Source organism: Pezoporus flaviventris, unplaced genomic scaffold, assembly GCF_033815535.1.
Source record: "Pezoporus flaviventris isolate CSIRO_AGI_PZ_B2104156 unplaced genomic scaffold, CSIRO_AGI_Pfla_v1 ptg000009l, whole genome shotgun sequence".
NCBI lineage: Eukaryota > Metazoa > Chordata > Aves > Psittaciformes > Psittacidae > Pezoporus > Pezoporus flaviventris.
The window spans coordinates 2,185,362-2,429,154 of record NW_026892557.1 but is presented as its reverse complement, the minus strand read 5'-3'; the positions used below and the strand labels follow the sequence as shown (position 1 = coordinate 2,429,154).

Below are 243,793 nucleotides of genomic sequence, written 5' to 3'. Positions count from 1 at the left end.
TACAACCTCCACAAATGCAGGCAGAGCTTCCCCATATGCTGAGACAGCTGCAGAGAACTTCTGGCTGCTCTCCCGATGGCCTGCCTTCACCTGGAGGCCCCTGTACATCAGCACAGAACGTGCACATGATGGAATGTTTAATTAATGCTGGTTTATTACAAGCAGTGAGACACTTCATAGCGGCCCTGTGTCAAACCCTTGAGTTCTACAAACCATTTCAGTTCTATACCACAAGACACTTGGACATTTATCAAATCATGGAAGCGGTTGCAAATATACATCTTCTCACTCTGCAAAATCAGAATCATTGTACTCTTCTTGAGAAGTAACAGGGTGGCACCAGGAGCCAAGTAAAAAAATGCACTGGCACAAGGGCACAATGGCATCTGTGTATGTACTGGAAGATAAACCTTCAGAATTCCCAAAGGTATAGCTCCAGAAACTGTTGAAACACTTAAGACTCTCCAGCCTTCCTTCCAACGTTTGTTGTCCTTCCCAACACATCAGCTAGAATGGAAGTTTCTCCTTATCTCCCAGTATGTTTCATTAATGGCCATGTATCTATGCTGTGTTAATAAAGTCCTAAAAACGATCCTTGTTTACCTTCATGCTTCCCCACACTCAAAACAATGGCTAGAGGAACATCTGCAACACAAAAAAGACCTTGCTGGCAGATACACTGGCCATCCTGCAGTTCTGCCCACTGGAAGATATAGTGCGGGGTGGACCCTTTCACAGAACACCCATAAGAGCACCCAGAGAATTCATGTATTTCAAAATGGACATTTTGACTATTAAATAATTCCCTTTGTTAATCCTCTCGCCTACTTCCAGTGAATTGCCACAGACACTCTCTTGGTGATAAACAAACCCCTCAGTATTATGAAGTTCTTGGGGAAACTGGGCAGTGTGTTCCTCTACTCCTTTGCTTTTGCCCTACTCATGCTTCTTGAAATACCACTCCTGATATAGTAATGCTACTGTATAAAAAGCATTAAGCTGTGGAAGAACAGCCCAGAGAAGCCAAGCGAACAAAGAACAGGTGACATTTAGATGACAATAAAGCAATCCAAATTAAGAGGCAGGAAAACCCCCCACGAAGCTGTGGCTGAGGATTTTGAAGCATACAATCAACCATGTTATCAAACCAAGAATACTGGGTTCCTTTGTCATCGCCTAGACGCTGTCATTTGGGTCCATTCAAACAAGCTGCAGTGCCAGAGAAATTTCCATCTCACAGATTTGACTAATAGTCTGTTCCAGCAAAACCAAGACCCCAGGCAAACTGAAATACAACTCCACTGACATCATGCACAACTATTTTTCCAAGGCCAGTGCATCAATTTATTCTGTAATTTCTCTCCCATACACATGTTCCCTGGTGCAGGAAACTCAGCCTCGCAGCTACAGAGCGACACAGGAGCGCTCATAAGCTAAGCAATGACTCTGCAGAGCACGCTTCTTTGTGGTGACATTGCCACAGGTAAGGACGTTGGACAAATATTTAAAGAGCTAACAAATAATGAAATGGAACTGCAACAGCATGCAGAAAGTGGAAAGACACAAAAGTCATTCAGAGTAAAATAACTGCTAACAAGACCGATTGCTTGCATCTGGGTCTTTCACATTGACAACTGTACTTGCGAGTTAGTTACCCTAAGTATGCCTTGGTTTAAGGGAATGCACACTACTTCATTCACATTAATGATCACTAAAGTTATGCACGCTTACACTGAAGCTGGATTTGATTTACTGCCCTAAAATACATACTCTTTCAAAACCTGAGAGATGTGAAAGCAATGGAATTACCAGATCCTGTCCTGGACCTGATTTCTACTGGCTCAGTGTCCTCCATTCACCAAGCGCGGGTTTTTGTAGCGCCTGTCCCCTTTTCTGCGGGGCAATGCAAGAAGAACCTAACCCAGCCAGCCAGAAAGTGGATCTGAACAATGTGCATTGAGAAGACTCATTTCTCTCACTTGTGAGACCCCAGGAAGACACACTAAGGTTGCGTCAGGAACCCGCACTCATCACCATTCAATGTTACATGTGTCAGGTGCCATTTCAGAATGCAGCTCTGCAAAATGCCTGAGTTTATGCAGGTCAATGTGTGGGTTGTTCGGTTTTTTCCTTTTCTTAGATTCCTCCAATTGTTTTTCTTTTAGCCAGAAGCTAGGGATTAGGAAAAGGGCAGAGAATTGCATATTTATATATAGAAGCAGCTGAATTTGCAGAGCCACATTACCCCTTCTTGATGAGCATCTGTAAAGAACAAATTCAGCCTGGCTCAATCATCCACTTGGGATCTGTCGTTTGCATTATGTTGGTTTTATCTTTTGTTCCAGTTTGGTTTTGCAAAGTCAACACTATGAAAAAAAATTCAGGCTTAATTACCTTGCATTAAAGATGGAAACAAGCACAACAGCAGTTTGCAAAGGACGACTTGTACATGCACGGCACCCAAAGGCTCTCCCTTCCAACATCAGACACTGAGCCTGATACACTCAGGGTGAGACTACCCTGGAATAAGACCAAATAGAAACAGCAGCAAGGCTTTCTCAGGCTTACTGTCACATACAGCAACAAGGGAGGGTCAACACCGACTGAGACACATGGAAGAACACCTGTCGGAGCAAAATGGACGAACTGAGCACACAGAACGTGTCTTTTGGGTGCCTCAGAGGCCAAAGGATACGTGACAGAAGCACAGAGGGACACGGCTCCTCTGGGGACCAAGGGACACCCTCAGGAGCTGAGGGGAAGATGGCGCCCGTTGGCACCAAGGAACTCCGGCAGAAGCAGCCGTAACCTACAGTCTGCAGTGCCCTCCAGAGGCAAACAGGCTGCGCCGAGGGGAAAAGCTGTGCTCCAGAACCCCCTCCCGCCACCTTTCAGCCACGCTGTTCCCTGTCGCAGCATGGAAGAGCCCTTACCTGCCCGCCTCCATGCCTGAGGTACCCCCGGGCACCTTCTGGAACCTTCCGGGCCAGCCCTCACAGGAGGCGCGGCCCCGCCCTCAGCCCCTCCCGCCTCCCCTTACACGGGCGCCGCTGACACGGAGCCGCTCCAGGCCTTGTGTATTTTATATATATATATATATATATTTGTGTGTGTATAAATGGATTAAAAATAGCCATTACTTTAAAATCAAAAACAAAACCAAAGAAAAACTGCACAAAAAAATGTATTTTCTACCTAAAACTCATCACTACAGCCCTATCAAAAGCCAGTAATTAATAAGAACATTAACAAGTTATTAATAAGGTGAACTGTCTACAATTGGAATGAAAAATCAGTAGGTTTTTCCTTCTTCCTCCAGGGCTTTATGTGAAGATGCCGCAACAGCGCCTGCTGTTAAGCTTTTGTCGTATTACTAGCTGTATGTGAGGAAAGGATGAGGGCAAGAAGCAGAACTAAAGTGCATCAGTACAAGACATTCTGGGATGTGCTGTTCTTGCTTTCTAATTGCCATAAGCAGCCAGAAGACAGAGTTTTACACGGTTTTAGGCACTGCAATGCACAGGAATGTCCCCAAGGAACAGAACTTCAACAACAAACAGTGCAAGAGCTACTTCTTCTCGTGTTCCAAGAACAGAAGGTGACATTCTGGGGCAAAACACCCACATTCATCTTTTCTCCTTGCACCTACATGAATGCAGGCTGTAAAAAGCCAAGCACAGCATGGGAAGGACTGAAACCCAACAGCTTAAGTTCCTTGTTACAGCTGACGTGACATTAAAGCCATGCAATAGATGGACTCCTGCCTTTACTCTTGCAATGGCAAGACAGCCATTAGCACACCACCACTACTGCAACAGAGCTATAGTGCGATTAATGCAGTGATAAAAACCCTTCACCATTCACCATTTTCCGTCTCATTCACCTCAAAAAGGGAGGGCAGCCTGAGCCCATCCAAGTTCTACATTAAGTACAGGGAATTAAAATTACCCAGAAGAAATGTCAAATACCATAGCACATGGTCAAGACAGCCTCAGAAAGGGCACTTTGAGCAGCTATTTCCAGTAGACAAGATCCGACCTTCCCCTTATATAAAATGCCACAGGGTATAAATAGAGCAGCCTCTTCAAACAGGGAGCTCCAAACTCCTGTGCAATCTGTCATGAATACTTGGCCCTCTGCTTCAAGCACACTCAAACAACAGGGCACTCTCTTCTCCCTGCACTCATTAGCCTGAACTGGAGTCAAAATACCTCTCTACTACTGACAAATCATAGATTAAAGCAGAGCCAGATCAAGAATGCAGCCTTCCCCTCTCCTTTTGGTCCAAAGGTTTAGATACTCACCACCTCTCTCCGTGGCATCCCACTGCCCTAAATGTTGGTGATGCAGATTATCACAAACTGCCAATACAGAACACTCAAAGAGCTACACATATACATTATAATCTCTGCCAGATGGAAGACACGGAGCCACTGCAAATGTACACAAACACGTAACTCCATGCAATTTGAAAGCAAATTTCAGCTTTTCGGCAGGCAGTGATTAGACAATGAATTATTGTGCATCTTCCTCTCTGCAATTACCCCGTTGGAAAATGCATCTCTTGCCAGCTCAGTATTGGTTGTTAGTGGCACAAAATAACATCTCTTAGAAAACAACATGCTTAAAGAACTAGGCTCCATGTGTGTATATAGTGTACTGTATCTCATTTCAAGTCCTCAGGCCTCATTCCCCCTTTGCCTGTCTTCTCAGCACCTCTGGTTCACAAGCAAATGTAAAAGATGTTGAACTAGGGGAACTGTCCTCTCTAGTTTACAAATTCTCATCCTTCTACTCATCTTTGGCTGATGCAATGATAAAAGCTTATGCACACACTTCATCTTAGCTACTTGCTTGTGCTCAGGCAGATCACTGGCTACAATATATGACCATTGTACACAGAAAGCCCCTGAAGTCATGACAACCAGAACATCCTTACGCATTCAGTCTTATCAATGTGACTGCTTTACCTGGGGGAAAAATACGACAAAGTTATACAGCACAGCCCTAGAGCACAGATGTGCCTCAGGGAGGCAGAATATACTCTAACACTGGACACGATGTTGCTGTTTGGTGTGCTGTCTATTAAAAATAAAGTGACCTCAATGTAGTTAAAAATAAAGCCAAGAAAGACAAACCAGCGTTGTAACAGACAAGATGGCCATCCCATATCATCCCAGAGGAAGATAACCCTTTGCCCACTTGACAACAATCACGAGACACATTTGGCTTGCAGGCAAACCCTGGCTGCTGTAGTGTAGCTTGGTTTTATTTATGTCCACAAATATTTCAAAAAAATTACAAAATACTCAAATGGAGAGAACACAGAAGTCACGATTTCTGGGTTTCTACTCTGTTTACACTGTGTTATCCCATCGCAAACTACTCATATATACATTAAGCTTCAAGATATATATAAATGTAGCAGTCAGAATGTACACTCTGCTTTAACGGTGCAGTGAAACAAGCTCAACCATGACGACATAGAACAAGAGAGACGTTTCAAAAACACTAAAGCAAAATGAAGAAAATCAACTTTCCAAACAGAGGGAAAACAAGAAGAAGAGAGATTTCTTAAAGAAAAGCAAAAGGTCTGGGTTGTTTTAACAGGGCATCGAACACCGAGATGGCTTCAAACACCACTGCATGTAAAGCTGTAGTTAATCATCGGTCTGAAGTGGAAGCATTTCAGTGCTTATTTGCTGACTGAATGTGAACAAAAAAAAAAACAAAACCCTCCTATAAATTATCAGGATGCTTTTCTGGGGAAAACACAAGTTAAAAATCAATGAATAGCTTTTGAACAGACTGCAAACTTCAGCTGAAAAAAACAATACAGACAGAGAGAGGACCATGGAAGGCAATCAGCTTGGGTTTTTTTCCTTAAGAACGACTAGGGCTAAAAATAATAGCAAAAGAGAAGGACCAGAAGAAATGGCTGAACTCCCCCAGGCTCCCAAATTACCCATGTTAAAACCAAGGAGGGGTGATTTACCTGAAATGGGCCTAATTAGATCTTTAAAGTAAGCTGAGGCACTCTCTCTGCTGTGCAGACTGATCTTAGCAACTACTCCACTGTGTGCAGAAGAAAACCATTTCACCTGATCGCTGCAGACCTTAACTGAAGGCATTGACTGAAGACGTTACCATCCTCGATTCTAGACTGACCTCATGGTTTCCAGCTCTCAAGATACACTAGCTGTTCCTCCTAATGCCTTCACACACACTTCAAACATAGATGGAAATGATTTAACGCTACTGCAGTTCTTTAGCACTGAGAAATCTGGAATGAGGACAGAAAAAAAGGAAGATCAACATCAGCTGAAACAGTCCTCCCCTCTCTCCTATACGCTCTTGCCTCAAGTGGACCAGGAACACCCTGACTCATGTTTTTAACTGGTAAATTGATGTTAGTAACTGTCCAGCAGTAATCTTTGGGCACTGACTCTGGTTTGAGATGCATGAGGCAGATAAAGCACTGCGCATGCCATGCCTTCCATCAGGAGGTATGATTAACTACAAGTTTATCAAGCATGGCTCAGTATAGTCTTATGACACAACCATCACACTGAACAGTCTACAACAGCAGAGAGAGAGCACTCATGACTTAAAAAGAGAGAACGGGGGGGAAGTTATGCACCAGGAGATAAAAACTGGCCAGCAGATTCAGATGTCCATTGGTTGCATCACCCTCTGCTCTGGCAAAGAAAATGCATGGCAAAACAGGGAGATAAAAAAATGAATCTGTCTAGACAGTAAGCAGAGCTGTCTCCAGAATAATGCTCGCTGGCCTTCTGTGCATTCCTCTCCTCCCCTCCACATGGGAACTAGCCAACAGGAGTTACTCTGCACAGACCTGTTGTGTTGGGAGTCAGTAAATGTTACTGTCCACGGTTAATCCCAAAGCAGGAAGTTCCTGAGATACAGAACACTGGTGACAGTTAAAAAGTTTTTTTGCTTACAAACCCAAAACTAAAACAGTCCAAGAGAATTATTAACTGCTCTTTGCAGAACAACTTTAACAACACGAGTGGAGTTGCCTCGTCCACTTTTCTTAAGAACATATCAAACAGAAGAGGCCAGAAAAAGCACATCCTCCAAAAGGATGCACATGCATACAAAATTCTGGCTGTACTCGTTTGAGCCATGGAACATGTTTAAAAAGAGATTTTGGAACAGATTATTCCTTTCAATTTTTCCCTACATTCTAAAACCAATGTAGTTAGATTAAGTTTCAAAAGGTAACAGGAAAGAAATGTATTATGGCCACACTGAAAATGAACCCTTGAAGGAGGCATCAAAAAGGGTAAGCGAGCTCCAAGGGACATCTGTACTGCTCAGAAACCCAACTCCACAGAAATCAGCTGCAGAACAGAGAGATGTAACACAAACAGAAAACCTCCAAACAACCAAACCAACCAAGAAACCAAGAACAGAAACAGTCATTTGCAACATTATCCCTGCAACTCTCTTTAATGCTTATTGTTGACAGCAAACCAAATTTCAAGCTTTGACCCATGTGAAATTATTGATTTCCCTTTAATTAAAGGGATAATTATATATATAATTTTTTTTATTAAAAAATCAACTCTGTATTCTGTCAATACCAGGTAGGAATTCACAATTTGTGATGTTACTGAAAATCAAGATAAATGCTTCTGGAGTTTGCGTTTTGTTTCGTTTCTCCCCTCTACCCAAAAAAAGGTTATTTACAGACTTAAAAAGCCATGCTGCAGAACTGAGCTCTCTTGAAAATTATGAAGATTTCCTACAATGTATTAAAATAAAAGTAATTCTTTTATTATTATTATAGCACTTGGATTCAGAGCTTGTTATGTCACCTACTTGCAATCCTTGTTTTTATTAAAATAGCTATAGATGCATTGAGTGTCTCTTCACGCACAGTGACTTGTGTTGTGAACCTGATTCTAGCACCTACTCAAAACAAACTAGTAAGAAACAAAGTAAAACCCCCAAAAAAACCAAGATTGCAGGAAGTTCTCTGAATATTCCACACAGTCCTGTATTTTCAATAGGCTTCTGAATACGTTGTCATGCAGGGAGACCCACACCAGTCTTGAGAAATCTTCTCTACAAATGAAACACTATGTTGATTAGTCTCTACTTGTTGGGTGGTTGTTTCTGGTTTAAATATATAAAGAAATCTTTATAAGATATTCTTTGTTTCCTTTTGTAGCTCTTATTGTGTGTAAAAATGTTCCACTCCTTCCCAAGGACCGGGGTTTCCACAGCCAGCATTACAAATAAATAATTTATTACAACTGTTTGTCGCCTTCTTTCTTCAGTCGACTGAAAAGAGAGAGAAAACTCATTTTAACAAAACGAAGGAGGTGTCAGACACTTCAGAGACAGCTTTGGCTTCCTGCTCACCTCACCCGCGGCCCTGAAGGGAACAGAGGTTGCAAGAGGACTTGTGAGCTTTCAGCACAAAACGAGAGCCATTGTAACAGCAGCGATAAGGCTGGCTGCGGCGGGAGGAAGCGCTGACCTTTTGCTACTGCAGCACTCCTTACATGTGAGCAAGATCACTAGTGCCAGCTCATCAGGCTTCAGCTTTATCTGCAGCCGCAGAGATGACAGTCAGCTTCAGGCTGACTGCCTGCCCCCATGGCACAAAGCCAGCAGGCAATTTCAGACAGCAGAAGCAAGGGATGAAACATCAGAGTAAAGCAGCGCAAGGCAGGTGTTTAATATGCTGCTTCCTACGTATCCTTGCTACCCACAGACATGTGGAATGACCCTCGCTAGGTGCTAGTCGCTTTTTCTTCTTAGCTGACACATTCTCAGTGGCCACTGCCAAACAGGAGTCAAGAAGAGAGCACCACTATCGACACCATAGAGCATTCCAGGGAGAACAACTCATGATTCATCTAGGCATTCTCAGCTGGTAATGCAGCATCCGTATTATGCACACATTTAAACTTCCTACTCCCCTTAGTAATTTCTTAAGTTGCACTGAATTCCTCCCCTCTTCTCATTCATAAAGCTTTACCTACCCTCCTCCACCATTCTCAAGGAAAAGAAACGTGGAAGCAGCAATCGTAATAAGTATCACACTAAAAACCCCAACCAAACTTAGCTCTGCAACTAATGGACTCAACTAATCCCCATCCTGTGCCAGTAATTCGGACCTAGCTTCCCATCTGCTCCATCACCTACACCCAAATTAGGTCTTAGTACAGCTTCACCACCTTCCATGACTGCACCAGGACAGGAACTCAACACACAGTAAGAAAGGCATTAATTCAGGGAGCAGAAACATGCAATGTGGAGATAGACAAAGGAAGCTGTAGCACCCCTGTGTCTCCAAAAGCTTCCATTAGACCTCTCACCTGTAATAATCTTCCTGACTTGGTAGATGACCACCATGCATGTGAGGATGCCCATGCAACCACTGCTGCTCCATTGCCAGTCTTTGCAGCTCTGCTGACTGGGCATGCATGGCCTGCAGCTGGTGGGCTGCCGACATAGGAGGTGGAATGGCACCAGGCAGATCTCGTGGATAAGGAGTACCTAAGAGACAGTTGCCCACATTTAGACACTTGTTTGCTATGAAGTCTGCGAAGAGTTGTCCCATGAAGCTTTTTTGTTAGACAAACCAACCAACCCTTGGCTGTAACCTAAGTTACAGCTCAACTCCAGCAACTCCCCTCCCAAGCAACGTGAAGACCCAGAAGACAGTTCAGATCAAGAGCCAACCCTTATAAAGAACCATACAATGCTCTCACCAAAGACTGGATGTCGGAGCATTTCATGCTCATGAGGTGGCTGCCCTAGCAATGGGTTGGGGATGGTCCCAGGTGGGTAGGGGAAACGTGCCAAATGGGGTCCAGCAGCTAAAGGATCCACCAGCGGGTGAACAGGTCCTGCTGAACCTTTAAAAGAAGGAAAGAAGGCAATCAAATCAACTGCTTTGGGAGATAAAACCCTGTTACACTTGGCCTAACTGGCATATAATTAACAGAAGTTTAGCTCCACCCAATTTGAAACCCACTTTTCTATCTTCAAGTGATATTTGTTTACTGAAGTGCCTCAACTGTTAAGGCAACAACCCAGGGCTTTCAATTTCTACAAGAAATCCACCAAGCAGTAACTAAGATGGTCAACATTTAGAAAACCTTACACTAGAACTCTGTTTCTCCTTTACACACTCACAATTGAGGGATCACTGGTGACATTTAGTACAGAAACACTTTAGCATCCCTCTGACTTTGCCAGTACTACCCCACAGCCTATAAAGCTGGCCACAACCTGTTTGCAAAAGGTGACATTGTCACCACCCAGCTCATGTGAAACCTCTGCATGTGAAGCTGTTGGTGGGTTGCAGAGGAACCACAAATGAAAGGAACCCAAGACAGGTAACACAATTCTCCCTCAGGTGCTGTCTGGTCCAGAACACAGACGTGTGACCATTTCACACCCTGCTCATCCCCATTCCAAGGAGACATACCAATTATGCACCTTAAGGCCTTACCCACCTGCAGAGTTACTCTGGAGCAAGAACTACTTGGAGATACTCAGGAGATCCTAACTCAGTTTTAACCTGGCATCCAAGATTAAAACCAGATTACTTTGCAAATACACGTAAGACGGATTTGACAATGAATTGACTTGGCTTTGCCTGCACCAGTTTCTTACTAGACTGGGAGTGAGAATGTACTAGCCATGTTTTTGTCTAGACCAAGTACCTAGACTTACCTTTACAGAGGTGATGACTTACCTGACATCAGTATCCTTGTATAGGCACCATCTATGACAAGTTTCTCCCACTATCAATGGAATATGCAAACCTGCCTCAAACTGAACCAGTCTGCAATCAGCCTCAGCCAATGTTCACAGCTGACAGCTTTAAGAATGCTGATACTCAGCACCCTCATCTACCTATAACCCCCCAGCCCCTCACCAACCTTACAAGACTCTGCTGATTTCCTCGCTATACAATTTGGCATCTGCAACAGCACTCGAATTCCTTCCAAATTCCAAGCAGCAGACATTCCAGCTACATTTAATGCATAGTGCTCCAAGGCGAAGTGTGCTGTATTTGCTTGCACGAACACTACCTTTGTAACCAGCTGCAACTAGAAGCTGCACTTTAAGTACTTGGACCTCTTTTTTTCCCCTTCCTTGGCAGCTACTGCAGCTGGTGCCTTGCTTGCTGTGTCCTCTGCAGTCTGTCACCAGAAAAATCCTGCTTAGTGCCTTATCTTCCAGACTTCCAGAGGCAGAACCACGTAACTTGGTTTAGAAATGAGCAAGGCATCAAGTCCTTTTTGAGACTATTAAATATTTGGGGAAAAAGAATTCCACACATAAGAATACATGGCAGCTAAACCATAAATTTAGATGGTTCTTATGAGAACTGTGACAGCAAATTTCAGCTCAACTAAAGCCAGATGGTTGGCATGTCAAACGGCTCAAGAGATGAAGTCCCTCTCTCCTAGTTATTTTTTCAGCTCCTCTATGAAAACACCAGCTTCAGCTCCTTTCCAGCTAGAACTCTTAACAAGCATTAGCAGTGTTACTAATTCCAGCACGGTGATGATCACTGTACTGTTATCATCATTTACTTTATCACTGTCACTGGTTCATCCTCCAAAAAATAATCTGTATTTCAGTTATCAAAACCTTATACAGTACAGAAGGCATGCTGTATACATTAAAACAGGGATCTGCTGCTTGAATTCGAATCACAGTCTGCCTGTTTCAGACAGACCACTGCTTACAGTTCATGAGAGAGGCTTCCCAGTTACCTGCCCAGCCCAATTCCCTGGGCTCACCTTGATGTAAGGGATCCTGCTGATGTAGATGTAAATGCGAGTGTATGTGTGAGTGTTGGTGATGGTGAGGTGTGACGTTGAACATCTGGAGCCGGGCCAGGGGGTCGTTTGTCAGCGACGCCATCCGCTCCGCGTGTATCCTCTCTGCTGCCAGTCTGTCGGGGTAGCTCATTTCAGGCCGTAACTGGGGGCCTGCCAGTGCAAGTCTCTCTCTTTCAAGGGGGTTCAAACCCGGATGGAAGGAAGCAAACGGGTGAGGTCCTGCTGTTGGTGGGATAGTCAGTGCACCGTGCCTGGCAAAATGCTCCATGGGGTTAGTAGCTGGGTGCAGTGCATCCAGCTCTGGGGGCTTCACCTCAAAGCCAGGTTTCATCCTCTCTCTCAACTCCCTTTCCCGGATTTCTCGCTCCCGGATTTCCCGCTCTCGCAGCTCTCGCTCCCGAATGGTGGGATCCACGTTGTAGAGGCCGGGCATATGGTAGGCCAGAAGTGGATCAGTGGGGTTCAGGGGGACAAAGAAGGGATGGTTGCGGTTTGTTGGTGACATGACGTGAGGACGGGCATATTCACTTAGTGTTCGTAAAGCAGGTGTGTCCGGACCAATGTAAGGTGGTACAGCAGCTATGGTCGTCGGTGGAGGTTCAAATGAAGGTCTCATGTGTGCTGGCCCGCTGAGCTGAGACTCTCCAAGTCGGCCTTCATGGGAGGAGCTGGATACCTTCTGCTGCACAGAAAGGGGGAGAACAATTTTAGTTCAACACACTTGGCTTAGAACCAGAGCAGGCACAAACTGCCCTTCTGCTTCAGACTCTGAAGAGGAAGCTCCGTGACTCCTGCAATTGTGTGATCCACTGCCATTTGGGGAAAAACTGGATTCTGTCTAGCCTGTAGGCCAGGAGATAACTACTTTGTAGTGGCAGCAGTGTGTTCTGCCTCTCCACACTCATTTGTAACCCAAAACAGACTAAACCCAAAGAAACTCCTCTCCACAATGTGCAACGCAACAAAGTCCACTCCTTTCACATCAGGACTTTGCATCCTGCTCTCCCCTCCTGTACAAGGGCAGCAGAGCACTTTGGCGAAGGGCAGTAAGCACAGCTTACCCACACAATTGCCAAAGGACCCCTATCCCCAGAATAAAGTCCTTATACATGACACATTCCTTAATGGACAGATGCTATATCCTGACTTTTATAATCTTACAGAAATACACAGCTATGATTCAGATCTCTGAAATGCACAATGGAACAGACTTTAACATCTTCTTTTCCAGCATCAAGAATGTATTACCGGCCTACCAGTTGTGTGGGCCCAGAAGTAATCATTCCTTTCCAACAGGCCACGCAATGATGGATTAGTTTTATTGGCTCTTTATGCCAAGACCAGAGTTTGGGTCTCCCCATAAAAAAAGCTAATGAAGTTTGCTTCCAATTCAAAACCCCTTCAGATCTGCTTTTTTCCAGCAGACAGCACCTGGGAGCCTGCACAGCAGTATAAGGCACACAGTGGCATCCGCTGTGCCTGCACAGGGTGCTTTTCTACTGCAAGCAAACGTGAGTACTTGGGCTAGTTATCCCCAGCAGCACTGGCTTTCTGCACATCAGAAACAGACCGTGAGCAGAAGCTCTCCAGTTCCTTTAAAGAGAAGGAAGTAACAGGCGGGGCAGGAGATGCTCGTAGCAGGTTGCCTTTCACCTAAGACACAAGGCTCCCGCACTCACAAATACCTGCTTGCACGTGCATTAAAGTGCTTCTGGGGATGTGCATTCTGTAGTCACCATCCAGGTCAGATCCCACCAACTCCCTTAAAGAGCTACAAATGAACCTACCGCAGCTCTTTCCGCTTCTCTTTCCCGCTCCCGCTCCCTCTCTCTTTCCTTCTCTTTCTCTTTTTCTCTTTCCCTCTCTTCTCTGGCTTTCTGCTCCGCTTCCCTTTTGGCCTTTTCAATGGCCTCTTCTCTCTTCTTGGCCAGTTTCGATCCTGCCAGTGGCATGAAGTATAAGTCTGCTCTTGAACATGAATTGTAGCCACGGTCCAGGTGCTTATAGAACCTGAAAGAAACAAAAGAGAAAGAGCTTAGCTTCGGGAATGATGCAAGAGTTTCATCATGCCAATGAAACCAAGACCAAAACCAGAGTGAGTATCACTTATACAAAGGATACAAGACACTTCTACAATAGTACTACCAGCTCCCCTGAAAGCCATGAGAAAACTCATTGTACCATAATACTCCACAGACAACTCCACAGTATAAAACCCTTCTCACACACACAAACTGTAATGCCCTGTCTGAAACTGCACCTCTCCAGAAAAACAGAGCAAGATAACACTAGGAAGAGAGGCTGACAAGATGTGCATGTAAAATACACCCAGGCCCTACACCCTGCTTCCAAAACAAAACAAAGCACATTAAGGAAGCACTGAAGACAACCTCCATACCTGGCTGACTGACTAGCATGACTTGGTGTATCCACCACAGTAGGTTCTGGTGATGGACTCCTGGGTGGAGGGGGAGGGCTTTCTGGTTCCTCAGCTTCATCTGGGACTTCTTCTTTGATTTGAATAGGTGGCAGTGTGCAGGCTGTCACCACGGGCACGTTTCCACTAGACGCGGCCGATGTGGAGATGGAAGTCTGAAGTGGGATGCCGGGCACGGTGGGTGGCGTGGAAGTGGAGGGGCAAGAAGGAGGGGTGATGGAAGGTGGGCCTCCGGGGACAAATGGATGCTGAGCAAAGGGGGGCTGGGAGGATACCTGATGGAGTCCAGATGGGGGATGGTTAGCAGGGGGAGGAAGGCTCTGACTCTGTGTCAGCACAGGAGGCTGGGCTTGTGAAGACTGCAGTGGCTGGCTCTGAGGCATCAGCTGCAAAGGAGGAGGGTGCGCAGATGGAGGATGATGAGTTGAGAGGGAGCTCAGAGGTTTCAAAGCAGGTGGGGGAGGCAAGTTGGAGTTCATCGAGAATGGAGAAGGGCCGGAGAGATGAGGAGGGTGCTTGTGGGATGGAGCAGTGGGGAGCTGAGGGATTGGGGTGGTAGGGGGAGGTTTGATATGAGGCATGGCCATGGGTGCAGGCGGCAAGGGCTGCTCCCGCGGAGGCTGAGCCTGCTGCAGCGAGGTTGCGGTTGGCAGGACAGGCTGCGTTACCTGGAGAGTGGAGTGAGAATGAGACGGTGCTTGTGTCTGAAGGGGAACCTGAGACTGAGATGACTGAGTGGGGAGGGAGAACGGCTGGGAAGGGACGGGATGAGGCAGGAGGGGCTGGGCCTGCAGGCTGTGCGGGGCAGGCTGGGCCTGGCTGTGGAGGGGAGGCTGCGAGTGGGGCTGTGAGGAGGAGGCAGGGGCTGGCTGGCTCTGCGGCACGCTCAGAGGCTGCAGTGGAGGGTGAGGCGATGGCAGCCTCGGTGGGTGCAAGGCAGGGGCCTGCTGTATGTGAGAGTGAGGTGGTGCTGGTGGAGCAGGGGCCTGAGGCTGGCTGGGGGGCTGGGATGCTGATGGTGAGACCTGTGGTGGAGCCGAAGTAGCGCTTGACGCTGCTGGCAGCGATGCTGGTAACTGGGCTGAGATAGGCGGTGTGGGAGGAGGAGCCTGGCCAGAACCGCTTTGTGCCTGAAGGACTTGGGGCTGTGCCTGCAGCACTTGCTGTTGAGCAGATGAATCCGAGTCGCTCTCATTGTCTTGAGGGCTTGGGATGCTGGGTGACGTGCTCCGGTTATCCTGGTCGATGTCCTTGGGATCGCTGCTCCCTTCGTCATTGACGCTGCGGCTGTCGGAGCTCTCGCCTTCGCCCTCTCCCTCTGAAGGAGAGTTTGGCCTGCTGATCTCCTGCAGGGAGAGGGGGAAGAACCCCCACCACGTGTGAGAGAGCTGCATACAGAACACGACCAGTGTGGCACAGGATGCCCCCCCATCACCCCAGCTGTGCAAGTACCACCCTCCAAACCCCACAGGACTTGAAACAGCACAGGCAGCATCTATGTCCAGAGGGAGGGTGCAGTGACAATGGAGCCGGGCTCTTTCAGGAGAGTCCAGTGGCAACGGGCACACACTGAAATACAGGAGCTTCTGCCTCAATAGCAGTGGTAGGGGTCTAACTTGCCACAAAAGAGTCAAAAATACAGATTTACATTAAAAACGCCGGGGGGAGAAGGTGGAAAATAATCCAAGTGAACTCCTACATGGTTGATATTGGTATGAAAACAAACAGTAGAAACACTTGTAGACTTACCCTGTATCATCCCACTGGTTTCAACAGAAGGAACGCGTTACAGCATTGGTTGCTTTCCAACCACAGATTAAGTTACAGTTTGCTGTGGCTTAAACTGATTTCATGTTGTTGGTTTGCACCCCCTCACCCTCAAAGCATTCTCCTGAGAGAAATTATTCCTGCGTGAGACTCACTTGAGTTTTGGACTTTTTGGCATTGGACCTGTCAGGTTCCTCCGTGTCAGAAGCTGCCTTTTCCCGCTGCCTCTTGGAGTTCTTGAGAGGAGAAGACACCTCTTCTTTTATCTTCTGTCACAAATGAAGTGGAACACAACAGTTACCAGCGATGTAAGTGCAGAAGCACACTGAGCATATGCCATCGCTAACACAAATAAACGAGGAGGATTCCTATGGAGTAGGAGAACTCATCAGAAGTCACCATTTAACAACAATCCCGTACGCGTCTGTCCCTCTGTCCAGCTACAGGCAGCAGGAGAATCTGTTCTGGAGCTGCTGCTGCATTCTGCCATCTGCCAGGAGCAGCTCCCAGAAGAGCTCCGTCTACATACCCGCCCCCAGCTTCTCCCTTTGGAGGTCAAGAATAAGACAGAACCCACACCAGAGCTCAGGGTTACTTCTGCAGACGGAACCCCAAGGGGCACTTTGCACACAAACCCTTCACACATCCCTGACATGAGGTAGCAGGAAAAAGGAACACTGAGTAAAGCATTCCTCACTGCAGATGTGGCCTCCAGCTTTGAAAGGGAAGGAATATTTAGGATTATTTTAAACAGAGCAGTTGTCTCCAGCTATGATCAATCAAGTCCATCGGGAACCAGATCATCTGGCCCAGGATACTCTTCTAAGAGCCCAACACAGAGGATGGAGCAAGACTTTCTGCAGTAGACAGGCACAGGATAAACTTCCTTCTACTACTCCTGACATTTTGAGAGGGATATTTTTACATCCCCTCAAATACAGGGCTAACAGTCAGTAGCTATTACAAGATTACTACCTTCTTTCATGGTCTAGGACAGCTTTATACATCACGTAATTACCTAACTCCCAGCTTTGCTAAATTCTCAGTTTTACCATGTGAAAACATGCTCTATCATCCAGTTTTAACCTGTGGGTTATTTCTAAAGACTTATTTTTAACTTGCTGCTTTTCAATTTAAACTGCTTAATGGCAAACCTTCCCACAGCATCTGCCTTGGTTTCTTCAGGACATTCCTGCAAAGCACTTATTTAAACACAGCAAACTGTAAGCCAATACACATACAGAGAACCAGCAACAGAAGCAGCCTGCATTACTACATATTTGTATGCCTTTCTACACAAAGACTAAGTACTGCTTAAAACCAATCCCTAAACTACCTGTCTCAAACAAGAGCATCTCTGAGCTGTATTCTTTCCAAGCCTAACGCTTGCATTTGCATCCAAAACTGCAGGATTAATTTCTCACGACAGCAGTAAGGTTACGTGGTGTTTATCACTGCACATCCTCACGTACAGGAACAAAGCCTCAGTCACGTTCACCATTCAGTTTCCTGCTCACCCACACGAGCAGGAATTTCTAGGTCACTGCAAGATTCCCTGCTTCCTGCACCTGGATCTCGTCTCTCAGACTGCAGAGGGCTCAGGTGGCCACGTCCTAACCCAAAAGGAGAACGGGCAACTCTTACCTTGGCAGATTTCTTCACTGAATCCGCTTTGCTGTCGTTGCTGGAGGTGCTGGCGGCGCTGGGGGAGTTGCGGCCGCTGGAGCGGATGTCTTCATTGATGGGGGAGGCTCTACCATCAGGGCTGGCTGGCTGCTTCTTACGACCACTGCGTAGTGTAGACATCTGTGTTTAACAGAAACAGAGGTGCATCAAGTCACTTGTCCAACCCCTTTATATTTTACTGTCTTACACAGATGAAGCGTTCCTGCTAAGAGCCTGAAAAATTAGTTAAAAGGAGGCAAATCCTTAACTTCTCTACTCAAAACCATGAAGTGCTGATTATTTAGCACTGCCTGCTAGAGATGACAACATTAGAAAGACGTTCCAAAGCTGCTGTTTGCATGCTCAGTTGTCTTCATGAAACACATGCAAGCACATTTGCAAGTGTTCATATGCACACAGGGAAAGAGGTAGGAGAGGACCCTCATGTTCCACTAAAAAAGGTCTATCTGTGGGCATTCAAGCAGTTAAGACCAGTTTCTAACCCCACAGTTTCAATGTGCTCCCACTATGCAATAAGGAATCACGGCAGAGTGTACTTCAATAGTTAATGCTGTTTCTTTCCCAGTTTGGCAGTTTTCTGGGTTACCAAAACACAATGAAGCCAACCTTATCTGACAGCGCAGCCTCACAAGGTGTTTAGAGACAATGGTCCTATCACCATGATCAGAAAGACAGAGAGGGGAGGGCAAGGAAAAGAAATCTATCTGCTGCTTTCCATCAGCCAAAACCCACAGGAAACATCAGATTAACCAGAGCTGCTGTCAGAGTTCTCACAGGTCACTTGTACACTGTGAGGCTCCCGGCATTTCACCCCAGTGAACACTCTGACAGAGCACAAACCGCAGCAGCAAACGACAGCTGAGGAGACCCCTGAAGAGCATTTCAGCCTTGAAAATGAGCCCAAGGGCTTACCTCTGACAGGATCCAGCTGGAAGGAGCACACACACCAGTATGAAACCTGGAATGACTGGTCAAGTTTATCATGACAGTTCACTGCCAGTCACTGAAAACAGGAACAGCACAAGTTTGGCTGAACCTGTGTAAGAGACATTTCAGCTCCTTTTCCCAAAGCAAGCCTCAAGCTCAGCAAACCCCACACTCCCACGCACAAATGCAGCAGCAGACACATACCACGGCCAACAAATAAGACAGAGAAAGCATCATATTTGGAGTTGAACTCCCTTTCCCAGACAACCCCTCCCCTTTACAGAAGGAGCCGCAATGCAAAGTGTTAACCTACCGAGCCTCGACTCCTCCTTGTCCTCATGCTATGCTTTCCACTAAGTCCATCATCTTCCTCTTTGACAGGCTTAAACATAAAGGGTGGAGGGTCCACGGGCTTCTCAATGGGTGGCAGCTCCCCGTACTTCTTGAAGTGAATGCGACAATCAGTGCACAGTAAAATGTTCTCTCGGCCGCCGTGGTGCCAGTCCTTGGAGGCTTGGGGCAGGAAAAGCAACAGCTTAGAGACACGATGGACCAGACAGCACAACCACACTGCCTCATTAAAAAAACATGCAATTGGAAATGCAGCTGCTTTTCTATGGGCAAAGTTGGAGAAATTTATGGAAAACTGCCCCGTCCCGGTGCACATCTTCAATAATACTCAGTTTACAAACTCTCTGTTTATTAAGCAGCTCAGAATCACAGAGTGGTTTGGGTTGGAAGGGACCTTAAAGCTCATCCAGGTCCAACCCACTGCCATGGGCAGGGACACCTTCCACTACAGCAGGTTGCTCCAAGCCCCGTCCAACCTGGCCCCAAGACTTCCAGGGATGGAGCACTCACAATTTCCTTGGGCAGCCTGTTCCAGTGTCTCACCCCTCTAACAGTAAAGAACTTCTTCCTTCTATCCAACCTACCATGCCGTGCATACACCCAAAATACCAGACAACCTTCCAGAATACCCACAGGAATGCAGAAGAGATTCAATGCAGCACAAAGAAGTGTTGTGTGTGACAGTCACAGCCCACTATTGATTTGCTATATCACAAATTGATTATATATGCTATGGATTATGTAGATTTCTTCCTGTACAAGTGTCTACCTCTCAGAAGTCTCCTTTGTCACTGCAGTATTAATTTGCAATGGCAAAGCATGAGGAACTCTGCTGGGAATGGTGCATGTTTCAGCTGATTCAACCCCACAGCTTTTTGCACAGCTGTACATGCAAATGAACTGCTCTTGCTTGAATGAACCTGCATTAACTAGGCAGCAGCAGAAGGGCACAAATACAGCAATGAATCAGGTGCATACTGGTGGTGAAGCAGTGCCGACAGGCGTAGCCCTTCAGTTCCTGCTCGCTGTCCTCGCTGTCAAAGTCATCTTCGCTGGCCGAGCTCAAGTCCACTGAAGAGGTAAAGAACAAGGGAAGAAGGGGAAAATGGAAGGTAAAAACTCAGCAGGCTTTTCTCTTTCCTCCCTCCTCCTTGGCTACAATAACCATTAATGGCAGTTCTTACACAAATCCGGTGACTTCCTACAACCGCCTTGCCTTGGATGGCTGTTTGCAAACCACATCACACTAAGGGAGGATTCCAGGAATGCACCAAGTGATACAATTCACACAACTTCTGATTCAGTACATGGTAGCTTTGCAGTTGTCATTCAAATACTGTTCAAGCTTACAGAGCCTGTGCTCCAAAAGCACAATTTGCAAGAGAAGGGAGGTTTCTCTCTAGTATCTGGTCAAATTTCAAAGCAAATGTTCTATATCTAAATCCTACTTTGCTAGAGTCCATGGACAGAACCTGTGGTGGCTTTACTGGTTTCTATTCTGTTTCTAGACTCCTCAATCAGATGGTCACTGCTGTTCCACTCTGTTCGTGGCTATATGTGCTTTATGGGTGGAACAAACAACACTTAGATGTAATGTACCTGTCTGAAAACCAAGCTGTGATTCTTGTGGAGGAGAGGTACTACAAGGACACTACCAGCTTCCAATCCTTACTGCAAGGCTCCTTAAGAGTTAACACGTCCAAACTTACATTTCAAGTATGTCATGTTTCAAAGACATGGAGAATATGGACAGGGTCACTTCCCTTTGTGGCCAACTGCACGACTGTGAGCTAAAAATCCCCATCCAAACCACAGAAAATCTGCAGACACGACAGAAACTGGATCTTCTCTCCTCCTCTAAACCAACTCAGGAGTGAATCTTGCTCCCTGAGCACTGCATTTTGAGCACTGCCACTATAAATCCACAGCATAACAGGTCTGTAATTTGTCACCAGCAGAAAGCCCTGTGGCTCCTTTTGTTCAATTCTTTAATTAGAGGAGAAGTCCTTGATGCAAGAATACTGTTGTTGTAAAGGTTGCAAGGGGGTGTTTTGTAATACATGCAGGTTAGAGAGGGAGGGATTTACAGTACTTGCCATTAAGCCTTTGTCATCAACTCATTACCCTTCAAATTAACACAGGGTCCCATTTGCCAACGGTAGCTGCAAGCATCACCATGGTTTCTACGTCAAGTCTTGCAGGTGTTTAAGCCCTGACTGCAAAATTACCACCAGGCTAAGACTTGCTTTCTTTTACTAAAGTGATTTGTATTCTCATCCTGCGGTCGGATCCATATGGATGGGTCCTTCCAGCCACATGTGTTCTGAAGTGCCAAGTATCTTGGATGGAACTGCGCAGTCAGGATCCTCGCTTCTTGTGCACACAGAAATCAGTGATAAATCCCATCAATTCCAGCAAGGCAAAGCTAACAGCCCTTGCTTACCCCCTCCCTACTAACCCTCTCCAGCATTCCCTGTCCTGCCTGCTCACCACATCCTCCACCTCCCCCAGATAAGTCAAAGTCTGACAATTCCTGCCTTTACACAGTCATTTTTCTTTAGGAGGCACATGAAATGTGCTGGGTTTGGTCCATAGAAAGTCTTAAATCTCACAGGGAACACAAGGCTTTTCCATAAGGATAACGGTTGATACATCCATATGGGCACTGCTAAGCACAACCCTTTGCGAAGCAGGGCATTAACTGGTTTGGATAACTGTTCTTTGTTTAGACACTTCTGCTTCAGTCAAGGGTGCATCTTCCAAGATGCTTCAAGATACAACTGCAGCACACAGTTTGAGATCAAGGAGGAGGCATGGATCACCAAGGAAGGATGAAAGGGACATCCTTCCAAAGGGATGAAGCACTTCCTTCTTTTTGCATTTTCTAATCCCCATCACTGTAGGAGAAAATACACCATAAACCCAAGAAAAGAACAGGGAAATTCAGTACCAGGGCAACATTTCCATCCTTACAGGATGCTTTTATATTTCAAGAAGTGCACAAAGCATTTGGTGATCAAAGACGCCTACCACATTCCAGCATAATGGTATAGGAACAGGAGAGGGCAAGTGCCTGAACTCCCATTTCCTTGCTTCAGTCACTCCAAGGTACAGCACCATTACATTACTGTTGCTCCCTGCATCTAAACAAAGATAAATGCATTGCTTTTCGCTTCCACTTACAGAATTCACTGGAGGGGGGCCTGGAGGGAGTGTTGACTGGAGTGGAAGCAGTTCGAGTTTTAATTCTCCGAAACACAGCCTGTCTCCGATGCCTACGGTGGGCTCGAGAACTCGCTGCTTCAGGGGTTTTCTTCCAATAGTAATAGAAGGTGATTAGTTCTCCCTGCGAATACAGAAGGAGTATGTTAGAGGGGCATGCAAATCTGACTCGTCAGCCTTTTTTGCCTCCCTTCTGCTGTCTGCAGGAAGCTCCAATGATGTATCTCAGCCAGACAAAAGAATTCTTTAGCTAAGACAGGAAAAAAAAGAAAACCCTCATTATTTTTCTCTTTGCTTCTGCAAGAGGGGGAGCAGGAAGTACACAAATGCCCCCTCAGTCCTCCCCTCGGCCCCTAGAAAGGAAAAGAGGTTGGGAAGCGTGAATCCAGCTGGATGCTGGGTGATTCGGAGCGGGGACCCTCGCCTTGCTGCCAGCATCCCATTGACACCTCTGCACAGCTCAGGAGCTGTGTCCACAGGCACCACCTTCCAGTGACAACAAATAACTGATGTGAGCCCTCTGTGGTGCTTACAGACAGAACGAGGATCAGTTCAAACAGACACTGCCATTTTGTCAGCCTCCACTGCAACGCTCCCATTGAAGACCGCGTTCAACAAGGAGTCCCTAACCATAACCCATCCCTGCTACCGTAAATCGTGTTTTAATTTGAATATGGAGGCCCACATCTAAATTAATTAAGCAGTTAAAAGAGCACACCTAGAGAAATGAGGGATAATTTCAGAGCATAATGAAGCTGGCTGACGTTCAAACGCTGGAGCAGCTGCCATTCAAGCTAGCGGATGCACTGCCGAACCAAAGAACGGCATGTGGTTTTAATCTCTTTTCTCTTCCTTTGAAACCCCATCATTTCCTGGCGACTTGTCTGCCTCTAAGGTAAAAGGTGTTGTTTTCTTTTAAGTTGTGAGAGGAAAAAATGAAGAAGTTCTAAACCAGCCCCTTGGAAAAAGAAAACATCAGAACAAACATCCCTGGATTGCCCACAAAAAGGGCTGCTTTGAACTGTGCTTTATGTGATCAAACAAGGTAACCTCAGCCTGCTCCCTCTGTGGGGAAATCCTGCAGCCCAGACTCAGGGCAGATCACTCGAGTTAACTCTAATAAAGACACACCCTTCATCTAAACCCTCCCAAGGGCCTCAAACAAGCAATTACAGCCACAACTAATACCTGCACCACTGAAACACTTGAAAGACAAAAGGAGGATGTTGTTGTAGGCATTAACTGCCAACGTTTAAGACACTTAAAGAGCTTTACCAGCGCTTAATTTAAAAACAGAATCGCCACAAAAAGAATTTAACCACAGCTTTGATTTCTGGCAATAGAATAGATGCGTTTTGAACCTGCACTGCTACAGACTGGGAGCTGCCACTGATGGGCTCCTGCAGACGTGAACATTATCCACACCAAACCGTGTTCAGAGGTACAGGGTGAGGAGGAATAAGGATTGAGCAGAATCACTGCATCATCACAGGCTGGTTTGGGTTGAAGGGACCTTAAAGCTCATCCAGTCCCAACCCCCTGCCATGGACAGGGACCCCTTCCACTAGAGCAGCTTGCTCCAAGCCCCTGTGTCCAACCTGGCCTTGAACACTGCCAGGGATGGGGCAGCCACAGCTTCTCTGGGCACCCTGTGCCAGCACCTCAGCATCCTCCCAGGGAAGAGCTTCTGCCTGAGAGCTCATCTCAGTCTCCCCTCTGGCAGGTTAAAGCCATTCCCCTTGGCCTGTCCCTACATCCCTTGTCCCAAGCCCCTCTCCGGGTTTCCTGGAGCCCCTTCAGGCACTGGAGCTGCTCTAAGGTCTCCCCTCCAGGACCCTTCTCTTCTCCAGGCTGCCCCAGCCCAGCTCTCTCAGCCTGGCTCCATAGGAGAGATCATCACCTACAATTGTTGCTTCTAAAGGACAAAAGCCCTAAACCCCATCCCAACCAACCCCACAAAATCAAAGCCCAAACCCTTCCCTGAGTAGAATCTCAAAGCAAAGGCGGGTGCAGGCTGCAGATGAGCATTCCAGCTCTGCCAGCCCTGGGAAGAACAGCGTGTTCTGACACCCAGCGCCCTGCTCCGCTGCTGCGTGTTTGCTTTAGAAATGCCGTTTTGCTCGGAGTCCATTAAGTGGGCTCAAAGTCCATCAGGCACAACTGTTTGTCAAGCAGGGTTATGACCTGCGCCAGAAGCTCTGCAGAGAAGCTCATGCAAATGCTTTTCAGAGGTAAAAAGTCTCCTGCAAACGAAACCAGCCGCATTTTACCTATAAACTCGTTTCTATCAGAGCTGAGGTGTCAGCACCAGGAGCAAGTAAATCCCATGTCTTTGTGTCAGGGAATTAATGTGTCCTGTGACACATGGCAATGGCAGAGAGCAAACCAATCTGTTTTCCTCCCATCATAAAATGGGAACCTATTTGAGCTCTATTTACACATTGCAAACCCATCAGGCCCAGGGGCAAGTTTAACAGCTTATACATGTGCCGTGTAATAAACCACACTTAAAGAAGAAATGGTGGCTATCATAAAAAATATCAAGTTAATGATCATAATGCTTCTGAGAGCCTCCTAAACCGGCTGTCACAACTGCATCAAACTGAAAGAGAAGTTTATTCAACAACTAGTTTTCCCCCATCTAGGAGATCTGGCTCTATTAAAGGACTAGAGGCGATTCTGCACTTGAAATTCATCACCAGACTGCACGGCTCCATGACTCAGTAAATGACTCAACTGACAAAGATAGACAAGAACAAGTCAGAGACGACACATACACAGAGAACGCTGACGTTGTGTGCACATAGATGTATCCTACACCGAAAAAATTCCATGCCGGATCTTCCCAGCTGCCTGGCTATCTAATATTATATTGTCTACCAAAGGGATTAAATGCTGGAGTGGAGTGAGTCTGGAAGGATTAGAAACAGCATACTGGTGACTGCACGGGGGGCAGAAGCTGGAGCACAAAGGAGTAAGGCAGGAGAGCTTTGGTTCTGCAGACAGGGAGTAAAAGCAGCCTCCAGCTCCGCTGCAAGCGAAGTCAAACGAACTTTAATCAAACATGCAGAGCGTGTGCTGCCCAAACCCATCGCGCATAAATCCAGGGAACAAAAGCTGCTGCGGAAATCAATAGCCCACTGAAACATTAACGCTGGCAAGCATTGATCAAAGGGCCCTCTTACAAAAGGCAGCCTTGCAAATTAGCTGCTGGTTTTGCTTGCAAGCAAACAGAAAAGCATAAACGCTGCTGACATGAATGGCCTGTAATGATCATTTTGTTGCCACAAGGTCTCCCAGTCAACACATCCCACATCCCTGCGCTGGGAGCCCAACCAGCGTGGTGAGCACCGGCACTCGCTGGGAGCAGCTGCTCCGAATGGGGTTTTCTGGGTAGCAGGTCTGCACCCAGGGGAACAGCCCTCCCTAACAACCTGCAGGTGTATCGGATGGCTCCTTTGAAGGTTTGTGCCAGAAACTGGGCATTGCTGGCAACATCTGCACTAAAATCACACCAGATGAAGCAGAGCGCACCACTCTGCGCTCACTCGGCATCTGAGTGATATACCCTTCACTTCCAAACGTCAGAGATAAAGGAAGGAAGGGGTGAGACCTACAGCTACTGCCTGTGGTGAGGTCTCCAGCTCATTTCATAGGGCTGCATGTACATGGATGACCCCAATGCAAACACAAATGAGAAACATGAGTGTTCAACGAAGCAGTCCCTCGGAGCACATGCAAAACCATTCCTCAGCAAAGCTCCTGGTCTAATGAATCAGAGCAGTCATCACAGTCCAGATGTTTGGAGGTAACACAGCCAGTACTGAGGCTACCTTCCAGCAGGAAGCGTTTCCGTGTCCAAATCACTGCTCCTTTCACCAAGGCATTAATGCCTCCTGTCCCTGAAACCCACCTTACCTCTCATGCCCCAATACTGATGTTGCTGACCCAACTGTCCACTGATGTCACTCGCCAATAGAAGGCAAGACCCATACATATAGTCCAAAAACCACACTGCAAATGAGCAGCTCTCATTCCTGTACTGTGCCACATCCAAGAAAAGATGCTTTCAGTGCCCTTCTGGACCAGCTCCATCAAGAAACAGCTTTTACATCAGCGTGGGTAGAAGACTCATTTCTCTCCCAATCTGCTTAGCTGCTCATAGTAACAGCCTCACCTCCACTTCATTCACCACCACCTCTCTTCTGCAAACACAACTCCACTTTGCTATGTTAACATCCGATTAAACTTGTATCTAGCAGCAGGATCTGGTGGAACCCAGTTAGTGCTGGGCTGCATTTTAACCCAGAAAGCAGTGCACTTCTGAGCAGATGCATTAGGTGAGCAACCTTCTCCAGTGGAAAGTGTCCCTGCCCATGGAACTGGATGAGCTTTAAGGCCCCTTCCAGCCTAAACCAGGCTGTGACTCTCTTACCCCTCCCACCCCACTTGCACCCACTGCTCTCATCCATATTGTTTTGCATCCCTATCAAGCTCTCCAAGCCGTATCTCAGAACACCAGGACAAGGCCTTACTACCAACTCCTCCATAGCGTCAACAAAGCAACAAGAGCTCCAGCCGGTGCTGCATGTCCTGTTTTCTCACTTCTTATCAGTAGTTTTCAAATGGAAAGTACACAACACAAGCTGTGCCCCAGGTTTGTGTTTAGTCTTGCCTTAGGTACACAGAGGATTAACACTGTGTGCGCGCTGCTGGGTTTGAGAGGTTCTGCCAAGCCCTACTTGCAGCAGGCGCTGCTCCTATGGAAGCCAATCACACAAACACATCAACTTACCTTCAAGTATCTGTTATGCCATAACAGAGTGAGCAAACATAATAATTGCTGTTTAATTTCCCCAGAGCCTTGCTCTGCCAGGGAGAAAAAAAAACCCATCTCACAGGGGAGGGGAATAGCTTTACAGTAATTAAACATGGAAGGTAAATGACAACTCTCTTCAGTGGCTATAAACCAGTCGTGGCAGAGCAGAGGGGAACAGCTTGTCCAGCTGTGGCCTTAATGAATTCACCATCTTCCTGGAATGCATCAAGATTTTATTAAGTCAACTCCATTTAGTTAATGCTCCCTATTAGTGAAGTCCTGTCATAAACCCACTGTCCGCAGGCCTCCCTGCCTCACCGAACCCCCTGCCTTCAACAGTCTTGGTCACAACAAAGGGATAGCAAGGAGACAGACTACATGTGCAAAGCTGTGCAGAGTGGGAGCTTTACAGCGCACCCCTTCTGTGCAGACCAGGGTATCTGCCTGTCATCTCCAGGCTCCTTCCTGAGACTGCACAGAATGAACCAGAATACTGCCACAGACTGTTTGACCGGGAGCTACAACTGAAGGTATCAGTCCCTTCATCACACACATCTCCCTACCCAAAAGCTGCTAATGTAAGAGGCACAGATGTTTGCAAGCACACCTTGAGATCCAGGAAATCCTTCAATCTCTGCTTATGTGGTAGAGGCAGGATGCCCCCATCCCTGGTAGTGTTCAAGGCCAGGCTGGACACAGGGGCTTGGAGCAAGCTGCTCTAGTGGAAGGTGTCCCTGCCCGTGGCAGGGGTTGGAACTGGATGAGCTTTAAGGTCCCTTCCAACACAAACCATCCCATGATCCTATGAAACAAATCCTCTGCCCTGAGCAGCACAGCCTACCACACCCAGGTAGGAAGAGGACGGTGGATATTCTTGTGATGAACCTATATCCAGAGAGAAAACTGGGACCTCCCTTCCTGATCTGAACAAGTTGAAGTATTGAAAACACGCAGCAGCCCAGGAGCCTTGAAGCAAGGTGTTTTTACCACGTTAAGCTTGGTCTCCGTGCCTCTGCCAGCTCTGACAAATAGGTTTGTACATGCTCTCATTAAGCAGTAAGCCTGTGCAGGCTGTTCAGTCGCACTGATTCATGCCCACCTTGGGTGCACAGGAATGCTGCAGGATCTGAGACATCACTGACACTGTAAGAGAGGCTTTTAAAACTCAAGCAATATTTTACTAACGCTACAAAAACAACACCCCACAGTAAGTACTGTGGGATGCTCCCTAAGGAATATCCTGCAGGTCTCAATTCTCCAGCGTATTTCACACGTACAGGCGTTTTATCTAGCAGCTCCTCTAGCTATTTGTTATCTTCTGGATGGCAACAGTCTTCTCTCCCTGGTCTCTGCTAAGAACTTCAGGAGATTGGCTGTCCTAATGCTCTGTTTCCTTGTTCTAACTGCTCTCATGTCTTATTTGAGCCTCCTTGCAGAACAGGTCGGCCAAGTGGGAATCAAACCAGGAGATAGGTATGTAAGAAACCCAGGTGAACTCCTTGGGTTTATGCTGTCAATTTACTCCCACTACAGGAAGAACCACAGAACTTCCTGGGATCCAGCTGAGGCTCCATCTGTATCCTCTGGATTTCATTTTCTTGTGGAAAAAGCCTGCAATGGGATACAGCTTTCTGCTTCCTAATAGTTCGTGCTATGTGAGTGCTGCTCACCCTGCTCAGTCCTCTACAGACCTGAAGAAGAGCAAGCTTCTATCTCCCCCATATCATGCTTTTGTTTCATAGACACAGGCCTATGGTGCAACAGGTCCTTAGAGACCTGTGTCACTCCTGACAGCACCAAAACAAGTTTGGGACCTGAAGATTTCACTCCAAAGCTCCTCAAGCAGTGAACCCAATGTTGCCATCCCGTTAGCTGAACACACAGATCACTCCTCTAAGTGTCTCCAGAGAATGCATTTGTCCTCTTTACAACCCAGAACTAAATAAATCAATATGAACGGGTGAGTGCAAACTAAACCCAGCTCTTACAACAAAGCTACCCGTGGGAACTGGAAGTGGTAGAAGACACAAAGAGTAATGGTATCACTGCTAGGAAAGAGCCAATGAACAGGGACACCAAAGCAGGGATTAAAATGGAAAGAAAGATCTACCATAGGATGTCAGGAATGTGTCGTTTGAAACAACCATTTCCCTGCAGTAACACAGCCACACTCAGCCATTGCAGAGCATCTTCCACTCAATGGCAAAGCCAATGAAGTATTCACACATTCAGCCTCAGCACATCCTTTTAAACTCTTATAGCCTTTAGAAACAAAGAGATTTATGAACTGGCCAGGATCAGTGCTGCGGGAGCAGTGCAATTGTACTGATTAACCTCAAATAGGGAGCAGCTCCACCAGTGACAGTCTGGGTTTAGAATTCCTTCATAACTCAAAACCAGGCTGCCTGGATCAGCCTCTCCATCCCGTTAAGCACAGCACCGGCTGACTGCTCCTCAGCTCTCCTTTGCCCTCAGTACAAGCTGCTTTTCCTTTCAACTGAAGACTGCTGTTTCACTTGATTGTATGGGTTTAGCAAACCACAGGGAAATCCAAATGCTACTGTCCCTAGCCTGGGAAACACACCAGTCAACATGTCTCTGTGCACATCTAACTCCCAGTTGTCATTTCCATGTCTTTCATTCCCTAACCTTTCCCAGTGTTTGTAATGACGGTTTTATGTCCTCGTAGGAAAGACGATGATGAATGTATCACCAAACTTACCCTCAAGGTCTGTGCTATGGGGACAATTCCATTTCCTTCATTTTTAGGGATTAAGCACCAGCTTTAACAGTTCTGCAAGGCAAACACACAGCACCCTAGCACATTGTTTTAGGGCCCAACCACAGCCAAAAGCTGCTGACCCTCTCTCCAGCTATACGTCAAGCTAGAATGAAAAGAAAGCTTTTGTAATTAAGGCTTCCTCCTCTAGAGACTCCTCTTTGTTAATCAACAGAGCCCCTAATCCCCACAGGAACTCACAGCCTGTTGGCTGCATCCATTATTAATTATTAGAGCCTATCTTTGATAGTGGCAGTTACAGTCCTGCAGGAGCGCATAACCGCTGCCAGTGTCACCAGGTACATCCCACAGGGATCTCTGGCTCTTGATCAATCAAGATGTTATCAAAACAGTGAGAGAGTTAAGAACCTGTGTGCCTTGTGCACGCTTATCTTCCACACAGCTCCAACCTGCAATGCATAACCTCAGAAATGTTGATAATGTAAGCCCTGATTTGCCCGATCACTTCTAACCCCATTCACGTCACTTCTTACCCCTCCTCTCCCAGGATTACCCTCTCTACCTTGTGCCTTCCCATATACCTCTCCCAGCCTCTGCTCAGGCACCCATCCCAGCACAGAGGGCTCTCCCACTCCAGCAGGGCCCAGTTCTTCGGAGGTGATGCTTTCACCTGGCCCAAAACGCTTCGTGCAGACAGAGCCTGGAGAATGCAATTTAGCCCCTGCGGAGCCAGGGCACCTCTTCTATTGAGCTCAGGCTGGTACACACTGCGGGTTCCTCCCAACCCTCTGTTCAGCATCCATTTGTTCTCCTTAGAAAATGCAAATACTCAGCTTTTTCTCTTCTCCCTTACATCCTGATGCCCAAAGGCCTGCCCCTAACAAAACGCGCATGGACCAGGTGAACTAAGCTCTGCAAAACAGAGATGAAATGCTTTTCCACGGAGCACGGGAGCAGCTCCTGTCTTCTTGAGCCAGCAGTTCTTTCAGTTCCATTTTACAACCCACATCAAAGCCCTGCGGCTCACTGCTGTTTCAGGCAACGTCTTTCGCTGCCAGTCTCTTGCTAACGAGAAGCTCTCAGTATTGGTGCTCACACACTGGGACAGAGAGCAGGATAAATACCCAGATGGATTAAACGCAAGGGATGTAGAAAAGCTCTGAGAGCAGAGCTCATCTCAGTCTGCCCCGGCTCACGTCTTTCCTCCTTCGTATCCCCTTTTCCATCAGTGCTGCTGCCATCGAGTTGAGCAGCACAATACAAGGAGCAGGATTTTCTCAATGAAGATGCCTAGCACTGATGCATTACCCCTTTAACTGCTCTTTCTTTCTGCACCAGCTCAATCATTAAGTTTCTTGGTTGCATATTGCTAGAGTTCAGGCGTGGGACAAAAACCCATTTCCCTGCTCCTGGCTACGGCACGAGGATATCTTTCTCAGTGCCTATAATACATCGACGTTCACTATTCAAGCACAGGTATCAGCGGTGCTTCGTGTGAGAGGGCAGCAAGTCATAAAGCCGTTAAACCCAGCACACTCCATCCAGTAAACACTTCCCTATTTATCTGCCCTTCATCACAGGCACAATCTTATTATCTCTGCACATCCTCAAAGCGACAGCCGTCAGGGTCACCCTATAAAATATACACTGGCAATGTTACATTTAATGACTGGAGCGAGGAGAAAAATGAAGGATGGGAGGAGTGGAATACGGCAGGATGTGTTAAAGGGATCATCAGTTATATCTATGCATTTCCTGAGGTGATAATTGAATGACAGTGGCTGGGGGGGAAATCCATTTTTGAGCTTGGGAAAGGATGGTTTTGTACTGGCAGCTTGTAATGGCTGCCAGAAAATGAAACAGGCTCCTTCAAGCACAGCAGATCCTCTGGTTTATGGGTTTTATAGAGGGGCTGACAACAACAGCCACTACCATCAGCTATTCAAACCAATCAAAACCCACGGACAGCCTTTGCTAATGTCATCCCCAACCAGACTCTTTCCTGTTGTGGTCTGAATGTCAGCTTTAATTACATGACAGACCAACGCAGGCATGTGCAAGTGCACGCAGAAAGGGACATTCCAAACACGGCAGCGCTTTCGTTTAAACCAAGGATTACGCATCCCATTCTACGGTTCAGCAGGGAGCTCCATCCTCCTGCAGCAGGTATACCCATGGCAATTCATGCCCTGATCCTGCACACCTCAAATCACCCTTGCCATTATTAAAGAAGTTTTACTGCTTTAAAACCACTTTCATTATTGCATTACACCAATTTCACCAACAGAACCAAGCTGTACTCACCAAAACATGGCCTGTGTTGTAACTGGTGGCTCCATTTGCTCTCTTTGCTGACTACTTCACAGCACTAACGGGAGCTGGTATTTAAAACAAACCACTTCCACGTAATTGGCACTTGGAATCAATACTCTGCATTAGTGTGACACTCCACTGGCTGCCCCAGGCTCGCTGCAGTGACCCTGCCACTACAGTGATGGGGTGATGGAAAACACTGACTGGGAGCTTGTTGGAATTAGAAATGGGTTTCTCTCACTGGACTGAGAAGCAATACAATAACCCCCCCCCGTATTCATACCCCTCACTAAACAGACATTACACTGCTCAGCAAATTCCCCTTGGGTTCAGCTGGGAATTCTCACAGGGGTAAGATGGGTGACTCTTTACAGAGCTAAAAGATCATTTCAAAGGGTTAAGTGCTTATTTCTTGCAATGCAAGTTCCTGTCTCGATGTAGACACTGGGGTCTAACATTTAACAAAGCAATTTCTAGCTATGTTCAAGATCCAATTTAAAAGCCATCACTCAGTCCATGTGTGAACCAGTGGTTCAGGTCCAACAGACATGATTTAACTCTTCTGGGCACCTTGGATGGTCTGGAAGAAAGTTCCTACCCCCGAGTTACTGCAGCTTTGCTGTAATGTTTCATTGTGTAAATCCCACATTTTACAGGCCACCAAGGACTGCCTTCCTGCTCATTACTGCTGTTTGTATCCCTTTGGAGAGTGGGGGTTTGCCTCTAGATTAAGAACACAGATACCTTGCGCTGTGCTCTGCAGTCCCCAGTTCCTTCCTGGGCAGGCAGTGGTCACCGAGAAGATAAGAGACAACAAAACCCCAGCAACAAAAGCACTCAAATAAGCAAATGGAAAATGAGATTTTCCTCTTTTAACAGGGCAAGAAGAGCTGCAAGTAAGGAACCAGCCACCTGTTTAATGCCACGTTCTATACTCCTTTTATTTAGACACAGATTAAGACCTGAATGCCACTCAGTTGTGAGACAAGGACCAGCGATGGCACTGGGCTACTCGCAGCCCTGTTTCAAGCCTGCCCCTGTGTCTGCGCCCCGACCTGTGCTCCCCAGCTCGATGGAACAGATGTTTCAGGTTTTCCAGGCACATCTGTGATGAATCACACAAAGCCTGGCCTGTCAGATGTGTGTTATCCTCCCTGACACACAGCTTCCTCCCTCGGCAGCTCGTGACCCAGAGGGAAGCTGGTGAGTTTTAGTAGCTGATTATAAAGCCATGCTGAAAACAACAGCAGTCAGAAGATGCTGAAGATCACACAGGAGGCAATAAACTTCATGCAATAATCCTCACTGCTAATGAGAGAAGATGCGATCACCTGGAAACGGAGCAGTTTTCCATCCCTTTTTAATTGCAGCTATCCTCACAACTGGGTATTGCATGCTGAAAACCATCAACCCCCCTGATCCCATGCTGAAGACAGCCAGAATGTGACCTCTCAATAAAACCCTCTGTCGCAGGACGTCCCACACCTGAAGAAGCCAGATGGAGGAAGAAAACAAAGCCATCCATTCTACACCTGGGAAGCATCAAATAACCTCATACAAGCTTATCACTGAAAACCCCATCCATACTCTGCACTAACACAGGTTTAAGGAGGTTCCTGCTCTATGATTCAGAGCTATGGACAAAGCAATAACTCACACACAAGCTCTCTCATCCCTGTCATGATGCCTTGATTTTAAACAGACCCAGCTTCTCCCACACTGATCCCTCAAGCAGCTGTTTTCCCTTCACTCCTCCCCAAGCACATTTCTCTAACCCAGTAGCTTTAGATGAAGTGTGGAGGGTTGAGGGGTACCTCAGTGTTTTCCTGCTTATCAGAGCAATGTATGAACAGAGGAACGCTGAAGCAGAACATCAAGCAACACCCCTCCAAACCGCAAGAGAGCTGCCACGTAAGCTGCTTATCCCGCAGTTATTGTTGCTTCCCTCCAGTCTCAAATTCTTTCTGTCGGGGAAAAAGCCCTGAGCAAGCAAAATTTAACGAGAAGACAATGGCAGGAATTGTAAAGCAGTATTAGAAAGCCCAATTCATTGTAGCTTACTTTAATACCTATGCAGTGAGCTCAAAAGGGAAAGAAAGTGCTAATTCTTTACAGTTCTGCTCCGCCCTCGTGTCTCCAAGCAAGCATTAATCTCAGCTATTCCCTTGCAAAGTGAAGTGGATCCCAAATTCAACATTAGGGATAAGACAAAACAGGCACCAGTAACTGAGGCCATGCTTTGGGGCTCTGACTCCTGAGGTCTTGCAAATGATCCTGCATTGAGTTCAGAGATGGAATTGGGCTGCTGCTGTTCATCCTGTCCTCCTTGCCCCTGGCCCAGGGCCACAGCAGGGGTGTCTGGATGTGGGATGTCCGCTACAGGGATGCTAACAACGTAAGCAGGAGCGAAAAGGTGATGGAGCAAGGACATTGAGGTAATGGTATTTTTCATCAGCCCAAAAATGAACTGCCACTCAGAACCAGAGGTCACTACACGCTCTAGTGGAAGGCATCCCTGCCCATGGCAGGGGGTTGGAACCGGATGATCTTAAGGTCCTTTCCAACCCAAACCTTTCTATGATCCCCCAGAGAGTGAAACCCAAGAGCCCTCATTCACACCAGCAGCAAGGTAACCTCTTTAACAGCTATTTCAAGAAGTTGGGCACATTTCAGATTCTGAACCACTGGATGACATAAAGCAGCTGCAGCGTTAGAAAAGGCATCTTCATCTCCCTGCCTCTGCACAATCCCTATTACACAGAACTGTAGCTCCACATGCACTTATCCACCAGGGAGACAGGAGAGCCATTACAGCAAAAGGGCAGCATTGGCAAAAGAACAAATGGCTTTAGACCTTACAAGCTTTGATATGAAGTTTCATCCGTTCATGAAAGGGATCTGAGGGATGGTTGCCTGTGACAACCGATCTTCAGGCTCAGCAATCCCTCCCCCGGCCTGTTCTGGCCCTGCATTCTTATACCAGAGGAAAAAGAAGTGCAGACCCCAGGAAAGCTGTCAAGCAAGGCACTGACCTGATAACACAGCCAGGCTGCTGCTTCCAACACACGGTCCTTACCACAGCCCAAGCTTCATAAGGGAGGTTCTCTTCCTCAGGGACTGCAGTGATAGGACAAGGGGAATGGCTTTAACCTGCCACAGGGGAGACTGAGATGAGCTCTCAGGCAGAAGCTCTTCCCTGTGAGGGTGCTGAGGCGCTGGCACAGGGTGCCCAGAGAAGCTGTGGCTGCCCCATCCCTGGCAGTGTTCAAGGCCAGGTTGGACACAGGGGCTTGGAGCAAGCTGCTCCAGTGGAAGGGGTCCCTGCCTATGGCAGGGGTTGGAACTGGATGAGCTTTGAGGTCCCTTCCAACCCAAACCAGTCTGGGATTTTATATAACCAATTCCTCTGAATGATGCTTGACAGCCCCACACCACACTGAACTTACACTCATTTTCCCACCCACCCCTCCACTCCATAGGCCTGTTTCTCATTACCAGTGTATGAACACTCACGAGTCTCATTCCAGTTACACCAGTAAGGACTCGGCAGATCCTCGCTCATACAGTTGCACTATGCCACCCATACACAGACTGACTGAGCAGGTATTCCAAACACACGGAGCATTGCACCACTCAGTCCCTACTCCCATGTCTGACAGCCACAGCACGCTGACCCTACCACTAGGCACTGAGTGATCACTTTAATTAGTGGCTTGTTTCAACACAGCAACCAAGGTGTCAGAAACTAAAAGAGAACCACTTAGAGTTGAGAACTTCAAAACACCGACAACAAAACAGATGATCTACCAACACTTGCTGGCCTCCTTTGAGAGAAAGGGAAGCCTGCTGGTATACATTTATACCAAGGGGCCCCTTGAAAGGATGCTCCATTGCTAACTGATGAGCTGTAGGCACAAAGTGTCTGAAATGCTTGAAATATGAATCTTCATGCCTATACACTGCACTGTTTGCCAACAGGACGACTCACAGAAGCATCCTGCACTTTCAACAAGCTCCTTCCATCTCTATTAACCACCTAAATTCCTCCCCCCACTGCATATTTAACTTTCTGGAATCCTCTTCAATTGCTTCCTGATGGGGACTGTAGGTTTGGAAAGCAATGCCATTAGCAGATCAGCCCTCCATATATGTATCTATCCACACAGATATACGTGTATACCTTTTAACTGCACTGGTTCCACACAAAGGCTCTACTTGAAGATAGAAGTTACCATTTCCATCATGAAAAGGTGTTACAGAGAGAACCAAGCACCACCAGAAGTCATGAAGCTGGTAGCAGCAAGCAGAGCTGCAGCTCCAATCTTAACCTGCTTTTCCCTTTAAGCACATACTTCAGAATGAGGTTACACTGTCAGCTAGGACTTCCAACCCAATACTTGCATTTCTAGTGACCATCTATAAACTCAGCAGTATTACCTGAGTGTTAATCAGAGTAGAGTAAAAACCAGTGATTTACTGCATGGAAAACTCCATTAACTACAAGTGGGTACACACTGAGTTCAGGTATTTGCTCCCCTGAGAGGATCCAAGAACAGATTTCTCCCCCCACAAACCAACCAGTTCGTGGCTCTAGACACAGCACCACCAGCTCTGAGCTGTCATTCGGCTGCACTACATTCTGCATTTGGGTTACTACAGCAAATATTAGGCTATAAATCAAGTCTTCAGAGCCCCAGCGATCCAGCGGGAGGGAGGAAAGTGTTAAGAGTATTGTTTCAGGATCACGTTGATCAGTAACCAGGCTGTCAGTCATTGTGTCTGCCACACAGGCGCTCCTTGGAACACCTTCAAATGAAAGTCCAACAAGCCCAGATAAGATGAAGTTAAAAATCTCCGTGTTAGGTTCCAAACCTATGACAATTGTCCCCACAGGAAGAGTTCAAAAGACAGGCAACCCGAAACAAATAATTAACCAGGAGGTAAGAGGTCAGCAGAGCCCACTGTATCACCTGCGTGGCATGGAAAACATACACAGAATCACAGGATGGTTTGGGTTGGAAGGGACCTTAAGATCATCCATTCCAACCGCCTGTTTAACCATCAAACTTACTCCTTTCCCACTAGATTGTCCTGCAGTTCTTCCCCAAGAGGAACAATCCAGCTGACAAGGCTGTGGAAGGGATAACAGGCCAGGTTGCTTCCTGAATTGCAGCATTCCCTAGGTGCTGTAGTACTGGATGTGTGCGCGGTTTATTTTACTGCTCAGGAAAACACTTGCTTGACACAAAGAATTACATTCAACAACGCAGGCAAACAATCTCCTTTTGGCCTTAAGAGAGGTACTAACTTCAGAAAGAGAGATACACAGATTTCAGATGACATTTGACTTTCCAAATAGATTCCCTATGTGCGACAAGGTGAAAGCATTACAACATACAGCCATTTACCTGCGTCCTCATAGTCACAGAGTGGTTTGGGTTGAAGAGAGCTTTGGTTATTTTCTATACTTAAAACCATGCAGGGCTCTGAACTTGCACTGCCCTAACTCCGAAGGAAGCCTTTGCTAACCCAAACAGCCCACACTTGTGCCTCCCTTCAGAAAAGACTCGAGGGACAAAGCAGCAGGACAGGTTTTGCACGGCTCATGTTCCCCTCATCCATCAAGCACACGCTGCTGCAAAGCGGTCTCATAACTGAACCCATTCTAATTGTCCAGCACACCAGAAAGCTTTTGCTGTGGTTCACTCGGCATTTTTACTGTGGTTTGGTTACTCACCAGCCTCAGACAGATTTGCCCTGACATAATCCATAAACCCATGCGGGCCCAGAGCAGGTGTAGAGCCCGCAGCCTCCTCGCACCAAGGCAGGCAAAGCTCACTGTGCTCTGAAGGCACTGTTCCATAGGAGTCCTCCAAAATCCCAGCCTGGTTTGGCTTGGAAAGGACCTTAAAGCTCATCCAGTTCCAACCCCTGCCACAGGCAGGGACCCTTTCCACTAGAGCAGCTTGCTCCAAGCTCCATTCAACCTGGCCTTGAGCACTGCCAGGGATGGGGCAGCCACAGCTTCTCTGGGCACCCTGTGCCAGCACCTCAGCACCCTCACATTAAAGATTTTCTTCCTTGCATCTGACCTAAATCTCCCTGTCTAACTTTGAACTGCTTCAAAGCTAACACAGGAACCCTCCTCCAAAAGGCTTTTTGACCTATTAAATGATTTCATTACTGGGCTCGCACTGGTTCTGTTCAGAAGAGATGCAGGTACCTGCAATTTATTCTTTCAGCATCTCCATCCCATGGCTAACAGATCCCTGGGGAATGCAAAAGCAGAGCTGCCAGGAACCCCACAGCCTTCAAGCAAGCACCATCAACGTTAATTATGACAGAGACAAGGCAAGATAATAGAGAGGCAACAAAGCTTTGGCAGCATCTAACTCACTTTCCTGCTGCCCTTCAGAAAGACTCCTAATGAAAGAAGATGGAAATCCCCACTGTATCCTGCAGATGAAGGTGACCTTGGGAAGTGGCGGAGAAGAAGAAGAAAAGGAGAAGGATAATGCACCACTGCTTGGGGCCCAACAGACCAGCTCCCCCCAGCCCTGCCCTTCCACCTAGTAGCAACCACTGAGAAACAGGCAGGTCTAATGGAGTGCCAGCGCAACCGCAACTATCAATACCTACCCACTAGCTTATTTCCCCCCTGCACTGCTCAATCTGGAAAGACTTCAGCTACAGACATTAACCCAATTAAAGGAACTACTTATTAGCCTTCCTTCTGCCAACAGATTATTACAGCTGCAATGAAGTTGCAAAAGCTGGAGGCTGATTAACAGCGAATTTGGGAAGTAAGTTACACACTGGTCTCTGATCGGCATTGAAGGAGAGATAATACATCCCAGAGAGAGACTGAAGCAAGACTATCCAAGCAATCAGTAGCCCAAAGAACAGCTTCTTCCTAAGATAAGAAGTCCCTAATAGTCTGGGGTTTGGGTTGCTTTGGTTTGGGTTTTCTTCCTCATTTTGACTTGACCTTTATGGAACGACATAGCCAAGACTGAGCAGTGCTGCAGAAACGCTCCTTATCTACAGCCTGCAGGATTCCATCCGGATCTTCAGCTCCGAGATGACAACTAAAAGCAACGAAATGGAATGTGAAACTCAGCTTTAAAAACTTCTCAAATCTCCTCTACGGAAATTCACTTGAAAAGGTCAAAGTGAAACTTCAGTAATTCCATAAACCCCAAACCTTAACACTGGTTTTAGCGCAGATATAAATACACAAAACTAGGGATTCAGTGGTGATTCACACACATTTGTTACGTGCTACTTAATTGCTGAGGCAAAGAAAACTTCTACAGTCATCATTTCCAAATGCCAGCATGGTTTTTGAGAGTCATGACTCGGGGTTGTGGAAACATGGGATAAGGACTATAAAAGAGTGATTGGATGAGCTGGGAAAATCCCAGCCTGGTTTTGGGGTTGGAAGGGACCTTAAAGCTCCTCCAGCTCCAACCCTGCCACAGGCAGGGACCCCTTCCACTAGAGCAGCTTGCTCCAAGCCCCTGTGTCCAACCTGGCCTTGAACACTGCCAGGGATGGGGCAGCCACAGCTTCTCTGGGCACCCTGTGCCAGCGCCTCAGCACCCTCACAGGGAAGAGCTTCTGCCTAAGAGCTCATCTCAGGCTCCCCTCGGGCAGGTTAAAGCCATTCCCTTTGTCCTGTCCCTACAGGCCCTTGCAAAAAGCAGACCCACACCTTTCAAATAAAGCTTTCTAGAAGTATATGCATGATTTCCAAATGCACCTTGCACAGCTCCGGGTTAAAGCTCTCTGCTTGCTCAAATCTACCAAAGCTTCAGCTTCCTCCTTTTCATCTTGAGCTGAAAATCATTCACATCAGTTTTAAGACGTTTACAAGTTTTAAAGCCCCAGATTTCTCTGAAACAAAAACATCACCCACCTGAAAAGAACACAAACAATGGCAGGACAGGGAGGAGGCTTCATGCCCACAGCGAGCAGGCACATTCTTTTTGAGAAGCTCTTATGCTCGCAACAAAAGAACATTCCTCTAAAGCCAGGCAACAACAACAACTAAAATCTATCACGTCAAATGCCACAGAATAAAAGCACGACTGGAACTGTTAAATCAATACAACTTTAACTTTGTCCATGTCACTTCTTCATAACAAGGTGAAAGTCCAGGTATACAACCCGCAGAGTTAATTCTACATGCTGGATGTGATTTAACAGTGGGATTTGGGATCAAAGCTTTCTGTCCCCATGCTCTCTGAGCATCCAGTCTGTTTATGGCACATACTTTTCATCACATCTGGAGCTGCAGGGTAGGGAATCCTGCAGCAAAAAAAAAGTCCAAACCAAACCCCACCTACTTCTGTGGATTCCATTCTTCCAGTATCTAAGCCATTACAGACTGCAACTACAATTCTAATGCAGGAAAAGGAAACCTACATAGAGTGTGCTCTGTGCGACACCAACGCTGCAGAGAACCAACCAAGGCTTAGTGAAGCACAACCACCAAAGGTGAAGAACACTGCCCAGGCAGAAACCCACCTTACTACACTACCAGCACCCCTGATGGGGTCATGAGGCTTATGTGACACACACCTTCCTATGCAAATAGGTCACATATGTGCTTCTTGGGCTCTTAGAAATAAGCATGCGTTTAGAATGGCAAAATCCCTCTTTGCCTTATCTTGTGCTGCTCAACAGAGAGGATAAATCTAAGCAATGCAGTCAGCATCAAACATTCGTCTGAATTCACTCTCAGCCCTAAAGGCCTAAAAGGAAGCTCAGGGACAGGAGAGCAATGGATGGAAAGTAACAGAGGGAGGGCTGCAGGAGGAAGGGAAGGAGGGAGAAAAGGGTTGGTTTTATAGTAAAAGGAAGGGGGGGGGGATGTTAGTTGGGTGGTTTTTGGTTTTATGTGTTTGTTGGGGACGTGGCATGATTTATTTCTCCAGCTCCCTCCTCTCATTGCAATTCAGGTAATGAAAGACTTGAGCTTTGGCAAAGATCCCCTCCTTAGCCAAAAAAAGAAAGAGAGAAGAAAAGCACCGTGATTAAGCTTACAGGAAACAAAGCTAATCAAACCTAACGGTAACAAAGGGCAACAGAAACATGCTCACTGTATCACATCTTCCTTGCTGGCCAGGAGCCCAGATTTCTCATTCCATTTTCCCTCTCCCCCTCCTCATTTCCCAATAGCATTAAGAAGCCCTGGCCCGGGCTGCCTGGCTTTACAAACTGTGTTTGTAGGAGGTCAGCTTTTCACGAGGCCAAAAACCCAGCATGTGGAAAGCGTTAAAGACTTTCACGTTGTAGAGGAGGTTCTTAAGATTCCTACTGTTGGACGCCAGAATCCTGGAGCTTCACAGATCATTGGAGGTTTCTGAAGCACAGAAAAGGGCAGAGTTAGCACAATAAATCAGTTCTTGGGGGATGTCCTAGAGCCTTACACAAGGAGAGGCACCAGGCACAAAGCAGGCTCACAGTTAAACAGGGAGGACTTCTCAAGTTGCAGGAGGAAGGAGCTGGTTTATAACCTGGAATGTGCTCTCCCTTTCCTCAAAGGTTAGGGTCCAGAGGCATCGTACAGAACAGTTCCATTTGTGGCAGGGATGTTGGGAGCACTGGAAGTACGTCTGGGGGAAGGGGAAGAGAGGAATCACTCAACTGTTCCACCCAACAAGCACAGTCTATCTCCCTATGGCAATCAAAGTACTTATCAGCACCTTTCTGATGCCAGATTTCTTCCTGCTGTACAGGACTGTAGCAGCATGAACAGAAACAATCTCCCCTGCCAATTTTCTATACACCAGATGACCAGAGCCAATAAGGATTTCCCAACCATCAGTACCGTCCACATTTCTGATGCTGTCATTCATCTCCTAACACACTCTGTATTTCTTAAGACTCCAAGTTCTTAAACACAGCAATTCCTCAGAAAACCATCCCTTTCACATACAGCTCCCCAGAAGAGAAACTTTCAAGTTCACATTTACAAAGAAAAAGGGGAATATGAAAAGGATTTCATCTTGAAAGATCTAAATCAGAAGCAAACACACTTATCAACATCCTAAGAGTCTTAAAAACCAAGGGATGTAAACAGCTTTTGGTGGAACACAGCCAGTGTTTGATGCAACACTACCTGCACCTGCCTAAGTAGGCTAAAAGCAAGGAGTGAAGCAGTGTGTTGAACTGCTTTACTGCAGTGTGGGATGCTCGGAATGTAGCTCTACTTGGGACTATGTCAGAGACACAGACAGCAGAGGGAACCCTTCTACCCCAAGCAAAACACATCAACAGCACAAATGATGGACCCAGTTCTTGCAAGAGACTTACTACTCCATGTACCTGAAGACATTAAGGTGCCTGACAATGCCTTCTACCTCTCAGCAGGAAAAGAAACCCCCCCCTATAAACCCACCATCATACACATGTACATGGCTACGGCCCGGATTTGCAGCCTTCCTCCTACCTGCTGAGCACCTTGCAGAACAGGCCCTTCCCTTACCTGCTGCTGTGATAAAAGCAGATGTTTACCCAAAAACCCCATTACCACCACCTGTACACAACCATTAGCATTTTTACGCCCTGTGAGTTTGACTTCTACCATCTACCTGAAACATTTTCCTTCCAAAGACAAAATAAAAGGGGAAATAAACCAAAAGCAAACGTAGCAGATTGCCGTTTGTGATGTTAAACGTGTCTTAAAGCACACAGCTCGTACAGACGTTACACTCACAAACTGCCTTAGCTTCCCCTATGGCACAGCCCCTTTAAACAAAAGCCCCTCTTCTTAACTCCCCATCCTCAGTTTATTCCGCAATCTGTGTAATTCCTGGGAGTTTTCCTTGGCAAGACCAACCACCACCACCAGCAACCAACAGCAATCAAGCACTGCTTCTTTTTTACAGCTGGTTCGAAACAGAAATGACAAAAACGAGTGCATCTGTCTGCTGCAGTTGTTATTGTCTTGTTCTCGCAGTACGGTTACAGCAGCATATTACAGGAGATTTAGGCCTGAATAATGTATTTGGGGGCTGATTCTGTGCCAAAAGAACACTGTAGACACTGCTCGTATGGTGCCATCTGGGGCAGGAAGCAACAATTAAGGCCAATGATCTGTTGTGTAAGAAGAAAGTTAATTTCATGCTCAGTGTGGCAGGCAAGACACGTTAAAAGTACACTTCACTCTCTGCTAACAGCTGATTTGCTTTCTGCTGGTGCCCAGTCTTTTGCCCCCAAACGGCTTCTTCCATCAAACCCCTCGACTTTATGTCATCTGTGAAGGAACTGAAACCTGCTTTGCACTGCTAAAGCACTCCCCATCCAGCCCCCTGACGCCTCTCTCTCAACAGCTCAGAGCTGGTTCTGTACTTGAAAACTCGAAGAGAACTGCTGCAACACCCTTTGAAATGCTAACCTCACACCCTGGACAAATACACACATGAAACGGCACCACCTGGGACAACACCTCCCTTACAGCCCCAGCTTTGTTAGCCACAAGCTACCTGTCCCTGCTTCCCTTCATGGGGTGTTCGTAACTCATCTTCGTTCCCCCTCCCTAGGATACGAAAGCAATGTGGGTGCTGAGGAGGAGAGCATCAAGCAGTGAGGCAGAACATGCTTGTTCTCCAAATGTAAGCAAGGCACCAAGCTGGCAAACCCTAACTGCGAGCAGCCTGTGCTGGCTTCTAGTGGGTAACTAAGGATGAAGTCTGGCTCAAACACACGCACAGCATAAAAAAGCCAATTATGTCTATGCCATAAACTTCAAGTTTAAACACAGACGCTGAATTAGCTGCAAAATCTGCTGGAGTTTCGCTGCAGTTTGCTTTGCAATATCTCAGGCTTCAGCAACTGCAGTCAAACCTCGCTGCTTGCCAAGGGAACCACTTGTCCCCCTCCCTTCCTAAAACCCCTTTAATAAGAACTCCTTTGTCTGCTCCATACAGGACTCTTTAAAGGTTAGCATTCCTGCGGCATAGATAAGAAAGAGGGAGTAAGCAGCCCCATCTAGAACCTATCTGAAGCATTTATTCAGCACTGACTGTCCAAAGAGACCTGCATTGTATTGTCCCCTTCGGACCATCCTGCCCCTCCCACCAGGACAATACCACAACAGAATGCCACGTCCATGCATAACACAAGCCTTTAACTTCCCATAAAACAAGGCCACTGATCCCTGGATATCTCAGGTTAAATCAAGTGCTTGCGGGATGATCTCTGTGCAACACAGCTTTTACATTAACACCACTGTTATAAAGGACATCAAGGTTGATATCCCTGCTTTGCCACAGGGGTTTGCATCTCCCTCAGCTCTTGGAAATACTTCAGTTCCATACCCAACGGTGCTGCTGTACATTAGGTACACAATCAAAGATCCTGAGGTCTCCAGGTACTGGCTGTGGGTCTGAGTTAGTACCACAAGGAGGATGATGTAGAGAGTATTTCTCTATTAAAGCCATTTCAAACATCAGATACCAGGCAGGATTATCCAGAATAACCTATGGAGTTACCCAAATATCACAACATTAGTGCTGTTCTAGGACCCGATGTCCCACAAACACCATGAGAGTTCTTTATTCCTGCCTTTCTGAGAGCATCGGCAGGATTTACAGCCCATCTTCAGTCACTAAGGGATGGGAAACAAACAACATGAAGGCATCGGTGGAAAAGAGTCTTGCCAGGGGAGGACACTCAACCATGACAATAACCTGCACAAAGTCTCAAACAGATACTCATTTCATGTACCTGAGAGTCACAGGACCTTAGGACTGATGGCCGAGTATGGGATAACATCTGATAGCTGCTACAACAAGCTGGTGCCTTTTCTTGTAGGGAAAAGAAAATACAGAGGAAGCATCGAGCTGCTGATGAACAAACCCCTTTTACTCAGAGTCTACGTACCCTTTAGCATAGATGCAAAAAAGGAGAATACACATTAACAAACAAAGCCAAATGCCCCATGATGAGGCCTTGGGTGACATGGTTTAGTGTGAGGTGCCCCTGCCCATGGCAACAGGGTTGGAACTTGATGATCTTAAGGTCCTTTCCAACCCAAACCATTCTACGATTCTATGATGATGAGTGACAACCAGAAGGTATGGAAAAAGCAATGGAACAGAACTACAAGGAGTCACAGGAGCATTGTGTTCTCTCAGTGGTGGAGGAGGACTCGGACAATATTGTATCAGGATCCCAAATGATCTTGGCTTAGCTCTCCAGCTACATACCTTTCACTGCTGAGCAGACACTGTCCTTTTTGGCTCTCTGACAGAACTCAATGCAATTGCCTAATGGCCCTCTTTTGCTTGCACCAATATTTTATCCCTATGTCCCTCTAAACTGTCGGGAGAAAAATACACAGGGAGTTTCAATCTTGTAATGTGAAACAATAAAAACCCCCCACCAGAGTGCAGAGCTGATTTATCAGCCATGCCGAATGCAATTCTGGAGTCCAGCTGGCACAGGGAATACCCCACCTGGTTTTATGCTCTTCACCTACGCACGTTCCTCAGTCAGACACTCCAAGAGCCCCGTTTCTGAGTTCCTGACATTGAAAATTACCCTTACAATAGTCAAATAATACAATTGAAAAGGAATTCTTCTATTCTCTTAAGAGACAGCTTTAGAGAGAAGTTTAAACCATATCACATTAAGTACTTTCGTTCTTTGATTTTAGTTGCTTCAGCTGAAACCAAGGCACACAGGTATGCAAAAGTGTATACTGGTTTTGGAAGTGTAGCCAAAGGCATTAATCAGATGACCACACATTAGTGGCCCTGAAAGCGAGCAGCCAATGTAAGAAGGTAGCAAGGACTTAAGGGCCAAGCAACGTACACCTTCAGGATAGATCAAGTTGAAAGAAGAACCTCAGGAAACAAGCAAAAGGAACACACATGGTATATAACCATGAAGCTGGAACGGTGGCCCAAGCTTCTCCAATGAAGTATGCAGCTGGCAGCTCTACTCACCTGTAAGATCTGCAATCAGTTCTAGAGATGAAGATGACGTGGTGTATACCACAGTTAAACCTTTATGTCTCTTTGAAGACCGTTCCAAACCTTCTGGTTTATTACCCAATAAAATGATGACATTTGCAATAGGTTTAACAGTTAAAACTTTGGAAAACAAGCCAAATCACAGCAAACACGTCCCCTGGACATCCCCTACACACGAGCCGCTCTTTGTAAACAGCTTTCACTCCAGTGCCACTTAAAGGTAGGAATATCTCCATCTGAGCCCAGCTCCTATGAGCTCAGCATTTCATTAAGTCCTTTGGCTTCCTTATCCTGCTCCTGGTGAGAAGCGTGAGCTGCATTCCCGTATGCTGCCTCAGCACCCTGCTTCACCTTAAAGCCAAACGTATTAATGTCGGGTTCTCCCTCCATCAGCCACAGCTAATAAAAAGAAAGGGGGGGGAAAAAAGGGCAGCGTGTTCCCTGCAGAAGAGTTTGTTATGCAAATGAATAGAAGGCTTCACTTACACAGGAAAAACAACTCGCTGCTGCCTCTGCCCAGTTCCCAAATGGACTGAAGCCCAGCGAGGTATCTGCTCTGACTGAAGAAGAAAAGGCTCGAGCTATTATTTTTAAGTCCCTGTTTCAACAAGAACAAACCCCTCCAAGTGTAATAGCCAGGCAATGGAAGCACCAGCAGCAGCGAGCAGAGATGAAATGAAAAGAAGCAGTGGCTGTTTATGTTGGCAGCCGCATCAAACTCTAATGGAAAATTTCAGCTCTGCCTGCATCTGGGCTAGAACAAGTTATTAAGGAAAAAGGTTCAGCTTTCAAACAGAAAAAGCCTTACAGAGCTTGTCCCTTTCAGAACGCTCCCGCAGCAAAGACAAGGCAAGAAATAATATGCCTTGACTATGCAGTGTATTAATATCCTATCATTAGGGGAATTTACCATCATGTAAGATGGATTTCCTTTGGGAAAGGAGAACAGTGCTAATGCCCATGCCACAGACACCATCTCAGCTATTGGTACAAACAACTTACACCACTAAATGCAAATATTAGAAGCCAGAGCAGGGCTAACTAATCACTTGATGCCAACGGACCGCAATGCATTCGCCTAAATTATGCCCCTCTTCGCATCAAAGGGAAACTGCTATTTAAACAATTATGTCGAGGGAGAATCTTTACCTTTCATAAGCCCAAGAGAGCCTTGCACAAATATTACTGAGGCTGTTTGTTGACGGGAACAGTATACAGCCTGTCCTCGGAGAGGACAAACACCTTGCCAGCCTGCACATATGGTAACTGCAGTGACCTTTCAGCTACTACCCATTTGCACTATATTTAAGAGCTACTCGGGAAGCCAATATTGTATATTATGTAACACAAGATTAAGCATTAATGAGGCAAGAATAAAATTGTTTATCTAAACCCCAATCTAAAATTAAACAGAAGTTTGGGCTGAAAGCTCACACTGCACTCGTTCTGTCTCCTAACATTAACAGAGCGCAGCTTATTTAGGCTCTGAGCTCAGTCCCGACAGCATTTAATTTGGAGAGAAAGCTTTAACTATCAGGAGAGAGCCTATTTTGCCTAAAAAAAGCAAATGTGATGCATATTTAGTTCTTATGCACACGAATACGGCACGTTGCAGGTAGTTTGATGTAAGGAGAGCAGCTGATATTCATGACTTCTGCTCACGCTGTGTTTGAAAGCTAAATACAGAAGCACCCACCCAGACGCAAGACCTTTTGATGGCATTCTGTCATCTCTTGCTAAGCAGCCAAACCAGAAATCACACACACACACCAAAGGTATCTATGTGCTCAGCAGGGAAATCCAGAACAGAATTAACCCCAAGTCTGGGTGCCTCCACAAAGGTGCACTGTCCTCTTTTGGGGCTTCTCGCTAAGCAAGCGACTCCACAAGGATCATCAAGGAGCTTCAGCCTTACACAGAGACAGACAAGGAGACCGAGAGACCATGGTCACCATCACTGTACCATAAACCTGCCCTGGAGAACACAGGAGTCACTGGAGAACCTCAAAACATGCAGGTAGGTGTCATCCCCTGTTTGGAGAATACGTGGAAGAGATCAGAAGTACCTGGGCACAGCATCCGGCTTGGAGCACCCTGCTCTAGTGGAAGGTGTCCCCGCCGCATGGCAGGGGGTTGGAGCCCGATGAGCTTTAAGGTCCCTTTCTTCCAAACCGGTCTATAATATGCTATGGCTATCTTATGATATAACATGATGTTATTCCTAAGCCTATGTAAGGCTGCCAAAGGGACCATCACCTACATCCCTCCCCACTTCTAACAAAATGGTACAGAACCTTCGAGTTCCACTGGTCAATCACCACATACAATGCGACACAGAGCAGGATGGAGGAACTCCAGCCAGGGGAAACCAATCCTGTTTCTTCTGGGGCCATGGCTTAAACAGCTCAGGCCAAAAGCTGCAGTTCAGAGCAGTATTTCAGGGCGAGCAGCACACGGGCAGCCGAGGGGAACAGGACCCAGCTCGAAATCTGAGCACGCCAACACCGTGACTTGGCGTCCTCCTCCTCCTCCTGCTCTGCCTGCACATTACTGCCCTGCACAAGCTCACGTTTCTTCCATGTTTCTATTTACTTTTTGCACGTCACCAACACAGAGTTAAGCCGTTTGCAAGAACACAGTCAGCCAGCCCCTGACCTCGTAGGCATTTAAGTACGTTTATCTCAGGCCTATCACAACGCTTCTAGAACTCTCAGATTCAAGGAGCTCAATGTAATCACCCCAAGAATTCAGAGCAGGAGAATTTTAAATACTTTGAAAATCCCATGTTATCACCAAATTGTAGCAAATTGTGCTCAAAAAGGGAGGGGGGGGGGGGGAATAATTAAGTGACATATTTAAAGCCAAATCAGATACTTGAGGAAACGTGCTGCCAGCTGTGTACTCTGCATTGGCACAACATGGGAATTCAAACGCAAGTTGTTAATGAAACCTGTCCATGTCACATGGGAGCCTCCAAAACTTCTTTCTTGGCTTCCTGCAGAGAAGAATCAGGCTAAGCATGAACCAAAGAGGAGCAGGACACAGTTGTGCCGTTCCACTGCAGCTACAACCAGGAGAAAACTATTCCAGAGGAAAGGGAAGGAAGAAAGCTATGTGGGAACAGAACAGATACATGTAAGACAGAGTCCAAGGGAAACCAAAGGAAGTTTCCCTTGGATTTACTGAAGTTCACCTACATGGAGGCAGTTTCCCTCCACAGTATCAGAAAGTTAACGCCTACTGATCCAGCCTTACAACTGCTGGCTTTCCTTGTCCCATCCAGCATTCCCACTTCAGGGCAATGCTCAGGGAAGAGCTGATTCCAGCTCCTCTGCCTCTTGCTTATAAGAGCTAGAAGGGATTGCCACAGCTACTTACAGTCATGCCCATCGGGAACCCCTGTGGGACACAGGCTTTGAAACAAACTGGATGAGTGAAGACCAAAACACATACAGCTTTGAAATGCACTATTTTCTTTCATAAAGATGATTTTTTTCTTGCTGATTATTCATTTAGGAGAAATAACTTACAAAGGAATGTTGAAAAGATACATTAAACCAGTTGCCAGCTGGGGTTAAACCACAACAACTAGCTAAAACACACACTGACAAATACAGGGTTTCCTTTAGAGATATTGTACATTAACTATGGACAGGGAATAAAAGCAGCAAAGGCACAACTCAAATAGGACATTCCTTAACATGCTTGTGAAACCTCAATATAGGATGGCCTAATTCTCATCTCTTACTGAGCCACTTTACACCTTCCAATATTATAAAGGTAATCCAATGTCATATTCACCTCTGTATTGTGACTTCCTGCACAGTAGCTTCAGCTTGATTTAACAGAATAGGCCTGGTGCCTACATGGGTTCTGCATTCCTACTGCATCACTTATCTTCTGCTATTGCAGTGTTCCAACCACAGGGCTTAAGGTGATATCAGGAGTTGTACCCCTGTGGAAGCAGCATGAATATCAGTGCCTAGAGAAACCGTGTATTATACAAGAAGCAGAACAACAAGGAGATTAAACTTTAAGGGGGCTTTGCAGGGAGGTAAAACCCTGATTCCTCTCCCACAGCCTCCAGTGACTAAGAAGGTAAATGTGCAGGATGCATTGACCTACAGCTGGGTTTCCATTTAGGACAAGTCACTTCAAGAATGCCCCGTTCATTTTGCAGACCTTGGGAGTTGCTGTAGTGCTTTTCCATCAGTATACTTTTAGGGCTTCACCTCATGCTAATATGGTGGTAAAACAGGAAAATAAGGCCTTTTTTCCTAGTCTTTCTGGAATTGCTAGAGTGTTACTTCACACTGCAACAGAAATGGCAGGCAAAGTATCTGAAATCATTTAAATCCATAGCCTTGGCATTAACATTATTCATTATCCCACTTTAAGGAAGAAAAGCAAAACTGGATACCCAAATATTCTTTACTGCAGCCTTTATTCTGCATGTCTTATTATAGTGAAACTGGGCTTTGGTCCGAAAAAAGACTGGGAATTAAAAGAAAGCAGAAGCAAGACGTGTGGGCAAAAATAGGAAACAAGAGATTCCACAACCCATTGCAGGTCAGAGGTTAGTTGTAGCTCAGTTACCACTAGGGGCTAAAAATGCCTGCTCCAACCCCTGGCCACGCTGCTGCCCAGTTGCCCAAAGGTTGTTTTGAGTCTGCTCTATGCTATGGGTTTAGACCTCATGAAACAGAACTGGAACACCTGAAAAAGGAGAGCGTGTGTGAAGTTTCACATCACTCGCACAGTTGCAAAACTCAGACCAAAAGCCTTAGGCCTGATGTCCAAGTTCAAATGTAGAAGTCAAACAGTACCAACAGGGTCAGGCACTTGCCCCCAGCTCTTAGCTCTTTGGTCTCCCTTTTCCTTTCCCCTGAAAACTGGTTTTTCTCTTATCACAAAGAGATATTTGGTATTTAAAAGCACTGTTCACAGCTGCTGTAAATCAAACTTCAGATGACTCCTTCTGCCTCTCAGTAACTTTACCATCAGCAGAATTCATTTCTAAAGTAAACACCAATTTGTTCGAAATACACTCTTAGGAAATACTCCACAGAAAAGAGGAACAGACTGTTTAAACGGACTGTGTGCTGGCTTGTCAGGTGTTGCTAAGAAGCAACTACTCCAGCATTCCTTCTACGCTGTCATCTTTCCAACACTGGGCCTTCACGCCTCAAAAATCCACCAGCATACTCGGTACAGTATACACCTGATAGTAATTAAGTTTTCCAATAGAATCAGTGACCATATACACCAACTGAGGCACTCCAGGAATCACTTCACCCTCCCCTCCCCACTTGCCATGCGTGGTGTTACTATCTACCATCAAAGATTCTGTCTCACAAGAACATCACAGAAGAGAACGGGAGTGACCTGCAGCAAGTGACAGGGTTTAAAACACTCTCAGAGTCATTCTCTTCCCCACTGAACACCCAAATTACCCACACACAAAGTCCAAACAACCAGCTATGCTCTACAGGAATATTTTCCAGATCACTCACAACATGGCTAGAGAACAGTCCAGCTCCATTTCCATTCCCAATGCAGCACAATATGAAAACCGCTTTCCACAAGCACCCTCCCAGCAGTGAAACGACACCTGCAGAACAGAAACCGAAGCTTCCAGAGAAGCTTGGCAATTAGGACTAATGGAAAAGTAACCAGATTCCCAAGGCTTCCTAAACCCTCTTTTCCTACGAAGGAGTCAACCGCTCCTCCCTGCCCATGCTAAGCACTTGCCGGGGTTGCCAGCAGAACGACAGTCGCGAACGCTTTATGAAGTTCAGTGGAGCAATAACCCAGGGATCAATCCGGAACCCGAGTTACACACTGCAGGGCCACGAAGAGTTAACCACCAGCACCCAATTCTGCAGGTCACAGGAGCAGCACAGCCCTGCGCCTCCCAGCTTCAATTAGATCTTGTTTTGGTTTAGGCTTGCTTTAATTACCCAGTGCCATTCCAGCCCGACTGGGCGACATAAATGTATTATCCCATCATAATGTCAGGAGGTAAAATTAGATTCTGGTCTCCATAAATACACTTCACCCAACCTCGGTGCCTCCCGTCCAGCAATGACGACTGCTTTATGTAACCTACAAACTGCACTGAATATTACAGCTCCCTTCCCCGGCTGGGGATTGCTCTTCCGTTTATCTGAAGAGAAATTCAGCTCGGGGAGGGAGGGAGGGGGGAGCAGGAGGAAACAGTTTCGTAAGATCGAGCTCCGAAGCAGAAAGAGGAAAAAGCAAATTGCATCAGGTCCGAATGTACTTACGGTCTCCTTATTGGGAAGCAACTCCTTTCGGATCCTGAAGAAGTTCTTGCCGTACTGCCTCAGCCCCTTAATAAAGCGTTTCTGTGATAAAAGATAACGAAAACAGCGTGTCAGCACAAGGGAAGGCAAATAAAGGAGATCTTGCTCATCAGCGCAATGCTCTCAGCTTAGGGTCCGTCGGTGCGAACGGATACCTACGGAGCAGCCGAAAGCGGGCGGGGGAAGGCAGCTCTGAGGAGATGGCGAGGGATTCAGAGCACATTCCCTTCCATGTCAAACTTCCAGCCTCTGAAGCTCGGGGAAAAGTCAGCGCCACAGCCGCTCCTCGCCCCGCACCGCCGGAGCGCCCTGCTGCACGTCTCCTCCCAACTCTTACCCCTCAACTACCAGCGGCGGGCGAAGGGAAATGCGCAACGTTGGGTTTCGAGGGGAGGAGAGAGCCGCGCCGGGGAGGTGCCGCTGGGGCTCAGCAGCGCCGGCAGCCGCCAGCCCCTCCGGCTTCTCCCTGCTCGGGGGTCGGCGGAAGACCCGCGCCCGGCTCCCGAGGCCCACAACGCGGAGCCCTTCCGGCCCTCGCCCTGCAGCCGCGGCTGTGGCGGCGCAGGTAGGGACCGCGGCGGCGGGCGGCGAGCCGAGCCGAGCCGAGCCGAGCCGCAGCCGAAGAGCCGAGCGGAGCCGAGCGGAGCCGAGGGCCGGGCGGGAGGCGGCGGCCGCCCAGCGTGTGATGGCGGCGGGGCTGGGCGGCGCGGCACCCGCGGGGCGCGCCGCAAAAGGCGGCCTGGATCAGCGCCCCCCCCTTCCCCGCCGGTCCCGGCCCGTGCGGCCGAGCCCCGGGGAAGCCCCGCGGCAGCAGCCTTCGATCGGCGGCCCCCGGCCCTGCCCGCTGCCGGAGCTCGGCTGCCGCAGCCGCCGCTCGCACTCGGGTCTCTCCCCGCCGCAGCGCCCGCTTCCCAAGTGACTGCTCCTGCCCCGTTCGTGGGGGCAGCACCTTCCGCCTGCAGAGCATCCCCGTACCCCGTTTCACCACCTCCGCTCAGTACCAAAAGACTAAGACCAGACCCAAGTGTCTCTTTGCAGAAGGGCCAGGCCCGAGGGTTCCTCTCCCTTCCTATAAACACAACCAAACCCAAGTTCTGCCTGCAAAGATGAGGGATGTTTGGTACTAAATAGGCCCTGAGAGCGGGAGGAAGGAAGTAAGGATAAATAAATCCCTAAGAAGAAACACACCGCAAGTTGGGTGAATACATTTTGGACCACACCATCCTGGAAGCGTCTCCTTGAAGGAGGTGGGCAGGCAGTTAAAGGCTTCCATATGGTGAAATGGATCAGGAAGCCCAGAAAGGGTAGCCTGCTACTGAATGAGGTCCCACCGCAACGCTGATGAGGAGTGCGCAGTCTCTTTGGAACCTCACTCGTGTTATTTTGCTCGCAAAGGGATCTATCCTTACCTAACCCTGACCCTCAAACCAGCAAGACTGCTAGGGTTCGCCAAGGACACGCCTGGGGGCACAGAGACAAGAATGAACCACGGGTTGTGTATGCTTTGGGATTCCAGTCCCTTCCAGTGTATGACTTACTCATTCCCATCTACTCCCTTCAAACCAGGGAGCAGAGCACTCCAGGGGTAAAACTTCAGGGTTGCTGGACAAGGAAAATCATGCTAATAGCAGGGTACCAGCCCCCCATACCTCATAGCACTCCCAGCATCCCAAAGAGCAGCATCAGTCCTGTCTGCAGCTTATCATAAAGAAAGGAGCTCTACTAAAGCGAGAAACGTGTAGAACCAGGCAGTCCAAAGGGAACGCACATTCTGAACAAGGCAGCTCAGTTCCTGGCTTTGACACCGGTGCCTCATGGGCTGTATCAGAGATAGGATGCTTTTGCAACATCAGTTAACAGAGCATATACAGGAGAAGGCAATGTAAAAAGCTACAGGGGAATAAGACAGAATCAGAGCCGGAACACTCCAGCCACGGATGGAAACCCACAAGGAAATAAAAGAGAGAAATCTGGTCCTCTGCATAAAGTGAAAAGCCCTGGTTCCCTATTGCCCATTGCACCAAAGACTGACTATGGTCTGCCTGAACTCTCAGGAGACCACTTCATATCTAAGATTCCTTTGAACCAAACTATCTTACGTTTATTTCGTGTTGTGATTCAACACTATTAAAGCATCCTGTGACAAACTGGTGTCCTCTGAACCCACAACATGTCAGAAATGCCCACTGGGAACACAAGCCTAGCGTAGAGCCTGAGTAACAGAATCAGAGGGAGCTTGAAATGCTGTTCCAGATGCCCAAATGTGAAGTGAATCCTTCTGAAATGCTGGGCAGCTGTGCTGTCACCTTCATTGGTACCATACAGAATGGCCACCAGGCCACTGAGGCAGAGCAAAGACAGCCAACTTGTGCGCCTCTATGGCAAGGCAAGAGAGAGCTACTCCTTAATACACAGAGAACAGAACACAAGAACAGTTTTAGAAGCTTTGACAGACATTCTAAAGCTTAACAAAATTATAACTTGTTTAAAACATTATCAGATTTTCCTTCCTATTCCAGTCTTCCGTTAATTCAGGCCTCACGTCCAGTTCTCCCTTTGCGGCTGCAGGAACAGCTACTTCCTCAAGCCAAATACACCAGAGGCCCCTAAATGTTGTGAAATATAAAAGAACTAAATAGTTGCACATCAAACCCAAGTGACCTGTTGCTCTCCTCCATCTCCCAAAGCAGACTGCACAACGGAGCTGACGTTTCCCCTCCTCTGCACAAACGAACATGCAGCCGCTCCTGTGTCTGCGTTGTAATGGTGCAGGAGATGCTGCACGACTCACAAAAGGCATCTGAAAGTGACAGCTGCTGAATTAAAACAGTCTTAAGTCTCGCAATACAGAACAGTGAGGCTCAAACCTATGGATGTGTGAGGGAAGACATGAGAACAAGTGGAAGATGCTCTAGAGAGCAGTGGTTTCAGTTTTGAAAGCACAGGATTTGGAGTTTTAAGGATAAACGTTTCTGTTTTACCACGTGTTTAACTGTAAGCCATTACTTCTGGCAGAACTCTGTCAGCATTATTGTCTGCACTGTTCACTGAAGACAAACTGTACCACAATTAAAACGATGCTAAGCATAATGACAATCACTGCTGTGAAGCAGCACTGGCAATGCCATGGCACGCTGGGTCAGTCAGCGCTGACAGACAACGGGGTTGTGTTTTACCAAGTGGTTACCATGGCTATTGACCAGCCACGACACAAATAGCAGTCGATAATACGAGCTTCCCCAATGAAACCTATTAGATTCTGCCATAGCCTACTACAACGTGTAAACAGGGAGCTATAAATAACCAAGGAAGATCAAGGAACGAGCCTGTTAATGTTTGCATATGTGTTACTTGCAGGTCCCATATTTTATCCCAAGAAACAAATACCATGACAAGATACACAAAGCCATTATGTTCTGACTAACAGAGCTCAGATGGCATGTTTATCAATGCGATGATAATGCCATTGCAAAGCTGTAGTTAAGGTTATGCGTCAGGGTTTCTATTATCAAGAGATTACAGCTTGGCAGGAGAAATGTGCTGCTGCTGCTGCATGCTGAAATCCAGCACCCCAGGATTTATCTGCTGCAAACTGAGGTGCCCAGCTCAGATTCCTGCTTTGCTGCAGCACTATGGAATAAAGCTGTTTCTGGAAGGGTGCAGGAATAACATCCAGCACAAAAGCAACCTGTTTAATCGATTGAAGCGTTTCAAACTGAAACCTCCTGGGCTTCAGAAAGGCAGGATGACTGATAAAACTGTACATTCAGAACTGCTACTGTCTCTTCGGAGGTGATGCTTCAATCAGGTTCAGATCAAATGGATGTTCTCTAAGAAAATCCATGTGCTGTTTCATTCCCTTCCCCTGACTTCCACCTGGATCATTAGCAAAGAGCATGTTGTAATGCGATATATTTACCAACACAAACACAGCCTTTTCTGCTCTTGCTCAATCCAGGAAATAAGAAGGGTTCTTTTCCTAAAAGAAATCTCTTTAGACTACGTCCAAGAACAGCAAGTTCTCCTCTCGACCTTTTCCTTCAATCACAAGCATAAAGAGATGGAGGATTTTTGCTCTGATGAAAGCAATAGGCACACTGCATGTTTTGAAAGGCCCCAGGTTTTCTAGGCAGATGCCAACTGACACTGTCACCATCCTCCATATTTAAGATGCCTTTTTAAGTTCGAATATTATGGTGAGGAAGATTTATGGGGGTTTAATAGTTAACAGCAGATGAACACTAAATGCATCAAAGCATCTTTAAGTCCTTAAATTCCACAAGATGCAAAATCAAGGCAGTTGTTCTGGAAAGCAAAGGAGCTTTGGGTCATACCTGCAGAACTTCTGGTCCACGTGCAGCACATTTACACGCTGCCCCAACCAATATCTGCACAGGCAGACATTATACATGCACAGCCGCTGAATTCCAGTGCCCAGAGCACATCTTATTAAAAGCTTGGTCGAGTTTTAACATTACATTTTGCTCATGTACATCCAGTGCAAATAAAGGCCTTTGCTGGTAATGTTAAATGATATAAATTGTCCTTTAGAAACAGAAGTATCCCGATTGCTTCCTTAAGAAGACACAGATAGTCTTTTTAACCTAAAGATATTGGGTAGCTCTTACAAAAATATAACGCTATTTTTCCCCACCAAACTATGCCTGTCTGCAGCAGAAAATGATGCTGGCATTTCTTGTCCCTTCACCTCAAAGGAATTCTATACGCTCAATAATAGACAGGACCAAGTACTGCTCAGTAAGTAATCCCATGAAGGGCAAAAAGAGCTACGTCAAGGAAACGCAGCTGTCACACGTACCCTGGCTGTTCTCAGAACCCACCCAACCCCTGCAGACACGCAGCAGCCCTGTTTAACTCCTTCTGCAAGCTGCTTGGTTCCCTCACCACTCTTACCCAGCCCACCTGCCCTAAGACACTGCCCCAGTGACCACCCTGGCCAGGGAGGGGAAGGTCTCAGAGGTGGGAGGCTCCAGGGTGGTTATTACAGAGTTGGATGGGACCTTAAAGCTGCTCCAGCCCCTGCCACGGGCAGGGACCCCTTCCACTAGAGCAGCTTGCTCCAAGCCCCTGTGTCCAACCTGGCCTTGAACACTGCCAGGGATGGGGCAGCCACAGCTTCTCTGGGCACCCTCACAGGGAAGAGCTTCTGCTTAAGAGCTCATCTCCCCTCTTCCAGTTTAAAGCCATTCCCCTTGTTCTGTCCCTGCACGCCCTGGCCATGCTCCATCTGCTTCCAGCCCTAGCTGGGAGGCTTTCCCTGTCCTGCCTTTGCAAACAGCCCAGACTGGGCTTGGCAAAGCTGGGGAAAACACTTTCTGAGACTAAGCTCAGGAAGGCTGCATCATGGAGAAGCAGGTCCAGAGCTGGCTGGATGTTCTGTTGGGTCAGAGAGAACAGGATCGTCACAGACTCCTGTAACACAACTGCAAGATGCACAAACTGCCAGCTAAAGACAGACAGCAAAAAAAGAGGGGGAAAGACCTTCCTGCTGGGGTACAGGAGAGGGCAGAAGGGAGGCAGGTTCCATGGGAACTTCTTGGCCTAAGAACACACATCCTCAGAGCAACTTGCCACGAGCAAGGCTTGGTCCCAAGGTAACAGAACATTCTAAGGTACGACAGCAGCATCTAGAATGAAGAACAAGTGCGATGGGTTGAGGAAGCTCACCTGAAACCTCGGTAATAACAAAATAAACCACCCAAAATCCCCAAATCTAGCACAGTGCACTGGGAAAGAGGAACCATCAAGGCAAATCTACATTCTGGCTGCTGCGACATCCCTTTAACGTGCCCTGCTGCTGGGAGAACAGCATATGCTTCAACCTCTTCTGAACTGCAACTTACTGTTCCCTGTCACTACAGTAGCCCTGCTTAATGCTGTCTTGGATTTTAACTCTGAAGTGGTTTTAACCCTCACCATTAGATGCTCATGCTGTTGTGTGCTCCATCAGTTAACAGCAAGCTGGAAAACTCAACTACCTCGCAAACCTGTATAACAGACACCATGAGCCTTCCCTAACTGTCTCTGCATGTTGTTCTACAGACCTTGGCACTGCAGTAGATATGTGCAGGTCTCAAGCACGCAGGCAGTAGTAGGAGATGTTTGCAGACATACCTACGTTCCCACTGCTCCCTCAGCATTACCTGCCTTTAGCCTACAGCATCTCAGATGCTCTTCTGTTTACTGCTCTGTCTCACCTCTAACCACAGCACTGCTTTGTCTGCTCCATCAGGAAGTCAGCCTGTCACCAGCTTGCAATTTCGAGTCTCCTGAAGAGGCTGCAGTGAAGCACAGGTCATGATTGGAAGGACCTTATTCTTTTCTCTGACACATTTCATGTAAAGCTATGAGAAACTGTTCACACAAGTCTGGTAAGTGCTTGAAGATGTCTGCAACCACCGAATACACATCTTTGTCGCAAGGGACCTTTGTTGTAGGGGAGTACCTGTGCTTTGATGACCACTGACATTATAAACACAAGCACTTTCACCATCTGTTTGGCTTGCAGAAAGCTGTGGAGTAACAGCAAGTGAAGATCCTTCCCCGTCCTTGGTGCAGTGTACAATGCACGGGTGATGCTACGGCAGGAAGGCATGAACAGGAACACGTGCCAGATCTTGCTGCTTAAGTACAAACTTTAGATATTAAAAGTAAGCAATTTCGGGACAAGTTTGGTTTATTGAGGTATTTTTTCAACAGTCCCCTTCCACTTCTGTAAACAGGTAAATGTTTCTAAGATGATACCACCATGCTTCCATCTTTCCAGTCCAAGAGAGAAGGCACACATGGGGGTGATGGCTTTGCAGAGCAAGACTGGAAGTGAATCACCACATACACGCATGTCAGTGTGTGTGTATAGAGACTCTGGTTGGTTGAAAGCATCCCTTACCTCTGAAATACATTTAAGTCAGTTGGCTTCTTTATTCAGCAGATTGTGACCTCAGATCAAGCATGTACTGAAGCCAAACTTAGCTTTCTTTTAATAGATACTGGCCTGTTTATATTTCTAGCTCTACTGCATCAAGACAAAATCCTCCTCCAACCTTTGTGGCATTTTTTGAATATAGCTATTTTCACCAAGTCCTCTCACTCAAAGATACGGACAAAACCACATTTTGATGGTATTCATTAGAAACCAATTGATATTAAAAGCCTTTTTAATTTCTCATTGCCTATTCAAAGGACCTCTTTAGGGGGTCATCTACACATGATAAAAACCTTCTACTCCTTAGGCCACATGGGTGTAAGATCAAGTATACCCTATAAACAAACTGACAATAAATGTATCAGCTGAGAGTAGCCTAAAAATCAGCTTCCCCTCCCGACTGGACCACTTTGCCTTCCTGGATCATTATACTGAACTATTAAACCCTACCTCAAACTGTAAGGGATTGAACACCAAAGCATCACAGAGATGCAGAGAGGCACGGGCCGTGTCCCAGCGCCTGCACTGCACACATCCACAGCCATATACCCAGACAGAAAGTCGTTAAGCAGACTCCCTCAAGGGAATGCCAAAGATCCTAGGATGATAATGAGCCCCCTTCCATGGTGCTGCACTGTTAGCTTTTGTTTTGAACAATAGCTCTCCCATGATACCTCTCGCTTGCTGAAAATATTGGTATTAAGTGAGCATGAGCACAGCTGTGTGTAAATTACATATATAAACAGATTAGATTTGTGTATTTATACTGGATGCAAACACATTAATAGCACATTTGCATACCCAGTTGGCTAAATGAGGTTGCATGCAGAGCAGGATTACTACTTCCAAACGCGTTTCTTTAGGATTTTCAATAAAGTATTTATACTGCCATTCAAGAGGTCAGAGTGGATTCATCAGCCTTCCTCTCCTCTTTGCCTCCTCAGAAGTACACAGAGATGCTCTTGTCAACATGCTCCCCGTGCATCGTCAATCCCTCGTCCCGACCAGTCTGCAGAAAGGACTCACAAGTGAGCAGAAGAAACTCAGCTGGGGTGCTTGGTAAAGGTTATCCACGTTTCTTTTCCGTTCAGTTTATTGAAGGTGATGTTCTGAAGGGGAGTAAGAGCTTCTACATTTCACTACAGCATGACCAACTGTCTAAATGCCAGTTTACAAAACCCTTCTTTCCCTTCTCTGCTTAATGCCAGGGATCAATGCAGAAGTCTTGTATGAACGGCAACGTGATACTGAAGGTGACACAACAGCTCTCAGACATTTCCAAAGCTGGGGGAGAATTCAACTCCTCCTTCACTGCAGGCTTTGAGCTGTCAGGGTGCTGCTAACCTTGTGTGCTAACCCCAGCTTTATTTTACCACCAGTATTGTAGCAGAGCTATTTTTATAAAGAGATATTTCAGGTTCACCTGAAGAGCAACCTGCTCTAGTGCAAGGTGTCCCTGCCCATGGCAGAGGGTTAGAACTGGATGAGCTTTAAGGTCCCTTTCCAAGCCAAAGCAGCCTGTGATTGATTCTATGATCACACGGAAGCCGAACGCAAAGCTCTGATTCACTTTGTGCACTGTGCTCTGTGAAAGGGGAAACAACAGCCAAAATATAATCGATTCTGTCTAAACCAAGAGCCTTGATTTTTGCTCTGATCGTGCCCTGATCATTGGTGCTTTCACTGCACATCCCCAGCCAGCCAGGCTCTCCCTCGCCTTCGCATTTCACGTCGGCTCCTGTTCAAAGGTCCAGTCCTGCCTCTCGGGTTCACCACGCTCCGGGCCCTGCCGATAGATAAATCATCCCCCAACCTGCTGGTGGAAATGCACTGGCGTGGTGTGATGGCTCCAGCCCGTGTTGCCAAGCAACCCGAGCAAGAGGGATGTCTGAGAAGTGCTGACAAATAGCCAAGTGGCTGCAACAACAGGCTTTCTCTCTCCAAAACGCGGTCGGGAGAAGTGCCTCCCCCGCCTCCGCTCCGGGTGGAACACGGTGGGATTGTAAAATCCGAATCAAAAGGCCATTGTAGTGAGCACACACTTCCTGCTCAATTACTAATTGTTCCGAAGCCGCGGGGAGGCGGCGATCACACAGCGTATGGCACCAGAAATGTGATCCGCTAAACGAGATAAAGTCAACAGCACCCCGAGAAACCTGATCTGAGAACAGCCTGCAGTGGCACATCAGAAGCTGATGCACACATCAAAAACAGGCTGGGTATTAAAGCAGCAGCGGGAGGAAGAAAGGAAAACCTGGCTTCGCTATTGCTGCGCTCTGAAAGGGGTGGTTGATAAACAACCTGGACTCCTTGCAAAAGGAATCCATGGATTATTACAGGCATTATTAGCCACCCTAACGCTATCACTATTGCTGGGGCCCGCATGTCCATGGGATGGTGAACAGGGACACGAGCGCTCCTGTTTGATGACTGCCCCGTTTGCAGTTTCCTCTAATGAAATCCAGGTGGGAAGAGGCAGCATTCATTTGTCCTCACCCCTGAGGGTGGTGAGCGCAGGTCGATCTTCCAAGGAGAGCAACACAAGGCCTGAACCTCCAAAGGGCTGGGAATGCAGAATCCCTCAGGATGCTGTGGACCTCTCCTCTAAACAGCGCTGCAGAAAGGCAGCGGTATTTAACACAGGCAAGCACTTCCTTTCCCTACTAAATATAATCATTTCCACCAGTAAGGAACTTGGCCAACGTGCCCATGTTTCTGTTTCCCTGCCCGTGAGAGGCCTGCTGACAGACATCAGGGTCCATGTGTGCAGGCACGAGAGACAGAGCAGATCCATGCAGCACTCCAGCTGCTCACAAAACCTCCCTAAGACACTTGCTGCTCCGTGGTCTTCAGGAGACAGCCACATTGCACGTGTCCAGGTTTCACACAGCTTCTGTGGACACGAACCTTAGGAGCCACCAAGCTGGAGATTGCCTTCACTGCCATAATAGAGCTTTCTATTTATCTAACATTATGGGGAGATCGTTTCCTCCTGTAATCAACAGATCCTCAGTGCTGCAAAGCTGGAGTGATTTGAGGGTGTTTTTCCATAAATGATGCATTTCAAGAGTTAAAGAGAACAAAGGTCTGGCACATTTTGACCCAGAGAAGCAAAACAATCTGCTGCTGCCAAGAGACGACAGAAAGCTTTTGATTATACTGCAGCTTGCCTTTCGCTGTACACAGAGATTCATTTCTCATTGTTAAACTGCTGTTAAAATGCTAATACACAAAAAGCTTTCTTATCCATCAAAACTAAAGAGCAAGGAAAAAGCAGCAGTTGGACACCATGTTCCCTTTCAAGGACATACCTCCGTTCCCATAGGACATCTCAAAGTGTCTCCCTTTAATGTAAGGAAGTAGAAAAACAGCGTTTAAGCTGCAAACTTGAAGCTGGAAAAAGGCTGTTTGATTTTCATTCCTAAATTGATTTTTCTAAAGAAATGCTGCATGGTTTTAATTGCTGTTGGCTTTTCTGAACAGGATGAAACCAGGTAAAGTATCAGGCAAAAGCAGAGCTGAAAATCCATCAGCAGCATATGAAATACGAACCAAACTTGTGGACTATCAGCAATGCCCCACCATACCAGCACTCCTCCAAAGGAATGGTTCTCATGCATCAGCTTGGGATACAACCCTTTCTTTTCCTCCCATGCTCTGCCTCTCAAATACCTGTACCAACAGCTGCAATGCCAATGCATTCTTCAAGCTAGGAATATTCCCTGGGATAACAGCAATATGAGAAGATACAGCATCTTCCAGAGGGCTGAAGATGTTCCTTGAAACGTTTCCTCACCTTTTCTGGGCAGAAACAAGCTAACATGGAATAATATCATGGAATAACATCACATATATTGGAATTTCATTCTCTTCATCCTGTTTTCCTTAACAGGACTGTTCCTGGACTTAGCTATACTGTGGGTAACCCCTGTGCCTGCTAACACAAAGCAGATCTCCATTAAATTATCAATACTAAACTGCCCATTCGAGGCAATAACATGGGTGGGTGAGCACAGACCCACAGCATCCCCCAACCCGGGCACTGCACTGCAGCAAGATGGGACCACAAGGCTAATAACTGATACGAGGAATAACACAAAATAAGCTTCCAGTTGAGCTCCTGCTTTAAGCATCAGAACATTTCCATTTCTCTTGCCTTTTTCCCCCAGAAGATGTTCTTTTTGTTACACAGATCAGACAGAGGTCTGCAGACGTGTCCATTTACTCAAGTTGAACAACTGTTACGCAAGGCTGAAGTTGTTCTCTTTCACTGTGACAATTTTCTGTCCTTTCAGTCAATTTGTAACACTAAGGATAAAAAAGCAGCACTCACTTGAACACACTGTCTGCTCCTGTCAAGGCTCAAGCACAGTATTTCTAGTGGAAGTGCCCCTGTTGCAGAGCTACCGCTCCCCTGGGATTTCAGGCATTATTGTCAATTATTCTGGAGCCTCTTTCTGCCTTCAGACAGTCACTTTATGCAAATGACCAAAGGAAACAAATACAATAAAACCACTTCAAGAGCTCCTGTACTTCGGAGCAATGAACAAATCCAAGCCTAATGAGACAAAATGGCAGCAAGAATCCCCAAGGAAATTATCCATCCGGAGAGGCAAGTGTTTCTGTAGGTGACTTAGCCTAGTGAATAATAATTGCTGTTCCCAGTAGCAATGCCCAGGTTTGAGTTCAAACACTAAGATACAAATGTCCCATCCCTGGCAGTGTTCAAGGCCAGGCTGGATGGGGCTTGGAGCAAGCTGCTCTAGTGTAAGGCGTCCCTGCCCGTGGCAGGGGTTGGAACCGGAAGAGCTTTAAGGTCCCTTCCAACACACACCACAATTCCAGTTGTGACCTTACTAAAATGACATAAGAAAACCTCTGCAAACCTCCTGACTTCCTCCAGCATAAGTCTGCTGCTGGCTGCAATGTAGTGAAGAGATACCTGAGGGCACAGATCTGGATACAAGAAACACTAGTGATGATAACATCAAAGTCCAAGCTGAGAGCCATATCCTCAGTGAGACCTTTCCTGTACCAAGCAGAAAGCAAACATCCTCCTGTGACAGGAGCTCTTCATCCTGCCAAGTTGTTTGCAAGGAAAACAGGGTGTTCTGATGGGTTTCAGGAAGCTAATACTCACAGTGAACTGGAGATTCAGTCATTCCCATTCTCACCTGGGATGGTGCAGGATCAGCAAACCTTGAATGCTCAAGAGCAAACTGAGCATGTTCACAATCCAGCTCTTTGGAAAGTTGAGTCTTCAAAGCCTTGTGATTTAAGATTGTTTTTAATCTGTGTTTCATAAATTGTTTGGGTTGGAAGAGACCTTAAAGCTCACCCTGTTCCGACCCCCACCACGGCCAGGGACACCCTAAAACCCCTCTGTAGATGTGGGCTGCGGCAGCGTACGTTGCATCTGTGACTGTTATGAGCTCTGAAGGCTAAGGCCAAGGCCAAGTAAACCCAACTTGGGACTCTGCACTTAGAAGATAAGGGCCCGGTTAAGGGGGAGAATAATTTCCTAACAGTCACTGCACACATCCTTTGATACCTTTATAGAGAACACCCCAATTTGACATTCAAGTGACTGAATGAATCCTTTAGTTCAGCTGTGTTCAGCCTGATCCAGACACACAGGGGTTTCCTAGGAAGAGTGGCAGCATTCTGAAATCACAGAGTACATCCTCCTTCAGCAAGGCAGTGAAAAGGCCTAACCTTTTCCAGGGCTTTTTACTGATTGCTACTTAAAGATTGCCATCATACCCTTATATTTAAAAGAATCAGAATGTAATAAACAGCACGAATGCTGTCCTAATTCTAATCCTTCAGGTTCTGCCAACAGTGTGGGTACAGGCAGCACCCAAGCACCCAAATCAACAAGAAGACTGTTGATAACAAAGTAAATAACCAGTCAGCTAAGCTTGAGACTTAATAATTACATTAGTGCTATTACTATTAACTAATAAGCCCCACTGCACAAGGTTTCAGTTCCCTGCACCCGCATCATGAGCACACCCCATAGCCCTCACTACTCAGTTATCCCTTTGTTTGGGTCAGAAGCACGTATGTGATGCACTTCTGCAGCGTGGCCACCCAATCACCGAGGAAGATGCTGGCTCGTGGTGATCTGGGCAGTAACGTATAAAAGTGGTTTTAGAATGAATCAGACAATTCCTAACTTCCCTTTTCTTGTGTGTAAATAAAATCATCTGGGGAAGAGGGGGGGGAAGTGGTGCCAAATGTGAAGAAGCGACACAGAAACAGGGAAGAAGAGAGATTTGAAATGAAGGACTAAAAATGCACCTGTAACAAAGTGAACACTGGCAAAGGAAACATGAAAGGTGGGTATTTATAGGGAGGGAGGCAAGGGGGGAGTGGTGCTGAGCCTGTGGAATTGCGTCCCCAGACACGCAGAACTGGACAGTATCTTCCATAACGGGCAAATGAAATATGCACCTTAATAAAACAGAGGTGCCCTCGTTTGCCTTCCCCTATTTGAAACTAATGGAATGTTTGATTTGAGTGTTTGACGTTATTCCAGTGCAGTGGAGGGTAATATGCTGTGATGCTTATTTATTAGCTCCTCTAAATGCATAAGCCGCTGCCTGCTCAGTCTCCCCACGTAGCCTAAAAGCTGTATAAATCTGAGCAGATACTAAGGGGTGGGGGGAAGAATGAAAGGAAGAAAAGGAACAAAAGAATAAGTAAAACCATGCTGGATCGTGCACAAGTGGATAAGGGAATGAGTAAGGTATCAAGAGGCCAGTAAACACTGAAGCAAAACCACAAACCCAGAAGCTACGTGCATTTGGAGTCTTTACCACAACATACTCAAAACCACAAGGCAGCACTGGACAAGCAGCACGAAAGCAGCAGCTTTGAAATGCACCCTCACAAGCGCTGAGCAACGCAACAGATCTTTTACACAACACTTAACACAAGGAGGAAGGAAAACCTAACCACATGCTAGCTGAAGAGAGCCTCTGCAGAAGCACACACACTCTTTACAAGCTGTCCGGGCGCTGCTGTGTTGGCGTTCATCTGTGTTGCCCACATAAACAGTAGTGGAAGCTACTCAGCTACTATGAGATGCAGTAAAAAGCTTTCTTCTAGGGTGGCATTTCCACGCTCAAATCTCAGCTCCCTTCTCATATGAATCCCTCACATTTGCTCCCTAAGCCAGGCTCCAAAGTGAAGCCTTCCTCAGCAGGTCCCAAGCATCTCCCTGGATCAAGCCCTTCTTTGCTGTCAAGTTCTCTTTCTGGCAGTGCAATCATGAGCTTTCCTGGCACTGTTACCCTTGTAAGTAATTAGGAACCTTGAATGGATGCAGAAAATGATTAATATTTAGTCACTGTGCGCCTACTACAGCGGCAGCCGATTATCAAACAAGTGACACCTCCACAAACTTCAATTAAATAATGGCTCCCAGAGAGGATTCGGAGGCACTGACAGGATGGCAAGTGATTGCAGTAACAAAGCTGAGCAACTGGTGATGGATCACAGTTTGTTCACTCGCTCTGTTACAGCCTGTAATAGAACAAATGATCATTTTTCAGCCTAATTGAATCCGGCCGCCCAGCTCATACACAGGAGGAGGCAAAGCTACATCATTTGCTTCATTAAAATGCGTTTTTATGTCATTTCAAAGATAACCCCCCCCCCCCCAAACTGGTGCTGTTGATAGGGAAGATTAGGAAAATAAAACTGATCATGCAAACAGAGCTTGCGAATGAGGTGTGTTTTGGCATTCATCCTGCTGACGCTCGGGCAAGGAAGATAAGTCCTGAGCACTACAGCACGCAGAGCATCCCTATCGTGACAGGAATCCAAGTTTAAGTGAGAATTGTGTCATTCTCTGCTGCAGTGGCCACTGGGCCATGTGAACTGATTCTCAGATGAGTTCTCAGGCAGAAGCACAGAGGAGCTGATGCCACTCGAAAGGTCTGGAAAAGAAATGCCTGTTGAAAAAGCCTTTCCCAACATTCCCAATCAAAACTTCAAGCAAAAGCGCTGCATTTCACCAATAACCTTCATTATACTTCCCAAGACGTTTTGGTCCTCTCATGTGCCACAAGCCAAGGTGGCAAACCTCATCTTTCCTCTCCCCTCTCCAATCCCCACTTTAGCTTTCGTTGCTTGGAGATGCCAGGAAGAGATCTAGGAAGCTAAATAGTCATTTAAAATTAGTTACCCTTTGACACTGGCAAGCACGTTTGTTTTCTTCCATCTTTCTAGCTTGGCCAAGGAAGCAACACGGCCTCTCTGCCACCTCTCTGCAGAGCATCACTTACACGAGGAAGTGTTGCTCTGGCAACAAGCATCGGTTACCGAGCGCTGCCAGGCACCGGAACAGAGAGCTGTGTTTATCCTACCAAGCATGAAGCATGGACTGTGCTCCACGCTGTTTCCTGTCTAAAATACTCTTACCTGTACCCAGCTCTGCTCATCCTGAGCCTGCTTGACCTACACCTACTACAGCCACAGCTTAGCCTTAGGATTCATTCCCCTTACTAAAGCTGACCTGACAGCATCCGTGCTCAAACAGGATGAAGTTCAAGGCTGTGGCTTTAAAGCAACCTTGTTAGGGACCTTGAAGATCATTCCTCTCCAGGTTTCCGGAACCCCTTCAGGCACTGGAGTTGCTCTAAGGTCTCCCCTTAAGGAGCCTTCTCTTCTCCAGGCTGAACCAGACCAGCTCTTTCAGCCTGTTTCCATAGGAGAAGTAGTGAAAATAGCGATTTGCCCTATCAAGTAATCCATTCCTGGGCTCTATGTATTTCATAGAGTGTAACTCCAATGAAAGCATTCCAAAATGAAACACTTCTACCTACATCAATTTAGACTAAGCCAAAATTACTTGGAAAGATGCTGGAGATTTCTATCATACACTTCACATGGAAAAATGTCAAAGCACTTCACCATTATTTATTACTATATTATAATAGCACTTGAAGGTATTAAGGAGGATTTATATTTCCTAACACCTGCAAAACAAACTCAACCAAGCTACTGAAATGCCAGGACTATTGAACTAATGTGAAATCAAACCAAGAGCTCTGATGCTGCTGTGAATTCCAGCCAACACATCAGTCACCACTCCCTCACTATTAGAAAAGGGGAACCTAAATATAAGTTTCTGCCCATGGCAGGGGGTTGGAACTAGATGATCTTTAAGGTCCCTTCCAACCCAAACCATTCTGTGATTCTAAGCCATGCTTTTTATAGCACTTCTGAAAACAGGCAGCTAACCATCATTTATATTTACATCATAAAATGGCTCTCAAAAGCATAAATAAACTCACGCAATCCCAGATGCTGGAGTGTCGGGATAACCTACACCAAGGAGCACGAGCCTGAAGGCTATCTAAGGCCATTTATTACATCTGCTTTCAGAATGGGAAGCAAACTGTGAAACATATTAAGACTATCAGTCTTTTAAAAGTCAATCATTAGTAACAAATATGGATTATCTTAAAGAAATTGAATTCAGACTTTGGAAATTAAGTTATGTACAAAGAAACAGAGCATAAACAGAGCAAAAACGCTCTGATACATACTGTCCTTTGAAAATCAAGGCACATAGCATCCTACCCCAGCAGACAGATACAGGGCAAAGGAGTTTTACCCTGATGTGGAGAATGAGCACTTACAATCACTCAGTTCTGTTTGCTATGGCAAAGCATTAACCCTAGAAAATCCCAGCGTTCTGGTGATCCCTGCGCTCTCCAGATGCTCCAACTGTTTTAATGCCATGACTCAGTTTCCTTTTGGAGGAGAACAGGACACAGGGTGTTGTTATATTTAAACCAGATTCCGGATCTCTTAGCAGATAAGATCTGAATAAAGGTCAGAGCATTGAAGGCAGTAACTGTGTCACTGACCGGAATATCATCTGATGGGGAGAAGGAGGAAAGCCAGGCGAGCATCAGCACACTTGGGTTGTTTTCTTCCCCTGCACAAGGCCAGGGTGAAGAGTCTTTGTTTCAGATGTGATACTGCTGAGCTGCACAGCTCATGCTTCTATACATAGAACTGGTAAGATATACACCAACATTAAAACTGACTCCAGCTCTGTTGCTAAGGAACTACAGCGGATAGCTTTTTTGGCCTTCTTCATTTATAAAATAACCACTCTGCCCTATGGGAGAAGGAATGCAATCTCTCAAGTCCCCCAGCGCCTTGTTCTCGTTTTTAAATGAACACAGGAAGATGATCGAGAACGCTGGGAAGTGTAAGTGATCTCCATTTTTAAGATGCCCTTGAAAATGAGATGAAAAACGTGGTTTCGACAATCAACTGCTGTCGTATTTATTAATCTTTCAAGCAGCAGCTTCCTTCCCCTTGGCAACAGTGAACTCTGTGCCGGTGCTTCTGTGCCTCTCCTGCAAATCTTGCTCTAGAAAACAAAACCAAACACCAGCCTCTGAAAGCAGCCATCATTTATTCAGGTTATACTGGAGTTAAACTTGGGAGTTTAGAGTTGAGCTTCCGGCCCCACGCACAGAAATAGCCTTCTAAGCTGTGGCAAGTGGCCAGTGTAAATATTTGTTGTATTATTTGGGGGGGATCAGCAATATGGTGAGTGCTTAATAGATAAAAATAAGCCACATGAAGGCAGAAAAGGCGATGAATCAAGAACCATATGGCAGCTCAACAAAGCAAACAGAGAAATGATATTGTTAAGAGAAGACTAACTTCTCCGGCAGCTGGGGAAAGATCAAGATTAGTGAAAGCAGTGAAATCACCCAGTTTGAAGCCAAGGTCACTGATGGGATTTATGGCTTTATCCTTTGCTGAACATGAAATACCCAAATCATTTTCTTCTGGAAATCTACTCCCCCCACCCCATTTGGGCTCTCTCATTTGCTGGAGGCTTTTACAATTCCTTCCTTCTCACAGCTGGTTGAACAAGGGAATCTTTTGGCAAACTAAAAAGGGGAAATTGATCGCCCTACACAAACTTTCCTGCACGTACAATTGATTTTTAATTCACTGCCTTATTTCCAAAAGGACTCGGCAATAAACTGAGTGCTGAATGCGGGATATTGATCCCTCTAAACAAGGGCTTGGATCAAAGAGTGATGCACGTTAATCACAACCAAAGAGATTATCACCTTTTGTCTGGAAACCTGTGTTTAAACTAAATTCCCCTTTTGTAGCCATATCCCACCTTAGACTTGCCAGCTGTACTGCACCTTATAATCTAGTAAACCTGTCAGCTACTAAGGAACTGTAATTCTATGCATCTTTTAAATAACAACTGTTCTCTCCCAAGCAGAATAGTCTCACCCTTCATCAGTTACTGTGAGGACTGAAGGTTCTTTTACATCCAAGTCCTTAGATAAGCTACAGACAAGACTGTACATTCCCACTCTCTCAAACTGAAATCACATTTATTCATTCTTCAAGATCCTGCTAAACCACAGCAATTTGGGTTTGGTTCCATGGTCAGCAGTTACCGATTGCTGAAGTCCAGAAGATGTTCATTGAGTCTGAACCTTAACGTTGATATTTTGTGGGTGAGGAATTAAAACTAAGCAGTAACTCAGACCTTAACCTCCTAAGCCCACTCCATTACTCACATGTAGCCCTGCAATGCCATCTCCTTTTCAAACATCCCTTGATGATTCCCCACCCCCCACTATTCCAGCGGCTCCGTTTCAGTTTTGCTATGAATTACATTTTCTATAGCTGCCACATAAACAGTAAATAAAATTCATGGTATTTGTGCCCCAGTAAGCAGCTCTGTCTTCCAGCATATCAGAAAAGCCTGGCTTCAAAGGGCTGAGCAGTGAAAACAATCATTTCAGGAGCAGATACTCCAAGAAGGGCAGATGAGAGGCATTTAAAGATGATTCCAGGCAAAGAAGCCAAGCAAATCAGTACATGTGTTTTGCATAAGTAATTGCTTGACCAGCTACACTGGATTACAAACACTCACAGACACGTTAGGGAACGAGTCTGCCATATCCTGTCATTTTTGGCAGAAGGACCTCCACTTGGATTGTATGAGAAATGAGCTTTAAGCCAAAGCCAGGTGTTTATGAACTTGTAAATCCATGTACATGGCAAATTAGGGCTTATCACCAGCCAGGATTAAGTATCCCTGCTCAATATTTAGGAGGTTGGTTGAATGTAGGTTACCTCAGCTGCTCTACATCAAGAGCAATGTCAAGTATTTAAAGGGCAGCGTATTTCATGATAAAATGTATTTTCAAGGACATCATGGTGTGTCATCGATGGTTCTGCACAAGTAAAACACCCACCTTCCTAAGGAACACTTAATTTCCTATGGGGAATTCAGCATCTCTGAAAAGATGGGACCAAGCATAGAGGAAAAAGGAGAAAGCATCCCAAGGAATAATGCAAAACTATTGTTTCACCCAGATTCTCCTTATCTTTAGAAGCCGCAGCCCTGAATTTCCAAGGTTGTTCCATCAGCCTCACCGGTGTTCCTCATAATCCACGTCTGAATGGTAATTAGGAGCACAGGTCCATGCAGCAACAGCATCCCTGTGCAATAAACTGCAACGCAGCAGCAGCGAACTCTGCCTGTAGCTAGCATGCATAAGTAAACAGAATTAATAACTACCCAAGTGTGGACGGGTGACTTAATCTGTTTCGATTAGATGCAGCTCAGCCCGAGGCCTTTGTGTTATTTAAAATGTGTTCATCATGTTTAATTAAAAACCTAATAAACTAGAGGCTCTTTTAGTTCTGATTTATATTTCTCTTCTGGAAGCTGAATTGATTTTGTTAGTACTTTCGATAAAAAAAAAGACAGAAAACCCCCTATATTCTGACTAAGGAAATAAAACCGTGAGATTAAATCAGGACTGTTCTGTGAAGAACACTCCGAATGAGTTTATTTCCTTCAACGTTTCTAGTCCACAAGGTGTACCAGGATTGAAAGTCATTTCCAAGTTCACAAAACTTCAGATGAACATTGCATCCTGTGTAAATGATAGGGTTTTTATCTGAAATAGAAGTGTGCACAATAAGCTCGTTTCTGGACCTGGAACAAATAGAAGGTCAGAACTGTACTGAACATCACTGAAAGGATAAAAAGTCATTTTGCAGAGAAGATTTTGTCCCCAGAATGGGTGGAAATTCTGCAAGGACAATTTTCCCTGGGAAATATTTCCACTGAAACCACGCCAGGAAATAGGGGTGTTCAATTTAACCTCAGCTGCAAGAAGGTAATGACCACAGTTCCAGATTTGGAATCTGTGGAAAGCAAAGCAGCGTATCACCAGTTTAAATACAGGCACTCAGGTTTGTTGTACCTGTTCCCCATAGACAAACTCCAAGCCTGCATGTTTCAGAATGCAATTTGAATGTCAGTTTTGAAACGTTTCCAACTGGAGAACAACTGACTAGCACCGTTCCAGTCTTAGTAGGGAGTTCTGATGGCTTGCATCAAAAACGCCTGTACTCTTGTCAAAGATGGAGACAAATTCAGAGGTGACCATGAGATGCAGAGTAGCTCTCGCTCACCTTTCACTCTGGAAATCCCTTGTTGAGTTTGAGTGAAACATCTTTCTCTCAGTGAGTTGCAAGACAGACAGATGGTAACTACATCTTGCTTGTGCTACAACCTACCGGCGCGCAGTGATGGGTAACAGTGTTAGAGAGGCTGGGTGCCACTAGCTCTTGAGACTAGAGAAGATGGCTGAAGAAAATGAAAGGAGGGAAGTGGCTACTCTGCAATCCCATTTTAGCAGAAGATACCCCATAGAACACATGCCCCATGGCTAAGTCAGCTCCCCTTCCCCAGCTACACGAGCCTTGCTCAGCAGTGTCACGACCCATGTCAGATGGGGCATTCAGTGGTAGGACACTTGTAAGAGGGCACTGCCACCAGCTGTATCAACACAGGAGATGTGCTGCATGGCTTCACAGGATCACAGATCGGTTTGTGTTGGAAGGAACCTTAAACCTCATCCAGTTCCAAGCCCCTGCCATGGGCAGGGACCCCTTCAACTAGAGCAGGTTGCTCAAATAATGCATTTACTCAGAACTGCGCTGCCTTCTAGCCCAACACTAACAGGATTCCACCGGATAACTGCTGCTAGGTATCAGTTTATAAGGTGCATGCCTATAAATGCTTAAATACAGCATTATATACAATGGCTCAACAAATTTGTCCACAGAAATAAAATCATGAGCATTACAAGTGAATCCAACCCCCCCTTCACTGGAAATTGATGCTGTCAGGTGGAGCATGAGCCTTTATAAACAGGAAGCAGCTGCTGCTCGAGCTGCGTGTACAGGCATCAGTAGAGAAGTTACTTCAGCCCCTTCTGTTAGGCAGTGTGGAAGCCTGGTGGTCACAGTATGCTTCTGAATTTACATACTGGAATAAGAAAGGCTTAAAAATAGCCACAGGTTTCAAAACACGAGGGAGACAACAAACCTCTGTCTCCATATTCACAGAGCCCTCCGTTTAATTCAATCACAGGCAGATTTTATCCTCTGTTTAAGTTGATCTAAACCTCTGTAACCACATCAGCAGGAGTCAAAACAACATCGCTTCTATCCGTGATTTTAATCAGTTTGATCACTGCAAAGCAGCTCTTGCTTGACAGTTTGGTCACAGGCGAAGCTGCTTTAGTTAACAAGAGAGGCTTTATCTATGGGCAACAGATAGTCCACAGAAAGTGTTAAAAGCTTCATAAATCAGTGGGTTTTCAGTGAATTTGAGCTATTCATAGTGTTGTATCACAAATCCTACAGAGACCTGGGCTGGGCACAGCGTTGCCAGCATGTGCACAACAAAATCAACTCCATGGATCATCCAGCACAGTGGAAATGGACTCACTCAAAATGCCAACTGAGTTAGAGATGTTTTGACTTGGGGAAGTATCAAGTTTTAAGGGTTACTCGGTACCAGGTCAGTTCTTTCCCTCCATTAACATGACTACACTTCTACTTGGGATGCTCTGCCACCTTGCCCAGTTACCTGTCATTGCCACAATGCTACTTCCCCTCTGCTCTCTGCCCAGCTGCACATCTTTCCTGCAGCAGACCTTTTCTGAGGCTCATCTTAAGAATCTGGCAGAAAATCAGCTTAACAGGGGACTTCTGGGGTTCTAGAGGCATGGCAGCAGGCAGAACATGGTCACAGGGTTATAGAAAGGCAGGAATGGAACAACTGAGACAACAAAAGCCATCATCTGCATTATTTCAACAGGCCACACAGCACAGAGCCATTTCTCAGTTCAGGAGTTTGAATGACCAAGCTTTGTACCTGGAGTGGTACCTGCTTCTTTATCCAAGCTGTAAAAATTAAGGAAGCAGGTATTTTCTAGGCCAGCACAAACAGGGCCGTAGTTTGAACCTAGGTCTTCCACTTGCCTTAGAAGCCAGTCTCTTGGACTACCAGCCACTACTGAGCATCTTCCTGCTCATCACTTGCCGCTATGAGATGGAGAGAAGACACACGCTTAAAGCTCTCACCAAAATTTAATCATTTGGGCCATACTTTTGGTTTGACACATCAGTGTTCCCTGGAAAACGCTTGTGGAGTTCCTATACAGCTTTATGTATCACACAGAGAGTCCTCCTCAGTTTCAGAGCCAACAATAAGGAACCCTCCCTTACAAGCCTCAGCAGTGCAGTGCAGCTGCTTCAATCCGGAGGGGGTTTCAGCCAGTGCCAGGGCCAGCCCTGCTCTGAAGCTGTGCAGGTGGAGCTTAGCTGGCTATAAATAAGAGCACGGTTTGATCTCTGGCTCTGCTGAGGCTGGAGGGCTGCCAGATGTTTCTGGAAACTTGGATAGAACAGAACAAGAACAAATATGATAAAATGAGCTGAGACTGACAGTGATTTATAGAGTCGATGATCGTTATTCTGCGCTCACTTTGCACTTCTGGAGCAGTGGTTTACTTCTCGCTAAACTTGGCTTTTTCCGTTTGTGTGGCTCTATTCTTTATCATTTAACACGGACAAATTCATGTCAAAAAGCCCTCACATGGCGTTCACAGCATGGTGCAGCTGATGGAAAAGGAAACAAGGAAAGGGGGAAGAATCTACACAGGAAAACTGCACGTGGAGCTGTGCAATTTAACCCTGAAGGTGGGAAAGGATGTACGCAGAGAAAACAGAAGTTAACACAATACAAACTTCCCAACAGGGTGGAGCACTCCGAGTGCTTGTTCCTACCGTCTGCTCCCAGAACAAAAGTCCCTTTTATGACAAGATAACTGTAAAACTGATCAGGAAACTGTGTTATAGGCTTTAGACGTCTCTCTGCTTTGCTGCCCGTGCTAGCACATGATCCCCGCTCACTCGCCGTCACCACAGGGGTTCTTTGATGGATTTCGGCATAAGCCAACTTTAATACAGGTTTATGTGAACTGGCCTAGCCCTAATCTAGCTTTTGCAGAAGGTGTGCATAAGGGGAGAGCAGGCACACAGAACTCATTGGAAGAACTCCCTAAAAGACTTCTAGAGCTTAAAACAAAGTCTCTGCAGCCACTGTCTGAATAATTAACAAGTGCTGAGAGCCCATGGAAGTTTTACCCATTACGGATCAGTTCTGGTTTACAGCATCAATGTCAACTGCAGCAGAGGATTACAAGAGCAAAAACCCACTGATTACGACTTGAAATACATCACCAAATAACTAGCTAAAAAATGCATTCATTCAAAGGGGGAAAAGAAACAAACAGGAAACCCAAACTCGTCACTTTTCGCTGAGCAATGCTGTCTTGCACCATAGCAGACTTCTTTCCAGTTATATACCTGTTAAGTATACATGACAAGATGGATTTTTATCCCACTTATTCCAATACAGTATATAAGAGAAGGAGCTTTTCCACAGTGAAATATAAAAGCCATAAACAACTCAGGTGGTCTGTGATAAATACTTCATCATAACTAACTCCCAACCAGCTGATTCCCTACTTCAGTACACGCTGCAGCCTAACTATTGAGCTAGGAAATAGAACGTTTTCCCATTCCCAAACCAAGCGGTGCCTGGTCAGCTCCTGTCACCCCACATGTTACCTTGCACAGGGATCCCTTCTGTGAAGCTTTAATTAAGAGCAGCATTAAAACAGAACCCAGTTCTCAGCTGTAACCCAAATCAACTGGTTCAGCGCTTCTCCTGGGCACTGAAAACGCCCCGGGTTCACTTTGAACAGGCAAATGTGTGCTGGCTTGAGCTGCAAGGGCCGACAAACAAAGGGTTGTAACGCAGCAGCCTTCGGATTCCAGCCGCTGCCAGCAAATGCCTCTCGTGATGAATGCGCTATTTAAGAGCGTGTTTGTTTACAAGGCCTCAGCAAATGAAGAATGTGTAATTTGCTCCCAACTTCCCATGATTTATTGCAGCTCAGAGCCCCACAGAAAGCTGGTTCATAAGCACGGCTGCATTGTATCAGATGGATAAAAACGAAGCCAGCAGAAACCTCACAAAGGCAGCAATTAAGTTGTAGAATGAACCACAAGGAGCACCCCTGCTTGATGGGTTCTCACACAGATACCATCTCCTCCACATCTGGAAGCGTACCCATAAATAAATACATGTGGTACATGAGTGTGAAGGGCTTTCCCTGCAGCAAGCCCTCTCTGTCAGCTACAGCTTTGCTGAAGAGGTGCCTTTCTTGGGTCAAAATTATCCTTTCCCACTGATCATAGTGCAGAACAGCATCATTTAGTAGGCTAAGAACAGTAACGTTTCAATCCAAAGCCATGCACCCCAAAAGCCTCAACCTCTGTCTGAAGGGGAGAATGACATGTTTAGATGTTCCTTCTCTGCCTGCACAACCCCAAACCTAGAACGACAAACTACCAGCAGCCATGGGGAAGAAACAGCACTATGACTATGAGTAAATTGATGAGACTTGCAGTGTACTGGGATGTTAAATTGTGTGAGCCTCAGCAATTCCAGGTCTGTAACTGTGAGGCCACAATAACACACTGCATGCTTACTGCATGCCCCAAATTCACTGTGTCCATACGTTACTCTGGGAGCTGCACAAGATGGATGTACCCTTTCAGTACAGTTTTGGAGCCTGACAATTCCTACATACTTTAAAGTAAATGTGGATGGCTAAATCCCAGCCTTCAGATAATCTGGTTTTGGTCTGCTCTTCGTCAAAGGTTCATCCATCAAGAACTATGCCAGTAAACACTTTCTAAGATTCCACAAGAGGGGAAGAAGGGACTTAATCTGTTTAGGAGAAGCACTGATAGCCAACCTTACACCAGGCAGCTTGAGCTGACACTGAAATCCTCAATACCAGCAGGAAAAAAACAGGGACAAGACTTTGTATGCCTTTTCCATCTTGTCCTGCTTCAATTAATGAACATTAACAGCTTTCCTGGACGTGAAAATCAACGTGAAGTTTAGGGTCCAGAGTTTTGCAGCTATTCATTTACCTCATGGCATCCACTCAAGAACAGTCACTTCATCTTCTTCTCTTATTCTACTATTGGAAAGGTATTCTCCTCCGTCTAATAGTTATGAAGATCAATCAAGACCCCACTAACTCAGAATCGTGCATGAAGATCATCCTGTGCAACAAATTATTTGCCCATAAAGACAATGTCTTGACAGAAAGGAAACTAAGAGAAAGAAAACAGCAAGAGAAGCAACATGAACTATAAGGCTCAAGGGAATAATTCATTTCCCTACCACTTCATCTTCAGTCCAACACTTCTCAATCAGTTTTGGCACAGGTTTCTTCACCAAGCGCTGCAGGGCTTTTCCAGCATCATAGTTACTTTCATGTAGCTAAAAAATAAAGAAGACAAATAGATCATTCAACGGGATTAGCAGGGATCTGATATTGGAGAAAAGCCACTAAAAGGGGCCACAGGAGATGTCTATGCCTAATGATTTTTATTGTTGATATATGAAGTGAAATTTAAACCAACTGAAGGGTAATTGGGATTTCATTAGTAGAAAAAACAGCATTAAACCAAGTGTGCTTTTCCCCTTCCTTTCTCTCCCAGATAACGTTTGAGCCCATAAAGCACTGAAGATTTTTTGGTTCACTTTAATGGGTTTTTGACATCAGAAATTCCAAGGAAAAGTTAAAAAAGCTCCAACAAAAGAGTTTTCCAAAGGATTTGAATTTTAAGCACCGGATTTTGTTCAGATTAGCAGAAACAACTGGAAAACCTCACATACAAGATTGCAAATCACGGGATATCGTGCTTACCCATCCAGAAAACTCTCTTGCAGAGATCACCACGCTGTTGGAAAGGAAGTACAGAAGAGAAACAAAACCTCTACAGATCGCTATAGGAGTACATAAAAGCAAGTAGGGATGTCTGTAAGCTGACCTCACTGTCACAGCCCATGGTGTCCCTTATTTCCCCCCATAAACTGGGTATCTATATGATTAAAAGCTGTCTGAAGCAGGCCGTAGACATTTAAATCAGGGTGAGGCAGAGAAACAACTACACTGAAAAATGCATTAAATGATGAACCCAGGAGAATCTCCGGCTCTTAACTCTTGATAGCAAACATTTAGCACGCTGCAGATTTATAGCCTGTCCTATCTTCAAAGTACAGTGGGATTTGAAGGCCTGAAGCACCAGTGAGGAACCTGCCCTATGTCTTCTGGAAATGAGCTCCAAGAAAAAGAAATATTGCAGGGATGGCAAAACCTGAATTATCTTCCTGTACCCAAAAGGGAGAACAATTTGCATTCAAGCTTCCCCACACGACAAGAGGCAGTTTTTCTCCACAACGTGCTGAGCAAACCAAAGCTTCAAAGCTACAGATTACCATCACAGAATTGAACACTCTCCAAAGTCTCTTCACAACAGGGACACCCAAAACATGATTCTGCACATGGATTATCTCCTGTTTTTCCTTCCCTGCCTGAGCTGTCTGCATCCTCATCTCTAGAAGCGTCCATGCTGCTAGACCTGGGCTTCAGCAGTCCCAGAGAACACTGCAATGAGCATTGCAGAAATGCAGAGGACCGGGTTAGCTGTAAGAGAAGTGCACAGCCCACAGTCACACTGCACACCTCTACTGACAGGGATGAGCACGTTACCAGCTGTATGAGGGGAGAAATTAGTACATTCTGTGTTACGCTACAAACTGCCTCAAATCTATCATCAGTAGGAACAGATCTGGAACTACTGAAGGTGCTCTCCCACCTCCCCCAAGTTGCTGGGGCATCCAGAATGTTTCTTATACTTGAAAGACTTCTAAAGTAAGTGAAGTACATCTAAAAATCAAAGGTCACTACTGGGCAAAGCCCTCTGATCATTACCTGCAGTGTGTTTGGAGAACAAACAGTAATGTTCCCTTCACCGGCAGCCCGAACAGTTTTTGTTCCTTACCAACAACTAAAATAGCAATAGCTTACAGGGTGTTACTGCTCTAAAACAAGTGCTTGGCTAATATAATGGGAACAAGAAAGCAAACTCTGCCAGAGTGTTTTTCTATTCACTTTCAGCTTTTTATATGGCACCTACAGGGAAGTTAAGATAGTCTGTGCAGTAATTTAGAACTGTATGTACTAATGCAGGGTAGCCATAGGAAACAATGCCTCACCTTCCCAAAACCAACCTCCTGCTCGCCTACATTCTTCATCTATCTGATCTCTGCAAGCCACTGCCAAGAGATGCACAAGCACATCAGAGCCATCAATAGCACCTCACATGGCTCTCCATCAAGGAGATGCACCTCCTGAGATCTCTTACAGACACCATGGCTTTCAAACCTGCCTCCACAGAGTCCTGTGTCCAACAGAACAATGGCTTGTCCATCTGCCTGGTGACTCCAAGAGTGCTAGCTCCCATGACTGCACCTCCATGCAAAGGAAACAAGATCTCAGCCCATCTTACATCAGCCACGCTCAAGTGCTAAGAGTCAAAAGCCAGGCTCACAGCACCAGCGCTAACACACCCCAACAGCCTCAAATGGTTTTTACCTTGCCTTTTCAAGGCTCCTCTGGTATGCAGTACCTACTTAAAAAGGCATGAAAATATGATGTTGTCCTTTCTACTGGGTACACATTAATTTCTCCTCCTTGTTTGCTCTCCAGCACTGGGACCAGATCCATCTGAACGAAAAAAGAACTGTTTGTTTTGCCAGCTCACCTTACAAATGCTTTCTTTCTGTGCATGCCACTACCTAGAAGGGTTTTTCACTTAGGAAATCTGACAGCGTTGAAGAGAATAGTGCTTCTGTTCCTTTTCCCTCTTTCCTCCCTCTCAAAACATGCTGCAATGCCAAAGCCTCTTTGCAATTTGGAGGGCATCTTTCTTTTGCCTCAAGGACAACACGTGGTTTTTTTCCCTGGCAGCCCTATTGCCCAAGCAGTTCAATCTGCAAGAAAACATAAATCAGACATGCCCAGAAAGAAGGGTCTGGTTAGGGAAAACCAGAAGGGTTTCCAGGCCATCATCATTTCGGAGAAAATGTTACTTTTAGCAAGCAAGAGAAGTAAAACTTGAATATGGAGAAGCTTTTTTCAGTGCCAGGAGGAGAACAATGCAGCAAAAAGGCAAAATGTTTTCTTATAAGGGCCAGAGGTAAATGTACGTGTTTCAATCTGGCTCATTCTCTGCTTATTACTTTTGGTCATGTAATATATATAAAAGGACTTCACTGGCAAGCTACTCAACCGTATAAATAATAGTTGATGATGACTGCTTATGGTTTCATTAACTTCTGGTCAGATTCCTCAAGGTATTCCTATAAACAGTACATTACCATCCTGCCACCTAGAGAATCACCAATTTTAGCTGTAACTCTGCCATCCAAGTGTTGAAGCACCGTAGCATTATGTATGTACCCTACTGCAGCAAAAAGGAGAGACACAAACGTGCTTCGAGAGAGAAAATCCAGCACCTTCTGCATCACTGGGCCGATTAAAGAAGAAATTCTGCACGTGCCCGTGTCCAAACCCCTCCTTTCTATTACAACAGCCATTAAAGGATCACAGGCAAGCCTCATTGCCATAAGGTCTGCACATCACCACAAGGTTTCAAGTTCCTACTACAGCTCCTCAGCAGAGCTGCCATTCTCTGTGTGATGCTGCAAATAAATCCTCCTCTTGGCATGGCTCAGCTGTCAGGCACCTCTGCTCTGTAATGAACCCATGAATTACATCTTGCAGCTCTGACATCTCTGGTCTTGCTCATCAAAATATTGTTCTTCAATTGTAATTTATAACTTAATTTAAATGTCCCTTTTACCGTGACCTTTTAAGATGGGAATGGCATTGCATCTGGCAGCTCCTGCTTCAGCAAGGCATCCTTTTGCAATTACAGTCATTATGATCTCTGTTGAAAAGCCCATCTGAGTTAGGCTGCATTCATGCTACAATATTAAATAATTGCAGGCCATTAAGAATGCTGTTAGATTCCAGAGTCTCTTTCTCTAAGGAAAAACACTGCTACTATAGAGTGAGAAAGTAGTGCTGAGCTCCTCTGAAATGTAACCCAGAAAAGCCAATAAAAGCAGAAGGGATTATTGAGATGGAACACATTTTGTGCGGATGCAGGCATGTCCAGCACTGGAATTCAGCAGTTCCCCAGGCTCTTCCACTGAACCATCACTGCTCAGAAATCACATCACTTGTCAGGGAACAGGGATATAAAACCTGACCTGCCCAATACAGAATCCCAGACTGCTTTGGGTTGGAAGGGACCTTAAAGCTCATCCAGTTCCAACCCCCTGCCATGGGCAGGGAACACCTTCCCCTAGAGCAGCTCGCTCCAAGCCCTGTCCAACATGCAGTAAATATTACCAATATCACAAGAGCATCTCAAGACTCAATACAGAGGAGCCAAAAGAAGATTTTCACTGCTGCCAAGCAAGGGATTTCAGTAGATTGGAAGAAGATGGTGTTTGCTTGGTGCTGCGCTGTCAATATTCAAATAGCATCTCTACTGAAGCACCAGTTCTCTAAATCTCTGCAGGCTTAAGAACAAGATATTTATGAGGGACTTCCTTCTCTCACTGTCTTGACACTGGCCAAGATACCCAGTAGCTCTCTGTACAACTGCAGCATGCTTAAGAGCATAGAAAATGAGGGAAGAGAGAAGGAAAAAGACAAGGAAAATGACAAGCAGAACAAGGATTACTGCCATGTGGCTTGAGTAGCGAGGCCTTTTGGTGTAATTACTGTAATCCAAGAACCTAATTTAATACAAAATGGAATTCAGGCCACATCTTTCACTAGCAAAGTTGCCACATTTCAGTCTGATGCAGATGCTCTTTATAGCTATGGACATCCTGCCCTACTATCAAACGGAATATGCTTCATTGCAAAGAAAGGTGAATCAGTAAAATCTATTTACAAATGTAGCTTCTTTAAAGTGCTCATCCTCCAAAATGGCAAGATTTGATTTTTATCAACCAGGTCTGATACCCAACAACTAGCCCCAAATACCTGTCAGACCCAGGAACTTCCTTCCCAATCCCTAGTTCAAGTACAGCCTCCTCCCCATCTGCCTCAACACCAAACAATGTGGATCAGACCTAGATACACCGTTCTCAGACGGCAGAACTACTTTGCTGAGCTCCCTCTGGTACCCAAGGACACCTCGAACCGGTCCAGAACCTGAACTGTCCAACAAGGAGACTGTGCCCACAAAGCTTGTTTTGCTCTCACAGTTAACTGGGAAGTTGTCATGTATAACCAGTTGACACAGCTTGGCCTGCAAAGGAATCTGAATCTAAAAGAAGGTGACAGAAGTCAGGAAGCTGCTTCAAGAGAAAGTAACTACTGGTTCTGGTGGTTTGCATCTGATTTGTGGCATCTGGAAGCTTGAAAACGTACAAACCAGTGCCAATGCTTTGCAAAACAACCCCAAAATAAAAGCAAAACACCCCCAAACAACACCCCAACCCCCATGTAACTCCAGAATACCCCCCAAAGGAAGTTCCATCTCTTTCCCCCCAATTCTAATCTGTTTTAAGCTTCTAAATTGCTACAGAGTGCTCTAAGATGCTAATGATGGCGATTAAGAAGCCAGATGCTTGTGTTACAGCCACTCTGCACACCCTGGTACTGCCAGGCTCTGCCAAACAGCTCAAACCCAGGTGCCAAGGACAGAGCAGTAGAGGGAGCCAGATGTGCCAGCTGTGCCATGTGCTCTTGTGGGCCAGTGCAACAGGCATGGCTGGTGCTCCACAAGCATCCAGGACAAGAACTTCCCAAATACCTGCAGAACTTGTACCAGCATTTTAAAACAAAGCTTTCAAAAGGCTGAGAGAGCTGGGCTGGGTCAGCCTGGAGGAGAGAAGGCTCCTGAAGGGGAGACCTTAGAGCAGCTCCAGTGCCTAAAGGGGCTGCAGGAAACCTGGAGAGGGGCTTGGGACAAGGGATGTAGGGACAGGCCAAGGGGAATGGCTTGAACCTGCCCGAGGGGAGACTGAGATGAGCTCTCAGGCAGAAGCTCTTCCCTGTGAGGGTGCTGAGGAGCTGGCACAGGGTGCCCAGAGAAGCTGTGGCTGCCCCATCCCTGGCAGTGTTCAAGGCCGGGTTGGACATAGGGGCTTGGAGCAAGCTGCTCCAGTGGAAGGGGTCCCTGCCCATGGCAGGGGTTGGAGCTGGAGGAGCTTTAAGGTCCCTTCAACCCAAACCTGTTATTAGAGATTTGTGAAAGCGTTCTGTGAAAAAAATGAGTATTTTACATATTCCCAAACACATTCCAAGGAACCCTGGCTGTCATTCCTGGCCCTTTTTATCTGCCTGTCCCAACAGCTTCTCCAGACAGATTTCCTGACTCATCTTGCAAATGAAGCACTGAAGTTTTTTCCCCCAAAAGCAAGGATGAGGATGAATGAAAATTCAAAGTGGCAAAGCTGTCTTAGGCACTCGAGGTGGCTTCGTCTTCCTGCATGCCCAGGCAGGGAGCGATGGCCCCTGAAGTGCTGCGCTACCTCGTTTGAACCACGAGAGTAACTGTTAATTAAGACTCATCCAAAAGGAAAACCAGTAATAATAAGAAATGCTAACATATATTTAAATCATTTTTGATGCTTTCAACCTTGTCTGTAGTTAATGAACAAGAAAATCTGGTCTAAAGGCAAGTTAAAACAGGGACTAATTTGTCTGGGTGACATCTTACTTGGAATAGAATTTCCTTACACTGGATACATTATGTTTGTCACTATAATGACATGTTCCCATGTAAGAGTGTGTGATGAGAAGTCAGAACAATGCTATTACTAAAGAGAGATTTATACAGTATTAGCATATGATTGTTTTGTCTACTCCATGCAGCAGTATGCAAGGTGGACTGATGGTAGTTTCTTACCATATGAGGATAAACGGAGTTGCTGGCTCTGATCTCCCCATCAAAACCAACCACAACCTCTGAGACCCACTCTCACACACTCTGAGTTTGCACCCTGACATTCCCAGGGTCTGCTGTTTTATAGAACCGATGCTCACACTTACTGCTGAGCCAGAACAATGGGAAAGGCAGAACACTGAGAAGGAATTATTATCCTGGAGCTTTTATAAAGCTGAGACCAAAGCAGTAATTTAACTCCTTCTTGACCTGGATACTCTGAGAAAAGACCTGCAGAAACTCTGAACAGCAGGCATAGGTCAAGAGCAGTGCAGGATAAAAGAGGTCATGAGCTTCTGGCTTTGTATTAGTATGGGGTATAAAAAGGATCTTAAACCAGATCTGATGCTAAATCAGAGCTCTGGAGCACAGAGGCAAGGAAATGGGAGGAGGGGAAGGGCAGGAACTACACTAAGATTTACCCTGCTCTTACTCCACAGTACTTGCAGCAGTGGCAGCTCAGTTTATGGCCAGTATTCACCATAGCACCATTGTATTATTAAGCTTTTCTTCTGATAGCTCTAATCTGCAGGGCTTGGCAGCTCCGATCCTTGTAACAGGTCCTCATCACAGGGAGATATCTTCAAATCAATTCAGAAGAAACTTGCCCCCAAATAAAATATACTGGAACCACAATTGGCCATTTCTTACAAATACTTGCCCAACCTTTTCTTCCTTCTACAGAAGAAGACAAGCCACTGTGTCAGATGCTTGTGCTGTGCAAAATCAGGCAGTTAAACAGGCTGACTTGGAACAGGAATGAATCCCGAGGTTTTCCCCTCGATTTCCAAGTTTCACTTAGCTTGGAATAGACAAAAACAACCCCACAAGTGGCTGATTACATCCTGGCTCTCCTGCATGTTTTTCTCACTGAGGATCTGCACAGGTATCTTGTAAATACAGTGTTTTGAGGGGCTTTTTGCTGGTATTCTGAGCATTACAAAGTGATGCCTGTTCACGCTCAAAGCCCAAAAGCACTAAAAGAGCAAAGTGCGTTACTACTGAGTATTAATTAGGGAACTCTCACATCAAGCATGCTGATGCTCAGAATGCAATGGGGTTGTCCACAGTGACCCAAAACAAGGTTTGGGATACCTCAAATTAGCATTTCCATTTCCCTTTTCACTTGTAAGGAGGAGTTCTGGCTCGAAGCGATGTGGTTCTGCAGATCACAAGATGGGAGGAACTGGGTAGCTATAGGAATATTGAAGGGTTCCCATCATCTACCACCTCACTGATAAAAATGGCTTTATGGATTATGGGTCAATAATAAAACTGGTAAAATAAAGATGTACTCAATATGCATGGTTTTGTCTTACATGGCTAATAGTTTAAGGACTAATTCATCAAATAACCTTTGTGAATATCTGAAGCACAAACCCCAGCTAGTTCTAGGAAGTCAGCCCAATTCAGGAACCTGTTTCTATGGTCCTGTAACAGAAAAGACCTTCACTACCTTAAAGTATCATGGTGAAAGACTTTCAGGAACCAACATACATTCCTCCATACTCTGTGTGACAGCCAGCACTCATCAGGTGGGAGATGAACTCCTAAGGGTTAGAGTGACAAATGTGGCATCAAATCCAAACAGCCCAAAAGCCACCTGGCCCATTAGTAAATAATCATTCCACTGAGCTGATATATAAGTTGCATTGTGCCCTCCAATGATCTTCATTTCTATCTGGTATAATTAACAATCAATCACGCTGAGGGCTACAGCATCTGTTAACTACATAAATAAAACACTGGCAAAGGAGCTTGTCAGGAGCAATTTAGATGAAGTCTTGCTCTGAACTTTATTGGATTTCCATAATAAGAAATCATACCATAACACGTTCCTTACATTGCTCTTCTGGGTTGTGTATGATAATTTCTAACCAAAACCACAACTAAGTGCAGGGTGAGAGCCTCGCAGTTCAGCAGATGAATCTCATGGTTTAGGGTCGATGGTGAGCTACAAGGTAAGAAGGGTCCCAACTCTGTCAGGAGAACAGGTTAAACTGGTTTAAGTTACTCAGAAAGTAGGCTCTTGGAAATAAAATTCCTTCAAATATCCCACCTGACAGAACTATTATTCGTAAGAAAAGCCTATTCCAGTGAGCAATGTGCTCACAAAGTGAGCAATGAAAGCATCCCCGCTGCCTTCTAAAACTGCTCTGAACAGTGTTAGTACTCAGAGGAGAGTTTTGCAGCATGAATAAATCAACCACCACAGAAGCCTGTGGAGCTTTCAAGAGTCATTAAGGTCAAACCCTGCAGACTGTTGTTTCTTGGAAGTCCAACAGCCCATATTCAGACTGAGTAATGAATGGGAACTAGGCTGAAATCCAGCCTGAAGAAGAACAGAGGACTTGCACCACAGTGCCTACAGAAGAGAAACTTGAGCAACGTTGAAGTTCATGAGATGATTACACCCCAACCACAGGGTAAGTCTTACTGCTATACACTACAACGTCACACTGAGGGGAAAGGGAAGTCAGGACAGCAGCAGAGTTAGTACACATCCCCAAACAAGATTTAAGAGGGTAAGAGTTTGTAGAGTGCTTTCATTTCAGAAGTGTGAAACGCTCCCCCGTTCAGGAGATAAATCAGCAGTGATCTGAAATAGATGTGCACTACAAATACAAAGAGAAAAGAACCATAAGAACAGAAACAAAATCATTTGGGACTAATCTAAGTCTCAGAAGAAAGAAGTCCACAAGTGCAACTGCAGGCTCCTTGGAATCCCAGGTGATTAAAGGATGTATTAGATAGTGAAGCAGTGAAGTTAAATGGATTTTCTGCACTAGCCTTTTATTATGGATGATAAAGGGAAAGAAATTCCAGTTCCAAAAGCTCTCTGATGATTACTGGCCTTAACAGAGATTTGAGGCTCTAAGAAAGATGTCAGAGGACAACTTCGGATGTTCTAGAGTGGTGAGCCATCAGAATCACACAGCATCCATCCCCAGAGAAAGGAAGGACTAAAGTGTCACACAGGTAAGAAACAGGATGTGCAATACAGAGTTAACTGCAATTCTTGCCAAGCACTAAGTCTTTAACACACTGGCTGTCTTTAGGGAAGGAGCCAAAGGACTAAGATTGACACATTCACCTCAGGGAGCAATGAAGACACACTTCAGCTTAGCCACTACCACCACGGTTCTCCCGCAGCTGCAGACAGGGTTTTGGGGGAGCAAACAACTGCAGATTTCCTGGTGTCACCAAAAAATATGGAATGACAGGCACGCTTTTTCAGCTTAACCTTAGAAAACCATTTCATGTATGATGGTTACTGATGACAGTGGCCCTCACCCTCCCCCATACAGTCAGTTGTTGTGGCTGCACTGAAATTGTGTAGGCATCTCAACATACCCTTACAACTACATAACCACTCGGTAACGCTTTATTTACACACACTGTGTTTATGCAAGAGAACATTTGGGTACATGCATCCAAATATAAACAACAAGTAAGACTGGATCATGAGTGGGACAAACTGCAGACAGTCATTGCCACATATATGGCACTACACAGCTCATGGCATTACGAGTCTTCCTCCTGGGAAATAACTACTGTTTTCCTACAGCTAGAAGGTAGCTGGACTGAATGAAAGGACAATGAGTAACTACTCCAGCTGGTGTACTTGACCTGAGCAGCTTCCCATACAGAACATTCACTACCTGGCATCGTAAAGGTACCACTCAAAAGTTTATTCCTGATGTTCTATAGGTGACTTATGAAAACAATCTGGCATGGAAAGGAAGTTACAATATCCTAATCGCATATTGTGATCCCCAAATCTATTTCATCTGCTAAATATTTTACGCACTACACGCTTCAAGTAGCCCAAAAATGAATGGAAAGCATGTTCTTCCATGCAGTCATCTATATACTTACTGTGTTGAGTGCGTTAAGTGTAGTGTCATCACGGGAGGCTGCAACACAACCATCTTCTGTGGATCCTCCATCACACATGCCTGCAAAAGCTGCCATGCTCCTTTATGGTTTGAGGGGAAAAAAGTTTAAAGTCTTCAGCCACTGTTTGATGCACACATCATGCAATACACAAATAGTAGATTTACACCTTAAATCACCTATTTCAGGGCCTTGTGATAATGTGGAAACAAGTAAAAGAAGGCACCACAAACAGTTCTTATGCAAAGCTGAGTCAGCCCAGCACATGGAAAAACTAACTCGAAAGTAAAATCCAATCTCAGTGCATTTCATCCAATAAAAGCTGGCACTGCAGCAGTCCCAAAGCCTGATCAGGATTATGGAAGACAGAACCTCCACACCTGAGGACAGTCTCACCAGAGACAGCCACCTTTTTGTTGTAAGATTAGTTTCATGCTGTTAGAAAACTGCAGATTCCCCCATCTCTGTACTCTTGCAAACTACAAGCACTTTACTCATCCTCTGCATTATGATGAGGCCCACCAGTGCCATTAATCTACCAGGCAAACAGAACAGAAAGGAGTGACTGTAGCCACTGCACATACACAGTGGTCCACGTTTCCATTACGGCATTCTAAGGACACGGTAGTATCTTGGCTGGAATTACCTTGCTGCCCTAAGGTACATAAGTAAGTCGCAGTCATTGACTCCTGGCATCCACACAAGCTCTTCATGCTGTGTCACTGTGTCACCATCTGGGGAAGGAAATGGCTGCAGATCAGGAAGCTTAGCCTGGAAGAAGAATGAGGGTTCATACAGACATTAGTTGTGAAAAGTGTTAGGAGGATGCACAGTGTTATCAATAGCAAAGTATGTAAAGTCTCTGGAATACTGGGGTCTCACAGAAGGAAGATATTCGGATAACAGGGAGCAGAGCCATTTGATCCAAGTTTCCGAAGTTTGATGGGTCATCACTTCATCCAGCATTCCTTCATTTAGAAGGGCAGTTCATTTTCTGACAGCCATGGAGGGTTAACACCTCTCAGCACACCACCACCAGTGAAACCCTTCTGCATACAGACCAAGTGCAAGCGTGCCTGCAGAAATGCTACGGTTGGAAAGTAAACCATTTTGCACTGCACAGGTAGTCCTCTACTGCATAGAAATCCAACAATTCACCCTCAAAGAGACAGTTTTCATTTGCCAAAAAGATGCTGCTACAACTCCTGCTTCCCAAGCTAAAACATACACCTGTAACATCCTAATATGAAAGGAGGCAAGAACGTGGCTACCGTCTGTGTACCCTTTTAAATCAGTTTAAAACCCTACGCATTTGACACCAAGTTTAAAATTAACTCCTCAGCAAATCATTAAAACTCTAAAGAGAAACAAAGATACCTCCTGCAAATGAGATAGCTCAGTGGAATGAACTCTGCCACTAAGTATTCCACTGTATCCAGAGACCCAATTAGCATCTTTAGTCATCTCCTGCTAGGGGATGAGATAGCTGAGAGCCTCTTCAGAAACAGCTTTTAAGCCCTGTAATTACCTCCTATACTTACAACGCTAAACATATTTGAGAGGCAACATTTACACATAACCAGTAATTACAAGTCACAGGTTCAGATGTCTTTCATGTTCTGCTCTTTAATCTGTACTTTATTTTATTCCTTGCCTGGGAAAATGGGGATGTCATTGAACTTCTCTTCTGGAGAAGGATAAGCAAGCATTATAGCAGGATGAGACTTCTACGAGCTATGCATCCTAGTGACGGGGCTGCTTTCCGAGATGAATGCTCACCCTTGTGTACCCAAGGAACATGCTGGATTACTACAGTTACTCCCAAGAACAACTTCCTCTCAACACCTCTGGTCATTCATTTGTTAGCCAAGTCTTCATAGGAGAACATTTAGTAGAGACCCAATCTCCTCCTCCGGTGCATGTGAATTTTAATGACTGCAATTCTACATCTTTCCCTTCACTTGTGTCCCTATTTGCTGTTATGATACAAGCAGCAGTTTGAGGTATCTGTGTACTAAGCATTAAAGCAACCCCAACAGACCTCTAGCATTTGTAACACACACAACTTAAGGGAAATGAAGGCAACAGGTACTCATCAGAAACCACTGCTGGGATGTCAGGGTTGTTTCTGGTACAGATACCTTATTACCACTAAGGTGGGTGGAGGAAAACAGATCTAGTCCCTGAATCAGACTACACAATGGAAAGCAGCAACATCATCTTTAGTCTGACTTCCTATCACAGCCTACAGTCACCATGCATGTATCTTAAGATTACACCCTACACTAATGAATATATCCTTTTAGCAATGGCGTTTGCCTGAAACAGAGATGCTCAGCAAACGAGTGGAAGAACAATGGAAGCTAAAAATATTAAGGAAGCAAAAGTTAACAGTATTCTACATCCGTGGACCTTCTTCCCACTTTTTTTTTTCCACCCATAAATGCACCTGGTAATTACACCCTACAGCACAGATGACTAATCCCTGCCAAAATATTAGATGGCAATTTGAGATGAAAGTTGTTCTGAAGGTATCATTTACAGTACTCTTATTATGACCAGTGAAAAGAATACTACCGGTTTAATTGCCAAGGACTTTCTTTTCCTCTAAATGCAAAACATCCTTAAGAATGTTACGTAGGTTTCATAAATGTCTGCTTACAGTAGTTATTAAACGAGATTTTATGAGTCTGAATGAACACTGAATGAACTGCGATGCAAAAGCCAGCACTTGGTCAGGACAGAGGCCATTCCATAGGTAAAAGAGAGCACTCGGCTCCTCGTGGTGGATCTGGCCTTATAAACCAGAGTTGCACGTTATGCTCTTTAAGAACTGATTATTTTCAGTACCATGAAGGATTTCCCTCAAATTAGAACTAACATAGCAGGAGCAACCCAACTTCTAGGGCTTAACCTTATTCTGCTTCCCTGTACTTGAACACACTCACGTGCTTTCTCCATTTCTACTTTAACAATCCATATGACTTAAGGCACTGGTCTTTATGAAGTTACTGTTCTTACTCCTTCTCACAGTCAAATGAACAATACAACCGAGGTCTCCCCATCTTTAAAATCAAACCTTTCTATAGCATTGAAAAGGCCTGCATGCAAAGCTTCCTGGCAAATACAAATAAGATACTACAGCTATAACATGACTTCTGTAGACTATAGACAAAAGAGTTAATTCAATAACCATCCAGTATTACCATACCTCCTAGTAAAGAGAATTTAAACTGCTTTGTGTGTAAGTTATGCAGGTAAGAAGGTGAGGACCCACTAACATGTCTCAAATGGCAGGGAGAGAGCAAGTTGGTGATGGTGGCATACGGCCACACAGGAGATGCTCTTTAGGAAGAGCTCCCTCTCTAACAGCTGGCCCAAACTGCTCCCATTTCAATACTAATTTCCCTTCTCAGACAACTGTTGAATCCCTACATACACAACGCCCCCCTGATCTTTCTGCTGCAGTACCACAGTTGGCCAAATCATTTATTATAACACTAAGGGAACATGTGCAGACTGCAAGTGTAAACACAAGTCAGCGAGGAAATGCAAAGCTACAGACATGACACCAGGCAGAGCATGCTCCGAGCCAAAAGGGAGAGCAAGGTTACACTGAACCCTGCATTAATGACACCTATATCAACAGACATGCTTAAAAGCACTATGCCCTGTGTTAGAAGATGGCTACAGATATAAATACACACTTATAACTCAACAGGAAACAAACCTCTCTCAGTTTAAAGTTCCTCCATCCTTCTAATTTTGTTATGTTGGGAAAATCCTGACTTTCACATCACTTCTAATAGAAGTTCAGTTTCTTTAAACACACAGATTGATGAAAAGGACTGCAACATACCAGAAACATGACAGTTTGACTAGGCAAATGGAATTCTACTTTCAGCATAACTGGGAAATACCACTGAATTAATTCCATAGGTTATTAAAAGCATTGCTTGGTAAAAGCCAGCTGAGAGATTATTTTGGTTTTAACTCCAGAATGTGCCAAATAATAGCTGAGATTTTTGCCTCCTTTCCACCAGGTACTTGTATTCCTTCAATTTTACTCCAGAATTAACTCAGCAACACCGCTGCTAGTAAAAATCATTAACGTATCAATGCTTGGCATAGGAAAATCTCATTAAGTGAGCTAAGGAATTGTAAGAACTCATGCTGAATTGAAACAACTTGTCGTATTTGAATGCATACAGTTTAAGTGTCATCTGAACTGATCAAGTGGCAAAAACATGCTCTCTGCGTATCGAACACAAACAAAATCCCTTACCTGATGGCTGGGTCCGACTCTGATTTCACCTTGGGTACTGTTTAGCCTCCTATTACATAAAGAAAAAAACAGTAATGAGAATGAATCCTATTACAGGTTAACGCACGGGAAATACCATGGTCCTCATGAGCATCTTCTGGGTCGGTTTCATTTTGAAAGAGAAAATATCTTAAATAAAAATATTTGGGGCATTAATCTTTAAGGAACAGAGCTCTGCGTTACCAGGATTGCCAAAGCTAATTAGAACCACAGACTGGTTTGGGTTGGAAAGGACCTTAAGATCATCCAGTTCCAACCCCCCTACCATAAGCAGGGATACCTTCCACTAGACCAGGCTGATCCAAGCCCCATCCAACTTGGCCTTGAACACTGACAGGGATGGGGCATCCAGTGCCTCAGCACCCTCACAGTAAAGAACTTCTTTGTTTTATCTAACCTGAGCTTCCCCTGTTTAAGCTTAAACCCATTCCCCCTTGTCCCATCACTACAGTGCCTGATGAAGAGATGAAAACTGACCTTCCAAGACTCCTGTAAATAGCATTAAAGACCACAACCAAACCCAAAGAATTTCAATGAAGATGAATATTCTTCCTTTCCTATAAATTGTTCCTATTTAAACAGACATCTTTTATTGATATTCTGCATATTACATTAAAAGAATGACAAAAGTCAGAGCTGTTAAAAGACAAACTTTTGATTTTAGCACTTGAATAACTGCAAGACATTTAAAGTGAGTCTCAACACTAACCTAAGAGATCACCATCTTTAATCTGGAAACAGGCTGGAATTCATCTGGCAATTTGCTGTTACAGGAATAATGATGACATTTTACAAGTAAGCTGCGGCCCTGCAGGGTTTCTGCTTCATCCTGCTGTGCTCACAGCAATGGCTGAGAAAGAGCTCCTTTAAACTTCCAAAATTGAGATTACAGCTATAAACCGCTTGCCCTGAGCAAAACTAATGATGGAGAGCCCAAACCATTAAACACCAGTGAAAGTCATACATGCTACTGGAGAGGTTTTGGGGTATCTTTATGAGCATCTGACAGGGAAGGTACATAAGTGCATTAAGTCAAACTTCACCTCGCTGACCACTCTGTTATTCATTGGTGCACAGTGGTTAAACCACAGCAGCGAATCCGAATGGGCCCTGTGCAAGACAAGACGACAGGAGAACCTGTCAGACAGGAATGCCCACAGGTTTTGTAATCCTCAGTCTCACGTTGCCTGTGCAATGCTGCCTTCCCTCTAAAACACGTGCCAAAAGCCTCCTGAGCACGTCAGAATGTTTTTCTCCAAGTGCATAGCTCCGCAAGACAGGATCTGACACCGTCCTCTTGTTCTCAGGTTATGCAAAGAGATGGCTGAAGTGGAAAATCAATGTTATATTTACACTATATACATTACATACCAGGGTGCATTTTCTCAGCTACAAGGTGGCAGGATTGTCCCTGCGAGGAATGAAGGGGAAGTGGATAACAGAACACGCTGATGCTCTTCCTTTATTCCCACAATTCATTTTAAAGCCATGCACATCTCTACCAGTGCAAGCCAAACATCAAACATGTCTATGCAGTACCTGCCAGCTCCAACACTTCACCAGCTAAAGGCTGCCCAAGGAGGTTTTGTTATGCAACAGAAAACTAAGCTGTTTTCCGATAGGAAAAACCACAGCACTCCCAACATCCCCTCAACTCCCAATTTCTCTGGCTGCATCACACTGAATACGATAAAGGATTTAAGAATCAACGGTGATTACAGGATGGTGAGGCATCAGTAAGCAAAAAGAAAAGCAAAGTTCTGGAGGGACTTTTGCTCCTAACAGTTCATGTGGAGTTAGGTGGGAAGAATGAAATGAGGATCAACTGTCGAGAGAGACATTTCTGAGTGCTTTTCATTGCTTTTCACCATTTCCTGATCATATTCGCATCCTAAAGGTGCTCCCCCTCCAAAAGGTGAGGCTGGGCTGAATGAGGCTGCTCAGCAGCTTGCACTACACCCCACTTGAGGCTTTCAGAAGGGCACCGAGCTGATGGCTCTGCAAGGGCACCCAACCTGTTAAATCGTTTTGACTGCTTCCCCATCCCCAGGAACGGGTTTGCAGATGGAAAAGGAATTCTTGCTATGGAAACTAAACTGTGCTGCAGGTTTTTAAGCTAAATTATATTGGTGGAGAGCAATTACAATAATAATGGCACGACACTCGGTGTTTATTCTATGGGAAAGAAATAAGAAAGAGGCCCCAGCACCGTATATGAAATCCGACACAAAAGGAACGGATGTAACAAAGCAGTATCCATAGCAACAACAACTTAATATTTCAGTCCTCTTCAGCTGCAGTGGATTAAATATAATGACAAGATGTTCCCTTTGAAAAGTAACCTGTTGCCATGGCAACGTTGTATTCTGCAAAGTAAACAGGGGCTGGTCAGAAAGGAGATGGAAGCTGGCGATGGAATATCAAAAAGGCAAGAAGCTGCTGTAGCAGCGCGGGGCAGGACGAGCACACGCTAATCCGAGAGGGGCTGGCTCCAAACAGCTCCCAGAGAAGAGAGAGGATGTTCAGTTCAATCACGCTTTGTCCTTTCCATTCAAAAGCAACAGGGGAGGTTGGAGGTTCAAGGCCAAAAGCGGCAGCACTGAGAGGGAGCAGTTCAGAGGTGAGGATGAGAAAGGAATAGGAGAGAGCACAGGGTGGTGCAGAGCTTTAATTTATCAGCCTGAGAAGGAAGGGAAGAGAGGAAGGCAGGCTGGCAACAACTCCGCATGATTTCTAACACAGAAGCAAGATTAACTCTCCCTGTTTATAAAACAGACTGGTTTGGGTTGGAAGGGACCTTAAAGCTCATTCAGTTCCAAACCCCTGCCATAGGCAGGGACACCTTCCGCTGGACCAGGTTGCTCCAAACCCTGTCCACCCTGGCCTTGAACAACACTGCCAGGGGATGATTCTCTTCAGAGCTCTCCAAAAAGGGTTTTCAAAACCAACATGCTACAAACCACTGCAACACCTGCATATCACCAACCCAAACCTGAGTATGCAAAGGAAGTCGCAACAATCAAACCAGAAGCACTAGAGCAGTGTGAGGAGCATTCAGCATCCTGCAATACAGCCTGTAGGGAGGGATGGGGCTCTCTGAAGTTGAGACCAGAAGGGTACCAGCATCGTGATCACCGTGCATTCAGCCCTCACAGCGAGCACAGATTGTGTGCAAAGCCAATCAGAATAGGTCAATTTTCTTATATGATGAGAGATTAAAATAGGAAAGACACAGCTTAAAGCTAGGATACGCAGAGGGGGGTGGTTTGTTGGTTTTAATAAGCAACCTTATGAAATCCGGGGTTACTTACAAAGCCTGGTAAGAAAATCAATGGCTTACTAAATAAAACCAACCCCAGATTAGCTATAGGCATTACAGGCAGAAGAGCTCATAAATTGCAATTGTACACTGATGTAACCAGTCACTATTATTGGCAAGATAATCAGTTGCATAAATTGAAAGCACAGTACTTGTAAGGCAATTCTTACAGATTTGAGAGGTCTGCAAAATTAAGATGAAACTGAAGAGGTTTGGGGAGAAAAAGTCTCAAGAAAAGGGCTTTTAAACACAACTCCTTTTATGCAAATGGTCCAGTACCCAAGATGAAATAAAAAAAGCTCTTCAGAAGCAGTTCTGCAAACATCTGGCAAGGATCATTTTGTTCCATCTCCAGAGGGACAAAACGGGAGAGAACAGAATTACTGCACTCTGACTTCAGCTGGTTAAGAAGTAGTTTATCAAGGCCTGAAAAGGACTGGCATTCCATGCCAGAGATCCATGTGGCAGGACATTCTGTTTCATTTTATCCCATGCTTCCATGAAACAGAATTCAGACCTTCCCTCAGCACTCTCCTCCCTCCCTTCGCAGGCTCTGTCTGCAAAGACTTAGCTGTAAAAAAAGAGCTTTACATACATTTGCTCCTCTGAGATTTCACCACAGTGATGCAAAATAGACTGCCCACAAACACAATAAGCCTCTGCCATACATCCCAGCTCTACCTTCCTCCAAGCACCTGCTTATGGGCACTGCCGGGAGACAGGATGCTGAGCCAAATGGATCCTCAGTTTGACCCAACACCCCCATTCTTATGCATGCTATGTTCTCACACCACACAGTTCAAAAGACAATAGGGACAATCCGGTTTAGGCAATTCAATCTTTAACCAAAAACCCCACAACTAACACAGGTCTGTGAGTTAGGTGCCTAACAATACCTGAATTGGCTCCCAACCCCCAAAGACAACTACATTACATTGGTTTCTTTTCATTATATGGGCACCAACACCAATTTATGGATTAAAAAATGGCTTTTTAGCTTTTCCCAACAATTAGAAACATAGAAAAGTCAGGGATGGAAAGGACCTTAAGATCATCACGTTCCAACCCCCCTGCCACGGGCAGGACACCTCACACTAAACCGTATCACTTTTCTACCTTTAAAAGATTTTACTTTAAGTTACCTGTGTGCAGCTAGCACTTAGGGCCTTAAACCTCTTTCTTTAAGCAAGGTTTTTAAATCCTTTTATATCCATTTCTAGAAGTAGCATCCTAATGCTCAGAAAACATTCTTGCTAATGGTGAGCCTCTAGTAAATCAAAGTGTTGTTTAAACTATGTTGTAACTGTGTTGTAATAAAGACATTAACATGCAATTTTGTGTTCCAAGTGAAGAATCAAACCTGAATTTCAGGCAAATGGACCTCTATGGGAACATTTGGAGTGATTGCTCAATCTGCACTAGGAATGGATAAACATGTACCAACATCTGTACCTTCGGGACAAGCTCAAACCTGCTGAGTGATTGCAGAGTCACAACCTGAAGGAAGTAGAGGACAGTGTTCTGCACCCCTGCTGTTTGGGACAGGAAGTGATTGCAAAGGCTGAGTCAAACAGGGAAAGCTTTCACAAGATAATGTTGGTTTTCATCAAGTTTATATATGAGGAAAAAAGGACTAAGCAGCCCTTAGAAGCACTGTCCCCTACTCTAAAGGGAGGATGGAAGTGATTGTAGCAAAGCCATTCTGGGGCACAAGTTATTGCACAGGAAATAAGCATCCCCTCCACATAGGAATTATCTGTGTAATATTCAGCTTCTAGATTTCACTGATCACCTCTCTAATACTTGGCTTCTGCTATTTGTTTGTTCAAATAAGGAAGACATCACTATGTTGATCACAAGCTCAAAACAAATGGAAGTAGTGGGAACCTTTACATGATGCAAAGGTTTTCATCTGGTCTACACGCAGTTTTAATAGAACCAGTATCTTACTTATTTACAAGCAACATTTACACTGTTAAGTAAAAATGTAAAGGAATTCAGCACAGAATTCTGTTGCTTTATGTGTTTATCCTGTGTAGCTTCCAAAATGGCCAGGCAATACCTTCATACTAAGCAAACCTTCACTATTAAAACACACTCTATGCTACACCAGCACCATTTCTTCAGCACACATACGCAGGGCAGTGGAACCAGGCAGCAGCCTAGCAGTTAATTTCTCCATAACACTTCATCAAGGTAGATGCAGTGATCTACCACTCAGCTCGCCTGACAACACAAACCTCCAGCTGCTTTGACTAGCAGATACACGGAGAAGCAACAGCATGTGGTAAAGGTGATAAGCATGAAGAATGGGAAGCATAAAATACGCTTGAAGATATACCTGGTTCTGCCATACACCTGGAAACACAAAGCTCTAATTAAAACAAATTGCAGCCTAAAGAATTGGAAAGAAGAGGGAAGAGGTAATCTTACTGCTCATAGTCTTGAGAAAAGCTGAAGTGAGGCCAGAATAAAGAGAAGAGTCACTATCAAGTATCTGGCCACTATTCCTTCATCCAAAGGACAAAATACAAGCGCTTCCATAGTGATTTTCTAACTTCAAACAGTTATTTGAGGTGGAACTAACTCACCAGACCACCTATCAACTGTCTCTGAGCTTGAGAGCATCTCCTGGGCACCCAGCCAGCTGCAAACTTCACCACTATGAGTAACTATGGGAGCACGCTCCCAGTCTGATCAAGGAGAAGGGGTCTTCTCAGCACACCAAGCATCTCTCTAGTACCACAGATAACTTGTAGCAGTCAGCTTTATTTCTACTTCTACCACAGGGGTTTTCTGCTTTGGTTTCTTATGGTGGTGGGGGAGTGGTTTGGGGGGATTTTGTTGGTTGGGGGGGGGGGCTCCAGGAGGTTGGTTTCCTATTTGTTGTTGCTTTATTTAAGCCAAAGCACAAACCTGAGGAACCGCTCTCCTTACAAACCTGCTGACCCATCCCTCAACTGGCAACAGAGGGGAAAGTCGAGGCATGCGGAAAGGCAAAACTGAGACCTCAAAAGGTGCTGGTGCTCTGCTGTGAGAGGAGTGCTGCCCCAGGAGATGAAAACAGCTCACAGGACACCTCAGGCATCCTTCAGGGGGGTTCTGGGAGCCAACACAACCAACAGCACAGCCTCAAGTTCTCACATGCAAGTGATGAAATGAAGAATCCCTTCTTTGGCCCGTTATTCCAGAAGCGTTTGTTTTGCCAAATGCAGTATTTTTGTCTGAAAATGAGACTTCATTCTGGAACAACCCAGATGTGGTTTAATCTTTTCCCACCTGTGCTATTCCACAGTAACCTCAGAGCTTTGAAAAATAAGCGTGACCAACTTTTCAGTTTAAGTTTGGAAGTGGCATTCTTTGCAAACCTTTATCACACAAAAACCAGCACCAAGCAGGCTGCTTTATGCCCTTCCCATCCCTTAATGCATTCTCTCCTTGCTTATTAATCTACATTTAAAGCAAGTGTTAAGCAGAAGGTGTCCTACCCCTGTATTCCTGCAGAGCAATACCATATCCCTGCACATATTCAAGTAGCTCCTTTATTGGGAGTGCTTTTAAAGCCCACAGGGACACCCCTTTTTCATGGACTTTCCAGATTGAAGTTCAAGGGGGTCGTGCTCTATAACCATCAGCACAACTCTGCTTCAGCCAAAGGCATAAGTGAGCAGGGATCCACACTAAACACGTGGCCTTGATTTTTATGCTCTCCAGGTATAAAACAGAAGCTGAAAAGGGAATGACAGTTCAGACAGCAAGCAGATATGGACGTGGCACTAATATGGGCAAAACTATGCCGTCCTATTCATCATTCATACCTCGGCTTCCGACCAGAGCCAGCAACGCACACTGCACAGGGGAACGGCAATGCGGGCAAGGCTCAAAGTCAGCCTTCTGCTGCGAAGCCCCAGAGATGTCACTGAGCAGCACGAGCCATCCTGGCCCCTTCACACCCAACACGCTCCAGGGACCCACTAACAAGTTGCTCTGATGGAAGTACTTGCCCTCAGCAACAGCCCCATGGTGCTGGGATCGGTTCTGCAGGCCAGAGGGCTACAGCACCCGCGCTTGCACAAGCTCAGATGCTACCGAGCATGAGAACACGCTGCAGAAGGAAGTTTGCTCCCATTCAACACACCCAAGTCCTTACAAACCCATTTGTATTTAGCAGTGACAAGTCACCGACGGCTGCCCTCACAAGGGCCTCAAACCCAGCTGCAACCAGACCCTCATCACACAGAACGGCAGAGCCCGAGCCCAGTAACATCGAGTGTTTGGGTGGCCTGATCAAGCCGCAGCCTCCCTCCCACAGCCTCCGTGCCACAAGCTCCTCAATACACAAGCCTGCTGCTGCATTTCAGATGCAGGTGCCTGACAAGCACGCACACCCATGCTGACTACTTCTTTTTCCCTTAACACTGGAGGAAGTGTCAGCCCCTCCTCAGAGCAGCCAATGGATCTGCGACCCTCCCTGGAACATCACCTGAACACCCTGTTGCAGGCCCAAGCATTCTCTAACAGCCACCTCGGTCCCTGCATCCCGGGGAGGGATGCAGGGGGAGGCTCTGCAGCTCCCTCCGGACCTGCCGCGGGGTTGGCACACAGAGAGCACCACTGAAATGAGAAGTGCACCACGAGGGACAATAAGGTATATAGAGATATGTATAAGCCCGCAACAGCTTCAACGTTTTGGTACATGCACCCCTCAGGCAGCAGATCCCCTGCTCAGTGCCCTCATGCACCGCACGAGCAAAGCTGATGGGATTACAAGGTTCTGAGGAGCATGCAACAGCAATGAAATGATTTCATAAACACTGCAGAAGGCACACATAACAGCAAAAATCAGCATCGTTCAGGGGAGGCCAGGGTGATGCAGCCTACCTGCAGGGGCTGAATGGATCATCCATGACTATGACAGGCTCTTGTGGGTTTAGATGTATTCCTGCACCCTCTTACTTAACAGCTAAAACTCTGCCTTTCCCACTCTACCACCTCAAAATGGAGGCACATGCAGTCTGAGAGACCTCAGAGAGCTTCCACTGAGCTTGTGCTATGACCTAAGCCTGCACGCAGAACGCAGAAACTTCGCCCTCGGACTGCCGGGACTGAGCATGTGCTGTGACCCTCCCTCAGCCACCCCGTGCCTTCCAACGCAAGCAATCCCGAGCCTGCTGCTTCCGTAAATAAAGCAGGGAACGGCGGAGGCAGCTCCCGTACCCAAGCCAGCGCGCAGGGAAGTGGGGCCTTCGCGAGGGGATCTGGTACAGCCAACGCTGCCGAGCGCAGCGGCTCCGCGCCTGCAGAGCTCCCTGCCAGCGCTTCTTCTATGCATACACGCAGATGTGGTCTCCAGGCAGAAATAGAGTGATTTAAGAAAGGCTCCTAAAAGCTGCTTTTACCTACTTGGCGATGAGCTCTAGACAAAACGACATTAAAAGGCTTTCGAGGCTCGCACACATGCGAGCGACAAAGCTCCACGTTTTAATACGGCATTGATTTGACTCGCAAAATGCCTTCGCTCGACCTGCGCTGTGTGAGAGCATCGAAAGGATGCGTTAAAAAGCATCTAAAGGATGTCTTCACAGCAGCACGGCCGTTGCTGTTTACAAGCAGGTGTGAAGGCAAGGTGAACCCGCGGGGAGCCAGACTTGACTCACTGCTTGAACCTCCTTCAGCACCTTCATTTTTGGTCTTCCTGTTTATTAATGTAGCTTTCAAAACGATTCTTAGCTACTCATTTAAATGCAGGTAATATCCCTCTCAGAGCACAAAAGGCTTTCATTAGTGTACCTGGCCTCCATTTTAGAGCCTGGAGATGCCTGAACTCGAGGTGAGGATAGAAAGGGCTAAATGTCTCCAGTGCTGCATTTTACAAGACAGAAACACTGAGCAAAACACATCAGGCCCCATGAAAATCCCAAACTTTCTCTCTTCCAGCAATCCCGCAAGAAAGTTTTAATATAACATCGGTGCATACACCTTTGCTGCCCATATTATGTTATATCCCATCCTCTCCTTGGGAACCTGCACCTGTGGCTCCTCCAATGAGCCTGCAGTAATGATTCTTACATTCAGGAACTGGAACATTTCAGCCTCCGTGGCCCTGCTGGAGCTCTCTGATGCCACCAAAGCTCATTCATAATGGGAAGGAGCCAGTCCCAAAGATACAGGGTAGAGGGGCTTGGCTTACACTGGCACAAAACACATTTAAAACCAACCACGGCAGAAGTTCCTATGGTTTCTTTAACTACTAAGCTATACCAGGCTATGTATTTAAACCTTCCAGAAGCATAAATGAAGCTTCATAAACTACTTTTTGAAAGAGAGATAAACCCACCATAGCATTCTATGAGCTCATTTCTGTTATAAGATATTACAGGAGGCCACGCACCCAGAACAGGACTGTCTGAGCATGTTTTGCAGACTAGGAAAAGATGATTACCCCAAATACGCTGGGCAGCCTTTACCAGCAGATGGATTTAGGCAACACTCACAAGGCCAAATGCATCTGGTCTTGATTTCAGCTGCAGCTCAAATGCATTGCTGGGGGTTTTGTTGCTGTTCTGAAACGGGTTTACTCTCCTGAAGTTCACATCACGAATGTGAGCAAAAGTTGTCAGCTTTTATGCCACCCTCCAAGTTCAGTGATAAACTGAGATATGGCCATATAAAAATAATGTATTCCAAATGATATTAATAATATGAGGCAGGAAGAACAACCTGAGGAAGTTATACATCCATTTACCTAATGAAAGCGGGTTTTATCTGCTTAAAAGGAATCAGCTGCACTTCAGTGCATGACAATACCTACTGACATAAAGTGAGTGTGCTCAGCACCTTCCATATTCCTTTCCCAGGGATATCAGACAAGGAGTGATACAAAACAACTTTGCTTGTAACTTCGTAAGACATCCAGAAGCCATCTGTTTCACATCACATGGGCACACCATACAAACAGCCCCCAGTATCCCCCATCAGAAGGATTCCTGTTTGTATTTGAAGTTGCTAAACCTATTTAAATAAGGCTTGTGATACACTGTAGGAACTGTCTTTTATAAACAAAGTGTACCACGAAGTGTCACAGTGTTCTACTGAGTCTGGTTGGAGACATAAGGATGGATACATCATTTATGATCTTGATCATCATTTCACCCTCTATCACTGCCCCAGGCACTATTATACGCATAGAGACAAAATACTGTGACTGCTAAAAATTAACCAGAGGAAAGGATCCCAACAGAGCTCTGCAGATCACGTTTTGGTTGTAGATAGCAATTTATCATTCAACTACATCTTTTCCCAAAGGGCAGCATTAAGAGGAAGCTTTGACAGCCCTGCTTACACACAGCTCCACACTGGCTTCTTGACTTGGTAAGAATATACACTACTCAACCTGGCTGCAGACCTTAAACTTGTACTCTACTCACTCTGCTTTCCATTGAAAAGAGGGGGGGGAAGGGGAAAAGAAGAAGAAAGAGGCTCTTGATTCAGACTTTCAACAGGAATCCCCTTCCAGACAACCTAACATCATGAGACATGAAGGGTAAGAAAGAGCAAGTCACTTCACTCCTCTCAGAGACACACCAATACTCACGTAACTCATAACAGCACTCAACAACACTTTTATAAAGGAAAAATAAGAGGAAAAATAAAGGAAAAATAAAATAGAGGAAAAATAAAGGAAAAATAAAGGAAAAATAAAATAAAGGAAAAATAAAAATAAAAGAAAAATAATAAAGGAAAAGCAAATATTGTGGAATAAAAGCACAGACAAGAGCCTGGTCTTCCCAAACCAACTATTCCATAAAGTCAGCTGTGCCTTGTATGTGCGGTAATATTTGGTTCTACAATGTAAAACAACGTTCTGGAAGAGGAATTCAATTGTGATTCATGGCCATGAAAACTGTTCGTGGAATAGTATCTGGTTATTTCTCGTTCCAAGTGAAAAACCAGCAGCATTTAGATCTATGTACATTTACAAGTGTCAGTGTCAGACACAACCTCACAGTGTATTTACTTACTCCTGAGAGCAAAGAACTGATCGCCTGGTACATGCCAGTACCCTACAAACCAGGCTAATACCAGCAGCAGCATTCGGCACGCCTACACCCTTGAGTAAGGGCTCAAAGCTGTGTCTGTAAGTCCATGCATGATCCCGGAGTACAAGAGGAAAGACTGGAATAAGTCCTTGCCTGAATCAGCTACATGTGGCCCTATACGACAGACAAGGTAAGAATTAGACTTGCAGTAAGGGAGTGGTAAGATGCGAGATGCTGAAAAGCAACTGTCTGTGGTCAAGCAGCATGTGAACAGCATTCCCAAGCCTTACTGCACCTCTCTTTTTAACAGGCAGAGCTGATTGCTGACTCAAATATCAAATTCAACAGCTTAACTCAAGCTGGTGCAGCTACTGATTCTCTTAAGTGGTACATCAGGTCTGTTTGTCCATTAATGCCTGCTGACTGCTGCTCTAGACACTTCAAAATGCTTCTAAACTCATTTCAGGGCATATACAATTCACCTAACATTCCTGCTCTAATAAAGCACTGATCTCAGCTGGCCATCTGGGGAAGCCACAAGTCTGAGTGGGATTCCACCTTAGTGGAATTAGTCGGTGTCAGAGCAGTCACTGCTCTGAAGAGACATGGAATTAATTATCTGGAAGTACTTAGCATAAAATGAGTTTTCTTTCTCAGCTGCCTATAAAAGCTTAGTGGTTGCATTCCACACTCTTGAGAGCAGCAACGTGACATCAGGACTGCTTAGTAGGCTTGATTAACACTCCAGTCGAGGTGCTAACGCCAGCCTCTAGCTTGGAGATTAGTTTAGGTTTTTACTCCGCAATCAGATGTTTCTCACTAATGTGAGAATTACTCATAGTGTGTAACCTTTTATCAAACTCTGTAGAGAAAAACACCCCAAAACAGCTTCATATTCACTGTAAGGAAGAAAATTAACCCAAAACACAGAGGTTTGCACCTCCAGACCACGGAATGATCAACACCAGGATCCTGGTTGCTATTTCCCAAGCAAGCTTTCAAATAAAGAAGGAAGGACAAAGCAGACTTTCCTTTACACATAGGAGGGCCTCTACACATCCACCACGCCAGTGCTTTGGATGTATTTGGGGTCTGGGATTTCTGTGGGTTGTTTTGTAACTAGAACACTTGAAAACATAGAAAAGAAATTCCCAAGCCACTGAGCTGCGTTTCAGAGGCCTGGAAAAGTATTGAGCATCTTAGGATGAACACAAAGTCAAGTCACTCAAACAGAAACACGTTTGTAGATAAAAGCCACAGCTCAAGCTTGTTTGGTCTAAGAGTGTATCCTATCACACACTGCTACAAGACAACTGGGGAGGGGGTCACACCACAGTATCCTGAACCTACAACATGTTAGTACTTCAAGCTACCGTGAAACATCTTCCATCCTTCCCATGTGAAACGAAACATTATCAAAGTAGATGAAGTTGGAGACAAAGTATGGTTTATACAGACAAACCACCAAGAGGTCATCCTGGAATGCGTGTTACAACACTTTTACATCCGAAAGCAAAAAATCTATCTCAAATTAGGTACTCAAAGAAGCATGCGTTGTAAAGCAGTAGCAAACACTCAAAATCCATCTAGCAATCTCGACTCAAATCCTTTCTCTACATCTGCCCTCATTCCAAGACAAAACTCCAGACTTAACTAGAATGAAAAGCAAACCACAACACAAAGTGGCTGTAACCAAATGAAGAAAAACCTGCATTCTGAGAGCCCACTGGTGTGAGTAATTACCTGATCACTAAGTGCTATGCTCTGTCATTTCATTGATCGCTTCAGGGTCACTCGTTTTCTAATAGCTGGAAGAATTAACAGCTACTTCTACACAGAAAGTGGGTTCAAAACCACAGTGAGTACTCGCATAAATGGCATTTCATAAAAGAAATCATCCATTAAACACAGAACTTGGACACTAATACAAATAGTTCATTTAGCATTCACACCCTCAAAAGGAAAATGCACCACAGCAACATAGTTAAATACAGGCATCAAGCATGATGCTGAATATCAGATACAACACACTACCGACTTCATAAACACCTCACCTTGTGGGACTGCTCCAAAAGAACACACCGATGATGTTACAGAAACATGTTAATATATTGCATTATAAAACATTACAGGATTTCAGGCTCTATTCCCAGAGCTCTGCACCGTGCACTAGCAAGATTGCCTCCTAGGGACTGACACTGATACCTGCTATGAATGCAAACTGAATCTATTCAGGGAGTTTACCTAATCCAATACCCCATCTCAGACATAAGGGCAGTTTAAGACACTTCAGAGCAAGGTAAAGGCAGCCTCATAAATAGGCAATTACATAATAATATGCCCACACAGGGAGTTTCTTCCTAACTGCAAGCAGTTAGTGGTTGGCTATGCCCTGAAGCATAAAGATTCCTATCTGCATTAAAAACACTAAATCTACCATGTAACAATTCAAATATTTATTCTTTATAGGCCTATCTAATCCCCACTTAGAAGAGTACTTTTCTCAACGGTATCTCTAGAAATCAAGGTCCACAGCTAATTGTTCTCTGCTCTGAAAGAAACAACAGAGCTTTCAGTCAGCACAGACCTTGCTGAGCCCCATTAGCTGCTATTCATCTTTTACTCAAGTGCTTGTGGAAATACACCCCTAAACAACAAACTTCTTACAGCCACTATTTGTAAAGCATTCTCTGGCTTTACAAAACTACATAAATGAAAAGATAAGAGCCGTGGTTTGGACCTGATGAATAATGAAGGTACAGCCCAGTGTCAGCTCTGCTTTGCAATCACAGCTGATGGAGGCTGGTTGGATGACTTCCTGATGAACACGTCTTCTTTAGATATTTATTAATTCCCAGAAACACCTTTCTCTACCTCTAATTTGCCCCAGGCCAGCAAAGCCTAAACTAAGAATTGTTGATACGGGACCCTATGTGAGGATTTACACATGAAAACATGATTTTCCACGCTTTAAAACTATCTATCTGACTTCTTAGGTGTGCAAGTTTCAACACTGCTTACTAGAAGCGAATTTAGGAAGCATTTCCAGGGGTGTGCACAGCTAAGAATTCCTGCTAATGACTGCAAGCATTAAATTCACTGTTTAAAACCCTGCTTTGAAGCAGTACCTTACTGACCCAGAGATGCTACCAGATGTCATGACCCACTGCACAGTTTTGTTACCTACTCCTATACATACACTTCACAGGAAGATGCAGCTTCTCCCTCACATTCCCTGCCACCCCATCTATCAGCATCATACTTGGTTTCAACCGTGAGTAGTTTTCCTGTTCCTACGGGCTCAGCTCAGTGGTAAAGTTTGCCTTCAAAAGTCACTTCACTTACCTTGTCTCTGGATTATAGCCCAGTATGTAGAAAAATGAATCCACTCGGGCTTTAAACTCTCTAGCAGCAAATATGTCCGAGAAATGGGAGATATTGCACTTCCCTCTGAAAGAAAGAGGGAAAATGGCATTAGAATTCAGTCCTGGAAAACCACGAGCTTAATTAAGTGCCACTGCAATCTGTGTACAAGCCCACAGACATCCTTCTGTTCTCATAAATGTCTAGGAGGTCATAAATATAAACCTGTTGTAACAAATAACCATGCAGATTCTTCCCATGGTGGAAAGGGAAGAAAATGCAGTTCCAGTGTCTCGGCTGGTGTTCTACAACCATTCATTCATTCGTTCTCATTCAGCCAACACCAGCCCTGAGGAGCCCAAGTTTCAGGTTAATGAACAGTATCTACCTTAGAAATCCAGCCCGAAATACGTTCTTTTCCAAGTTTTTACAGTCCTATCACATTTATGCTTTAAGGAAGCTTTGAAAATTGTACCCTTTGTATTATTTAGGAAGTCAGCTTTTGATTTAGAAAGCTAAATAAAACTGCAGTTTAATCGCACTTCCAAATCAAAAGCAACGCTACGCTGCTTTTAGCAATCCTAACAATGCGAATTCCAAGCACACAGAAGTTTCTTCCTTCTACTTTCGTACATAAAAGAGAGACATTAAAAGAAAAGAGAGGGGAGAAAAAGAGAAAAGAGGATTTATTGGCTTGTTCTAAACCCGACTGTTAATAATTTTTAACATGGTTTGTTGATGAAGTCATTATCCTTAAGGATGAGCATTAAGACGAGCTGTAAGAAGTCGCATCCCATTTCCTCAAGGGTTTCTTGGTCTGTTAATGTTCACCAGCTGCTGGGGTTTTGTCATTCAGTGCACTGCAGTTTGCTGCTGCCAAGTAAATCAGATCAGAAGCGGGCGCAGACAGACAGGCAAAGAATTAGCTCTTTTTATCTCAACTTGATGCAAAGCAATCAACAAAGCACAAGACTTTGCTCTTTTACAGGATGTCAAGCTTTCTGCTATTAACACACATCACATCTCTTTCCACTTCCTTTTACTGAACAGTCTTTGCTCTTATAAATAAGCTACGGGGCTTATTTAACGTTGTAAAAAGGTTTGCCAGTCTTGGTTAGAATTGAATGAAAAGTGCTTTTGCCACCAATCCCCCAAGATGAACAATTATTTTGCCTGTAATAATAGTGGATCTGCTTGCCCAGCCTTCTCAACAGAGCTTGAAAGCACCGAGTACTTGAAGAACAGCACTGGGAAGTTGAAACGCTAAGCCTGCTTTTCCTTCCTCATCTTCTCATGGTAAAGCACTTACTCAAGAGAACCTTGCCTTGCAACACCAGCTCTCTGATACACAACATCAACTACTACAGGTGAGGAAAAAGCATCCCAGAAGGACGACGGATGAATGAAGTTGCTGACTGGTTTAAGACAAAATCAGCGTGGCTGTGCTGGGAGCTGAGGCAGCACAAGTGTCCCTATGATTGCATCATTCTCAATCCATCACCTTCTGCCAAAGGACAAAGTGTTGCGCAGGTCATGCCAGGCTGGAATGGAACATTAGCAAGCTCTGTAACCCAGACATCACACAAATACTGATGAATTTCTTTTATCCCTGGTGGCTCGAGCCAGTTTCCTGGTTGAGTCATTTAGAAAGAACACGTGAAGGGGTAATTGTCTGGGTATCTCACATTAAATTCCCATTTTAAGGGTATTTTGGGGGAAAAGATTGCATTTCCTTTCAATAATTCATCTGACGATAAGGGTTTTCCTAATAAGCCTTGTATTATCTACAGTCATGAAAGCAGTACATATTGCTCATAGCATTTCAGACCAGCGCTACTACATATTACCCCAAAGCTTTACCACACAGGTAAGAAGGACGTGACTTTCATTGCACACTTCCCCAGGGATCTACAAGTATCCTGTAGTTAAATTTTTGCACTGGTTAGAGCAGAAAATTGCTAGTTACAATGACTGGTTTTATTTCCCAGTTTGTCATCAATTCATTGTGTGACCAGCGCCATTTGTTTGCAGAGGACAGGGAAATAATCTCGTATTAGAATAAATGAGAACTTCACGTTAAGCCTCCTTTCATGCATCACAACATATTCTGCCTACTTGGCGTTCTCAAGCTGGAAGAACACCACGTGCCATTACCCTGATGTTCATCTCGTACCCTGAAAATCACTGACACGGATTAATGGCAATTTGCTAGGAAAGAATCAGCAAAAAATATACTCTTTATCCTGCAAAAGTTTATCCTCTCAATCCTCAGCATCTTTAGATAACCATCTCCAAGCTGGTAAGAAATATTCCAAGTATGAAGAATCCAGAGCACAACAAAGCAACGGTGAAACCATCTGCCAAAGAGGAACAAAAGTTATCTGAAAGCTGCCTGTGCTGCGCGCTTCCAAACTACAAGATGACAGATAAAACATAGGACAGGCTGAGGGATTGACCAGTTTGATCTTCCAGGAGCTCTCACTCTTTATGGCAGGGGAGAAGAGAAGGTTATTTTTCAGGTTTGCTTGGTATACACATATATTGCATTTCTATTTTTCCATTCTTATCTTTTCTTTAACGATTACAACCCAGAAGGGATGCAGAAGAGAGGTTAAAACACTCCAGGGAAGACTCAAGTGTCTCTCTATTCAAGCAGACAGATTTCCAAGCCTGGTTCCACCAAGGCAGCCTACCTCCTGTGGCTTGTTTCTGAGCATGCAGGTTTCACATTGGAAGATGACCTTCTGTAGCTGGGAGAGAGCACTGTGGAATTCCAGGAGACTGCAGTGCACCACTGGAATTCTCCGTGTCCATAAAAGAAGCCTAATATGTAAATGAAAGCCTTCCTCCCACCCACAGAACAGAAGTTGCAGCCAGTTTGTCTTGCAGTAAGTGGCCTCGGCAAAAGGGACTCGGAACAAAACGTGTCTCCAGATGGTTGTGGTGAAACACCATCTGAGCGTTATTATCAGGGAGATTATTCAATTTGCATTCTGACAATACCCATGCGTGGCTGGCGTGTGGAAAACGTGCTGAAGAACAATGCCTCCCTGCTTCCATCTGAAAACATTTGGAAGCGACGGTGTATCCCCCTCAGCCTAGGCAAAGGTTAGGCACCTCGCTTTAAAACCTGGGGAGGAAAGAGAGCAGCAACCTCCCGGGAAGGGTGCATAGTGCAGGGAACAATACCGGGGTCCATTACCTCCTGTCTGTACAACCAGTTTTTAATGGAGCTCTTAGCTGAGCTGCAACAATGACAAGCGCCTCAGAGAGAAAGCCTTTAATGCAATTTGATCAGGGCAGCATCCTAACAGTCACTTTACTAGGAGGTGCTATTGTTAAGAGGGAAATCAAACAGGGAGGAGGGCCAAGTAGTATTTCTGCAAGAACCAGCAATAACCTAAATTGGCATTGATGGGGAACAATATCTTGTGAGCAACATTGATTAACCGAGATGAAAACGAGATTGGAGAATTACGGCGGCTTTTTGAATGGGAACAGATAACACAAGTTAATTACTGAGGAGAGAGGAGAAAGCTGAGCAGGATGTTAATGAGCCCCACACAAACAGAGAAAGCACCTCTCCCTCCATCTGGGTTTCCTCACCCACCTCAGGCACTGCACCGCATCCTCTGCGGCTTACCTGAGGGCAGCAGCGTGGTAGGTGTCAACATAATCTGAAATGAAGAGCTCTCGGTTCTTGATAACCGGGTCTGTTATAACAAGCTCTCGTCCAGAGTCTGCCAGAAAGCACAAACACAAACAGAAACCCACCAAGACGTTAGCTGGAGTCTGAAAGCATCTACCACTGACATTTGACAGGTAGTTTATTTACAGCGCAAAGCTTGAGGGTGTTTCTTAGATACACACTGCTCAGTGGTAAGATGACACACTCAGACTGTGTCCATCGCCTCTAAGGTATGGAAATAACGTGATACCCAGTTTTACACAGGGATTCTCGCCTGCCATAACTAAAGAACTGCTGAAGGGCTTTCAGGGCGCTAGGTGACACGTACTGACCGCTGTAAGTGGTCACTCCTGGGTGAGAGGAGCTGAGCAGGTCAATTTATCACTGACTTCTGTCTTCTGGGTGAAGATTTTGGTGGTTTTGCATACTTGACCTCAAATCTTCAAGTAAATCTTGGCAGTATTAACTGCTTAGTGCTCTGGCTTTGACACCAGTACTGATATCCACATTCAAACACAGGAAATCCTCAATGTTAATGAGGATTTTTCCATGACTTCTTTACAATGCCTTTGAAGAACACACAGAAATACTTATCCACACAGAGAGGAGTGTGACATAGAAAAGTCAAAGCTGCTCACTTTTGGATGCTGTGCCTATAATCCCAGGGTTAGAAGTTTCAAATATAGTAAGAGGAATGTTAGATTTGTGCAGCCTTTGCTTAAAGCCCACACAAAATGTCCCTAATGCCTGCAAAAAAAAACCTGGAAGCTCAACTTTGTGCTGTCATGCACCAAAAAGTTGCTGTGTTCCACATTTTAATCATCAACTTTTATCATCACAATTCACCTTGGAGTGTCTGCAGCATTTTAACAGTTGCCTCAAGGAAATTTCCTGGTAAGAATAGAAGCAAATGTTATGTCTCCCCTAGAGGCAAGAGAAAAATGACATTGGAATATGTACTGAAGTCTCTTCTGCTTCTAGGAAACCCAAGATCACATTTGTTTTTGCAGAGAAGAAGGGAAACCTCAGCTATGAGTGCTGCAGTTATGTCACTTACTGCAATATTAATCACAGTGAGTGTTCATAGGTGCACTGTAAAAGACTGGGCTCTCATGACACTATGGAAGGCCCACAAAAAATGGAAGAGATTCACAATTTCTTCATACTTGGTCCTCAGCCAGTTCAGTACCAGTGCACTGTCCAGAAGGCCTACAAAGGATCCAGTGTTATTTTTCTTCTCTATTCCCTTAAGGGCTTAGTGTAATACAGCACATAAGTTAGACCATACCTGATGTGCATCTGATTATAGCCATGGTTACAGGACGAGTTAGAGCAAAGCAGGTAAGAAACACCCTCGTCCAATCTAACACATTGTATTCAGCAGCAGTCCTTGCAGAAAGCAAGTAGAAGTGTTCTTGCTTTCTGGACTGTTAAAACTTCAGATTCAGAGTACAAGTAAAGGAGGCCTTGATCTGCAGAGTTTAACTTACCGTTCTCATTGTGTCTGTCCTGAACCAAATGCTGATAGACTGAATCTGGGACTTCAGACTGGCGATAGTACCATTTGACATTCATAAGGAGGTGGTCCCGTTTACTCTGAAAAAGAAGGTCTAAAGGCATTACTAAAAAGGAAAATCAGACCCCATCTGACACAGTCTTCTAAAGTATAAAATGTAAGATCCAAAAAGGAGGAAAACGTATTTCCGTGACAATGAAACAAGGGATACGTGCTATGACAAACTGGCTTTCAAACTAGACATAGGCAATGAGAACCTACTGCGTCAGCAGGCAGTTGCATCTCTGTGTGTATCTGACCAGCAAATACTCATCTATTCACTCACAAAACAGTAACCCAAGAGGAAGAAGGGATCAGAAAAGGACTGGCAATTTTGGCCTCATGCAGCATGATCTTAGCCTGCTCGTCTCTACAAACAGCAAGTATTTATGGCCAAACACAGCAAAAAGGACAGCAACCATCACATAATTCAGTGCAACCATTCCTAACTGTTGTAACCAAGAAATGCCAGGTATTTTTTAGCCCAACATAACAGTATCTGTTCTTTAGTTACACAACAGAACAAGATGCTGCAGTTCAATCCCAATACAGGCTCTCACTGCTCATGTACCTCACAAAGCCAACAGCAAGATGTACACACACTATCTTCCTCAAGTGCTCCTTTCTCGTGTGAGGATCCAGCCACCACTTTGTTCCTTCTGAGAAGGAAACTTAAGCACAAACACCACTTCAAAATAGAATTTACAGGTCAAGTTATTACAGACTCGGGGCGTGAGTTTATCTTTGAAACCCTTGGTAGTCAGTTCTTTCCACGGCTCCACAACGCTTGAGGAAACAGAGGAAGGGCTAAAGGGAAATGAACATTCTTTTGGCATGAGGCAACTGTTTTTGCTGGACTCAAGTTCTCCGAGACCCTTCGAAGGCTGCTCTTAAAACACCTGCATTTAGAACTTAGATAGCAGGTCACTGGACCACAGCGTTCTCCTGCCCGGTGCTCACATCGGCATGGTTGTTGCAGCAATTTCCACCCTTTCTGCTCAATAAACACCACCCAAATCTTTCCATTACCCGCACTTCTCGGAGGCTTTGATGAAAAGCCCGTGTAATACCATAAACCAGCTGCTAGTGGCAGCATTGTGCCAGAAAAGGCTTTGGTAACCGCTCACCGCATGTGCTCTGAGCGCCGAGAGCCTCAAAAAGCACCCAGGAACATCCTGAGCCTGTTTGTTCTGTACGGGAGAAACCTGAACCTCCTCTCTTTTTTTGTCTCTTCAGATAACGCATTTGCCGTCAAAGACAACGAGCTTGTCTAATGCATGGAACAAAATCAAAAGGACCAAGTCAGAGAGGCAGCTACCTGCTGCTCGAACCCCATGGTTGCGCCTTGCCTGCTCTCCTGAAATAAAGCTCTGTGCAGCACAGCTTTTATGAACAGCCCGAGTTCTGAAGACTAAAACAATACAAACGTTGTTACCCTCTTCCTGTTTGTTCATAAGCTCTATCAGTGCTACAAGAACTGCATGCAACGATGGGAAACATTAACCCAGTGTTAATTCGCTTTGCATTTCTTAGCTGAGAGAAAACCCACGTCCCATGCGTAGCCCATGTTACACAAAACCTTCACAGCATGCTCAGAAAGCATCACTTGTGGCATGAAAACTACTCACTCATAGAATCATAGAATAGAATATAATGCCCAGGGAGGTTGCGAATGCTCCATCCCTGGCCAGGTTGGACGAGGCCTTGGATGCCATGGTTTAGTGTGAGGTGACCCTGCCCATGGTAGGGGGGTTGGAACTGGATGATCTTGAGGTCCTTTCCAACCCTGACTATTCTATGGTTCTATGTTGACACCATCGCTTCCCTGCCTCGGTTTCTTCCTGTATCACAGAGGAGCACAGGGCTTTTGGCAGCACAGGGATAAGGGCAAGGTCAACCTTTACAAAGCACCGATACACTTGGAGAGAAGGAATCAGGGGTTGGAAGGGAGGTTTTACCACTTCTGCCATAAGAGACCACCTCAATCCCTGCTTTTCTCCCAGGAGACCCTCCCAGTTTGTCCCCCAGTCAATGCAAAGAGAAGGTTTTTGCTTATGGCCAAGTCTCCTGGAAGTGTCATTGAGTGTCGTGTCCCCCCCCCCATGTGTTAAAAAAGAAATGGAATTACAGAGGATTAAACAAAGGCTTTTCAGGAACATTCACACATTCACACACAGCGAAGGGAGTCAAGGTATTTGCTATGTTTTGCAGCCTCATCTCTCAAAAATCATAGAATCCCAGCCTGGTTTGGGTTGGAAGGGACCTTAAAGCTCATCCAGTCCCAACCCCCTGCCACGGGCAGGGACACCTTCCACTAGAGCAGCTTGCTCCAAGCCCCTGTGTCCAACCTGGCCTTTGAAATCCCATACCTTAGGAAGGCTTAGCACCTACCATCTAAAGATACTCCAGAGCTTTTTTGCTACTTGAAGCATTTGAATTTGAAGGAAAGCACTCACTTCCCATGCAGAAGCTCTGTTCAGACTCAGTTGTTCCCTGCACTGTTTTATTCCAGAGGCTGGCAGTTACCCTGCACTGTGAAAGAGAACATTTCCTCCCCTCAAATCAGATTCACAACCAGGAAGAACACGGGGAATGAGATTGAGTTTCAGGAGGCTGCTGAACCTGGGAAGTTTTCAGGGCAATGATGAATTGCCCCACGCTGCAGCCTGCCAACAGGAACGCTACTGACTTCCTTAGGCTGATCAGGCAGTTGGGAGGCATTGGCAGAGGGGGAGATTACAAAGAAAAAGAAATTACAGGGGTTTTCATAACACAGAACAGGGGCTTTTCTATCGCCTCCCTTCAGAAAACAAAGTAATTCAGCAACTAAGGAGAGAAAAAGGATGAGAGCTACATCAGATGATAAAACCAACAGAATCAACCCAAAGCCCAGGTCTGAAGCCCTGGCGTACACCAATTTTGGCTGCTTTTTAACTTGTAAAACCTAGATTTTATGAAATAGGCATTTTAAATGAATGATAAATGACAGGAAATGATGAACATGGCCAAGGTTCCTATCTTTAAAAAAAAAAATCACCAGACTTAGATATCTTTCCAAGTGGAAAGCAGCACATGCTCCACGGTGCTGACTGCTCCTCATCATCTGAATCAGAGAACACACATGGCACAACTCAAAGCCTCCACTCAGAAGGAGCATAGAAACAAAAATAGCATTTATAACTGAGTAACTGTTCGAAGCAAAGCCTCTGGACAACGACGCAAGTAAAACACATTGACACGGTACCAAGATGCTGTTTGTGCACTGCTGACAGAGGTTGGGTTTGGTTTTATTTTGGGAGCGGGTTGTGTGATCCAAGCTCCTTCCTGAATATCCCTTTTTCCCCATGATTGCTACTTTTGGTCCAGTTAAAGAGCTTCACCTTGCAAGTCCTTCCTCTGTTCCGACACGCATGGGTTTGTGGGTTTTAAACCTGAACTTTCAGTCTCCCTAAAAATACAACACGTCTGTCAGCCTCTTCTTTTCACATCCTTCACTGCACAGAAATTCCTAGACATGCTATTTTGTCAGCCAGCTTTCTAAATATGGATGTCATTTACAGAGCAGACTATACTCAGAGGTGTCAAGGCGCCAGCTTCTGTGGCAGACTATTTATTTTAGAACCATGTGCACACAAAAGAAGCTTCCCCAAGTTCATAAAGTGTTACTTTCTCTGCTTTTTACACCTTTACATATGAAAAGCCGCAGACAGTCGCATGCCAAACCCCCACTTGCAGAAATCACAGCGACGGCAAACGCTTTCAGTGTCTTTGTCAGCTCTAAAAGATTCCTTGTGCTACAAAAGCTTTAATGGAAAAACTGCCTATCGCTGCAGTACTCAAAAGTACTCATCCAGAGGGGTGGTTGCTGCTGCTGGTTTGGGTTTTGCTCCTTTTAAAAGCCATGAAGCAATTTTGGACGCTCAACAAGAATTAGATGAAATCTGTAATTGCATTAAAGCATCCCAGTTCGGGAGCATCTGGTCAGCCTCTATTTATAAGTGAGCCTCTCCCTTAAAAGGGTGAAAAATAACCTTCTAGGTTCTCTTTCAAAGTATGAATGTACCAATTTCCACGGCGTTTGCTAACTCCAAGGTGCCAGTTTTCCTCATAAACACACTTGAGAGCAGAGTTGCTGCACATTACAATTCATATCTTTGGGGATTCCACATTCTCTTTCCAGGGTTATGACTAACCCAATTGTGCAAATGATCACAGATGTCCTGCAGATTCCCTCAGAGGGATTTAAGCAGTATACTTCATTACTTGCCCTATTTAGATACCGTGTTAAATCACAACTAGCTTTGGAAGCAATATCCCAAATGCTGGAGATGACAGATGGGCACACTGGAGCCCGTGAATAGGGGCTATTTCAAAGACACAAACAGCAAAATAGAAACAAGGAAAAAAACATCTTTCCTTTCAAACATGTTCTCAACAATGACGTTTCTTTACCAGGAAAAAGTAGTTCTAAGCTACCAAATTCTTTGTGTTAATTTAATATGACAGTGTTTTAAAGTCACTCCACTGTTCCCAGCCAACACTTTGTGCACTGCGGCACAGAAGCTCTGGCCTCTCTAAGCCAGTTTTCATGTGGGTTTAATTTTTTAAACACTACAAATTAACCCCATCCTTTGGGGCACATTTGTTTGTCCCCCTAAATGATGCTTTCATGTCACACAAACAGTTCTAATTACGCTCCGTGACATGGCATTAGCCCCACTCCAACACACGTGGTAGGTTTGACTTGCTCTGCTTGCTTTCCCCATCCCTGCCCTAGCCCTTCTGTGCCATGTTGAATCGCTGCCTGTATTTCTGTTCCTACTGGAGAAGCACTTTTACACTGACTCATTTTTAACATTACTAATATTGAAAAGAGGGGAGAAGAAGAATAAGGACCACTTATACCAGATCTACTGGGGGAAGAAAGCAGAATAGGGACAACAATGGAACTATCTGGAAATCAGGAGCTGAAAAGATGCAGCAAACATCATTTTCCTTCCCACCCTGCAACAGCACATGTAATTTCACATTCTCAGGGTATCTTTTTGTAGGCTGTTCCCTAATTAAATCAGAAACCTGATCAGCTGTTTGTAAGCCAAGAAAACCCAGCCTGGAAAGGCAGAGGGTATTACTACAACTGAATGTTATTTTTGCAGCTTGATTATTTAATTCAGATGCATGGTTATTAACACATAATTACTTCTTGCAAGCACAGAAGCATTACCCAAAGTGAGAGCTATCAGTATTCAGCCAGGAAAATGTTAAAGAGGAGCAGTAAACATGGCAACATGCAGTTTAATCCTGCCTGCCCCTCAAATACAACAACCCAACGCAGCCGTTCTCTTGGTTCCTGTCCTCTTAACCCGAACCAACACAAAGACTGCAACCTTTAAACCTGTTAGTGTTATCTAATGACTATTCCATCTACAAGAGCTTTTGTAACAGAAACATGCCTTGATGGCTTATCTCAGCACACAAGGCAGGCCACAAAGAACCGCCGGCGTGATTGAGCGCAGTAATGGAAGGCAGGAAATGAGAAGGCTTGGTTAAGCCGCGGATAATCGATCAGTGTATTCAGTGAAGTGTGAGCTGAGCTGGGAATAAGCTGCCTGGGGTATCAAATATTGCTGTTTCCAGGGTAAAGGCCCATTTCTGTGATCTATGGAGGAGAAAGCATAATTTATTGACAAAACAAGATAGGAGTTTTTCCCAGTGTCTCGCTCTTGCCATTTTGTGATGGTTTACAACGAGAATTTCTCGTGCACCTGTTATTCACAAAGTCTAACAAATGAAATTCCCTTTGGAATTAATGAAATCACCTTGGCGTGCTGGATATTAATTCAGTCCTACGTGTAAAGCGCTCTGAGATGCAAAACAAGCATTAGACTCACCCTCCCCTCAACTTCAAACTCGTACGCTCAGATGTAAGTGCACATGGGTCGCGGTCCTTTTGCTCAGAGCCACTCTTCTTTGTTGAGAAGATTATTTCTACACGTTATATTCTATATATACTATACCTACCCCAGTTTCTACCAGTTTGAAGCAAAACTGTTTGCAAACACCACCACCAATTATACAGTTGGTGTACAGACAGGTTATGTGTAGACAGAGTTGCCTCCTACATAAGGAGAAGGGAAAGCATACGAGTCCTAAACATACCTGGAAATCTCAGCCTACTCACATTCTGACATACACATATGCAAGAACAAAACAACAATCTGTTTACCCACACCTTTAAACAATTGCAAAGCATGGCCAAAATTAGTCTTAACTCATGATTAGCTGCAAACTTGTGTTCCCTGCATTGCGGGGATGGCCAGATAGCTGGATTCTAAGGTTTGGCTATCAAGGCTCAAGCCTTTTTCAAAGCACTAGGTGATATGCTACTTATGTGCATGTTAATTCATAGTAGCTGCCATATGCTGTCTCCTCGTGTGGGTGGTTTGGCATTAGAGTTGCTAGACTGTCTTTAAAAAAACACAGTCTTCAGATCACCAGAAGAGCTGTACTATCAAAACCTGCCACGCTGCCACTTCATGAACGCGAGATGTTCTGCTGGGATAGCTATTACAGTCACACGGAATGCTTGCAGCAGATGACAGCAGAAATAATTATGGCAACTGAGAACTAGGGAAAGATTCGTCAGAAACTGCAACAAATAGCACCAAAAGACTGGATGAGCCGGAGTGAATTCAACGTTGAGGTCTGCCTCATATGGATACAGATGAGCGCTGAAGAATCGTGCTTTAACCAGATGCACTTCAAAGCCACGGCTCAAGTGGAGCCCTGAATGCATTTTCCTTTCCCCTCTGTCTGCTCCTCATTGCTCTGACTTCCCCTCCGTACTTGTACAAAAGTTAACTAATATGGAATAAATGTTACCTACCAGCTCTTCATTTTAGTGTCACTCAAACCTTTCCTTCCAAGATATCCAATCTCTGAACTAGGCATCATATTAAAGAAAACCCAAGGAAGAAATGAAAATACCATGAGGGAAATAGTCATTCCCTTCCAAGTCCTAAGCCCACATGGAAAAATAGCTTTAAAATGACACCTGCCGTGATCCAAAGTACAATTAAACCTGACTTTCTTGGGTAAAAGTCAAAAAAAAGCAGCTGTGAAAAAGCCAACTGAAATGGAGTGGTTTGGCTTTACCAATTTTGTTAAAGAATAGGGAACTATTTAAACCTTACTCTTTGCTAGTGTCTTCTAAAGGCATAGGGCCATTAAAACTTGCCATGAAGCCTCCTGTTTTCTACTGAGAAGAGCAAAGTAACCATACCTGGCCCAAGTGAGTTACAGAATGACACACTTTTGCATGGGCAAAGGAGGATGTGGTGTTATATAAAAACACGTGTAAGCTAGAACTGACCAAAACAGAACTGGAAATGAAGCTCTGAGGGCATCGACCATCTGTCAAAGCAGAACAGTTTGCAACACATTCAACTTCCCCCCCATCCTTCTGTGTCCAGGCTCTGCAGACCCTTCTCTTTCAATATTCAAAAAGTCCATCTTTTTCCATTGGAATTCCCTTCATATTCACACCCTAGAACACGTGACCAATCAGCAACCACCATCATCATCTCTGGGTTTAGGATCACAAAAGAGACCAAATGCAAAACTGCCCTACACAGTCTTTGCTCAAGTTAGTGTTTGCTACCAAGTTCCTCCTCAACTACAGCACTCAATATTAATCCCATCATCCCTACTTCTGGCTGGCAGTGATCAAGAAACAGATGCGAACCAGCACCCTTACACTGCACAATGCATCAACTATCAGATATTAAATACATATATACTCATTCATCTGGGTTTAACTTTTCAACAATCCAACCAACAGAACTGAACAGAGCTTCGTGCAAGTTTCCAAGGCGAAAAAGAACATTACCCAGTGCAGGGAACACCCATAGGAGATTTCTGTATTGAAAACAAACTACAGTGTTTACTCCATAAACTCTTCAGCTTTACTAGCAACAAAGCTGCTTCGTGAGCCGAGATCTAGGAAGTCACCTGCTTTCCTACCAGTGAAATCCACCTAGAACAAGGGACAACATCCTTCAAATTTCAGTGCAGTTCTAAATGAGAAAAGATAATTTCATCTTGTGAAAAAAAGCAGTTATGCTTAAAAGCTGACTGGCTTAGAATAAAACTATGCCAAGATCTTTCAGGAAGGTTATGGGTCATTGCTTACCACCTCGTTTAATCCCTTTGTGGTATCTTTCTGCTCCGTTTCCCTTTTATGTTCTTCGAATCCCATCTGTGGTTCACGGTGTCAGTTATGCTGAGCAAAAGCATAAAGTAACCACACTATTACACTGCACAACTACCCTTGAACAAGCCTGCTTAATTGTAGCTGTCAGGACTAGAAGGGAGCGCGTCCACTTGTCCCTGTGAAAGCTCCTGGGGCACAGGCGGCTTTCCCCAATCCACTGCTGCCTTCTTAGGGAAAACAAGCAGCTGCCCCCCTGCCAGAAGATCCAAATCAGTGCGGATGCATCTGATGAGATCTCTGCGCACAGATCCATCAGCACAGACACACTCCACAAAGGGCCAAGAGGACAGCATGAGTTCAGCTGCACCCCACGGTCACGGCCACGCAGCTGAGTGCATCAGGGTTGCTAATCTTGTTTCAGCAAGCCACGTCTCCATGCAAGACACACAAAACATCGCCCTGTGCTCGCCCTGAAGCAACACAAAAGCTGGCAGCTTACACTTGCAGCCCAGAACCCCCCTGTGTGCTGGGCTGCACCCCCAGAGTGTGAGCAGCAGGGCAGGGAGGGGATCCTGCCCCTCTGCTGTGCTCTGGGGAGCCCCCCCCTGCAGTCCTGATCCAGCTCTGGGGCAGCAGCACAAGAGGGATGTGGAGCTGTTGGAGTCCATAAGGGATGGAGCTGCTGTGCTCTGGAGACAGGCTGATCCTGTCCAACCCAAACCCTTCTGTGATTCCATGATGTCTATACGTGCACATGGACGGTACACTCACCTCTGGGGTACAAAAACCACCATGAAGCTGTGGAGACACCTTATCTCAGCTATTATTTTTACTGTATCACAAAAGCCCTGTACAAAAGACACAACATGGGTGAGAATTCATTAATGGGCTGTAATTCAAATCACTACTGGGGAAAGCAATGAGCACCATTTTTGATCACGGCGTCTCTGTTCATGTTTGCTGCTTCTACAGACTCCACTTCTGATGACACATTAAGCCTTCCCGCAGAAGGAAACCTGGCAGCGAGCTGCTGACACAGTACTGATAGTGAACCTCCTTAACACACGGCCTGATTAGCATTTCTGTTGCTGCACTACATACATCCACATTGTACATCAAATACACTCTGTGTCAAGCGTAATAAGCAAACAGTTACCTAACAACTAATGGTATTACAAACGCATTTAACTAATCATTGAATATGTGCTCTGGTAATTAAATTCCATTAAGGATTTTCAAGCATTATCCCAGAGAAACGCACCATTGAAATGAAGGTACCATTCAGAATCTGACATTTGCCATTAAATGTCATTGATAGTATATAGCTCAGATCTAATTGCTGAGCACCAGCAGCCCCAGTATTTATCACTTCTATTAAAACAAGCAGCACACAGCAGAGGGAACATTTGAAGCCATCATATACAGTTTAAATAGATTTCTCACCTTTCAGATATCAAGAGGCCACATTTTCTTGAACATCTCGCTAAGGGGTTTACCTTTTAACAAAGAGATACCGGGAGCTAAAGGATAAAACAATCAGGAGAGTTTGCTCTGCAAACCCAGCACGGAGTTTGAACAGTCATCCTGGCTGTTAAAACATCTCCTAGGAGGCAGGGGAATTCTATGACAGGAAATATTAAAGCACCTCTGCGAACTGGCCCTCTCTGCCAGCGAGATGGGGTTGAAATTATGGAAGGAAAAGGAAAGACATAAAGGCTGATAAGCCAGATCCTGAGATTTGGGTGTTTCACCACATAAGCAAATGCTGTTCCTCTAAGGAAACAAAGTGTATTTGGAAAATAAATGCCTGGAAAGTAAACGTTTCCTCGTGCAGCTTCTCAGAGGATGCAAGGATTTGCTGATGATGTTCAGTTGCTTAAACGCACACATCCTCTAAGATGCTAGAAACAGCTAACATTTTAAACCAGGAAAAGGACAAATCTGGTTTTATACATGTGCCTCCCATAGCCGAGTGTTCAGACACTGGCTGAGACATGACAGAGCCTTAATAAGAACACTACTGTCATTCATTAATGTGAAACAAAGCAGAGCAGCTAATGGAGAAAACAAAACAGCACCCTTAAAACAAACGTCAAGTTGTAAGAGACAGGACTGGATCTTACTATGCAGGGAATTTCTCATACAGATTGCTGCTGTCTGCTGCAATATCAATAGCCAGAATTAGCAATACCAGACTTGATATTTTTTCTTATATGTAAATCAGCACTAAATAAATAGCCCCAAAGCCGGGCCCGCAGGCTGCAATCTAATCTAAACCTGGAGATTGGAAAGATGGCCTCCATTCATCTGGAAATAGCTAGATATTGAAAATGCTAACATCAGAAATAACTACACTGGAGAGCAAAATGGATACCATTTACCTGCTATAAAGGAAAAATTCTCCGAGGAAAAGTTGGGAGAAAGGAACACAGGAAAAAAGCAACTGCCATGTGCTGAAAGTCACACTTGAACAGACAGAGAACCAAGGTGAACAACGAGAAAAGGGGTTCTGAAACAAAACCAGACACTTTTAAACAGGTAGTACACATAGGGACACCATCTGCACTCTCATTTGGATTAAGATTAAGGTCAATGCAGCCAGCCAAGCTAACACACACTTCTGAGGCTAATCGTTTGTCTGGGCAATATAATCGCCGCTGCGTTACAACTTGAACAAATGAAGCTACTAATAGCTTCCATTTGAACAAGCCAAGGTGTTAATTCAGTCAGAGATCCAGAAGCAGAACGCTTTGAGACCAGCGAGGAGTTCCATAAACCATTCCGTCCTCCTGTCTAATTCACCTTCGGTTACTTTATTATTACAGGCACTGGATGGAACCCATCTTTCCCAGATGGAAACACTCTTGACATGGAAGGTTTATACCTTTCCCATTGTTCTGGGCACAAGGATTTATATAACGTGTATCAACATAGCACATTTTTGCCCCAGATTTATTGAAAACAGCAGGCACCTGATGAAGACTTCTGTGTTCAACCATTACCTCTAATTGCAGAAACAGGCAGAGCACCTTACAAAGAAGAAGAGATTTTCATGAAGCCAATGAAAAGACCCTAACCAAGTGCTCCTAAAACCTCTAACGGAAACGTGTGTAAAATCTTACCTGCTTGTTCTAGAGACAGCTCTTTATCTACATTGGTTTCCTTTTACCAAATGCAATCTTGACATAAAAGAATAGTCTTAAGATTACTATGGACTTAGTTCTTCATGCTGCTTACTAAGAGCCTCACTTGGGGGAAGGGGGGGGGGGGGGAATAAAGTGTTAGAGATCATGTATGAAAGTGGGTGCTCTCCCTCTCTTTGATGCATACATTGGAGGAAGGAGCCTACTGAAATCCATATTGAGGCACATACATTTGAGAAGCTCATGCAATTCTCTTCAGTTCTGGCCACAGCATCTCTTTGACTTATTGCCATAAGCTCCTGTATTTGACTGCACAGACCATGTACCACTGGAAGCCTGATCCTAAAGGTATGGAGCTACCTGAGTACTCATTACTTTAGAAAAGTAAACTAAAATGTACTGGCACAAATAACACCAACAAATACGTTTTCCAACACCTAAACTGATGTAAACTACAGTCTTTGTCCTACAAGTACAGCATTAAATGAAACTGTATCAGCCAATGGAGAGCAGTCAAAACACGGGCAACAGAGCACGCTGAAAGGACGTGCCCTTCCCAACTGGAAGCGAAGCTCATGCAGTACGCAGACTTACACCAAGTAGCAGGTTACACTGAAGACCGCAGAGAGCATCGTGACAGCTGTGCTTCCCAGATGAAGGATTTATGATGGTATTTTACCACACTTAATGGAATTTTGCCCTTTAGAGTGTGAAGTTCTTAAGCTTAAAGGCCTGAGCTACTTCAGAACGCAAACAGCTCGTAGTGGAAGAATGGTCTGAGATAAGCACACAGAGATAGCATATGAAATCAGTATACAATCTGCAGGTATTTCCTTACAAAACCACCTCAGTTAAGACGGGGCAGCTCTCAATCACAGTCCACACTGGCAATCCAACCATCTTTAATCAGGAGCACAGCACAGGGAGCAAGAATTCCAAGACTGAGGAACAATTTTATAACACAACCATGTGAAACACCCCAACACATCAGAATCGGGAAACTCCCGTGAAACAGCACCTTCCTTTCCTGAAAACCTATTTCCCAATCTTTTTAGCAACAAGCATTCAACAGAGGGACCTAGACATGCTTGCGGGGTGGGCTGATACCAACCTCATGAAGTTTAACCACGCCAAGTGCAACATCTGGGTGGGAGCAATCCCAGGCACAGCTACAGGTTGGGCAGAGAAGAGATTCAGAGCAGCCCAAGGAGAAGGACTTGGGGGTGTTGGTTGATAAGAAAATGAACATGAGCCGGCTTCAGTGTGCGCTTGCAGCCCTGAAAGCAACTGTAACCTGGGCTGCATCAAAGGAGCGTGACCAGCAGGGCGAAGGAGGTGATGCTGCCCCTCTGCTCTGCTCTTGTGAGACCCCACCTGGAGCATTGTGTGCAGTTCTGGTGTCCTCAACATAAAAAGGACATGGAACTGCTGGAACAAGTCCAGAGGAGGCCACGAGGATGATCAGGGTCTGGAGCACCTCCTGTATGAAGACAGGCTGAGAAAGTTGGGGCTGTTCAGCCTGGAGAAGAGAAGGCTGCATGGAGACCTCATAGCAGCCTTCCAGTATCTGAAGGGGGCCTGTAGGGATGCTGGGGAGGGACTCTTCATTAGGGACTGTAGTGACAGGACAAGGGGTAACGGGTTAAAACTGAAACAGGGGAAGTTTAGATTGGATCTAAGGAGGAAATTCTTTCCTGTTAGGGTGGTGAGGCACTGGAATGGGTTGCCCAGGGAGGTTGTGAATGCTCCATCCCTGGTGGTGTTCAAGGCCAGGTTGGATGAAGCCTTGGATGCCATGGTTTAGTGTGAGGTGTCCCTGCCCATGGCAGGGGAATTGGAGCTGGCATGATCTTAAGGTCCTTTCCAACCCTAACTATTCTGTGACTCTGAAAAGCACCCAAGGGAATCCCTTTCTGCAGATCTCTTGCCATCCATTGTGTGTATTATATATAATGCACCTTCTGCCTCACCAGGCTCTGAAGTTCAGGCACATCAAAGCACCCAATTGCCTTCTCCCCCCCCCCCCCCCCTTTATTTTAAGCATGAAGAATATGAAAGCACATTCTGAAGCTGGTCCTTGTTAGCAGGCCCATTTTCATCTCTTTAAACTCAAAGAGAGCAATTCCCTTGAAAACTGTCACAGCATTTTTGCAATCCATAAAGAGAAAGTTCAACAGCCTGAGGTCACTAATCATAACGACAGCAGATAGAGAGCATAAATTGCGTCTTTCTATTTCACAGTAGTGAATCACATATATTCTTTTATCTTATTTACGTGATTCTGTCTATAAATCAAATATTCCAGACATGTTTGCAGCCATCAGGGTGTAAACAGTGGCAACTCCTTTCTCTAAAGCAATATCCCCAGCACTAATGTTCCACCTCCTTTCCTTTCTGCAAGGTTATGTGTAAAACCCAGCTTTTAACAGTCTTTCAATACCTAAAGGGGACTACAAGAAACCTGAAGAGGGACTTCTTAAAAGTGCCTGGAGGCACAGGCCAAGGGGAATGGCTTTAACCTGCCAGAGGGGAGACTGAGATGAGCTCTTAGGCAGAAGCTCTTCCCTGTGAGGGTGCTGAGGCGCTGGCACAGGGTGCCCAGAGAAGCTGTGGCTGCCCCATCCCTGGCAGTGTTCAAGGCCAGGTTGGACCCAGGGGCTTGGAGCAAGCTGCTCTAGTGGAAGGGGTCCCTGCCCATGGTCGGGGTAGGAGCTGGATGAGCTTTAAGGTCCCTTCCAACCCAAACCACTCTGGGATCCTACAACCTGTGCTTGGTTGGTAGGATGCCGTGGCTTTGCTTCTAGTGTAACCATTCCTTCTCTTTTCCTTGTTCTATATACAGACACATACAGATGCCATGTTTATTGCTGTTTCTATTGCAGTCACTTGTAACCAGATTGGTGAAGCTGTCAAGTGGCTTTAAGTCTAATCAAGCATCTTTTCCATATATCAAAGCGCTGTTGTGCAGATGAAGCTGTATATACTTTATACTGCAGCTACCCTGGCATTTCTTACACATTTCAGGAAGATGCACATTACACTGAGTCATAAATGTGGGATGCAGACTTCCAAGGATGTTCATTCACAGCATAGCATTAGTGAGCTTCCCCGGGAAGATTAGGCTGTGAAGCACAAAAGAGCAAGTGCAAGCACTTCAGCTGCACTGGGCTACTTGAAAAAAGCCCCTGTGAATCACATCCACTGGAATTCTCCAACTGCAAACCACAGCAGAAGAGATCCATCTTTTTCCTCCCCAGTCATCAGTTCGCAAGACTACACAGTAAGTCCTTCTCCTCATCCTGATTTGTCATGAGTTACTGCTCACAGCCTCACTCTCCCAACTTCTGTAGTGCCAGAACTTGATTTTTGAGAAGGATCCTCACATTTAGATGGATTTTTGCTTTATGTTTTATGCTGTAATCACAACTTATTTTTGACTTGAAAAAGGATGGTTTACAAATCAAAGGGTAGCACGGTTCGTGGTTTTATAGAGCATTCCTTACATGAGGGGCATTAACATACAAGTGGCTAACTAACTAACACATACAAGTGGCTGGAACAAGAACTGCTTCACACAACAATAGTTTGTCTATCTTCCAAAATGAACAAGTTTAAATAATAAGATTCCCCTAGCACAAAATGGCTTTAACAGTTCTGTACTGCTTTTAACCCCAGAATGTGCCAAGAAACAAGACACTGAAAGGAATAAGAGTAAAAAAGAAGTTCTGCTCAGAAAGCAGAGCAGGATACTGTGCATCACTAATTTAATTAAAGAGTTATTTTCCTTTTAAATACCCTCTAATGGCCCAAAACGAACTCAGGCTGATTTAAAATCAATCACTTTAATCAAAATTACAAGTTCAAATTCTCCGTGGATTAGTGCTCAGTGACTACAGAGTCAAAAACGCACATCCATCACAGCCCTACTTTTTGCTTGCTCCAGGTCCCAAGCAGGAAAAAGCCCTGGTTCTCTCATTGACACAAACCACATGAATTCAGGCTCTCCAGCCAGGCAGCAAACCAGCCCCTAACCCCATGCCTGCTCCCTGAGCAGGCCCTCAGGAGCTCACAGCCCTCCCGCCTGCCTTCTGGAGAGAGGAATATGAGAGATGGATCTGAAACTCTATTAGATAGTCACAAGGTGGAGCTGACTTGAAGCCTTTTCTTAAGTGGCTCCATCAGTCTCTGCTGTATAAAAAAGGGATGGACAGGCACTGCCCTTCCTGCCACTCCAACACGGACTGCATCATCCCAGGTACTCAGAGAGCATCTTAGACACTTTTCCCTTCCACACACCAGCAGCCTGTGAGAACAGCCATCTTTCCTAGTATTTCCATACAAAACCAGCCCCTTCTGACACAGTGAGGTGTACTAACATCAGATTTACTCAAGACAGACCAAATAATTATTTGCCTTAAAGAACAATACTTGCTCTACACAACAATCACACAGCAAGACTGGGATAGCACACGGGAACGACACATGAGCAGTGATAATCCAGTAAGCTGACATCCCAGAACTCACACCAGTTGCCCTCAGTGTCTTTGACTTATAATAGAATCCCAGACTGGGCTGGGTTGGAAGGGACCTTAAAGGCGAGGAGATTTCTCTACCCAAGACCACCAACACTGTGGACACTTGCCACCTCCCACCTTCGACCATGCACTGCTGTTCTAGAGCCCTTCAGAACCTTCCCTTAGGCAGCCTCAGTGATGCTTCCCATAGCTGCACTTGCATTACAGCTCAACTGCACTTCAACATAGCTGGAAAAATCAAAGGTGTCCATTTTACATATTTTGCATCATTCTTTTCTGCCCATGTTTTACTTTCAAGCATCCAGATAGGACTTAGAAGCTTAGCAAGATGCTTGTGCACCTCAGCTGCCCTTACCCCCACCTACAGCATAACACCAGTGTCTCAACTATGGGAACACTACAGTGAACCACGACTCCTCACTGAGGGCTTGGGCTCACACGGATTCCATTCTGCATAGCTGGCAGTGGGATGTTTATTACATCCTACACCTCCACATGCTCCCCTGAGCATTTCTTTCCACAAGAGCATCACTACCTTGAAGAGGAACATGAAGCACATCAAGGAGGTTGCCCTTTCCCAGCGAAGGCAAGCAAGCAAATGGTGAGGGATGGGACACGTGCTGAAGCTCAGTGACCACAGTGACATTTCACATTCCTTAAGGAAAACCAATGTGAAAGCTGGAAAACAAATTTCTTTAATGAATTATCTTCACCACCTCACGCAGCATAGCAATGTATCTTTGGAGACTCTGCACCAGCACAAGGAATCTGACAGTGCTCAAGTACCCCCCAATGACCAGAGAGAAAATTTCAACTTCAATAATCCTAAAGGTCAGAAATGTTATTAAACATGACAGATGCCCTCACCATTCAACACTAGAGGACATGGCTAAATTTATTCTAACTCCATTTGCTCTTGCTACATGTAAAACAGCTGATGTATCATTTAATTCTGCTTTCTTACTCCCTAAAAGCTAGAAATAACAATCTTTTCCTGGGTATTTTGAAGCTGACACTGATTTATTTTGCAGTCAGTTATCTCAGCACCAGGTGAAGGAAGCAGCTCGGTTTACTTTGGGTAAGGAGGAGGAAACAAGGCAATAGAAAGGAAAAAGTAATAAATAAAGGGGGCAGAAGGTGCTAAGGATTCCACTACCGTGACAAAAAGCCCTCACAGAATGAAAAATACAGGCAAGTCATAGAGTCACAGACTGGTTTGGGTTGGAAGGGACCTTAAAGATCATTTCATTCCAACCCCTGCAGGGATATATACACAGAGGATGTTAATATGCAGAGGGATGTTAATAAATTCTATGGTTCCTGTATCTACAATCAAGCCACTGCTATTAAACATGTTCTCATTATTAGCCACCCACATCCCTCTTGATAACACAGTGTAGGAAAGCAACCCCAATTATAGCCCACGACTCTAAGTGGTGTATTCCTGTTTATCTCTGTTTGCTCCCTATCTGGTTTTGTTCTTTTCTCACAGTCAGATGGGAGGTGGTGGGGGTGTCACTAATGGAACTGGTATCAATTGTGCTTCCTGCTTCCCTTTTATAACATTAGGAAAAAGAACACAATAGCAATTGCACAAAACGAGCACAGGATTTCACATTCCTAGCCCCCTGCAATCCTTCTAATTCCCTTTCTCTGTCTGCTACAGAAGTTGGCTCTCAAAATAAACAGCTTTACAATGAATGGGAGCAATTTGCTGATTTCAAACAAGCTGACAAGCATCATCAGCTCACATTAAGGCCCTGCCCGCCATGTTATCTCTTCTGGAGTGTGTATCTAAGGCAGACAAGCATCTCGCCACCGGCAGCAGCAGGATGTTCAAACAGATCTGCTGCTACAGGAAAGGCTTTGCTGGAGCCAGTGAGAGAGTGCACAGAGCCTTTGTCGGGGTGAATCCTCTATAGCCTCCAGACAGGCTTTCTTCTTCCACGTGGCAAGGAGCCAGCAATGAAAATTCCAATTGCTGGCCTTCTGAATGCCAAGTGGTGTGAAAACAAACAGGGGAATTGCATTAAAAAGGGGAAGGGGGGGGGGAGAACAAAACCAGAACAAAACCCCCAGAATTATTCACACTTTTTGCCTGGTTATGGGGTTTTTTAGGGTTTCTCTTCCCCAGCTGTAACCCCTAAGTTGTAAGGTCAGGATTTCCATCCTCAGGATCTAGGCCGTATGGAGGGGAATGGAGGAAGAGCTGGAGTTGAGCCCTAAAAAATACATCCACATAGTCTTAAGAATCAGGATTAAACAGCTGGAAGTTAACAAGGCCGCCATCTGTTTTAAACCCCAAATATGAACGTTCGCTCCCTTTCCAAAAGGCATCACTGCAGTTGCGATACAGCACTGTAGCTCTGAATAAATTTAGCTGCACTGGTGCATTACACCACCAAAGCTACCCAAACCCCCACCGAAGTGCTAAATGTTCTTTACTCGAGAAAGCAACAACCAGGTCTGAACGCAGCATCTTCTGCACAGCCCCGTGCACTTTGGGACTGCAAGGTGTGCTGGCTTAGCTGCTCCGGAATGGATGGTTTCTGCTCCTGCCTTCAGAAGATATACAGCAAAATAAAAGGAATGCTGCTCTATTTTTCAGCCGAGCTCAGTGAGACTCCAATGCCCATAAATCACAGCAGCAGCATTTCTCTTTCTTCAGGTCCTGAAAGGCGTTTCAAATACCTCGCTAATTTAACGCGCCAAAAGCACACAAATCACCCCAGCGCTTGCAGAACAGGCTGTTCATGCAAAGAGGTGGGGTTTTTTACAGGGAGGTGACAAGACCCAACCCTTCTGCGTAGCACAGCTTAATGTCTGCGTGAGAATCCAAAGGGTCATCTGGGCAAAAGTGACAACTCCATAAAACCCTATGGAGAAGCACTGGAAAAGGAAGGGAATTATCGGAATGGATTCATATGCATCTGGAACGATTTTAATACAAAATGCCCAGCAAATCTCCCTGCACTGCTAACAAATCACCAGCTGAGGTAAATCCCAGATAATGAAACATTGTAAGGAAGGCTCTATTTAATAATTTAGCCCCTGTCAAGCAGTTTGTATTGATTCTTGTTTTCAGCACAGGGAGAGAATGTTATCTCCAACCTTACGGCTCAATGACAGCATCAGTGAATTTAATCACTGCACAGCTCCTGCCATGCAATCCTTAAACTGTCACCTCCGATTCTTCATCATTCCTTGCTCCTTCATTCAAAGGCCCCTACACCCACATTTTCATACTAATCTCCTGCCCCACACATGCCCCACTGTAATCACAGCAGCGTTTCCATCTGCTCCACATTAGATGTAAAAGCCAATCTCATTTGCAGACTAAATTTTTTAGCTTAAATAATTCAGTGCTCCTTCAGATGTCTCATCTGTCTTTCTCTTATTAGCAAGTCTGCTCCATACCTTAACAGCAAATCCAGCTACGCCAAAGGCAGGATTGGAGCAAGCCCGGGACAGTGGTTCTAGCAAAGGCCTGGAGTAGAAAGAATCTTTCAGCCTTTACTTGGCTGCACAAGGGGGGATGAATCTGGAGAAGCAAGGACCTGTATTAATCAGCACTTTTTCCACCCCAAAAAGGAAAGGTCATGCTGCCTCCTAACTGGCCAGGAAAAATTAGCCACGAATTAATTCAGCAACAGTTCAGGAACAGAGCATCCATTCATCTACAAACAGAAAGAGGCTTTTAAATACATAAATGCCGGTGGCTACAAGAAACCTCACCCAGGTATTTGCATTCAAAAACACTGGCTCCTGGAAAAGCGCAGGGGATAACAGATGTAATTTTAAGAGGTTTGCTGAAATGCAAGGCCATAGGCAGGGAGAACGCGACGGGGAGGAAAAGCATACCCTGCATAACCGAGACAAACCAGGTTTCTTTCCATTTCTCCTCTTTATTCCAGGTGAGCTGCAATATTTTCCATGTTATCATCCTTTGGATCCCCGTGAAGTGATCCCACAGGCCCGCACAGACAAGGTCATCATACACAGATTTTTCTATTACAGGGCACTCGCGGCATTTCACAACTGTCTTTTTATGCACTTCTGCCTTTCCATCCAGCCTATAAATTGTTACAAGGCCCTGGGGCAATCCAGCTGCATACTCCATTCAAATCAGGCTTCAAGGAGAAAGCACCACAGTCAAGATGCTTCAATCAAGTAAACACACAGGCACAAAGGGCAACTGCAGCACCATTAATAATGTTTGCTTTTGCATGGCAAATCCACCCCTTTTGCTGGTTTAAAGTTTCTCTCTGATGCTCAGAATCAAAGTGTAGCCCATTAGCATTTTAAATGTGACATCAAATTAAATCAAAACATGATAACTCAGCTGCCGAAACCCATTTGCTGCTAGGGTTCTGTCTCTCTGGAAAACAACACAAACCTGAAAAAGGAAGCGAGCACTGGTTCTCAGCCACTAGAAATTCATACCAGGAAAGGTTTAAATGACAGGATCAGGGGGGCAGGTTTGCAAGATGCATTGTGTTTGTATAAATTAGCCTGTATCATGGTCAGAGATACCCTGTTATTACCAGCAGCTATGTGGTTTCTTTCAGCTGTCAGTCATCACCCTTTGGCTTTGTTCTCATTTCCTTAACTTCTCATTCACCTCTGTTATCACAGAGAAAAAAAAAAACATATAAACTTCTTGGAATATAATCCTACTTTTTCATTCATTTTGGGTCTTCCCCCCCCTTTCAATTTCAAAGTTAGACTGGAATTGCCTCAGTTTCAGTAAATTAATCAGGACTTTTTACTCAATACACTCCTAAGTGTAATGTGCTGTGACTAGCTACGTGCTCAAATCAGTATGCTCCTACTGGGGGGGGGGGAAGTTAAAACTTAGGCAAATCCTGCATTGTGCTTTGTTTCTTTCTCCCAAAACACTAATATTCCGTAATCTTATTTTACTCCTGATCTCTGCATGCAGATAAGCACATTTCCAATAGCTGTGGCTCTTCACTACTTTTGATATTTAAATTGAGACAAGTAATCAAAGCAGGATACGCAGGGGTTTACATGCATTGCATAATTAACATTCACATTTGAAATGCAATTACTACTGTTGCATCACATATTGAAACCAACAGCTGCTTATTTAAGGTGAGGAGGAAGGTTTTTATTGGGTTAAAATAACCTTGTAACCAGCACTGCAGGCTTCTTTTTGCTCACAACCCACTAAAGCTGCTGCTTTCCCCCTCTTGAGGAAGCTGCTCGCATCACTAGACAGATCAAGAGCTTGGTACGTGTCCACGTCCATGCTCCTCTGCACAGAGAGGAGTGCATGCTTCAATTCTAGCGACTTAAAAGAATATTCCTATTGGATTTGTCACTCACCATGTCACAGGGCTCTCCCTAAAGCCAGTTTAGTTTATGTAAGTGGGGGGGGTGTATCTGCGTTATAAAACGGTTACCTAATGCCGTGTCATGGGTAAGTTCATACTGTCATTAACACACCTTCACTGAGGGGGGTGCTTGGCCAGGAATAAATAGGGCCTGTCCATAACACCAAGTGTTCCACAGAAAGCCACCTGGGCCGAGCAGGCAGCAGGGTGAGCCTTGGCTTTAGAACAGCAGAGGTTTACAGACCAAACAGATTACATCCTTTGAAACACCTTGCCGTGCCTCTCTGGTAGGTCCATTGAACACAGCTGGTTAATTATTCAAGCTAGTTAGCCTTACCTATATATCCCTCTGTAACAGCCCTGCAGTCTGCCTGAACATTTCACACTCATTACACACTATTAGCTACCACTATATAGCACACCTCCTTGCGTTCCAGCCTGCAGTGCTGACACAAGCTTCCTTCCAGTTCAGTGGGGTCCTACACAGAGGAGCACCCAAAGCCATCTCAGTGACCACTGTGCAGTGTATTAACTGAACTGCCACATATCGATGGGATTTTACCATACAAGTCAGTTGGCTAAGGTTTAATCATGTATCTTCATCATTCAGATGCAATCACAATCAACATTTTGATTAAGATGAATAGAAAGGACTGAATTTTAGGACTTGTTAACCATTAACGAAGAGATAAACTTCAATGGTTATAATGCACTGAGTCTGTCACGGTTTAAAGTACAATAGACAACCTTGAAATGCTACTATTGAATAAAAAATGATAGCTATGAAGCTCTACCCTCCACCTGATGAGAATCTCAAACTGTTTCTTCAAATGGTCTGATCCAAAAAGGAATTCAGTGAGAATTTCCCTATTCAAAGCATGGCATTCGTCAATTAATAATGAGAAAAGAACTTGTTTTCTTTGAGGGGATAAGGGGCTGGGTGGAATGAAGCAGCAAAAAGCACTGGTGTATGAAAGAGAAACAGAACTGACTGAGCAGATCCTCAGCTATTTCCTCAAGAAACTGCTAAACAAGGAGATCAAAATGATTTTGGCCAGGTTTGATTTGTTCTTTAGCAGAGCTCAGACTTCACTACGGAGACTGCAATGACAGGGTAAATAACTGAGGCGAGGCTCACTTCTGAAGGACAACATGAAATGAGCGAAGAGCTGCAATTCTGGGGAGGGTGGGAAGCAACATTTGATTCCCAGCTCCTTATTTCAGATCTATTATAGCTCAAAACTTGAGGTCCGCAGATAATTCAACCCCTCCCCACTTCCTCTTCACCACCAACTAAAATGACCCAGTCATCATTATTCTGCTGTGGTCAATGTATCTGTAGCACCAAAGCATACTCAAGAAATACTTTGTCTGTAGAGTTTTGTGATTGTTGTCTCTTGCCAAATTAAAGTGAACAGAAGAATGCTTCCGTAGCTTTCTGAGGACCAGATTTGTTTCTATGAGAGCAGTCTGCTGCAGTTGAAACAACTGCACTGCTAGAAAACAGTGGTACCACTGTAGAACTAGGTGAAAAGCAGCAGACTCACATGCAGGAGACATCCCTTGGTGGGAAACAACCTTAATATTCAAAGAAAAACTTTACCACAAACACTTATGTAGGACAGGTATTTTAAACAAGTATAAACTGCTTCCATTTTATTGACTTGCCAATGTGACTTAAACCCCAAACTGCAAGATTGTAGTAGGGGAAAAAATCCCTAGTCTACAAAACACCATTTTCCTCCTTACAGTTCTTCAACAGACAAGTTGTGTCAATGAAGTATTAAAGCCACGTTACCATATCCTTTCACAAGCTTTATCCACATATTCCAGCTTCCCAATTACATTTTGCTGATTCTTATTTTAAAACCCAGGATTTTTAAAGGAACTGACAGTGTCAGATGGATAACACAGGCTTAAAATAAACGGGTAAAGAAATGCTTCCCAAGGAACAAAACAAGGTTAGAGAAGTTGCTCTAAAGCCAATCATAATCCAGATTTACAGAAGACCACTTAAACCCAACCTCTTGTTCAGCTGCCCTCATGTGCTCCTGCTTGGAAGGAAGGAGAGCACATACTACATGGTAATTCGGAGCTAATATTGGATACCCCCAATGGAAGAGAAAGACCTAATAACCAATAAAAACATATGAGGCAATAAACCAAACCCAGATTTAGGCATTGCTTCATTTCTAATCCAAGTCCTTAAGGATAATCTGGTCTTGAATCCTGAAAGAGGATAGTATTAATCCAGTGCAAAATGAATTAGCACTAAAAAGAGGTTAAAAGAAATACATGTCCCCTCTTGCTGTGGGCAGGGACAACAAAAACGTGCAGCAAAGTTCTTGCTTGTGCTAAGACAGGATAGCTCAGAAGCAAATGCTGAAACTATGACCTGTTAAAGCCAGAACACTGTAAAGTGCTTTAAGGAGGCATCTGGTGCAATGGATAAACGGCACTTCTCATTCATTGAAAAGAGAGGAAAAATACTCGTGTGTTTTCCCTGTTATCCCTTCCCTCATCCATCCCGATTCTTACCAACTTTCGAACCCAAAAGGCTCCTAGGGCGGGCAACTGGCTTTTGAACCCCTCACATCTCTGCATGCAGCCAGCAGCTGAAACATGTGAGTGAGTTTTCCTTCCCCCCAGCTCCTGCATCCCATCCACCTGCCTTTTTCAAGCGAAGTTCAGCCAGATGAGAACAACAGAAGAGATCCAACACGCTGCTCCTTAGAATTACTCACTGTTGCTGCCTCCTGATTGCCAGCCTTTTGCTTGGGCCCTGAACAAGCGCTGAATTTCCTTGGGTTTTAAGAGACCCATTAGACCAGAAAGAAACTGTATCTCTTTAAAAGGCATTTTTCACACCAGTTGTCATTCTGTGGCAAGGCAAAGTAAAAGCAAATGAACTTGTACTTGCTGTGGCATCTTCCACTAAAAAAGACACAAATGAGAACTTCCTTAAAGACAACCATTTCTCCCCGTGGTGCTTTCCGTAGCACACATCATTTTGAACAACAGGGACAGAAATTGAGTGTGCTTTCCTAAAAATTCATTAAAATGAGTCTCAGCTCAGCAGTAATTCTAAAGCCATAAGATAACCCTGCGCAGTAACACCAAGGAGCTTGAGGGGGCCACAAGTTACTGAAGTATCTTCCATTCATATTTACATCACCATCCTATTTGTACAAGTCACGTTTAAAGACAAGCAACTTGGTCACAAGATTATCAGGACGCTCCTGACTTTGCTCCCCTGGCTGCTGAGTGCCCCCTCTTCCTCAATGGAATCCAATGGAAGGTGCAAAGGCTCAGGATGCCTGCAAGCGACCCTTCAGGAATCACTCAACGTAAGAGACTTTCCCAGACCTGGTCTTAAGCCTTCAAAAGCATACGACAAACCTGAACTCAGAACAGAACTGCGCAGTAAACTGTTAGGACCCAAGTTCTAACAACATCAGTTTAAACAACAAGAAGGCAGACCTTACAAAAGCCATTCAAAGTTCACATACCTGCAAGCAATCCTGCTGCAACCTTCATGCTTGCAAGCCATAAGTAAGGCTTTAAAGCAGGACGAATTATTCCTCGTTGCTTTCTCACTAAGAATATTCTACACGTGATTAAGTGAGACAAACCAAAACCTGTTAGCTCCCCAACAAATGGAAGTTACCAATTGTATTCACAATTATAGGAGAAAGACAAGTTGATAAACATCCATATATATGACTAACAGATAGCTTGTTTCATCATCTCCAAACCCTAGTGGATGTCCTTGTGTACCAAAAGCCACCAAAAATAAGGGCAAGCCACAACACATCATATTTTACTTCTCAATTCCACAAAGTTATTTATATGAATCCCAGAAAGCTTGAAGGAATCCAGCACCACAGAAGTGGAAAAGACAAGGGAGAATAAATGTTACCCATGACAGTTTCTAACACAGTTAAGCTGGACTCATCAAATTGCTTCACTTCTTCCCACACGACAAGCCTTAACGCACCATTGCATCTTCTGACTCGAGAGCCAGCTGGTCCAGACAAGAGAATACAAAGCTGCTCTGAAATCATTTGTAACATCTGCTTCTGGAGTAGCATGACTTCGTTGGGCTATAAGTAATGTCGCCCCATTTTCCACATTGGTATTTGCGAAAGCGAAGCAGACAAAACGGTTCTAACCACAATGATGCTGTTTCTAATACAACTTGAGTAAAAGGAGTAAGCGCATCTATAGGGGTTACACCACTCTGCTTCAGTATTTGCTTCTATCTTCTTTGCCTCCTGTCATTCATCTGCCAAATGAAGGAAGTTTGAACACTAACCTAGAAGAAACCGCCAGACTTGATAGAACCCTTTTCTAGTTCTGCAATAAACAATCACATCTAATTATGATTTCAGATCTTCCTGCATAAAGCAAATTAAATCTCAGTTTATTTCAAGAATGAACCATCTGCTTTGTCATTTTTAACTCCCTCCTCTATTTTTCCTTGGGGTTTTTTTAGTCTTTTTCTTAAACGCATTTTGTTTTTATCAGTGGAACACCACCATCGACTGTTATGGTGTTCTACTGATAAACAGTGTGCCTGAACTGCACCTACAACAGGAACTATAGGGTAAGAGTCACACCCTCAGCCAAAACCTTCTACTTTATGACAACCAATGTGATAATGTACTTAATTAGTAGGCGACATTTCAAAGCTGTTGACTTAAACTTTCCTGCTTCACTTGACATATTTAGCTGAAGGCAAAACAAGACTGTTTTCCTGTTGGCACCTTGCACCAGACGAGGAATCAGTGTCCCTTCCACTGTACATCTTCCCTTTCCCCCAACAGCGACAAACACGCTGAAGATTCATTTTGCTGCTATCATTGGCATCGAAGGGGGGTTTGGCTTTGCCATTTTTACAAGTTCTTTTTTTATGCATGATGTCAGTAAGAAAATAAACCCAAAGAAATTAAAGAACTCGGAGCAGGCAAAAGTAAACATGAAGCCATGGCACTAATTCCATGTGAAAAAACATGCAGAACTGCCAGCAACTCTCATGTCATATCCTTTGCATGTTGAAAACAGAAGAGAAACCACTCAACTAAAGGTACCAAACCACACTGCAATGCACTTCTCACATAGTTTTGCAAACAGACTTAATGTCCTGTACAAGACCAATACTGACAACAGAAGCTTCAGCTTTTGTTGTTACTATCCTGAGCAATTCATGCAACTCAGCAGGAAGGTACTGCCCAGAGTGACTGGAACCACACTGTAATTCCAATCGGGCACAAAAGCACCTGCTAACGTGCAAAAAGCACAACTGTGGCTTAACCCAGTGCTAGAGGCTGGTAACTACAAATCCAACCCCTTAAAAGCAGACAGAAAGGGAGACGCACATGCTCACAAGAGCCAAGCACCACCACGGACATCAGGATTGAAAGAAAGCCTATACCTTCTCCTTCCCTGTGGTCCCACAAAAACTTGCAAGGAGTAAAAAAGCTTGGAAAAGGAAGATGCATTCTGATAGCAACACACAGCGGGTGATCTGTATCTACAGATTATGCACTGATAAGGACAGTTTATTACACATCCAGTCCTTCCACAAAGCAACAACAGCCAGATCACCAGCAGGAACAGTTACCCTGTCCCAATACCCTGCTCACACCACCCGAAGCACCACGACGTCCCAGACAAGCAGAGGAAGGTGCCCTCCTGCTCTGCACTGCAGCAGCAACAAGTGGGTTTCTGTGCAGCTCCAGCACGCTGGGAAGGAACATGTTTAGCTTTGAAGTGTACGAATACACACAAAAAGGGGCAAACCACAACTCCAACTGTTTGTTCTTGCAGGGAAGGCAAAACTCCAGACCCTGGCTTCTCATTTTTAAAGGATAAAGTGCTAAAGCATTCTTAAATGTTCTATTTTCCCACATCAAACCTGCCATACTGGTCTAGGCTCTCTTTGCATCCCCAGCTGTCAGCCCACCATCAGCTGAGATGGAGCAGCCACCACAGTTCAGCCCATATGCTTCCATTTACACAGCTGTGCTATATAAAGCCAGAGGTAAAGGCAGAACCAAATTTAACTTCCCAGGAAGAACTTAACTTCCTGAGTCACCATTTCCCAAAAAGACTCGAAGTTCATATTCCTGTGGGTTACCAAACCTTAAAATGACAGCGAGCACAATCTGGACTCTACAGCCCAGTTAACCAAGTCTATACCAAAGACAGATCGCTGTCTTAATAGCAAAACAGCTACTATTTCACCAGCTAAAGATTTACTCAGGAGCTACAGGAAGAGAGAGAGACTAAGAAATATCACCAGCTCACGGGAGAATGGGGCAGGGGAAAAGGAGATGTGAAAGTTTTCCTTACCAGTTTGAAGTCTTGAATGCTGCAGATGAAATACGGGGTATTCGGCCGGCGGCTTTCAATATATACGCAATCTTTAAAGGAAACAAGATTGTAAAATAATGGCAATTAACTTCTGTACCTCCAAGAAAGAACATCAAACCAGGCTAACTTAAACAGCTTCAGCTTAGCAAGAACCACCAGTCATTTGCATCCCATGTAATTTATTCTGAGTGTGATCTAAAAATAGGAACTGTTTATGATGATAAATAAGGGAATTAACTGCATCAAAATTGACTTGCATTAGAACAGACATTTTGCTGGAAAAACAAAAGGAAGCCCGTATAAAGACCCTTCTGCATCTAGTTAACAGCAATGACCAGGTCACAACCTATGAACCAGATCAGCATCAGACAGGAAACTAATCACAGCCTTTGTGGTTAGCTTGCTATGAAGAGCTGAGCACCAACATATTTTCTCCTCTAACTGTGAGGAAAACCAAGACAACCAAGCAGAGATGAAATGCAGGGAACTAAATCACAATTACATCAGGGAGAGACTGGGCTTTCTCAAGTTACATTTGACATGACAGAAACCGAGTCATTATTCGTTTGCTTTTGACAACTGGACTCTGCCAGGTTGCTGGTAAATAAGGTCTGCTGTATGAAAACCAGGCTTGGCACTAACCCCAACAAAAGCAGTGCCTCAGAATAAGATTACAGCAAGGGTGGGAAAGAAGAGCCTGATTAATGATAATGACTTTAGAAATCAGAAATTCATACACAGATTGCTAGAAGGCAAAGATGCTCCTTGCAAAGCCAAACAAATAAAGGACAGTCATTGTGTTCTCCTTTTATATTCTGACAGGTAACTGCTATTCAGCAGACAGCAGGTACAAAGCACATCAGCTATTGTATGAATCATTCTCCTTTGATTTCTGCAGAAAAACTCTGAAGACTGAGTTGTATAATACACATTTCAAAACACAGCTAATGCCCTGCTTCACGTCTTGGAAAATCTACAGGTTGTTCAAGACATTTTCTAGTTCTTATGTTGCACAAAGAGCTTTCTTAAGGAAGCACTGGCATTGTTTACAGCAATAAAACCTCTTCCTCCTGAAAGAGAAAAGAAACCCTTCATTAAGCATTTCAAACCCAACCTGTACTCAGGAATCCTCTCACCACTGAGAAGAACTCAAAGATTAACTGAAAAGAAAGAAACTCAGCTGCTGTTCAGTAGCACTACTTTAGGACTATCAGAAGAGCAGGAGGAGTCTTGGTACCTCCATCAACCAAGCTGGAAAAGGGCCAGGCATTTCCAGCGTCTGGCACTTGAACAATATATGCCAGAATTACACGGTTGTGTCTGGTTTTCCATGTGGCACAGGTGTTTCTCAGTTATACTGACTCATGATTTCGACTAGGCTGGTTGTTAGGTGGTTCGGGTCAGAGCACAGAAGTATCAGAGTCAAGCAGGTCCCCACGGACTTGGGCTGAACAAAGTCTGCTTTGAAGAAGGAAAGAAACTCTTCACATGACAAGCACCGTGGTTGAAAACCCCAGAGGATACAAAGGCCAGCAAATAGCTAAAAGCAATCATTTCAACTGTCACCAGAACCTGGCTGTGAGAACTCAAGTATCAGGGGCTTTTAAACCAGATCATCTGCACCGCAACAAAAACCTGTTTAGTACAAATCCTACTGGTTGTGAATAGATTAGACAATTGCTGGAACTAAAAGACTAAATTTGTGAAGCACAAGTTCACAAGAGATGACCTGCTCAGGAGCATCTCCCATCCAATGCCTAAAGTACAACCTGAGGGCTGAGTGATGAAGAGCAGCTGGAATGCAACTTCAATGAGAGCATTTGCATCCATCCAAATGCATTGCCTGGTACCCACAGAGGGTTTATCTTGGTGGTCCATCACAGAGCCATAGTAACCATCTGAAGCAAAGCCTTTAAATCCAACTGTCACATTTCTACCTGCAACACTATTTGTAAAGAGGGCTTCTTCACCACACTGTTCCCTATCTACCACAAATTGCACTGTTAATCACTTTGAGACAGCACTTGATAAAGTCAAACGAGCTTGATGAAGCAGCTTTCTTTTTAAGCTGAAAGCCTATTGCTTATTTCACAGCGCAAGTCAGACACAGGATAAGAATCTGGATTAATAGAAAATCATAACTTTAATTCTCATCAGTAAAGCTCCTCTGAGCATACAGAAGGAATGTGCTTAACAGCAGGGCCCTTCCAACCCAAACCATTCCAGGATTTTATGCTGCACATTTCCACTATCAATAACAGGATGAACCAAATGGCTTGCACCAGGAGTCTCAAGAGGAATACAAGCTTCATGGATATAAAATGCACTAAAATCTTGTTTTCTTTCTTAGTAACAAAATAACAATAAGCAGTTTCATATAGCATCCTCCAGTGTCTCTGCAGAACCAAGAAGAATGCCCATTTAGTTCAAATACGACTATCCTTTTCCGAAGTATCAATATCAAATTGTGTATTCCTTAGCCTGGATATAGCAGCTGTTGCAACACTCACATATGCACATTTTAAAAGCTTGAAATGTCATACTTGTAAATCAGCCATCAACACCAGAACAATATCTATTTGCCTTGTAACTCACGCTTATATAGCACTTTTCATCCATAACCCTGAAAATCCCACACTCAGTCTCCCTTGGGATGCAATCACCTCAGCTACCTTACACCAAAGGCATCCTCTTTGCCTCTTTGCACTGTTGCAGTCTGATTCAATCCAGTTTATTCAGAAGCTATAGCAATTTAACCATATCAAAGTACTCCTGTACTTGTTATCCCACATTTCCCTGGCTGATCCATCCATCCAGACTCACTCAAACTAACTGCTCAGGATCCCAGGTGAATCATCCATTTTCACAATGCTCCATCACTTCTTTGCAGGAATTTTTTCCAGGATTCATTGGGAAATTGCATAAAAAGCTACAAAATTTCACATACAGCAAAGAACACAACTTCCAAGCTTTTATTCTTAATATCTCCATTCTGCAAGCCTCATTTTCAGAGTGTTATCAGACAGCACACAGCATAAAGAGCTAAGCATCCCTCTGAAATGGCTGCCACAAAGGCAAGAGAATCTGGCATCTACTATAGATAAAGCAAACATGTTGACTCACCAGTATACTGCACTTAAGTGAGGCGCTGCTGGCTGCCTGCCGAGATTTAAAACAAAGATGACACCCAGTGAAGATGTCTCCAAAGCAACAGAGGCCATACAGATAAGAAAACAAGTTAATCCAGGTGCAAAGCTGTGTCGCGAAGGCTAGGAAGGGGAGAAATGGGGGCAGGAGAACGTTTCTGGGTGCACTCACATTAGCCATTCAAAAGACTCCATAAAGAGCAATCTCTCATCCACCAGAAAAATCAAAATGCAAGTCCATTATTTGCAAGAACAGCTTCAACGTGGACCCCAGCAAACAAAAACTGTTTCATTTCCCTAATGTAATCAACTTGCATAGATGAGACTTACGTCCATGAAAAATACAGTACCATAGAATGGGTAGGGATGGGAGCAGCCCCTCCATATCCTTAGCACACTGGAATGTGCTATTACACCTTCCCCCCCCCCCCCCCAATCACATCCTTCTGGAATGCTTTTAGCTCTATATGGCTGCAGAGAACTTCTGTGTAGACTTGACACGTGCAATCAATTCTCACCCCTATGGCTCAGGCTGCTTGTGTCCAAGCACCTATTCCCTGGGACAACTACAAAAGAGGCTGCATTTGTCATAAAGAAACAACTAAAATACTTAAGAATCACTAAATAGAGACACTCCTCACACAAACAAGTTCATGGAACACAGAATGGGTTGGACTGGAAGGGACCTTAAAGCTCAGCCAGTTCCAACCCCTGCCATGAGCAGGGACACCTCCACCAGAGCAGCTTGCCCAAGGACCCATCAAATCAAGCCTTGAAAGTCCCCTTGCTTCTGACTTTTTCTGCTGCTTAGCAGGTTTATAGCAACTGAGTGACATGGTCTCACACGAAATAGAAGCCTGAAGCCTGAGGCTGTTTGTCAGCCTAAACCACAACGAGCACAAACTCATTCTCCCTTCAGAAGAGAAGTCCTGGTCAGTTAAACAGCTGTTAGTTTAGACAGGCATTCACAATACAGGTGTGTTTCAGCCATCGATTTCTCCCTGCAATACTGATATTCCTTTTTGCTAAGGTTAACATTCAATCCTTTCTACTCAAAAAGCCCAACAAAACCAACCTGTTTATAGAGCTCCTAATTTACACATCCGCAACCGAACGGCTCGGTGTCAAGTGCCTGCCAAGGCCACCACTAAACCATGGCACTAAGGGCAAACTGATCTCCCCTCATGGCTGCCCCTCACGATCTCCGCTCGGAGTCACCGCTCATGTACCCCCCCCATGTACCTCCATAGAGGCCTACTCTGTAGAGCTGCCACCCCTACCCCTCACAGCCACCCCTCATGGTCACCCATCACAGCCACCCCTGCTCTCCCCTCAACCCTCATGGCCCCGCTGCTCTCCCCTCACAACTGCCCCTCTCGCCTCATGGCTGCCCCTCCTCTCCCCTCGTGCTCATCCCTACCCATTACTCCAAACATCACTTATCTCACTACGTGGAATGAATGACTCCGTGGCCCACAGTTAAGCTGTTCCACTTGATGCCTGCTCATCCAAGTCAAGCAAGTGACCCTCTCTGAAGTGTGTAAGTCGGTGGACTTGGCTGCAGCTTCAGACCTTCAGCAACACGAGGGCAAGCCATGCCTGCCCTGAAACCCGGACAAGCCACAAAGCAGAACAATCCAGAAGGCCAACAGATCCTCACCAACTACTACCACCACAGTGCTTGCTCTTCTCTGCCCTAGGACAACCTCTCTCCAAACCCCATCTGACTCAAATCCAGTCTCGCAAGAGGCGTTGCCTTAAACAAGCACCAGTTAATGACACTATGCACACTGCATCACCATTATTCCTCCACTTCCCTTCTCCCTCTTGCCTTGAACTTGCAAGGCAGTGATAACCTTTAAGAAGTACTTCCCTTAGCCTGCCTCCAAAGCCTTCAGTCTCCTTCCCTTCCCATTTTCCCCTCTTCTAGCCCTTATTACACCAACAGCTACATTCCCTGTTGGCTTCTCCATCATCTGCGTAGAGGAAAACTTAACTTAAAGGATGTGTTTTGCTAAGCAAAGCTCCTGACCCCCTTTACAGACAGAACCGTATCGCTGACAGAAAATGAGACGCCTGATTATCTACACTGACCTACAGATATGTAAGCATAAATAAAGGCTCTTTCCATAACCTTTGCCTCTACAATGGGCAAACAGAGCCCAGAAACCGAGCTCCCTGCACAGCAGGATTCAGCGCCTGTCTCCAACCGCAAGTGCATTTGCTTACTTTCCCATTTTGTGTAAAACGTCCCATTGGAGATGAAGCATTTCTACGACACATGGTACAGAGTCATTATGCCTTTGGGCTTGTGATATTCACCAGATGTGCCCTACTTCTGAAGGGTTACATTAATATTCCCACACTAAAAGCTGCTTTTAAAATTAAAGCTCCAATAAATGGCCTTAAAGATCTTCTGCAGGAAAAAAAAAATAATGCAACCACCTCAATTTTCCGAGCACATGAACCTTTATCAGCTTAAACGCTGCAGTTTATGGAGTAACCATCTTCACAGTTACAATCCTTTTACGTTCACGCATCACCCAAGAAACAAAGCCTCGGGCTCTCCGCATAGTGCTGTACTTCCACAGGGAAGATATTCCTTGAAAGCCATTGTCAAGGAATTGCCTACGACCCCCCACCGTTGTCACAAGCTCAGTTCTCAGTGTCGCTGTGAGCAACCGGAATTCCAATATACATGCACTTCCCAGCTTTGACAGCCCAGTGTTTTACTGCATTACACATTCTTCCCCTTCTTTTGCTTTCCTTTATACAGTCTGTGTTATAGGTTGTGAAAAGCAATATGCCAGATGCATAAAACCCCCCATTCTTAACAATGTAGGTACATACATCAACCCTTAGTCACAACCAAGAGCTGAATCACCGGGCTCATGTAATCAGTAATTACATGTGCTCTGTATTCAACCATCTCATCAGTGTGCTACAAAACATCCTTCAGGTGTAAATAGCCCTGCAGTAAACACGTGCACTCCTGCTTCACACCCACCCCTTCTAACTCCATATAGACAGAACCTATCCCAACACTCTCACTGAATCTATAGGTTCATTTAGACCACAGTAGGGATTGGTATGACGGGGCTGGGAAGGTGTAAAAGGAAGAGTCCAGGCAAGCCCTGTAAAACCAGGTTTGTTTCACCACAACCATCCCAGACAGAAAATAAAGGAGGAAAATAACTCCAACTGTTTATTAAGATTGACCCCAATTCCTTGAGAGACAGAGAATGTTATTTATAGAGCTGACAGAGGCGTATATATAAGGACTTGAGAGAGAGAGAGACAGACACTCCTTACACGTTTATGTGTATATCCCGAATACAAGTTGTGGGATAGGCAAATAATGACAGGATATTTACATCCCAGAATTTAAGGGTATTTACAGTCCTCCATTCCCGTGGCTAAAATTAAAAGGTTTCCTCGTCCTTGTGCCCTCTGCCAACCAGGGAAGCACAAGGAGGCAATTCTGCTCTCTCCAAACACCTCTGCCCAAGCCAAAACTAGTGGGAACCCCAAGCAGCAGAGCTCTTTATTTCTACGGCTCAGGTAGCTGGATGCCACCAGCCTTCACCACCACCTCCCATAGTTAAACATGACAAGGAGCACGATTATTAGCAGTTACAGATGATTAGTAACCAAGCAATACCTTCCAAATGAAAGGTATATTTGTCTGTGCATTTGCAACTATCAGTGAATTCTAGATGTTGAAATCTGAATTTGCCTGGTTTCCAACTACAGGAAAGCCACCAAACCCTTGGAAACAAAGGTCAATAACGGAAACAAACCTTTAACTGTATCTAACAGCGACACACTTGGCGTGATGGTTTAGTAACCAAGGGAGAAACACAGGGAAGAAGGCACTGGGAATGACAAACACATGGTTTTAACTGGAAGAATATTCCCACTGACAGGTAGGGAGCTGTACACTTGCCTCTCTTCCCCCCATATGGCTGACAACAAACAAATTGCTGGTCTGATCTTTTAGTGTCACTGCCTGCTGAGCAGATTTCAAGCAACACTGCTGGCTCCTTGTCAGAAAACAATGTGCTAGAGCCCTGCTCTGCAATAAATGGTTCAACCAATTTACTGTGTTCATTTGAAGCTCACAGGAGTATTCCCAGTGCCTGGACTGGAGCTCTTCTTTGGCAAATGATTTTATTATAAACTGGTATCATAGCGAATCCATTTTCTTTAAGGGGTTTTGCTGCTGTTTAATGGACTGTCAGTATAATTTAGATTTCATCTATTTAAACTCATTCAAGCCTGGCTCCTGATTGTACAATAAATGGAACATATTTCTCTTCAACAAAATTAATGACAGCTAATTGTAGTCTGCAGCTCCCAGTTTCATAAAGGCAACCGTTCCGCAGCTCAGGCACCCAGCTACATCATCTCCCACACCGGTTACTTCCCTGCATTCTCCTGCAACACTGTACAGTTCTTCTTTCAAGGTGCACTCAGACACAACCTGTCAACAACTCTGACACAAAGCAAAGGCTTCCTTACAGAAAGGAGTGCCGAAACACCACCGAAAGCAAAGGCACTGGAGATGCTCAGGCACTAACTCATCCCGGGCTATCCTCCTGCCTTAGAAGTGGTTTTCTTTGTCAATGAGACACAAGAAAAGGGAGGAGGGGTAGGAAAAAGAATGCAGGCCACTAAAAAGAAGTAATTAAATAATCAGTCTAAGAGCTCCTTCAGCAACAGATAAGCTTTACTGCATGTATGCCATTTAAAATGGTCTTCTCTCATGTTTTAAGGGTGCAGTAAATCGCTCCCAGCGTTCTTCCTGGTATTTTACAAATGCCCGTCTCAAACCGGAGCTGGATGCATTTCCCCATGGACACTCACTTTAAGCACACTGTGGAAGACACAAAAGCCGAGCAACACCACAAAGGTATCACATCACTTACATGACCATGACCTCACTTTATTTAGATAGCCTTAGCTCCCCCCCCCCAGTAAAAGTCCTTTATTGCAACGCACTGGAACAACAGCTACGGATGCTTTCCGAGACCTTCAACACAAGCATTACTAACAAGCCTTAAGAAACCAACAGAAGAAGATTAAATCAACTGAAAAACACCCGCAATGTCTCAAGTAGGGCATGCAATTGGCCAATATACATGAAAATCTGAAGAGATTAAAGGATCAAGATTCTGTATCACTCGAGATATAGAATCAATCTTCTCATGCGCTCTCCACTCCCTTCTGTTTCCCAAGCTCTAGCAGCGAGTCAATGGTGGCATTAGAAAGAATCAAGTGTTGGCCTATGAAGCTGTACTGCATGTGAAAACTGGCATCTTTACATGGCACCGAGTTTAAGAAGTTCTATTGCACCACGTAATTCTAACTCCATGCTCTAGTAGGCAAAGCAAGCACACCAAGAGGACTTGGAAGAGAGACCTCTTCTATTCCCAAGCCCACCGCAAACACCAAATGGTTGCTTAACTTCTCTCCCTTAGCTGCCCTTGTGATAATTCAAGTGCAGCACACTGCAATCCCCCATCAAAATACAGATGGGCTTTATTTGTGTAGCCCTCAACTAGAAATTACAGCCGTCACTATTTCCCTACTCACTGGCCCATCACTTCCCCTCCCCAATTAGACAAATGGATAGAGGATAATCCATTTTGTAAGTTGTTGGTGCAGCCCTGAATAGAAACACGTTCAAAAGGGGAAAGCTAAATGTGTCACTCGAGGATGATTTTCACAGGATACTGTATTTCAAACACTGCAGTCTGTTGCCTCAAAGCCTGCTGTGATGCAAATACACTCCCAGCAAGCTCCCTATTGTCTGTTAACCTGATATCCACCTACCTGCAAATACCTAGCAGCACTGAAAAGACGGCTGTATTTAAAGAGATCAATACGTATTTTCTGCAACAAAAACCATTTTCCTATTAAACTTGCAAATAGCTCTGAGATGCCTTTTATACAGAGCAAATGAGTGCAGCAGCTGAAAGCTGATCTGACAGCAGAAGTGTTTTTACTTTGTTTTCAACACATTTAGGTATCTTTCTTTGCTAAACAAACAATACAACTGAAAAAAGCCTTAAATCTCTATCAGCTTTTATGTACATCTAAGCCACTCCTTCTACAGCAGGGTTTCTGATCCTTTCTTGACTTAAATATCTCTCCTGCTTGTGGTAAAAGCATCCATAACACATTCTGGACTTTGAAGAAGACTACCAGAAAGACCTGTTCTTCCTGCCCATGCTGAAACAAAGCAAACATCTTTCCATTTGTAGCTTACTTTACTTGAGATGCTTCTTTAAAGCAACACATGCTCTTCTACCAGATGCTCCTTATACAAAACCATCTCTTCAGGACAAAAGGAAACCCAAACAGGTTGCCCAAGATTCATGATCTGACAGGGGATAAAAGGTAATTCAATGGGTAAAGGATATCCAATTGCAGACATAAATACAGGACCAGTGTGGTCCATCAAGCAGTAACGTGAGCACGGAGATAACTTTTAAAGGAGAATTTATTTTCATCAATTCTCAAGTTGTATTTAACCTCTTTCATTTCCTATTCCCCTTGGAAAACTGATGATATAAAGCAAAGTCTCACTTGAACACACACTCTCCACTTGGCCTGCTTACACGTAGCACTGAGTGTCAAACCCGGAGAGAAACACCTCCCTCACCTATGAGCATCCACCCTCCATCCCCTCATGAATACAAAATAAGCTCACAAAACCCATATTCCAGAATGAAGGAGCAAAGGTTAGTCCCAGGAACAACACTGACAGATTACATTTCACTGCCTTCCTCTCCCAATTCATCAGAAATACCTCCAGATAACAGCTGAAGCAATCACCTGGCATCAAGCAAACTGCTGAGCTGCACAGCAAAGCGTACCCTTGGCCCTGGTATAGAAGCTAAAATGAGAACTGGGTTTACTGCATACACAGGTGTTGTCATTGCAATTGACCAAACACTCCTTTATCTGATTGTCAATGAAGGACATGACCACTTCCACTGGGTGAGAAAAAGGGCTGGTAAATTCCAACACTACAGGTTCACACTATTCCAATTGAAATACATTGAAATTTGGCAGGCCTTAAAATTCACTGCAGCCACAAACTCCACTTTCACTCCTTGAAAACCACTATTTCAAGGAATTCCCTCCCCTTAGTCCAGTTTTTCCATAGTTTTTATTTCAAAATTCCCATTTGCCTCACTGGCAACACAGTCTAGCGTGAGGTGTCCCTGCCCACGGCAGGCGGTTGGAACAGGATGACATTAAAGTCCTTTCCAACCCAAACCATTCTACGATTCTATATAGATCCTGGTTTCATCATGGCATCCTGCACCCCACAAAGGATTACTTCTTGTTCAGGTTACAATCTTTCTGCATTCATCCTCTGCAAAAAATAATGCCCTAATGCAGCCTGCAGTGCTGCTCACATCTGTGTTCCAGTTAGCTATGTTAGTGAAACCAGAGATTTTCAACTATAGCTATTGTAGTAACACACACACACATAAATATCGTGTCAATAAGGTGTCCATGTAATGTTTTACATTCAACCTGTAACGGCTCCAAACCACTCCAGCTTGGCAAGGTGGTTTTATTTTGCATTACAAGCTTCTCAGGGAACATGCTGTGGAGTTCAGTTCATACCATCCATGCTGCTTTCAGGAATACCTCATTACAGCAGTCACTGGTAAAACCTCCTTTTGTTACCGAGCCTGAGCCACGTTTTGTTGTGATGGAACAGAGGATGACTCGCAGATAAAGTACTAACAACATCCTTATAGAGGAAGCCTTATCTAAAACTCCCCACTTGCACAACTCACCTGTTATGAAAACACTATCACAACCCCACGCAATAACAAAGGCAATAGAAAACCCTCCCTGTTAGACCAACGCTGGGTAAGCAACATCCCCAATCCCAGACACAATGCCCTCACCCCTCATTACGCTCCCCTCCTTAGCATCGCTCTTCATGATTTATAGCCAGAGCCAAACAAAGCCAGAGGAATCCATTTGCTAGATCAACCTTGATCTGCACTTAAGACTCCATCTGTCAAGCAGCAACAGCTGCCCATATACAGAGCAACGCCCGCCACATTTAGAGTAAATGTGATCTCAGTAAATGCATTGTCTCTTCTCTTCCTCTCCAGTTCACCTTCTGTTTACTGCTACCACAAACAGCACATACATGGAAAATGAGTTATTAGTGAAGTTGTCAGTGTGTGCTGTCTTGTAGCCTTAATTGTTTTCTACTCTTCGTATTATTCACCTGATCTTTCAAAACCAGGCTCTTCATCACCTCTCTAATCCTAAGAATAAAATCTAATTACAACTGCTGTTACATTCAATAATACAGAACAATACTAACAGAGATTTCAGCTGCATGTCAAAACAGTTCTCTACAGCCGTCAATCAACCTCAAAGAAAATCCTTCTGTGATGCTTTTATGCCTTTTAAGTGTTTTTATACATGTTGCTACCCCTCCTGACATGTTTTAAGACTCACCTACTAATCCAGGCCTTTTCCTTATTCCCCTCCTCTTCTAAAGGAGGAATGGATCAAGAACATATTTGTTTCCATTGAAACAGAAGTCCTAAAGATAATCTCTTCTAAATAGAGATAGTTACAAGCTTCCCTCACCACCATTCACATACGCAGAAAGGTTGAAAACCCAGCGGTTTAAGTGTGAAAAATAAGAGAACTCTTACAAACACATGAAGCAGCTCCTGAGGTTATTCCCATTTACAGCAGCTGAGAGTCTGTCTCTGAATAGCTGATTATTACCATGATCTAGTGTCATGATGGCAACAGTCAAACGAAGGGGGGAAACAGAGCATCACCTTAGAACACGCGCTCATTTCAGCTATGAAGCTTCTGAGGGAAGACCACACGTATGTGAAAATACCCATTGGTCAATCCATGCAACGTGGGCAGAAAACAAGAGTCTGGCCAAAAAACCCTCCTAAAATTCAAATGTACAACTGGAAAAACCCTTTCATTGCATTTCTTCCTTCTGCCCAAGCAGAAAACTCACGTTTTAAAACATCCCAGAACAGATTTAACTTCCCCCCCATCAACCTCCTAGCAGCCTGAAAATCACCTGCCAGAACTTCCATGTTTATAGGAAGAATTAGGGTCCATGCTGTACATATCTTTGTATTTAACTGTGCCATGGCCACCTTTCTCAGCTGGCAAAGCTGTCAGAATAAATAGAAGGGCAGCATCTGGAAGAACGGCAAGCACATGGGTCAATGTCAAATAGGAGCCAATCGCTGTCAGAGCAGGAGTCAAATCCCTGCATTTCAATTTCACCCCAATAACAGTGCACCACTTACTAACAGAGTAAATAGAGGGAGGTTTCGCTTGTATTCATGTACTTTTACAAAGCTGATGGAGGTTTCTAGACTAAAACCACCATTTCAGCAGGTTCCTCAGTTCCAACAGTGCAAAACAACCCAGCGCAGTTATAATAAAGGGGACTTTCAACAATTAATTACACTAGCAGAAAGTGAAGCTGAGAAATTTAGAAGTAATAATACTTATCAATAATTCAAAGCTACATGCTAGCTAACCAAATTGAGAGTGGATTTTAGGATAGCTAGAGGAAATCTCAGTCCAACCAGACCTCAGGCTTCCAGTGTGACTGGAACTCTATGCGACATGCTCCAGAGGATACCTGGATGCCAGGGCTGCGGATTCACACAGATGATGACCCACCAACTTCTCTTCGTGATGGGGCAATAACCCAGCACCTGCAGGCTTCAAATCTGAGCCAATGACTACAAACTATTCCACAGTTTAGGAAGCGCTCCCTTAGAAAAACCACCATGTGCTCTACAATCACAGAACATACAGAAGTGAAAAGGAAGATCTCAGGTTGAAATCTGACCTGCAAATTCAGGCTCTTCCCCCTCTGATGCCTGTCCAGGTAACAGTTTATGGGGCAACAACAGCTCCTAAACAGCACTCGGGGCCAGAAATCACCACCACTGTGAAGTGACATCAACCTATAAAGCCAGGAAAGTCAGTACTCATCTCAAGTTGTATTTTCAGCAGCAGCAGCTCACTGTCATCCCAGTGACAGTCATTTCCCACACCTTAAAAAAGGCAACTGAATCTAAAAGTGCAATAGCTGTCCCGAGCAATGTTTGCCCAAAACAGCTCAAAGTGGCAGGGACACATTCCTGGTTTTTTCTCTCACAGAACAGAATGTAATGATTTGGGTGGGAAGGGACCTTAAAGCTCATCCAGGCAGGGACCCCTTCCACTAGAGCAGCTTGCTCCAAGCCCCTGTGTCCAACCTGGCCTTGAACACTGCCAGGGATGGGGCAGCCACAGCTCCTCTGGGCACCCTGTGCCAGCGCCTCAGCACCCTCACAGGGAAGAGCTTCTGCCTAAGAGCTCATCTCAGTCTCCACTTTGCCAGATGTTCCAGGACCCACATAAAGCTGCTTCTACCTCATTCCCTGCACCACATCGAACTACGCTTTCTGTATCTAACACCGCACCTCTTCCAGCTTCACACCGACCTTCAAACACCTAGAACAGAGGCTCCATGTAAGCCGTTCCAAGGCAATTTGCTAGGAAACAATGAGTCCTGTAATGCACTCCACTCCCTGCAGAAGCATTTCACCTGGTGTTACCTCATGTGGATTCGTCTTGCTGATGTGCTGTTTATATAGCTACTGATGTCACTGTAGAAACAGATCCTCATAAATCCTTTTAATTCCTGCAGATCCTTTTAAATGTTTCTACGTAGGTGAAGCAAACAATATTGTCCTCATCTCCAGGTGACACCTCAGCTGCTTTCCTCAGGCTCCAAATCAACTTGAGACTTTCATCCAACATTGTTTTTCCAGTCCAGCACTCAAGGTGCCATCATGAAGGCATTACAGCAGTCTGCTTGACACCAACAATATCCTGAGGATTAGGTCCTGTGGGTTTAATGTAGTAAAAGCCCATCCTGATGCGTTGAACAGAAGGTGAAAAGGGACAGGGAACGTGCGGCTTCCTCCAGTAAGAGAGGTATGCAAGAGGTCAGAGGACAAAAGGAACAGAGCAGTGAAAGTTTCCACACAAACACCTATCATTTTGATGCAGGTATTTCAGCTATGTACTTGTTCTGGAATCTCAATCCATTTACTTCACAGAAACAATTTACTGGGATATTGAAAAGAAAGTCTCCATATTCGAGGACAAGAAGATACACAAGAAATAGCTCCATGTCACGTCCTTGTGAGACTGAAGCAAGTTGTTGCCCTCAAGAACAGGGAGGGGGAAAAGCTTCTCTGGAGCAGTATCACCACTGCCTCTTTCATCTTTCATTACACTGGCCAGGAATCTAAAGTTACAGCCAGCACTATTTGCTTCCCATCACACAGCTCCCTCTTCCAGCTAGGCAAGTCATTCTCTTAACCAAGAGCCAAAAGCAGGGCCTATGCAAAAGCTGCTGCATTACTCAGCAGGGTTTGAAGTGGCACAGACCTTGGAAAAAGCCTGGGGAAGCTGTTCCCAAAGCATCCCAGCCCCTCAAGTCCAGAACAATCCACTGCCAGCTGTTTGACTGACGGCTCTTCAGTTCTTCTATAGAGAAAATCCTACACAGAGACCAATTGTGTAACCCAAACAACAGATGCAGTTACAAAGTCTGGTTTGCACAGCAGAATATCAAAGTATTCAAATTCCTTTACAGTCTGACAATCAAAGAAGAAGAACTGCAAAGAACACACTACAACACAAGGCCACCCGTTTTCGAGCACACCCAACGAGAAGCCATGTGCTAAGCATATTGCACGGGCACGCGAACCGTATGGGGAACGTTCAGACTGTGCTGGATTTTGGCAAATGGCAGTGGCATAAAAGGGAATCAATCTGCACTCGAAATGGAAGGCAACTCAGCATTAAATAATGTGACTGACTCTAAGAGCAGGGAAGTATATCCCAGTCTTAACGCACCTATCTCACACTGTCGTTCCCTTACGCCCAGGAAGCCTATTGGCAAATCTGAATACATGTGGTAAATTGATTTTTATTGTACAGTACCAGTCATTTGGACTAAAGCAAGGCAAGAACTGCGAGGAAAAAGAAAAACAACCCCCCCAGACTGGATTTGGAAGGAAATGGGAGGGATGCTGTGGGAACTGAGAGGACAGATGGGGAAGTGGGCTAACAAGCTTTTAGGATAGGCCTGTGTGATTCCAGCAAAGTAGAGAAGATTAATTGCACAGTGTTGTCTAAGCTCTACTCCATAAATTTTAATACATCATTCAAAGCCATGCATACATTCATGGTATCTATGCAAATTCATAAGAACAACATTTATATCCTAACTATATAGTGTAACCTTTCATTTGAAACAATTCCAGTAATCTTGATTATCTATTTACAGTTTATTTGCTATTACTCAATATAGCTGCTGAGCCCTGCATGGAAAAAATGTTCTGTTCAGTGCTGGATTAAGTACTCTGCAGCAACGGGGTGAACACAGAATGAGATTCTAACCAAGGACTTTGTAGTAAGAAAACACAGACCTTGAACAATCATCCAGATGAGATCAGAGTATTGCAGAGAAAGAACTGAATTGAAAGGATTTCCTTTCCTTGAAGCCTAAAAGATGTGTGCTGAAGATAGCCACCTGCTCTGCACACACCTTTAACGGTCATCTCCCTAATCCTCACTGTGCAAGTCTCATTAAATTCCCCTAATCCCTCTTCAATTTTATGTCATGTGTACTCTTAGCTACAAATACATCTCCCTGTAAGTAACCTAGCCATAAGGCACAGGCTAAGATTCTCTTCCGTAATAGATGCTAAGATTGCTGTAGAGTATATGGAATGTGTTTTCAAGATCTCACTCTTTAGAAACTGTATTTAAGCTAGGCTCATGTCCCTCCAACAAGCAGCTACCTTATAACGTGTGTTCTTGTTGCTCTCTGCAGCTGAAGAGGAGAAACAGATGCAAGTTTAAAAAGCACAAACTGCAAAGTGGACAGCAAAGCTTCAATGCCGGGGTACATCTCTTATGCTACTTACGACTAAGAACATGTGAAATTTAATAAGCAGATTTTTACAGTACAAGACAGGTATCTGTTATCACAAGATCTATGGCTTTCCTCCTCCTTGCACTAAACGACCTCCTCCAGATCAGATGCAACGCCTTCTCCTCAAACAGCGCAGAAAGATGGGCAAAGAGAAAATGAAACAAGCAGCCCGAAACTAGCACTCGTCTTTCAAATCCTTTACAGAGCAGCTTTCAAATCCCTCCCAGACCATGCGACCTCATCCAAACAGTCCTCATACAAGGAGGAATCACTCCCTAGCTCGCTTATCGCTGCTTCTGCAACCATCATCACCAAAATGCAATCAGCTTGTTACGTGTTAGAGAAGATGCTTCTCCCACACTGCCAACCATGTGAGCTCCTTAAAGTCCCGTAAGACCCAAGCGGTGCTTAGCCAGCACTAAGAGCATTTGCTGCATGCAGGATCTCTGACTTCTCTGTGCCTGGGTTGTGACTGAAGCTTGAGTTCTATTTCAGTCCATCAAGAGAACCTCTGGCAGTGTCAGAAGGTACAACCCGTAACTGAAGCTCCTGCCAGTCTGTGTGTACAGATTGCTCTTCTGAATGGGTACTCTCATGAAAACTACAGCAGGAGCGACCTAAGCTCTCCCCACACCACCAGCATTTACACAGGCTCTCTCCCCTCCTTTGTAACTGATCTGGCAAAGGTACAAACTGTGTCACTACCGTACTGATGCCATGCAAATACCCCTCTTTCCAAGTACTGCCACACCAGAGGTACACCCAGCACTGCACCTACTGCATAAGGAGTGCAAATACTCGTCCATCCTACTACGGGGTAAAACTGAAATCACAAACTGAATTTCCACCTTAATTTTAAGCAACGTCCTTTAGCAATAAAGCCCATGTATCACGTTGTACTACTGGGCCCACACAACAGCTGCTCCTAACAGATTCCAACTTATTTTTCACCCTCTAACATGGAAAATAACGATTGCCACCAAAGCTGACGCGTTTGCAGGCTCCCTATTGCTACTGCTCAAGCAACAAGTATTACTCAGCTCCATCCTCTGACCAAGAGAAAAACATGTCTTGGAATGGTTTGGAATAATATTTTAAGCATTCAAATAAATGAGCTGTTGTGACAAACTCTGGTAGAGCCGAGTGATCAAACACTCCCCCAGCTTGCCCACAGGAGAACGGGTACAGAATTCAGCACCTAAACCCAGCAGAATTTCAGCCCATCTCTATCTGTAGCTGATGATGTCCACACAGAAAACTGCATTTTAGAGCACTTACAGCACCTACGACTGGAGAGAGCCTTTAGCACATTTACATCTGGACTCATACAATGACATTTTAGTACTTCAAATATACAGCGCCTCACAGAAGTCACAGATTTCACTTCATTCATTCCCATGGCTTTGAGGTTGAATCCATCTCTATTTTACTCCAGCAGTGTTCCTATTAATACTTCTACAGAAAAGCAATACAAAGCTACCAGAGCCTTTAAGCCAGTGCTTTGAACAGGCAGACCAAACATAACTATCCCTTTGTGGTGGAACAAGCAACTGCAGTCAACATTTTAACAGATGAACACGGAAAGTTCACTCAAAAATGAGGAATGCAGGTAGCTGAGTAGTTTTCAAGTACAATTTCACTTTGAGGAAGAAGTCAGCTGGCAGCAGCCACAGGTTACATCTTGAGACCTTAATGAGACCCTAAAAACCTTGGCAGTAATTAAGCAGCATGTCCAAGCCATCCAGAGCACACTGCCAGCTTCTGCTTCTGTCCCAGCATCCCAGATACTCACTGATGCTGACACTGTTTTCACCAAGAGCTAAGCTGCTGTGCATGGCCATTAGCTAGCTGCTAATGAGGGAATGAAACTAATGGCATAATAGGCACAAGATCTTAAGTCACCCAATTTATATTTCACAAACCGAAGAGGAGCTGTACAAAGTAATCACAGATTCACAGAAAAGCTTGTCAGAAAGGTTGGAAGGTCTCTATACCACCTAGTCAAATCTCTGTCTCAGTCTCAATCTCAGGTCAGGACTCGCTTCAAAGCTGGAGCAAAGCACTCCATGCTTTATGCAATTTAGGTTTGAGATTCCCAGGGACAGAGATGCCACATGCTACACAGATAATTAATGTAGCAGAGAGAGAAAAAAGGTGCCTCTTTTTCAAAGAGGAGCCAAGATCATTCCAACAAATCAGATATAACAAGATACAGGCAAAAGCTTTTGCATGCATATCTATGTTAGTGCCTCCAGTGGAGAAGTGGCAACGTGCCCCTAGGACAATCATCATGTAAATTAACAGACAGCTCATTCTGCCGTGTGCTGCAGCCAACTAATTGGCAGCTCTGGTGCACAATGACTCGAAGGAAACGTAAGAACCTCTTACCTCCAGGCCTGTACACAACATCATCCTCTGTGATGAAGGACGTTATCTCACCGTTGTCCGTTCTCTCGTAGCGGGACTTCTTCTTGGGTGGTTTCTTTTTGCTTTTCTTTGTGGACTCCTCCGTGGTGGCACTGTTGTTGTCATTGTCCTCATCTTCACTGTGGTCGCTTTCCGCATAGTTCTTGGCGCCTCCTTCCAACGTACAGCTCCGCCGAGGACGCGAGTTCTCGCTCTCCCTTACCTTGTCTCTCTTGTCTCGCTCCTTATCCCGGTCTCTATCCCTGTCCTTCTCTTTGTCTTTGTCTTTTTCTTTGTCCGCTGTCATGATTCGCCACGTGCCTTCTTCTGTCCTCTCACGGCTGGGCCTCCGTGAAAGGTAGACAGTGAGCCTGGGCTTCAGTCTTCTGAATTTCTCACTCAAATCCAGGAAAAATTCAACCACTCCAACAACCCCAGCGTTTTAACAAGGTTCTTGAAGGAAGAAAGAGGGGAAAAGCTCATGTTAGTATTCAAAATTCTTTCCATTTCTGAAAGCAAGAACTAAAACCAAATGAAAACCCCACATCCTAAAGCAATTCAGTGCAGGAAACAATAGGCACTAACACGCAAGGTGGTCTTCTGAAGCACGGAGGGAAACGCTTAGGAAGTGTCTGTGTAACAGCTGAAGCTTTCTCCATCCTCACAAAGATCTCGCAGCTCCCGAATTATTTTGTTTGCTACAGAAATATAACAGCTTCTTGCACGGGAAGTGCTCCCTGAGAACACCGATTCTAGACCTGAAGCTAAATAGGAAGCATGCACGTGAACAAAAACCCCACACACACATTTAGGGAGGGATAAGGGCAAGAAAGGAAAAGTCTACAACTTCTACTGCCTCAAAGCAAACAAAGTGTAGGAAATGGCTGCCCTGCTCTCCATCTCCACACCACCAGCGACGGCTGCCCTATAAAGCCGGTACAGAGGAAAGGATGCCATCTGCCACCTCCAGGGCAATCTGTTCCAAACGCTTACCCCTACCCTGCTATTCCAGAGATAGAGCTAACCTGTAACCCGGGGATTACAGGAATTAATGAACTGAAACCAAGCCACAGGAGTTACAAGTGCACCAACAAAATCTGCTTTTCCAGATAAAAAGCAGTAAAGCAAGCACAAAAGGCTGTAACAGAGCACATGGAGATGGGATATTATAACCCATCACCTTCACACATCCAGTTCCCTGCTGGCGAACTAGAAGAAATAATCCCATGTTTTTACTTCCCTAATCATTTAATCAATACAGTTAACATCAGTTATATCTTTTTTAATTCGATGCAAGTTTAGATGTAAGAAACTGGACTTGCTGTTTGTTACCAGAGTATTTGCAAGCTTGGAGCCATGGGGCAGGGTCCTCAAACCACACCAAGTACACAAAACAACTCCCTGTTACCAACCCAGAGCCACTCACCGACATCCCCTGGTACCCTCAACCAGAGCCTGGCTTAATTCCTAGTGAGACACTAACGCTGTACCTCAGCCAAGTGAAAGGTAGGAACACAAGCCCTCTGCAGTTATAGCCTTTATTCTTTTAACTCAAAACCAAAAGCTTCCTTAAAATGTCCTTCCTGTTGTTTGAATCAGAATCATCTAGACTAATAGGTTGTGTGACAGACCATTAAGTGACCACCAGCAGCACATACATTAGATTTCCATCACCTCCTCTGGAAAGGCTCTAGTGAATTTGCACTGATTGCGGTATTCACAAGTGCCCTTTAATACTGCTCAGTAGCTGCAGTCTGAACACTTAGAGCTGCTACTGAACATGAATCATACCGTATTTTCTCTTCAGGGTTCATGAAAGAAGGGTATTTCAAGAAGGGAGCATCCAATACACAGAACTAAGTTACCTTTTTTTTCCCTAGTTCCCCAATAAAGCTGAATTTACCCACACGCAATCCATAAATTTTCAGGAAGCTACTATTTGGTGCAAGCTGAAATTAGTCCACTGTGTAGGATGCTGTAGCACGGAAGTCAGGGAGCTAGGAAAATTGAATGTTGAGGCATTAAACATCTGAAACCACATTAGAGAAGGAAATGGACTACTTTGATTTTTAGACCCAGCTGAGCAGTCAGTGATCCTGGGTACCTGAAGCTCCTCCACTCTAACATGAATCTTAGACTACAATATTCTTCTCCCTGTTGACTACTACTACCAGCAATGGAAATAGCCAGAGAGACAAATTGCTTTTGCTGATGCAATTCAGGCTGTGGCTTGAATCTCTCAGGTGTTTCCTGAATGAACCCATCATCCAGGTAGGAAATGATTCTATTTTCTTCCCTCCTTATAGCAGCTGCCATCATTCTGATAACACACAAGGGGAATTCAAGGAAACTCCAGTAGAGGAGACTACAATGAACCTGTCATATGGCAGAGAAGTTGCACATAACAGTGATAGCGATGGTCTACAGGGACTCAAGAAGAAATGCCTTAAATTTCCAGGGGGTAGGAAATTCCCCAGCAGCAAGCTTGAGGGATTTTTCTACTGTTGTTGATACAAAATTTACTTTAGGGAGTAAATAATCTATTCATTTTGCACGAAAACTAATTACTTTCCAATCTCAATTCTACAAGTAGCAGCATCTCAGCCTAAGTACAAGAGATCTTTATGTGTTCTTTAGAGACCAGAAACTAAAGGATATAGAATACACCTAAAAATGTATTCAGCTGTTTCCAAGGATGGATAAAATCCAGCCAGTTTACCAGTTACGTTTACCACCAGCATTGGTACCACTGGTTCTTAAGGTCTGAGCTGCATAAAGTCATGATGGAAAAACACCTTCTGTTCTCCTTTTCCCAGCTGTGCTAACAAACCTTTGCATATACACAGGTAGGGACTAACTGCAACGCAGCTATAACCAAATGACTTCCTATGTTCCACCATCACTCCTTTGACAACAGCCACTTTATTCCCTACAGAGGCAGACACACTGTGTTCAGGAAATACCTCTTACAACAGTCCTATCCACACACAGCATATGGACTTTCCTCAGCTCTCTCTCCTGAGCATAAAGCACTAATCTTTATGATAGAATTACCACAACTTCCATCAAGAGGCTCAAGCCAAGTGTCCATCAAGAAGCTGCATCAGCTTTTCTTTCCTCCCTCAAGGCTGGGAGTGTATATTCCAAGTGGAAGATCTCAGTATCACCATCACTTCAACACCATGTAAGATCACCCCCCTCTTCTGGCCCAGCCAAGTGCACACAAGCACCCTCCCTTGCCTGCAAAGCACCCCACATCTCTAAGCACAAGGGGAAAAGGAATTTAAGCTCCTGTCTGAAATTCATCCATATTCATTTTATCTGCACCCTGAAACACGCTGAGCTCCACCTCACGTTCACTAAGTCTCAAGGAACCAGAGCTGGGCAAACAACAAGCAGCCATAAGTTCAGTGCAAGTTGCTCCTTGCCATGCTTCGCTTTGGAAGTTACTTTCAAGTGAACCATTTTAATTCCAACTATTATGGGGGGGGTTCCCCTCCTTCTTTCCCTTCCCTCCTCCTAGCTCCTGTTTCAGGAGAACCCATGCAGAAGTCATTCTCAAGCCAATGTATGTATGAGAGTACAGGAGGCCTCTTTGTACAATCCGTGTCTATCCAGTTCAAGCAGCGTTAAACGGCAAGCGATGCAATCTCACCACAAACACTGCTCAACTGCCTTACGCCCAAGCATCACATTGCCAAGATCATTTTACTATTAAAAAAATACTCATTTTCAGAAATACTTCAGGATTAAACCAACATCATCATGAGACAATGGCTACTTCTGTCTAAGAATAAAGCAGTCACGGAGCCTTAAGAGCACTTGCACCATGACTAGGAAAGACAAAACTACAGAGGAGAGTTACTGTTGCACAAACTCAACTGTGTAGCGGTAATACAAGACTTGTTTTATCAGCAGCCACATAATTAAGCCATTATTACCACATGGAAGTATTTGATAAATAATCTTCATGATTTAAGCAATTACCCAAACATGTTTGAAAGATTCCAAGATGCATTTCGCCTCTACAGCGAAATACAACGTTGCCCCTTGCTACATTCCCACCTTCTGCGTGCTAACACCAGAAACCGAAAGCAAACAGCTCGTTACAAACACAAGCATACTCCCAATGTTTGGATGGATCTCTTCAACCATAAGAAGAGAAAGGACCTTACAACTGAAATACTGCATCATCTAAACTTCACCTCACACATTCTTCCCAACCACATTGGAAGAGGAGAATAGGACCAACTCCATGTTCAAAAGCTATAATGTTGCCTAATAGCTCTTGACCAAACTGTGAAGCCCATGAAAATAGATCTGCTGGCTCAACACATTCATCAGTTACAGATGTTGTGGTGGGTTAAGCACTTTCATCATGCTACATGTAGCTATGCTCGAATATAGAACACACAACAGTAAAACCACCACCAAAATTACAGAAGTATTGGGAGGCTTCTTTTAGTTCTCTAACACAAACTGGGATAACACATCATGGATAATGCCACAGGGATCACACAGATGTTCACATCTGCATTAGGACAGCAGAAGCAAATACACTGAACATCTCAAGTGGGTTTTGGCAGACTCCGTAGCTTGGGTTTCCAGTGATTTTCCTCATCCTCACTATCTCAACCAACCACCAGAGAAGCTGTTCTGTCATCATACTACAGAGTACAGCACCACAGGCTAAAGACTATTAACTGCCTTTGATACAAGTTTACTGCTTCTTCCATAGGGAATTAATCTTGGAAAGAAGTCATTTAAGCTAAAAGGGGAACATTCACTTTACAATGGCTAAGACTGGTGTACAAAGGAGTGGAAGAATAGCTCCTGTGTGTTATTTGTTCAATGCCAGGCAAAAAATAACTAAGGAAAAATGTCAGCTTCACTGCAACTACACTTTATTATTGCTTGGTTTTTAACTACAGCCTCAGGATGTGTCCATTTATTCAAGTAAGTTTATTACATCCAGTATGGGATAACTTGATCTCCAGCCAGTATGCCACCGCACATGAAAGGTCCTCGTTATCTGCCACTGGTCTGAAGTCAAACGTAAGCCAAAAATATGCTTGCAGAACTACTCACTCAAGTCTTCTGTTATCTGCTTTCTAGCAGAGAATGCAAATAACTGACTGCAAACCAGATCCAAATGCTCTCGCTCCTGCTAAGAAGCTGCAACAACTTCAGACAGGTCTCGAGGGTGACTCCTCTGCTCACAGGAGTTTAAGAGGAACACTTCAGTGCACACAAAGTGCAAAGAGAAGCACTGCAGTTACATTCCCTGCATTCCTGAAATGGTCTTGTGCATCCTTCACCTATTTGGCCATCAACTTGAGAGCTGCGCCACTGCAGAAAGCAGCACACAACCGTCCCAACCACCATGCAGGGTGTACTCACATCATCTTACTAGTCCTTCTCTAGTCAAACTCCAAGGTAGCCAGGGTTAGATCTGACCCTCTCACCCTTTCAGTTCTGCTTCCAAAGTCAGAGAGAACAAAAGATATTACAATGAATATGGTTAGATCTACCTATGCATTTTCAAATGCAATAAGGTATTGCTGAAGTATCTTCTGAGAAATCAACCTTTAAACTTAGTTTAATAAATTACATGCAGAAGTTCATAACCATCATTTCAACCCCACATTCACCTGGTTGAGGTTGTTTCCCAGCATTTTCTATCTAATTTAAAGTGCCACCATTTGTTCTGACACAAAAACCTTCACATCCTCCTATCCAAGCCAGGGGAGCAGGATACTTCTTCCCCCACAAGAAATGGGCTGCGGTCAGATCTGGGCACGGCGAATGAAGGTGGCCAAACTGCAGTTACACACAGCCCCCCAGTTATTTCATCTCTACACCTAGAAATCATTATCGGAGCCAAAGGCATACATACCTCCTCTTCACGTTAAGCACTTAAACCTCTTAACTAGTATCAAAGAGTCAGGTTTTAAAGTGAAATCAAGTCGGACAGAAATGCTGCGAGACAAACAGGAAGGCACTGGAGTGCGCAGGGGAACTAAAAATACGGAGAAGAGCTCTTTTTTCTTATTTAAGCCAGACAGATAAATCTTTTAACAAGATTTGTTTGGTCATGTGTTACCAGCCTTAATAAACACAACAGGACCATTCTTCTGTAAGCTGTTAGCCTCGCATCACAAGATAAAAAGGCACTGTTCTCAGCAAATGCCAGATTAGAGGCAGGACGTGCTGCAGCTGCCGGAGCTCCTTCACGCACTTGTGCTAATGTTGATGTCAAGGAAAAGGAGGAAAGGAAAAACCTAACCACAGCCCATTAAGATTCCTCCATATCCTCATGGGGTTTGAAGAAGAAAACCTTCAAGATCATTTGTGGAAAATAACCCTGGTAAGACAACATTAGGAAAATGAAGGTAGAATTAAGTACTAAACTGCAACTGTCAGCGTGCAGCGCTAGCACTGCAGCTCGCATACACACAACCCGACTTCAAGCACACAAAAGAGTACCTTCTATACAGTTCATACCCTGCAAGATCCCACCTTCTATAAAAAGCCCATTAAGTGCATGGGCTTGACCTCCCAGAGTTCAACCTATAAGTTTCATCCACTAAGTTTTCCACGAGCTTTAGAGGGTAATTGGCTTCCACAGCTCTCACACACACACACAAACACATACTCACAGAAACTTGCCTCCTACAGCATTAGTGCACTGGTGAGTAAAGAAGTTACTTTTCCTCCTCTCTCCTCATGCACCTTATAACTCTCCTCTTGGGACTGAGCCAATGTAGCTGGTGCCTTCCCAGCTTCACAGCCAAGTGGGTGTTGAAGGGTCCACTGCCTGTTCTTCAATACTCACAGGACTAGTTTGGGACCTTCCTGGAAGCAGGTTTGCTCAAAGTCGTTTGAAGAGCTCTTAATAGTCTCTCCAATGAATTATAATACCTCTTCCCAGTTCTCTTTGTTCTCTCCTTCACTGGTATGTTGATATGTTTATAACACAAATCTAGCACTGGAACACTTCAGCCAACGACAGCCATTCTGAGTTACGTATTTACAGTCCATAGCTCTTGTAAGCCCTCAAAGTGCTTGCAATTAAAAACCACATTGGTTCCCTCTGATCAGCTCTCTACTAATCATCCCCAAATGGCTCGAGAAGCTGGTGTGCAGAGAGAAGCTAACAGGCACTGACTTCATCAGCACCTCACAGCTGAGAAGTGATCATCGCTTGAATAAACACAGACAATTCGAGGTGTTTCTCTTGACAGACAGGGACATTTTTAAGCTGTGCTATTTACCCAACCTGACCTGAGAAAGAAAACCAAGAGATCTCCTATTTCTGAGCCATGCCTTACCCCAACTATGCTCCTAGCTGTCAGCTTTTAAATCACAGTCTGTGTAATGCTGCATATCACAGCACTCTCCCACTCCACATTCCACCTCTTCACACTGATACGCTCCAACTGGGGATATTATGGCACCATTCTGAAATCCAGGTCGAGGGTCTGTTTGACAGAGGAGCTATGCAGGATGCCAGCTTAGATAAGATCACAAGTCCCTCTCTTCAACACTGCGACGATGCTCCGAAACTGGAAGGAACAGGAGAAAAGCAGCAAAGCAAGATTTCACAAGAAGAAATCACTCTGCAAAATGACAGGCTGTTTAGCATGTCTTTAGAGCTACATTTTCAGAGGAGAAACACATTTCATTTCATTTTAGGCCAAAATCTTTCAAGTATCTTTAAATATTTACTCAGAAAGCAACCAAAACCAGGACAAGGTCATAAATTCACTAAGTCCTAAGAACAACAGTTTACAAGACAGCTTTGACACTGGAGTAGACTGCAAGACCAGGGATAATACTTGGGGTGAGAGTATCAGCTTCCACCTCCTCTTAAAACAGTCGGGCAATTTATGTACCAGGTTCTTAACAGTGATCCGAGAAAAGCTTTTGAAGAACATCTGCTTTTAGACAGCTTTACACACAGGCTTCCATAAAAGTAATGGAATTCCAACCAAGTCACAAATTTTCCCCACATTAACTCAAGAGCAGCAACGTAAAAATCAATAGGCTGCGGACGTTGCTGTATTCCCAAGGAGATTTCCCATTTTAAAAGCTAAATTAGCTGGACTTGCTCTTCGCTCTGCCACTGTTTGATGAGGAATCTCAAACACCACAAGAACACGGGAGCCATCTGCACGCTCATTCGGATGCGAGGCCGTTAAGTTTGGTCACCACCTGAAGAGCTCACCCCTCATTTACCACGTGTGAGACATAGAACACTGAAGAAGGCACCTCCCAAACCCTACACCCTTTTCACACACCCAGAAGCTCAAGGGCTGAGCAGGTTTGTGGCCGCCTCAAAAGCGGAGAGCAAGCAAGATGCAGAATTACGGCTACAGTACACAAATACAGATCCCAGCCCGCTGCACTGCCCCATTCCATTAAACCATGATGCTCAGAACTCCTCTAGTCCTTTAAAAAGCTGGTTTAATGGCCTCTATAGTCATAACACATGGGAACAATGATCTACAGACAGTAAACCCAAAGCCATGGATTTACTACTTTTTCTCTGAAGTCATTCAAGCTAATGTAAATGGTTACCACGATGCAGGTCTGAGTAAAGCAGTCATCCCATAACACCACTCTAAAAGGAGGATTTTGTTTAAAATGTCCATATAATGCAGCATAGCTCCCTCACTTTAAAAGGCTCTTAGGGGAGAAAAGGCCCAAGGGACCTGTAGAGAGCGGCTATTATAACAAGAACTATTATCTAGGGAATTCCATGCCATTTGGAGCCAAGAAAACATCTGCATTATAAGGCTGCTTAACATTTACAACAGGAAAAAGAACTTACAACAAGAACTTGGTCTGAGACACAGCAGATTATTTGGAACAGCTTCTACTTGCATCAGGCATTACTGCTTTCACACCGAACCACGCCAAACCAGTGCTGCATTTGCAGGACAACTGCTCTGCCACAAAACAGAGGCAAGAGAAAGAGAGATGAGGGTGAAGAACCCAAAACAAAGGCAGTGGCAACCATTCCACCACTGCCACCACAGACCTGCCATGGGACCATCCACACACCAAATAAACGGCTCCTGATAAATCACAATGTTGCAGAAAGAAGCAAAAAGGCTCACCCTTGAAATCGTGCATACGGATTTCTTGACAGGCAAGTCTGGGGCTAAAAAAACCTATAGTATGATTAGGAAATTAGGTAAAATAGAAACATAGAATCACAGAATGGTTTGGGATGGAAAGGACCTCAGGATCATCCAGTTCCAACCCCCTGCCACGGGCAGGGACACCTCACACTAAGCCATGGCACCCAAGACTCCATCCAGACTGGCCTTGAACACTGCCAGGGATGGAGCATTCACAGCTTCTTTGGGCAACCCATTCCAGTGCCTCAGCACCCTCACAGGAAAGAGCTTCTTCATTACATGTAACCTGAAGTTCCCTTGCTTAAGTTGGGACCCATCACCCCTTGTCCTATAGCTACGGTCCCTAATGAAGAGTCCCTCTCCAGCACCCTTGCAGGCTCCCCTCAGATACTGAACACGCTGTAAATTCAGACCAGGGAAACACCGACAAAGAACTCAAAGCATAAAGAGGAATTCCTGGTACACAACAGCAACCAAACTAACAGTAACATTAAAGAACACTTCCATGAAAAGGAATCATGCCCTTTTCAGAGCAGCTCTAGGTTTAAAGAATGCCTGTCAAAGTCACCAGGATATCACATACCGATGCCGAGGAAGTCACTTATTTTAAGATAAAAGATGAGTTCTGAGTAGTACTGAAAGCATCCATTTGTGTGTGTTTATCAGAATGAGACCATCATTGCCTTGCTAGTGACTACACACACCACTACATCCAGAACTCTACCTGCTTAGAACTCATTCCAATTTCCATTCTACATTTCATATTTGTCTCTACAACATAACTATAAATAACCAGCTAAACTGTCATTCCCTGTAGGTCACTCCCTATATTCCCTATGCTTTTCTCCACTGGATGTTTCATTTTTAAATGGCTAACACCCAGCTGCCCTCTCTCCATCCTTTCACCTTCTAGAAAGCCTCCAAAATATCTTCATTTACATCACCCAAATGAAAAGTAGATGAGGTTATTTTTGGACAAGCCCTTTGAGCAGTAAAGGCAGAAACTCTGCTCTGCAGCCACATTAAGTGTTTTCTTTAACTCCATGCAGCTGCCTGGGTATTATTTGAACTACTTAAAATGGAAGGATAACTGCAGGGTGGGCTCTTGCGAGGAGCTGACTGACCAGACATTGCCACTGGAATGCAGCTATAATTAAAGCTATTTCTCTCCGAAGAACAGCAGCATCCCAGGAGTTGCAGGGACCATCTACAAGACTAAAGCTACGCCACTGAAGCGCTGCATGAAACTCCCCAACAGCAGAAACAAAGAGATGCTGCTCTATGACAAATGGGAAACTAGGCCAACATGATCAGAACGAGCGATCGATAGTAACAGGGCATTTTTTGTTGACCACTATTTGAATACACTTTTGACATAAGCATCAAGACGGATGCTGTTTCTGCCCGGAGAAACTGCCTTTGATTTCAGACACTGGTCTCATTTTCTCTGAGGAGCAGCTTATTTTGGTTAATGACAGAGCAGACGTCACCATTTGCATTCCTACAAAGCCTCTCTTCCCAGTACAGCCACACTGTTGTAATCATGAGATTAAGTGTGCTTATTCATGTGTGAAATGCAGCCTTGATCTCTGCCTCACGTTATAGACAGTCTACAGCATATTCTGCATCATTTCATACCAGTTAACTGAAATGCATTAAATACATCTCACTTTCTTCCATTTACAGAAAACAGTAACAAATACTTAGCATTTAAAGTCGTAAACCATTCCTAGTCAAAATATGACCTTTGATCCTTGTAGTCTTCAGCTACACAAGCAGGTTCTGCTACAAAAGCAGCAGGAGTATTTGAAAAGCAAACATACATAATGCTGCATGGAGGAAGAATGAGCCCAAGCAGAGAAAGATGTGGGACAGAGGTCTACTACTTAAATACAAGTTTGCCTGCAGTGAGCCTACACACCAGCTTATTGCCCTTCTATATTCCTGCTGAAGACTTCAAAACACATGGTAAAAGGTATTTGCAAAGAGAAGCTATGGTTCAAGAGATCATATGATCTCTTGTATGACCTTAAGTGATAGAAAACCAAAGCTTTCCATATTGGCATTTGACTTGCAATGTGTTTTAATCCCCCAAAACAGGTGTCTTTGAGGTATCCATGAATACATCCAACTTGCTCAAGGCCCTGGGAGACCTGCAATAATCCATCTCAAGACGATCCTCATAGCACTCAGCAAGAAATAATAACAAACTTCATCCCCAGCAGCAACCAACTGAATTCCTCATTAGATCTAAAGCACTGCTTCAGAGAAAGGACCTGCTCACACATCTCCCACATTAGGAGTTGCAACACTGAACGTGAGGTTTCAACCAGCAGCCTCTGTGCTACAAGAATAATCTCATCAGTACTCTGCTGGCTGCTAATGAACCCATTTCAAAGGGACTTCATCACTGGTCATGTCTTTCATGAGAAGATGAAAACATGAAGGAATGCTCCAAGTGATTAGTCTGCTTCTGATCTAAACCAAGAGGAAGTATTTTAACATGGCAGGAAGTAACTTCTGACTCTGGTCACGCTTCAGACATCCATATAACTTGCACTCTCAGTAGATACTCCTATCACGACTAAAGCAACACGATCTCATGTAACAGGACAAGGCAATACAGTCGTGTTAATGTACTTAGCTCTAATCTTGTAAACTGCTGAGAACAACGTGGCAAAATTAGACCCTAAGCCATTAAGCACAGAATAACCAATGCAAATGGATTCAGCCCCACAAAATTTGGTGGCCCCGTTCTTATTGCAATACCACCACATCTCATCTGCCACCAACAGTAACCAGGAGGTGGCAAAGGTCCTGTGGTAAAACTGTGATTGCGTGGCCGTGTGCCTTGTTCTCTTCAATGAAACCCAGAACTTTGTGGTGATGCTTCCTTAAAGAGAAGAATAAGCACACGAAATAAAGGAAAATCTCCTTAGCTTTGATGATTACATGCTAATGCGCCATGACATGCAAATGAAGACCACACAAGTTAGGTATCATACTGAAAATACCTTCAAAATGGAGGCTAATTTCCCTAAATAAAGCAGTATGAAATTCCTAACTCTGTTTTCAAGGTATTTTAAGGTTGGACACCAGCAAGAGCTCTGAAACAACATTCAAAGACCACTAAAGCTACTTGCAGTCTACAGTGGACAAGACAGTAACCTAAGCAGAGCACCATGAACTGCTCACAGCAATGCTGAATCAACTTGTGCCCAAGGAAGATCTTCTAAGACCTTTTTTATCCCCACAATAACAAACTCTGATTACCATATCCCACTCATCCTTTCAAGGAGAAACCTGAGGTGATGCTTTGGCAACTGAAGACAGCAAAACTAATTACATTATTATAAGGATGATGCAATCAAGTTGTCCTCGTAAGGGCATACCTTTGAAGAGTCCGGTCTATGAAGTTTCCATCACTTACTGCACGTGAGCATCCACCAACTGAACAAGCAGGAGTTCAGAAGGATGCCATGCCACAGAGATCTGCCCTGGAGCACTGACCAACCTCATCAGGAGCTACTTTCAACTACTACAGATTTACATTCACCAAGTGCCACTTACCCAAGCAACTGGGACCCAATTAAACCTACCAACACTGCAGGGATTAGCCTGTTTTCTCCTACAGTCCTGTAGCCTCTCCCATGAGAGAACATACACAGCCATGGTGAGATGGATTACGTGCAGTCTGGTTCTTCACAGATGATGTGAATCACAATGAACCTGGGTTTCACAAAATTATCTATTTTTTTATTCAGAACATGAAATAAGTCTTCCGTATAGCGCTTCAGTATCAAATAGCATCGATAAGGCAAAGAAAACACCAAGATAACCTCCTACAGAAGGATATTTATCAAGCTCTCGGCCCCAAGTGAAACACTTCTGATGATTTTTCACTAGTTCTGTGCCTATTTTCTTGGTCCAACCCTTCCTAGACAGGCACAGCTCCACTCAGTGCTCAGTTTAGAAAAGCTTCCACAACAGAACAGCCTTTTTGGAGAGGGAAACAAAGCCACACCAAACCAAAACCCCAAAACAGCCAAACCCCACCCCAAACAAAGCAAAAACCACACCAAGCCTTCTGAGACAAAACTCCTCATTTCATTGGAGACAAAACAAACACAAAACCCAGCACAGCACCACTGCTCTCCTTGTATAGGATGCCTCAAAACTAAATTGAACTCACATGCACAATTAAGAGGCAGGAAAAGTTGCAGACGCATCCTAAAGATAATCATAGGGAAAGTTTCTATTCTCCATCATCCATCAATATACTTATCTATAGGAGGCAATGAGCTGTTTATCTTCTCAGGAATAGTTAACATGCTTTAGAACTTACAATGGAAGCAAACTCAAACCAAACAAGCTACGGGTATATATTACATGTTCACACCGCATTAAAGAGTCGGCTTTGAAGAAACCACCCACCAGTGTTCACAAAGCATGTCTGGCCTGGCTGGAGGTCCCTAGGACACTGACATACCCAAAACAGCAACACAAAGACACTGCAGAATCTCAGGCTTAGTTTAGTATTTCCAATGGGTATTTCAGCTGTCTTTAAGACCCTCAATAAAGCGGGAGGAACATGGCAAAGGGAGCCTTCTGTGTGGTTTGCTCTTCAGCTTACAGCAGAGTAACTGAGGTATTCTTCTGAAGCAGCCTGGTGAGGACTCGATAAAGGCTGCGACAGAAACCTGACACACCAGTTCAGCTGAAAGTCATGCCTTTGTACAAAGACTGGAGAGCCTGTTCATCCCATTTTAATGAAGCTCATACAGATTTGCATGGGTAGAGATGCTGTTATACTTGCATTACACTGAGCTCCCACTTCCACCACTCCCATGGGCTTTGCACCGAAATCCAGGAGGATTCTCACGGTACCAGCCAGCATCAAGATGAACGTGATAAGCAATAACCCCAACAGAGCCCAGGGAAGCACAGAGCTGAGGTGGGCAGCTCTCCAAGGCCCACATCGACTTTACACTACACATCACAGCATGGGTTTCAGAGTAGAGAATGACCTCAGAATTGCATTAACCTGACACAGAATGCTTACAATTTATCTCCACCAGCAGCTCTCCACACTCATCATGACCTGAGGATGCTCTGAGCAAAGATCTTGCTGTCAGAAGTTCTGTAATGCTCCTGAAATCCTAAACCACTGTTGAACTCCCACATGAAGGGAACGGAACAAGAGAGTTCAATTTACCCTTTGGCATCTCAGCTATCACAGGATGTCCTTGGAAGAAAAGCACTCAGCCAAAAGCATGGATTCAATAAAAAAATTATGCCAAGGATATAATTTTATACAGCAGGTTTAGGTACAATAGAAGTCAAACTCTAAAGTTCAGCATGTACATCTTCAGCTTCATCCCAACTTCTGTTATTGACTCCATGATTCAAAATCCTGAAGGACAGCTTTTACCTACAGGGAGCTTCACGTCTTTCTAAGGCAAACTTTAGACAATTAAATGAGTCCCTCAAATACAGACTCTGACCCCCACGGAGGAGCAGACAGAAGTGACATGCTGCAGGAGGTTACTGCTTGCACTTCACCCTCATTATCACTCTGCCAGAATAAGACCCAACGTGGTACCTGTAACCAGGGCACGCTACTAAATTCCAGTAAGTCACCAAGTGCCTCAAGGGCAGCTAACACATCCTGCCCACAGGGAGGGGACTGCTAAAGGAAGGCCACAGAAAACAAACAATCCCAACATAAACTGTTCCAATCATGATTTAGAAATCATAGGCAGAAGCTCTTCCCTGTGAGGGTGCCGAGGCGCTGGCACAGGGTGCCCAGAGAAGCTGTGGCTGCCCCATCCCTGGCAGGTTGGACACAGGGGCTTGGAGCAACCTGGTCCAGTGGAAGGGGTCCCTGCCTGTGGTAGGGCTTTAGAACTGGATGAGCTTTAAGGTCCCTTCTAACACAAACCAGTCTGGGTTTCTATCATTCTTTTTCGCATTAACAATATTTTAGTCACAAATCACATCCCTCAAAGCCACAGACCTCATTTGTGCACAGTCAGTTTACCTTTTATTTTGATCTTTAAAATTCACACTGATGTACCCATGTACTTGAGCATTCGATCATGTGCTACTTGAGATAAAAATAGAGCATCACGACTGTTTCTTCCCAACCACCACCTTTTCTTACATCAGGGCTGCACAGAAATACCCTATCAACAGATGAAGTCGCAACTACTACACCCATTCATAAAAGAACCCTTGCAATTTAAACCACAACGCACTTCAAATTCCCTTAGCAACACTGGCGTGTACTATTCCGAAGGGAACAGACCCAAGGTGAAACATTAGCAGCGACTGAAAAACCTCACAGAGAACCTATACAAACAGATGGCACGATTTGGGGTTTTAAATGCTACTTACCATTTACAGCTGCAAGTGGCAAATATCTAACATGCTCTGAATATGCAAATCGTAAGATCAACACCAAAGAGGACAATGCAATTCCTTTTAAAGACAGGCAGTCATAATGTTGAAACAGACTGCTACCAATTTTCATACACTATTCATAATTACTTTATTACACTGTGAAAGGGTAATCAGTTTCCAAATGATCTAATAACCTTGGGCTGCTCTTAACTCTTTTATACCAGACTTAGCGCAAGCACAGGCTACGTCTCCAACTTTAAGCCAATTACAACAGTCAGTATTAAACACACAGGTTAGATATGTGCTTCCTCATACTCTCACACAGACCAGCACGCACAATTACTGAAGAGCATTCAGTTAATAAGCAGGAATGTGTGCGTGTATATATAAGAAATCCATTCCCAGCTCTAATCTCAAAGGAATAGCTTTGTTATCAGGAAAGGGAAATCTGATTTTCGGCTCACTTGTTAGACTTCAATAGGAAATGGAGCAAATACAGTATGTTTTGACTGCCTGGCAGAGGAAATTCTACAGGGATCTCTTACTATGTCAAACTTTCTTAAACAAGAAAGTCCCCAACCTTAAGTGCTTGAAATACCGAGTCTTATGGCTCAGTCATTGTCACGTTGTCTTGTAATTTAACCATCTGCTGAGGCCACTTTTAGTCATCAGTCACTGACCAAATCCAAGGAATTTCACCTGAAAAAAAACCACAGATCACTAAGTTTCAAGGCCCCACTTGTGCTCAGGTTCAAATACCTACTGCTTCCTGCTGGGTTGCTGCAGTTTCCCAAGCAATATACAGGAGGGAGCACTGGCAAGCACAGTGAGCTTCTCATAGCCAGAACTAACATATTAGTCCTGGTTTAAGTAACTGTGTTGATTCTGTAGACTGATTAGATTAACAGGCTGAAGCCTGCCCAGTAAAGCAGGAACATAAAGCATGTCATTTCTAAGTTGCCATCATTCCGTTCACTGGGTGAACAAGAGCAGAGATGACAGAACTATGGATTGAAATAGCCAATGCATGGCAAAACTTCCTCCAGCTCCCAATAACAATGATAAAACAGGGGCCCTGATCTTCCAACCCAGGATTAACACCCAAAACGTGCCAATAATATTCAAACTATCTGCTTTTAATGCTAAGCATCCAAAGAGAATAAGAACTTAGGCTCCAGATGCTGCTGAAACGCCTATTGCCTATTAACAGAAATTAGCTTTATTTCAAAAAACAATTCCTTTTGATCTCTACAAATAAGCAAACTCACAAAGAAAACAGTGTCAAAGCCAAAGCAATTGTTTCATTGCTAGCTTCAAGAAAAATCAAATTGCCACTTAAGAGCAACGTTACTGCACGTACAAAACTGGCACTGGCATTAGAGAGGCAGCAATGTATCTACACCAAGATTCACTGGTTTGGGGTATGTATTTCCTTATCACACAGCTTTTTACAGTCAGTTCACTACATAAAAGAGGGAAAGAAAAGACTGAACTAGCTGCAAGCATCTAACTTTTAGGAACTGACACTAATGGGTTCCAGACTTGTTATTTCACACTGTATTGGCAACCCATATGAAAATGGAAGTGATATCCATTGCCAGAGAAAGCCTAATCAAACCGTTTGCTTTCAGAATTTGCCATGACTTCCCAAGAGAAGTATTCAGCTACATTGTTAATGCTAAATTTACAGCCACCATTTCTTCCGTGCTATTGCTAACATTAGAAAAAGCCTGAATTCCAACCCCACCATTACATATAAAAAACCCCCATGTGGTTTGAAGAAAATCTCCCCATCACAATCAAATACTATTTATTCCAGTAGTAAAATGCTTATCCAATCACCCAGACCTTTTCCTGGCAAAACTTGACAAAACAGTTTCCTAAAGAAGGCCAGCTTGTTTTAATCATTGACGTTTTTCAACGCTATTTGTTCTCACTTTGTATCCAAAGGTCAGAACTCAAACCGCTACCCCAGGCAAACTTGGGAATAAATATTATTTTCCTCCACTCTTCTGGAAAGAATTTCACTGCTGTTAAGAAAGTTGAAGTAGAAAAAAACAGATTTCCCTCTGATCCACTTAAAGATGCTGTGTGATATTTTCACTGACTGAAAGCTACTTTATAGGAAGTTTTTCATGGGTCTTGTCCCTTTGTTACTTTATTGAGAGTATTATATCATTATAGAGGCTTTTGATTTCTTTAGTAATGGAGGAAGCTGTTCTGGGAGAAACACACACACCCCAACAGGAGAAACAGGAAAACAAGGAGCAAGGCTAAGCAGGGTCCAGTTGACACAACAGTTTGCACTGCGCCAACTGTGATTCCAGCTTCCCTGGCACTGCCCTGCTTCCCTAAAACACCCCTTCTGTAACCATCTTATACTAGAAAATACTTGCACATTAATCTCCATGTTATTGGCTGATAAATTACTCCAAGAAAACGCCCGCCCATCTTACTTTGGGAATCATCATTACACTGAACACCTCTACCCACAGTACATGCAGCAATACAAAGAGCAGCAAACTGGAAGAACCTCCCCTCGTACACCACAGCCACTTCTGCTGCCCCTTGCACAGAGCTGTGTGTGAAGCGATGTGCACTGTTCCGCACACAGAGATGAAGAACTTTGTTTAAAGATTCATGCAGTCGACTATCAATATTAAAGATTCACATCAGAGTATCGGGTAGCTTTCTATTCCGGCCATCTCTGGTGATTTCTCTTATTTACTCTTAAAATGCAAACTGGAGCCATTCTGTTCTTGTCAGTCAGTTACTGATCTGACACAGGAGGGTAACAGAAAAGCCAAGCAAGAAGTGGACATCTTGGCCAAGATACTACAGCTCACAACAATTAACAGAACTCATAGGCCGGGTTGCGGCCTGACCCCATCACAGCTGTAAGCCACCACTTCAGTCAAGCAGTCAAAGCTACTCCGTAGCCTTTATAGAGATCAAAGTGCAGAGCGTGCTTGCACCAAACACCACAGCTATATGGAATTCATGCTTGCTAACACCTAGAATAGGTTTTACAGATCTCTTACCTATGGAGCCAAGGAAACCAACAACCGCCCCCAGCACCAATCACACCCCTAAGGAAGAGCTCTCAGAGCACTTGCAGCTTGGCTCCTGAATTCCTTTTGTCTTCTGCCAGTGCATTCAGCTAAAGCAGAACCAGTTTAACTAAACACGTCTGGCTGAGAGCAGTGGCACTTCACATCCAATTTCTACTCATGATTTAGATACCACTGCTTTGGGCCCTGGGGTGATGATGGCCACCGTAGGGACAAGACCAATCACCAGGGACTAACAACTCCAGCAACACCACCTAATCCCTCCATCTGCCAGAGCCCGGGCTAATGCTGCAAAGAAAAATCCTGAACTTGAAAATCACTTGGCCAAAACAGCCCTTCGTGATAATCTCAACACAATCCTATTTCTACAGTCTGCCTTCAGAATTGTTTTTCTACCATTAACTGGATTCCAGGTGAAACATCATGATGTCCATATACGTCAACAAACTACTGAGACACTGGTTTTCAGCGTTTTACAAACTGGTTTCACTCCTAATTCAGCATACACGGCATCATCGCCATCTCTCTGTATCACTCAAACAAGTCCCAGAACAAGGTTAGATTACCATATGCACACTGACCTAACACTCAGAGCCACATCAAATGCCACCAAGCAGTTAATTTAGGCCCTCGGTATTTGAGTGCAGCTGAATATCAGGCCGTACTTTGAGTTGATGCTGAGGTTACTCCATCGAGTTTGTGAAGATCTGAATATTTGCCTCACCTGATGAAATTTAGTCCATTAAATCAAAGTTTCACACTACCAACATTATCTCAGGTGCCAAAAAGAGACGGCCTTGTCTCTACACTTTAAAAGCAGGTTTGTTGTGGGTTTTTTCTTCCAGGTAGACAGCACAATCACCCTTTAAGTGCTTCACTTACACGCAGGTCAATCAATACAGCAGGAACTCATTTAACAGGGAAAAGGAAAGAAAAAACATCATTCACCCTGTAAAATTAGCAAGGTGAGGATCCCTTGTGGCTACTCTAAAGCAAAACAAGAGGTAGCATAACCCCCTCAACCCAAAACCCAAGGAGGTTTAGGATTAGCTCAATAATAAATAGCTTATTCTCTTTCCCACACCCCAAAATGCAAACAAAGCTCTCCCACACCTGAGCTATTAACCACTCACAAAAGCCCCATCTTGTCACCTTTATGTAAATAGAAGTAAGCAAAGGCAGGGGGTTGAGAGACACACCAAGAGATTCTCTACAACCTGTAGTAAAAGTGCTACGGGAGCCAATGCACTCTGACATTCTGAACAGCTGTATACATCATTATGGTAATTAAAATTAAAGTCTCATCTACTTAGCATACAAGCGATTCATTGAATCTGAGTGACAAAAGGAAGGCACCATTTCCTCAAAGAGCCATGATCACACACAACTTGCTCAAGCTCCCTGCTTATACTGAAGGCCACAGCACAGAGGAGAAAGAAAAAGGATTTAAGAAGAGAGTCCTGGCTATTTTAAGTAAAACAAAGCACTATCAACTCTAAAACACACACAAAGGAAGTGGTAGGATACATTACGTCAGCCCTCGCCTCAATTCATAAATCCTAACCGCAAAACAAGACACATTCTTAACTGCCTTTCTCTGGAAAGATGTTTAAAGTGAAAACATGCAGTTTATGTCTTAAAATACCCTACTGAGCACCGGCTGATGCATCGAACAGCGAGGGGGACTGGGTAATCCTCATCAGCTCCAGCGAGCAGCCAGATCAAATGGCATTTGAGAGCTGCCTGCCAGGGTACAATCCACACTCAAGTGCTCTGGACTCAAACCCACCTCTCGCCGGTCCCAGAGATCTTTATAAAATAGTTTAAACACTACTAAATTACAGGGCTGGAAAAACAAATAAAAGCTTTCAAAGGCTGCTCCTACGCCATTCTCAACTTGCTGTTAAGCATCGAAACCGTCTCTGCTGATAGGCAATAGGCACAAGGACTCCAAAAGGCGACTGCCTGCAAGAACAAAACCAGACAAACGCAGAGTTGTCTCACGTCTGGAACTAATTGCCTGCAGATTAACGGCTTTACATTGGAACAGCATTCGTCTGCAGGGTTTTAAATCCAGTTTACTTTCAACCGAGTTCCCAGAAGAAACATATTGGTGGAGCACTGGAAACTACACTCCACAGATCCTATTCTCCATGCCTAACGTGAAGTTGGAAAGCAATAATAAATGAAGTCAACTGCCATCTCCATGCACACCCGGTTAGTGGCGGCCCATATGGCAGCGAGAGGCCAGCAGCCACACAATGCCCCATGCCAAGCAAAGCCGCATGGACTCAAGAGGAGCTTAAAACCAATGGCAAAACAAAGCAGAGCTGGTTTCTTCCTCAGGAAACGAAGTGGGCGAGCAGGTCTGCTGTCACGATCTTAAAACACGATTAAACGTCGCTAAAAAAGGGGAATAGTTACCCCACACACCGTACCAATTAGTACTTCAAAGGCATTCCACGTTATCCAGTGCTGGGAAAAAGTACTTTCAGCATATGGAAAACGCAATCCTCATCTCCTTATCTCATTTACTTACATAAACCACAGAATTAAGCACAGCACTGCGTTGAACTGCTTCTATTTAGGACACGGAGGGTCTCAACAAGCACAGAGGGACGCACAGGCGTTTGGTACGGAGAGAACCCTTCCGTCCCTACAGCGCCCTGAACTTCCCAAGGCCAATAAAAACTATCGCCTCACCTCCCGAGCAGATCCAGCTCTTTCTGAACGGAAAAATAACTGGAATAACCTAAAGGGGAAGAGAGAATTAAGGCTTTTTCCTCCATCCAGGCGCTTTCTGTGTTATCATTGGCTCGGTACCAATTAGTCAACTTTAAGAGCAACCCTAACCAATTCCCCCTTGGAAATTCAACTCCTCCGTGTCAGGCACCAGTTACCCGCGCTGCAGACCCGCTCCACCGCCCCAAACCCGGCGTTTCCACAGCGGCTCCGAGCCTCTCCCCCCGACCCCGTCCCGCCGCTCCCGGCACCGAGGGGGCACTCACCCACCGCCAGCCCCGAAGGCACCGGCCGGTCACCGCTCTCGCCTGCAGCCCCAGCCTGACCCCGGCGGACCCGTCCTCTTCCTCCCCCCGCAGCGTGCGGGGAGCCGGGGGGAAGTGGAAGCGGAGCGGGGGAAGCCGGTGCCCAGCGGCGGACCCGGTGAAGGGGAGGGCAGAGGCCGGCAGGAAACGGGGGCCCGGAGGGGGTGGGGGGGACGGGACGGGACGAGGCGGCGCAGCCGGCGAACAAAAGGAGGCCCCTCCGCCGCGCCGCCAGCAGCTGGGCCGGGGCGCGGAGCAAACGGCGGAGCGCGGGCTCGAACCCGCGGCCCCCGCCCGGCCCCGGGTAGGCGGCGGCAAGGGGGAAAACCCGGCGCGGAGCCCGCACGCACCCACACCCCCGCCCGCCCCACAGCGTGAGCCCCGCACGCACCGGCCCGGCCCGGCGCCCCGCCTCCTCCCCGGGAGCCCGTGATTGATGGACGGCAGCGAGCGGGACACGCGGCCTCGACCCGTCCCGTCCATCCCAGCCCCACCGCGGGGCCGCGGCCGGGGATGGGGCAGTGCAGGGGATGCATCCCCACACGCGGCAGAGACGGAGCTGCCTGGCCAGTGGCACTCCTTTACCTTCAGAGGCACTTCCGACACGAGGGTTGCGCCGCGGTGTATTCAATTAGTAAGCCATTTTGTTTAAAGCCCTCTCTCCGACGTCTGCCCTACCCCCATCAGAGGCAGAAATTCATCCGCTCAGCAAAACCCGGCCCTTTTAATTGCTTTTAATTGGCCATTTTTTAAATAACGAGTCTTTATCTCTTACTACGCGTCCTCCTGCAAACCTGAGTCTCACAACGTCTCTTCACCACCACAGCCGTGACCTTTCAGCTGCCAGTACCCACTTCATTTCAGAGCAAAGCTGTGCTATTTCCCTTGCAGAACAGCATGCAAAACAAGTCATCTATGCAATCCATTACCTGAGGGCAACGGACTCTTTCTTCCCCTGCCAAGCAAATCTATTTCCTAGCCAGGCAGGAGTATTTTACCTATGAAATAAGGGTGTACACCTTCTCAGAGCTGGTTTGACAAAGCCAAGCTTAAGAAGAAAATAATCCAGGCTCACAGACCCAGTTAATGGCAGCAACACCCTCAAATACTGTCTGCCAACTTAAGTCTCTCCAGATGCTGCTAATTATTTGTAGATTTAGATTTTCCCTCTAGTTATCCATAGATTTTCCTACCAGGCTTTGTACTCCAGCACAAGAGTCCTTCAGGAGACAAAGATCCAACTTCCAAACCTATTCGGCTGCCTCGAAATAGGTCCCTAACCCCAGTAACGCCGCTGAAGCAGCCGATTAGTAATTCTAATGCCCCTGCCTCATTGCAAGGCTGCTCCGATCAATACAAACTGATCACAGCGCACTCGTGATACTCATCCTACAACAGCTTCTTAACCGGAGCCCAGGTTGCCAAGTCCCGTTTCAAGATCAGCTTTGTCACCAAGTAGCTGTGTGAGAGTGAGAGCTCCAAACCCACCAGAGCTGAGAGTCAACCCCCAAACCAGTACAAAGCAACCACACTGCATTTATCCTCACTGCCATTTTCTAATTGAATGAGGCCTGACACCTTGCAAATCACAGACGGGAACTTCAGCTCCGGTGTGTATTTAAATCACTGGTTTCTCTTAACGACTTCCAAAAGAGTTTTCCAGCAGCAAGTTAAATCGGGCCAAGTTCTATTTATCTGAAAAATGCCCTACTTGATGCTATTGGTTCCGAAACACCTTATCCCTTCAGGACAGAAGACCCAGCACTTGGATCACAAATCCCGACAGTCAGTATATAGGGGAAAAACACTCTCAAAGTATCTATACAGAATGTCTTGTATCCCATAGGATGGGATTTGTTCAAGCAGCGCAGAACAGAGCACCCAGTACTTGGAACACAGCAAGGGAACTGCAGGGTATTCTTGAACCTCAGACACAGTCTTGCAAATCCAATGCAACCCAACTTTGGAATTCAGCAGCGTGGTGGATAGCAGCGAGATCATCCCAAGTCCCAGCTGTTTTGATACGGCATACTGGAGATCCTTGAATGAACACAACAGCTACAGCATTCAGTCAGCGACAGCAGAAACAACTGAACTTTCACTAATTGGCTTTCCTAGGAGGTACGGAGACCTGCCCCCATTTCAGAGAGCGAAATAACAACCATGCACACAGTACAGCCTCGAGCTCCATTTTGCAACAGGGACTTTTCATCTTGCCTTTTGGAAATGGATTGCAAGAGATTAAAATCTTTTCTTGGTCACGAAACACACTGGTCACCACGTTCTACTTACAACAGCATTGCTTTTAATAGCGATACTAAAAGCATGCGTGTCTGAGAAAGGGGGGGAAGTGAGTTATACGTACACAGACCCATCAAGACTACTCGAGCAAAAGCTCCTCCACAAGCATTAGGCAAATAGACCCTGGAGAAGGAGACCTTAGAGTGGGCTTGAGCAGCAACTCGGTGCGTGACAGCTTTGGAACAAGTGCTACCAGAGCTCTCGCAACGCGGTGTGGTGTTAGCTCTGGTGTTACACAATGAAAATCCAGCTCAGTTCCACCGCCTGCAAAATCCAGCCCAGTTTTCCTGGCAGCCCCCATTTATCAAAACAAGCCTGTCATGTTGAGTACCATTAACAGATAATGAACCGAGACAAGGGATGCGGTCACAAGCACAGTGCTCTCCGCATGCTACAGGCCTAAGCACACAGCCAAGGGAGCTGGTATTTGTTATAAACATTATAATTAAATAGAACACCTAGCTGAAGAAACATTAAGGTCATGACAATAAACAGCAGAAGCTGGAAATTTGGGCAATAATAATAACAAGGCTTCGACTTGCTATCAGTACTTGCTAACATTGCTTAAAGGCAGGTACACATGCATGCAGGTACACCCTTCTCACAGCTAAGGACTGCAAAGCACCCATTAACTCCCAGGTTTGCGTTTTCAGGGCTCTCTGGGAACACTACAACACTGTGTGTCCTGTACCTACGCACTGCAGCTCGTGAAAGATGGAGCACTGAGGTGACAGCCAGCATATCATCAGAGGGCTCTAAAATGTGCTGCTTTCTAGACATGCTACTGGTAACAAACACGAGTAATTCACTGCTTTGCACAAGAGTCCCCCCCATATTCACAGAGGATTAAACACAGGCATCCAAATCTGAGGAACATTAAACAGTTCTACTCCCCCCAAGCCACAAGAACTATCGATCAGCAGCATCCTCCATTTCTTCTGACAGAATCAGCCATCAAGAAGGCATAAACATTTCACCCTCTAGAAAAACTGCTCCAAAGGAGCAATTTCAGGTCTCCCCGATATGTACACACTTGCAACACAGACTAACCATAAACAGGCTTAATGAGATTATACACATTAAATGGGTAAATTAACTTCTTTTAAGAGACATCCAAGACAAGGAGGTCCCACAGACACTTCAAAGCAGCTCTGAAGTCAGGCACTTAACTCATCCAGTTCACTTTAAAAAGGCAGCTTCAAATACACCGCCTGGCTTGCACAAACTGTACCAGAAGCCTTTACCCTACCTTAAAGAACACATGGAGAGGTGAGCGTGCCAAGTGTTTTCTAAAAGCTAATACAACACGACTTCCCAGCTAAGGCAAGCAACAAGTGCAACGCATTAAACCCCTGCTAAGCTGAACCTATTTTTAAAAGGGGACTTAACACTGTCTTCAGTGGAGCTCTGAAATAAATCAAGCTCTCGCTTTGCATTTGGCATTGGGTAGGGGGGAGAGGAAGGGAGTAGGTTCACAGAGAGCAAGCTAATGGCTTAGTATCACCGCAGCGCTATTTTTCATGCGTGTCACTGAATTCCAGCCCTCATCACCAGTTTCCCTTTCACCCTCGGCACATAAATTCCCGGCCAGAACAACAGAGAGGGCTCCAGGAAAACAAAAACCCTCCAGCAGAAGCAGCTCAAGCTGAAAATTAAGCTAGAAGATTCCCGAGGCCAACGGTCAAGTGAAGATTCCTCAGCACAGGAGAGGAAGTGTAGGCTGGGCTACTAGTGGGAAAGGTCACCTCCTAATTGCTCCCAACAGGAGCACGGAGTATTTGTTACCCTTTTCTGTTTGCTTTCAGTTGAACATCAAAGCTCCCAGGCTCTACCTATTCCAAACACAAGACCCTTGGGTCAGGTTGGAGGTGATGTTTGATTCCTTTGCAAAGAATGCACTGGTTTATGAGCGTAAACACAGCTGGAAGTAACTGATACCCAGCTCTTGACAAGACGGTTACCACTGTCTACACACAAACTCCTTTAAAGCAGAGAAAGGCTTGTCTACACTTGCAGATCTGTGAGCACATGCGAGTATTCAACAGGGAACATGCACTGAGTTATGAGCAGCCTCTTGCTACAGCACTAATTCAGCCACAGCTTGCTCCACGGTTATACCAGGGTGCTTTTCCACACTACTACAATGTAATCTCAAAGAGGAAATTCAGTGCAATGTTATTATTGCTTCAACATAATCAAAAGGCCATTTCATTCCGTAATCCAAGCCAAAGGAGACTATAAGACTCCACATACAGTTAAACAGAGTCCTGGCCACTTCCTCTCCACTACGTTTACATATACAGCGGGCAGCACTTCTTATAAAATCAGCACATGTATAACTGCTGAAGTGTGGATCAACCATTTCCTTCCTCTCTCAATTCCCAAAAGGAATTTGTACCCTTTATACAGGCCATGAACCTTCAGAGGCTTGGGGTTTGTTGTTGGGCTGGAACTTTTGGGTTGGTTTCTCCTTGTTTTGATTGTTTTCTGTTTGGGGTAAGTGTTCTTTCCCCCCAAGCAGTACCTAACCTATAACCTGCTCAACTGAATTACATCACCATCATGCATTTCACGGTTCAAGAACTATGACTCCCTCTCCGTACTTATGTGTTATTATTGCTTCAACATAATCCACTCAAGCTTTAAGTCCCTACAGGTCACTATTGAAATCTGGCACCACATGAATGTTCTGGGAAAGGAGGATCCCATCAAGCAGAGGGAATACTGAGGAACCACAACCTGGTTTTAATCACCCCTGGCCCCAAGAATTTCAGGAGCCTTTGCTATACCTGTCACCAACAAGTCCTTTGGCACCCCGGTAAGGTCACACCTTGGGACCAAACTCCCCCGACAAGAGGCACAAGTCTCAAAGCCACGCACAAACACAGACAAAAATCCTCCAAAGCAAACAAGTAAATCCCAAGACCTGTGCCCTGTTGTGCTTCCTACCTGTTACAGGTAAAACCACAGGTTGCCTCAGGTTCCTTCTCAGCCTATCCAGATGATGCAGCCAAGCTATTACTGTAGGTCAGTGCATCATTCAGCTTAAGAATGGGGGGCAGAGACTTCAAGGGCAGAAAATGCTATGTAACTCCAGTCTGCATGTCTTTGGAAGCAATCTGGTCAGTTATTTTTACACAGCATCTCAGATGCACACAGCATTTCTGTCACAGTAGGAAAGTAAAAACACTCCAGGTCGCTGTGAAGGGCAAGGCCATTCACAAGCTAATGTGTGAAATCCCGGGACTTTATGGGAAGGCCCAGCTTAATAAGTGTTGGGTAGGAAAAATACACCCAGACCCAAACAGCTAGAGCCCAGCCACATAGGAGTTTGATCTCAAATCCCCATGCAATTAAGTGATGCTCGCAACAGTGTCAGCCCATACCCTTCTCCTTATTCTTCCCCTCCAAATGCTGAAGACTCAGTTCTTCCAGCTATGTAAACCCTGAAACCAGACTTCATGGGGCCTAACAAAGAGCCCAAGAAAAAACAAGCATGAGGTATAGAAGGGGAGGCAGCATTTTCTATTTACAGTTATAGCTTAATTCAAGGACAGTGCTCTGCAATAGCTGCACCCCCGAAAAGACAGAATTCGGACAGAAATACAGTTTGCTTTTGAGAGGGGGGGGAAGAAAAAAAGCAAGATTAACAAGCTGAGAAATGGAGCAGCTTGGCAAGATGGTAAATTAAAGCTTTTATGTGAATAGGTATGTATGGAGTGTAATAAACTTGGCTGGGATATTGTGAACAAGCTTAACCAAGCAGTGAGACAAGTAACCTAAAACCCAGCCACAGCTTTCCTATCCGGAAATAAGACAAACCAGGCAGGGCAAATTCAAGTTAAAAAGTTCATGTTTGCTGTTAACAGAAATCACTTTTTTCCCCCCCTGTATTTCTCCTCTGCTGTTTCCTCCTCTCCATAGGGAGAAATATTTGAATTGAAGAATGTTTCAGTAGAAAATCCCTGCCCTGGGAAACTCCACATTACAGAACGGTACATTGTAAGCCAAGGATATTACAGCAAAACCCAGTTGTGTCTGCCAGATTTTGTGCTATTTAATGTAAGACATCAACCTGTTCAGCAGCCTCTTGAACCGAACGACCACGCGACACACACTATTTATTTCAGAAGGTATTTCCTTAAACATAAGGCAAAAAAAAAATCCAAATATTTGTCAAGAAAAATGTCGTATTTAACAGGAAAATTTACGTATCTGAAAGTTTAATAAACGGATTAAAAAACCCCAAAGAAACCATTTGTTCTCAGCTGTACAAAAAAGGAGCCAAGGTAGAACTCTCAATAGTTAAATGAGGGGGATAAAGCTGAAGAAAAGAAGGGAAGGAAGAAGTAAGCAAACTGTGTATTTCAGACTCTATCAAAGCTATCATAAAACAAGGGAAACGCGCCTGCTCTCCCCTCCAGTTTCAACTGAAAGTAACTTTGGGAATGGAAAACTTGATACCTCCATCAACGGCCTGTGGTATGTTTAAACTATTATAATATAAAGCATGCTCATGCTCCAAGGCGAACGGAAACGACTGCCAAATGCTTCCTTTGCAATCCCCCTCCCAGAACAAGGCAGATTCTTTACCAAGAGATTTTCTCAACGCACCAAGTACAGAAGGAACAGATATGTGACGTTTGCAATGGATTTACAGCCTTTGACTGAAATCACAGTGGAGATGGGAAACGTGAGAACAGCTCACAGGGTTTTAGGGTAGTTATCACTTTCACATTCAAAGGCTTCAGAAACACAAGAGACTAAGTGACAATGACCACAGGATGTGCCCATACCTGCAATAATCTTTCCCTCCAGACAGGGAGATAAGCATTAAAACAGGAAGTTTCTGCTATAATCTTGAAACAGTGTTAACAGTCTGAAACCACACGTCTCCAGTTCAGTTATATGGCGAAGAAACTCCCAAAGCATCAAGTAAGATACCTCATGTATAAAACTCAGGCATTGCCCCACCATATCCCTCAAGAATCCCCCAAAACATGGGATAATGGGAAGGTTCTTCATTTATTCCTCTTCTTTTTGCTCCACAAATTCCTGAAGAGTAAGCAAACAAGACAACGTCCACCTCACAGGAAGAAATAGTGGTTTATGCCAAAAACTGATACTTTCCCACATACATGTATTTCTTAAGAACGTTAAAAGTATATACAGATATATCAAGGTAAGGATGGTAACCAAGTGTTAGGTGTGTATCTACCTTGCCCATGCTACAGTGTACCACACTTCAGAAACTATACCAGTTATCCTTCTGAGAAAGGTCTCTTTACACTTTGGAACACCTGACAGACACACTCTAAGCTATCATAGAATGGTTTGGGTTGGAAAGGACCTTAAGATCATCCAGTTCCAACGCCACTGCCGTAGGCAGGGACATCTCACCCTAGACCCTGCTGCCCAAGGCTCTGTCCAACCTGGCCTTGACCACTGCCAGGGATGGAGAATTCACCACTTCTCTGGGCAACCCATTCCAGTGCTTCACCACCCTCACAGTAAAGAACTCCTTCCTTGTATCTAACGTGCACTTGCCCTGTTTTAGCTTCAACCCATTCCCCCCTGTCCTATCAATACAGGCCCCGATGAAACCCTTACATCACCCAAATTCCGTTAAGCAGTTTGCTGGACTCTGATTTCGATTTGGTTTTCAAACAGCTCGGGATTTACTGCTGCAGGAACACGTTTCACACAGCAGCCCCCAGCCGCCTACACGGGGCTTTTAGAGAACTAAGAGGAAGTGGCAGATGTTGTGATAGCTCCTATCAACCAATTAACAGCCCAAAAGGCCTTTCAAAAGGAGCCTCACAATATTTCTCACGCTGGAGATGAAGAGGTGGCAGTAGTTAAGCGTGGCTTACACTCGCTTATCAAACACTCACAAGAACGGATCCCGCTGTATGTTTTACCGTACATCAGCTCCGTGCCGCCTGTCAAAACAAGGGATGCTTTCTTATCGGCATTTAACATAAAAATCACACTCAGGGCTTAAAAATCCCATTCATGTGCCTGCGTTCTGATGCTGAACATCCTTCAAGTCTCTCAGGTTTCAGATGTAATGCAGCTACCACAGAAACACGCAAGTTAACTCAGTGTTTTAGGAAGGCTATACTGGCTATGCTCAAGTTTTCCTTTAGTAGCCTATTGGACACAGAACTTAACCATAAAAGGCATCCCAGGTCCTCTATTTGCTTGTCTCTTCCTGTGATATGGAGAGAAAACACAGTAATCTACACCAGCTAAGAGAGAACACCTTAAAATATATAATCCCCATCAGAACAAGGCAACCAAATAATTTCAGTGCAACACAGTAATGAGGATTTGCGAGAGTTACCTATGCAATTCCTTGACAGCGCTTGCAGAAAGCTGTAATACATCAGAGTACCATTCCTTCCCCCTGTAAATTGTGTTCCAGACACTACATCCTTGATGAAGTCAACTGCCTGCGGATGGCAAATAAAGACCTAACTCAACCACACACACACACACACACAGAGGGACAATTCCATAAAACAAACATGCATTTAAGGCAATATTTACGTGTTCTACGTTAAATACACAGGGAGAGCAAACATCCCTGGACCAACGGCACGTACGGGTTTCAGACGATGCAAGGCCAGTTTCCAAAGTAACAATGAACAAGCAGCTTTCAGGCTGCTGCACACAAACAGCAGAAACCTCCTTCAGCCAAAGGGCTCAAGAGTGACCCATGCCCATTGTGCTCAGGTGCCCAGCCAAGCTGCAGAATGCCATCTAGTGCCAGACTCCTCCAGCCACCGGATGAACCCACCAAAGCACTGCAACTTCAAGGTAAGCCACAAGGACCATGCAGAGACTTGACTCTGCAAACTTCTACCTTTTACTTCCTACTCTGTTTGGTCTATGAGCCATTGCCTCATTCTCTTCTGAGCACAGCATCAAGGCTTGGATGAGGAGACTGAGAGGAACCACTGCATTCCCATGCTAATGTCTTACCAGAGAAAAGGAATATGTATTTACACCTTAAGTTCATTAATAACCCATTAATAACCCATTAATCAGACACCTACAAAAGCTTGGCAGGCGGTTTCCTCATGAACTAAAATCTGCTTCATTGCTTTTCAGGATCTGAACATGCCAAGGGCGGCATATTGAGGGGAAAAAACAATTTAAAGGTCACACTTTGTTTCCATTTCCTTAATGCAGGCATCGTTAAGCAGTCACAGAACACACACTGGGTTATCCCCTGTGTTCCTGGCTCTAACCTCCAGTCACCAAGCGTCAGAGTGAAAGTTTTCAATTAGAATCCCAGCCTGGTTTGTGTTGGAAGGGACCTTAAAGCTCATCCAGCTCCAACCCTGCCACAGGCAGAGACCCCTTCCACCAGAGTAACTCGCTCCAAGCCCCTGTGTCCAACCTGGCCTTGAACACTGCCAGGGATGGGGCAGCCACAGCTTCTCTGGGCACCCTGTGCCAGCACCTCAGCGCCCTCACAGGGAAGAGCTTCTGCCTAAGAGCTCATCTCAGTCTCCCCTCCGGCAGGTTAAAGCCATTCCCCTTGGCCTGTCCCTAACAGGCCCTTGTCCAAAGCCTCTCTCCAGATTTCTTGTAGTCATACAAATAACACATCAACAATAGCACATACACATGTAACTTCACGTTCATGTAACCATACACAGGCAGCAAGAAGAGCTAGTACCATACCCCTGAACAGCCAGAAAGCTCGCACTGCACATGTCATAGAATCATAGAATAGTTAGGCTTGGAAAGGACCTTAAGATCATCCAGTTCCAACCCCCCTGCCATGGGCAGGGACACCTCACACTAAACCATCCCACCCAAGGCTTCATCCAACCTGGCTTTGAACACTGCCAGGGATGGAGCATTCACAACCTCCCTGGGCAACCCATTCCAGTGCCTCAGCACCCTCACAGGAAAGAATTTCCTCCTTAGATCCAATCTAAACTTCCCCAGTTTCAGTTTGAACCCATTACCCCTTGTCCCATCACTACAGTCCCTAATGCAGAATGTCGAACTTCCCTGAGGATGCCAGTGGGTAGTACAAGTCATGGCTGTACAATATTTTAAGCATGGAATTCTCAGGAGTGAACAAACATGGATGAAAACACCAACTCCGAGCCTAGAGGCAGGTAAATCGAACCAAAGCCTGCATTTCCAGGCTCCTTTGTAAAGCACAGTTGTTAACAGTGGTTAAATATTAACGGGACATGCAATTTCAAGACAGCAACATGAAGTACACTCCCTACCCTCCCTTTACAGGCCTGTAAGCAATGACTGCTTGCTCCATTAGCCAGTTTACAGGATTACAAGACACCAATCCCAATCCCACCACCACCTGTTTTTCCAAAGGAGCGGGTAACATAATATGCTGTTTTCATTTCCTTTCTCAAGGAAATCCACACTTTGAGATACCAAGAACCAGCTATGCAATAGATATTTTATATAAGGGGACCTCACGGGACAAATGAGGTCAAGAATAAGCCTGACAATCCTGTTAGATTCAGTTCGTGAAATGAATGGACAGAGCCTTTCATGGCTTCCACTACAAAGAAACCCATCATTAGAGCTCATTTTTGTTAGCTGATCCAAAGGCTGAAGATACATGTGCTTAAAAGGAAAGGCTGAAATCAAATAGCTCCTCCAAATATCATTATATCCATTTCAGATTAAACCTTCCCCCTCCATCAGTCCACCTTAACATCGGAAGCACTGTGTTTGGCTCGCTAGTTTCAGAGCCGGGGTGAGGGTGTTTGCTTTGTGGGTTTGGGGTTCTTTAAATAACCTTTAAGACGCCTCTCTGTTGATTAAACCATTTTCACCCTTCGATGAGTTGGATTCCCATTAGTTGACACCGCAGAGAGGACATTGATTTTTACTATAGGCAGGATCAAGAGAAGTAACAGCTTTTCCAATTAAACAACTGCTCACCACGTTAAGCAGAGAAGTACGTCCACAGCAATAATGTGCAAGTGTGCACAGCACTCCTCAATGCCAACAACAGCGAACGGACATGCCTGCAATAAATTCAACCTTTAACTTGAGAAAGGAGGAAACCTCCGTGTATTACAGGCAGTTCAGCTCCTGTTAACTCTGCTGATAAGAAGCTGTAACGCTGAGAAAGGCTCAAAATTACAGACAACTCATCTTCCAGCTCTGAATTACCGTCATTATGCCGCACAAATCACCACACCGGGCTTCAGCCTACTAAAATAGAAATCACAACCAGGAATGGTCTAGTGGGCTGCTTCTCCTCCTAAATGAGGCTTTTATACCAAACAAATCTACACAGTTCTGGTGTTATAGCCTTTCACAGAGTTCCACTGTAAATCAAATATCTTATTCCAGAGCCTGCAGCTATTCCCACATTTAATAACTGACATAGGAGACAAGTTTTAATCTCCATCAGGCTGAAACAATTACTATCCTCATAACCACTCAAGTCAGAGGTAAAAATTATGAGCTTTGTATTACCTGATTGTATATTCAGGGGGAAAGTGTTTCACTTCTCCAGGGGAAAAAGGCAAAGGATGTTCAATGCAACATAAAGGGCGCTCTGAACAATCACACTGCCTGCTTGTGCAGGTATCAGAAAGCCCATGCACTCCAAGCTCCCAAGACAAGGCTTCCTTTGAAGCTGTAAAAGGAATGCATCATCTTGCTATGGAGCAGCAAAACAAGAAGAGCAATGTGAACAGACACTACATTTGCAGATGTAAATGCTCTCTGACCAAGAGCTTCCGGTACAGCTTTAGGTAAGACCTTCAACAACGGAGGGGCTTTAGTCATTAGGTAAACAGTTCTTATGCTCAGAGGAAAATCTATTAAAGAGCGACCTGAATTCAGTGACCTGGAAGTCTGCTCTGTACCTATGCAGCTATTGCCAATGCTGCGCTTTCAGGTTTGACAATGCTTGTTGAAAACAGTTCATCTCTGCCTTTAGGAAGTTAGCCTAACAGCAATACCCAGACTGCCCTAAAACACTGCCAGCACTTCTAATACTCTACCTTGGTCACATAGAGCTGATCCCTGGATATATAACCTACAGCAGCTGGCAAAACTGTAGGAATCTACTATCCTACGCTCAGTCCAACATCAAGAAGCCATGAACCGTTAGCACTTTGAGGCTTTACAATGTCTGAGCAGGAAATGCCCTCCCAAGGAGAGTTATTCAGTTCTTTGGGAAAGGACTGCAAGCCTATGTAAATGTAAGAAAAAGAAGGAAGTGTTATAGGGACAGTTATAAACAACAGGGGGGTGGGGGAAAGATCCCTCCATGAAATCTCAGTGTGGAATTTGTACATTATTACACGTTTTACTACCAGTTATTACTAGCTGCTAGACAGGAATATTAAAAATCACAGCAGGTCGAGAAACTGCTTCTTTCTCTTTGAATATATTGAGGCAAAAATGCAGTATTTTCCTTCTTGTCCAAGGCAGTAAGAAAACGCCATCAAGTTAGAACAACTCATCCTTTTATTTATGCTCTATAAAGGCCTGCAAAGCTACTTCAAACACCCAAATTATTTAAGTCAGCATGAAAGCAGCAGATAGGATGCTTGAGCTCAGAGTGCTTTGCAGAGCTTGTGAAAGAATCCCCCCAGAGCTAAATAATTAAGACGCATCTTCCAGATGAATTCCCCAGGCCACACCAATATTCATGTTTCCAATACACGGAGAGGCCATGTGGCTGGTGAGGAGACAGGAGGAATGCATAGCAATGGTTATTGCTTTCCTTCAGCAAAACATCATTTGTGCATGCTAAAGACCGAGAAGGGGATGCTCTCTTGATTTAGAACGCCCTCTAGAGCCAGCTCCCTATTAATAACATGGAACATTAATAACATGAACACCCTCAAGCATGTAGAGAATTCATACCAGTGGTAGCTGCAGGTTTCTAAAGAACTGGTAGTATTTTACACCAAAGCTGAGAACAGGCCCATTAAGTATCAGTAAATGCACTGATTCTTTCAGACAACTGGGGATCACCAAATCTCAGCCTGGTTTGTGTTGGAAGGGGCCTTAAAGCTCATCCAGCTCCAACCCTGCCACAGGCAGGGACCCCTTCCACTAGAGCAGCTTGCTCCAAGCCCCTGTGTCCAACCTGGCCTTGAACACTGCCAGGGATGGGGCAGCCACAGCTTCTCTGGGCACCCTGTGCCAGCGCCTCAGCACCCTCACAGGGAAGAGCTTCTGCCTAAGAGCTCATCTCAGTCTCCCCTCTGGCAGGTTAAAGCCATTCCCCTTGGCCTGTCCCTACAGGCCCTTGTAAAATGTCCGTGTTGAACAATCACCCCCATATTCCAGCAGGATGGCCGTAACTTGGTGATAAGTCTACAGCTAAACTTCCTCCAAGATTCATTTACAACAGTGCTGCTTTTCCTACACACAGTGCAGCTTTTCTAGGAGTACAGCATCCACAGGTTAAATTTTACACCTGTACAAATTCAGTTTCCCTATAATAAGTGTTATAAAGAGTACATGGTCTTTTAAACATTGCTAAACACCAACAGACACCGTGCTGTAAAGCTTCTTGATCACTCCGCATGTGCACTTACACCTTTTCTTCTCTAAAAAGGCAAAAGAAAAGAACCCCAAAGCATTGAAAGCAGACTGCAGAAATGAATCACGTCTTTTTGGTTTAATCCTCCAAATTAAGCAGACTCAACTGGTGACTGAGAACCGTGATCAAGTCATACACTGCAAGCAATTTCTAGTGAGCTGTGAAGGCAGTTTAAGTTCCTAAGCAAGGAAGAAGGTGTTGACTTCACACCTACCACCCCATCTCCATTCTGCAGGCTGAGGGCCATGTTTCCTAGAGCAGAAAAGCAAGTAAACATACCAGGTCATGCTCAAGCTTTACTCACATCTCATACTGGAGATCTATCTTCTGCTTCAGAAAATCTATGATTATCCTTCTAATCTTTCTTGAAGAGGACATTCATCCTTCATCTATGGGGATACAGGAAGATCACGAGGACCCCGCAGCAACTGTAAGAACTCTGAGGACTGTGAGAATTCAGGGTTATCTTCAACCAACCCTTTCCTTTAAGGTAAATCACAGGAGCAATGAGGAGTGAAACCAACAGTGGGTTTTATTTTTACACAAGCTCAAAGCCAAAAAGGCAGAAGAAAATCGTTTGTCTCTCCAACACGCTAAATCCCTGCCAGCAAAATGAAAAGATTGGGGAAAAGAAGTCAGAAAGGGGGCTTGCAATATGAACAGACAGGAAACCGAGCCTACAATAAGCTTCCATCACAAGTTATCTTCCATAGAGATACTTGTTGCAAGAGAAATGTTCAAAATAACAGCTGCTCTTGCAATTGCCTAACAGATACGAGTCCAAAACTCGACTCCACAGCCTCAAGAGCTGTTTCACAGCTAGCACAACCAGGCTAGGCTACCTAGACTGCAGGCACATCATTGAAACCCTTGCATGTTCAGTGTATTTAAAGACTTAAAGCTGCATCTTCCTTGTAAACTCTACATGTGAGTCTTTTTCTTGGTTTTAATCCATGTATCAGAATTGCATCCTTTTTACAAACAGAAACATACATCCATGTGGGTCTCCATCATACACACTAAAAGCAGTTCTCTACACTTGTTATCATCACGTTCCCAAGCCTTAAATATAATCATTCTGACTGTAATCTTTAGCCATACCCTGATGAAATAAGTACCAAACTATGTAAAACATTGCTAGATTAATATCATTTGCAACTTAGTGGGTTTTGAGACACAAAAGGTGTTATATCACAGCTTTTAAGGTCATACACAGCTAACACATCTACCAGACTTTGTTTTCACAGCTTTATAACTTCTACATGTACAAAGTCCGCAGTTTTATAGTGGCTGCCTGTCTAAGAAGCAATTTGGAGTTTTAAGCTCATGCCTTCATCCATGTTTATGTACCTTTGAACATGAAAATGAACAAATAATTGAGAACAGCAGCTGAAAATAGCATCTACCATAAGAGCTTTTGATAGCTATGAATCTTCACTACATCTCTGCCTACAGATTCCTGTTTCCAGAAGGATCAATAGCCTGACCACTGTTTCAGCACAACCCATTCTTTCTGTAGAACCACTACTGCTCCATTTTCAGAATCAAAGCAAACTGCTGTGCACCTAAAAGATTACTACCTGCAATTCAACTGACAGCTGAGTAATCTCAGTGGCTTTCCCATCTTCCACTGAAGAGCATTTCCTCAGACCTCATTTCCCTTTCACTTGACCAAAATAGAAAGATTAAGGTAAGCCATTTACAGCAAGGAAAACTAAACCCTGTTACGTGTTCATTTTAACCAGCTCCATTGAATTTAAAAACACTGAAATTAAGCCATGGCTTTCAGCAGCAACATTTATGCCTCCCACAGCTGAAGTCTCTGCATTTTCTCCTTCCCTTCTATTAATGTGTTTAGCCATCCATAATTCCATTAGTATTATGTAACAGACAATCTTCTTAAGCATTTTATCATTACCTCGCACCAACAGTAACCCACTGCACATATATACTTTGACTGTGAAACCGTTCCTCTTTCTAGACTTTGCTGGTACATAAGTAACTGATGTAGAACCAAACTGACACCGTCAGCTACGGAGCAGATCTGCCTGTATCCTTAGCCAAGCCTGGACAAACCAGCATCCCTGGCCAATGCCATCTTTCCCTCATACACACTCACACCATAGTTACATTAATGTATTATAACAATTGTGGTTCTTCCTTTAAGAAGAAAGCATCTCACAAATACATTTAGTGTTCACCAACCAGCGACCTCTCCTGATTACTCAACACAGTAAATACTATTTCCAGTTATGCCTGTAATTTGACATTAATTCCTTAATCTTCTTAAGTCAGGGCAAGCTTGTAGATCATTACAGGGTTATTTAGAAGAGCACATTTCAAGCATTACATGAAATGCACATTTTTATTACGGAAATAAGTTGCGTTTTGAATCTTGTCATTCACACACCTGAAAATAAATCAATCTCCTTTGCGGAGCAATGAAGAGATACACTATGAACTATTATTGCTATGTAATCCTCTTTTGTGCAGTACAGTATCTGCTAACAAGATTGTGTAGCTTTCACATTGGATCAGCAAGACTGTGACCTTTCCTGACAGTGACTCTAACTAATATTAATGCAAGAGAGATGACCGGTGCAATCTTCCACATTAATGCTCTCCCATACAGATAGCACACGGATTAGCTGCCACTGCCTGTCACCACTTGTTTCTTGCTTGCATCAGAAGTACACTCATCGCTCCCAGCAATTTATACTGCCTGTGCAACAGCTGCAAAGAACACAAACAGCAGGTTTCACCAGGAAAAACACCCTTTCTTTGGTACTCTTTGTTGTGCCATCTCTATTTAGAGGACAGAGCAAACAGGGTCTTTACTAGGTGTTTTTTAACTACTGATGGGGACTTGGGCCATTCTTTGCAGGACCACTTCTGATTACATCAGTGCTCTTTAGACACATGCAGTTAGTGGAAGAAACTCCCTCCAGCAAAAACATTTCAACACTGGGTAGCTGCTACCAGCATTAGAAGGAATGCATTAACCACTTCAACTCAAAGCTAAAAGCCCCTGAATATATACACGCAAGAATAAAACAGGAATAACCCCTTGTAGATACATACAAAGTGCAAAGTAAACTGGACATGCAAATCTGAAAGATCTTAAGCATTAGGAAATATGGCTTGGTCTTGTCAGCCTTTACATGTCAAAAGATACAGGAGATAAGCCGTTACCTTCGATAACTTTAAAGAGCTTTTGAAAGTTAAAACCCCACCTAAATGGCACTGTGACCAGCAGAACGTGGCATGCAGAGGAAGGGATGGAGCTGAAACAGATTAAACATTCAGCTTATCTATGTGGACAAACTGTTTGGAGTAACAGTGGAATAGCATGCAGACTGTTTTTTAAAGGCATCTAAGAATATCAATTACCTTAATCTAGCCCCGAATGGATGAGTTTAACATGACGTGAAGCACCCTTGGTAAGGAATTCACATCTGACGGGATAATACTGCAGTCTCAATCCACACTTCAGCTGGGTTTACTAAAGTCTTTTTCCCCAGGTAATAACACTTAAAGGGATAAAGAAAGAGGAGGGAAGGAAAGCACCCTACTCTTGTGATCACCCAGCACACCTAAGGGCAAAAGCAGCATGCCTTGACCACTGCCAGCTTTAGGCCATGGAACACTGATTCTGACTGTATCCCTGACTTTAACCAAAATCTGAAAGCCAAAGCAGCCCACCCCTCCCTCCAACAGGTATCTCTAGGCACCTGCTGTGATCCAAACTATGTGCACTTGTCAAGTCCACTACCCTCTCCCCAAATAACAAAACACCAAGTACCACAGGACAGAAGCAGCACAGCGTAGTAACCAGTCTCCTGCATCCACCGCATGCACGTCTTTCCTCGTTACACAGCAAGGTCTTCAGCCATGCCAATACACGCTTCCTGCTCGTGGTTAAGTTCAAGTCGGGGGTTGTAGTTAAGTCAAGAAAAATGAGCTTAGAAATAGCTTTACAAAAGTCACCTAGGCAGGGTCAGCTGCTGAACTAAGCGGCACTGAAACTCATACCGCTACCCCGGGGAGAGAAAGAGACCTCAACCCACAAGTGGAAGGAGGAAGAGTGAGAAGACACACACTAATCAAAAACACTTCCTCCTAAATAGATTCAACATTCCCCAGTTACATCCAAGAAAGAGAGGACTCACTGGCTGGCACATGCCAGGGTGCTTAAAGCCTGATTTGCATGCAAGAGTCTAAAGCAATATGAATTACCTGCCCTAAGTTTAGCAAGCAATTCTGCAATGTTTCCAGACCAGGCTTCATTCTGATGCAGATTAGAGTATTTCACTTGTTCATACACTAGCTGCTGAAACTAGTTGATGTAGAAAACAGGAGATGAAACAGCAGCTACATCTATCAGCAAAACATTTTTTGCTAGGTTTACAATCACATTGCATTTTGTAATTCAATTGCTAATGTTGCAGAACCCAGTTTTAGTCGAATATACATGTAATTACATTCATCAATTAGCCTCTAATTGCATTTTGCTATTTTTGAGTCCTAAGACTCTGCTGGGCATATTGAAAAGCTGCTATTCCCTAGGTTTGGTTCTTGGGGTGGGGAGGATATCAGTGCTACACTACAAAAGAGGCTGAATTTGGTTTAAGCATCATTCTGTTCCCAAATTAAGGTCTACCTGGAATAAAGGATTTGATCCTCAGTGTAGTGTTCCATCTGTCACGATGGGACAGAACTGCCTATGACTGGTCACAGCGTGAACAACTTGAAAGAGAAAAATGATGAAAATACTACACTATAACACTGTAGTTTACAAATACTTACTCTGAAAGCTGAAGTGAGATGCTTAAACTGCTCTTATTGCCTCGAAGATTTCTTCCCAGATGATTGCAGTCATTTCCAGGGGAGATAACGTACCAAAAACAAAGGAAATCCTATTTTTAAGTTCCATTTGCACTTTGTGCTCCTCTAGAGGCAAGTATAACATTTCAGTACCTTTTCCTTCAAAACACCAACAGAAAGACTACACAATGAGGACTGTCTTGCTTCAGGATTTTGCCTAAGGACTCAAGACACATAAACAGTTATGAAAACAAACTCCTCAAGTCTGAGCTAAGGAGGAAATGGGGTTTTGTTGTCACAGAAAACCGGAACCTAAAAGCAAATAGCCAGCCAGGCACCGACTGTAAACTTCCTCTCTGTAGTATGTACTTAGACAACTTGTATTTTCAGTATCAGTACCAGGTGGGTCCATGAAACAAGGAACTTGATTTTGCCAGACCTCCCCATATCTACAACGAAACCAGAGGGTTTGTTTCTCTGGGAAGGGCTTTGTGTCTAAAACTAAAGATCAGATATCTCATAGTGGGATATTCCGCACATTACCTCCAAGAGTCAGGAACGCACTGGTATTGCGTGACTATAAACCCATAACCCATGTTTGAAGTAGCACAGTTAAGTAAAAGAATTATTCTAGTGAGTTACAGCCTGGCATTACACATAACCAAAAGAAACCCCTGCCCTTTCTCTGAATTGGTGTCATCCTTAAAGCTGCATTACTTACCCAGACCCTGCTACCGGTGCAAGATGGTTTGATGCATTCCAGAAGCATTTTACCTTAAGCAAGCAGTAGCACCCATTTCAAGAGCAGGTACTTCTCAACCACTGTAGCTTTGGTCTGCTGTGTCCTGAACTGCTATTGGAGTCCTGTAGAACTGATTCCCTAAACAGAGAGCCTTAAAGTTGGCAGAGAACAAAGTCATGCAGGAATATTTATACAAACTTCCTTCCCCAAAACAATCACAACTACTGTTGATATAGTAAATTACCGTGGCCAATGCCTCATCCACAGAAATTCTGCTTTAAATGATGAGCAAGCAGTAACTGTAGCCCAGAAAAAGAAATTTCAACTCTATGTGCCAATTTTGGTTAAGAACCCAATAACTTTGGTGTTTCAGTTGATTAGGATCCAACCCAAGTGGATTTGCTGCGATTTACATTTCTCTAACTGTGGACATAAAATGAAGGGTGATCAATACCACCAACTAAGAGATTTATTTTTGTTCTAGCAGACACCCCACAAGAAATCCGAGTTATTACTTAAGGCAGCAAATGAGCCAGGATGCTTTCAGCTGCGGTTGTAACTGACAAACCCTTAGTCCTCGCTTAGCATGCACATCTCTGCCTTTATTTCCCCGTTTGTCTCACAGCTTATTAAGTTTTGCTAACAAAAGCAGCCGTGCTCTCGCCAACAGATTATTCCATTTTAATATCCCACTTCATTTTTTAAACATCAGCGTAACCTCCATAAATAAAAGACGTGAGCTGCAAGTGTCTTCTCCCAATTGCAGGGCAAATTTCCTTTGTACCAGCTGCAGACACGCCAGAATTGCAGGGTCGTGTTTTCATCTACCATGACAGCTGAGGTTGTGTAGATACCAAATACACAGTAAATGCAGCAAGCGTTTCTTTTAATAAACTGCCACCGAAAAAAGTATGAGAAGGGGGGGGGAGAAGTGATTCCAGCTGAGGACATATTGATGGGTACAAAATCCTTGAGGCATTATGCAGCTCACACAGGCTCATGGATCAGTATTATTGCAGCAACCAGTAGCCGTCAAAGCCAATTACCCCGGGGACTTTGCTACGTGAGGACCGGGTTCTGTGGATGCCTGCTGCAAGCGGCAGCGGTGGAGAGAGGAGGGAGTGCTGAAAACCTGTCACAGCCAATTACTGCCAATGTTTTATTTATGTCAGGATACACCTGATCAGTGAACAATAAAGCCATTTTAGAGAAGATGATTACAAAAACAGAATGCAAAATGGCAACAACAGGCAGGAAAGAGCCCGGTTATAAACACGGCACGTACGCTTGCCACATAGGAACATGGCAAATAAATCCTCGCCGCCGAAGCGGTGACACACAGGGGTTTTAAAGCCTTTGACTTCAAGTGTAGACTGCTTTTTTTTTCCTCCCAATGCCCTGACAAAAGGCTGCTTTGTGTGTAAGTCGGTTTAGAGACAGGAAGATGCAAGCCAGGCTGCTACAATGGATTGGAGGAGGTGTATTTTATATGGGAGGAAACCAGAAAGGGGGGGAAATGAGGGGAGTGGAAAGCACTGACACGATAAAGAGATAATGTCCACAGAACATTTTTTTATGCAATACCAGCCTTTATTGCAATTGCCCAAACTCAGCTGACAAAGAAAAAGGTTATCTACTGGAAAAACACAGAAATTAGAGCATCCTCCAAGGCTCCAGAACCTGCTTTGTACTTAGCTGTCTTCAGCTTCTGCATGTTAAAATCTAACAGATTTGAGCTTAAATCTGCCCTTTGGCCACAGGACCCAACATCAAATCCCAAATAAACACCGGGGCTTTTCCACAGATGTACAAACCATGCCTAGCTTTATTCATGGCAATTTTCACCTCCCTGCTTTCAAGAAGAGGGCATTGTACAACACTGTTCTAAATGAAGAGATCAGCTGGAGCCCTGTCAGGCAAATATGCTGGGGGGGAAATCCTTGAAGCAGAATTGACCTCCCAGTATAAGTTCTATCAGCCACTGGGATGCAAGCTGGCACACTTCTAAATGATTCCCTTCCATTATTTTACTGCCTTCAGTTCCAATTGCCAACATTTCCTATCCTCTCTCTTAAAAGGATGTACCATGACTCCCTCCCCAAAGCCCCTGGAGATGCAGAGATTTAGCGACTACAGCAACCACTGCTCTGAGAATGTGATTTCCCTAAGTCCCCTTTGAAAAACAACAAGCCATTGTTTGTAGAGACAAGCACTGTCTATACAATTTCTTTCTTAAGTACACCCTCTCTTAACTTCACCCTTTCCAAGGACTAGATCCAAACAGCAATACTCACTATGCTGTAAACCAGTTTCAAACCTATAGAGCAACAGCAATACACATAATGTAAGTTAAAAAACACAACAACAGTGGAGCGAAACATCTATGTTTCTTAAGCCTCAATGTTGAAAATCACTTAGCATAATCTAATAATCTAATCTACTACACTGACGAGCTACCACAATAGTGGCTGCTGCTTCTGTTTACTCTTCAGAGTACAACAGTTCAACCCAGGGCCTTAAAATAACTCTGGCCCACATATGTACAGAATTAAAGGAAATCCAAGGCACTATTTATCATACAAAAGGCTCCTATCTCAACAAACACTGCAAATACGTTAAACCTGCTCATCACCAGGCTCCAATGGTATTTACTCACTAGAAAGACAGAACCTGAACGTCTCTGACTTAGACTATGCCAATATTGTGCAAGTATTATTTTCCAGTTAATTTACAAGGAAGAGTTCACTAAAGCTGACTAACCTGTATGCCCCTACGAATTAAAAGGCACAGAACACAGAAAGGGTATGAAAACCCCACACACCATAGACTGCAATAGCTTCCCAGTTACCCTACAGCTCCAAGTAGGGAACAGAACTTAAGGCTAAGCTCATAACATCTTTCTCATTAGACTCACTTGCTTGATTCCTCCTGCCACAGGGGATTTTGGCTACCCAAAAGGCTCAGCAACATCCCAACTGCAGTGAGGACGAAGAGACAGTTACACATCACAGCATTCAGAAGTTGAATACAATTCAAGGGTCACGCTGGCTATCTCTACCTGTTGCAGCAGTCATTGTGAACACATAGGAAGCCCAAAGATATAGGAACAAAAAGCAGCAAGACTACATAGACCTCCTTAAATGGTATCAACACAGCAATACACAGGAGTATTTGGGTATGGCCTTCCCTGCAAGGAGAATGCAAAGAGTGGAAATAATAGGCATTTCAGACCTGAAAGGAAAGCGTGAAAGGAATGGCTGTTAAGTGCCAAGCTGAGCATTAGACACTTGGATTCTCCCCTCCCTTTCACATATGGTATATGCAATATTCTGCAAATGGTCATTTTGCTCACAGGTTGGACACTGTGCAAGTACAGCTGCAGAATAAAAAGGCATTTGAAGACAAAAATATACCCTCTGTGTCTGTTCTGGATATATCCTTTAAAATGATCTTTCCTGGCTATTAGGAAGAGAGACAGAGCTATCTGCCAATACTTTTCATCTTTATTCTCTTCTCTCCAAATACACGCCTTGGAATTTCATATAACTGTATCACCATCACCCAGTGTATTTATGTATGTGATGCTGGAAATATATTTCATCAAAGCAATATTACACACTGTAGTGTGCGAGCCCCTGAAATTCCCTAGAGAATTGGTTTAGGCTTTAATACCTGACAGGGACACCCCTCCCCTAAAAAAAAAAAATATACATAAAATCAGAAATATATTAGATCTAGCAGCATATTTTACAATGGAGTTGCACAGTATATGCATTCTATCACTCTATTTCCCAGAAGATTCATTACAGATACATTAGAAAGTCAAATCAGGCAATTCTGCAGTCTGGTGAAAGCGAGCATATGAAAGCAGGTTAATACAAAAGGATTTCATTTTAAATAGAGGACATTTAGGACTTTTAAAAGCAACACGACGATAAAAATTTCAGGCTGTTTGTTCTGGCTTCAGAGCATGCTTTTCAAGTCTTGTTTCAACGAGGAAGCTGATTTTCTAAGGGAAGAGGGAGGGGATGCGGGATCTCCAAGGTTTGCCATCTTAATTACCCTACTGCTTCCACAGCTTGCTACGAATCACACTGCAGACACGCTTCTCCTCTCAACAGGCAGGGCAGAGTCTGTATGAACCCCTTGCAGCAAAAACCCTAAATGCATTAGTTAGCATTCGCAGAGGCTGTGCTACACACTAACAAATCACTGGGGATGGCATTTTCGACAAAGGTATTATTAAGTACAAGACACAACCCATTTGGAGTTTTTCTGCTTACAACAGAAGTATTATATATAATTACTATCATTTATAACCCTGCCTCCATTTCAGCAAGTAAAATGCAGATGGGGAATGTAATTACTTACTGAACTAATAATGCAAGCACTGATTGACAGAATGATAGAAAAAACTTGTTCAAAGCAGTATTAACTTCAAAGTATAAGCTTATCTGAATGAAGCCAGCTAATTTTAGAGCAATTCTCTACTATAAGCAGTACACCTACAAACACAAAAGTCATATACACACAAAGCTACAAGCACCACCAAAAACCACCCCAAAACCCACAGAACACACAAAGCGGTTGTCAACAGCACTGGCAGCATTGAAGATGAACTTCATGCACCTCTGCATGTTTAATACATAACTAAATGCAGTCAAAACATCTGGTGCCTTACTGATGGTTAGCATGCTAAAGGGAATTTGACATTTCACAGGAACTCAGTTACCCTGCTTACACCCTACATTTACAAAGTGGAAGACCTGCATTTGTTTCTGATTTCCCATGTTTTTGGAAAGCTTGCATTGTGTGGATAACTGAGACATCATGCAAAGGCAGCTGCGTGTATTTAGGTACTCTTATTCCTAAACAGCATTTAGAGCACATAAAATCTTTGCATCTTTTATAAGGAGGGGGACAGGGAAGGGAGCTCTTAATTTTCTCTCACTCATCCCACCAACAGGCTTTACAGGAGAAAAGCAATATTTATTATTATTGCATGAATATTCACTGCGCTATTTGAATTCATTTGATTAGGTCTGTTACATTCACCATCTCTTAAATGATTCTGAGACAAACCAGAGTCCCACAAGTACTCAGAGCACAGCATGCTTACCTGTTATTGTCTTAATCTGAAACAGGGAGGGGGGTTGCTAATCAAGTCATGTTCTCATATCATATCTAGTATGAGGCATCCCTGCGGCACAGCAGGGAAGGTGGAGCTAGATGATCTTAAGGTCCTTTTCTAACGCAAACCATTCTATGATCTATCTCCACTTGATCCTAATAGAAGCAAAATACCATCAACTGCTACACTGGACTGCTGGAAGAAATTGAGCTGGTATTTCTGGCCCTCATCTTGCAAAGGAATCAGCTTGCCCAGTTGACTACTAACACTCAGTTGCTCCTACAACCTGGAAAATTAAATGGAAAGCATTTTATGTCAGCCGCTTGACAGGGTGAAGCGGATATACCAAAACTGGCAAATGACTATTACTCTGACCACAAAAAGTGTATGGAAAAAACAGGGTTATCCTCTTCCCCAATCCCGGATGGAAAGAGCAAGAATTCAAGCAGCACAAACTATGTTATTTCTTTTATTCTCTACTCAACCCAATGCCACTGAAATTCAAGATCATTTTCATAGCATTTTGCCCCATTTGAAGAGTGGGGATCACAAGGAGGGGCAATACAGGTACAGGGCGTCATGGTTTAAGCCCACTGTTACAGCTGAACCAAGGACACAGGGTTATGAGACTCCTAAGCAGAGACTGGAAAATGACTCCCACCTCTGCCACAGCACTACTACAGCAAGCCACACAATGAGGTATCATGAAGGCTCTTTCAATGTCTGTGCAAGATAATGCTGTATATCAGGAATAAATACACTGCAGTCGAACTAGAGAACCGTGTTTCCCTTTAATTTCTCACATCTTGACTCAAGAGCTGTACAAAAAGTTATTAAAATTAATGGAAACTATCATAACTCTGTCTTTTTTATGACTGGTAATATTCCTTCTAAAATATTAGTCCCCTTGGCTGAACCAGCACGTCTGTTTGAAAGTTGCCTTTGAAGATCAGAAACTCTTTAGCATAAAAAGTGAAACATGCAATCATGTTAATGTGACAAGGTAAAGGGAAGGAAAAAAAAGAATCACTTCAGCTCAGCGTTTCTGAAACTCAAGCTATTCTTTCATTTCGAAAAGGCATGTTCCTTCCCTGGTTCCCACTGCTATAACTGAAGGGAGGCTGTAACAAAGGCTTTTGGTCCTCTGAGCATTTCAGAAACAGAGCAAAGTATCACACTTGGCATGTTCCCTAAGTAAACACTTCCCATCCTAAACTGAATTAGTAGGTCAGAATCAATTGCTGAAGCACAAACCCCAGTGAGCCAGCCAATACTCATTTTTCCTTGTTTGCATAACACATACCACAATCTATATGCATATATATACATACATGAAGGAGGCAAGAGCACACATGTATTTCATAAACAAGAAATTCAAGCTGGAATCTCTCACTCTTCCTTCTGAGGTTTAAGTGAGCTTCGTGCCAAGCCAAAACACTGTATTATCCAGCACTGTTTCATCAAAAGCAAATCCAGCATCCACACATCTCCAGGTTTTGCACCAAAAAGAATAAACCCAGAACTCCATGAGTTGGCAGAAGTATCAGTTTTCCAGTATTCCAGTTCAGCTTATGATAACACTTCCGGCATGTGATTGTGGATCATTTGTTAGGCTTTCATCTGCTTTGCACCAGGAAAAACAGGTACTGCACTTGAAAGACTGAGAACAGCCCGTTTCTCACTGCTCCCTACTCACCACTGCGTTCTTACCAAGTAATCCATGATACCACTACTGGTGCTAACTATGAATACCTCTGCAGTCACTAACAGCCTCTAGATTGCAGAGCTCTAGTATAGCACATGTGCAGGGCTGAGCAGCACTCGGAGAACTCCATACTTTTCAGAGTCATCCTGTGGGCCAGACTAAATGGCAAAATTCAGTGAATGAAAAGACACTGATATAATCCTGTTTGTCTGAAGTTATCTTTTACAGAGCTATTCCCTTTGAAATCACAAGTTCTACTTCGATACCGACGCTCATCTTTCTCCAGGACACGCACATTTTCCAGACGCACAAATCGACATACACCAAATCTGAAGTCACAAAATAAATACATAAGCAGCAATCTGTGCCTGCTCTGACTGCTGACTCCCCAGTGCTTGCTCAGCTACTGAACACTCTGCTCTGACAAAAGGCACCATTCACCGAAGTAGCGACTAACCTCCTTTTCATAATTGCTCACTCAATTTTTAAAAGCACCTTCCTCTCCCTTACAGTTACAGAATGATTTCAAAAGCATGAACCCATTAAACATTTTCCTCAGTCTGCCTTCAACAATAGCCTCAAGAGATAAAAATTCTCATTTGTTTCAACAGAGGCCCTATTGATCCCACTGCCACAGAACAGGACTATTTTCTCCCCGTGCTGCTTCAGAACGGAGTATTCCGTCATGGAGCTACACGTTTATTTCCTTCCCCATCTCTTTACAGAAGCTGTGTAGCAGTGGTTTCTCACACCACACCACCCCTCTCTATCCCAGCAGAGAGCTTTCAGCAGTCAAGATGCAGATAAGTCTACTCCACACAAATACACAGGACAGTTAATGCAAAAAAGCTATGGGTGGGCTTTAATCTGCTGCCATTCACATCCAGATTGGAGGGGGGCAATACCAAAATCTCTTCACTATCATAAAATTCTATTTCACACTACCCACTAAGAACATTCAAGGCTCCAGGAGCCAGCTGGAGATGAACTACCCATCTTACAGAAGCCACCCACTGCATCACAAACACTTACGGTTCTTTAGAGAAGGTCAGAAGACTTATTACTGGCAATTGTGCAGATGTGAACATCTCCAGGCGTGATGCTTGGCTGTCACTGCAAAGCTGACAAGTTTTATTAGAATTGGGGAATACTGACTGCGTTCTGTCCCTTGAATGTCAATGATCTGATCCTTTAAGTCAAGTCGAGCACGATTGCCACCTCCAGCGATGCAGTCAGCAGATGAATTCATGGCAGGGCTATAGAAGCTGAAGAAGGGCTGTTGAGGAAAGTCAGTACTACTTAACGCAACCGGTTGTAACTAAAGGCATCCTTTACTCAACCTCTTGTACACATCAAAGACTGGGAGTGCCCAGTCCTTACAAATCAGTCAGGCCTGTCGTTTTCCAGGAAGCAAGACGCAACATTCAGGTTCTGTAAGCACCAAAACCCACATCTTCTGACAGACCTCTGACTCTTCAAAGAAAAGGGATGTTGGTTTTAGGCAAGATCACAGCCACGTCTTTCCTTTTACCTCCACAGACACCTGTGAGGTGCCCTGCACTTTTTTTACCCAGAAACCTCTAAAAATAACACAAACAAGCTGTGCTCAACAGAAAACCACAGGTGAGATCTTGAGTTTCTACACACAAGCTCACCACTATTCACAGATTACACTCTCTTCTTCACACCTCCCAAACATAACTAGTTGGCTCAGTTAAAGGCATATGATGGCAAGCTAAGCAAGCAGATACAACTACTGCTGCAAAAACCAAACCACTGACAGGATTCAAACTGCACTCTGCTTGTAATTCTCTCGTCACCTAGAATTAACAAAAAGTAACTCGACTCCTCCAAGCACAAGAGGACTTATGGTTTAGGTTTCAAATACTTCCAACACCATCACTGCTTTCATTTTTACTGCTCCGTCATTTCGTGATGAACTCAAGTTCACCACTGATGCTGAATTTCATGATTAAGTGCTCCCTCTCCCCCTCTCATTGTCACCAATATTTGAAGGACTTTGTATCCTTCCTTATCAAGAACAGATATTATTCTCCTCCATTTAATTTCTTGCTAGTGTGAAACATTACATTGGACACCCACTTTCTACTCCTGATCCATCCAGAAGTATTTACTCATCACTCTCCATGACAAGCTAACAGAAAACTAAGAAAGGGATATTGCAGGGAGACAGAGGGGGAAGCCTGCCTTGAATTAAAACCACAAGGAAGGTATGTGATGGGCACTTCTTGACTGAACTGCTTGCAGAAGAGCAAACAAACTAAGCAGAAAGATCAACAACCACCACTCAGAAGAGATCTCCCTGCTGAGAGACATTGAGTGGGCTTTACAGACCTTGACATTGAAGAGCAAGAGCTATTACTAGTTCCTACAAACACCAAGCAAGTTCTGAGGACTATGGGTTTATAGGGAAAGCACAGGGTATCACTGCAGGTGTTTAAATCTGCATCCCACCTCCAGGTGCAGTTCCACCAGGCAGATAAACCACTGCAAAACCAAAACCAATGCTGATCTTAATTTGGCCTCTAAAAGACTTAGCTATCCAATGAAACTTAAAGGCTACTTGAGCAAACCCTAACTTTGGTGAAGTTTCACATTCTTTCTGATATATACTTTCCCTATTGCAAGGTAAGAGGTGAGCAGAACAACACAAGAAGCAGAAGTGGAGAAACTTGCACAACAGAAGCAATTTCTCACAGCATCCAATTCAACCCTGTCATCACATTACAATAAGCTAAAACACAGAGTGAGTGATCTTCTGTGCATCTCAGAAACCTTGAACCTTTGAGTATCTACCTGGAGACAAAGCTGCAAACACACACATACATACAAGACAGCCAAACAATGTATCAGAAGAGAAAGGATTGCGCTTTCAGTCATCTCAGCATGCCTTTGTTCATGCCTGGGGTTGACAGCTTGAGTACTCAGTTTGCTACAGCATGTTCTAAAAATAATAATAATAATTAAAATCAGTTTTCTAACACTTAGGTCATTATGGAGCAGTCCTGAAACATTTCCCACTGATTTCATTTCCAGTGCAATAAGGACTACAGACAGACAGCAGAATTTAGCAGACTAAGTGTTTTACAGAGCTTACAGTTGGATCTAAAAACATCTTCAGTGATCCTCCCACTCCACTTTAGTTATCACGCTGCTCACTAAAAAGAGATTCTGTTAAGTACTGTGACATTTCAGCTTCTTTGATAGTAAGGAAAGAGCATTTAGTGAATCCACGTCATAAATACAAGCTATAGATGCGAGATATTTGGGTATGGGTTAAGCTAATTCCAAGAGCTACGTAAAGCTGCTTAGTCTCAGAAGCCCACAATGACAAAATAAGAACTCTTCACGATGCTGCTACCACCTTACTACCTCTTGAGACAGACTACCTGTACACCCTGCCAAAGGAGCCACATCATCTTCTATAGCAGGCGGCTCACTGTCCTACTGAATTCATCTCTTTCCAGTCCTGGCAGAATATTCTGACAGCCTCATAAATCTCCTCTTAACCTCTCTACTTCTCTAATCCTCAGAAGTATAGGAACTTTTTTTTCCAGGATCCCAAACAGTTTCAGTGGTACATAACTCACACTTGAGAGCTGACATATGGTTCAAACAAGCATCAGATTGTTGCATGGTTTCCATACCAGCCCTCATAATCCCCGCGTTCCTAACATCTGCCTTTCATTTGTGACATAATTACACGTTTATTTTCCATTTTACTAGTTTTAACTTCATATACTGTTTACTTCATCGCGGGTACGGTTTTGCTGCAGCCAAGGGACATCACGCTACAAACATGTTTCACTTGAGCTTTAAAGTTCTGCACTTTTCTTGCTCACAAATGCACCTATGTATAGAAAGAGACTGTTAATACAGTTTCTTCCATGAAACTACAAACTTAATGCTTCATGAAAGCCTAGTAGGAAAGTTACAGAAGCTTGACCCGTTCTTCTATAAAATAACCTATAAACAACTGCAAAGGCTTTATAAAGTATGCTAGAAGGTGAAGGGGAGGAAGGGGTATCAATATTTAATCTCCTGCTAAAATTGTAGCATCAAAGCTGCATCAGGGTGGCATAATGCAGCAGCTGGCTCCATTTTCGTGTTGTTACATGAAGAAACCAGATTTTTTCCTTTGCACTACGTATTAAATAGTACATATTTTGGAATCTCAGAAAATCATCTCTAAGCCTTGATCATTGAAAAAATACCATGTAGCATTTTACAGGCTAGATATGCATGAAATACCAAATTTAAAGACGGATAATGTTAACTTCTTGATAGTGCCTTCCCATATATACCTCAAGCTCACTACATCTGGAAAACAGAGTGACCAATGTAACTAATATGCCTAACTTAAAGCACGCTCACATTCTTCATATTTGAGCAAAGGAAGTTCAGGCTTTCTATCCACACAGACTCCTTTGCTGAGCAAATTGCCACCATGTGGTGACTAGCTAGCATGTATATATTGCCTAGCTGTAAGAACATTAAGAAAAACCAATAAGTTATGTTTCAAAACACAGCGATGCATTCATCAGAAGTTCTGCAACGAAAATCTGGCTTTGCAGATTGCCACAGACAGGAATTGTTTTCACAGTTCAAAGCAGAACACTAGCAATGGTCACTGCTTTCTACGTTTTCAAATTAAGCTCACACACATCTCACTCAATACGTGACCTCTAGAGAGAGTCGCATAACACAAAGTCTTTCTGTAAACTCGGTTAGCTAGGCGCATGTTTACACTGACAACATAATGCAGCCATCATTATGGGGCAGAAGGGAAGCTGGACGACAACGCATTGGACATATTGCTAACAGGATACACTCTTGGCAACCACCAAGCAATTAAGATTAGAATTCTTAATCATCTCAAACATCTCCAAATTTGAGAGGAGTGTATGAGCATGCGGAAGAGTTACGGCAATGTCAAGCTTCAGTCATCATCAGTTTGAAATAGCGAGCTTCCCATCAGCACTGCGCAACCTTGGCGCAAGCCTGCTATGATGCGCCGATGCAGATCTACGCGCATAGAGACAGATCTTCCTGTTCCCCCAGCCCACACCGATTCAAGGAACTTCAAGGGGAGTGTTAAAAATGGGAGAGCAAAGCACTTTTTTAGAGGACCTACAGAGCAGAACACACTGAAACTGGGTTTGCTATATCCAAACCATGTTACTCTACACAGAAATCACCCCATGGATTGCTTTTTTAAATAACAGGTCATGCTTCCATGGTATATCTGGGCATTATCAGACAACAGAGGAGTCTGCCATCGTCTCCTATACTTGTTTTTTCCTTCTTGTAGATAAAATACATGCAACTGCATGCTTAAAGTTCTACAACCTGCCTGGTATCCATTAAAGCTAAGCAGATGTCTACTCAAACTGTAACATCATTGTTTGTAAAGCATATAGGAACTGTTTGTATCAGCACAGAAGAGATGCCATTTACTGCTACTGCTCTAGGATGAACCAGGACGCTAAACAATGAAAGGCATTCAAGCAGAGCAAAACATCCTAATGGATTTTGATAGCAGCAGAGAGGCACCCACTGTATTCTTCATTAGTGCTGCAATGGATTTCACAGTTCATTCTAAACAGATCGGGATGCATACGATCACACGAGCATTGTATTTCAACACATTATTTATCTAAGTACAGGATTCGAAACCTTTCCTATATTGATTAACTGACCGATACAGCAAGGATTTACAAATCCACTATAATAGAAGCTATCCTCTCCAGAACCTGCTCATCAGTTCTTTATGCTCATTTGTGCCCTCAATGCTTTAAGAGGTTGTCCGTTCCTTAATAAGACTTGCCTGTCACATCATGAGAGCATCATCCACAAAGTAACAGCACAGAAACACTGAAAAAGGCTGCTCTTCCACTGAAGATTTCTCAACAACTGAACATCACTTTAATAAAAAAGACAATTACTAAAGCATAAAGCTTGGCTTTGTCAGCTAGTGGAGATTTTATAATTCAAATGCTCGCATTTTACTTGTCTGCCATTACTAGCAAATTAAAGCTACGAACAACTGCTGCGTAGGCAACAAATAATTCTCCTAACATGCCAACAATCACTTTAATCTCTTCCACTTAACAACTCGTGAACCTTTTATGAACATAATCTTCTAGAAGGTAACTGGTAATGCAAGATAATCCCAGGCCACGTTTAATTAAAACTACAAACTACACATAGCTCCATGCTTACCAACTCTTCCATGCTGAAAAAACAAGAGCGGCCATTATTAATGGCTCTGTTCATCTAGCAAACCAAAGTGCACAGAAACGAGCTAAAGCAGCAATCCACAGACCGTTTCACACTGAAAAAAAGAGATTTCACAAATTATAACTTGCCATAGCATAAGCATTATAAAAAAAATCCCTATTTTAAACAGCTGAACAGAATCACACTTGCAGTTAAAGATCCTACTTTTAAAGAAAATCCAGTACAAGATTATTACTTGTTACAGACTACAGCAAGGTAATCTAAAATAAAAAAGGCCATTTTCCTTCAAGGAACATAGAATTTGAGTCACTTGGCTGTCAGGTGGAAGCCAACACAGATTTGAGTTTTGAATGCCAAAAGCCTTGTTTGACCGGACATAAAATACATTTGCTATTTTTAAACATACCTCATGTAATCATTTAACCAGAGCCCTGTAATTCAGACTGGGGAGCTCTTTTCCCATTAAAGAGCTGAGCAGAAGACGGGTCTGCACAGTTCTGTTTAAGTGATGGTTTGTTTCCAGAAACACATTTTGCATTCCCCATCTCCCCCAGTAAGCACCTCCACAGCTCTCTCCCCTTATTCTAAACCCACTTAGAAATACTTCAGACTGCCTGAAAGCCTCTAGAAAGCTTTATGTGCTTGCCTTTACCGCAGCCACTGCCTCATACCTGTGCCAAGCAATAACCAGCCCACTCAGGTCAACACTGACCACACAAGGGAACTCAACATGCTATGCAGGTATCCATCTCTTCCCTACGCTGAACAAGAATAATCAAGCTCAAAGCATTACTCTACCATCTGCTGCGGCGCCAACCATCGTACTTGTCACCAGCACAGAAGCGGCATCGAACTGCATCCCAAACCTGAATCGATTTCTCACCTGCAATATTTCAGCTGTGCAGTTCTGAGCTTTATAGTTATTCAAAGTCTCAAAAGGAATTCTCTTTATAAGTAAATATATGTATTATAGCAGCCTTTGAGCTAAAGGGGCCTGCAAGAAAGCTGCAGAGGGGCTTTGGACAAGAGCCTGTAGGGAACGGCTTTAACCTGCCCGAGGGGAGACCGAGATGAGCTCTTAGGCAGAAGCTCTTCCCTTTGAGGCTGCTGAGGCGCTGGCACAGGGTGCCCAGAGAAGCTGTGGCTGCCCCATCCCTGGCAGTGTTCAAGGCCAGGTTGGACACAGGGGCTTGGAGCAAGCTCCTCTAGTGGAAGGGGTCCATGGCAGGGGGTTGGAACTGGGTGAGCTTTAAGGTCCCTTTGAGCCCAAACCACTCTGTGGTTCTGAACCATCCTGATGCACGCAGCATGAAGTGTAGGTGAGCTGTGACACGCTTCGTGTTGAGAGGCACATTCCCCAAACCAGTGAGGTTTCACATCACCTCCTTTTGGATGAGACTAGGCTGTGATAAAAGGCACTGCTTGGGCACTTCCCACACTGAGAAAATAGCAAGAAATCTCATGTTGGAGGAAAAAAAAGTAAATACATGCACAAGCAAGCAAAATTAAACCTTGTAATCTAATGCAGATTTCTTTAAACATGTTTTGGCTGTGACACTTCACTGACAACTAAATGCATAGCAAATATTTTTGCCTCCTACAAGACAGCGTCAACATTTTAGAGGCAGCTGAATGAATTACCACTACAGAGGAATGTGGGTTTCCTCAAGCTCAGGATCAGCAAAACAGCAAGACTATCCAAAGCCTTGGTCTCTTCAGGAATATGCTCAACTAATCGTAACAGACACAAGTAATTCAGACGGATATCCAGTCCCTGCAGTAGCAGAGGTTTGGTTTGATACCAGAGTTTAAAGAAATGCATAAAGCTGCACTGTGCTATAGAGACAACACAACCCACCCTGACAGCCAATTTATCTACACACCAAATTCATAGCTAAGCAAGTCACTAGGGCAAGCACATCAGCCACGTACCATGCTCTGCAAGTTCTTCCTGACAAACATTTAACATCTGCAGCCTTCTGAAACAGAAGACATTTTTCCACAGCTACAGAAGTCAGCCTGGGCTATGGATGACTGGCCCCCAAAGTCCTATTTCTGCAAGCAGGAACTGATGAGCTGAGAACTGTTAACATCAAGGAACTAAGCAGGCAACAGTCTCAAAGGGATGCTGAAGTGATGCTGCCCAAATAGGTTCTTCCCACATAGAAATCCACTGCTTTCAAAATGTAAAATACTTCTTTTCACTGAAGCATTTGCCTTAACTTAAAACACTGAAGACAGGGCTCTGCTGCTGCAGTGAAGCACTACTTATAAGGTACCTTTTAAGTCTTTCTGTACTGTCATAGTGTGGAAAATAAATGCATTGGGATTGCCTTTTCTCTAAAGAAGACCTAAAAAACTAGCAGAGGAAAAATAAAATGCCATTCAACAACCATGCACACTCATACACATGCCTAAGTACTTGCAGAGAGGAAGGAAACCCTCTTCCCCCCGACATGCTCCACAATAGCTGTTCGTATGATGTCAAGTTCTATTTTACAGCTTAAAGAATACTTTGGTTTTACTCGTGACACCAGCTCACTACAGCCACCACCTCCTTCACCTCCTCTAGACCAGACAGAAAGGCTCTACGTATACACGTAACAAGCTCAAAACCATACCCAGCCAGGCAGAGAACAGACCTGGCTGGACTGCAAACAAACTTCAGATCACAGAAGGAGCAGTGTTTTTCTGCACTACAAGTATTAATCTCTTCTGCCTTATTGCCTTCTCTGGAACCTGCCCTTCCTCTCACCTGGAGGCAGGAGGGAAGCAAGCTAGAGAGGAATACAAATTGCGTTCTTCACACACCCACTGACCCACGGGCTGCTTTGAGAGAACCTTATTTAAATGAGGTTTAAATCCTGTTCCTACTGAACAGATTCTAAAGCACTTTTTTATTAAAAGCAAACATGTACATAGGAAATAACCTCCTGGCTTTCCTGAGCTGACTAATGGGGGACACCACCTCCTTCCACCTTCGAAGGCTCATTCAACATTTATAGCTTCACCCTTGTGCACCTGAAAGCAAAATCCCAATTTCATTCACTTTAAGGAGGTAGAAAATGTTACTTGGAATGTATTCCCAGTATTGATTCAGAGCTGCTCTCTGAATGAGCAATTACTCAATTAGTAACAGGAGGGAGACCAAGTCTAGGAGCTCTCCATTAGTAATACCTAGAGACATCCTGCTATTACACAGCACAAAGGCATATATTTTCTGCTAAGAGCACAAGCAGTAAACGAGGGAGGAAGAAGTTACAGGAATTCCTACAAAGCTTAAAGGCAATCTTGATTGAGGACAAAAACTGTAGCATAAACCAGTCCCGAGAACCATGGAAAATACCAAGGTAGACACTTGTTTTCAGACTTTCAGAAGAAAACGCAATATGACTCAAATTTGGCAGCCAACAGGCATTTAACAAACAATAAGAATAATTTCCTTTCAGCACTGGAGAACCAAGTGTTTTCTAACAGCTGCTGTTACCCGAAGACGCTGATGTACTTGGATGGGAACAAATAATATCAAATAGCTATTGATGATACATCAAGACACGAAATAACAAATGCAAAGATACAACTGAGAGTTGCCATCAGTTACACTTTGAAGTGAAGAGCAACTATGTCTTAAATGGAAAGATACAGCGAGAAGGTGATGATCTACAGTCACATGGAACAGAGCTCACTGGTGCCTCGACAACAAGCATACAACCTGAAGTTTATCAACCTCCAGACATCAATACAGGGGAGAACAACACATCACCAGGGCTATATCCATGCTTTTAAAGCACACCTTGCCCCCTTGTTACATTCCAAAAGGGGGGGGGGGGGGGGGAATTGTAACAGGGTAAAAAAGCAAAAGATCTTCATTCTTCATGGGAGAAAAAGGTACAAGTAACCACAAGAAACTGAAAAGAGAGATTCTCAAATTAGGTATTTTTAATGTAGCAATTTCATAACCAGAAGAGACTCATGAGTTCACCACTGTTCCTGTAACCCACTGCTGAGCATAAACTGCCACTGGAACATGTTTAAAATCCCCCACATTTCAGCATCCTTTTATAGCTCACTGGTCCTCTATAGCAAACAATTAGAAAGAAAGCTAAAGCACAGATTTACATGGTTTTGAGCTATCAAGTTCCCTCTGCACTGGGGGGTGGCCAAGATCCTAGATGTGAGAGTATTTTGTGTTGGTTTTAAAGCATTAACCACCTACTACACGATCACTGCAAAGAGGAACATGTAATGTGTAACTAAGTTAACATCCACTTTCAGATTAGCAAAGTAAACAGATAGGAACAATTAGCATTTTCATACTGCTGAACATCTATCTAACTTCCTGATAACAACGATAAAGTATCATCACAGCTTCCATTAGCACAAAAAACACAACTGAAGGAGTTGTTCAGCCCAAGGTCACACAACAAGCTGTGCTTTCTGAAGTGCCTACAGCAACATCCAAATTTTATGATCTCAACACCTAAATTCTCATGGTGAATTAACAACATGCCATGTTCCCACTCTCTCCTGTTGGCTCTTTGCACCACGAGCCTTTATCATCTTCAGGAATTGAATATATGAGCCACCATCTTTGGGATTTACTATAGGAAACATGTTTAATTCCAAACAATGTCACAAACAAGAGGAGTCATTCATTAATAATCCTTCCCAGCCTTTGTTTCTATTCAACAATATCTAACACGTGCATTAGGGCCTCCGAAAAGTTCCAGCAAGGAGAAGTGCGAGTATCACTTATGAGGACTCAGAAGACTTCAGCAAACATACACTAAAGTAATTACTCTCCACATCTCACTAAACTTGTACTTTGGAACAGAAGCGATGGAAGCAGTTGTTTGATGAATAATTAGTGTAGAGAAAAGAGCATTAATTGAAGCAAGCCTGCACGGAGAGAAGCGCCATACAATGAGAACACAAGCGGAGGCAGTTTCTTTTCTCATATGTTACAGACACGGAGAGAGAGGCATGCAGTTAGACAATAAAATTCAACAATAAAAGACTAAGTCTATTCAACATGAAGAGAAGCAGGAAATAAGAATCGAATTACTTTTTCCAAGCAGAAGAACGAGCAGATATGCTGTTTACAGAGCTCTGTTTAACAAAGCCAGCCCTGGAAGGTAAGCCGCAATAGTGACTGAGACTCGTGGAAAAAGAATCATATCCTCAAACACATTCATCACCAAAGGGAGAGTAATAGCAGGTAGAATCCTGAACTCTACACTAGGGAAACAGGCATCACTGAGAAAAATATAAGTGCAGAGAAACACAGTGAATACGTTACAAGCCACATGCATTTCTACTGACCTGCTAAAGGACATGCGAGATAGAGCGAGATGTCACTGATAATTCTAGCACCCCCCTATGAACAGGACAATAAAAAGATGTGCTTCACTATCTTTCCACTTCCTGCACTCCTACAGCGCCTCAAAACTCGGATGAAGACATTTAAACTGCACCCAGGACTGTCCCAGCAGGTCAGAAGAGAACGTGGCTTCTGCCTAAGTTCTCTTTCAAGAGCATATGGTAACAGTCAACTTGGGCCTTCTCTAATCCAAATATTATTCAGACTTTCATCCAGAAGCACACCATTGCAACCTCTCCCCCAACACCAAGAGACTGCCTACCACAGAAAAGCCCTAAATCCATATTCCCTTTATTCAGACATACAGCTGGTTTATTTGCATCTGCCTTAGGAGCAATACTTGCATTACCACGCTCCATCCACATTTCTTCACAAGCATGCAGCTTCGAGTTATCCATGTTTGCCTTTTCACTCAATTCCCTTGATTTAAAGCCTAGCCTCTGAAACAATACCCACCCCCAGCTCTGGCCTGCCAACACAAGAGCAGCCTTAAACAGTTTTTCTACTGTTATCATCTGAAAGCCTCCCATGGCTTCTGCTCTAAGTTCAGTTGAACCGCGCATCAGGGTATATAACATCTAGCATGGAAACTGAGTCACAGAAAGCACTAACATACCCATTTCAATTCTGTTCCTAGTAACAGCAAATAAACTTGTGTGTGATAATAAACCTATAGTCGAAGTCTTACAACTCAAATACAGCAGAGATCGAATGCACAGCCCTAACCAGTCTAAAGGTAAGCCGGTTTATTTCCTGATGACTTACCAGCTGGGCACTTGACTCACAGAAATCTAAGTGTACAGACACCTTTAAGTTCATTTTCTCATTGGGTGAAGTTGCTCATCTTAAAGGTTCACGTTAGAAGGCAAGTAGCATAATTCAGTGGTTTAAGGAGCAGTCAGAGGCAGGTCTATTAAGTTTTGTGAAAATGAATGACCTTGGAGACATAAATTACATTGCCTGCATCTCACTCCCAGTTTGTAAAAATGAGGATTAAGTGGTTTAAGTCTCCTGCACTGACCTCATTAGAAGATCTCTAATGGAGACATTGCATTCCTTTCTCTACTTGATGTACCACCTTGGCACAAAGATATTTGGTACCCAGAGGACACACTCAACTATTGTTAAATCATGATTGTTTTGTTCACCTAAAGAACCTGTGTCTTTCCCAATTTTAAATGTACTAAGAACAAGGAGCAAAGCAAAGCTTTCATTGCAGAATCCAGTCAGATACTGGGCCTTAAGCAGGTAAATTTTAAGCAACTTCATTAATATAAATTGGTGCTTCTCCTTCCACACTTGGACGTTCCTTTTGTACTTCTGCGTTCATACTGCAGTTCTGGGTCATACTGAAGTATGATCACGTGAAGCTGATGCACCTGAACAAGAGGTGAAGTACAAAGCTATTGCAGACAGGGATTGGGAAACAAGAAGCATTATAAAGGGACACAGCTAGAATTCCAAGAGACGGGTTAAGCTGGTTTTGACAGTGGAGGACACATTTAAGAGAAAAGCAGCTGCCTTCAAGTCAAACCTTTCCAAGCTCAGAGCCACTCTTCAATTACAAGGATAGAAAAAAGCACTTGATGTGTGTCCCCAACCTGTCACCATGAAGCATTTGCTCTGAAGAACCATCCCACACACCAAGTCTCTTTCCTAATTCAAAGCAAACCTGAAAGTCCCAATTACCTGGGCACCATGATTTTTAGCAGGTATAATGCCGTGGACTTACAACACCTTTCATGTTAACACGCGTGAGTGAATGAAGACTCCTAAATCAAGGAAAAGATAAAAGTGGCATTTTGGCACCAACACCATGTGTTCTAGTCCTCTGAGGTTGTTGGTATCAGCAGATTACTGTCACACACTTGTTTAAGAAGATTCATAATCCTTAGCTATGTATTTAATAACTTTGCTATTTAGGGGACCAGCAGCTTTGTGCTAACATCCCATAGATTATTACTAACAGAACTTGCCATTTTTCTTTAAACCAGGAAATAAACTGGTTGCCAGAATGGTAGCCTTTGAACAAACCCATCATATTCTGTTTTAATTCTCTATTCTACCACACCGATACACTCAAGTCTAGACCACACTGCTTTACATAGCAATGCAACCACATCATCCTTAATGCTCAGGTTTAAAACAGTCTTAGGAGCTGCCCCTTGACCACAGGGATTTCAGTAGCTGTACAGGAAAGACCTATCTCCGGCATCATAAGTCTGACTCGATGCCTTTAGCTGCAACTCCAATGCTCAAAGTCTTCTATTCCCTACACATTCCAGCTCTCCCAGCATCTACATATGCTTTGAACTATTTCTCACTTCAAGGAAACTTAAACCCTCTCTTCACTAGAGGTGCTACTGCCAACATTACAAGTATCTTCTGCTTAAATTTAAGATACTAGCTAAAAAAAACCCCAGACAATGTGTCAATTTATGGTTGGTTATGGAATGAGTAATACCACACAGACTGCTGACTCAGGATATAAATGCACAGATGAGGTCTCATGAGTCACAGTCACTCTGTGTTAAGTGCTCAGAGCCACTTAGTCAAGGATAGAAGTGAAGAGGCTTGCTTGAAGTCACCTATCCTTCAGGGGAAGAAAATCAGCATCTCTCACATATGCTGTCACTGAGAGTGAACACTTGCTGTGCATCTAATATTAAGTTACACAGCAACTTATCCGACACTAACTCATTAATGTGCCCCTACCTCCTATTAGGCATAAATTTCTTATATATATAAGTTATGTGTATGATGTGCATGATGAACAATCCAGGAAGACTCCTCCATCCATTCCCCTACACACATTCCACCTATCATGATTCCATATACAGAAATCTGACCGTAGGAGCAAGAGTTTAATATACAACATCTGCCTAAGAAGTTAATACATACCATTTGCAAGATATCTGAGATCAAATAAAGATCTGTTAGTTTTTAGTTCCCTAAAATGAATCAGGCTTACTCCAGATTCATTGGTTGGATAATTGGTATGAACACACACCAAGAGCCACATCAAACCAAACCTTCGTTCTCTAAATCCTTTTCAGGGATTTCTCACTGGTAAGAAATTCTGCTCCATAATGGCTTTGTTCATTTTTAGCATCATAGATTAACAAGAATGTCCGTCCTATGTGTTTTAGCTAACAGCCGTATGAAACGCCTGCACCCAGACCAGCCGGTTACCAAGATTGATTCCAAACAGCTCCAAAAAAAAGGAGGGAAAATCTGTAGGATGATGGGCCAAGTGCCTCAGAACTTGTCTGTTTCCACCCCGAAACAGCTGGCCATATGAAAAAGATGAACATAAAGGAGAAATTGCTCATCACACAGACAAGTATTTATTAGTGCTAGATGACAGAACTTCCTTTCTTCCTCTTTAACCTCATTTCTTAAAGGGAAAACCTCCCCCTGTTCACCTCACTTCCCCTTCTCCCCCCTCCCTGTTGCCTTATCCTCTCATTTCACGCCAGTGCGTAATGGATTTCAAACAAGCCTGACATGACAGTCACGTCGGCTAGAACCAACGTTCCTGAGAGTTTTGTGCAAACCAGCAGATGGATAGGAAAAAGCTCTCTAATTAATTACATCCCCACTAAGGCAGGGCCAGACAGAAACCAGCATTTTAAGCTTTGCTTGGCAGCCAGTTAGTCCGTAGGCGCATCCATGCTACTTGCCCATTCAAACGTTATAAAGGACAGGGGGGAAAGAGGAATTAACTGGCAATGGGGATGGAGGGAGCACACTTCAGGGCTGAGCAGCTCTTGTCTCCTCAAAAGAGCTACTAGAATATAAGCTTAGTTAGTCATAAAAATACATACACACTACAACCTTCCCTGCATGCATGACAAAAGAACAGGTAATGGTATAAAGCAGAAATCCTGTTACGTATTTGAAACAGGCCAGAATTGCTTCTCAGTATCAGGGATTGATAACACCGTGGTAACAATATTGTTTTTAAATCTAGCCAAGGAGATTAAACACACAGATTACCTGAGACCTCAGAATTAATGAGCACTCATTTTCTTCCACTTACCTCGCATCTTAAGTGAGCTAGAGTCTCATTTGTGCTCTGTAGGAAGAACAAAAGACAACCTAACCTATGTGTTCAAAGAATTACCCCTTTTTCACCAAGTCAATCATAAACATTTACTTATTAATCTATCAAACCTATGCAATACCCAAACTGATCTATGCTTTCAGGGTTGCACTTTGAACAGTATTAAGATGCCAAATACAAATGCAATCCTTTATGCCTAGAACTGAAACACCCGCTGCTCTGATACAGCGCATTTCATACACACGTTACTAAGAATTTCACAAGAAAAGGCCATCATGATCCCCATGAGGCACAGAGGGAACACTGATGTTTGTATCCAAGCTAGTTTTACTTTTCTCTAGGTCAATGTACTATTCTGGATGCTCGGGGAACTAAACACACATTCATATTAAACAAAATGATATAAAACACACCCTGACACCTATTGAAACAGAAATAGTCAGCTAATATTTCATTCAGTTTGGGGGTTTTCAGTCATTTCGAGTCAGTCCTTGCCCCAGCAGACTTTTAAATCAACAGGAGCCAGCGCAGCATTCATATCTTGTTTGCTCCTTTGTTCATACATCAGCCTCTCTGAAAAGAGCAGTTGGGCACAGCTACCAACATTATAAAAGCTTGTGTAAAATGCTGCTGGCAAACCAACACAGAGAGCACAATACTGCGTTGTAGATCCTGCTCCTTAACACCTCCTATCACTCTAAGAAGTGGCGAGGTTTTCTTCCTAGCAACTTGCTGGAAACACCATTTCCAAAGCGCATCTAATCACACTCACCTCCTTTTGATACCTTCCACATCACCAACACAATTTTCACATGCCATTTCCCTATTGCAGTAAAGCAACTTCACAGCAGCAGAGCACAAGCTTCATTTCAAACAGCTTTAAAAGAGCACACTAAACAAACAGGTTGCAAATCAATAGGTGGGTCTGTTCTGTTTTGGTTACAAGGTAGGTCTGTCTTAAAATACGCCTATTTTAAGCCTATTGATTGAAATTTACACTCAGCTCAACTCAGGTCCTATGCAGCCCTTTAAGTCAAGCAGGATGATTTGTTTAGACTTCACGCAATTGAAACAGCTGTCATATATCTCAATAGGAAAACCAGAGGGAAATATAGCTGAAGCTCAAATACAGTCTAACCAGGACACCATTTCCATATGAGAATGTTACAGAGTTGTGGATTGGGGTTCTTTTAATAGTTCACTCCAATCCCGACCACCCCTTGTAAATTTACATAGTTGCTCCCTCATTTCAGTCTCACAGAGTAACTAATTGTTTTCCTATTGTCATTATTTTTTAAGCTGGAAATTAACTACAATCCAAGTACTGTGTTCATATGCCAACAGCACCGAGTGTAACGTATTACCGAAGCTTACAGCACCCTTAAATACGGCACGTAATGAAATCAAAGCTACCCTCAGGCAATCTTAATGTACCAACAGCTCTGCTGAGAGGATAACACAGGTTCTGCTGTGCCATTACACTGCCAGTAACACAGACTTGAAAAATTCTATATGCTCATAGCACGCTTTCCCCCCCCCCCTCCCAAAAGTGAAATCACTTCTTTATGGGCAAAACAACCACTCGGTATGGTTAGGAAAGAGAGATGCATTTTGCAGCTATGATAGTAAATTTACAAATAGTGTGTTATTAAAGAAGTCATTTATTAGACTGCAACATCAGAATGCCGTCTTTCTCACCTCAGCTGCAATCAGCATTAAGAATTACACACACCATATCCCTGCACGTTCCTGAATGGTGTGGATTATTAGCCTTTTGCTGCCGCAGCACTGGATCCATATCCACAACTCCAGGATGGAGTTGTGCACATACAAAACCCCCACGAAGGTAAAACAAATCCCTGGATGCAAAGAAATCACTACTTGTTAACCCAGCTATGTAATTACTGTTTCAGGAAGGTTTGTCTCTCCCAGCTCCGCTTCCCTTTTATGCCCAACAAATGCTTCCCATTTTGCAGAGGGATATCAAGAGCTTTGTCCAGATGGAGTTATCCCTTTCTCTGGCACTCTATAGTACAAATTCACAGGAATCATGAAGCCACAGAGAGGCAGCATAAGCATTTCACTGTACCTCTCTGCAAACTCACATCTTTGCATTCATGCAGACAATAGCCTACAATAACGTTAAAATTACCACTGGCCACACCAAAACCACACCAGTGGTAGAAAGATAAATCAAGTCCTCAGTCCAGAGGCAATCATCACATTTTGTTCAGATAAGGGCACTGAAGTCATTTATGCCAATTAGATACTCAAGTATGCTGAAGAGTCAAAACCAAAGCTTGGAGGCCTCACAATTAAACTCTGGTAGTCACTGCTGCCTGTTTTCCAAAGGGTCTAGCACAGTGGAAGCTTCTCCACAACACCCACGTTATTTTTTACCCCCTTCTGTAAACCTCCATCTCCCCAGCCAGCTGAAGTTATCAGGGAGCTGAGATTTTACCATCCCTCAGCAACCCCTCGTGCAGCTTCCAGAGCTTCATCACACGCTATAGGAGTCATCCTGCAAGGAGCAGGGAGTTGGACTCGATGATCCTTTTGGGTCCCTTCCACTTCAAGATATACTGTGATTCTACAATCGGTTTAGGGTTGGTTTGGGTTTTTTTTTTTGCTTTAGATGCTGCTATATAAACAGAAACATTAAACAATCCTCAAGAAAGAAAATCATATATATGCACCAAAACAGACCTCTGCACACTTCCTTTTATATTTGCCATCCCAGTGCATTTATCTGAATTAAGTGCTCTCCTTTGACAGTAGCTCTCCTGCACACATGCCTCCAGACCAAACATCCCAAAGCCAATACACATATCTGAAGCATAGTAATCCTTATTTCAAGCCAGCTGGGGGTTTCATTTTGGGGGGGGGGGGGGAAGGTAGAACATGAAAGAAAGTTGAGAGGGGTTCAAGAGAGTGTACTTCCAAGGCTCACCTCATGTGCTCCCTCTCTCTTTATACATCCACTCACAGACAGAGAAAGCAGCAGAGCCAGCACTGGGAGGGGAGGAGAAAGAACATACACAATGTTTTGGCGCCCTTTAGCTTCTCATTTACTATTTCACTTAGGGTTTTTTTTGCGAGGTTACCAAAAGGTCATTCTGGGGATGGCGGAAAGAGGTGGAAAACGCTTCCCATTCCCCATCTTTCACTTCTCAAAAGATAGCGTGTTTGAGTGAGAGCACAGTCCCAAACACAGCGGAGTGTACGGCAAAGAACAATGAGCTCCCAAGCCTGGGCATTGTGTGCATCTACCTCCTCCTCTTCCCCCCAGACCTCCAAACTGACACGCAAACCTCCAAAATCCCTATTCATCCAAACCAGGCCACCGAAATCAACCCCAGTTTCTGGTACAAACTCAAGGGCTAAAACCAAGACGAGATGTATTTACCAGAAGTGCCTTTATTATAGAAACGCTTCCACCCCTCTTAACCACCATGGATTTCTCAATTCTAAGGGAGCAGCATACAAAAAAAAAACCAAAATGCTTGCCTGGTAATAGTAGAACTACAAAGAAATATTACACATTGCACATTAAAAGGCAATTTGACACAGCCTTTGACAACCAACAGCTACTTCTTTTGACACCGTGTTCATTTTTATCTGGTTAAATTCCATATTTAACAACAGACGCACTATTTGAATCCTGACACTTCAGACTTGTGCTGAGAAAGGATTTCCACTAAATCATGACAGTAAGAACCAGTGACTGAAGCTCCTCATTTCAGCTACACTGGTGCACAAGCATAATAATGCCTTTGATTTCAGTAGCTGGTCAACATAACTCAAGGAGTAAACAGACATCAGGCAGTCGCCTGCTGACTGCATACAAACGATGGAGCTGCCAGTCTCCACAGACACTGATGCTTCGAGGAAAAACTCAGGAGAAGAAGTCAGTAAATCAAAATAACTGCAACCAGTATGCAAAAATAAATCCGAGGGATTCACTTCAACAATGAATCACATTGTTTTCTCCCCAGCAATTCCCCGAACAGCCAGTTTGAGCAATGAAGCCTCTAATGTTGTCTGCCTCCTACTACTTTGCTGATTCTGGTCATCTCCTTTTCACGCTTTAGAAAGAGAACAGGGAACAGAACACAATGAAAATAAAGAAGAAAAAAAAAAGAAGAAACCCCACCCCTCCCTGTGCCACCGACAATTAATTCGCATAAAATCTCCATTTCACCATTCCATACCTACCACACCGGCGGGTAAGTGCCTCTTTCAAACACCGCACTCCATTTGCACCCCGTGCCCATTGAAGTTCGGTATTCCCCAACCCCACACCTATTCAGGTTAACAAGTTAAACCCTTCTCCATTGAGCATTACCCAGGCAGCACTCTCCAGCAGACACCCAAACACACACACAGACCAGCCCCCCGCACGCACCCCCCTCCCCAGGCCAGCGCAGGGATGCGGGGGGCTCAACCCCCGTCCGCAGGCTCAACCCCTTCCCCCGGCACCGACCCCCCGAGCGCGGCTCCACCGCGGGAACGGAAGGGCCTCGCCCCCACGGAGACAACAAAACCGCGGTCAAGCGGCCCCGCTCCGCGCCCTCCTACCTCGGCGGAGCGCTACACCATCCACGGCGGCTCCGTGTCGCTGCCGGGACAAAGCGGCGGCGGGGCGGGAGCGGGGCGGTGGCAGCGGCGAGGAGCAGCTCCCCTCTAACCCGGGGAGGAGGAGGAGGAGGCGGAGGCGGCGGCGGCAGCGGCGAGCGGCGGGGTCCCCGCGCGGTGCCTCAGCGGCGGCAGCCCAGGGGCATCTTAACGGGGAGACAAGGAGCGGGGCGGCGACCGTGGGGGGAAGAAGGAGGAGGAAGAGGAAGACGAGGAGGAGGAGGAGGAGGAAGCAGGAGGAGGGGCGGCGGCGGGCCGGGGTCCGGGCAGCTCAGCGCTGCCTCCGCCTGCCTTCCCTCACGCACGCACGCACCGAACGGGCACCCAGCAACGCAGCCAGGCCGGAGCCGCATGCTAGTATCCAGCCTCGCTATTGGAGGAGGAGGGATACCCCGTGACCCGGCAGGAGGTTGCAGCCAATGGACAGAGTGGATGGAAGTGATTTAAAAGAGCAGGGGGAAGGCGGAGGGGGGCGCGGGCCCGGCGGCACAAAGGAGGCCGCGCAGACACGGCTGCTGCGCTGCCGAGGGGCGGTGAGCCATTGAGCCGCGGCACCGCAGGTGGAGGTTGCGTTGAAGGCAGCTTAAAGGTGCCCCAGCTCCAGCCCCCGCCACGGGCAGGGACCCCTTCCCTAGAGCAGCTTGCTCCAAGCCCCGGTGTCCAGCCCGGCCTTGGGCGCTGCCAGCGCGCTGCAGGGGTTGTTTGTAGGTTGCTGTCACCTCCCGCATGGCCTGTGCCAGCCCTGTGCCACCGGCCAAGCAGGTGCGTGGGCCTTGGCCGTGCAGCCCAGGCTGGTGCAGATCACAGAACCATAGAATCAGCTGGGTTGGAAAAGCCCTTCAAGCTCATCCGGTCCAACCGTTCCCAGCGCTGCCAAGGCCACCACTGACCCATGGCACTGAGGCTGTGTGAACACTTGCCGGGACGGTGCCTGCAGCCCTGCCCTGGGCAGCCTGTTCCAATGCCTGAGCACCCTTTGGGGCAGGAATTGTTCCTCAGCTCCATCCAAACCTGCCCTGGTGCAGCTTGAGGCCGGTTCCTCTTGTCCCATCCCTTGGGAGCAGAGCCCAGCCCCTTCCCGGCTCCATCCTCCTGTCAGGCAGTTGTAGAGATGCACTGGGCCTGGTGCGGAGGCAGCGCAGCCGTGGTACTGCACTACTCAGTCCATAAATCCCCTAGCACCGTTCCACATTGGCTCTAGGGTCATACGTGTTCAACGTGCATCTTCCATACAAGTGCTTCTCCCAAGCTGTCTCGTTCTCATGAATAAGTAACCAGCTATCAGCCTTATGCCTCGATGTGTTTGAAGCGTCTTCAAACAGGAGGCGAGGTGCAAGATCTGATGGCTCTGTCAGAAGCTTTTGGCTGCGCTGTGGCTCCTGTCCAACAGAGCTTTTAGGTCCACGCTTCATATTACCCACATTAAGGCGCTCTTCGTGGTCTTGCACAGAAAGTTAGGATCACGCCCAAGTGCATAGCAAGATAAAGACCTGATGCTGCTTATGCTCTGTGTGGTGAGGAAGTTGTCACAACAGCAGCATTCCAAATTACTGAACAGCAATTAATAAAGCCCTTGGTCTCTCAGGAGATGTTTAAGCTTCTTCACCTCAGAGCTATCGCATGGCTGGAAAAGATAGTGCCAAAAATAGAGCAAATTTGTTACTTACCATTAACCTCACCTTCCATCCCCAGAGCAGTGGCCAGCAAAAGAAATCCCATGGCTGTAAATAAAGGCACACGTTCTTCTGGGGATGCGAGGAATCTCATGTGGAGTTGTATCCTCTTCCTCAAAAAGCACCAGGCTATGTCAGGACAGATTTTGCCCTCAATTACACTTCTCTAACCCCAACTGTCTGCCATCTCTGTAAACTGCCTTCACGGCTGACTCTAGTCTATCGCAGGAGATAAGTTTGAGGCTGTTAACGTTATTGGCTTTAGCAGAGGGGGGTGGGAGCTGCTTTCACTGAAGAGAAAGGCACACACAAGGAGATTTGAGGTCTGTACATCAGAGGAATTCAGTTCTTTGCCCTGAGCGTACAGGACAAATTTATCCCTAGCATAACTTCAGGGACGTTACCGCCAGAGGTTGAGACACGGAGCTGATTGTGTTCTAATAACTAATTTAGATAAGCGTCTAAAAATGCACATCAGTTAAATGTCTGACACAGCCATTTTGGAGGCTCCACTTAAGCTGTCCTTGATGGAGTCTGATTCCATCTCTCCTATTTGCTCCGCTAATTACAATTTCATGTTCCTTGGTCTCTGGGTGTATGCATTAAAAACCGTACCAATCGCCACAGCTTTCTCCAGTCACTGTCTCCGTGATGGGGAAAAAATCACAGCAGCCTCCTTCTCTCCCTCTTCCATTAACTCCTGGTGATCATCACAGCACCACACAAGGATCAGAAGTATTCACTCCACATTTGGATGTCCTGTTTTGCTGTTAGACAAAAGTAAGCATGTTTGGGGAGCGTTTCCTCCTATATTGTATAGTATATGCGTGTGTACCTACTGAAATTCATGCAGGTTGAACTGCAGTAGGTGCTTATTCACACCCCGTTCTAGAAGACATACCCACATCCTCATACCACAGCCAAATGATCCAACTGTAAGTTTGCTTCTCAAGCAGAGCATTGTTGCAAGGAAAAGCACTTGAAGATGCTGGGGTTTTTGGTTGGGTTGGGCTTTTCTTTGTGGCAAAGATGCAGCCCTCCCTATAGACAACAATAAACAAACCCACAAAGCTCATCCTGTAACCTTCTACCTGCTGACGCTACAAGGTTTAGTTAACACAAGGAAGATCAAGGCAGACCCAAAAGCTGCAGAGAGATCATTGCTCCCGTCTGGTGACTGCAGATTTTCATGGTCCGCATCCCAGTGGAGAGAGATTGATGGCGAAATGACAGGGCACGTTCTACACGTGAAATATTTTATGTACATATAGATTGTCCGCAGGAGCTCCTGGCACATCTCTAATAAGACAGTTTCTGACATCTTTGCAATGTTTCGTGCCTCTCCCCTGCAGTGCTCCTGGGAGGTGTAAAATTGCTGATGCTCAGAAAGGCTAATTGGCCAAATCCACAAAGAGACTTAAATTCCAACGTGCCACAGAAGGTATCTACACACAAAATGTTAATCCTCAGAATCCCAGTCCTTACCCCGGGATATTTCTACAGGTCTGATGCAGCAGCATTTCTGCTGAGTGTTCTATACCTGGAACAGTTTCTGCTGTCGACTGGAAACGCTTCTGTCTTCATCACAAACAGGGTCACACTAGAGTGACACATGGTGTTGCTCCTGCCTCATCTGCTGCTTTCCTATCTTCCAGGCTCTTACAAACCTCCTGTCGCAGGCTGTTCTGCCAAGTCCCTTTTGGGCCTTTCAGCTCCAGAGTTCTGTTCTGCTGCTCATGCATCCACATCCACTGAAGCAAAAGAACTCAGAAACTGCAAGTGTATAGATGTATTATTCTTATGTTATGGCAAAGTCATATTGTGCTGTCTGTTACAGTTCCATCTTCTTCATTACAGGGGAAAAAAACCCAAACTCAGTGAATGGGCAGAAATCAGGCACTGGTAGAGAAGGAGAATCTCTTTCAGACAAAACATCATCAGTGAGTGAAGAGTTAACATGTTTCATGACAATTTGGCTGCCAAATCCAAATAGCATTCAGGTGTAGGGAAAAGCATCTGCAGCGGTTCCAGCAAACCCTAGAAACACTCTCGAAGGGGATAAATGCATTTGTATAATAATGACATGAAGCATTTCTGGATTTATGAGTGTGATGCAAGGATTCTCACCCTGGGTACGGGAGGATTCTGCAGACAACTTCTGGCTCCTTTCAGATGCACGATGCACGTGCATAAACCTTCCCTGACAGTTCCCTCCTGTGCAAAGTGGCTGTCGGCGTGTTATAGAGACCAGGACTTTACCTGTTCAGTGCCACGGAGGTTTGTTACATGGACAGGTGGCTCAGTTCTGGCCTAAATTGGTTTTAACTTGTAGTTTTAGATAGCGTTTCTTCTTTTCTCCCTTTGTCAGCCCTTGCATCTGTTCTAGCTGACATCTATATCTCAGTGTATGCGGCATATTTAACTTATGTAAATTATCTCTTCACAAATATGCTTGAACATGGCTCTTTTTTTAATAACTGTCACTTTGCCAAGTGGGTGAAACAAAAATGCAGGAGAAAAACAAGAACTGGGAAGCAGGAAGTCAAACCCCGCCGATACTGGGAATTGTGTGGCCACCGTTTCAACCCAACTGCTTCAAATAAGGGGGAGAGATCTTATTCTGCAGTCATGAAATTCCAAACCAGCCCTTGACCATGACAGATGAGTCAGGTTCTAACCTCAGCAATGCAGTAAAAACTCGGCTCTAATGAAACAGGCAAATGTCAATACAGCGATTAGCTCAGAAGATAATATTCTGAGAGGCTTTTACAGATGACCTAACTCCACTCACAGAGAAGGAATAGATTCTGTCTTTCCCTTTGCAGTGCCTGGATCCCAGCCCTTCCGATGCAAACTCTTTGCTTTGGGGTTTTTCCTGGTTTGTTTGCTGTAGGAATCTCAGGAATTTCAAATTCCATCTTCACACACATTACTAGGGAGCTTGTTAGACGTCTCATGCCACTTGAAGGGCATCGGATGGTTGTAAACTCCTCCTGGACATAGTTCGCTCTGTTTAAAACTGGCTGTATGGGCGGCAATGAGAGCAAAATTAATGTAAATAAGATTTAAATCAGTTTGAGCACATTCACACGTTCAAGCGCTCACAGAATTACGGCGGCTCAACAGAATCTGATAAAAATTCATGTTATTTGTTTATCTGAAAGACTTTTGACAAGGGCGGGTAGGGATAGGATAAGGGGTGATGGCTTTGAGCTGAAAGAGGGTAGATTGAGATCAGACATTAGGAAGAAATCCTTCACTATGAGGATGGTGGGCACTGGCACAGGTGGCTAACAGTGCATCCATCCCTGCCATGAGCAGCCAGTTTCTCCAGGACAGTGCTGTAGGAAACAGTGTCAAAGGCTTTACTAAAGCCCACATAGCCAGCAGCCACTAAGTGGGTCGCCTTGTCATAGCAGAAGAGCAGGTTAGTCAAGCAGGACCTGCCTTTCATAAGCCCGTGCTGACTGGATCTGATTGCCTGATTGTCCTTTATGGGCCACATAGATGGCACTCAACCTCCTCTTGCCTTCCTTGCAAAGAGCTTCTTGCCATCCATTGCAGCACTCCAGCTGCACCAATCATCCCACTATGTCTCCATGATGGCAGCTGTGCCATAGTTTCCTGGTGCAGTGGCTTCCAGCTCCTCCTGTTTGTTGCCTGTGCTGTGATGCACTTCAGTTGGGGATTGGTCCCACCTTTTTGCAGGGAAAAGCCCTAATTCCTATGTGACTATTTCCAGGCACTTTCAACCCTGAAATTTCTGGGTTTAATATTCTAAAACATCCCAGAAATGTGAAGTGTTATGGATTAGTTTCCCCATGTCCTGGCTTTGCCTGGGATAGGTTCATTTTCCTCCCAATAGCTGGTGCAGTGCTGTGTTTTGGCTTTAGTCTGAGAATAATGTTGATAACACACTATATGTTAGTTGGTGGTCAGTAGGGCTTCCCCTAAATGATGGAATTCTCAGTTTTCCGTGCTGTGCCAGTGAGGAGGGGCACAAGAAGCTGGGATGGAGCAGAGCCAGGACAAGTGACCCGAACTAGCCAAAGGGATATGCCATACTGTAGCACATCATGCTTGGGACGTAGAGCTGCCTAGAAGGGACTGATCACTGCTTAGGATGGGCTGGGTACCAGTCAGCAGGTGGTGAGCTGTTGTATCGGGCATCACTTGCTTTGCTTGATTGAGTTTTATTCCTCTTTGTCATCCCTATTTTCATTACAATTATTATTATTATTATTATACATCAATAATTAAACTGTTCTTATCCCAACCCAGGGGTTTTCCCACATTCTGATCCTCCTCCCATGCCCCGGGAGCAGGGGCAGTGAGTGACTCTGTGGTTCGTAGCTGCCAGCTGGGGTTAAACCACGACACCTCATTAAAAACAAAGAATTAAACCAAGAAAAACTCCTTTTTCTCTTGTAAAGGTTTTCCATTTCCCTGACTCAGAGCGTTTCCTGGTGGGTTCTGCATAATGAATATTAGCAGAGGTTGGCTTACCACAGCGTCTAGCGAGAGTCATTTATCAAAGGCTAGGATGTGCACCGTGCAAGGGGAAAAAAGAAACCCCATTGAAAAAGAACACAAAGATTTTAGCCCTAACACTCATTCCTCTCATTCTTGTATACTTGGGCGTGTTCCAGGGCATGCAGCAAGAAGACAAAGTGGCCATCTGCAGAACATGAGATGTATCTAACGAGAGATCTGTACACCTTGAAAGTCACCAGTGCTGAAGCTGCAAATGACTAATGAGGCTTTCCTCATGAGTGGGATTAATTGCATCAACCCTTGATGCTTACTTCTGTATCCTGATAATACCTAAGGGTAGTTGCAAGGAGATTAATTCCGTGATTTACGTAGCAGATAAAATCTGGTAAGGAAAATACAACAAATCTACTGTCAACCCCAACCAGCTTTGACATTATAACATCACAAAGTGACCCTAGTCCTTTTAAGTAGAATACTGTAAAAAGGATCCTAAGCATCAGAGGTTTGTGGGTGTCTCTGTTGTGTGTTTTGGTTCCTCTTCACTTCGACGTATCAGAGCCTTATGTCTGAGAAGCAGCAGCCACTGGACATCAGGTTGTAACTGAGTATATGCACATCTGCACGCACAAACGCATGGGCATGGTTAGAGCTTTTGTAGCCACGCATGGAAAAGCCAGACACATAGTGATCCTCTTCTTCCCAGTAGGAAAGCACAGTTCTGTACAGGGTTGTATCCTGCAGCTGCACACGCATGGACAGGGCGCCTTGTGAAAGCCACAGTGGGTGTATTTCCAGTTGCATCTAAACTCTTGGTCTTATCTAAAGACACTTCACTGTCAGCGACAAGCTTGTTCCATGCATGGAGTTGGCTCATTTCTATGTTTCTTACGGTGAACAGCAACTGATTGCACATAATAGAGGCATATGCAAAAGCCAGTTGAATCTGGAATGACAGGCTGGGAAGCTGTCTGCCTCCAGTACACCCAAATCAGGATGGTTCTGGTACAGGCTCTCTGGCCTGGCAGGAAAGGGGGCTCCTGAATGACTGGATTGGTTCAAGAAGGCACAGGGTCTTGCTAAACCAGGCAGAAAGTGGTTTCCTTCTGCAATCAAGACAAGGGGTGCTGGGGGGCAGTTCAGATCTTTACAATGAGCCACATTCAGGTTTGCCTGCGGAGGCCAAATTCACCATCCTGGGAGGGATTCCCATTTTTGGGACGCAGCAGTCCATGGCCACAATGGCAGGGAAGCCACAAGAAGGCTTGTGCTGCCAGCACATGTGACCGCAGACAAAATGGGAATCGGAAGGATGTGTGTCACAGACACCTCTGTGCCTTTGATGAAAGCTCAGAGTCAGGGCTGAGGGAAGATCAGTCTAAAAAGCAGTTTGATACGTCTGGGTCCCAAGGCCTGAATGCTTTCTGTTCACTCAAAGGTTGAGCTATCCTCTACCTCTAACACAAAACACCTCATCTGTTCACTTACTGCATCTGTGCTATAAATCCACTGCTTCCCCTTTAGTGCAGAAAGTAGTAAATGGATTTACAAGCTTCCCTTCGTGTCCTAAGTGACTGACTCCACTTTAAGCTGATACAAACGGCCAGAGCGTTCAAGGGAGATGGGATTGATTTCACATTTGCATTTGTGTCCTTCCCACTGCAAATCTGCTCCTCCAGGAGGAGGTTTCTGGCTCCCACCTCTCCATTGTAGCTGCTCTTTCCCTGGTGTTGCGACACCACCACCTTTGATGGTACATTTGAATGTATTTTTTTAAAGGGAGAGAAAATACAGTGGCAGGAGCGTGGAAATTTCCATTTCAAGCACTGTCTCTTTTTTCCCCTCAGCACTTGTTATCTTCAAAGCCCCGAACAAAATCGACTGATGAATTCCCCCCACCTTGCTTGCAAAGTGTCATCCATCCCATGGGACGGGTGAGACAAGCGAGCAATAGAGAAATGGAACAACACATCCGAGGTCTCAGAACAGATCTGGGGCTGAGGAGAGCTCTTGGCCTCCTGCCTGGGGACTCTCTGCACTGTTCTTAATGCTCTTCATCCCTAACAGCTGGGCAGGAGGATTTTAGTATCAGCAACAGAGAAACCCATCTGCCTTCCTGAAGACACACACCTTTCCTGTTTGGAAAGCCGGGTTTAGGCTGCTCATACCTAGAAACATCTGCTCCTTGGATTTTGCAGGACACTGGACTTTTAGACTCAATCCAGCTATTCCCGCTGTCAGTGACTTGACAGCCTACATAAAAGCCACAATATATGTCTTTAAATCACTGTTTATTGCAGGAGATGGGAGAAGAATCCGAATACTACAGAGCATAAACCCCACAGGTCAGGACTTACCTAAAGCAGTGTAGTTAAATGGATCAGTTGCTTTGCGATGGAACAGCAGAGCAGCAGCCCATGAGCTTTCCCTCAGCTTTTGTTTGCAGACCTGCTTCAATGAGGAGACAAAAATAATAGTGTGGAGGTAGAAGCACATCCTGGAACCTGCTGTCACAAAAGCCCTGCAGCTCCTCTCTGGTTAGCAAGCAGGGATTTGTCTGCTACCCTCCAAAGCAGTGGCTCAGGAGCTTTAGCAAACACTGCTTTTGTCAGCATCTTTTGGATGCAGGAATTTAGACTGAAAAGCTTTTTAACCTGGTTTTAGTCTTAACATCTGCATGTTGGATTAACAGAATCAGCCCTTATTTTTCAGCCCTGGGTGCCTGTTTAATACAATGCATATTATTGAAGTCCCTTCTGCAGATTTCAGGGAGTGAGAACAAGCACTTACAAAGAGAGATGGATAAAACCCACAGCAACCAGCCGAGGCGTGCTGGCATCTTGATGTACAAAGTTCTATCTGTGCCTTTTGCTTTGACTGCTGCAGCTGCCATAGGACACTGATGCCTTCGTGACTGACACTGTTTGCCAGCATTTCATGAGCAAGAGTCAGCTGGTGGCATTGGATGGCTTCTGGGATTAAAACACATCATAAAGTGCTTGTTATTAAACAGAGATCAACATTGAAAGGGGGGTTTGTCAGCAGGGAGGCCGGGCAACTCCTGTGCTGTAAGTTAAATGCACACAAAAATCAGCTTCTGTTTCCCTGCTTCTGTACAAAAGCCCTTTTTTGGACAGCACAGGATGATGCTTGCTTGGGCCAGCTTGGTCCTTGAAAAGGAACCAAGGAACACTTCATGTTCAGCTTTCGGAATGCACCGAGCCAGGTGCTTTCCCAGCTCATTTTCCAGGGGAACACTACACCCCTGCCCATCACTGAGCTCCCTCTTTCTCACGTTACTTTGGATGACTGGGTTCACCTCATACACCTTGTTCAACAGGAGAATTGCTGATTGCTGACAGGCAGCATCAGCAAGGGCAGACGCTGAACCATAAGCACAGCCAAGGAGAAGGGGCTCAGCCCTGTTACATGCAGGAGGTGATGGCTTGGGGCTGCTCCGAGCCTCTGCTGCAGCCTCCCTTGTCAGCAAGGTGTCATTGTACCTGGGCTTTGTCCAAGGCTTTTATTCTACAGAACTTGCCTGTATTTCTTCTCTCTCCTGTAATTTAAACCTGTGACTGCCACCCAGGATGGTTCAACTTATGGGCTTCTAGGCAGAGCTGAGCCTGCTCATTGTATTATAGACAGGAGATCTCACCCACACTCACACTTCAAGTGTGGCACAAGGGGGTGATCTGGACCTCGTGACTGTTTTCTTCCTTATGGTTTATCTTGCATCTCGTTTTTATCACCTGAATTCTTCACTCAACCTTTTTGCTTCCTCCCTGCTCAGTTCTCTTCCTTGTTTCGCTTTGGGTGTTTTTCCCCTTCAGCTTTTCTTAGCACAGTTGAGTGCTGCAGCTGCTTTGGCTTCATTTCTCTTTCTTGCCATGCTCCACACCCTGCACTTCCCGTGTCTGTATCTATCCATGGAGCACAAAGCACATGTAAAGTGTGTCAGAGCTGGTAGCACTGCAGTCCTTCTTAGGGAGCAAAAGAGGGGACCCAAATAAATAGGTCTCTTACTGTAGATGTGACTGAGCCTGGACTCCCTGGTATAGGACAGCTTGAGCCCCATCATGGTGACCGAGCAGCCGGAGGCAGGGAGAGGCTAAGCTCACTCCCATGCGCTCAGAGAGGAGCAGGGCTCTTGCATGTTGTTCTCACACCCACCCACAGCTCCCGTCTACAAGGAAATAACTTCACCAGCAATACAAAGAGAGCAGTAATAAAAGCTCTCCAAGGGAGTGGTGGGACCGAGCTGGTGCCTGGCACAGTTGTTTGAATCCTGCTGTGACAGGGAGCATGAGGCCACAGCCTGCCATGCTGCTGCAGGGCAGGCAGGGCTGGCTGGCAGCCCAGCAGAGATCCTCTCTCCCTGCATCCACCATCCACCCTCATGTCTCCTTGCAGTCTACACAGCAGCAAAGCCAAATATCCTCCTTCCAGAGGGGAAAGCACAGCAGCTGCATTCCCTTCATCTGCTCTTGCTGGTCCCATGAGCTGTTGTGAGGCTTTTCCCTTCAGCTGCAGCAAGACAAGCCCCCAGCATTGTGTGAGGCTGTTTACATGAGTCTTCACGGCTGTGAATGAGCAAGTGGGTGTTAATGGAGCTCTGCAGTCAATGAATTCCTTCAAAGGATGGCTCACTCCCACAGCTTCTGCCTCTCCAGAGACAGGGCAACACGGCACAGTGTGCAGAGCACAGGGTGCATGCAACGGGCTCCCCCACGGTGATCCCACTGGCTGCACGCAATGAGACTGTGGCTTCTTTGTGCCCAGGATTTCATGCAGGAGGCAAAACCACCCCACTGGGTATTCAGATTGCTCTTACCCATGCCAGAGGCAGTAAAATCTCCTACCTGCGATTTCACTGAGCTGAGCAGTTCCAGCAAGGAGGAGAGCTGATCTGATGTTCAATTGAAATTCTGTTTCTTTTTAAGATCAATGATCTAAGAAAAACCACCATTTCTAACATTGCTGAACGGCACAAAAATCAGGGAAGAGAAGTGAACAGGATCAAACAGGAACACTGAGCGCTCCAGATCATCATCCCAGCCAGCACTGTGTTATGGACACATGGAGTGTCAGGTCTCTCTAAAGGGACAAAGCTGTCCTCATCAGTGGGCGATCTGACAGCACTCAGGTTGCAGTACTGCTGTGCTGGACACTGATGCTGGGAGATAGGGTCCAGTTTTGATGCTGGAAAAATGAATGATGAGACTCTATGTCTGGTTGAAAATAACCAAAGGACTGGAAAACCCACCTTATGCTGCCAGCTCCAGTTACTGAGTGAAGGTTATGAGTGACGTGCTTACTCCTTACCAGGGGCTAACATCTGGTGAGACAAACAAATGTTGAATCATTTGGTTTCTCGCTGGTTACAGAGGAATGCCAACATTCCTTTCTGTCCAGAGCAAACTCTTTGAGGCAGGGCCTGTGCTAGACATAGAAGCCAAGATACCAGGAAATTAATGTAAAGAGCAGGCCGAGCTACAAAGCAGAAAAGCTGCCTCTGCAGACTTCGAGACAGAGCCAGTGGGGAGTGGGAGATCTTTCCCACTCAGCCCTTTGTATCACTCCATTATATATCCTGTTACCTGAATAGCTCCCGAAAGTGCCACCTGCCTCTTCTCTCTGCTCATCAGTCACCTCTTCTGCCTGCTTCGTGCCTCAGATCCACTTTCAAGGCTGCCTGCTCTGCTCAGAATAGCCTCCCAGCCAGTGTTTGCTAAGCTGGTGCCTCCTTCTGCTCCAAAGAGTGCCATCCCTGCAAATTATTACAGTCATAAAGGCTCTGGGTGTGCTACATTTGCACTGTTATAAAGCACAGCCTTTTGAGTAGGAGCTCCACAGGGACAGTACAGGAAAGTGAGGAACTATAGAGCAGGATTCAAGCCCTGATTAAGGAGCAGACATGTCTCCCCCTCTCCAGCACTGCAGGTTTAGGTCTGGATTTCCAACAATCAAATCTTGTTCCTATTCACTCATTCCCCCCACTCCAAACACACAGAATTACCAATCATTCACTTTTCTCTAGCACACTTCAAATTCTTATCTACAGACCACAGTCCCATGTTTCAGTACTCACCTGGTCTGGTCTTTTTTCTTCCTTTGCAAGTAACTCCTTTCAATGCTTTCGCCTCATTAGATAGAGCCTGAATTCTCTTCAGCTGGAAGCACCTTGCTGATCTGGCCCAAATATTCTCTAAGATTTAACTTGAAAGCTTTCTATAGCCCTGGTTTGATGGGACAGGTGAGCACAGCATCTGACATTGTGGGATTGATTGACGGTGTAGGAAGGAGCATACAGTTCAACAGCGTTTGGCTTTAGCTTTTGACTTTACAGCCCAAGCATCATTCTTCTAACCCTGCCATTTTGCATCCTAATTATTTCAAGACACACCACATGTGGTAATTGTACCTGTGTCACTTCTTCACCCTGCGCTGACAACGAGGTTTGAATGAGAATGAATTAATAGCTGGGCTTCATTTGCAGTGGCGTTAAGCAGCAGAAGGCTCTTTTGCCAGAGCTGAGACTAAGCCATCCATCAGAGCAGAGGATCCCAGCTCAGTGCACTGCCTTACTTCTCCCCTGGGTTTATGGAGCTGCACAGCCACAACTCTTATCAGTCATTTCATCACAGCTGTACCACCATTCAGGGTCTTGTCAGTTGATGGCAGCCACCAATCTGAGGTCCCAGCTCTTTTTCCTTTCTGACGCTCATGAAAGGAAAATCACCAGGTGAAAATACAGGTGAGGTGGGTTGTGAATTTGTACTCTGCTTTCTGGAGTACCAGGTGAGAAAATGTTATTGCTTCTTAACACAGTTCTGAAAACAACCTTCTAAACCATTCTGTATGTGGTACATGCTTACCTCTTTGACAGAAAAGATGCCTTGATGGGATTTCTGTGTAATTAGCCAGTTAACTCATTTAACAGATCTCATTCAGAGATCAGCTATGTGTGAAAAGTGCACCAGGTTTCAAACCTGCACGGAGTGCAAGCAGCCTAGATTGATGCCTTAGGAAAGGACTGGTATGTGTAAGAGGAAGCATTTACCGTGCCGAGCTTGGGCTGGAAAACTCAGTATTTATAGCAAAGCTCTTCTGAGGAGCTTGACAGAGGAGATAAATCTCCTGAGGAGAAGCAGTTGCCAACTGCCCACAAAGGGATGTTTTCATTGCAGTGCGTATTGTCCCCACAGGGAGGTTTGCTCCATCCCCAGCTGTGCCTGCATTTGCTTTCAGGCTCCATCTGCTGAGTGGGACACGCTACAGCCAGGGTCTGATCCCTGTGCTCCCACTGGGTCAGTCCCTGCTCATTTTGACACTGCGAAACAGACCTGGATCCAAACACCCATGGCTGCTGTGACAGGAGAGCAGTGCTCTTCCTACCTTCAGTGTGAGCAGGTCAACAGGACTGCAGGCCATGCTACCTCAAGCGACAAGCCACAGCTTTTTGCTAGGGGCCACTTGCATCAGAAAACAGGGCAGTCCAGGGCTTCAGTTACAGTCACAACTCCTTCTCTCCCCTGTTGTTTAGCATTCTCAGTGCTGCAGCTTCTCCAGTGAGGTACTTTGAAACACAGATTACAGATGAGTCTTTCTAGTTGGAGAATATTGATCGATACACACACTACAGAAGCCAGGTTTTCCCCATCAGCAGTCCTCTGTACTAAACCCTTTCACAGCTATTACTTATGCTAGTGCAAGGCAGTGATAACATCACCCCGCAGTTCACAAGCATCTTCACTCCTCACACAGCAGTCTCACAGCCTTGTCTTTCAGTGGCACAGCACTGTTGCACCAGTTGGTTGTAACACACCATCCTCAGACCTTGGCATTTTACAGCTCTCTACTTCCTAACAGCAGCTTTTGAAATCAAATCTATGGGGGTTTTATCCCCAACCTCGAACTGAAGATATTCATCAAGATCCAGGTCTTGAGGTAAATGATAACACACACGGCGCAGCATCAGTAGCTTTAAACGCGCTGTTTCCATCTTGGTGATTTAAAACCGAGAGACAAAACCGACTTCCAGCGGCACGCTGCAGCACACACAAGGCCCACAGCGAGGCACTGTTGTGCTCCTCACTGATCAGTCATCTCCAGACACAGGTAATCCCTTTTCCTGGAATTGAGACTGGTAGAATAGTTATTGAAGCGCATCAGAAATTGATCTTTTCCTTGCCAACCTGCCCTTATGAAGCACACACCCACAAACCAAACCCTATAAACAACAGAAACAGGCTTAAACAACCCCTCCCTCAAGGATGCAAGGATTGGCTTTTTCCTGCTTGGTAAGGGACCAACACTACAACTCCGCTCTAACAGCAACTACACAGAGCAACAGAGCCACAACAGTGCCAGCATCACCAAACAGTTTTGCCAAGCCCCAGGAGAAGGAATTCTTCCTCCTCATCTCAAAGAGCAAACATGTGCTTTGCCGTCTCTCCCACCACTGTCCTGCCCCTGCCTAGCTGAGCCAGCACAGCTCCAACTGAGCAACACAAAGGGTTTGGGAAACCCAAGTATTTGCTCCCAAGCCTTGTGTTGATGGCCATCTGCTCTCACACAGCTGGGAATCCCCTCAAGTCTTTTCTTCCCCCATGTGAAATATGGTACCTACACACTAAACGGGTAGGAATTAAAGTGCAGCCATCAGATCAACTTCCAATTACACCTTCTATTAAAGAGTGCAGTAAACAAAGCAGGAGGGCTCAGGAGCAGCACTGTGCCACAGCTCACAGCCTGGTGGGCTGCATCTTCTCACAGCAGGAGATAAGATGGGAGGTTGCAGAACTGCTTTCCCCACAGCTTACACTGAGCCAATAAAAGTCAGGGCCATCACTGCATTTTTCAGCTATGCTGTGACAAGACTGACAAGCACATCTCTGCAGCAGGCCATGATAAAGGTTAATCACAAGGGTACCCCCCCATCTTTGATAAATGAAGGCAGACCACTGAGCTTCTTCCCTTCCCCTGCAGGATCACAATTGAACTCTTATAAGAAACCTATTCTTAGCCTCTCTTCCAAAGGGCTAAACATACCCCTGAGGGTCCCCTCCTGAGAGCAGGGACATAGATTTGGCTAATTCCCTATTTGTCACAAAGCAACTCAAGTCCACCCCACAGCCACAGAATTCCTGTTCCCTGCAGAACAAGCTTCAGACCAGGATACAACCACACAGAGACAGGTACCCCTGTACATCAGCCTCCTCCAAAGTAACTCAAAGCCACACTTTGTTGGGTTGTTTGATGCTTTTATTTATCACATGTAAAAACACTACTGTTTGTGTTTGCAGGTACCTCTTGCTGCACTGCAAGTCACACAGCTCCAAACACTGAAGATCAGACAGGCAGAGAAAGGAATTCAAGTGTTCATGCCCAGTCACAGGGTCATGATCCCAGCAGGTATTTGATACACAGAACCCCCAGGGACTGTTCTACAAAAGCAGTAGAGCCTTACAAGTAACAGATCAGAGTTGGTGGAAACACTAGGTGAAGGAAATGTCTATGGGTAAGAGGACCTGCAAACTGGTCTTTTTCCTTCCAGCTGCCCTTATCTTTCTCTAGCACAGGTAATTGTGATCTAAGTACATAACTAGTGCTCTAAACCAGAACGGGGGTCCACTGATCCACACTTAGTTGACACGAGGGTTCCTGAAGTTCCTTCCAGCAAAGCGGGCCTTGCTGCCAAGCTCCTCTTCAATTCTGATGGAAAGGGAAGAGAGTGCTGGGTGTCAGCAAGCAGTGCAGAACTCCCACACTAGCACAGCTGCTGGCCTCACACCAAATCACCTGGACTGCCTAACACAGGAGATATTCCCAGAGCCACAAGCCAGCTCCCACTAAGCCACTTAAGCTACACAAACATTTAATTGCACTGCTCAGGATCACCCAGCTTACATGGCTTCACCCAAACGTTTTACATGCTCACTCAAGGGATCTGCATCATGCAGAAAGGACATCTACCTATTATCACAGGATGCTTTGTATGATGATCTCCGTAGCGTGTCCGTTACGGACATTACCTACCCAACATAATATAGCCTACACTCAGTTCTGCAAGCACAGCATGTGCCCCAAAAAAGCACCTCCACCAGCTTATGTCCTTAAGCTGCAGTGTTTCCAAGATGCAGACGACTAAGCTGTGCCCTGAATGCATTAGTGGAACATTAATTCCATCAGGCTTCACCCCCTACCCTTTCCCCCCTCCCCACATCTCACCTCAGCAGCTGGTTGTACTTGGCTAGACGCTCAGATCGGCAAGGGGCACCAGTTTTGATCTGAAAGGGAAATCAG

General features: G+C 44.7%; 2 protein-coding genes and 1 long non-coding RNA gene across 11 annotated transcripts in view; all 3 read right to left on the bottom strand.

Annotated features, from left to right (window-relative positions):
• Positions 1-5,248: 5,248 nt before the first annotated feature.
• RERE (arginine-glutamic acid dipeptide repeats) lies at positions 5,249-227,351 on the bottom strand. 9 transcript variants are annotated; one of them, XM_061450191.1, is made up of 23 exons: positions 227,265-227,351; positions 159,021-159,491; positions 140,430-140,500; positions 112,764-112,869; positions 111,229-111,325; positions 107,568-107,672; positions 92,826-92,874; positions 89,187-89,311; positions 88,523-88,622; positions 78,006-78,104; positions 52,375-52,455; positions 22,192-22,354; positions 19,987-20,079; positions 18,971-19,170; positions 17,689-17,850; positions 16,200-16,313; positions 15,303-15,623; positions 14,239-14,945; positions 13,628-13,850; positions 11,799-12,522; positions 9,750-9,896; positions 9,354-9,534; positions 5,249-8,310 (listed from the first exon to the last, which is right to left on the bottom strand). In XM_061450191.1, exons 2-23 carry the CDS (start codon positions 159,343-159,345, stop codon positions 8,277-8,279), a joined length of 4,227 nt encoding a protein of 1,408 aa, XP_061306175.1. In that variant the 5' UTR covers positions 159,346-159,491; positions 227,265-227,351; the 3' UTR covers positions 5,249-8,276. The 9 variants fall into 9 exon arrangements, with proteins under 9 accessions (XP_061306175.1, XP_061306177.1, XP_061306169.1 ...); XM_061450193.1 differs by having other exon boundaries at positions 14,239-14,663; XM_061450185.1 differs by having other exon boundaries at positions 14,239-15,623.
• LOC133267611 (uncharacterized) lies at positions 87,170-88,319 on the bottom strand. The gene is made up of 2 exons (XR_009742814.1): positions 87,738-88,319; positions 87,170-87,258 (listed from the first exon to the last, which is right to left on the bottom strand). It is a non-coding gene; the product is annotated as an uncharacterized LOC133267611 (long non-coding RNA).
• Positions 227,352-242,730: 15,379 nt separating the features above from the next.
• ENO1 (enolase 1) overlaps positions 242,731-243,793 on the bottom strand; it is a 14,400-nt gene continuing 13,337 nt past the window's right edge. Inside the window, exons 11-12 of the mRNA XM_061450165.1 lie at positions 243,719-243,777; positions 242,731-243,202 (exon numbers count right to left, since the gene is read on the bottom strand). Of these exons, the coding sequence (XP_061306149.1) occupies positions 243,133-243,202; positions 243,719-243,777 (129 nt within the window). The 3' untranslated portion in view covers positions 242,731-243,132. The remainder of the gene's footprint in view (positions 243,203-243,718; positions 243,778-243,793) is intronic.

Bases quoted from the DNA above. Each gene is read 5' to 3' on its own strand.
- RERE (XM_061450185.1), bottom strand. From the start codon at position 159,345: ATGACAGCGGACAAAGAAAAAGACAAAGACAAAGAGAAGGACAGGGAT. The intron at 22,355-52,374 runs GTAAGTACATTC...CTGTATTCGCAG, and splicing joins TGCTTCCCAATAAGGAGACC to GGAGAACTAATCACCTTCTA. The intron at 15,624-16,199 runs GTGAGTCTCACG...CTCTCCCTGCAG, and splicing joins CCAAAAAGTCCAAAACTCAA to GAGATCAGCAGGCCAAACTC.